Source organism: Sander vitreus, chromosome 3 (genome assembly GCF_031162955.1).
Source record: "Sander vitreus isolate 19-12246 chromosome 3, sanVit1, whole genome shotgun sequence".
Lineage (NCBI taxonomy): Eukaryota > Metazoa > Chordata > Actinopteri > Perciformes > Percidae > Sander > Sander vitreus.
Window position 1 is genome coordinate 20,225,432 of NC_135857.1, and position 288,358 is coordinate 20,513,789.

The 288,358-nt window shown below is 41.0% G+C and overlaps 3 protein-coding genes across 17 annotated transcripts; all 3 read right to left on the reverse strand.

The window, feature by feature from the left end:
• Window positions 1–5,618: 5,618 nt before the first annotated feature.
• Window positions 5,619–138,109, reverse strand: mecom (MDS1 and EVI1 complex locus). Of its 13 annotated transcripts, none has more exons than XM_078246463.1 (18): window positions 137,812–138,108; window positions 97,756–98,102; window positions 33,186–33,320; window positions 25,974–26,076; window positions 25,711–25,824; window positions 24,728–24,839; window positions 24,413–24,560; window positions 24,106–24,259; window positions 19,472–20,864; window positions 19,118–19,205; window positions 17,510–17,536; window positions 13,506–13,672; window positions 13,186–13,263; window positions 11,323–11,492; window positions 10,174–10,318; window positions 7,970–8,212; window positions 7,679–7,859; window positions 5,619–7,567 (listed from the first exon to the last, which is right to left on the reverse strand). In XM_078246463.1, exons 1-18 carry the CDS (start codon window positions 137,846–137,848, stop codon window positions 7,433–7,435), a joined length of 3,777 nt encoding a protein of 1,258 aa, XP_078102589.1. In that variant the 5' UTR covers window positions 137,849–138,108; the 3' UTR covers window positions 5,619–7,432. The 13 variants fall into 13 exon arrangements, with proteins under 13 accessions (XP_078102589.1, XP_078102586.1, XP_078102583.1 ...); XM_078246460.1 differs by having other exon boundaries at window positions 19,118–19,208; XM_078246457.1 differs by having other exon boundaries at window positions 19,118–19,208; window positions 24,082–24,259.
• A 9,424-nt stretch (window positions 138,110–147,533) lies between these two features.
• On the reverse strand, window positions 147,534–165,538 carry LOC144515528 (sodium channel regulatory subunit beta-4-like). Its single transcript, XM_078246469.1, has 5 exons — window positions 164,774–165,538; window positions 155,723–155,886; window positions 155,263–155,482; window positions 154,940–155,069; window positions 147,534–154,100 (listed from the first exon to the last, which is right to left on the reverse strand). Exons 1-5 carry the CDS (start codon window positions 164,865–164,867, stop codon window positions 154,010–154,012), a joined length of 699 nt encoding a protein of 232 aa, XP_078102595.1. The 5' UTR covers window positions 164,868–165,538; the 3' UTR covers window positions 147,534–154,009.
• Window positions 165,539–170,594: 5,056 nt separating this feature from the next.
• Window positions 170,595–192,097, reverse strand: scn2b (sodium channel, voltage-gated, type II, beta). 3 transcript variants are annotated; one of them, XR_013501750.1, is made up of 6 exons: window positions 191,837–192,097; window positions 184,086–184,246; window positions 183,754–183,970; window positions 181,971–182,163; window positions 175,195–175,258; window positions 170,595–174,681 (listed from the first exon to the last, which is right to left on the reverse strand). XR_013501750.1 is itself a non-coding variant. In XM_078246470.1 (5 exons), exons 1-5 carry the CDS (start codon window positions 191,910–191,912, stop codon window positions 174,651–174,653), a joined length of 678 nt encoding a protein of 225 aa, XP_078102596.1. In that variant the 5' UTR covers window positions 191,913–192,097; the 3' UTR covers window positions 170,595–174,650. The 3 variants fall into 3 exon arrangements, 2 of the variants coding, with proteins under 2 accessions (XP_078102596.1, XP_078102597.1); XM_078246470.1 differs by lacking the exon at window positions 175,195–175,258; XM_078246471.1 differs by lacking the exon at window positions 170,595–174,681 and having other exon boundaries at window positions 174,688–175,258.
• Window positions 192,098–288,358: the final 96,261 nt, after the last annotated feature.

The following is a 288,358-nucleotide window of genomic DNA, read 5'->3' on the forward strand; positions in this document are numbered from 1 at the left end:
ATTGTGTGCTTTGAATGCAGCGTTGCATGGTATTGATTTCTATGATCCCTGGGTGGGATTGGAGGCTGCAGTAAGGTATGGAGGTAGAGAGAAGGGGGAGGAAGGTTCCAGCTGTCATAGAGACCTATGGGATCCTGTGTGTGTGGATATGTCAGTGTGCGTTTTTGTGCGAGGCTACTACCAGGCATCTCTCATCAGCCAGAGAAGGGTCAAGCATTTAGACCATGCCTGCCTCCCTGATAGTAGTCTAAAGTGGGTGGGGGTGTGAGAGGCACCTGAGCAGGGTACACTGGTTGTGTGAGGTGTGTGTATGTGCCTGTTCTTCTGTGTGTGTGGGGGGGGTGTCAGTGTCAGAGAGAGAGCGTGCTCTCCCTGAGGCATTTTTCAAGTGCACTGGAGCATATTCTCCTCTATCGGCCAAAGGCGGCTGTGGGCTGGCAGAGGCAGGCAGGTGCCTGGACCAAACATGCACCCCATATCCAGCATCCCCGGGGTGAGTGATGGGTGAACGGTCCCGCTAGCGGAGGACGAAGCCCCCCACACCCACTCTCCGGTGTGGCTGATGGATGGGGGGCCGCTCCAGCTCGCCCTGCGTTGTGACAAGCAGCAGATGTTCTCCAATAATGTTTATCGGCCGGGCCTTCATCTTCAGATGACACACACCTGTTTCCAGTCAAACAGGCCCAGAGAGGCCATCCATCCATAGAGCCGTGGGTGGCCACTGCACCACTAGATCAGCCTTCCACACATAACACTGGGTGCCACAGCAGACAGTGGTGCCACAGATGAACAGCTGGCATGGTAAGAACAAGAAGTAGTTCTGATGGAAGCCAAACCTAATGTATGCTTACCACGCTGCCCTGTTGCTCCAGTCTTGTATTAGTAATACTCCATAGATACAGTATGTAGCAGGGTTTTCTTTCTTCGATTTAAGATGCTCATAGGAAAAGGAGCTGATTCATCATTTTGGTTTACTCAAAATGATCTCAGCACTTTGAAAGGCACTTTTGTTTTAAGACAAGCACAGGAACAAAGACGCTCTTTGTGCTAAAAGGCTTTTGGAGGGGAAAAGGCCTACTGTTGTATGCATGCTGGCTCATCAGGAGTGCAGGAGAGAGAGAGAGAGTGCAGGAAACTGCAGATGAAATAGCCCGTAGCCGGTAAGATCGCATCATGGGTACTTTTTCGTTGTAATTAAGCATAAGCCACTCTTTGCGAGAGAGATTCTATCACTTAACTGCCATAGCTTCAAGTCCCAAAGATCATTTCAGCCCCTCTGCGTTGAACCAGATCTCCCAGAAGGCCACTGTGTTTTGAACTCCAGCTGACAAAGCTGTCGGCTCAGATAAAAGAATGAGGGGGAAATCATTTCAGCACGTCCTGCACCATTTGTTAGGTTGTTGCCTGGAAAAATAAATGTTAAATGTCATGGCTGCAAAAAGATACATATCAAGGAACTCTCCCACACTCTGATGTAAAGAAGGCATCTTTGGTTTGGATGTGTCAGCAGAAATGATCACATAATTTATTCTAACAAGAAACTAACCATATATATTTGTGTTTGTGTGTGTGTGTGTGTGTGTGTGTGTGTGTGTGTGTGTGTGTGTGTGTTTGTGCGTGTGAAATGTTAAAGTTGAACTAGATATAAGGAGGTGTACATCAGTATAATCACCACTGGGTGGCACTCATTATGGAAAAAGCATGGATTCAGTGAGCGTACCTCTGAGTAAGTGAGTGAGTGCACATGAATACATGGCTCATAATAATATAATTAACATAATAAAGTTTATACATTCAGAGTGGCTGATACAGAAGCATACCTTTTATGATTAAATTGCTCCAGCAGTACCAAAACCCCTAATCTGCTGCAAACACTCCATGACTCGGAATGCAGCTGAAAGGCCCTGATGAACTACTTTCTAATCTACTCCATGAGCAAAGAATGAGATGATTTCAATAACAGGCTCCAAGTGGTTCTGCCACCACGCCTGTCGTGATTAGACTCGTCATATTGAAACCATGTGCACAACTGCTCTGCTCCGTCCTGGTCTGGGACTGTGTTGAGTGTCCATCAATAACACTAATGACCCGTAGCCTCCAGGGAGAAAAACAAACAGTGTAATGAAACCACAACCTTAAACTCTGCTGCTTTCTAAGAGCGAGGCAAATACAAGAAGATAAGCAGAGAAGAAGAAGAAAAGAAGAGAGACTGAGTAGCCTGCAATCATCTGCTCTGCATACACACTTAAGGGAGGACACAGACAGACGAGGTGCTACCATTATTGTAAACACAACAAAAACGTAATGTGATGATTTGTGAAGTCTCCCCACCCAAACACACTTCCCACTTGTGCCAACTGTTAGCATCACCACTCCATACCATCCCCTCTACCCTATTCCTCCTTGAAGGCTACACTCCCTCACCCATCCATGCCTCCCTCTCCGAAAACGTTTCCCCTGGCGTCTGAGTCAGCACGGGTGCCAAGTCAATCAGTGTGAGAGCTGCCAGCTGGGATGGCCTCACTCTGGGGGTGTGATGTATGTTCCAGCGAGGGGGCAGTAACATGCCACACAGGGTTGGCTGTGTGAACGGGTGGCTGAGGAAAGGAAGGGAGGGTTAGGGTGAGGAGAGAAAGAAGGAGGGGAGGAACGAAAAAGAGGACGGTGGCTGAACAGGAGCTGTAATGACGCCTGATGGATTCTGAGGCTGTGCCAGCTGCCCCATTAGCTGAGTGGCTCCAAGCCCCATGAAGCGTTGCCCACAGTGTGCCCACCCGTCCACATATAGACACTGTAGAGACACACACACACACACACACACACACACACACACACACACACACACACACACACACACGCGCACACACACACACACACACACACACACACACACACACACACACACACACACACACACACACACACACACACACCCAGGACCTTGCCAGCCACACTTCAATAGACACTGAGCCCTTTATGAGAAGCTGTGGGTTAATGACGGCAATAACTCGTCCCAACGTGTTGATTAAGTGTGAGAGGATACATGGGTGACATTGCCATGTGCTAATCAACACTGATCAAACCAGCACACGCACAACAGTTAAATGTTAAGCTGCCAAAATCACCCGGGTGCTCTCATCGCACCACTCCACTGCCCACACACAATGACATTATACACACTGCTGTCTATTCATAATATTTTGGTGTTCTTTCAAGGGGCATTGCCTTTGGACATTTGTCTGGGGAAAGTTCTTTATGTAGGTGATGTAATTACATGCACTGTTATCCCGAATTAGTTGACTCTACTAGAAATTTGCAGGGAAACCCGTTGCCTTAAACTGTCTAAGTTTTTTACACATTATGAAACTTAACAGGTCAAGTTGTATTAACACAGAGCAGTAAGTTGATGCAGTAGACATTATGCATTACTAAAAATCATTAGTAAACATAAATTAATTTTTGCTGGAGTCATGTTGTCTAAAATAAGCATGTTAAGTTAAAGCTTTAGTGCGTAACTTTTTTATATTAATGAACATCTGTTACATTCACGCCATTGCCAAATGAGTTGATACACAGCTAATTAAGACTATCAGCTCCACAAAACTCTCTCTGTATTTCTCAGTATGACTATGTTCAGAAACTGGTGTCGTCCGGCTACTTTCGCGCGCAGAAAATCGAGAGAAGATAATTACCTCTTCTGAAGAGTCCGTCTTGTTTTTTTAATCCTCCATGTCCTCCTTGGCTACTAGCAACTGTGTTGAGGAGGGGTGGGGGTGGTGCGTGATCAAAGAAAGCGTGTATCACGTGGATGCGCCGTAAATGTTGTTGTCATTACTTAGAATTCCTCATAGGGGAGACAGAAACTTTGCACTAGCTTTAAACATGCCAAAAAAAACATAACATATATGCAACATTAGGCTACTTTTCACTACAAATAAATAATTTCTTATTATAAATATTGTTTTTCCTTTATGACAGCCTGACTCTAAGAACAAAGTATTGAATACATTTGTTCCAACATAATGACAAGGATATACATGAACATACATTTAGCATTGTGAATTTCCAATGTATTGTAGAGCATGGAAAGTTTCACTCAGAAAGCAGGGTTACTGGTTTCCAAACTGTTTATATTTTAACTGACATCTTTTCACTGCCCAGATGCCATCAGTATTTTTACAGAATGATATTATTACTTTCACTTAAGTAAAGCATCTGAATACTTCTTTCACCACTGATTAAGTACAGACATACAAAAACTACAAGAATAGATAAAGCTGCTATAAACCATATTTCTTATGTGCTTGGGGAAAGAGGTGGCTTGTAGCGACCAAACCACAGAAGTATTGCTTTACTGTTCTGGTTCACTCAGCTGTTTTCATTGAAAAAATCTCTAAATACTCACTGTACACTACCTGCTCAGCACCAAACAACAGACAAACTCAGTAACTAGCAGATGAATGAAGGGGAACATTGAGCAGATAAAAAGCTAGATAGACGTTCTATGAATGCTAATGTTCTTCCCTATCTGCTGGATGTTTTAAATGAGCAACTGTTTGCTAACAAGTTCACCATATCAACTCAAAAGAGGATGATACATTATGTCAGTGTTGTGTTCAGAGATTGTTTCTGCTGTCCTCAAGTGGCCAAAAAAAAAATCAGTAACTGCATGTTTAAGGATTTACTGTAAATCCTGCATTAGCAGACACAAATCTTATGGAAAAGTGAAGCTGTTGCATGACTACTGACCACTTCACGTAATCATATAAATTAGTCCACAGTAGTACAGGTGACAAAACTCATACTCGGAACCATCATCACTGGCACTCCATTATGGCCCCGTCCTGCGCCATCACTACCACCACTGCAGCTGACCTCATCAAAGCTGGACGACCCATGCTGACCTCATCAACACTGCGTGACCCCCTGTGACCTCATCAAAGCTGGACGCCCCATGGAGCCCTGAGGGCTGACGACAGGCTCTAAGAAAACACCCCATCCATTAGGGTGCCAAGAGCACTGTAAATGTGGAGTGTCAGCGCCAGCCATCTTCACTGTCATGCCCAATTCTCCAACCCCCCACCGAAGCTACTCTCCGGACAATGGAGCTGCTGAACCTCCAACCCTCCCAGCCACAATGTCCGCCCACATTGGCTGGCAGCAGTGACAGAGGGGGGTGCCGGATGGGGAGGCCTGCTGCAGGATGGGACTCTTATTGAGCGTTTGAGCGATGAGCCAGGTCATCACATCTACCCAACTCATCCATCATGCCCCACAAACAGACACAAATAAAAAGGACACATTCCTGCCTCCGCTCCCATTACCACATTCAAGCCCTCTCCAGCCTTTTCTCTCGTTCCCTCTCTCTATGCGAGCCAAAGCCTGAAGGAAAAAAGAGGACCAGAGTTCAGGCTCTCACTCGCTCTTGGAGGCCATGGGAGCGCCAGAAGAAAGCGCCAGGTGTTTTCTTTTTACTCTGACTCTTAGTATAAATCCCCATTTGGGCCAAAATGATGGGCAACCAGAAGGACTGTATGGAGTAGGGAGGCGTGAGGGAGATGGGAGACAGAGGATGAGCAAAATGTTTAAGTAAAAATAAAGAGAGACTGGAAGACATGTCAATCCACATTGTAGTCCTTTATTTCTTAGTTGTTCCTCCCACAGTATTGAATTGAAATGCATAACAGTTACATTGTAGAAAGCATTAAAACAAAGTACCTCAACTTGCTGATTACTTTTTAAAATCGATTATAAACAAAACAACGACATAAACAAAGAAAAAAAATCTGGTCCCTAAAAACGGGAGAATAAATGAAAGTAATCTGTTATTTATCATAAATTTGGCACAAGGGATTAACATGAACCAAACGTCACACAAGCTTGCAGACAACCGTAGAAAATGTCAGATACAGATCTTACCAGACCAATCATGCGTTTATGAAGAAATTATACCTGGCTTTTTTTTAATATCATTCTTTCTATTGTTTTTCATTTTTTACAATTGAATCATTAAATTGTCATAGAAAAAAAAACCTAAGTAATATCTATTCATCGACCGGTTTCATTAGAAGAATAAGGAGTGAATTGTATGTTTAATACTATCCGGCACTCAAATGTAATCTACAAACCCCATTGAACTCTGGGATAGGCCCGGTGAGGAATCTCCTCTTCACCTGGGCTAAGAGCAGTGCTATTCAGTAAACAAACTACAGTTTGCCAAGAAATAAATACAAATCTCAACATACAACAGCAAATAACAACAACAACACCAACAAATAAATGAAAACAAAATCATGATTGTCTAAAAATGAAAGACATACGAGCATGGAGTAGCTAACGACTAGCATTCAGGCTATTTAGTGGTATTGTTGGACTAGGATGGATTCAAGGGTTTGGAAAAAAAAAGACATATGCCCTTTACAGAACAACAATTAACTTCAGCACTGGCTACTTATTTCAGTAAAAAAAAAAAACATTGTGTTTTCTTCTCTTCCACTAAAAAGACAATCTATTTATATCCTTTCACAGATAGCGCAGGCGGGCAGGATGGAGTGCAGTGGAGAAGAGTTGGTAGACACTTGTGTACAGTGCTATGATTGTGCAGACACACGCAGCTATGAAAACGCAGATGGGAAACTGGCCTGGTTTCAGTTTAACAATTACTTTTTTGTATTTGTTCTTCAATGACTTCAGTGATATGAAAGCGTTGCTAGCGCTGTCCTTACATGGAGCGGTTTTCATTTGAACTGAGGTTGCTAACCCCGCCCTTCATTTTTATCATCAAGTACATATATTTATGAGAAACACCTGTGGATCTCTGGGGGTTAAAGGGAATTCTTGTAATATATTTTAAAGATACTTTTGTCAGATGAACCAGGGCTCTGGCTGTGTGGTGTAAAGAAGGCTCTGGCTCTAGGCGTAAACTGGCTGTCTTAGAGACACAACCAAACTCACCCTCTAAGCATTAAATGTTTTCCCTGCGTTCTATGTGCGGGGCAATAAATGCAGTCTAGCAATGATACATCAGCACATCCATCTTCCATGTCCACCAGCTGCCTTTGCTGTGCAAAACATAGAAATTCAGCAGAATAAATACAGCTATTATTACTTATTATTATTTTCACCACAATGATCATCATTGCTATCATCCTGGTTGGTGTTAATGCAATTCAATTTTAAGGTCTCAGAGGGACATTTTGCTCTCTATCTGTTGAAGGTTTTTAGGGCTGGGTCTAGGCTGGGTTCTGCATGGACAGAAACCCTGCTTTGTGTGTGAGGCACTCCGCTCAGCAGTCAGATGGGCCGTGGTTCTGCTCAGCAGTCACTCTGTGGACGATCAGGGGCCACCGCACATAGCCCCTGCAATGGGCTCCCAGTGCCATAGGTCAGGTTTGGGGGTTGAAAGGTGAAAGGAAAGCGCAAAGGGGTGTCATCATACGTGGCTGAGAGACTGGATGGCACTGGATTCAGCAGCAGCCCGTGCCAAATTGTGCCACATGGTGGCCGGGGTGTGGGAAGCTGGGTGGAGAGAGTCCTTTTCAGCCAGAGATAGCATCATGGCGTATGCCTAAGGGAGAGGGAGATGGATTATATTTAACTGTCATCCTTAAATGCAAATATGTATGTGCATTGTAGATAAACAGGCATACATGCATGTAAACTGTCAATGTTGTTTTACCTGAGACTTAGATTTCCTAAAAAGTGGCTGTTTGACTGCGTCAGTCAGAGAGGGGGAGCCAAACGATGCGTCATCCTCATCTCCATCACTCAGCTCGCTCTCCTCCAGCTTGCGCATCTTTGAAAAGTGACGGATATGATCCAAGGCTGAGTAGCCACTCTGCTCCTGCTCATCCTTATACCTGAAGGTCAAACATAAAAAAACATTAAAATAAGGCAATTTCTAGATACTTTTGATTGCACATCATCATTTACACAATGTCAAATTCTGTTTTAGTTGCATTGAATTTACCTCCTAGGAGAGGTTTTGCAGTTGAGGTTCAAGTCGTTGGGTCCACTGAAGTCCATTTCATCTTCTATGTCATCACTGAGGCTGCTAGGAAGCACTTCGTCTTTCTGTTTCCCAGGGGTGTTGCTAGGCTCTTCCCCTTCTTCTTCATCAGCACCAAGCTCCTCCGCATCCTCATCTTCCAGGTCACGCGACCCATGGCTGGCCATCATCGGCTTCTCTTCTTCAAATGGACCGCCATTTAACCTGCAGACCAGGAACATTGATTAGATCAGTACAGCTTGATAAAGTAGTACATTTTAAGGAGGAATAAATTACAGTGACATCTCCCTTATTAGCTGTGCCTTTTATAAATAAACTCCTTTTATGTTTAAGACAGTAATCAAGAAATTAGGAATTCTTCTGGTGCTTGTTAAATAAGTTACATAAGGAATAAAAAAATATATATACATATGTTTAGCACATACTGTATACTGGGTGCAGTCTTTTGCCTTTTGTTTTTAGTTTCCTACATGTTCTTCTGAGAACTATTTCTCTTTATAAACAAAAAAAAGCATATGGGATAAAGAGCAGAGAGAGGTGGATCTGAGGCAGGACATGGCAGCTGAGATTGAGAGAGCCGGAATCCCGTTTGTCATCGAGGCTCTGGAGCCCCTTTGGGCAGAGCAGCTTTGGGTTGATCGTAGCAGCACTTAACTGGAGTGCTTCGCCTCTCTCTTTGTTTATTTTCTCTACTATCTCGTATTCATCTAATAGGCAAAATATTTAGTTGACAGCCCCATTTGGTGGGAGAGTTATGAGAGTGTTGCCAACCGGCTCATTCCTCTATCCCTGTGGAGGGAGAGAGGGCGAGCTATCCAAACTGCCTGAGTCTTAATCTGTCCCTCTGTCTCAGCGCCACAGGAAACCACCATTTGGTAAATCATCTGGAACCACATTTAGACTGATTCACTAATTACACTCTGGGACGTCTTTCGTCAGCCCCCAAAAATGCCATTTCTCGCACAAAGGATTCAGAGGTGAGGACTGAGAACTGGACGCAAAGAAGTAGATAGATAGGAAACAAAACACATCAAGCACATCACCACATAATTGTAGGGTGCTTATAAACAGGATACCTGCACTGGATTTGTTAAGAGATGCTTTTGAGCATGCAGTGACTTTAGAGGAAGTGGAGAGAGGGAATTATTGCAGATTACCTTTTAGCACATACAGTATCTACATCATCTTTTCTCTTTTATCAGCAGCTGATAATATTGTGCTTTGGACAGAGCTCCCGCTGGGATGGAGAGTTTGAGGCCGAAAGGTATTAGTGCTTGCAGGGCTGAGAAGAGGGACTCACTCCAAAAGAGAGAGCTAGAGCTCCATGATTAAGAAAACAGATTCACTAATTACACTTTCAAACGTGGTAATTTGCTGGGGATAAAGTATCTATCAGAAGTAGTCAGGAGCACAGCACTTTGAAAGGAAACACGGGCCGACCCTTTGAACCCACCCCCTCTACCCTCTTCCTGTAGGCAGACATGTTGGTTCCAGATGTGGTGGGCTAACTGCTGCACTCCCCCTCCTGCTTCTCTCCCCATCCCTCTGACGCTCTACCGCCCCGGTCCTGCTCTCACAGGCCTTCTGCACAATCATACACCAGTCTGCGAGATCTCTATCCGCACTCACAATCTGCCCTGTGATCACACCAACGTGAGGCACGTGAAAACAAACTCAGAGACCTGAGCAGACCTCTCAACTGCTATCCGACCTGATCACAGCTCCAAGAATTTATTTGCATAATGCTTAGACGTGCACACAGATATCTGTTCGTACGTGTGGCCGAAAGGCAAGTGATATAAGGAAAACCTGCTATTATCTTAAATGTCATCACAGATGATTGCTCTTTACTCCAGACCTCTGAGCATGATGTTATTATTAACAATGGCTGGCTGTGTGGTATGAAAATGCAAGTTTAAAATGGGCTGATAGCAGTTGACCCATTATTTATCCCTATTCAAGCCTGGAGAGTCCTTTCAAAGTCCAACAATCCTGATGTAGAGACAATTAATGGTGGTAATGAGGGCCAGGGGCCTTTTTCAGGAGGCCTCATTTGTCCCTGCTGCAGAGATGTGGTGGGTGAGAAGCCTGGATAATATTTGCCTATAAACATCTTGTTAAGCTCTAAACAGACAAGTCTTCAGAACACATAAAACTGTGCTTACCCTTCCTCAGAGGGGTCCGGTGATGTCTGGTTCTGGCCTGTGTTGCTAATGAAATTTCTTATTTCATTAAAATAAGAGTCTTCTTTGTCATCCAATATGGCACCGCCACCGTCCAGTTCAGACTGTGGGGACGACATTGCAGTGCCTGCAGAAGAAAAAATATTCCAGTTCTGATTCTGATATTTCAATATAATGAGTATTGCAAATATGCATTTCTAAATGATGGCTGTGTGTCCATTAAAACACACGGTTTCATAGTTTATTAAATGATGTTGAGAACTCGTCATTCTGTATCTGCTAGTTCCAACGCTTCAATGGAATTACAATGAGTGAAATATTCATATCCAATATCCAATTTCTTCCTAGTGATGTAATCGTGGACCCATCACATCATAGGGGGAAAACTGTATTGTGTATCAGGTTCTACACATTTCAGTGTAATTCTCCGTGACAGATTTGGTATCTTTGGAAACCTTGACCTTGATGTGAGTTTTGACAATGCTTGGCCACACAAAATGCATTTTTAACGTTGGACCTACCAAAGTGTCTTTGAGGTTTAAGCAACAAATATTTTGTTATTTTAACTACTGTATGTTGAAACTGCTTTTCTGCTTATCAGTTTCCAGTCTATTATCTTTGCGTTGTGGGTCGGGGAAACGCTTGAGAGATGATTGATTTTGCATTTGATAGAGTGAACATCGTGTCTGATTAAGTGAAAACCTCCTACAGTATGAGGACTGTTGCTTTCAGCTGTTGGCAAGGTGTCACTGCTTGTTCTGCAGATTTAGAAGTCAGAGTGATGCAACCTATCAAACCCATAAGCTGTGCTGCTGATTAAAGCAGCTCATTCAGAAAAAAATATTTTGTGCTGTTGCAGAGGTAAATGACAGATGTATGTATTCTAATTTGTCAGCTTCTAAAATTGTTTCCAATCATGAGTAAATTTTTTAAATAATATTCAGCAGAAGGATTTATAAATACAATGCATTGCTATGTAACAAATCAGCAAAGTAGATCTAATTTCCTCTGATGAAATATGGAAAGAGGAAAACAAATGCTTGAAACAGCTGAGAAAACTACAATAATTTTGTTATCTAATAATCTTTCCACAATCTACAAAACCAGAAATGAACGCTCAAGAATTCTCACCGGACAGATTTCCATTCTCGTGCTTCTTGAGGTGACGGTCCAGGTTGGTCTGCTGACCGAAGCAACGATCGCACAAGTGGCACTTGAAGGGCTTTTCCTTGTTGTGGATGTTGCGAATGTGACGTTGCAGGTTGGAGGAGATGCTGAATGAGCGGTCGCAGTATTTACACCTGCAGGAAAAGTGGAGGCCTTTCACTTAAAACTATTATGAAATGACAAAAGCAGCTAAATACACAAGCTGCTAGTCATAAGTACAACTTTACTGCAAAATGAATCAGGAGCCCATAGTTTGTTCTGTGGGAAACATAATGGGATACATAATGTGGGACACACACACGCACACACACACATGCACACACACACACACACACACACACACACACACACACACACACACACACACACACACACACACACACACACAGTCCCAGCAGTCCCACAGTCCCAAACATGATGGAGGAGCTTGTTTAAGGTGAAACAGCTCTGCCTCTTATCTTGAGCCAGCGCAATAAAATTGCATTCTTCCCTCACAAAATAAGCACGCAACAGATTTGGTTCTAGCCCTGCAAAATTAGAGCCTCTTGCCAAGTTTCTTCATGCAAAATTATACGAGAAGATTACATCTTTTCTTCGGGTGGAATTAGCTCGCTCGATTGGCTGTCCCTCAGGAACCCCCCGGTTATCTCCACAAAAAAAATTACAATAAACAGTGGTGATCTTTAATAGCATGCCAGCGTGTGGAGTGCAGGCTATCAGGCTGGGGCAGTAGAGGCCTGCGTCTGTCTTCCTCTCTCCCCTGTGGTCAGCAGGCCTCCTGCAAGCTTTGGGCCAACATTCCACTACCTTAGTAACTACAAAGCAGAGCAGTGCTAGCCAGCGCTTACTCATTATCCCAATGTAGTAAATGTGCAAGATTCATTTTTACATGTGTACTGAACTGCTGCTGCATTGTTACTTCTACCTCAGCAGCACCTGGAAAGAGAGGGAGGGCAGGGAGACTTTATTACCAACGTTTCCCATGAAACTAAATGCTGAGGAACGTTGCATGCATCCTTTGTCTTATTTGCCAACTAAACTATGATTCCAGAAAAAAAGAGCTTAATCTTATGATAATCTTGTTGGTTGGCAAAAAGCCTCACTTGGTGTAGCTAGTGGGCTTGCAGATCACTTTGAGTCTGGTCTCATACGCACAAGAGAAATGACTACAGCTGCCGGGCCTGGACATCTGCCCGCTATCCTCATCACCCCAATTCTTCACCAAACTTCCTCTTCTCAGCTCTGCTCTTTTACCAGCCCTAAGGACCCCCCCCCCCTCCTTTCCTGTCACCCTGGCGACAAACACCATTTTTCATCAGGCAAATTATTTAGCAGCAGGATAATTATTCCAGGCTTTTAATGCATAAGAAAACACACGTAACCTCTCTTCTAACTGTAGACAAGAATTCCCTGGGAAAAGATCCATGAGCTGTTAACAAATGAGCTGCATCTCTCTGTCTGCTTGAGAATACCTTGTGAAAGCGTGGTTGTTGCTCTTACTCATATTTGTGGGGAGAGAAAAGTAGTTATTTACTGGGGAGGTGCTATTGTGCTATTGTTCTGATTCTTGACAAGACGATGATTTTCCTATATAGTGTTGTATGGTGTGTATTCTTGGAGGATAGATGGAGGGATGGTGGCAAAGGGCTAGAGAGGAGGATGATGTTTAGCTGAAATGTTGCTGTTGGACCGTTTCTTCCCTTATAACAGCTCAAATCAAAACTAAACACCCACATACACTTCTTCAACATATATACACACACAGACAGCTCCAAGAGACAGTACATGTGTGTATGTGGCTCTTTAAATCCGTAGAAATAGTCTTACCTATACGGTTGCTCTCCTGTATGAGTCCTGAGGTGGCGGGTCAGGTTAGCAGAGCGTGGGAATATTTTCCCACAATATCTATAAAGGAATAAAAAACGTATGGTTTACCTACATCACTTTAGTAATCTAAAAACCTGTGTAATTCTAATATTAAAAATCACAGTAACTCACTGTAACTCTTACTGTGACTACTGTAGTAAAGGAGAAAAAAGTCTCCAATAACAATATCAAAACTATTTGCTATAGAGGAATGTTAATTTATGACCAACATGTAAGCTCAAAATTGAAATAATACATGTCACACCAGTTGCCGTAGTTACCTGCATGTGTAGCGCTCCTTGCCCTTGCGCAGCAGAGTCTCTGGAAGGGCAGAGGGTGGGGCTCTGAAGTCAAACATGGAGGGGACGGAGCGCAGCAGGTCACCAGACTCTGGCTTCAGGGAGCCAAACGTCTCCAGCTTCTCTGCCATGTTCTCGATGGCCGACATCTAAGGACACAGAGGAGAGGAAGGACAGAGGGAGAGGTTAGCGCGGTGCATAAAAACACACTGAATGCTCATTGTAGCATTGCAAGTGCAACATGCAAAGCAAATAAACTAATTTATGAGTTTTATCAGTTTTAAAAGCTGCATTACTTATCATGATCGTGTCACAAAAACTACCTTGGACCAAACTGATTTGCATCAGAAACAAATAAAATATTATGTGTGAGATTTCACTTGTTTAATATATATAATAATAAAAAGAAGAAAATATTTTCTCAGCCTGGATAGTATAGCCATGTGGTTATACTGCAGGATGTGGTTGAATACATTGATAGCAGGATGCAATAAAATGGAAAAAGTAAAAAGCATTGAATAATTTAGACCAATATACTGTACTTGTAAGGGCAGACTGAAAGAATTACTGCAACCATACATGTCTACATTTGCTGTAAATGTCTTAATATCAAGTTCAAATGCCAAATATTTGATAGATGTGATTCTTCTCTACTGTTAAATGCTTCTTAGTGAATATATACATTTCTAGACAAATTTGTTCATAGCTTTGATTTGTTTGATTGACGAGCTTTGTTTACCGGCATCAGATCAGGTGAAACTAAGTGAAACAGATATTGGGAGCATTCTTATTATGACGTTCATCAATGATTCATGAATCACAAGGTTAAATCCCTGGTACAGTATCTGTGCATGGCAAGTACATTTGATACTGATTCATAACTTTGTAGTTAGTGTCACACACACACACACACACACACACACACACACACACACACACACACACACACACACACACACACACACAGGATTAAGGACTGCAGCCAATCTACTAATGAAGCTGAACATTTACTTTCATCAGGTTTTCTCCGAGGAGATATGTGGACTTGTCAGTTGGTCTGTGTGTGTGTATATGAACAAGAAACTATGTGCTGCATGGTGGCCGTAGTTGATTAATTGCCATCAATGTGTGTGAAAGAGAAAATATATGTATGTGTGTGAGAGAGAAGAGTGTGTAAAATATGTGTGCTTAAAGGCATGTGCGTAGTATGCGTGTGAAGTGTGATTGTAGGTGCTTAGTGTGTATCTGTGTGTTGTCAGATACATGTCCGTGTGTGCGTGTGTTTGTGTGTGGGTGTGTGTGTGTGTGTGTGGCAGAGGAGTGATTCATGTCCACTGCTGGGCTGTAAACTATTCTGTGCACAATGCGGGCAGACAGCACATTCGTCAATATGAAAGATGTTGACATTACTGATCAAGGGCCAGACACGGGTAATAATGATATCGTTGGGCTGAGAGGGGCGGGATGGGGTAGGAGCGGGGGCTGGAGGGGGAGTGAAGGGAGAACTAGAGGGAGGGGCGGGGGTGAGGGGGTCCCAATAGGCCGCAGGGCCTGTCAGCCCATCTCACACACAGACACACACACACACACACACACACACACACACACACACACACATACACACAGGAGTCCCCCCCCCCCCCTTTTTTTAAAGGGGCCACACAAATTTGCATTATTTTGCGTGTATTGAATTTTCAGCCTGTTTCTTATTCTTATTTCCATACGGCAACAAATCAATGGTGATTCGGGTCCTCCACCAGAGCCCTGCTCCGACTCTGACATTTCATCTCCTGCTTTCACCCCCTGTCACTCTCAGGCTTCACGCCAATATGGAGCAGACCAAGGGAAAAGAAACAGAGGAAGAGAATAGGAGAAGAAGCATGATGAAGGACTAGACGATAGGGGAGAAGAGTGGGAAGGAAGAGGAAAGAAAGAAAGAAAGAAAGAAAGAAACAGGGCCCGGAGAGAGAAGGGCTGATGGATGATGGTGGAGCCTTGTGTTGGGAGCGGCTGATTAGGAGTGACGGCTGAGTGTAAAGTTCCTGTCGCAGCCGTCGACGTTCCCACTGAGGGAGGATGTGGAGTGTCAGGTCCGTTTGATTATGAATATGCCAATGCTGCATGCCATGAATCAAAGGCAAGAGAGAGAACAGAGCCAGAGAGAGAGAGAGAAAGAGAGAAAGGAGGGCGATGGATTGAAAGATAGGCAAGGGGTTGTGGAGAAGAGGGAGGTGAAATGCTTTCATATTTCTTATGAATGTGCACTGTGTAATTCATCGGGCTCTTTTCAGGCACCAGAGTGAATTCTCAGTTTGTCTGCTTTGCTCAACAAGAACCCATAACTCTCGGGGACATTAGGTCCCCTAAAGCTGTCGGCAGTATCGAGCCTGTCCGATAAGACACTTTTTAGAGCTGAAACTACTCTGTCCCGGCTCCATCTCCTGGGGAATTCTGATCACCACCTCCACCCACTCATGCTGCTGCACTTCATTAAGAGTTTAATCTCACACCTTTGGTCAACCTTTGCCTCTGGATCCTAGAAATGATGGCATTACTATTATTATTATTATTATTATTATTATTATTATTATTATTATTATTATTATTATTATTATATATCAGTATTTGACTGGCTGTATGTGGCAGCAATAGATACTAGGCACTTGTCATTGGAACAGTGCTATTTTAGAGTTAATGTTTTCTAAAAAGAATTATCCTGCATATGTTAATATATGAACAATTAAGTTAATTAAGTTAATATATGAACAAGCAAGCTTTGTACATGATATAAATTAATATTTTCATATTAATATTTTCCAGTTCAGAACTAATTTTTGAAATCAGTGTTGCATGGCCCATGTTGATGGAAAAAGAACATTTTATGCTTTGGCAGACTCTAAATGGGTCAAATGCTTTGTTTGTAGTCAAGCAGTAAATGATTTACACATCCAATCCCATGGATTAGATGTATTTATTTATGATTAAAAGTAGTAACATGGGTGTGCCACAAATTACACTTTAAAAACCTTCGTCCATTGAGCCGTTTTTATGGATGGTGAGCCAGGTTCATTAGGCCACTGTTTGACAATGCTGTGTGAAATGTTCGACTTAAAGAACAAGAGGATAACATGGCTCCACATTTTTCTCTAAAGTGATTTTTCAAAGGTTTTATGACCCCCCTACTTCGTATAAGAGACCCCCCCCCCCCAACCCACACACACACACACACACACACACACATGCACCTCACAAAAACCCCTTGTGCGTCCCCCCCCGGGCAGTATGTGTGTGTCTGTGAACTTGCTTGTTGCTGTAGCGTCGCTCTGGGACCAGCAGTTGATTGGCTATCTTCAGATGTCAGTGATGCTGTGAGGGCCTTAATTAGTGAGATGCATTCTCAATTGTTGATCTTTATCGGGAACCAGATGTTTGGAGGGAAGCACTAACCCCCCAGTCCCACCGCCAGTGTCCCAAAGAGACTGTTACCCTTGCGCTGATGTAAAGCAGCCCCCCTAAACACCACCCTCGATCCCAACTGCCCCCCCCCCCCCATGCCCATTTGCAAGAGCTCTGCTTCATTCTCCAAATAAGCAAACACATATTCAGAGCTGCTGAATGGACACGGAGTATCTCGGCTGGAAATCCCCGCTTAAATCCCTTTATGTGAATCAGCAAGTGGATATGTCTAGATGTAAACACATCAAAAAGCAAGGCTCAAATACTCAAGGGGAATTACTACAAAATAATATAATATTATGTACAATATAAACATTCAGATGACATTTCTTTATATAAGAAAGTAGTTCTATGGCCAGAAACAGACAGACAAGTCCAGTCATTGCATGATGGTGATGGGCTAAAGCCATGCGAATGCAGGGTGATGTCAGTTGTAAACTGATATGCAGCCCATGCATTAATTCGGAGATGGGGTCTGTTTGGTAGAGATACAGACACATGGCAGTATTGTAGGTTAAAGAGGAACTTACCCAAGTTCTCTGATCTGGCAAACGAAACTGAGGGGCGGAACAGAAGGAAAAAAGAAAGCAGTCAGAACCAGGAAGTGGCGCATGAATCAACAGTTTTTGATTGGACACACATGGGTACAGAGGGAATGATGGATCCCGATGTGATTAACTTTAAATGAGCAATGAGCTGCCTATCTGCAAAGTTATGGTGCTGGAATTATAGGAGGCTCTAATAGTTCCCAACACTTCCTGGTGTTCAATAAGCTCATTATAGCAGGCCACAAATACAATGCCAGTATGTAATCTAAGCCAGTATTGCTTAGCAGTAAAATATCCTGCCAGGAAATAAAAAACTGAATCACTAAAGGTTGAAAACCTCAACTTTGCAACCTCTTTTTTTGATATATGGCTCAAGAGTGAGTCAGGTGACTGAAAACAACCCCCCTGAACAGTATACAGAAGGGCCCCTTGGCTTGTCTGGGTTAGACCTACACGGGTCTGGTGGTTCTGGGAATGATTTGTGTGTCCAGACATCATAAAGTCATAAAGATGGCCTAAGCACTCTGTTAGTGTTTCTACTGATAGGACACCTCATTAAGGCGTGTGGGACGGCCATGTGGCTGCTGCAGGCTGAGCCCATGCAGCAGTCTGGACAGGGGACATAAATCAGACAAATGAAACAGCCTGTAAAAACCAGACCTGAAACGGCCAGAAAAGAGGAAAAAAAAATCATATGCCTGAGAAAGTGGTGTTTTCACTTTCCGACGGACCGTTCTCACCCGCGGGGGAAGATTAAACAAATGAACGTCAATGCAACACGTTATAGACACACGTACGCATACACCCGCGTGCACGCACACACACACACACACACACACACACACACACACACACACACACACACACACACACACACACACACACACACACACACACACACACACACACACATATACATGTATGGAGTCTGACACTGGAAATAATGGCACAGAGAACCCAGGGGCAGAAATCATTGCTTTAAGAGCATATCATTTTTTATATTGCAATCAAAGACATGTTATGGAAAGACGTGTCAGAGTGTGCCCTTTCTCTCTGCCACATCTGTTTCAGATAGCCAACAACGGGCTTAACAGGCAGTAGTTTGGATAAGGCTGGAGCCACATACTAATCCCGATTAATCCGGTTTGGTCAGCCTGGGACAATCATTCTGAATTAGAGTTCCTTATACAAAGAGTCATACAAATATCTTAACTGTTTTAACGCCATGCTGCTGTCACATTTGTAGATATGGGAACCTACGTAACATTGAACTCGTAACAGTGATGTTGTCATGTTTATATGACAAGAGACATATCACAACTATAGTGAAATCAAATGCGCAGGACTGAGAAAGTGCTAAGCAGACAAATTAGGGCTGTTGTTGCCTATTTAATCAATCTAGGCTCAATAAAGGCATCTAAGGTAAACTTTAAACTAAATAAACAGAATAACAGTCAATAAGTAAACATGTATAGTTAGACTGGTGAGAATATGTGATTTAGTCCAAATAAGGTGTGTGCCATTTTATTATATTCCTTCTAAATGCCCCAGGTTGTCCCAGTTCGCGCTGAAGCCACAGTCAGAACCTACCTGTGGATGGAAGAGGAAGCCTGGAGCTGGCCGCATGTACTTGTCTTTCAGAGTCTCAAACGGGTCGCTCATTCTCCTCTTCTCAACCCTGCTAATAATAGATTTCTCTTAACGCATGTACAGCAGCAAATATTGGTACACTTACATTCAGTGTTACAAAAAAAATACAATTAGCAATTACATGACAGTAAATTACACCAGAGGAGTTCTGGCAGTATGAAAACTTCATCACACTCTTGCATAATACAATGTGTAAAAAATGTGCAGTTAAGTTTGTTGTTGTGTTTACACATGACGTAAAACTGCTGTAGTGACTTGAATTGTGGTTATGTAAGCTACTGGGAATAACAATACCTGTAGATGGGGTCCATGAAGAAAGGGGTGGGCCTGGCATGTTGTAAAGAGGAGTCAGCTTTTGGGATCTCCACCACTGCCTTCTCCTCCTCATACCCCAGGTTATTCTTTGTCTCCTCCTCTCTTGGATTGCCTCCACGGCCCCTAGTCCCCAGGCTCAGGTCTAGTGGCTGATCCTGACCAATGGAATGGGAGGCCCCTGGTTTGGAGGCGGCAAATGTGGCAGACTTCTCCTCCTTCTGCTTAGTAGTGAGGTCAAATGGTGACTCGGATGAAGATTTGCCCTGGGCCTTCTTGCAGTCATCTGCCTGAGACTGTGACTCGCCCTTCGGGCCTGGAGGTCTGAGGTTCCTGTCTGGAAAAGGGTAAACTGGAGGAGAGAAAGCTGGGAAGAAAGGCAGGGGGAACATGGAGGGGTAGGGCATGGATCCGACCTTCTTGTCCTGCAGGCCAGCCAGCCCTGTGGAGCCAAAGTACTTCTCAGCAATGGAGGCAATGGCCTTAATAGAGTCATTCACAGCCCCTGTAACGGCTGTGTGCTCGTCCAGCGAGGATGGCATGAGGGAAGGGCCTGGAAAGTCTTTAGCAGCACTGCTGCCTGTCAGGCTGGGGCTCTGGGGGCCTCCTTCACTGGCCTTCCTCTTGGGGCCTTTGCCATTTTCTCGAGTAGCCCCCCTCTCCCTCTCACTGTCCATGTCACTCTCCATCTCGGAGCCTGATGTGCTCTCCAGATCACTTCCACTGGGCGTGCTGACATCGTCCAGGTCACTGCTCTCGGACTGGTCACTCTGCTTGTTCCGCTGCTTTGTGGAGGACGAGGAGCTCTGGGTGTGGAGCTCGGAACATGGCATCTGGTTTCCAGGTGCACCACTGTCTTTACGGAGAGCCTTGAGGAGCTCTCGGGACTCCTGAAGTCCAGGGCTTGGAGGCAACAGTGGACTCTTACTCAGCTCTGCACCAGGCCCAGCAAGAGGTGCATGGGCTGGTTGTCTGACAGGAGAGGTGGCAGGAATGAGCGGTGGCCGGTGGTAGAGTCCAGAGGGGAAGAGGCCAGGGAAGCTGAAGGGAAATGCTGGAGCAGCAGGAAAGGTAAGCCCGCCGTGGTGGCGACTGGCCCCAAAGTAATCAGCCAGCCCAGCACCGGTGTGGCCCATCGCCAGAGCCGATTTGTCCAAGCCAGGGGCGCCAGGGAGTGGCATACCCTGGGCAAACAATCCCCCTGCTGTGAAATGGTTTTTCCCTTCACAGAAGCGACGGTGCTTGTTGAGGGATGATGTGGTGCTGAACATCTGCCCACAGTCCTTGCACTTGATCTGTGTGCGGCAGTCAGCGTGCATGCGTTTGTGGCGGCACAGGTTAGAGAACTGGGTGTAGGACTTGTGGCATACCTCACCTGCAGGGACACAGAGACAGACAGAACGTATCAGTACACACCGACCCCCGCGCGTGCGCATGCGCGCACACACACACACACACACACACACACACACACACACACACACACACACACACACACACACACACACACACACAGAAAATAAAATCACATGATATGACATCTCTAGTTAACAAGCTACAGGCTGGCTGAGGCAAAGGCAGAGGAAGTACAGTATGAATAATATGCTTGTGTTCCCATCAATACTCTGACAACAGTTTTCCAGCAAAATAAAGAGGAGAGGTGTGTCCAGATCCTGGTATTGTAAGGGAATCTGTTTGGTTGACGATGTGAGTCATTTGCTGCCACTCATCACCTGCACATCAAACTAAATTCCCAGGCATCCCCAGCCCCATTGTCCTCCCAGGGACGCTCCCATGGAGTCCATAAACAATCACACACAGACACACACACACACGGACATGCAGGCACATTCACAAAATATTCACATAACACAGACATACAGATACACACACATTCTTAGCCGCATGCAGTACAATGGCTCTATTTTAAGTTTGTGAAGGAAGCAGAGTTGAATGAATCCTATCCTGCAGTCCGGTTCCCAGGGACAGGTCTCACGTCCTCTACTGCCCCTCTTCCCCCTCCGGGCCTCTCTGTCACCCCCTCACCTTGTCCCCATTGCTGGGTCCCTGTCGTCCTGCGCTAAGTGACCTTCCCACAGTCAACCCCTGTTTGCCTGTCTGTCGCTCTGTATGACCCTGGATGACATACAGTGGCAACACCCGGTCCTGAGACAAAACTTCAATGTCTGACATTATCTATCACCATTATGATTCTGTCAACATTATCTACTACCAATGGATGATTAGTTCAAATTGACAATGTACTAGTAGCCAAGTACTTATTGTTTTCCCATGCTCTTTTCTCTTGCTATTCTAATAAAAGTCAAGAACGCAGTTTCTGAAAGGGGGGCTACGTTCTACTTTGTTGGCCCCCACCTAAACTAAAGGATATTTTGCAGATCAGATACGCTACAGATGATGTTTCAATAGAACTTTGATCATCCAACAATATCAGAAAGCTGTTAGAAACAGCTCTGGATGATTGATTTTGCTCACATTGTTATGAGATCTTCAAAACGAGGATAAGGAAGTAGTTAGGCCCACACTGTGATTACACATCTGCATACTTTGGATGCCTTCCAGCCACAAGGTGCACAAGAGGCAATTTAAGGAGATGGAGAGGAAGAGCGGGAAGAAGTATTGTGGAAAGATTTAAATAAACAGCCCAGAGGAACGCCAAATGGGAATGCTCGAGCCAAGAGTGAATGTAATCTTATGAAAAAAAAGTCTAATTTTAATGAATAGACCCAGAAAACTAACTTGAAATGAATTGTATTTGTGGCTTGGCTTGGCTTTGGCGGACACAATCAGGGTAGAAAGGTAGTTGAAAACATTTAGAAAACATCTGGGGGAAACAAAATGAAGAGTGCCTGATTCCTTTGATTTTGTCATTTCCTCTCTGTGAGCTGTGCATGTGTCTTGCAACACAGATGAAAAGATTAGGGAACTGAATCTGAATACTTTTCAACTGATTAAAAAGAATCAGTTTTATCTGAGGCTGTAGACATTCACAGTGAGGTAGGCAGTATGTCTACTTAAAAAAAACTTACAAACATTTTTTAAATAAAATAAAAGGTTGTATCATCCACAGAATCGATTAATTACTTCTAATAGTCAACAAGTATTTTTTAAATCTGTCTACTCAGTGTGTGTATATGGAGTAGCTGCTTCTATTGCTCTCTCTTTGTGTGTGTGTTTTACAAGTATAGCCATATGGCCTGCGCAAACTACAAGAAAAAAGCCCTGCACCATAAATCATGTAGTGACATTTACAGACTAACAACACACACACATGACACACTGAGTGTACCATCTGATTCACTACACGCGTGTATTCGTCAGCTCTTAATAAACTGAAATAATATATTATAAACACATTCCTGAGAAGAGGACAGTGGCAAAGTGGTGGCTAGCTCAGTGTCGAAATGAATAACCTGCAGGCCTGAGTGCTTCACTTTCATACAGTAGAGAAGCTCTGATACATACACATCCTTGACACATCGCGTGCGTTAACATACAAACAGAATCATGTGTGCATACAGTACAACACTGTCCAAAACACGTACATGACCTTCAACAGAACTCACACAAACAAACACTTCGGACACACACATGGTCTCTCCCAGGCAGAAGTCATGTTTGAAGCTGCTCTGTCTTTTTTACACAGCCATTAGTTGTTTTTAAACCTGCATATTTTCTGCTGATTACAGCAAATGGACTCCTATTCAGAGGGAGCACAGGGAAGAGGGCTGTACATGTGGTTGCTATTTGTGAGGAATGGTGCATGTGGCGGAGGAAGAGAGGAGAAGAGAGTGGAGTCAGAGGTCTTAAGTGGAGATGCAGTCACTCTGGCCTATGTATTGATGTGTGTGATTGTGTTAATGTGTGTTTGTTTGAGCAGGAGAAAGAGTGTGTATTTGGTGTGTGTACAGGTTCATGTGACCTTGTGTGTGTGTGTGTGTGTGTGTGTGTGTGTGTGTGTGTGTGTGTGTGTGTGTGTGTGTGTGTGTGTTTGTGTGTGTGTGTGTGTGTGTGTGTGTCGGTGTGAAGAATCAGGGAAAGAGAGACGGGGCAAAGGGTGAAGGTCATAATGCTTTAGGGGAAGGAGATCAGATCTGCGGTGGGAGGTGGTGGAAATGTGAAAGGTCACAATGTGTTTGGGTCTTGCAGGAGTTAGCATTTACTGAGGAGCGGGGGGAAAAGTGTGTGTGTGTGTGTGAGAGAGAAAGCAACGTTAGCTGTGGCGTCAACAGCAGGTGAGGCCGGGTCACTGTGAGAGGCAACAGTAAGGTTAGAGGCAAACTACATGCTAGTTTAAATGCTGCTATCATTATATCAGCACTGTGTGAGAGTGCTGATGCAGATAAAACTGCATCACTCTCGTCTTAAAAAAATTATCGTACTGCCACTCTAAACACAGCTACTATATAATCCCATGGGTGATACCTGTATAACATGTAACTGTACATGACTCTTGAGAAGAAGCTGAGGAAGAATAAAAATGTAGTTTTGCAATAACATCACAGTTGTTCTATCAAAGGCAAGTCACAAGCATATTGTAATTATTATTATAACGTACTGAGGAGACTTACATAGGTAGGGTCTTAGTGACTTACACATGAAGGGCTTGACACTGCTGTGGATGTGCTTATGCTGCTTGAGGCCTGAAGACGTTGCGAACGTCTTGCCGCAGTCAGAGCAGGCGTGGGCCCGCGCCCCAACATGCTGTGAGCGGATGTGCCTCTGCAGGTTACTGGGGTCTGTGAACACCTGCTGGGGGAAGGAACCATACAAACACACAGGGGAGTTACTATCGGCTTCTACGAACGAGAGAGTAATACAAATTTCCAACAAAGAAAAAGCAGACACTTGGACAAACTCTGCTCACTAATTCAAAATCCCCTCCAAGAGTCATCACTCTACCTTTGAGCAGTTTTCACATTCATAGTGCTTGCCACTGTCATGCGACATCTGATGTCGGATCAGGTTTGATTTCCAGTTGAAGGCCTTGGGACACTGGTCACACTTATATTCCCTATCCTCAGAGTGGGACAGAGTGTGGGCCTCCAGACTGCAGGAAACACAGAACATAAAACAACAATGATGATTTAGACATTTGTTTTGTGTCATATGGGTGTCTGACAATTCCAGCTCTACATCTGTATTGATCGAGATGAAAATTAGACAAAGCTCTCCATAATATACTATGTGTTCTGAGTGCCTCAACTATTCATTTACCTCTGGACATCGGGGAAGACCTGGTCACACTCCTTACACTCGTGTAGACCATGGGACATGCGGAGGGGTCGCATGTCTTGAGGTTCCTGGGCCTGCAGGTCACTGTCCCCTCCTAGATACAAAAGATAAAGTAAAGCAAGAAGGCAGTTTAAATTGATGAAAAAAAATAATCCAATGTTATGGTATGGGGTTTATCCACAATTTGTATATCAAAAACTTTTCAAAATTCAAACAGCCAAGGACTGCAGGTTAACTTAAAATGTAAACTTTGTGCAGTGTTGAGGTTTGTTTGCGTCTTTAAGAGCCACCTATTTCATTACCTGGATTGCCTGGATGTCTCCAATGTTTAGAATATTGATCATCAAATTTTAGGTTTCCTGAAAATAGTTAACCATTAAATGTTTGGCACAATGGGAAAAGGAGAGTAAAAGTAATTTCGTATTTTATCTGCTTTTATATGTTTAACTGTTTTTAACTGCTCTTTAATGTTTAATTTCTTATACTGCAGTGTAACTTTTATTCTCGTATTTTATCTTTTTTTTTTAATCGTTTTTAGCTGCCTTGCCTTGCCTTGCCTTGCTTTACATAGATCATATGGGGAAAATATTATGATTTGCATTGCCGCAGGCCCTGGTCAATTACTGAGTCTGTGATCCAGTCTCGTACAATTTACACTGAATCGCTTGTTACTAATCTGAAGTCTTGGACGAATAATGTGGGATATTCTTTACTGCATTAACTGTTGTCATTTAGCTCAGCAATGTTCTAAATAAAACACAACTGATGCCAGTTTGTAGACTCTTCTTTCCTCAGTGTCATTGTTGTATGATCTCATTTTCAGTGGCTCTGGTGGGAAACAGAGCCCTTATATCATTTATGTCATATTCTCCCCATTCGGCTACACATCCTTCTTGTCACTCTTCAGTACCGACTGTTTACAATGGCATGGAAATAGCCCACCTATTTAAAAACAAAAGTCAAACCTGGGTTAAGGAAGGAGGAGGGGGGCATCCCACATGGCTGCTTCTGGTGGTCCAGCAGCTGGTTGCGGGACTCAAAGTGCTGGTCACAGTCCTCACAGCGGTACTGCCTCTCCTCTGCATTATGAGAGAGAGAAACATTAGCATATCATGCATTTAAGTGAGGTGTATGTGTTGTTCAGCTCTTTGCAATGTACAGAAATGTGTGTGTGTGTGTGTGTGTGTGTGTGTGTGTGTGTGTGTGTGTGTGTGTGTGCTGTGCATACCATGAATATCAGGAGCCATGGTGTCACATGAATACTCCTCAGCCTTCATGAAAAGTAGCAGCTCTTCACCCGGGAAAATCTCACTGGTGACTTTGTAGAAGATCTGCAACACACACAAGGGGATTATGATTTAAATTGTGTGTCTTTTATATCACAGCTTAATTACAAAGGTCAAACAAAACTGTATGGATCAACATAGTTTGCTGTGCTCAATTTGCCTTTTTTGGTGTCCTGTAAAGACGTTGCAGCTGTTTTTGTTTTGTTTTTCATTTCTTCATTTTTTCATTGCCCATAACGGCATCGCAATGTAGGCGAAGCTACCAAATGAAAGCAGCAGAGGTCACTTGGAGTTGCTCTTGGTACTCTATATGCATACACACACACATGCAAATTTGCTACACAATGCTTGTCATAGTTGTACCACCACACACTTGGAGGAGACATATGCATGAAAATACACACACTCATTAGCTTGTAATTTACCATCATGTAAGACATCCATCTTCATGAAAACAATATGAAAGCACAAATCATACTGTAGAATAAATATACTGTCTCAAGATGTATACACACACAAAACTGGATTCTCTAGTAATACTTGTAGTAGGCAATACGCGCAAAATACATGTGTGGAGAGCAAGCTTAGAAATGTATAGTGATAAACTGTAAAAACAAGCAAGCTGTTAAAAAAAAGCATTCTACTAATTGAATATTGTAGTGATTGATGAAACTTCCATACAGTGAGATCAATTAAGAACTAACACCACACAATTCCACCTTAATCCGCTTCAGCATTTCTAATAGTCATGGTGCTGATTTAACTGCATTCATTGCAGCTACATTACAGATTGATTGTGAAACAGTGTGTATTCGGAGGTGGTCAGTCATTTTAAAGAATCAGCTGAGAGACCCTGGGACTTTGGTGCTTCCCATGGACACACAATAGCCTTTCCCTGTAAAACAATCAGGCATGGCGTTATTTTTGGCATGCTTTGGAGGTTCAACATATTAGCTTCCTCTGCCGCGTCGACGTGACAATGATGATAGGGGGATTTATTAGAAATGCATTAGGGAGGGAGGGGGGCTTCTGGGAAGGCACGGGTCACAGGTACAGCGCTTATGGACAGAATTCCTGGCGAGCACTACTAGGAGACTAGAGCCACATTGGCTCCGCAGGGAGTTATAATTATCTTGGTCACAATAAAGATCACGATGAATTCCGTCGACTATGCTATAATTGTTTGTGTCATTGTTCGAATCTTCTGTCAAATGATATAATGCTAAATATGACGGTACCTTTTTTTTTTTAATTGTGGGCTCCACTGTGACTCACTGAAGCACAGGAAGTTCCTAGACTGAGAGTCACTGAAGTAAAGGGTCTGACAAAGGCAGACCACTTGCATGTCAATAACTGAAGAGTGATTGGTGCACAGTAACCGATGCAGCTTTGTGGGAACATGAAAGTATGATTTAAATTCAGGCATTAAAACAAAATCTAAGCAGCCAAGAAAGTCAGTGGGAGGGTGGCAGGCACTACATGTCTGACTCCCATTACAGGACTAAATCAGAGTCATTACAGTTATCCAGACCAGGAGAGACACATTACATATCAACCACCAAATATAACCCAGAAAATATTCTTGTTTTCATGAATTTAACTGCTCCATAGAGAACACGTTTGCCAACTTTTCTTTGCAGTTTTGGTGTCTGGTGCTGCACCCTCATTGTTTCTGAGAAAGAATAAAGGGAAATGAACGGTGAGAGTCATGACAGGAGCTTTAATCCTTGACATACCCTACTCCAACCTCTGACTACACCATAAACACACACATGTTTGAACATGGATGGAACTTCATACATGCATGCATACACAAACAGACACACTGACGGACACTTCCGGTGTCCGTCACCTCTGTAAGGCCATGCAAATATTGTGATTTAGAAACAATCAAGCAGCAGTTCAAACAGACATGTGAGTCTGCAGGGATTACACTCTGAGAGACCGATACCGAGACCAAGGAGGGAAACTCTTTGGAAAGCTACCAGGGTGCGGACCGAGGCCTCGGAACATAAAAAATAATGGACACTGCCAAAACTACTTTGTCCATAAATACAAGAGTACAAGTTCATGGTAAAGTGCAACTAGAAGTTTATAATTTTAGTACGTTTTACAAATAAGAGGAGATAATTAAGTAACATATAGTGAGGAAGACAAAAGAGCCAGGTGAGTCTTTCAAGCCAGAAGCAAACATCCACTTTGCTGAAGTGTCAGTGACCTCGGACCTCCCTCTTTTAGGGATCAATAAATGTTTTTGTTGCTCTGTTTCTCTGTGCTCGTTGCACAAGATGATGCGTTTTGGGGTAGCGTACAGTAAGTGCACACACAAGCAGGCACAGGAGGGCGATTACGAGTATGAGGGGAATTCCCCCAACAGCTCCACCTCTTCCCCGAGGGACGCCACAGATAAACAGTGAAAACACACACACACACACACACACACACACACACACACACACACACACACACACACACACACACACACACACACACACACACACACACACACACACACACACACACACACACACACACACACACACACACACACACACACACACACACAAAGGGAGGGACTCACTCCAAAACAGAGGACGCAGTGTTTGAATTCTAGGGGGAGGTCATCCTTAACATGTCATGGACACACTAAAAAAAACACACACTGACTACCAGCAGTATGACAGTGGCTTAAAATACCACATCATTCTGTAGATAAGATACCCAGGGGGTCTGAGTTCACACTGAGAAAGCAATCAGCCTCAGCATCAACGCCATAGCTTACTTGTACTGAAAACAAAAACAACACAACTATTTCTTCATTGGTAATACACATCTGTACATTTTCACATTAATGCAATGGTTTTCTTCTGCTCTGCACAGGCTGCAGTAGTAGCCATAGAAACTAGACCTTTATTGTCTAAAATATGTATTATTTTATATATATATATATATATATATATATATATATATATATATATATATATATATATATATATATATATATATATATATATATATGTATTATGTATGTATTATTTCTCCCTATGTACGTTCATTTATTCAACTCACTACTTATCTTACTCTTTCTTTCTCTCTCACTCTCTCCGTCAACAGTTACAACCACGAGAGGATCAAAGGCCATAATGGGACTACTTGGTTACTTTGACACCATTAGTCATTAGCAGAGTAAACACCGTCACATTTTCCCCGGTCACACCCTGTTGGCCGACTCCTCGCTCACACAGAGCTCAATCGACAGGTATGCCATTCACTGACGCTGCTGTCCTGCCACAATGAACTCTCAGTCTGGGTGCTGCTCTTAGTGCGAACAATTTAAATCTCAAGCCACTTTAACATCTAAAAGCTATGGAAAAAAGGTTATACCTGCGGTTGTCAGGGTCATGCAATGTACAGTACTTTTGGCAGTCACCCTTACTTGGCTTCTACACAAAACCATTTGGCGACATAGATAGCAATAAAGAGTACAAGCACACAATGTGCAGCTGGTTCCAGCAAATTGGATGAACATAAGGAAGCCAACATGCCTGTATTCATGTTAGATCGAGTCAGCTGTGGGAAAGTGACCTTATGAGGAAGCAGCAACTTTCTGGTATCTAATGAAAGACATATCATCAATGTCAGGTGGAAATTCTACATCTCCAACATGACTTTTGGGGCGTTTTAGTCCTGTAACATCACAATAAGTAGCATCTTGTGTAAATGGTCAGTCATACTTTTTTTTTTTTTACAAGTGTGATCTATTTTTACAATACAATCTTGTACGTTTTTCATGACTGAATAAGTTCCAAGCTGTAATCTCAGTGAGTTACAATCACTTCATGATTTTACAGCCAGTGTATTTACATTGTGAATGACTGTCAGTGTTTTGCTAATATGCCCCTCAGCCACTTCATCCCACTCAATACTGAGTGAGAATCAATAGAGTGAATGAGATTAATGCTCATGTCCCTCTGCACTGTCTTATGAAAGGCTCTTCAGGGCCTCGTTGGATGATGTTAATTACACTTTTAATCCATTTTCCTTTCAATTGAATCAGTAGAGTGAGGAGCGCAGTGGAGGGGTTTTCAACACTAATTGCCCTAATTATCTTAACGACAATACATGCTGATCGTGGAAGGATCTATGCAAGTAGTGCTCAGTCGTTCAGTTCAGTGCATCAGCAAACAAATGAGGATATCAGGGGAGCTTGGGCAGGTTGCAGGCCAAAGTTAAAAGACTTATATACTTTCAAAGAATTTTGTAAAATTCTTCTCACTTCATATCATTTTCAGATCTCCTCAGAGAGCCGTTTTTATTAGTAAAGGACTGAATTCAAACCTACGCACGCTGAATTAATTACAGATTTCATTGTGACTCTCAAACTGCGACACCTGCCATCTCCTTCCTGTCCGTTATTTCCTGTTGCTTTCAACTCTGCAGTGTCAAACAGAGCAATAAAACAGAAAGGTCATACAAATAAAGGCTGTCCTTGTTCAATTTAGTTAAAATACTGAATGTGCAGTAAATTCTAGTATTAAAGAAAAACTAAAATATATAATCTGTAACTTTAATCCCATTAAATTCAAAATGCCAGACATCTACAGTGACGCAATGTTTTAGAGCCATTAAAGTCACTCTCCAAATATCAGTTTATACCAGTTTTTAAATTTAAATTTTTGTTCCTTTGGAACGAGGGAATCTTTGTCGTTCAGATATGTGAGAAATTAAAACTATAGAGAAGATTACAAGACTGCATATCAGTTTCAGTTGGAATGACTGTAGAGAATTGATTCCATATACTAATAAGGATTGACATTCCTTTTGCTAATTCTTGCAGCAGTTTATGCCATTGTAGTAGAGCTAACTGGATAGAAATGAATTGCGAGAGAGAAAGAGAGAGGAAAAGGAGAAGAGGGATACCAAACAGTTCCTCCAGTAAGACAAAACAGGCTTTTTCCCCTCTCACTCTCTCTCTCTCCCCACTCATTCATTCCTCTCTCACTCCTTCACCCTCCTGAGATTGGTCATAAAGTTTTATGATAAACAGAACTGGGTTAGAAATAAGAGGACGACGGAGGCCCGTTTTACTCTCACGCTGGCAGGGCTAAATTGGTGCTTGAAAAGAACCAGGACCAAATAACGACCACCACACCTGGAAATTGCTGTCGTTGTGTGACATTTTCTTAAAATAAATCATGCAACAAGTCATCTCTGCTGATGGCATGTAGTGAGAAGAGTTGTTTAAATTTAGTTTTGATGGGATGATTTAACAGAACAAGTAATATGTAAGCCCTGGGTAGCTTGGTTTGTGGAAATCTGGTGATGGTACACGTTGTGCGGCGGGTATGTAATATGTGGTTTCAGGCTGGGTTTAGACTCAGCACTTCACTGTGGCAGTAAAACCTGTTGGAATCAGGTACTGTGTGTTTTTAACATTTCCAGCTCCGAATGAGGAGCTTGGGGAGTCATCTGAACCGCAGTGAACAATTCCTAGTCCTGCAGAGCGTGCGCACGCACACACACACATGCACACACACACACACACACACACACACACACACACACACACACACACACGCACGCAGGCACGCACGCACACACACACAATCTAAAAACTGACAGCGACTATACAAGACCACCCCCTTTCATTCTATGCATTTTAACCATACAGACAGGCATTGTGAGACGCTACAGTGTGTTTTCAAAAACACCAATGTTGGCCGGAAGGCTTAAAGACGGCACATTGTGCTGTGTTGTGACAGTGTGTAATAGTTAACAATCGCCTCATCATAGCCATGTCCGTGACCTGTCGGAGCCTTACACAGCCACCCGAGCAGAACCACAGTGTTGACAGCGAGTCACACCTCGCGGAGAGGGCAACTCAGGAAAGCTCTCTCTGCTTGTTTGTTTCTCTGTCTCTTTTTTAAAAGAGAGTAAGTAAGTACTTATGAAAAGCTTCTCTTCTTCTTCTTTTCCCCTTTTCCTATTCTGTTCATTAAAAGAGGATCCGCTCTCTCAACCTCTTCCTTCTTTACTAAGAGCGAATGAAGGGTAACTAAGACAGACATGTGGAAGAAGAACAGGACATTTGTTCCTGAGAAGAGTTTTTATCTGTATAAAAATGTTCTTACAGTTTACATAGCTACTATTGTATTTGGATTGACTTAATTAATACTCTACTGTCATGTACTTTTGACTGAAAATTCAACAGGTGACACTCAACAAGTAACCTAGGTGGACCACCAGTGAGATGTGATGACAAGCATGCAGGCTAGATTATGTTTTTTATTCGGGTCAAGCTTTGGTATGCTCTATACACATGTCAAATGAAGTTTAGCCTCTTGTCTTCCTGCCTTGCTGTGTGTTTCTGTGTAGAAGAGGTGTCTGGCCATGGCATGACTGAGATGAACAGGCCCCCATGTGTGCAGCACGCACCTCTCTGCACAGTCAGGTGAGCAGCAAAAGGACTGCGACATTCCTGGCATATCTAAGAGTTTATATCACAAGCGTGACTGGGAAGTGTGTGGAACTATCATCTCGGCGGGCAGCCTCTGATCCTGCCCTGTGGTCCTCGCACGGCAGAAGCCAGAGCACAATTACAGAAAGAAAACACACACAGATAGCGAGGAGTCTCTGCAGTGCAGCGTGAGGGGAGAGCTGTGTGTGTGTGTGTGTGTGTGTGTGTGTGTGTGTGTGTGTGTGTGCACGTGTGTGTGTGTGTGTGTGAGAACTGAAGGCAGGGTGGGCCAGCTGCTCATGGGACTATCTGACTTGGATCACAATAACACCTTTTAACACAACAGCACGCAGACAGGTCAACCATCGGAAAATAAAGGAAAGCCTTCTGGCATTGGAGCTATGTTAAAGAAAAAAAGCAGTTTCAAAGATCTGAATGATTCTTAGTTGCACTTGATTCATCCAGCCAGACAGCAAGATTCAGGCACATCACCATGTGGGAGTTCGAAACCAAGTCATCCACATGTTTTCTCTCTCTCTCTCTCTCTCTCTCTCTCTCTCTCTCTCTCTCTCTCTCTCTCTCTCTCTCTCTCTCTCTCTCTCTCTCTTTCTCTTCTCGCTTCCTCTTCTTCAGATCATATTCATCTTGTATTGGTTGATGTTGTTCAGCCAGGCAGGCTGCGAGTGTCTCAACGTACCTGATCATCTATCTGGCACGCTGTCAAGTTATGCTGCTTGGCCGCAGGGGCAAACTGGATGTGCTTCAGCCAGCTCCCGATATCTGGCTTGCTGGCATCCACGCAGAATTTTACATGGCCTGACCCGTCCAAGATCTGCAGAGAGAGAGAGAGAGAGAGAGAGAGAGAGAGAGAGAGAGAGAGAGATCAGACTTTGATCAGTATCAGCCCAGGTTACTGTGTCCAAACACTGACTAACCACATACCTCCCACAGAGAAATAAGACTCAAATGTTAGGAGCTGCTCTGTCGTGCAACACACACACACACACACACACACACACACACACACACACACACACACACACACACACACACACACACACACACACACACACACACGCAGGCACACACACAATTTGGGTAGAGTACAAGCAAAATCTATGTTAATCTAAAAATTCCTTTGTAATATAAAAATGCTTGTGTGCATGTATTTTATGAGGAAATCCATGTAACTTTGGTTATTACCACAAAATAATAACAAAAAATGTAATAAAAAAAAAAAAATATATATATATATATCTGTGGCATTTCTTTTTTTTTGTTCACCCTTGAGAAAGTTTTCAAGGAATTATGTAATTTCCATTGCAGTAATAAAAAAATGTCGATTATATTAATGTGTTTTTTTAGCAACAATAAATCAGTACCAATACAAGACTGTAGAGCCCCCGACATTTATAAATCAATTAATGAATAAGATTAGAAAAACAAGACTGCAAAGAAATATGTAATGCAACGAATTCTGACTGATCAGTCTGGTAATATTTTGTTCATAAAAACGAATTTTAAAATATTCTGCTAAATTATTCTGGATTTAAATTGACTTCAGCTGACGTTTGAATTCGTTTCTGACAATGTAGTTTCATCGAATAAATTTGCAAACCATATTGATTATAACTTGTTTTTATAAGTAGGAATTTAAAAAATATATATTAGCTTAATTGCACGATATAATAATAATCATGATAACAAATAGAATACTCATAATAATAAACGAATACAGCCATTGTATTAGTCTGCCACACAACATCAACACTACACACATCTAAAGAACAATAAATACAATGATGTGAATTATTATGCAAATCATAAGATCACTGCACTTACATCGTTAACAAAACATTTATACAGCATTTCTCTTAACGAATTGTAAACTGGATAACGCTGTTTTAATGTGTTAATATGTATTACGCAGCAGCTGCAAATAAATAAATTGCAGGAAACCGCGACTGATAAGAATTATGAAGACGCAGCCGATCGTTGGGATGCAAAACGGAATCTCCATCACACATCTGTCTTTCTGCCTTTGTATAACCTGCCACTGAATAAATATTTAGCTTGCATAAAGCCCTTTGTCTGTACTAACACTGGATCTAGCCATGCATCATGCAAAAACACGCTCCAGTATTTCGCTAAGTTAACCGCCAAACTAAGTTTACAGCAAAATGAACAATGAACAACTTTTTTTTGTTGCTATCAATGCAAGTAAGTCACTTAAAATGTTTTCTTTTTATCCATAAAGTCTGTTTTCTCTTACCGTTGAAACTCGTTTGCTCCGGCGTGCGACAGTTAAAACCTCTTGGGAGAATAACTGCGCTGCTAACTAAAGAGAAAAGTGATGAAAACTAAAAAAAAAAAAAAAAACTAAAAAAGACTGTGAACGATCAAAAACTCGACAGTCAAATTAACAATAAAACTACAAATTGTCTTTGCTAAGGCGCGTTCTCCAGAGTTGTGGCATTGTAAAAACAAAGCGCCAGTGTTCTGTGGATCTTTCAGTATAGCTGCCGGTGTCTCTTCAGGTCTCCGAGCCGCAGGACGAGTCGACTCCTCTCCGGTGCGACTGTCCCCCAGACACCGCGCGCTGGCTAGTAAAGTAAAGAAATCCTCTCTCACTAAATTGTCTCACAGACACCGCTGACTCGGGACGATCTCCTCTCACTTGTCCTACAGACACCGCGGCTCGGAACTAAATCACCTCCGGTATAGGCTACATCAACTTGTTACCAACTTTTCACTGTGTGCGCTTCGCTTTGGCTCGTCCGCTCCTCTCTTGTCACCCCTCCTGTCTTGACGCACCCAGGTGTCCTCTAGGAGCCATTCAACTTTTCATTTTTCTCTTCCTCAACCCCCTCCTCAGCCAGTCGGGATGTGTCGTCTATGATAGCAGAAAGATTCAAGGGGGGTGGGGGGGGGGGGGTGTCAAGCATCGCCCCCTACTTTGCGCGTCCCGGACAGTTTGTGTGATGTTTCTCTTGCACGCATTGTCTCAAAAAGAAGGATCCAGCGCGTCCATCTCTACGGCCCAGAGAGAGGCGACTCAAAACGAGACTGTCTTCGCCTCTGTCCCCCGGTCGGAAGCGACTCCTCTCCGCAGTAAATTTTAAAGTGACAGGGGCCCGGGGTTGGAGAGGGTGAGCGGGGTCAGGGAGAGGTCGGGATGAACTACACACACACACACACACAGGCAGCACACTTTAATCAACCAACATAGGCATCACAACGCCTATTATTATACACGTGTTCCCAAACTTTTTCACAACACGCCGCGCCAGTTCATGGACCATTTTATGACAGTATTAACCTGAACGCAGTTTTTATTTCTATCATTTTTCTTTTCTTTCTGTTACCTCCAGATTATGCTTTAGTTTTGATTCGCAGTTATGTTAGAGTAACAACAATAAGAAAAGTGAGAACTATAATAAAAAACAGTGCCCTTATTCTCTAATTGTGCTCGCCTCAGACTTAAATGTTCCTCTTGGGGACCTTCAGGAAACTCCATAAGGACCATTGGAAGTCCCTGTGCCACAATTTGCGAAACACTGACCTAATCAGCTGCTTTTCTCTAACGTGAACAAAAAAAAATGGTAGGTAGGTATAGGTATAGCCATACCTGCTCACAAAATCTGCCCCTTCACCAATACGCGCCAATACACACAAGCAACGTATTAATGTTTTTAAATGATCATAAAACGAGTTTTTGATAAAAGAAAAAAAAAGATGATTAGAGAGAGCAAGAACTCAGTTTGGTAGTTTTTGAATCAATCTTGAAATTAGGCTAAACATAAATATTTGTATTCTTGACTTTAACTGCTCTGGCCTCTCTGCACCTGCTTTACAACAGGCTCGAAAGCAGGCAGACAGACAATGTTGTATTTCTTTAGTGTCTATTCCAGATGTACACGGTTAAAGCTGGAACCGATACTGTGAATAAACGGACAAGGGTATAGAATAATAAAGAAACGTCCTCGTTGAGTTTATTAGGCAGCTCATAAAGCCGGAGAGACAGGGCTTTGGCTGATGAGAGCAGATGATGATGGATAACGCCTCACACTGTGACATTGACCTTCCATCCCAGATAATGCCTATTGTTTTAGCGAAATCGTGGAGCAAATGTGCAGGAAGGACAGGAAAAATCATGTGTAAATAAGGCAGGACCCCACCACCGATTCCCATCGTCTCGCGCTCCTTGAGAACCGAGGAGAGACCCCGGTCCGCCCGGTCATTGATTTCCTGCCTCTCCTCGACTTGTCCATTGTTGGAACCCTTTTTAATTTAGCCATAAATTGGGAAAGCTCAAGTCGAATGAGCTGTTCTATTTTCTTCCTGTCAGGATGAGGGATTTGTTTTATGATGCATTGTGTATTAAATACAAGTAATCTGGGAAAGTGATTGCTTCACGGCCTCTCCGGGTCTGATCGAGGATCCTGATAGAGAGAGGAGTCTGAGTTCGTTTCTGAAAAGGAGGAAATGTCTGAAAAAGGAGGATAAACACGCGGGGTTTGTTTGTGGTATCACCGGGGGTAAATTGGGGTAACAGTGGCAGGACCCCATAAGCCTGGCAACATGAAGAAAGGTTGTACTTCTCCCCCCTGTCAGGAGATGGCGTGCTCAACTGAACTGAACTTTTTAAACATTTCTGAATGGACAACATTTCAGAGGACAATATGAGAGTTAAACACAGTTATGGCTTGGCATTTCTCGTCGAGTTTTTCTAACTTCTTCAATCATCTTTTTTATTCTTTCCATCAAATACTGAAGAAAATAATCACCATCAGAACAAAACTGTGAGATATAACAATGTGACTTAAATGTCTGTTTATGACACTGGTCAGACATCAGTTGGATGGAAGTTTTAGGGTTCTAATTTTTTGGACTGAGTAAATTGACTCCCACAGCAAAAGAAAAAGAAAAGAAAAGAAAAATCAATCCAGCTTTCCTTTGTTAATCACGTGATCACGTGTTGCCCTTTCTTTCTGAGCCGTGAATTCCACTTGAGGTTGAAAGCACCGCAGCTTATATCTCAGTTTGTAACAGTCTGCTCTATCAGTCAGCTTTTTGACTTGTTATACGATGGGGGTCATTTCTCTCTCGTCCGTGTGAATTGCAGCACAGAACATCTACATTAAGGCGTCAAACTGCTAGATGGGACATGAAAGATTCAGCTGTATGAGCTTGAATATATAATCACCTGAACGAGCGGCTATAAAGCTCTGGAATCTACACTGAAAAGACCGATGGGGGTGAATTTAAAACGCTTGTTCATTTGTTAATAAAGCACGAGAATGATTTGCAAGGCGTACAGCTCGAATTTATATTTATTTCACCAATCCGCCATAAGCACTGTTCTAATGTGCTGATATGAAATAGATGTTTTATCTGAATTATGCCATGCCTTTGTCATAATGGTTTTGACATAGCTACTAAATAGCGATGTGGAAAAGCTGTTTATCAACAAATTACAAACCAAACACATGCAGGCTTCAGGGTATGTTAGTTCCGACTATATCATGCCACACAGCATTTCATACTTATTTAACAGACTCTTAAAACATACAGCATCCACGTAATGTTTAGTGCTGAGGCTTTAAAGTGCTGTGAAATTCTTGAAAGGAGGTTAAATTGCTTAAATGGGCCCATGCTTATTTAGCTTGAGGCTTTCTTGTTTGTTTTAGGAGTTCAGTCACGCAAAAACCAATTCAATTTATACATGAATGTGGAGATTTTTTTTAATGATCAAATAGCTTCATATTTTACTTGATCTGAGCTAACGTTGGCCTGTTATCCTTTGAATAACTTTGCAGCAATACATTTTTTTTCTTCTTCTGGAATAGAAAAAGTGACTTTGGATTTTGCTGCTCCATCTAAAACCATGTGAAGTCAGATGGGACAGGCTGGAGAAGAGGGGGGATTCCCGTGTGGGTTGCAAACTGACTCCAACCAGAGCTGCAGAGCCTACCGCTGCAGCCGAGGGGCCACATGGAAACACTGTGTAGGACTGTGTGGTGCATTCCAGCACATCCTCCAGGAGAGAGGGAAGAAGAAAAAAAAAAGAAAGAGAGAGAGGAGAGACAGAAAATATTGCAGCCAAATCCACATGAAATAGTTCTACCATTCACGGTGAGACCTCCTATTGACACTGGCGAAAAGCTGCATTAAGCTTCCATCAAGACTCTGTATACACACGGCCCCCTGTGCATTTTATTTTGCTTAAATGTGGGGCGATTCAATCAAGTGGTAAAAACTCATTTAAAGCTCAAACAATCGGTTAGCCTACAGTTTGCACACCACTCTGCAGCTTTTTCTTTAATTAACACATCCATCTGTAAAGATTAGTGCACAATATATTAACTGTGTAGCTTTAAGTCCCTATATTAAAGGATAGACGTGGTGTCCATATAGCCCAATTACCATTAAAACAGAACAGAGGAAATGAAAGGGGAAAATGTAAATACAAAAATTTCCTTGGGTCTGGAAGTAGGCCCATTGTGAGCGGCGTGTTAATCTCCACCTCAGTAATTTGGTTCTGCGGGAGAAGACAGAAGCCCTGCTGCTGTGCCCTGCACTTCATAAATCACTGCTTTATGTGGACAAGGTCAGCGCACCCCCCCCCCCCCCCCACACACACACACACACACTCCACCACCCCCCACCTTCACCTCCCCCTTCCACTGGCCCCTCCGCCATGTTTACCCGGCCGCCCGGGGGCTCTCAGGACCAGACCAGCTCAATTCTAATTACTTTAGATTATTTTCATTTGCCGGGGGATAGTCAGGCATTCCGAGAGAGAGAGAGAGAGAGAGAGAGGGATGATTTCTTGTCAAATTCTGTGGCCTGTGAGGAACAGGCCCTGCGTGTTTGATGAATTAGCACCCGGTCATTTTGTTTAGGCACTGTCTGTTCCTGTCTCTGACAGCTCCTTGCAGTCACAGGTCAGCCCGAGCACTGCATGTCTAACACATAATTTATTTAATTTGTAACCGAAAAATAACAGTTTTCTTTAAGAATAGGGGGTTCTTCCCGTGTGGTGAAATAATTCCATTTGTATCCATGAGGGCAGATGTATTTGTTTCACCAGTTTTATAGCTACAAGTGTCAATATTGGAACAAGGTAAGGCATGCTGCTTGATTGAGAGGATTTATGAGGAGACATAAATGATCTCATCGTATTTAACAGTTTAGAAAAGACCTGTGAGAGAGGCTTCTTGCAAAGTGATATTGTGCTTTTTCATCATTTAACCTATTTGTTAACCTAAGCTGCAGACCAATAAAGAAAAAGAGAAACACACTTAAATGATGAAACATTAAAATAACAGAATCCCCACAAAATGCTCCCCAGAATCTGGGCTGCAGAAGAGCTGGATTAAAAGGACCAAAGCTGCGCCAACAAATACACCAATACCGCCACCATGGATATTTAATTAGAATAAATGTGATATTTAATGGTTCCTCAGTGTGAATGAGATATATTGTTTCTTGTGCTAAAATCAACACTGATAGAAATGGCACAACAACAACAACCATGTTCACTGGATCGTAAGGGGTAGTGCAGGCTACTGTCAACAATTATCTGAGCATCCGGAGGAGGGGGTAAATATAAAACCAGATATTATGCAACATTCAAAAGTTAATGTAAAGATAATTGGTTTTGGGCAACCTGGAATGTGGCCTTAGCAAGGGAGTCTTTGAGAGGGGAGGCTGGGGGGGGGGGGGGGTAGTGATGTACAGAAAGTAGTACAGGCAGTGGTAATCACAGACACTTCCTCCGCAGAGCCTCAGCATACAGGGCCACACTGTATGTGGGCTTCGGGGTGCGATAAAGCTGCACAAGAGTCAAAGGTCACGTTTTTCAAGCATAAATTCAGCGGGCACACGGCTCCTATACGCATGGGACAGACTGGCTGGCCTGGAGTGGGTTGTTTAAGTTTCCAGAGGAAGGGGGGAGGTAATTAGAGCATGTTGCCACAGGGTGAACAAATCGGCTCTAAAACGCTCATAGATATCATCTTTAAAAGAGCTTTTTTATGCACAAGAGGTAAAGCGGTATGGAACTGAACACGGCACTTTAGATGTTCAAGTGTCACACATTCATTACATTTATTGAGGTCTCTTCTCACGTTTAAAGCCAGGGCTCTGCTGCAACATAAGGACAATCTACTTTTCATATACCGTGTCCAATTGGAAGGCTAATATTTTAATGCTGGCGGATAACAGACAGACGTGACACTTGTTCAGTGTGACAGGAGAAAATGCTGCCATGACAGTTAAATAAAAAAGAAAATGGAATCTTATAGAGCAGGCTAATATAGTAATGAAGGATGAACACATATCAGAGTTGTATAGAAGCTGATTGGAGGTAAATAATATAAAGTTATAACTCTCAATAATAGTGTTATATTTACAATTAGCCTAAGCTTGAACAAGACACAACATAAAACCATTTAATATTTCCTAGACAGAGCAATAACTTTAGTGAAAAAGACCATTTACCCGATGGCGAGGCAGGTGGGGGAAACAGACACCCAACACTTTATGGCTCACAGACACACATACCCTTTTGTGTTTACTTTTATTGAGTGTTTCATTTTTTTTGCAAAGCAAAGAAAAAGGCTCATATTGTTGTACTGAGGAGAAAAACATTGAGAAACATGACAAGTGGGACTAATGGGTATTTCTTATCCAAAATTTACAAGTGGGCAAAAATGCAATGTGAGATAGTGAGAATATACTTGAGTAAGTGCAAAGCATAAGCACATTGTGAAAGTGTGTTCAGCATGTCTGTCATGCACACACACAGAAACCCCGACCCCACACACACACACACACACACACACACACACACACACACACACACACACACACACACACACACACACACACACACACACACAAATTTGTTACCCTGCGCGGGTCAGCTCAGTGTATGTGGGCATGATTAAAGTCAGAATTAACTCAGAAAACAACAAATCAGTAGCAACAACCCTAAAATGAAGGAAAGCTGAGCAGCTTACACATAACACAAGGATACGGAGTGGCTCCCATTAAAGGCTTCACTGGCTTTCAGTAGCATCAAAGAGGCCCCTGAGTTAGGCTGGGATTATATTTAACCCGGGAGCTTGTTGCACTGCTGAGTACAGGGCACATGCTGATGCTGCTGCCAGTACATCATGCTTCTGCCATTTAGACCAACGCTCTCATTAAAATGTGGCTTGGGCACTATTTCCTACAGGAAAACACACATGGAGTAATGCACGGACACACACAAAAACACAAACAGTCAACAACAAAACATGAACATGACACATTACCATGGTGACTCTGATGAATTCATGATCATATTGTATGATCTGGTATTTGTTTAACTATACTCTATAGAAGTGGTGTAATATTTTAAATTCTTAACAATATTTATCCTTCTATAATTCCTCATACGTTAGCAGTTATGCATGCTAGAGCTAGGGGATACACAACATTTACAATTTTAAGGATATTTTCCAATATTGATATATACTGAATCACAATATGGCACAAACACTTATGTTCACAGCAATGAACCGTGTTCTGCAGTTAAGCAATACAAGAGACCAAAATCCTCATATGTGAAAAACTAGAACTTTGTTAGCTATTCTCAGCTTTTAATAAGAACTCCCACATAATAATGAATCTGACTAACAGAAATTTCAAGATGATTTCATCACATGATTCTGATGAAAGTCGCTGATGAAAACATTGGTGCATATACTGTAGCCTTGTAAAAACAAGAACAGATGCAAGCACCCCAACACAAGTTCTCCATGTGTCTGTATATCCTGAGATAATGCAATCTCACTTGGCACATTTCAGTAGTCAGGCTTGATATGAACCATCAGATATGTGCGTCAATACTCCCAAGGTTTATTCAATTCCAAACCAATCATTCTGGTGTCATACACTTTTGGGTTAATATTCTAACTGTGAGGCCCAGGGCTGGCTGAAGATAAATCAGCTTTTATGATGGGTTGTTATGGTTTTTACGGCACTGGGGTTGTGAGGGACTGATTTGGGGATCAATCACCTGCAGGTGTCTGCTTGGGGCTGGGGTGCTGTGAGGATCGATTGAGGATCTAGAGCTGCGGTGATGGAATAGAGGTGTGTGTGTGTGTGTGTTTGTGTGTGTTGAGATTGGGTGCAGTTGTAGAAGTGTGTATGAGTTTGTGAGGGCAAGAAAGAGAGAGACAAAGTGATGAAGGTGTGTGTGTGTGTGTGTGTGTGTGTGTGTGTGTGTGTGTGTGAGTGCTTCAGAGACAGAGAGGAGATATAGTTGGGGCTGCAGCAGTGATGAAGGGCCGCTGGACTATGACCAGACCATCTTGGCTCTTATCGGAGTCTCCCCCTCCTCCTTCTCCCTCTCTCTCAATCCACTTCTTTATCTAGATGGCACTTTGGAAAATCTCATTGTCACACAACATTTAACAAAGACAAAAGTCTCAGGCAGGCAGCTGGATATGACTGGCCTGACAGAGCACGGAGCTGGTTTGCCGAGTATCCCTCACACATCCTCCCTCACTCACGTCTTGCGTGTTTTCCACTGGGAGAGGCCAGCAATGTGGGTGCAGAATGCTGCCAAGACACACAAACAAGTGTGTGCATCTATGCGCACGGATGGCACGAGTGCATATCAACACGCAGACACATTACTCGCACTGAAGTTTGTCAGTTTCTTTCTCTTTCTCTCCCCTCCATGAATACGGTATTTATACCCATTCAACATCTCCCCTAACCATCAGATGGCTGCTTCCTCCATGCTGTCAGCGGAGCTCCACTGAAACAAAAGAGACGGAGAGCGAGGCCTCTAGTTTCTGAATCAGAGGAAGTTGGTGCTGATTACGCTGCCCCTGAAGAAGCATTCCGATCCTGTTAACCCGCACACTGGCTGCCAACTGCAAACCATGCAGCAAAGCACTGGGAGAGTAAACCTCACACAGCCCCACCCTGAGTGCCCTCTCCCTGCCCAGGACAAGTATCTGCGCTCTCTTCCTTTCCTCTACTTGGTCTTGTCTCCTCTTTCCTCTCTCTTCTTTATTTATCCCCTTTGTTCTTCGCTCCTGCTGCGTTAGCTTCTTCCCTCCTAGATCCTCTATTTACCTTCTTCCTCCCGTTTCTTCTTATCTCTCATCCACCTTCTGTTTCGTTTTTGTTCCATCTTGAGCCTATCCCCTCCTCTCCTCTCCTCTCCTTTCCTCTCCTCTCCTCTCCTCTCCTCCATCATCCCCTCTGCACAGAGACACGACAGCAGGCTCTTGTTTGAGGAGAGAGCATTCCACCTTCTTCACACCCTTACCTCTCTATCCCTGATGAATGCCTTCACTCCACTTGTTTATAAGATAGAGGGGGTTATTCATAATCAAGCCTAAGAGAGTATGTACACACTGTGGACATCCTGATAGAAAGCAACGTATTAAATTTCTGTTTGTTTGACAGGAACGCTGTCTCTCTCCTTCTTCCTGACGGGAAGACCCCCATCCATCCAAGCAGGGGGCACGACCCTAGCAGCACTCCCCTCTCTTTCTCTCTCTCAAGTGCTAACACATATTAAGTAAATGAAGAGTCTCTTCAGGCCGGCAAGAGACAAATGAGCTTCTTAAACATCGGAGGAGTGGCGGTTTGATCTGGTGTCGGCGGGTGTTTACGACGTAACTGCGGCAGAGTTGTGTTTGTGATGTTACCCATCTAAGTGTGTTTATACTGTAGTGGAGAAGACCCCAGTCTCTTTGCCAGGTGCTGAAGCTCTACGTCTTCTGTTTGAGAAGGAGAGTATGGGTATGGCTTTGGAGTGCATGTGTGTGCGTCCATTCCCTGCAAGCCTGTGTGTATGTGTGTGTGGCAGTGCTTCTAGGCCAAATGCTGGCCAAGCAGGCAGACAGAGTGTGTCCACATTGAACCAGAAACAGGTTATAGTGTCTGCTCCAATTCTCCTCCAAGCTTTTCCTCCTGTCTTTCTGTTTCATTCTCTCTTTCTGTCTATCTCTCAGTGATTATTGTCATTCTGGCTGCAGAAAAAAAAACACTACTAGTGGGAAGTGTAAAAAAGAGGGGGAAGGAGGGAAAGCATGACTGAGCGACAGTGCTGGTGGTGGTGGGGGGGCTATAAGGCCCCCAGGGTGGGTATAGGGTTTTGGTGAGGGCTCGGGGGTTGGTGTTGAGGTGTGCTCGCCGAGAGGGCCCTGGTGTAATCTCAGTGCTGAATAGACGGAGCTCTTAATAGAATCCCGTCGTCCGGCTGCCACCGAGAGAAACAAGAGCTGTAATGGATGGGCTCAGCTCTGGCTCCCACTTTCCCCCCGTGACCCCTGCGTTGGTCAGAAGTAAGAGCTAAAGAAGCATTGTAGCCTCGGGCCTGATTGAATGGGGAGGGAGGGAGGTGGCGGTGGTGGCTGTGGCAGTGGGACGGGGACAGGGGTGGGTGGGGGTGGGCGGAGTAGGCAGCCGCACTGATAGACCAATTTCCCACTACTGCGAGCAGCAGGGCTTGATTGATGAGGGCTGGTGCTGGTGAGAGGAGGCCCATCACATGCGATCACATAAATACTTATTCAGCTCGAATTGGGCCTGACAAGCCTTACGACAGCTTTGTGCTGTCACAGATATCATTGGAAGGAAAACGCTCCATTAATCATGCGTAATTAACTTTTCCAAACGGAGGTTCTGCTTGGAACCGGTACTAACCCACTCAGTACCCAGATAAAAAAATCCTGCATCTTAACTGGGATTGGGGAGGGCCTTATTAAAAGCTTGAGCCAGTTTCCCTTGAGCCGCTCCGTTTGTACAGGAAACGGCTTCATTAGTATCGGTTTAGGGCTCTAATGGGCTCAATACAAAGCCTCCTCTCTCTATCCCAGCCATGTTCAGTAGCCTTACAGTGCAATATCCTGTGAGCATGCGCTGCCATAATGTTCTCTGTTTGAAGTCGGAGCAGAACCCATCTGAACGCCTGCCACTAGTTAACTACCTTGACCCTCCCATAAAGTAGTGTGGAGGAGTGAGCGTTGGAGAGCCCAACAAGCTACGTGGTTTCATTCTCTCCCTCTCTCCTGGCCAAAGGTAGCCTCCCAATGGGAGTAAACTGGACCAGAGCCCCTTTGTTTTAAAGCAGCAGACCAAATGATCTGTCTCACATTAGGAATAACACAAACAACACACATACTCACACACTGATGCATGCACAGACCTACTACCATATCTCATCTGATCAGCATTCCTCCTTTAGCTCTCTAATGCTGCCCACCTGCATAGCTGCCGGTGGACACAATATAAGCAGTTGGCATGGGAGAAGACAATTAACAATGGGGGCAAAACAGCTGTGTACTTTGAAGTGGGACTGAATTCCAAGCTCTTTCAGGAAAATCAAATATTATCTTAGAGAAAGATTACAACTGTATTAGAAAATATAATAGGGGTGGGGAAAAAAAAAATCCAAAATCATATGTATCACGATTCTTTTCCCTAATCAAAAAAAAAAAATGTTCTCTTTAAATTCTAAATATTTTCTGTTTATATGTTACCGCTGACTGCGACTTCATCATATCCGTTTCCAGCAAAACAAAGCGAAATCAGAAAATACATGTTATGTACTTCTTTACAAATAAAATAAATATCAGACTGACGATGTGCATTCTTTTTAGAAAACAGTTTTTTTTTTAAATGTCTCATGATATATTGTCTCTAGAAGTGTATCGTTCAACTTTTGTTTTTGTTGAAGAAGGAAAAGAAAATCGCAATACTATCGGATCGCAATAAATCAAAATCGCAATGCAAATCGAATCGGCATCCATGTATCGTCAAAGTATCGAATTGGGACAAAAGCATATCTTCCCAGCCCGGAAATATAATATCCTCAACTCAGAAAACAACACAAAGCCTAGAAACAGGCAAGTGAGTTATGATATTACAAAATGTCACCAAGTACAGAACTCTTCATAGCCCATGAAATGCAGCATATGATTGTTCCATACCTGTGCATTGATTTCTACAATAATTCAGGCTGTTGAATTCAGGTTAAATGACAGCTCTAAAAGTCAAAAAGACTTACTTTTCTTAAAAATGTATCAGTCCCAGCGGTGCAGTACTCAAGATGCAGGTATGCTCTATTATACCGCAGAGCCAGAGATCCCATTTTTCCTAGTTGTCCGGTTGGTACTTGTGGGCATCACATATTTCTCTGACTTACTTCAAACTTAAGTTCAGACTTACTCATGACATGCTTCAGCGTACACTGTTACACTAAATTATAGTGTATTTTTGAGGGGAATTCTACAAGTTTCCATTTTGCCATACATGGTTAGCAATCGACATGGTGGATCACAAAGACGTACACATACACACACTTTCAGGTTCAGTCATCCCTCTTCTTCGTTTGGTCAGCTATGGTCATTTCCTCTAAACGTCATCCTCACTACAGCAGGGACTTGACTCATTTCCTGCCTGCTAATTAGCTGTCTGGCCTAACGACACACTAAAATGATAGTCATACTCCACATATAGACACCATGACACGTCTGAGCAGACCCATCTACAAATACACAAAAAAAGCATCTACCTTCTTTGAATTATTGCTAAAAACGGTAACACTGCTGTGTTAGCTGAGGTGGGTAAGATCAAATGTTCGTGGCGAATGACAGCAATGTTTTATTGGAGTAGTTATTGTTCTGCAGCCCGGCTTGGCAACACAGAGTATATAAAAATAGCGAGAAAAACACAGTGAGCAGCTCAGTGAAAACAGTCTGTATGGTTACTGGCACAAGCAGTGCACAGCTGATTGAAATCTTTGTCAGGCACACGGTGAGGAGAGCAGCTGCCATAACTGGCTGCCCTGGTCACCCCTCCACAGGACAATTAAAGCTGAAGTCTTAAATGTGCCACTTGAGAGTGTCTAAACCAAAGAGTAAAATAACAATTGATTGATTCATTTATCGTTATGTACTTTACACTGATGAGAGATTTGTTTTTTCAGCCGACTCCCTCTTTGGGCTTATCAAATGCCATTTTCATTATGCTTGACTGCATGAGTAGTTTTTCTATAACATGTTGCATTTGTTTTACGTTTTTAATCCCTGCTGGCAAAACTTAATTAAATATGACGTGTGCTTCGTTTGGATGAATTCAACTGAGGAGAATAGAGCACTGTGGGATAGATTTGAATTAATGAAATTGATTTCTGTTTAATAAAATTGAAACAAGACAATGAACAGCAGAAGTTATATTTTAGCATAGCGTTTTCTCTTTGAGATGCCCCTTCTAGTTCAGAGTTTTCTACTATTTCTTCTACAGTTACTATGCAAAGCTATATGGATTTTGTCCGAACCGATTCCCAGACCAACCCCTGCCAGCTTTAGTTCTTTACACCCCTTACTTACACCTCTATTAGGATGAGCAGTCTGGGCTGGTAAAGCAGAGTCAAGGCCCAAACCAGGTGTTATATTCATGATGATATGAGGAGTCTCAAGGAGACAGGCCTAAATAATAGCTAAATTAATTCTGGAGTCGTGGGGGAGAAACACACTTGAGTTGGTTCAAGTACATGAAATCAAATTCATTTATATGTGAGTCTAGATGTGGGCCAATCCAACAGCAATGGAGACAGGTGGTTAAAGCGAGACCACACGCAGAGGAGAGAAACTGAGAAGAGGAAGAGTGGAGGAGTGCGAGAGAAAAGAGGGAGTGGGTGAAGGGTCAAGTACATTCACTCAGCTTAGTTTGACTTATATGAAGAGGGGAGACAACAATAAGTGCTTGTGTGTCAGGGCCTTGAAGGCAGCACAGCTCTTCTGCTCTCACAATGGCTTGCTTCCCACTCCAGGGCCTGAGCTCACTTACTATCATCACCCCAGTTACTCCCAAAACTACATTTCATTGATGCTCTTCATGATTTGTCTGCTAGAAGAACAATTTATAAGCTGGTCAAATAGCCAAATGTCACTGTCTATTTCTCATTATAAACATCTGTATTTGGCCTTGGTTCTTGTAAGCCTTACTTGGCACAGTTGTGGATAATTGGCTATTGTGAAAGCCCTTAAAAATAAGCTTTCAGCTCAGCTCAGTTGCTCAGGATAAGTTGTCTGACAGTCAGGGCTGTTTTTTTTTTTCTCTCATTCACAGATAGAATTTTGTTAATGGGGGATCTTGGCCATTGAGGTTTGTTGGTAAGATAACAGGCCACTGACAAAGCTCAGGTAAAAATCTTACTGGCAGCAGCATTGAAACTGGTGTAAAATTACCCTTTTTTAAGATCAAGTCAATTATATTTGTATAGCCCAATATCAAATTTTTTACTAAAAGGGCTTTACAACATCTATAGCACATTACACCCTCTGTCTATGCTCCATTTGGATAAGAGAAAACAGGGTTAGCATAAAAAAAAACAAAGAAAACTCTTTAACAGGAAAAACTTTTAGGAGGAATTTAGGAGGCATGTCTCCTACTGCATCTTTTCACTCTTAGGCATTAAAAGACTACGAGTAGGCAAGATTATTACATTATGCAGCCAGAATCTATTTAATCACAATCTCCTCTCCTTTGAATTGCCTAAATTTGCGTCTATATTTCAATCCTTAAACTTTAGACTGGGTTCAAAGCAGTATTGTGGGGACGGACACATAGATTCAATATGCATAAGGGCCTGCTGAAGGTGGATAATGTGTATCATCACCACCCATTTTGGTACAACAGAGGGTCTGTCTTCTACATACCTCTTAAGCCAAGCAGAGCACCCGCCAGAGGTCTGACTGATGCTTGCTAAACCTCAGGAGCGTGTTGAATGCTAGAAAGAGGAGAGAAGAGGAAAGGGAGGGAAAAGAGACGGCCTTCTTGGTAAAAAAAAAAAAGGCCTCAGTGTTAATCAGAGATTTCCCAGAAGAGCCAGAGTCATCGCCTCAAGGCAGAGAGAGCGAGAAAACGAAGGGTAGGCACAGAGGTGAGGAAACGAGAGAAGGCTTAAATGAGAGATAGACGGGGAGACGGAGAGAAGAGGAAGGAGGCAAGGAAGGCAGGCTGCATTCCTGTGGCCACAGCTGCGGGAGCTGCAATCACTAAAATGTAGCGCTGTCTCAATGCCGGCGATTTCTGGACATTTTACAAACGAAATGAAACAGCACGACATGTCTGTTTTTTGAATCAAAGAAGAGACTAGCAATCAACATGCTGGGGTTTACACTACCTCCCTCTCTCCTCCGCTCTTTTCCTCCCTCCATCCTACTCTCTGGCTCATTGTCATTCCCACCATGGCAGGGATGACCCCTTTCTCTGTCTCTATATTTGCCCCTCTTTGTTCACTACTGGCCAGTTGGGGCAGGCATCTGAGACTCAGACCATCGATCATTGGCCTGACAGTGGGCCCCAGCCGGGGACGGCCCTGTTATTTGGACTCTGTGATGACTTCCTCAAAAAGGGGCCCCTCCTTCTTCCCTCACAGGCCTGGCATGGCTGAGGTTTGGTTTGGAGGCTTCCCTGCATGTCCACAAAACCCATTGGATTCACTGCCCGCATGTTTAGGTCACGCTAGGGTGAGCAAGACAGATAGAGTGTGGAGTGGGAGTTAAATAGGTCGAAGGAGCACAAGTTGGGGTCCTGGAAGCTTCTCGGTAGCTTCTCCGGTCCCAAGGAGCACCACAATGAAGACTTTGGCAGCGGTAATAACAGAAGTAGAGGTTACCGAAGTACATTTGAAATAAGAAAACAAAAAGCAAAAGCTGGAGTGCTTAATTTATAGCTGTAATCTGTCCAAGTTCTGTCTAGCAAGCCATAGCAACAGTACATTATACATGCTTTAAGCTATCATTTGGACCCATGTGTTTATTTTATCTTGGTTTGCTCCCCTACGTCTTCCCACATGACAGTGTACAACATCCTTGGAAAAGATGAACCTAAAAATACCCAAAAAGCTCCTCCCTCCTGTTCCCTGTCATTGTTTACTGTGTTACTCATGCAGTTCATCTTTGCCCCCTCATCCTGTCTTCTCTTTTACTCTTTAGCTCATCACCTCCTCCCCTCCTCTTTCCCCCTCAACCCCTTTTAGGCAAAAGACTGGGACTCGGTAGACATGCAGTTGTACTATTGTCTTGCTGCTCACATCGCGTTATCATTACAGCCAGCTATAATTGGAAACAGGAGTCTTTTTTATTAGGATGCATGGTGACACGGGTATCTGTCTCTTCTGATATTCCCACACTGGCTAATTTCCCCCCTCATCTGCAGTCAACAGAGCGGAGACAAGAGAGCGTGACAGCGGATATGGACTCTGCTAGACATGCTAGGGACATACCCCTCTGATGTACACAGACAGTAGAGTACACATTTATTATGTAAATTCAGAAACTGCATGAAAACTGAAAGACATGTATTTGGAACTTGTAGTTGTTAAGAGTTTAACTGGTTGTTTGTTGGCTAAAGAAACCTCATTATCTCCATAGCATGTTACAGGATCAATCATCCCATTTGTCTAATTTTTGTCTCTTTGTACAAAATCTATCAGCAAGGAAAAGGGAATTTTGAGTAGACATTATTAGAGAGGATAATCGTTTGTTTAAGAATTATGGTAATTCTTGTACTGTAAAAGCTATAAAGAAGCTTATTTTAGCATGGACAGATAGATCCTAAATCACATATTTCAACAAACTGAAACTTTCTGGCATAGTTTTAGTGCAGTAACTGCTTGCTGTAACCCTAAAGACACTACAAATGCATTTCAAAGATGGCTGTGAGAATACAGTGATGTCTGGAGTGTCTGTAAGAGTGCTTGGCTCTGCGTGAGGAGCCTGTCTAACAAAGAGTGCACACACTTCATTAGCACTGTCCGTGAGAAGGAAGGAATCTTACACATGGAATCACTCCTGATCTCTCTCGTCTCAGGCTACTGCTGTGCAGAGCCTGGACTCACTGGCTTCCTTCCTTCGAAATCCTCCTGGCCCCTGCCTAAACACAATGCTCAATTTGTTCACATCCAGCGCCAAAGAAAAGGGAGACACACAAAGCATATGAGATAAGGTTACAAACTGTCCCTACACCCACAGGTGTGGAACTCTTAAAGCCTTCAAAACATCATTCAGTTCACCGCCCCATGCCGCCACCACAGCCACCTCCTCCTCCTTTGCTTTCTGGAAAAATGAAAGAATGGGCTCGGAGGATGCACAGATGATGAAGAGGAGAAGGGATGAGTGAGAGCTAATAATGGAGAGAGAGAGTTATAATAGACCGGTTGGTGCGATTAGAGGGAATTTAGTCATTTCTCCACACACACACACACACACACACACACACACACACACACACACACACACACACACACACACACACACACACACACACACACACACACACACTTACACACAGAGAGTGCTCACTCAGCTGCTATCTCACATTGCATCACGCTGCTCTGCACCTTCACACTAGCACTCGCCTTTGCTCTCTCAATCTCTCTGCCTTGCTCTGTTTCAATGGCATCAAATGGTTGGAGTTGACAAAAGAAGAGAGGGAGTGTAGCCAGCTGCCCCAGTGAGGTCATTCCCACACAGGCTCTTGATTTCACCCCACTACCATGAACATGGCCTTGACCCCATCCCCTTCACAACAATTACTTTTTCTACTAATTTACACAAAGTAACTCCACTTGTCTTTTTACAATTGCCCTTAGACACAGCCCAAATACATGCATTTCATTAGCATTTATCCTGTGAAGCACCATGGGGTTTGACGCCTTCTAAATGTACTTTGGGGTACAGCAATCATCTTCTGTTCCCACCAAAACTGGAAGTCTGGTGTTAAAACCAGTAGGCCTATGTTGAATTCTTAAACAGTAAGTATCAAGCTAAAGGGGGCATTTTTAATTATGATATCGTATAACAGAAACTTTCTATTTGTAGTTTCTGTGGTATTGCAACGTAAATGTTAAAAAAAAAAATTGCATATGAGAAAACTGAGGGTGGTATAGAAAAATGTTTCCTCCGGCTATTAGAACATGGAGTTCCCCAGGGGTCAATCATAGGGTGTTTCATTTTTCTAATTCATGTAAATGTATAATTTCTTCACTCCATCAATTTTTTTTTGCTGATGACACATTGTTTCTTTTTTATCTGGTTAAGATGAGAAAAAACATGATTATGGGCTAAATTAGGGGCTAAAAAACAGTATGTTTCTTTGTATGTTTCGTTTTAGTGTTTCCTTTTTGCTGTGCAAATTCAAGTAAAAAGAATATAACTACAATAACATACATTCATATCATCTCCCTTCATTTAGTTATTTAGCTAGTAACACTGTCATGCTCCTCCCTCACTTTCTGCCTGCCATTCGGGGTTCACTCCATCCATCCACCCATCCATCCACCCATCCATCCATCTTCAACAACATGAAGGGGGCATTACTATGATGAGTCCTTGGAGTCCCAGCTGGACTTTGTCATTCGCTGTCTCTTTCTCCATTACTCTTCGCTATTGGTCCCCTGGGTTTTCACAGTGGCTGCAGAAAGACTCTAATAGGCTGGTTGGGATGGTTTTTCCTCCTTGTGAATAACTTGCTGTCAGTGGCATGTGGAAAGTGTGCTGTTGGTTCTGTTTTTTCCTCTGCTATTGTCATGTAAGCCTTTTACATTTGCACTCAAACTGCACACAAGTGAGGTAAGTGTGCTAAAATTATCACTGACTAAATAAATAAAAAATGCATGAGCTCTCTCTATTTCACACACACACACACACACACACACACACACACACACACACACACACACACACACACACACACACACACACACACACACACGCACACACAATTTTGGCAAACACTCATACCTGCTTTCCCCTTGACTAGGTCACAAAGTTCATATCTCTGCTTGGTAGTGTGAACTGTAGGTGAATCACCGTTAAATATTGTCTTAGGATTTTCTTCCTTTCTTTCTCATCTTTTTGTGTCTCTTTCACTGAAAGACTCTTTATCACTCTGTCATGAAAGCCCTTTCTTCCTTAGCTCATATCCAAAGTAGAAGAAGAAAGGGAGCAGAGTGCCTTTCAACAGACAGAACAATGACACTTCATCGAGATCCTTGGCCTGTGTACATTCCACAAACTTGCACAATAACTTATCAGAGGTGCAAAGAGGAAGGGCAAGAAGAAAGATAGCTCATATGAAAGAAAGGATAAAAGGCAGAAATGTGGGGAGATATGGGCAGGGAGGTGAAGAGGTGATCTGTGTGTATAAGAGATCTCCTGAGTTAGCTTCCTCAAACCCTCTCAGTCTCTAAGGTCATGGTGAGGTTGCTAGAATGGTGGGTGGGATGCAGATGTCAACAAAGTTGGTGTGTGTCAATGTCAATTTAACATCATATTTTACACATACAAATGCATGTGTGTGCTCATTTATAGAAGCCATTGTGCATAGGCAAATGTGTGAGAGCCACCTGGAGTCTTTATTTCTTACCATCTTGTTCAGCTAAAGCAAAGGGCTATACATTTACAAAATCTACATGCAACTTAATCTGAAAGTAGAGCTTGTCAGCAAACTTGATATTACAATTTAAGGCTGCTTCGTTTGGGTTGTAGTTCAAAAGAGATTAGGTATGCACCATTTAGTCATGCAGCTCTTGAGCCGGAATCAGTGGTGAGGGAGATCAGTCCAAATGAAACAGGATCTCATCTGAGCTGATCCAGATCTGAGACCAGCTCGTAAAACTGTCCCCCCTAATGGATCACCTCATTGGAACACATACACTTGCACAGCACTTGCAAGTACAATCATCCACGCAAAGATGTAGACCCATTCTTACACAGATGCAAATGTGAATCCATGTAGCCCTAGGTACAGGCACGTAACCAAAGGCTAACACACTCCCCCTTCGTCTAAACCAATGCGCACACTTTAACACCCTTTCATCAACACAGCTGTCCTTCTTAAAATACAAGTTGAGATTTAAGGTCGTGAATCCATAATACACAAATTCATGTAAATTGTTTGCTGAACTGTGTCATATTTGCATGTGTGTTTCAGGGCAAACAGACCAGTGTGCACTGCTCCTAAGATGTGGACTGGCTCTCTCAGGAGAGCACACACACACATTCACACCCCGCCACACACACACTAATAACATTCCATATTGCCCCCTCCGGCCAAGCCCAGAGCTTGACCTCTCCATGTCACTCAATCCACCGGGCAATATTTGCTTTCGTCATCATAAATATTAAATATGTGCAGAGGCAAACATTTGGGTTTGGCGACCTCAAAGTGGTAAATGAATTAATGTATTCACACGAGGAGAGCAGGGGAGTCAGGGTGTTCTCACACACACATGTCCTTTCAGCTTCTCCAGCTCTTTACCGTAAAGGCCTGTCAGTGGTCTCGCAGGGGAAGACCCACAACTCCGGAGGAATGGCATGAAAAAAGAGCCCTGGTACATGACTGAAATTTAGAGGCAGGCGGGTGGTAAACTTTTTCTTCAGGTCTTTGCTGTATTGATATAATGTGACAATTTACGTTGCGTGCAAACATTAAATTAATTTAAGAAATACAAGTTTGAAAGAACTCCATGTTTCATGTGATCATTTTAAATCAACTTAGCACAAAAGCAGAAAAATAAGGAGAGATTGCCCAGGAAGAAATGTCATCCATAGTGCAGAGCCCATCATGTTTAACAATTGACCTTTCCCAAAGATTACAGTAATTTTCCTACTTACTCTACACTAAACTGCATTTACTTTGCCATGTTTTCTCAACCTCCGTTCATACTGAAGGCATTGCTGTCCTCCAACATCGTAACAAAAAGTAAATTCATCAACTACTTCCTGTGATGAACATTTTGCATGAACATTTTGAAGCATGTCATTTTTACTTACATGATGCCTATACATTTGCCAGAGTACAAAACATCAGTGCAGATGTTGAAAGAGAGATGGATGGGTGATTTTGTGAATGGTTATGACCAGTGGTGCACTGCATTATACTGTCTATGCTGTTGTGGATATTGTTCCTAAGTTAGACAACTAAAGCTCATCAGGTAACTAAAACTTCATATACATTTTTTTTTGTGGGCTGTTCGAAATACAATAAAAAAAACCACTGGCTATCTATTTGTGAGTACTTAAAAGAAAAAAAAAAAAAAAATATATATATATATATATATATATGTATATATATATATATATATATATATATATGTATATATATATATATATATATATATATATATATATATATATATATAAAACATAAAACATAACAATGTTGTGATTATAAGATTATCAGGATGTTCATTGGTAGTCTGTGTCTCTAATGTGGGTGGTGTGATTCAGAGGACGGGGTGGGAGCCTGGCGTCATGGGTAAACTGAGAAGAGCTGGCAGAAAGGCAATCCATAGGTGACCCCGGCCTCTGTGTATAATTGTGCCCTCTGACCCAGTGAACATCCTAAATCACTAATCCAAACAGTCAGATCCCCTCAGTAAATACCCAGGGAGAAGCCCCGCACAGCACACCGCTCTACTTCTGCCCCGGTTCTCAGGCCTGCACAGTCCCTCTGAAACCTCCACACACACACACACACACACACACACACACACACACACACACACACACACACACACACACACACACACACACACACACACACACACACACACACACACACACACCTCAGACTTACAAACTGCTCTTGAGTAGCTGCCCTGTTCAGAATAGATGTGGGATCAATCTGCATTTGATGCTATTATTTAGAAAGGCTAGATTGCCGAATTACAAAGTGATGCTTCTTTTTTGTCTGTTCATTGTGTCCATGTTACAGCGGTCAGAGTAAAACTGAAAGCATTAAAGAAGGAATCTGAGATTAATTTATGCTGGTCTAACTATATCCCTGTAAGAATGAAACCGAGAAACTTTAAGAGGACGTTCTTCTTCTGTGACTCCATCTCTTTGAATAGGATATCCACTGACTGTTCTAGTCTAGCTCAGTTCAGGATCACTTGAAGTACAAGACAACCACTTTGTGTCTGCTCCGATATGGCTGAATATAAGAGGGCATGTCAGTTGTCTCTGATCACAAACAGAAGACACTTGGGGAAACTCACTGCCCTTGTTTCTCTACCCAAGAGGACAGGATAGTAGCACTCAGAGGATGAGGGGATTTTCAGGAGGATGGGAGGCTCAAAGATTGTCGTTGTGAGGGTCTGAAGTAATGGACCTCCTGGAGTGCCGGACAAAGACACCCAACAAGAGAGAGATGCACTGCATCAAACCAGGCGGACAAGAGGGGTTCAAAAAGCGTTCTCCCCTGGGGCCTTTCAGCCTGGCATCCGTGCACCCTGGCCCAGCAGGGAAACAAGCTTCTTCACACAAACACAGTGGGAGGATGAGAGGATGGGACAGGGGAGCACTACAATAGAGGGAAGCTCTGAAGGACAGTGTGAGAATGAGAAAACATGAGAGACTGAATACTTCAGTCATTGTGGTGAGAGAGCGTCCGCTGTCACAAACTGATAATGGTCAGGGCAGCTACTGTACTTGAGTTCACTGGGTTTGAGGGATGCACCTTTAACAAGTGTTCATCAAATAGACTTTTACTAGTGCAACTGATTATCTTATGTTCTTTTTCTTCCTATTATTTCTCTCTGAATCGGTATCAAACTATGAGCCGTTTTTCCGTGGACTTCTGCATGTGCTCAAAGATCATCATCACTGCAGCCACTGATGAGCACTGTTCATGTAGCTGCCATTCATTAAGATTCAGTATTGATGGAAACGCCAATCCGAGTGGTGCCAAGCCAAGCTGCACTCTGCCAAGCCAAAAACTGCCCGCGTTGTAACCCTTCCTGGCACGCCAGAGGAGAGCATAATGTGAATCAGGTCCAACCTCTCTTTTGGGTGCCAAGAAGAACTCCATGTAACCCAAAACACTGACAGGGAGCCAGTCCGAATGTGAATGTCCTCAAAGAAAACCAATAAAAAAAGACTGTCATTGTGGCATCCCAGAGACCAGACAGCTCAGGAAGGGCTTTTAAAATCCACTTTGTAGTGTATACATCTATCCTTGACTGAATTAGATGGTTTACAGTACATGCAAAGATAATCCAAAAATACCCCCGACGAGCAACTGGGTTGAAACCCCAACAAATTTGGTCTGTCTATATATTTATCTTGTTTATCTATAGTGCAAATGTCTTTCCTGTCATTCTGTCTATTTATGTGTCTGCTTGTCTGACCGTTTGTCTGTCTCTGCATGTACCTGTCTGTCAGCATGCAGCTCTCAAAATCTGAAACAAAACTGTAAAATAAATGAATCAAAAGCTAAACCGAGGCCCTTCAATGCTCCTCTAATAAATGAGAAAGTAACTCTCACTGGTGGCTTTTTGCGTCTGTTGATCTGGACATGCTGTCACTGAATTTATTGCAAAGTGAAAAAGTCTCTATATAAAACCAAACACACACACACACACACACACACACACACACACACACACACACACACACACACACACACACACACGTATGAGCAATGGGCCTCATCTGGATCAGCTACTTTTATAACATTTACTCATCAAGGCAGAAAAGAGAGGGAGAGAGACAGAGAGAATGAGAGAGAGAAATAAATAGTTAAGTATGAGTGTTTCTGCTTTAACTTTTTAAATGACAGCACTCTGAGGAAACATAATCTGCTTTTTTGTTTTAATAGAAACATTTAATTAAGCAAAATGATCCTAACAGGTTACAGCTGTGTTTCCCACTCTCGCTTTTGCCTTTACTGCGTGTGGGAAATCCATTTCCCCTTTATTCAGGCTGCCTCAGATTTATAGATTTTACAATTGTCTCCTCATACACTCAGCACTTCCTATGACTTCTTTCCTCTGCCAGTAGTCTGGCTGACAGTTGCAACGCCTAATGGCAATGTTAAAACTCTGAAATGTAACTCTGAGTCAACTGGTTAGATTTGTTGTAGAATGAAAAAATGATGAGAAACATATATTTTCCAAATAATGAAAAAAGCTGAACTGCAAGTAAATTGTGTACGGAAATACTGTATTGTAAGTAAAAAGAATGTTTAACAAAGAACTGGCCTCTCCTGATGATTTATTTTAAACAACCAGAGTTGTAACATCAAGACAATATTAAATAATATGGCGTCATATTTTTTAAAAGCATTACTAAACCAAACAAACATGGCCCATATTTACCGTGCACAAACACTGTAAAGCAGAATTTAATATGCTTGCGTCTGTGTGTATTCAGCCACGATTTAACACCAAGCCAGGCAGCATGTTCTCCATCACAATGCACTTGTGTGCTTCTAACTGTCCCTCCACACACACACACACACACACACACACACACACACACACACACACACACACACACACACACACACACACACACACACACACACACACACACACACACACACAGAGCTAGCCTCATGGCTGTAATTGAGAGTTAATGACGCAGTTGGATCTGTTCTTTACTTCATATTAAACAGAGCCTGCTGCTGCTGCCCGGCTGTAAAAGCAGCCCACCTCCTCTCTTCCTATTTCTCCTCCTCTCCACCATCCGCCCCCTCATCCCACCCCCTTTAAAACCCGGCCTGCAGCCCTCCACACTCCTCCTCGTTCCCCAATAGATGTATTTAAGCATTTGATTTAACAAGCGGTGGGATCGTTGTTGGTCTCCAGCATTAAGCTACTGTGCGTGCATCCACTCATCCGCCCACATCTTCCATCCAAAAACACCCATCTACGGTAACTACACACACATACACCCTAATGACACATCTCTGAACAAAGACCCCAATGTACAGGCTGGCGACAGGAGCTCTGGCACGACCCACGCCACAGCTACCTGATAACAGATCAACCCCTCTTTTTAGGTTTTTTTCCTCTCCCCTCTGTACAAGACACTGGCGAAAGAGAAGCAGTAGAAGCACCCCCTCCCAAATCTCTAGCGAGGGGGGCTCCTGCGACTGGCTGGCGCCAAGAACGGTGTGCTGCCCACAGTGAGCAGGTCGCTCTGGGCCCTTCCTCTATCACTGACCAGAGCAGAGAGAGAGAAGGAGAGAGGGAGCAAATGCAGAGATGTTAGAAAGAGAGACGGAGAGGGAGAGAGAGAGAGAGCCAGGCAGAAAAAACAAACAGGACAGAGGCTGCAGTGTGTGTCAGGTCAGCGGGGAGTTTCAGAATGTTCTCCACTGCTGTTCTCCAGAGAGAAAACTCCTGCAGGGTTATCAGCTCCTGGCGCTGTCATTTATCATCAGTCAGGAGGAGCCGGGCCACCTCCTTGGCCAACGCAGTGGACACATAAAGACACATACGCACGCTCACACACACACACACACACACACACACACACACACACACACACAGATGTATAAGGAGAACACACATACAGATGTGCAAGGACAATGCAAACACAACCCCCCCATACATCCACGCACATCTAAAAAAATGACGTGCACACTTGCATACGTCCAAAAATACACATAGCAGCAGTAGCATAAAAAACAAACAGATGTGTAGGGATAGAATACATGTGGTGGATCTATGCATGTCATTAAAAGAGACGCAGAAAGAAGTCATAAAACCCATGTGGAATGAAATATAGGCTCGTGAGCACACGCAAACAAAGTTGTGATCGTCAGGACCTCCCTGTGTTGGCCCAACAGCCCAGCAGAGTCTTAACTGGTTCCCTTGTTCCCTGAAGTACGTTGTAATCATAAAGCTATAGGTTGTGTTTTTGGATGTCTGTGTGTGTGTGTAAACCTAAACCAGTGCAGCATTTTTTGCTCTTGGTGTATATTGTTATATAATACAGTCTATCTTAGTAAACCATGGACTAACTTACCAACTAAAACCAACAACTGTCACTGGAATTCAAAAGCAACCTCTAACCTCTTTTTACCCTTTGCTTAAAAAATGTCAATGGGTGCTTTCTCCTTCCTCCCTTGTTGTTTTTTCGGGGAGGCAGAGGGCTGTTGAGTATTGCTCTTGTCAGCCACCGTGAAGGCATCCCTGAGGTGTCGGTAGGGCCACTGATTTGTGTTCTCCATGGTCGTACAGTAATAGCCTCTGTCTCTTGTTCTCTCTTTATCTGTCTCCCTCTGTCTCTCTAGATCCCTTCTCTCAGCAGGCCGATCTTGCATAACCATTTATTTTACAGATTTCTTTTTTCTAAAGTGCCTGAAGGGTTTAATTATGCACATAGACAACCCCTATAAACTTCTATTCTGAGGACTTTTTTTATTGACTTTCGAGCCAGGCTACCCTCCGGCATTTCAATTAACCATTTATAAGCGAAGAAACTACAATTAAATTAAAAGTTTCTTTTAAGAGGCTGTCACATCATTTCCATTCTTTTTTGGAAGATGGCAGGCTTTATCTAAATGAGATGGTGTGGATATGCGAAACAGCTGGAACGGGGTGCCTCATTTAAAGGGGAGGAAGAAGGGAGGGGAGAAGGGAGGGAAAGAGTAAAAGATCCGAGAGAAAGCGGCATGGAGTGGGAAGAAGAAGGAGCAGGAAAGGGAGAAAAAAGAGACGCAATTAAAAAAGTGAATGGAAAGAAAAGACGGGGAGAGAGAGAGAGAGAGAGAGAGAGAGAGAGAGAGAGAGAGAGAGAGAGAGAGAGAGAGAGAGAGAGAGAGAGAGACAGAAAGATAGCTGCTGCAGGGCAGGGCAGAAGGGGTGAGAGGGCTGGCCGCAGGGCCAGGCAGCAATGACCTTGCTACTTAGGCCCTAATTACATGTTGTGAAACTTTAGTCGGCTCACAGTCATCTGGCTGCACTGGGCCTCCCGGAGCACAGACAGACAGAGAAATTACAACACCATTACACACACGTTAAAAGAGACAGAAAGTGCGAGAGAGAGAGAGAGAGAGAGAGAGAGAGAGAGAGAGGGAGAGAGAGAGAGAGAGAGGGTGAAAGACAGAAGGAGAAGTGTGGGGAGGGGAAAATTGAAGAGAGAGTGAGGGAGAGGGCTGATGTTGCTTGGCATTTTTGAGAGAGAGTAACAAAGCGCGAGGGCTCTCTTTTGTACGCTGCTGCTGAGTGGAGCACTGGTATTTTTACAGGCCTAAAGATCTGTGCACTCATAACAATGTGGGTACACAGCACTCAGCAGGGGTGCCTCTGTGAAATATGCCCCTCTGCACCCTCCCCTCTTTCTCTTAATATCCTCCATCCACAATCTGGTAAACTCCCCCCCTTAACACACTCACTCTCACACACACACACACACACACACACACACACACACACACACACACACACACACACACACACACACACACACAGCTTCTGTAGCCATGAGGCTGCATTAAACGAGGCCTACAACCCTGAGCGTTTCAAACAGACACTCACCACACACACACACACACACACACACACACACACACACACACACACACACACACACACACACACACACACACACACACACACACACACACACACACACACACACACACACACAGTACATGCATGTGCACATGCAGCTCTTTTACACACCGACACTTCATAGTTCTGTAGGCACTGACTCACTCTGTCCCTCTGAGGCGACTGTGGGTTTGGGGATTTTTTGTGATTGTGTGTGTGTGTGTGTGTTTGTTAACTTGGTGGTTGGAAAGGTGACATCTGGGAGTCACATTTGCCCAAACTTTCATAAACCTCCCTCCTCTTTCCCCATCACCCACACACCACTTACTGCCCAGTTCAGTGTGCCCGCCCCGCTACCTTCAGACCCACTTTGGCAAAAGGTGAGCTGCGTCCACACTCTCTCGCCTCCATCTCCTCTCATCCTCTCTCCATCTGTCTCACCTCCGTTACTCCCTCTTTTACTTCTGACCTTTTTTGTTCTCTCCTCTCTCCTCTTTACTCTGACAGTGTCGGGAGATTTGCCCCCCCCCCGAGCGATGCATTGTGGGAAATCTAGGTGGACCCTGAGGTGCAGAGGTGGGAATTCCAGCACGCAGCAGAAAACCGTAGGGGGTGTAACCAGAGAAGGAAAGTGTTTTACTCCACAGATTTTTGGTTTTATTGGTTCAGCATGCAGTGGGTCACACACACACACACACACACACACACACACACACACACACACACACACACACACACACACACACACACACACACAAATAAAATGCTCCAATCTTGTGTAAAAAACATATTTTTGTGTTTATCAATGCCTAGCAATACTGACCTTTCCTTCTTTCCTTCTTTCTGTTTTCATCAAGGCTAGCATAATTTAGTGCGTGTGGTATTCCTTTTTACATGTGTTTTTATAAATGCAGTGATTGTGTTGTTGGTTTTGATGATGCATTATATGCCGCAATATGTGGTTTGTAGGTACTGCGGGTGCTGAGCTACCAGGGTGCTAATCTAATCTTTTTACCTGGTCTGTGTTCAAGCCAATATGAAGAGAAATGTTTAAGATAAGGCAGATGGAAATAATTGCTTTCAATTTACATTAGATTTTTAAAAAAAGTAATTAGTATCATTGTCTTGCAAAAAACTCAAGATTTTACAGCAGCCATTGTTTAAACAAATGCATCAAAACACTGGGAGATCAAGAGGTTGCACAACACAAAGACAACATAAAGCACTGTTTCCTTGGCTGAACGAGGAAAAGAGTAACTTTGTGTGTTCATGAGTGTGCATTGATTAGAGCTTTACTGCTTGCACTCATTTCCTGATATTAATTGGTGGGGTGAGGTTTTATCTCTGGCTGATCGCCTGTCTGAAGGCAAAGTGAAGCAGAGACACGAGTGACAGGGTGAGAGACAGAGTAGTCGGTGGAGTGTGCAGAATTGCTATCTGTAATCTGTGATCAATCTTGGCCGAAGTGGCTGGTATGAGAAGGAAGTGGGGTCGACCCCTGTGCCCCACCACCCCCTCTGTCCACTCCTACCCTCTCCACCTCCTTCCTTGTCTCAGCACCCCCTCATCCCAGGGGTGGCTTGGTCAGCCCTGAGGGGAGAACATGCTGTAGAGCAGGCAGACAATTTTCAGGCTGACTGCTTTTACTTTCGGCCCAACCAGGGCCTCATGAAAACAAACTGACAAAACAAAGGACAGCAAATTAATGACCCGTGCCCCCCCCCCCATCCAACCCCAACCCCCGACGATTGACTCCCGGCTTGGCACGTCCCCCCCTCCCCTCCTGTCCTGACTTTTGATCCCCTCCAAATCATGCATGCACTGACACACATATCGGGACATTGACACACACACACACACACACACACACACACACACACACACACACACACACACACACACACACACACACATTACTACCACCATCACCCTCTTCCTTAACTCCGTGACCCATGGCATCTGGTTTAGATTGTCACAGGAAGAGAGAGACAGAGACATACAGAGGGAAAGAGTGAGTGTGACTGAGAGAGAGAGAGAGAGAGAGAGAGAGAGAGAGAGAGAGAGAGAGAGAGAGAGAGAGAGAGAGAAAAGGCCTCTCTGTTTCTGGACCTTCATTATCATGTGTAAATATTAATGCAATTTGAAAAAGAAACAGACATGGAGACACACTGGGTGAAGAGGGGCCTGTCTGTGCTGAGTGGAACAGCATGCTCTCGGTCCAGACATGCTTTTTACACGTAAGGCTCGTGCAAGACTGCGTTCCCTGAGACAGGCGCTCTTCAGACATTGTCACTTCACCACAAGGTTTCAAGCTGTCATTTATACAGAGGATGTGATTTTGCATGGGTCTGGCATTACAGTTGCAATCGCTTTACAATGTAATGAAATATGACATTTTTTGTTCTGTAATGTTTGCATGCTGCTTTTCCACACAAGGTGCCTTATATTTGTTGTTGCTAATCTCTTTTTTTATGTGGTGTCTGTTGTGTTTTAAATATAAAGAAATTCAACTTTAAAGTTAAAAATGGGTCAAAAGCAACAGGCTAGAACAGAGATTTATGCTGCGAAATAATAGAAATGAATAGACATAAATAGGCAACGTAAAGTAATTCCGCACATTGTAATCAAAACAATACACATACGATTGTGTACTACTAAATGTTACATTTATTAAATGAAGCCCAAAATATGTCGCCAACTAGAAATCACTAGTATCAGCTAGCACTAGCTAGCACTAGCTAACATCAACGATAGGTAGCCGCTAGCTAACGCTAGCTAGAAGGGTTTGTCATGACTTTGCCTGGAACGCTACCAAGTCGTGAGTTGAAGTCGTAACTTACGGTCTGGAAAGCAGCATTAGTCTGTTTATAAACATTAACACAGCAAATAAAACTGTTTAAAGGTGTGTGTTAACAGGAAGCACATTGCCAACTGTTTGAGGTTCATTTGCTATGTATGTCAGAGGTTGCACTCCTCTGGAGCAACTAGAAGTTAAGTGATTTGTTCATGGACACATTGGTTGATGTATCGCAGTGGGAATCAAACCCAGGTCTCCCACACCAAAGGTATGTGTCATAGCCACTGCACCATCACCAACCCAAGTGAAGTCAAGAGTGTAGAGCTCTCTTCCACCTGAGCTTCAACCCTCTAAATGTTTTTTTGCAGTAAGTAATACAAGATACACACATGACAACGGTGTTGTGCAGACAAACATGTACACTAAATATTAGCAGAATAATTTGTAGAATGGTCTAACATTCATGGAGATCAGAGATCTGATGAGAGTACAGATTAAGGCTGATTCCACGGCTGTCTTTGACATGTGGTGAACACTTTGTGGGCGCAGCTTTAGGCCATTCTCTGGGCTCACCAGAGCAAAGCCAGAGTCAAGAGTGCTGAGGTCAAACTGTCTGTTCATACTTCTCATCACCACCTCCCTTCTGTCAACAGAAAACAAATTTATCATTTGAGCCAGGAGCCAAATATAATGCACACTACTGTCTAAAAGTTGCTGAAAAATATGTTGTGTGTTTTGCACGTACCTACACTCCTTGAGAATTTGCAGAGCTACTTAGGAAAACTTCCATATTGGTCAATTCACAAAGGCACATCATTTCAATGCTGGCCCTTTCTGTGTAGAGTTTGGACGCGCTTCCCGTTTTCACAGGGGTTTTCCTCTGGGTGCTCACTTAATATTTTCGAGCATTGTAATTAAGGTTAGTACGGTTCAGAGGATATGGTTATTGATGAATCCTTTTGATTGAGTTTCACCAATTAAATGTCATAAAACATGCAGCAAGTTACAGTACCAGATCCCAAAGTGATGTTTTTAAACAGCTTATTTTTTTAACCTAATTTCACAATGACTTTAATGAAGAAAACATTGCGATTGAGAATGATCAGTCACATGTAAATATTGTACATGTAATATACATTGTCATTGTTTATAGTCAGTATATGGTTGTATATTCTTGTACACTAACTATACACATATGGGTAGCCTAAGATACCAAGGTTTCATTAAGATTAAGAGATACTTGCTCAGTGGATGTGTCCAAAATCACATAATTCAGCTCCTAATTCAAGTACTGTAATTGTAAAAGTTTAGTATCTTCTAGATCAAATTAGTGTTGATTTGTTTGTTAACCTTGGTGTGGACTAAAACACCAATATGCCTGAGTTAATGATGTTGGCAGATCTGATTTAGTGAGAGCAAGTGACAAAGAGAGAGAACACACACACTCACACACATGGACGCACACACACATTCCTGTTGGATTAGTCAAAAAGACTATGAGCATTTCATCAAGTGTTTCCCATTCAAACAGGCTTGAGAGCAGATCCTTGGAAAAGCTCAGGTCACCACCCTGGGTTTTGGTTATGGCTTAATATTTAAACTGGGAGCTAGATGGATTGAAAGTGAGCATTATCAGTCATCGCTGATTAATAAGGCCTGCTAAGTCAGACAGTGTGTGGATATCGGTATCCACACACAGGCTAACAGAAATATACTTGCTCGCTCAACCTCGTCTCATGTCTGTCTTTCGGTCTGTCTGAGCCTATGAGGTAACTGGTCACTGCAGCCAGATTTATAGCTAATCAGTCTATATCGGCAGCAGTCTGCCATGGACTGGGCCAACTTTAGAACATTACACATTACCACACAGGGAGGGAGTGATGTCAGTATGAAGAGAGGGATAGAAATTGAGTGAGGAAAGGGAAGAAAGAAGGCACAAGGAGGGGAGGAAAGGAGGAAGGGCAGGACAGAAGTGAGTGAGGCAACGATGGAAGACCGATAAAAAGCAGGAGAGAGTAATGGTGAAAGGACAGATTTAAGGAGGAATAGAAGGAGGTGGGGAATAAGGTATAGGTGATAGGGAGGGAAACGCACTCTGCCCCCCCTCTTTCTTTGCCATTAGACCCCTTGCTCATTAGTCAGTCCTTGTCGCTAAGGCATTGACATCTCCCGCCATACCATATATAGAGCTATTGATCTCTCACAGTACTCACATACGCAATTCAAATCAGAACAAATATATTTCTTTAGCACTACTTATCTTACTCAGGGTGTGTGTGTGTGTGTGTGTGTGTGTGTGTGTGTGTGTGTGTGTGTGTGTGTGTGTGTGTGTGTGTGTGTGTGTGTAGGAGTGAGATCGGAAGAGCAGGTGTATTTCTGCATGCTTTCGTGTAGTGTGCAGCCAAACAAATGTCCAAACGAACAGTGTGTACTCGCATTTGAATGTGGGATTGTGTTCGGAGTCTCCTCTCAGTGTATATCTTTATGTCCAAACTGTAATGTTTCTGTTAAGCGTATTGACAGGAGCTGATACATCTGTCAATACTATTGGCCATTAGTCTGAGAATGAGGTCAAAGCTTTTGTCAAGGCGAGGTCACTGACCTCACAGTTCATTTAATGAAAACATGACCACGAGGAGACCACAGGACACTCCATTAATATATGGACACTAAATTGCAACCAAGACTTTTACTTTTACTGTTATTTTAATATGTTGTATTTTAACTTGAAATTGCATACTATTCAATTCAGAAACAGGTGCAAAGACTAGAATCTAATAAAAAACAGGTAGACTCAGGGCTGGGCGATATGGGGAATGTCAGATATCACAATATTCTTGACCAAATACCTCAATGTCGATATTGCAACGATATTGTAGGGTTGACAATTGGTTCTTTAACACATCATTTTACCAATTCGATTTTAGATATATAATCCCAGATAATGTGAATATATTTGCTAATAAGGCAAATAATAGAACAGCTAGAACAGTCTGGTAAGTTCAGAAAAATGACATCACTTTGCTGTAATATGCCTGTGAAACCAGGAATAGACAACACTTATGCCATATTACGATAGAACATTATACAAAATCTAAGACGATATCTAGTCCAATATATGGATATCGATGTAATATCGATGTCTAATTTGTAAGCATTTGAGTTGTCTAGAGTGACTTTCCATGAAATCTCCTCAACCTTCTATCTTAATCAATACCACACAACTGCCAAGGAAAACGCTTCTGCACATGGAGTTACAAGAGAGTCACATTAGCAATCGGTATCTGAGCGGCTGTATTATGATGACACTGCCCCGTTTTCATCTTGAGTAACACTCTGTTACGCCACCGCAGCAGGCCAGTTTGCACGGTCTGACCAAACCCCAAGCGCACGGTCACAGGATGGATTTCTCCAAAGCCCCTACAAAACAGCCACCAACCGCCAGCCATCAAACTCCACCACCACATAACCACAAGCTAACCGCTGAAAGTGTGGGAAACTAGGGAGGGAGGATGGAGGGATGAGAGAGTTAGAAGAAAAAGAAGTAAAAGGGATTGTAAAAACAAAAAACAAAAATAGATGTTAAAAAGGGAAAAATAGAAAGAAAGAAACATGTGCAACATTGCTTGAGGAAGTGTCTTGATTTACATCTCTTTCTCTCCATCTTGTCAGTCAGTTCCAGTATCTCTCTTTCTTCATCTTTTACACATGCACAACCACCGCCATGGTAAAAAAGACAGAGAAGACAGAGTGAGCTCCAGAGAGCAGCACCATCATCACCACAAACAGCCAAACACTCGGGCTATATGCTAATGAACTTCCTAATGACCGTCGCCACTTAGGCACTGCTAATTAAAACCCATTTGATTGAAAGACACTTATCAGGCTCTAAGAAAAAAAGAATGCTAAAATTTCCCAGGAAGGCAAGCAGAGTTATGGCCACCTTTGGTATTTGTCAAAGCCCTCCCACTCCTCCCCTCCCTTTTCTACCCTCCTGTCTGTCTCTCTCTGTCTCTCTGTCCCCAGGCTCGATTGCCTCTAATGGACACGCTTTATCTAGGCTGACCTAACCATTGTCACAGGGAGCAGAATTTGTGAGCTTTTAGAGTGGGTACACTCATCGATGTGCTGGGGGTGGGGGGTGGCAGTGACTGGGAGTAAGCGGTGGGTGCAAAGTGGGGGTTGCTTGGCAAGTGTCCATCCATGCACTCTCCAGGCCACTTCGTTAGCCACCACATACACATCTCCCTGTCCCCCTCCTCTGTTCTCAGCTATGCAAATAGGATGCTAGTTAAATGCTGAATGAAAAGTGAGATATGAGCTTTTACACTCATCTGTGGAATGGACAGGACAGACAACAGAGTGGCAAATGCATTGCTTTGGGGTCTTTTAATCACTCAGTGACGGAACTTCTAATTGGAAGATCATGTTTGTGTGCGTTCTTTTCTCCTCACATTTCCAGAAAAAAAGAGGGAAGGAATTGGACTTAAATTGACAAAAAAAAAAGAAAATCTGGGAGAAAGTTAGAGATAGAGAGAGGCAGTGAGAGTTTGTCCCCTCAGCCCGGAGGAGAAACCGGATAGGGCCACTTTAAAAATCGCTTAACACGCTCGACACAATAGACAGCTGAGAAACTTGAGCCTTGTTTGATTTGAGTGTCAGGGTGGGAGGCACTAATCTGTGGACATGGCAGGCACAGGTGGTGAAACAATCAAACACACACACAGACACACACACACACACACACACACACACACACACACACACACACACACACACACACACACACACACACACACACACACAGACACACACACACACACACACACACACACACACACACACACACACACACACACACACACACACACACACACACACACACACACACACACAAATACTAAAGTATGAAAACAAAAATGGCAACAAGCAGAACTGTTTACATAGCCACACTTTTATGCCTAAAATGCACACAGGCTTGTATGGAAATACAGAATACAGAAGGGAAACACATGCAAACAGTCACTATAAGATACACACAGAAGCACACACGTGCATGTCCGCAGCGAACTGAATTGCTATGGAGTGTGGTGTTGTTTTACTGGGACAGATAAAGACAAGGTGGATCAGATTCCCAGCTCCGGTTTCCTTCTCCTGCCTTTCACCTTCTTTTTTATGTGTCAGTGGCACACGCCCTGCCTCAGTGATGGAGCACTGATTGAAAAAAAAGGCATGGTAATGTATCTCAAAGGGGGAAGAAAGGCTCTAAAGGGGTATCCTGGTATACTCACAGCTGTGTCACATGTTTTAACACATTGTGTGACTGGCCTTTTATCTCAGCTTTCCTGTTGATCTATTTTTATCTGATGTATACTAAAGCAGAAATGAATTTAAAGTAATTTACCCATGGATAATGAGCAACAGTTAACACGTAAAGTCCATTTAGAACATACAGTATCTCTAACCTGAAACACTGAACGCAGTCAGTCAATAGACTTCATGTCATATATAGTGTCAGCATTGGACATTCTGAATAAAGTGTGACCCTGATCTTCCTGATGTCGCAGCTCCATTTGTATAATGCACATCTCAGTTGCATCTTAGCATACTCACGCACACGCACAGGCGCAGACGCACGTACACGCACACACACAAACACACACACACACACACACACACACACACACACACACACACATGCACGCGCGCGCACACACACACACACACACACACACACACACACACACACACACACTATGTCTACAGGTACTTATATCAACATAATATGACATTTATTGGCATCACCCTCACCTCTGAGGTGACAGACAGACACAGAACAAGCTAAAGCAAATGCATCTCAGCCAGGCAGAAAAACAGTCCATGCCTCTGCTATTCATGCAACACGAAACCTATCATAGACTGTCAGGTGAAGTAACTTGAACGTCAGGTATTATTTGCTAATCTTATTTACACTCTGAAAGTGAGCAGTGGAGTGTAAATCTTTAGTTGTATCTGGGCAGGCCTCCACCTTACACATAAGAATGTTGCTGCTAACACACTAACTTCGCTCAATAAAAGGCAGCCAGCGATTTGCATTTCCATTCGCTTTTATTAAGTGAATCGAGCTTGACATATTGGAAATGTGGTGTTGTTTGTTGTGCAATGGCCACACAAATCACAATACATGTTTGATTTTCAAAAAAAAGTTGATTGACTTAATTATTTTGATGTATTACAACTTTATCGGTATTTCTCACAGCTTGCCATTGAGAGAGACTGGATGTTACACAAGGGGAGAATGGGGTCTTCCCCAGAGGACCTCCCCCTAACTCATAAATTTACACACACACACACACACACACACACACACACACACACACACACACACACACACACACGTTTTGCCCCCAGGCCAGTTTCTGTAATGGGATCCTCACTGTTATTTCTGCTGAATAAAATAAATCCCACTAATTAACATGTTAACATGATTGATGGGCCTTGATTCTGCAGGGAGCAGGGGACGTCTGTCTGCACTCAAGCTGCCCTGCTGCTGCCTGCACAGACTGACATACAAAGAAAGATTCAGGGAATGAGACATTGAAACATTGAAACATTTCAGACTTTCACAGGAAATGAAAAAAAAGACCTGGGTCCATACAAGTTAGTGATTGAATATTATTTCTGACTACATACCTTTTTTATTTCTTCTTTTTTTTTTTTTTACAAAGTTTATGAATACAAAGGAAGATGTGATGGATGATGCTAAATTTCTAAATGTCATTTCCTGAGGTTAAGCACAACCATGTACCATGTATAATCTGCACACAACAGTAGATAAACTGTTATTGGAGAAGCATGAGAAAGGGTATTAAATAGGGCGAAGTGAACTGATATGTTCAAAAGACATTAGCGCTGTTCACATGTTTGAGAACCAAACAAGGAAGTAAGGTGTGACATTGTTCAGAGGAGGGACGTGACGCGGGGAGCAATCAGAATCTAATCTGTCTGCAAGAGAACTCAAAGACCGAGGATACATACAAATGACCTGATAAAAACCGTCAAACAGACATTAAACATTCAAAGTCACCTTAAGAGGAAGGCGGTAATGGAAATGCTTGAATGTTAAGTAACTGTAGGTCACACCACAGACATGTACACACCAGGCAGCGTGTAAAAACTATGAAAACCAAAAATGCAACACTACTGAAATAAGTTACTTATCAGTTACTTATCAGTTACTTAAATGGGATTTATCTCATGTTTGTTTTTGTCACTGTTAGTCACTTTTTCTAGTCAAACAAAAAATGACTATGTGAGATTCTGATCCTGATAAGGTTTGTGGATAAGACTAGAGATGCTTCATACAATTGGTTCTAATTAGATACAGTTACGTCCATTATTCCTGTAGGTTGTTGATGCTCATTTAAATATGATTTCAGACTTGTACCACCTGGGTGTCTTTGCCGGCCACATCTTTCACCCTTCAGGTCCACTATCCATTGTTAGTTTCTTGGCCTCACTGGGTAGGTAAGTAAAGCACTGTATTGATAGTTGAGTACTGTACAATGTACCTGTCTGTTTGCCTCTGTTTCCCGCCAGCCTCTTTTTCTTTGAGCAGTTCTGGGAACATTGTGAAGTGAAGGGGCTGTCAGGGGGCTACGCCCGCTGTGCCCGCCTGTTCTTTATGAATGAATTAATCAATAGTGACACTGCACTACATGCTTTTTCCTTCCTCATTATTTTAATTAGCCGTTTATATGGATGCCCGCCCCTACCCCCTCTTTTGCATTTCATTAATACATTAACACGCACTTGACAAAAAGAGCAAGGACGTAGACACAGTGGCGGTCGCTTGGCTGGTCACTTTGTAGTCTCCCGCTTGTCCGCTTCGCCTGCCCCACGACAATCTTCCTTCTTCTGTTCTGCCCCAAGCTCTGCAAAGCAACTTCTAGGAAAGTCATCAGTAATTACTGTTATATTATGCTAATGAGCATGAGTTTGCATTAAATGAGACACTGTGAGAGTATTTCAAACAACAGATGCACAAGTGCGAAGCTAGTAGTTGCCAAATACAATGAGTAGTGTCTCCTTTCCCCCCCTATCCCTACTGCATTAAGTTACTTAAAAATTCTCAGACAAAGGAAACTTACACAATTTTTACACATACAGTAGGTCAGTGTCATTAGCGTCCATTAAGACTCTTTCACACATTTCCTGTCTGCTACAGCATGGGAAAAATCTAAAAAGTAAACAAATTTCCATCCTTTCCAGTGGTCGCAGGGGGAAAGGGGCACTGCGGGTGTTTGTGGGTAAGTGAATGTGTGTGTTGTGAGCGTGTGGCAGCTGTGCGTATGAATGACAGGGTAACCTATATGCATGTGTGGAGTGGTAAGCACGGACGTGTGAGGGTGTGTGTGTTAAGACGTGTGCGAGAGTGCAGTCACTACGATGATGAGGTGAGAATGATGAAGCCCATTCCTCAATATAGGGCACCATGTGCGGCTCATATGTTGGTTCTTTGTTAAAGAGTTGCTCATCAGAACCGCTAAACTAAAATAACACACACACACACACACACACACACACACACACACACACACACACACACACACACACACACACACAAGCCTCCACTTCGGTCTGCTAACGCCTGCAGGCACAAAGTGATTGACAGTACCCAGATTGCCAGATTGTTCTCAGGAGCGTGGAGAAATGACATCACACTCATTACAACTTCTAAATATAAACAGTCACACTGCTTGACTGTCAAGTCTGTATACATGCATGTGTGCCTATGTGTGCCTGTGTGTGTGTGTGCGTGTGTGTGTGTGCCTGTGTTTGTGGTTCTCCTGTAATCTGGTTAGTGTGTGTGTGTGTGTGTGTGTGTGTGCATGTAGGTGTGTACTATGCCAACGTGCATGTATAGTATGTCACATTGGGTTACGGTTAACGGTTCATAATAATTGTTACTCTACCTGCCGGTGATTGATTTAATTAATCCTATAACTTGTTTATCTTTTGTTGCTCTCTTCCATGAATACCTTTTGTTCATTTATGTTATTTTATATTAACTATTAACAGGGCATTGCTTTAAAAAAACATTGATTCTTAGCAACCTATCCTTTATAAATAACGGTTACAAAGATTGCAGCTGGTGGTCACCAGAAGCTTAGAAGTTGTTCACTTAAAACATATAAAACAAAGATGCTTAGTTATTTATAAAGTATCACAGTCACGCTGCATTTTAAATCAACTAGTGGGTGTTAACAAATTATTGAAAATGGGAGGAGCAGTAAGACGAAGTGGATGGTGTACGTTGCTGAGGGTGGTTTAACTAAAAAAGAGTGGATTGGTGGTTGAGGAAAGAGGGCTTACATGATTGCAATAACTCTGGCTGGTACAGATATAAGTAACTTTTTATACCCATATCAAAGAATAGAGAGACGTAGATAATAATGATTCAAAAAGAGCAGTTACAAAAGTAAGACTAACCAACTACAGACAAGCAGGAAGGCGCACACAGACCCACAAACACACAAACCATATGTGTGTGGGGCTTGTGCTGAGATGAAGGCTTCTCCAGCTTGTCTGGCCAGCACATTGTAATTTACAAGCGCTCAATGTCACGTTGAGATCTCAATTAAGCAGCTCGGCTACACACTCGCGCCCTCAGGGCTGGGTTGAGCTGGGCCCATATTCTGCCTCTCTGGCCGAGGCACACTGCAGACTTCTGTGCTCTCCACCCGCCCGCTCCCTTTCCCGCCGCCAACAGACAACGTCAACAGTAAATATTTGAGGTTAGAGACAAAGAGGGGAGAAGGGATTCATTTAGCTCGTTTGAAAACACGACATTGTGATTAACAGTCAGGCGGTCTGCGAAACGAGACAATTTCATGCTTTACTTGTTCATAGATACATAAATGTCCTTGAAGCTCCAGATGTACTTTAAACACAAGTATGCAAGCAACTTATTAAAGTTTTGTAACACAAGCGAAATTGACAAAATGACATTGTGGTATAAATAAAAAGCTGAAGATGAAGTAACAAAAATAAAGTTTAAAACTATAAGATGAGAACATGATGAGAGACTTAAAGAGAGACACAGAAAGACAGATCCACGTAAGACGTAAGTCATATCCAGACACAGAAACTGTGCTGAAGGAACAGCAGAGACACCATGTGCTGGAATAAAGCAACAAAACCTCATAAGCTGCCACTACTGTTCTGTGATCGGATCCATATGGACCTTGGCCTTGGCCCTGCACCACCTGCCTCAAATATTCCCAGCACCTAACAAGCCAGCCAGCCTCCAACTGGTCCCAGACACATTTTACAAGCGGCCATATCGATGGCTATTGAGCTATTTAGCTCACCAGAATTCTTAAATTATACACTAGGCAAGGGCACCCTCACACAGGAGGCCACATCAGAGCTTCCACTTCCAGTCCTGGCTAAACCTGGCTCTGAATCAAACTCCCAAACATGACACACTGGGTAAAACAATGCCAGCCCGAATGCAAATTGTATTTGAAAATAAACCTTTTTTTTTTTTTAGAGCTGAAGATATTCAAAGAACGTGGTCTTTTACCACATTTTGCCTCAGTGTGAATGAAATATGTGCTTTTTATTTGGTTGTAACTGTTAAATACTGCAGACTGAACTGATATTGAATCCGAAAAATATACAAAATCTCCCTGTTGACTGTTTAAGAGTTAATAGAAATTGAAGTATTTAGCTAAGTGACCAAATAAATTAAAATTCTGGGAATACTTTAACATCTGGGAATTTAAAACAGAACATGAAAACATTACTTATTAACTTAAAAAAATGGCTCTGATGAAGCCCACATGACAGAATGAAATCAAAACATCATGCTGTAGAAAATGTGTCTGCTGTATGGTTCTGTTTAATAGAGGATGCTGCTGCTGCTGTACTACACAGGGCCTTGCATAAAGGCCTTCAGGAGCTCAGGGCCACAGTGAACGCACATGGGCGTTGAGCCGGGCCAAAGCTCCTGATTGGCATTATCCTAACGAGCTGCAATTACAGCCCTGAAACCCACTCTTACTGCAGTGGCTTTAACGAGCAAGCCATCACGCAGCCCACAATTATCATCACCAGAACTATTAAACGCGACGGCTACAGCCTTGTTAAATGCTCTCATATGTGGAGGCCGCACATTCTTCTCAGGACACTGGCTGACAGACGGACACAAACATGGGCACGCAAACAGAGGCGAGAGACAGACAGTGAGCCTAGAAAGCATTGCTCATTCACAACACAACAACTGCTATTGTACAGAGCTGTATCCCTCTCACAGTTCTGCTCCAATTTCTCTTTGATGTTCGACTTTCTCTACCTCTTTCTTCCTCTTTCATTTTTTTTAAAAGGCTTCCTCTGTATGCTGCTTGACTACAGTATGCACAGGGACTGAGATCACTCCTATGAGTGACCACAGTAACTTAGTGGTCTCCTGAAGCTTAACAGCTTAGCTCCTACAGCACTGCTCCAGCAGCAGGCTGCTCCCTGGTGGGCATATCCCAGTTGGGGCTTACCCACACTGGGCTTACAGTGGCTTCTGTGATCTTACAGGATGAGAGGAAGGAGGGAGAAAGAAAGATGTGGAGGTTGGCACTTCAAAAACAACTTGACTGTGCCGGAGTGGTTGAATTTGATGAAGCCTACCTGAGAAGGTGGATTAGATTTCTGACCAACCAAACTAAAATGAACGAGTAACAGTAATGACATCCTAAAACGCTGAAAGAAAGTGGGCAGAATATACCAAAAGAAACTGAATTCTCTGTACAGCAGACTTGAACTAAATAAGCCTGAACTAAGAGTCTCGTATGACAATTTAAGAATGCTTTAACTAATTTTACCAAAACAAATGGGGAAACATCATGATAGCAATGAGAACAGATTAATGTAAAACAAGAGGGACAAAAAGGTATTTTGCACCGTTCATTCAAGTGTCATTTTGTTTCTGGAGAGAAAAAAAAACAAAACGAAAACGAAATATGGGAAAGGTGGGACCTTTGCCTCAGCTGGAATACAAGCAAATGAAAGAGTTCTCTTCACTTACTGGAGCACTATGAAAAAAAGAGTCTGAGAAAGTTGTAAATGAGGAGTGTAAGAGAGTTCACTATGACAACATGCAACACAACATAAAGTAATTTGTTCTGTTATTGGCACGAGAATGCATAGGAAAGGGCTGCCAGTGTCAAATAACTTCAGATTGGATATATGTGTGTGTGTGTGTGTGTGTGTGTGTGTGTGTGTGTGTGTGTGTGTGTGTGTGTGTGTGACACAGTGTCAGGGACAGCAACAGATAAATAAAAATATGAGCATCAGGCCTTGAAATGTAAGAAGAAAAAGAAGGTCACAGGAGGAGGTAGGTTGTGTTTGCGGTTACCCTCTGCTCACAGTCAGGGCAGTGTGCCTGTCAGGCCATGCCTGGATTTGGTTGGGCAGCTGGAGTGTGTACTTGGCAGAGTGCAGTAGAGTGGCGCAGATCAGAGATGCAGTGATGCTCCTAGGGAATGTGGTGGAGGTTTGGCAGGGTCAGGGCCAGGCAGGCCCAGACCGAGGCCAGACTAAGGCCAGAGGGAAGGACCAGGGCCAAGAGCCAACTCAGAGAGTGGAGCCACTGTGTAGGATACCAGCTCTGTAGGCCAACAGCTCTCAGCTCTTGGCTGCCAAGTCCCATCATAGCAAGCTACTTAGACCTCCCTTACAGCAATTTGATTCAGTAAAGAATTTGTATGTAGCTTGTTACTCCGTATAGGTGAGGTGGTGCTCAAAGAATGCTTCGACATTTTAGTAAAAATAAATGGAAAATAAATCAGAATGAGCACATTTCCTCTCAGCTACAGTTTGTGCCTTTTCCAGCAGCTCTTTGTATTTACTGTGCCTCATTGTTGTACTAGTTTTTATCTGGCAATTACTGCTGTGGCCCACAGGAGAGGAGAAGTAAGCAGGGCAGGTGAGCTAGAGAGCAATACAAATGTGTGTCTGTGTGTGTTTGCACGGTTCAATGTGTGTGCGCCAACGTATGCTTGGCTGCCAAGTGTGTGATTCTTGGTCACTGTGTATTTTGTCAGGATTGTGATTAATGACTCACCATCATGATAACATTGGAGGGTGAGACGCATTCATTCACACAAAGGCCCTCCTCGGGCCCTCTCTCTCTGCCACCTCATCTGCTGAGAGGGCCAACAACTGGCCCTAACACCGGCCCTTTGTGCCTGTTAACCTCCACATTTATTTACCCTCCCACTTCCCTACTGCATTTTCTCTGGATCATTCTTTCTAAACACTTGGTTTTTCACTCACTTCTTAGATTGTATTCTTTTCAACTCAATTCTGCTCGATTCTGTTACGCACATTACAATACGCCCAGCTTGAAGGTGAACCTAAATCTATCTTGGAGGCAACAATCCCGTCGGCCAATAAGTGAATGTCCTTTATCTGTATCTATAGCAAGATCTGTAAGGTGTGTGTGCGTGTGTTTACATTTCATCCTTGCACAAATGTCTACAGAAAGACACATGCACTGTATTCACCTCTATGTTTCACAACACACACACACACACACACACACACACACACACACACACACACACACACACACACACACACACACACACACACACACACACACAGGCTGCTGATTAATGACATGTCATTTGACAGGCAGAGGTGGATAAAACAGTGAATATTATCTTTGTGCTAAGGGCCAGAGCAGATCTCACTCTCCCCCTCGTGTCTTTCATAAGTGGTTGAACACAGTGGCACGCCGGGACACGCAGACAGCCAGGCAGCCAGCAGATCTATTCTCATTACTTCTCTATTAGGACATCAGCTTCCACTGATCAGGCCCTACATCTTTATAACGACATCAGAGAGGGAAAGAAAGGTGGATGAAGGGTATAGAGGAAGGGAGAGGAGAGCAGGAATGAGGACTTTATAAAGGAGAGGGAAACTTGACATTTCTGAATTTGATTAATACTAGTCTAAATCATCCTATTTCAAGAGTCATAGTCCAATACTCCCATGGTAAATGGCATTTATCTGCCCTTATGTTGTCCTTCAGTGAAAAGATTAACAGATTTGCTTTGACCTTTTGAATCAGAGACAGGAATGAAAGAAGGACAGGAGTGTGAACAGACAAAATTTCCTTGGTCATTTTTTAAACTAATTTTTGGAGAAGTAAACAGGCTGTCAGGAAAACTATGTGGTAAAGCTATGACAGGGATTTTTCATTGAGATGATAAGATGGCATTTTTCTTTCATCTCCATTGCCTGAGAGTAAAGTCAGAGCGCTTGGCTTTCAAACGGTAAACTTTTCTTTGGGAGTGCATGACAAAAACAAACAAGTTCCTCGCAATGACACCAACATTAATGAAGCTTATTCAGTGGCAATGCCTTGTTGATAGGGGGAAAATGTTTTTCAATCATATCTGCATGGTTTAGCGTGATAGGAAGCTACTGACGGGCAATTGTTCTGACTTTCTGAGACATGTTCGATGCAAATCAAAACATAACTCATTTCCATGACAGCATTATCAACAAACCTTTGTGGCTGAGATTACGATGATACACACTGCACGTTCTATCCCTGCCTTGGCATATGCTGTGTGAATGTTTGAACAGGACAAACACAATGCTGAGTAAGTGAAGGCCCTATCACTGACAGAAAGCACAGAAGGATCTGGAAACAAATATTTAATGTTCCCCATATTAGGCGGCTGAGACGCAAATTCCTCAAGGTGAGAGAGTGTGACTTGTTATTTCATCCTGAAAATAATAAGGTGAAGTGATTACAGCAAGGTCAGAGTGGAGAGAGAGAGAGAGAGAGAGAGAGAGAGAGAGAGAGAGAGAGGGAGCTAAGATTTGCATGTGTGTATACTGGTAGAATAATGTTTTCCCAAAACTAAACAGCCAGTTAGGGTTAGTCAACCAGCTTCAGAGTGAAACGTTCACTCTCATGCTTTGAACTCTGACCTTCTTTTTCCCTTTGTGCCATCAAGTAACTCTTCATTAGGGTCAGACACATCCACCTGGGACCACTCTCAAAATAGCCAATAATCAAAGAAAGACTGAGGTATCATTTCTTGCTCATATTCAAAGTTTGACAAAAAGAAACAAATGATTTTAAAAGAAAAACACCATCTTGTCTCCCTTCCTTTCTCTCATGTCAGCCCTTTCTCTCTTCCAACTATGCAGCCAATAAATAGCGCAGCATGCTTAGTTATTTCCTCATTGGGACAGACAGAGAATGAGAGGTGGGGCGGAGTGCCACTGCCTCTATATGCACCTGACTGCCGTAAATCACCGCCACAGCGGTCCCATCTTCATGCTGGAGATTTAATGAACTACCGCAGGCTTTTTATGCCTCTTAAGGCTCGCTGAGTGACCACTTTGTAGTAGTTCAGAAGAGAGGCGACGCTGCCTCTGCCCACTAAATCTTCCCTGTGCCACCGAGGATAAAATCTCCCTTTATTCATGGGCTATTTACCAGATCCAGATTTATTACGGGGAGTACTCTAACAAAAGAGGGGTGAGAGACAAAACCCCTACTTCCCTCCTCCCCCAAGGCAGGCTGGGATAGAGAACCGGGAGCCCAACGACTCATCCTCGTTGGGCTTGTTTGGCGGTGAGTGCCTGTTTATAGGGTAAAAGTGCAGTAGAGACCTCAATGTGCCCTCTCTTAATGAGTGCACAGCTGAGGGTGACAAATATGAAGCATGTTTACAGACTCTCTGGTAAGGGCACACATACTGTAACTGAAAACATACATGTACGTATGCAGGTGTATATGTGCATTCAAACAAGATGTGTAAAAACAGTATGCATACATACTATATCCCATCTGTCCCTTCACTGACCCACGGGTACCGTGTTACCATGGTAACACAACCACTCTAAGCCCCTTGTTGTGTTGGCTGGCAGGCTAAGGGGTCATGGGTGACAGGTCAAAGAGATACTTATAGATACATGACCTTTGTCATGGCTTTTCAAAAGACCTTAACAAACCCCTTTAATGTTTCCACTTCAAAAACTCACTGCTTTAAGTGCACATACATACACGAATGCACGTGCAAATGCACATGCATGCAGTCAGAATGTATATACGTAAGTCTATACTGTAAGATGGCGTAGATGGGTCTACACATTGGATCCCTTGGCTAAGCATGAAAACACCTTTCAGCATTACATTCCTCTGGCATTAAAAAGGCTAATGCTTATGCTAACAGCTCACCTGTCTATGTTCTGCTGTCTCACTGCTGCCAGCCACCACTTGTACCCTGCAGTTCATGGACTTTGCTGACCCAGCATTGACCCTGTTGCATTCTGTCTTCTTGTTCCTCCTGAATAAACCCTACACCCCCCTCCTCCTCCTCCTCCTCCTCCTCCTCCTCCTCCTCCTCCTCCTTCTCCTCCTCCAAAGGAAGGGAGATGTCCTCTCCACTGCTCCCAACTCCTACTTCTCTTTGTGTTTCTCTGTTATTTAGCTTATATTTATTTAGTTATGTTATTTTAGCCTGCTGAATCCTGAAGCACCAAAGCTGATTATAATCATGCTGCTTTGAGTCTCTATCATAACTTATAACGCTTAACTTCTCCCCTTCAAAGAAACTCAAACACAATTAGAAGCGTTAGGCTACATTTGAAAATGATGAGCAATCTGTTTTGTGATCTGGCCATTAAGCCCAAGAGGCAAGCAGACAACCGTGAACAGCGTTGAGCGACAAATACACAAATCACTATATACTTCCTCACCGCTCATCCAAGAATAACCACACAACTTGAGTGTTTTGTTTCTACACTAAACGAGTCCTCACAGAGTTCAGGAGACTTTTCCAGGCTTCTCTGCCACTTTCTCATTAGCAGCATGAAAGAACCCTGCCGGAATCTCCACTGGTGCACGGACACAGCTGTGAGCTTTCGAGTTTGAGCAAAAGTTTTGCTCAATAACAATTCATAAAAGAAGCGAGCACATTAATTACTGAATTTGATCTCGCTGGAGAAAACCTCTGAGAATTTAAAGTTAGCAAAGATAAGGGGGACATCAAACAGCCACATGTGTTTGCTTATTTTAAAAAAAGCTGGGACTTGTTATCAGGGCTGGGCAGGACTTTAGGCTCCACACATCTTGTTGTTGTGGAGCCTTTCTAGTCTTGAGTGTGCTGAGGAGATGGGGGGTAGTGGTTAATGGCAGTAGTGGTGTGTGTATGAGTGTATGTGTGTGTATGTATGATGGGACTTGAACCCTGCTGCTACAGCCCCCCCCGTCTGGATGGGTGCCAGAAGTTCTGAACTAATATTCACAATAATGTTCCTGCTCCGAGGGGCCAGCGACAGAAAACACTGTGGAGTGGTGCCAGCTTTTACTCCCCTCCTGTTCTCCTCTTTCCACTGCCCCACCACACCTCCCTCAGCTCTGGGAGTCTTTCTTGCTCTCTCGTTGACCATTTTTAAAGCGTATGGCAAAATGTGTGTGTTTATTGATGTAATGTACAGTATGTGTATTTGCTGCATCCCAACACTGTTATTACAGCACCATAAAGTATGCACACAATTGATAGTCTATTTCTTAAAGATTATTTTTGGGCTTTTTGTGCCTTTATTTTGATAGGACAGCTAGGTGAGAAAGGGGAGAGAGAGAGGGAGAAGACATGCAGGAAATCGTCACAGGTTGGACCCGAACCCTGGACCTTTTTTTTTTTAAAGATGATTTTTTTGGGCATTTTCAGCCTTTATTTTGATAGGACTGCAGAAGACATGAAAGGTGAATTGACATGCAGCAAAGGGCCGCAGGTCGGAGTCAAACCCGGGCCCACTGCATCAAGGAGTTAACCTCTATATATGGGCGTCCGCTCTACCAACTGAGCTATCCAGGCGTCCTACCTCACTGAATTTTGTTGCCACACTTTAACAGATATATGTTTAATTTTTAAGATTATTTTTTGGGGCTTTTTATGACCTTTAATCGACAGGCTAACTTTAAGACAGGAGAGGGGAGAGAGAGTGGGGACGACATGCAGCAAAGGGCTGCGGGTCGGATTCGAACCCCCCAAGGACTCAGCCCCAGATAAATGTTTTAAATTGTTTTGTTATATGGAAAATACATATAATACTTGAAATTGAGATTTTACTTAAGCTTGTACAGTATAACATAATGCCAATACATGTTTACAGCTAGGAGACAAACTTAATTATTACAACACACATAAAGCTACAAAGACAGGATATGCCAATCAGTGTCCTATATATCTACATGTTTACTGTAAATCTGACCTCTCTTCCTCTTTATTGAGGAAGTTTTTGTTTAGCATAAGGTGTCATAAGATGGTGTTTCTTTTGTATGAAATAGTTGAGCAGTTTTAAAATTGAACCAGCAGTTTGAGCAGATGATTTAATATCAGTATCAATATCAGTGATTTGCTGTCTCATGTTGCTTCGAACATTCACATGTCTTATGTTGCATTCACGTGGTGTCAGAATAATTGGAAAAATTATTTCAGACTGGGAAAATTCAGATGAACATTTTTGCAACACGATTTGCCGTCATATTACGCAGTAACATGATGGACAAAAGTAAAAGTAAACTTTTTATTAATTAAATTTTTGCTCACATGTAATTTGGTATTTGGTTGTAACCGTCAGTTGCTGTCCACGTAGAGTTACCTGGATTAGTTAGAAATGCTATTTATTAGCATTAACCCTGATAAAAAGTCAGGTCAATATTTTAGTGGTTTTAGGGAATCTTACATTACTGGTGCAGCAACAAGTCTGGGACAATAACAGTAATATATCATTATTTAACATGTTTAAACACTGATTACTAAAATACAACAAATCTTTGTAGCGTTCATGATTTATCCCACATTACGACTTAAAGCTCACAAACACACCAAATTCGGAAGAATGACTTCCCAACTCGGGGAGCATGTGAATGCAGCAACAGTGCTGACTGCCAGACCACTGTAATAGGTGACCAATGGCTGCATTTGTTATTAAGTTAACTCATAGTTCTTTTTCAAGATGTCTTCCTGTTATTTCTTCTCCCTAAATAGTATTCATGACATCTGGTCAAATTCTAAGGTTCACCTTAGCCAGTCTCCATATCTCACAGTTTCTAAATTCTCTAAATAAAGTGAGGTTCATATACCCGAGCAGTGATCCCTGAATGGTAATTCTGTCTCAGACTCGTATTGAATATGGCCTTTGGCTCACTTCACAGCACACCAGTGGAGAACCAGTGTTTTATTGCACTCTTTATATGTGCGCTGGTGTATGTGAAGCATGGAGACAGTAATGTACTGTATCTCCTCTGAGCCATCTCCTCCAACTACTCTTTATGGACCCTAATCACACCAGAGGCATTTATCTAAGCATTGTGTATGTGTTTGTATGCATGTAGAATGTTTGTGTGTGCAGGTTGGGTTGTCTATGTCCATGCATGTCTGCATGTGTAGGTCCATGTGTACTGAATGTGCGTGTGCATGTTGGTATGTGTATATCAGAGGCATGCTACTGCTGCACCTCACCTCCCTCAACCACCCTGCTGGTTGTTTCATTGATGGCAGAATGCATCATGCCCCCCGCACCCCAAAAAAACTGATGATGCTGTCACCCCGAAATCCCTTTTGTAGCCTTACCATTGGGAATCACCATAAATAACCACGACATCATCCCATTCTTATCTATGGGACGTCCCATACTGATCGATAGCATGGCTCCTGCACTGTAAATAGCTTCTAATGCCCCATCTTCCCCTTCAAATAGGTCTACATTATTTATGATGGCTGTTAGGTTACCAGTCCGGGACACAATTTATTTCACCCCACCCCTGCTCCTATTATACCGCTGCTTTTGACTCTTGATGGGGAGATTGGGGCATGGGTTGGGAGATTGAGGGGAGACATTCATTGCACAATGAAAAAAAATACACATGCCTGTGTTCTCAGAAAGCACCCACAAACACACATCCACCTTAAAATCCTAGAGAGGTCCAAAAGGCTCATCACCGGGATGAGGTTGTGAGAGGACGGAGGAGGATGGAGGAAAAATGAGGAGGAGCGAAAGTGGACCTGAGTGCTGCCTGGTCCCACCCTGTGGTAACGATGGGACATCCGTTACTCAGATGACAGTGAGAGTGGCAGGCCTATTTGCGCGGCCGCCGGCGTGCTGTGACGGATTGGACAGACAGAGCAGTTGGAGGCTGCGTGGAAATGACAGGCTGCATTTCCATTTGGGTGAAAAATCTGGCTAACGTGGCTGGGTGGGTGAGGAGAAAAGGGGACACATGGGCTGGCCGGGGTCCAGCCTGTCTGCTGTGTACATATTGGTTGGTCAGTCTACTTTTTAGTCTGTCTGTCTCTTTGCCTCTGTCTACTGATTTGTGCATTAAGTGCCCATCTGTTTGTCTTTCTGTGTACTGCTAATTTCCCTGTCAGACACATGAAAGCATGGCCCAACCATTTAGTAAACAATATTTCCACACCCAATACAGTTTTCATTTAAGGTACTTGATGACAGCAACAGTCACAGAAAAATAATGTATTTGTATTTGTAGTTAAAGATAGATAGATAGTAGATGCATAGGTGCAAAATATTTAACTACCCCACACATAGTCCCACACATGGGAGTAATATGTCTATAGTGCATGTGTAAGGATATGTGTGTATGTCGGTGTGTATATAAATTAGTCTGCATGCATTTGCGGAGCTCTGCCAGCTCCATGCTGTTGGATTGAGACAGACATGGCAGAGGATTATGGGAATTAAGTATATCAACGAAACTGCTTCTCATAGACACTAGAATAACACACCATTTCATATTCATCATTTAACACAAACACAAGACCATACACTAAGCAAGCAGCCTTCCTGTGAAAACTTTTATGTCTAAAATGTTAGGGTTTGGGGATTTCTTTCAACAGGGGTAGAAATACAGACTTTTTGCTGAGGTGGACAGCTTACTAGTCAGAGAAGAGGGGCAGCAAAGTATTATTCTCCAAGCAAAACCCAGGGGTTTGTGTGTGAGAACGGCCTGAGGAATGTTCATCCTCACGCCTCATTGGTGTTCTCATTGCTGTGTGCAGATCGAGCAGTAGAGATGGGACACCCTAGATTTACGGGACGTGTCAGAAGCTTCACATCCTCGGGCCCCCTGGGGCCAATCTCCTGTCTTGATCTGGCCTGCAAGGAAAACAGCCGTCCCTCACAGGCTGACATTGAGGTGGAGCCATCCAAACACACAGGGAGGACGGAGACTGGTAGAAATAAGGAATGTAAAGAAGGGAGGGAGGGACGGAGTGATGAAGGGAGGCCACCTTTGGTGAGGGCCGCCACAGCTCTGGCAGTCTGATTCTACCCACATCCCTACACAGTGATGAAATCGCCAAGTTGGGCTCCTGCAGAAACTGAAAGCTGATGACTTTATCTTCGTAAAGTAATAACAATGGGAAGTTTCCACGGTGAGGTATATAAACAAACAGTGGCTGATCTGATCGAGACCTGGTGTCCGACAGGTGTTCTCATTCAGTAGCTATTATCCATAGTTCAGTCATAGCCTTGTTAAACTTACTTAATAAGAGGGGAATAAAGTGTGTGTGTGTGTGTGTGTGTGTGTGTGTGTGTGTGTGTGTGTGTGTGTGTGTGTGTAAACTCTTACTCTCTTCCCCCCACAATCTTTCTCAGCATTGCTCATAAACCTCAGAATCCTCAAAGAGAGGAGAGGTTATGGCTGCCTAAAGCCCACAAAAGCCTTTTTGTCCCCTGCCGGAACTGGTAGCTGTTAAGGAAGTGGAGCCCGGTGCCAGCAGGATGATTTATGGCTCTGTGTTCTGGGTGGTGGTTGGACCTGGTCCCACTGTCACTCAGGGCCAGAGAGAAGCACTGTATGGCCCAATCAGAGGTTGCCCAGAACTCTAAAGACATTACAATGCCTGTCATAAAGTGGCTTGGAGGGAAGGGAAGAGATCATAAAACAGCTTGCAGAAAGAGTTTGGAGGAGAGAATACGTATGACACGAACCCTGCTCTCAGAGACTCTGGCCTGGTCTGTCTTGGCATCCTCTCCTCTCCTCTCCTCTCCTCTCCTCTCCTCTCCTCTCCTCTCCTCTCCTCTCCTCTCCTCTCCTCTCCTCTCCTGGGCTGATGACAAAGCGTAATTTCGGCTGAGAAATTGATTTTGCAACTTTTTTCTCATCTGTGCAGAAGACGCTAACTCGTTAGGACTTCACAGAGCTTGCCAGGACTGGAGACAACAATTAGTTTGTTGGAGATGTCAGAAATGGCCACTGAGTTTTCAGGAAGAAATCCTTTCTGACGGATTGGTGCTGACAGCGCAGGCCCGACGAGGAGGGAGCGACAGACTCCCAGAGCGCCCTGTGTAGAGGAGGAACCTTTGGGCTGCATTAACCCTTATCTGTGAGCACCGACAAACAAAGTTCCCTCGCAGACTACCTGCTGTAGCCTGAAAAATCCTATTACAGACTGCCGGAGGACACTTGGGAACACTCCACCGGGAAATCTGTCTCCCTCGGCACGTACCAGAGACAGGACATTGAGTTCTCTCTCCACCTCTTCAGCTCATTCTGCCTCTCTTTCATTCACTCTGACTGATTTAGTCTTTCTCTCTTGTACTCTTCCCTCCCCTTTATCCATCTTTGTCTTTCTTCTGCCTCATCTATCACTCTTGTTTTCACCCTGTCTTAGTTGTCTAGTTTGCCTATCCTATCTTCTCACAGACTACCCCCTCAGTAGCTGTGCATGTTTTAAGTACCTTTTTCATCCCAGTCACCCCACCACCATCTCCCAGGAGGAGAAACACTATCTATTCCCCACCATCTTTGCATGAGTGAGCTGCATTTATCTGTGGATTTAAGGGTGACTGCCATGTGTAGAGCTCAATCTCCTGCCCTATGGGTTAGGGTTAGTTTAACGTCTAAAGTTTAGAAAACTATAATGCAAAACATATGAGCATACAGTATGCTGGATGTCTAATCCAATATATCCCGTAAGCATTCCCTTTTTATTGCTCAATTTACATCTTCAAACAATGAACAATGCTGGGTATGAAAGAGATACCCTGCAAAAGCTGCTGTAATGTAGTTAGAATAACATTCCTGAAGTCACTTTGAGTGTAAACAAGAAATGTAACTCTGCAGAAAACAAATGAAGTCTGATTTGCAGCATATGTAGCCTATAGTGCAGCATCGAGAGTTCACTTAAGAGAGAACACTTGCAGAAGAGTAGTAGTTATTATGTTTTGTACATTTGCTGTACCGTCACTCAAATATTTCTTCCATGAAAGTTTCAAGTGATTCTGATCTTGTTACTAAAGCTGTACAAGCAGTAAATTCTTCCCTTCTTTCAAAAGATAGTATTTTCTACTCAGTTCTCATTATAGAAAAAATGCATGTTTATTCTCAATATAATTAAACATCCCCTATTGTAATTATGCAATGACAAAAATTGATGGACTGTATCATTATAATGCAACCTGAGATTGTGGGTTATTACCATGGTAATTAACCCCATTAAATACAAGAGCCACACTAATTTAAAATGTGACCTTCAAAAACTGTACAAACTATTAACAAATCCACTGTTAGTTAATTAGCACTCGGTGCAACAGTAGGCCAGAAAACTGCTTTTGATTGCAGAGTGACGCCAACGTGAGTCGCTGGTCCCCGGTGTGTGGGCAGAAGCATATTGTTGTGTAAAACGTAATGTGATAACACATATTCAGATCTTAAGCAAATATAATAATACCACAATGTAAAAATACCACATTACATGTAAAAGTCCAGCATTCAAAAGTCCCCTTAACGCACAATAATACAATTTGTATGTGCACATCAGTATTAAAAGAAAAACCTACTTTAAGTATTAAAACAACTCTTACTCATTATGCCGACTGGCCACTCCCAGAGCATTATATTCTCATACATGATACTATTTTATTATGATTACTGATATATTAAGGTAAAAGCAGGATTTTAAGGTTGTAGCTGGTTGAAATGGAGCTTAATCTGCCCACTTCTGTTGGGTAGTTTAGTACAGATGCTGTGTAGAATCAGTTGAATGACCTGTATGTTACTTTACATGAGGAACTGCCACCATGAAACTGAACTATACATGAAACTAACACTGCTGTTAGTAATAATACTGCCAATACTAGTAGTACTAAGAGCGTGCTAGGTTTATCACCTTTGTATTGAGTACTACTACATGTGTGACACAGTGCTTTGTAGACTAAAGTATCCATCAGCCAGTGTAGACGTGACATACTTATTTCTCTTATCTATTTATCTTATCATTTAATAAAGGTGTGTCAGGAAGCAGGATGCCATCACCTCACATGCAATACCCTCCCTGAGCAACCTTCTGTCAATCATTTGCTCCTTAGCACTCTTTGGCTTTTTGCACTTACTTCCTAGGCCACATCTGAGGGGACCAGACAGGGCCAGCTCACAAATATTGACTTTCCAATAACATAAGAGTGCACAGCAGCCTATCATATGGCTTAAATTAAAGCATTATGACATAATAGAGCAAAGTCGGGGTTAAGACCTCATTACTGCCACCCGGGGCCTCTGCTTTCTTTCTCTCTAAACCTAGCAGCTCTCAGTTCTGGTTTTGGACCTGCTCCACTCTAATTGGAGCGGCAATATGAAGTAATTGGAAGAGGGGTACGATGTTACTGTGCTGAATGTGGCCTGGCCTGCGTTTTTTAGCTCTTAAGCCAGTAATAAGCTCTCAACCCAGACCACACTGTCCCATTACCCTTTGAACTGCAGCGCAGAGACAGAAGAGACATTTAAACGTGAGTGAACACACACACACACACACACAGGGATACATGGATACATAAGTATATTGAGATTGTGACTGTGTGTAGGTTATAATAGCCGTGAGAAAGTGAGGCGGAGTCAGGCTAAGAGGACAGAGGGCCCTGGCTTGTGCCTGTTTGCGCAGCTCTGACCACAGACACAGAGAAAGTGGTTTCGTAGAGCAGCATTAGCTCTTGATTATTTGCGTTAACCGGTACTTAGATTTACTGCCTTGGTAATGCGATCTGACTGGTAGTTAAGCACTAGCAGCAACTCAGGGCAGGAAAGCCAGGACAGAGTTGCTGTTCCCTCTCTGTGTCCCCGGACTGGACCAATAAAAAGCCTGCAACTCTGCCCCTGAGTCGCTGTCTCTCCCTCTCTCTAACCCTCCCCATTGGGAAGACATTTGGAAACAATCAGTAGTGTGTTTTAAGAGAAGGCCCTTCCCCTATCAATCCCCCTCGATAAGGTATCTATGAGCCTGGCTCTGTGGCCCTGCACACGGAATTCATCACCTCTGTTTCCTGTACGCTGTTTAGGGGTCCCCTCATTTTCACTCCTATCTGTGCAGAGTGCAGGGGCACATTTTTAGTGTGAGTGTGAGTGTGTTCGTGTGCGTGTGTGTGTGTGTGTGTGTGTGTGTGTGTGTGTAAACCTAGGGGATTTACGGTGTTGGTGTATTTTTGTGGGTACGCATACACATTCCAAACACGCAGTGCTGCAGCCCTTTTTTTTGTCCAGGGGAGTTTTGTAGACGGCTGACGAGGTGCGTTTGATTCGAGTGCTCCTATGTTGGGTGGAGTCAGTAGCTCTTGCACATTCTCCTCACTTCTTCCGTAATATTACCTCAGTACCTTCACCACATTTACTGCCTATAGAGTTGCAAATTAAAAGGAGGTTGTATCACATTTTTACTAAAGGTTCATTTAGAACAGTTTAACCTTAAACACATAGCTTTAAGGCTCTTTAGTAGGCAACATAACATTTTTTATTATTGCGTGGAAATTAATTCAAGCTGGTAAACTTTGCTACATAAATTTCACTTCTCTCACATTTTACTTCCCTCTGTAAAACATTGAATAAAACAAAAATATCTTAGAAGTAATGGCTTAGACAGCGACTTTAAAGCTTTCTTGTTCCAGCAAGTCTTGCAGTGTACATCTTCCTCAGAGTATCCAGAGAGCTATAACAGCTGAGAATAGATGATGTAAATGCGTGTGATGAGGCCATGGCATTTATATCCCGCTGATGAGTCAATGCACCTGCACATAAATTCTATTATATCTGTGGCTGTCTAGACATTTGTCATTGTGTTACTGAGTTGGCCCTGCATGTGTTTCCGATCAGCCTCCTTTTTTTCAGCTCAGAGTGTTATGTGTGTGTTGTGACTCTCACCGTGAGCTATCAGCTAGTCGGGTCAGATATAATGGGGGGAGAAACATGCCCCCCCGCTGAGCTTTTCAAACAGGTGAACTCCTCCTTCCTCATCACTCCTTTTCCTGAACTCCTTCAATCAAACAAGTTGTTCTATTCACTTCAGATCTAATAAGGCCCGTGACCTTTGCCCTGCTTGGATGGACCCCTGATGAGAGCCTCCTTCACCTGGTATTGTGCTGCTGGCTACACCTTCCAACTGGCATAGCCCCCACTCACGCCCGCCTTTGTCCTTCTGCAATTCACTCTGACTTTGTTCAGTTAGTTAACCTAGCTTCCTCTCCCTGCTGGGAACTCAGACAGAGAAGGAGGGAGGAGGGTGTGAGGAGGAGAAGGTGGAGGAGAAGGGGGAGTAGCGCTAAGGAATGAGGGGGAAATCAAAAATAAGTATAATTTTTTTTCTTCATCCTTTTTAACTGGGAGAGAAAAAAACCTCTGATTTGAATGACCCTCCACTCATATAGGTGACTCATCTGACACTTTATCTCACAACCTCTCTTTATGAATTTGCCTCATCCCCCCTCACCCCCCCCTTCCCTCCCACACACACACACACACACACACACACACACACACACACACACACACACACACACACACACACACACACACACACACACACATAGACAAACACAAGCCACAACCAGCACCAGCAAACAACAGACTAACCCAAAGAAAGGGATTACCAATCAAATGAGAAGGCAGGGAGATGGACCCCCAGCTTGTTTTGTCTTTGGGATTTTTGAATGGACATCACTCCCGTCCAAGACAATCAAGCTCCAGTTACACTGAATGGGGAGCTCATCTCCCTCACAGACACCAGGAGAGACAAAAGCAGACACAGACACACGTGGCTGAAGGCATAATGGGGCTGCACACTCTGCACCATGTAAAGGAAGTTAGAGGCCAGGGGTGTTTTGGTAGCTCAGCAGGTTAAGGCACATTATATATTTACTCACTAGGATTGGGGCCAATGTACTGTAATTCAATCAATCCTAGAATTGATTAAATAGAAAACTATATATAAACTACAACTATTCATCAAAATAGCTGACAGACTTCGGTCTTACCCACAATTTCCACCAACTGCGGAACGGCTGTGGATCAACTCCGCTGTGTGTCGGCTCCGTGCTCCGCTGTCCTTCAATACCCACCTGGTCCGGATTTGTTGCGGAACGGCTGTGGCCATGACTGACAGCTGAAGTCACGAGGACCCACGAAATCTCGTGAATTCACGTCTGATCGTGTGATATAACAGGATGTAGTTTCTATAAACAGAACCACAAAACCAACAACAGTTTGTTTCCATCCAGAGGAGTAGAGTGGAAACAACTCTGTGCTGTGTTTTCAAGGTGTAGTGCAGGGAAATATGATCCGCCGTGAGCACGGTGTATTTTTATTTTGAAAATTAACCGGATGTTTTATTTTGTTTCTGTGCTCGACTTCCTGTCCCGCACAATCTGCCCTGTGCTGAATTGCTGCGGAGCTCTCCGGCATCCGTCAAAAATAGAAGCTCTGCATATCTGCTCCGGAGGGCTGCGGATCGCCGGAGCTGGGACGGAGTCGGAACGCAGCCATTCCGCAGTCAGTGGAAATACACACATTGACTTTAAAGGAAAGCTATTGACTCCGCCGCCGTTCTGGAGCTGGTGGAAATTGCAGGTTAGGAAGACTTACTGTGACTGGTTGTTGTGACATACGGTATTTTAGACATTTGAGATGGTTACTGTGATGGTAGTAAATCAATCAGAATCAATCAGAATCCGTTTTAATGGCCAAGTGTAAAAGTGTAAACACAATTTGACTCCAGATTTTTTGTGATACAGTCAGTTTGAAGCGTTTTATACAACTCTACAATTACCAGACAAGAATGTCCACAGAGCATAATTCTGTAAAACCCCAGATTACATTCTATGCCAACAAATGTTTTTACTTCACATGCTACCATTTTCACATTCTACAGTATCTGCCCATTACATCTACAGTACATTATGGATAAGGTTAAGAAAAGACCATGGTTATGGCAAATAAACTCAAGTTATAGTTAGGGCTAAATCATGAATTGCAGATTATTTGAATGTGAACACAATTAGTATGATATTCATTTATACTATATAAATAAGGAATCAGATCATACACTGCAAGCATCCAGTTAAACTGATTTAGATAGCAGGGTGAAAGGTAGACTAAGCTTAACTTGGAATGCCTTAACGTAGTTCTGTTTGTGGTGACTGTCCACATGCCTACTGCTAAAGATTTAATTAGAACACTGTAACTACAGTATATAGACAAGTTAAAACCCACTTCAACCTGAGTCCATCCTATACTCTCAGACCTCTTAGTCTAATTCATATTCTATGCTAAGCCTTGGTTTTAGCCCTAATCCATCACCTCCAATAGTTATTTTACCCTCAGGTCTATCAAACTACATGTCCTAACTACTAGTCTTACACAGCTCAGAAGTGAAGCTGTATTTATAATTAAAGAATGTATAATTAAAGGACATGTGTTTCCTCTGCAGCACAATTCAACAATCCCTTGTCCACATTCTGTCTAGATGGTGACACATTTCCCTCCTCACACTATCCGGTCTCACACAACAGATTTTAATGGTCTTTATTGTCTTCTTTACAATTCATGAAGTGCCAATGAGACCTAAGTGTATGCTATGAACAGCTACTTCATAATTACACAGTCTTAGCAGCCAGTTAGTGCTCTTCTCATGAGAGAAAACAGGTCCCACGATGATGTCAGCGCAGCCGTTGTATCCATGCAGCACAATGCATTGACAACTGCCATTCACATTGCCTTTGCAGACGCAGGACTTTTCCACTTTGAATTTCTAAAAAATAACTATATGTGTGTGTGAAAATGTGAAGATGTGTGTCCATTGAGAGGTGCGTGAGTGACAGAGAGGTTCATCCCTAGCGCCTGCCTTTCTAAGCGCTGCTGTGGGCAAGGCCATCTCAGCTGACAGTGGATGGGATGTGGCAGGGGCTCGGGGATTAAGGGGCTTTTAGGAGGGCCAAGAGTGGCTCTTTCTCCCTGTGACAGAGAGAGGTGACAGGCCGTCAGCGCACGGGGGACAGGCGGACAGCGAGCCAGACATCTGCATTCATTCAGGACAGCGGCTTATCCGTGCACAAAACATACGCCCTCTCGAAACGCCCTCCATCCACACTCTCACACTCTGTCTTACACACACATGCACACAAGGGTGCATGTGGACACACATGCAACACACAAAACCCTGTTCAGTTCACACTGTCTGTACATATAAAAGGAAAATGGCAAAAGCAGTAACTACTAACTTATATAAAGTATAAATTATTATTATACAATTGAACTACAGTTGCAAAACTGCCTCAGAAACCTTGCATGTTAGATTTTCTTGTCATTTCCGCTGTTTTGTAAATATGAAAATCACCTGCTGGCACCATAATCACAGGCTCTATGAACTAGATAGAGCCAAAGATTCATGACAAAATGTCTTTTTGGAATCTTAAATTAAAAGTTTATGATCCAACACTTAGTATTGCAGTACAAACACACAATACAACCTTCTCAGTAGATCGTTAGAAATGCAAGAATTTCAGCTGACAACAGTTGAAATGATGGGTCTCCTCCCGGCCAGGCAGCTGCCTCTCCTCCTTCCATCCTCCCATCCTCTCATGACCGGGAGGTTCAGGAGACAGGCAGAGCCAGGAAAGGCCCTGCCCAGCCACCTAATCCTCTACTCCCATTCACCATCACTGCTAATCTCCTTCACCACCTTCCCACCACCACCACCACCACCACTACCACCAACACTATCGCCTCCACCTCCACCTCCGCCTCTCACTCAAGAAGTGCACAAAGGCCCTAAAGCGCCCCTGTCCCGCCCCACTCACCATCCCACCCCTTCTCGCACCCCTAACCTGCTCCGCCCATCGCTCCTACAGCAGGAGGCACCCAGTTTTCTAAGCCCAGGACCCATAATCCCGTGGGGCTGTGAGTTTGGGTGAGCCCAAAGGCTCATTGAGTGAAGATTTTCAATGTGCCTAACGACTCAGAGAGAGAGAGACAGCAGAATATGGACTGGTGGGCATCCAGGCGTTAGGACTATTTTCAAGGAGAGAATACATGCAAATACTATGGGCAAGTGCAGGCCACCTCATCGCCACTGTCATATGAAAGACTGCAATATTTTACAGTTCATGGTTTATTTTAATTTCCATTATTTAAGTGAAATTATTAAATAAATTCTGGGAAAACAAATTGAGTACCTAACCCTCTATTATTTGAATTTTCACCTGTTACATGAATTGAAGCCAAATCCAAATCCAGTCTGGTTTCAGTTTACACTTGAATGTGTTGAACTGAAAGTAAATCTTCAGTCAAGAAAGTAGTTATACTGACACAGTTAAGATATGACATAAAGAAATTCATAAAGAAATCCTTAACACATAAATAAATCCTTAACACAAACACAGTTCACTCTTATAAAAAGCATAAACTTACCAAAAGCACTCATTAATAGATTTGTCTCAGCTCACAAACACACAAAAATACACACATGCACATGCACACAGTGAGCATTATGACTACTGGCACAGTCAGCATTCCAGTTCTGCATACGACTGTGTACTGTAGGTGAGCGTCTCAGCCTGACAGACCCTTCACTGCTGCCTCTCTACCGCTTATTTACTGAAGCTATCTTTCCCATAAGTCACCATTCCTGTATTCATAAAGCATCATGGACGCCATAACTCACCCTACCCCTTTATGAATAAAGCCCCCAAATTTATGGTGATGGCTCTGAGGAACTGTGGCCTCCCTGGTGACAAACTTCCCCCAGTCTGTCACCACTGGCCTGGGCCGCTCAGGGCCCTCCATCAAACGCTCCAGATGGGAGCGCCACTTTAGCGTTCCCTGGTCGGTGACATCACCTCGCTGCGCTGCATGGAATTGATGATGAAAGCAAACATATCTATCTTAACTCACATTTGCCAAATCAATTTTATTTTTACAGACCCTCCGCAGGCTTATTGGCATATTGACGGTTTGCAGGCGGGAGGGGGGGTGAGCAATGGGCGAGGGATGGTAAACGGGCGGGCATGGGAGAAGAGGGGGGAGGGTCAGGAGGGCTTAATGGCGTTTACCATATTTAATGCAGAGGGATGTCATCACTGAATATCCATTCTGAATAATGTGGCATTTCATCATAAATTCTTTACAACTTATTTACTTAATGGAAAGAGTTATGGCTCGCTGTCAGGGTGGTAATTAAACATTGTGATACAGTGCTGCCTCGCCAGGATCCCATCTTTCCCCTCAATCCCCTCCACCCGCCTGCCCCCAGACACACACATATGCACACTCACATCCCAGCTCCTCAGCTTTTTAAATACATATTATTATTCAAGCTACCCATAAATTACCGCCGGATTAAAATTCATGAAACCTCTTTTTCCTTTATTTCCTTCCCTGGGAAAAAGAATAACCCAGAGAGCTTGTTCAATCAGCTGTAAATCTCTTAGAGAGGGACAGAGACTTTTTTTTTTTATTAAGATTATTTTATAAAAATGGGCAAAAATGAAGAGTTTTTCCTTACTTTCAATTTAAGAGACATTTATAAATTCCGTCTCACCCGGTAGTTGATAATTAGGGAGAAGTTGTTTCTTGGAGAAATGTAGTCCAGAGTGAAACAAAAAATATATATATTTTGTTTTGGTCTGAGCCAAAACCACTGAGTCAGAGCTGATGGGCTGGGGTAACGCTCAACAGTATGATGCAAAGCCAATGAGCACCAGTCCAAATCCCAAACTATTTAAATGAGCCGAATGTTGATACTTTACCAAAACATTCTCAGTCAGCGTAACAGTGCGGCATTGAAATGGACTTCAGTGTTAGGGAGACTCTAGTAAGAGAAGGAATGCTGTATTGAAGCATATTTTGATTTAAACCTGTGACTTTTGCTTTATGAACTGCATGGTCAGCAGTTTTTAAATTAGTTTGGTTCTGTTCTACAAAAGGGACAGAACCTGAATATGAAGGACTAAATCCTCACATCCAAATTAGAGAGGATCTATTTCAGGAGACTTAATGAGGCTGATACTCTGCCAGCCCCTTCCTCCTACTCTATAAAACCAAACAAGCATGACACTGACGGAGACCACATCTAACCTTTCACCTTGTCCCGTGACCCTGCCTTCGATTGTTTGTGCCGGCTGACCAATATGTGATTTGCCAATGGCCGCACTGGGTCCCTAACCAGGATGAAAAAGGGATTTATAGCTTTTCATTTTAATTGAGTTAAGAGCACAACCTCGACTCCCTTTCTTTCAGTGGCACTGAGCTAACATTACATCACTGGGTAGCAAACGGCAACAACAGCCTTGTGGTCACTGGGCTAAATGTGAGCATGACGACATGGGAGGAAATGAAAAAAGAGGACTGATGTGAATGCTACAGTGTATATTGGCCAAGGAACCCACCCCCCCCCCCTTGTCAGAAAGTGCGCTACTTCTCTTGTAGAAAAACCTTGTAACTGCACTTTTCATGTTTATACTAGAACCAAGGCTTAAGCTCTGTTATGTGGAGCAAATGTCTTTACCCTAGCTGCCAAGTAATCCCAAAACCATTAAAAAAATATGGTGGCCACTGTAAAAAAAAAAGAAGTCTGTTTTCTGAATGTTTTTTTCTTATTACTTATTATTATAACTGTTACAGTGTAAACATTAATTTCTGTCAATCGTAGTGACTGTGCAAAGCAAGCATTTTGGATCACATTAAGAATTTGCACATGAACTCTTCTTCATTTAATATGTTCCTACCTCCCAGCCTTGAGTAGGGTCCTGGAGACAAGGCATGTGCTCTCCTTCATATGGTCCAAAGTGCTCCCCGACATTTACCCTCCTGCGGCTCCAGATGCCAAAGCCTCCGCCTGGAACTGCTGACTCTCGCAGTTCAAAGTCCAGGGGAATGGCCACATCTTCGTGGGGTAAAAAGATGCTTGGGTGTTGGAATGACAAGGGGTCCTGGGGTGAAGCATCATCATCAGAGAGCAGAGGGGACACTGGGTCCTCTGCCAGGGCCGAGGAAGGTGTGGGATCACCATCAGAGCCACATACATCATCTAAGATGTCAGACGGGTAGAGGGCAAACTCATCGTCAACATCGCCTGTGAAAGACAGAGAGAGTCTCTATGTGAGGGCGATGCTCAGTGACGTCTTTGTGATTATCACAAATTAACACTGGCAACAGGTTATCTTTCCAATGTTCTTTGATACGTTTCTGCAACACTAACAATTGTGTAAAACATACAAAGTGTGCATGTATTAACGTTATCAGTTAGCAGAAGACAAGAGGTCCAAAAGATGTGAAACAACACATGACAAAGCCTTGATTCTGTTTTCATTGAACTCAGTAATAAAGAGCTTTTTTTTTTCTAACGTCAATGTTTTTCTTCTTCTTTTTTTTACTAGTTTCTAATCATTGGGCATGTTCCTCGCCTAGGAAACATCCAACAGACACATTTAAATTTATATCAAATTTTAACTTCACATGTCAAAAATAGGCTTTTCGAGGAGGAAAAAACGCATAGCAGCAACATGGTAAGTTTGTCATCTGTTTGAGCTGATGCCAAGGTTGGCAAGCGGGGTCTGCTCAGCATTGTACTGCTCTGACTGTTTTATATTTCCTTTTCCTGAACTCTTTCTCCACTGTACAGTGAAAACAGAGGGAAGCATACTGGGGTTAATTGTGAATAGAGTGAAACAGGACATAGAAGTACGACCCTTGAACCCACACTGGGCTTCTTCAGAGTGGCACACGTGGCTGGTGAAGTCTAATGGTGGAAGAGGGATTGAGTCATTCACAGTGGTGACACATTGTGCAGGTGGAGCAAAGTAGCACTGTTCCTAAGTCTCGGAAATAAGTGGAAAGAAAGCAGAAAAACGGATACATTTACATGCAAAGGCAGTGGGAAAGGCAGAAGGACGAGTTGGCATACAGACAATCAGACAGGTCTCCAAACAAGCAATAAGACAAATGCAAGAGCTAATGAAGAAGCCATCTAGGATGACAGACTGCCAGCCAGGTGTCACACGGAGAGATAGAAAGTCACTCGAAGGCGGAAATGATTCACAGGATGCTGCCGCTCCACCAGCGGGCATCTGAGAAGGGCAGCGCATAACGCAGGCTGACAGGCTACGGGGAGAGGGAACTCTGCTAATGAGGCTCCACAACCCATCCCTGGGCTGAGGAACATTCCTGAAGGGCTGCCTGTGTGACACTGTACCGCTGCGCTGTCAGCCATGGAACCTTTGATCCACACATATCCACGCACACACTTCTTGTTCACTGGCCAAGAAGTAACCATGCTTCTGATTGACTGAACAGGTCACTGTGACTGGCCACAGGTGGTCATAAACTAACCTAAGAGGATAACTCAAGACCTGGACAAAGTCGTTGAACTTTTTCATGTGCTCTCACCTTTAAACTGAAGAACAAGATAAGCCAAGTGCATAAATATCCTTAAAATATGTGCAAGGTCAAAGCACAATGTCTGGTGAAAAGGAATGTGAAACTGTTAACTGCCGCATGAGTAGCACAGGAGCTACTTTCCTGTGCCAGTTAAGAATCATAATTCCTGTCAAAATGTGTGTTTGCTGTGGGGAAGAAAATCTATGCATGACCACATTGTGCTGAATCAGCTGTCCATTACAGATATTTTTGCTGCATTTTCTGTGTTATGCTGTATGTTCGTGTATTTGTCGAACCAGATCTACAACTTAAGTGTTTCTCATAGTCATTGCCTGCAGCAATACCTGATCACAGTGTCAGTGCAACTATTGTGTTTGACACACACACTGTGTGGGCCCGGCGTGTTTGAGGGGAAAGTCTTTTAAAGACTCTGCCGAGCCGGGCTGGGCATGAAACCCAATGTGGCTCTGGGAGTCAACATAATGATTTTCAGCACGGAGTAACGTGGTTATAGTCCTGGATGTGAAGCTTGCCATATGGTAGAAGGACAAGAGCTTTTAAAGGTAACTGTATCCCTCCATTGCTGTTTCTCCTCTGACATTTCCCCCCTCACACTGGTCTCCAAGTTTATATTTGATTTAGACCAGAAATTCCCCCGTTCCAGTGGACTCAACGAGAGCATTTCATCTCATAAACATATATGTTTCTGTAAGGTAAACGTTAGCCGAAAGCAAATATGCTATGTTCAGAGTTTTAAAAATTGTGGTTTCATGTGCAGATGATTGATAAGTCAAAGACCGCAGCTGTGCTTAGACGTGGGGCGGTAAGGACACTGAACACAGATGATCTGATTGGTTGGTGTGTGTGTATGTGTGTGTGTGTGTGTGTGTGTGTGTGTGTGTGTGTCTCAGCCTAGTTAAAGCAAATAGTCCTGTTTGTTTGTTCAGTAATGGACATTACTTCATCATTGCAAGCTGACGCCCTTCATCAGAGCACTAAAAGAATTCTTGGTAGAGAAGGGGAACTCCAGCTGGGAGCAGCACCATGACTAAAACTGCATTATCAACAGAGATGGCACATCATGATAGTACAAGAAAGCAAGTGTAAAAAAACAACAAAAAACTTTGATGTTGATGTATATGAAAGACAACACAAAAGATTAAGTGAAAAATAATGAGAAAAACAATATTATCTTCCCATCATATTCACTCATGAACATCAGAAAATATATCACTTTGCATAAACACAGATATGCACACAGGCGCATGCATCCAGTGTATTTAAATGCTCGCGCTTGACGCCAAATTCATTAATTTTTATTTAGAGGGAAAACATTTGTTCCCGGGACTGCTATCTGCATGGGTGGAATGATTTTCACCTCTGCCACGAGGTGTTGGGCGGACTCATACATCACACGATTACCCCGAGCAGCGAGCAGGGCCGCCATCATCAGGGAGTGAATTAAAGATGATAGAAGGAGCTATTAATCACTGTGACAAAGCCTCTAATGGAGGTGTGACCCAGCCACTGCCGACGGGACGCCAAGGGGACGCACCCAGGGGACAAATGGATACATATGTTTACAGAGAGAAATAACCTACCTGTGGACACAGTTAACCCCCCCCCCCCACCCCCCCCCCCCCCCCCTTTCTCATTTCTTTTCTGTACCGCTGACTTTCTTGCTCTTATTTCATAGCCGTCGTCCTAACAATTGTGTGTCTTTTGCTGCATTAACCCATTTTACTCTCGGCCATCTATCTATAATTTTTGATGTCACTTAAGTTTTAATCAGGTAAACTCTACTACTCCATCATGCTTGCTTTAAGTGATGTTAATAATTTCTAGGCATTACATAATAAAGGCACTTAATATATATGTCTATAATAATCCATATGTTGAGTCATGAATGTATACTCACATGATTCTTGTGTGTACAGTGATACTATTAAATTATTACAAATATATTTATGGAAAGCTCAAGACAAATCCTAGTTTGGGGACAACTAGACAACAGATTGGGTAGAACTGAATTATATTTTTATGTCCTCCACTGCATCTCTGCTTATAGTAAGCTGGACAGGCGATAACACTGTAAGGTGTAAGGTGGGAACATTATTCATCTACTTAACCAGAGCCCAATTCACAGACCACTTTATCTAGCCAGATAGAGAGGTCTAACAGTTGACTGATGGGGTCTTAGATCATGAAATATGGAAATGAACTCCTCACCTTACGAGAACTGGCTCTCATGCTTATCTGTATCATCTGACATCATTTGTTGCCAGCGATAACAGACAAATGGGACGGGGGGCTTACCCTTGTTCTGCAGGTCAAACATAATCACACATGATCCCCTCCATTAGTCATCACATCCAAATTCTGAAACTGAACTCTTCATCATCCCTCTGCTTTGAATTTATATCTCTACACCAGGACTAGCATCAATATGTGTTTGTGCTGTTGTTCCAACAGTAAAACACAAGAACCAGAACCACAGTAGAAGTAAAAAAAAAAAAAATGAATCAGGGTTACTGCACTGCTGCCAAACCAACTTAGAAATTGTTTGGAGGATTCAAAATATGTGGAAGGGGTTGAGGGGACTACGGAACGATCGCTGTTATTGCATATTGATTAGTTTGCCTGAAAAAAGAGGATACCCTGAGGGAGATGTAGGCGTAGACATCTGGGAAAGAGAACTCATTGTGACCAAATTCAAAAGAAAATAAAAATAATTATCTTTAGATGGTTAATTTAAACGCTCTCACAGCTAATGCCAAACAGAAAATGGCTGCTGTTGATTTGCTAACAGTTAATTACAATGCATCAGTTTGTGTCTAGACTCCCTCAGCATGGTGTATAGGAGAGCGTTTGGAGCCCCAGGCCCTCGGGAGAGGCAATAAGCTTCCTAATTAACTCTGTCTTTGTGCTAAATGGAGGCCTTAGCGCTGCTTTTGGGGAGTCTTTTGGTCCGCAGGTCCATTGGGGTGACTGTGGTACTGAGTGATACAAAACACTCATAGCCTTAGCTAGCTGTTTATGTACAGTCCTGGACCATTGTCCATAATCTCTCAAGATTTGTTTCTTCAACGAAAAACAATTCAATTGTAAAGAGTGACATGTGCAAATTAAATAGGACATCTGCCAATACTGTTTTCTTTTAAATTTTGTCTTTTTCAAACTGTAAAATGTATTAAAAGGTTCTACTTTCATGTTAGTTTTTGCAAATGTATTGAACCCTGGACAATCTTACACTTTCTCCCTTGATGGAAGTTATGGAGCGCTGAGAAAGTGCATCAAATACCCTTAAAATAAGGGACAAAAACAGGCAATGCTGCAGGTATTGTATGTAAAATGTTAGCTGTCCAGTGCTTAAACAGTGCGCACGCACACACATGCATGCACGCACGCTCAGGCACACACACACACACACACACACACACACACACACACACACACACACACACACACACACACACACACACACAAGAGAGTAACAGGAGCAGAGCTCTCTACACAGTCTTAATTAATGAGAGCATTGTCTATGTTTTTTCACTACTGTGTTAGTCAACTGCTCCCTATTCCAAATGGAAAACACTCCATTAAGGGCCCTCTGCCGAGTTACCAATTAACATCGCATAACAAACTGAAACTTAGAGCTGGTCCCTCTGTGCACACACACAGACACCTAATTAATTAGCATTAGTTGTGATTAAAAATGAGGGTCCTTTAATGGTAAATCTGCAGCTCCGATGGCAGGCTGACACAACAAAGGCGTCTGTGTGCACGGCAGGATTTATCTGGGGAGCTGCTTGGGGATTTTAACATGTTTCTCACAGGCCTGACAAATGGCCTATTAATTATCTAATGTTGTCTGACAACAGCCGCTTGATAAAGATGTATGTTTAGACAGGGTGAGGAGGGGAAGATACAGAGGAGGAGTGTGTGTGTGTGTGTGTGTGTGTGTGTGTGTGTGTGTGTGTGTGTGTGAGGGGGGGAGTGAGGGAGTGAGGGGAGAATTGCAAAAAGTCAAAGCAGAATACTTGACACAAGTTAGCAATTTTTCTCGAAAAACTTCCTGTCTTTATACATTTGTATTGAAAGATGAATGGCTGTGCTTCTACTTCTGTTGTTTGGAATAATCAATATGAAGGATTAACAAATCACCACTTTTATTTTTAATGAAATGCAAATGAATTAAGTCTTGATGAACACAGAGATGGATGGGCAACACACACACACACACACACACACACACACACACACACTCACACAGTTCACATCCTAAAACCACAATCAATATCATCAACGTGGAAGCGACCACATCAACCCAACCACTTCATATCATTAACTCTCTAACAACATGGGAACATATGGGCATCTCGCTCCCTTTCTATCCCTCTCCCTGATTCAATCTCAGTCCTGACTCTAATTTGCGGAGTTTATCTTCTGCCTGTATGTTGACAGGTGTTCCTAAGTGGGATGCCAGTTGCCAAACGATTTTTATGATTGTTTTAGCCCCGCATTTGGCCTAATGAGATAGGATCCCAGTCGGACGCTAACTCAAGCCTGTCAAATGTAAAGCAAACAGAATAACAACCTGGCGCGTACATTGTTTCCACAAGCCATACATCAGCCAGGGCGTAGAGGGAGGGCCCTCTGAATCACACGCCGACCCCGGGATAGAGAAGATGAGAGGGAAGAGTGGGAGAAAAAGGAAAGAGGAAGTGATAAAGAGAAGAGGTAGGGGGGAAATGAGATACTGTAAGTGCGTGACATCTAGGTTATCAAGGTATTGTAATACCATAAGAAACAATATTGTGACTTTTTTTCATATTGACCTTTATTTAAAATTAGGGGAAATAAGTCACCTTGAATGGTTTGAGCCTCTCCATATTCTGTAAGTTTGTGCTTACTTGATTTCTGTATGTATAAGAGCATTTGTTTATTGTATGCTTGAGTGTGTGACATATGAGTGTTTATCATCTGCAGATACACATGCTTTTGAAAGTATTGATTTGTCCGTTTTCTCCTCCGAAGTGACATGTAGAGAGAATGTGTTGACAAAGATCATTAAACCCATCATCTTCTCTGTCTTCACCTCTGATTCAATCCCAACTCAGCACCTCTTCTCAGCATGTCACACACATCCTAAGCTTTTGATTTGTTTGTTCTGGTCACCTGTGCCATTCCTTTCATCTATCTTGCTGTTCCTCCATCGTAATGCCCCTATTTTTTTAGACAGCGACAACAGCAATATCTCCTTCGCCAAAGAACAAAAAAACCACAACTCTACACCAAGTTCCACTGAAAGGTGACAAAAGAATCTTTAACATAAACATGTCAATAATCAGAAAAAGACATGTGGAAATAAGCCACATACAGTATATTACTTAATCCAAAAGTAACACCAAATGTTCATACCAAAGTTATACTAGTAACAACACAATGCATGTCAATGCAAACATGCAAATATGCATTCTCTCTCCCCCTCTTTTCTCTCTCTCCCTCTCTTACTTTTATGTCATGGCTAACCGCCATTGGGCCCTAATATAATTATGGCTCACAGTTGTGCACATTTGAGAAATTGATTCCTTTGATGAAATGTGAGCGAGGCAGGTCTGGGCAGAGCAGAGAGAGACGTATATCCAGAGTGGTTGCTGCCAGCCCCCCCCAGCCCTGTGGAAGGCCCCCTGGGTACCAAGCCGCCAGCTCAACCCAGCCCAGGCTGTCCCAGTCGTTAAAAGAAATGATAGCATATGTGCTTTGTTTAAGTTTGATGTCTTCATAATGCATTACACAATTAGATTGATTTGACAATTTCCATTATACTTGATAAAATATTTATGTAGGCCTGAGGATGGTAGTTCTTATCAAAGGGGGCGGATCTGCAGTGCAGATGGGAGCTCTGGTCTGCAGTGGGAAGGCCATCAGCCAGTTAAAGCTGGGCAGAATTGTAGGCAAATACAACCTGACTACTTGAAATTTGTATTTGTAACATAACATTTTTTTATTTTGTAAGTCATGCAACTGAGCTTGAGCTCATTCAAGTGTTTGACATGAATAATCGGGAACACCTGATTGAGATCAGATGCATGAAGCTGTACTGTATATCAGTGAATCAATAACCTTGTCCCCATATGTTTGCATTGTGCGCTATACAAACACTGAATGCTACAGAAAAGAAAAGCCTTGTGGGCATTGAGTGTGTTATGCCGTTGGCCGCCCTCCCAATAGAAAATTCATCCATCGAAGACTATATTTGGCTACACAAATTTCCGGCTAGAGCACATTAGCGTTAGATTTTCCTCAGTTGAAACCTGGAAGGCCAGTGTCAACTGTATATTGGCATCAGACAAAAATACATACTGCTGTTTGTTGTTAGGCCTACAGCTTAATTTGTTCGGTCAGGAAGTTGGATCCCTGTAGGATACAATATCTACCTCATATGACCTACATAACTCATGTGTGTCCAATGTACTCACAAAATATCATACTGTTTTAAAGTCCAGCAAACTTTTTACCATTTTACTCTCTCTTTCATAACTTTCTGTATCAGCTTTGTACATTACATTTAAGGCAGAAATGCCAATACAGTAAATAAATAAATTTAAGCGATACATTCAAACCTCTCATGCTCAGATGTGTCTCCTTCACCCTTCTTTCCTCCCTAATTCTCTCCCTTTTCTCACCTGTCTGCCTTCTCTCTCCCCAGTTCCCTTCACACCCTTTCTACGAACCTCTCACTGTGCAAAACCACCCCACATCCATCACAGCCCAGAAATTTAAAGAGCCAAATTGGCCTCATCTGTCTCAATGTTGGATGCAGATGGAGTTTATTCTGCTGAGGGAGGTGCACTTAGTCACCCCTGCTGCCCCCACCCTTTCAATCTACTGCCTTAAAGCCAAGCCAGCCTGCACCGGTCTCAACACTATAGAACCATGTTATGAGGCCGGCTGCTGGGATAAAGAGGGTGCAGCGGTGAAGTGACCACTACGCTGACCACACACACTCTCTGCTTCATTCAGTTTTCTTTCAATCACATTTTTCTTTCTTTGTTTTTTTGTATTTTCCATCTAGCCTTCATTCTTGCTCACTCTATTTCATTTACTCACTCCCTTACCCGTGCTTACTCCTTGCGATCACGCACACACCCAAGCAAACACAAGCGGCAGTGGCCATAGCGCAGCCTGCAGTATAGTTTCCAGCAGCCTGGTCAGACCTGGCTCGTTAATAAAGGCCCTAAATGAGGCACCATGCATAAAACATGAAGAGCCGCGTGCTGCTGTAATGAACTGCTGCTCCATAATTGCATCTCAGAGCCATAAAATGAAGACAAAATATTTGAAGAGGGATTCTGTCACCTCTCTGCAGATGCAACACTAATCACAGGCATCCTGCCGGGCCCTTGGGGTCTCCCCTTGACAGAGAGCAGGGGCTAAACGCCCAGGGCGGCGACATTGGCTACACCCTCCAAGTAATAGGACATAATTGAATAATTGCTGATTAGAAAATAGGGGGAGAGGTAATTGTATAACAGTGTCCAGTTATCTGAAATGATCCCATTGGGAAGGAGAATATGATAATATGGTACAGGAATGGATAACAAAAAATATATATATCTACTGTACCTTACACCTACTGGGAAAATATTTCATTAATTTAGGGGTTAGTTTATATGCCTGGAATTATTGTTAAGGCATAATAGATGAGATGGTGCAACAGCTTGTATAAAATAAGTGTTGTTTGTACCTGTTTGGGGAGCCAGATGGGTGAATATATTAGGAGAATTCAGCCAGACAATCTGTTAGTCACAGGAAACAAAACTGAACTGACCAACAAAGCAATTAAAGTGTTCAAAATTACATATTGATTTATTGAGAAATAATAACAAAAAACACAAACCAAAGAGCATTGCACACACACACACACACACACACACACACACACACACACACACACACACACACACACACAGTGACAAGCTCAGAGACAGGCAGGCCTCCAGATGAGAGATTGGAGTCCCACCCAGGGGTGTCACCCAGACAGTTAGAGAGTGGCTGTAGTGACAGGGTGGCTGCGGTGACATAATGAAGGTGCTGTGGTTGTCACAGGGGGTCAGTGGTGATCACACTGCCCAGCTGGAATGGGGGGGGGGGGGTGGGGGACACATATAATGAATCCCACCAATGACAAATGACTCTAAACTCAGGGCTGAGGCATCTGACAAACTCAAACTCATCACTTGGACACCTCAAACACACACACACGGGCAACAACAGACACTAGTAGGAACATGCACACATACTCTGTGAAGCAACAGAGAAACATACACATTCTGTCAACAATTTAAATATATACAGTGTATAATCAGGGTGCTACTAAACCTGCATAGCTCTTCCATCTCCTTTAACAAGCTTCTCTTTTTGGAGGAATCTTAAGATGTTTAAAAAAGCATTGGCTTTCTTTGCTCAGCTTCATTTAATGAATCTTTTCTCTCACCTCTGGCTGCCACTTGAAACTGTTGAAAAAGAGCACTTAATTTTGCTGTTGTGGCACTACAGTGGCAGGGCAGAGGTTATCAATATGGGCATTGTTTAACATGCACAATGAGACACATGAATTCAGGAAAAAAAACTCTTGCACTATTCGGAAGCATAAGCATATACAGACTGCAAAAAAAACAAGTCTCATACAGACCGATACTCCTTTAAAAAGCTGAATTCAATCAGAAACGGGGTCTGTGTTTGGTAAAGAAAGAAAAACTTAACTATTGGAAAGCAGGAGTATTTTTAATGTGACAAGCTGACCACCTACTACCAACCTGACATCCTCCATTTAATATTTTTGGATGTGAATAGACTTTGTCTGAGGGTTGCTTTTCCAGTCTCAGGGTCTGTTTGCCTCGAGCACTACCACAGCAGCAGGCCAATTCCACCTTAACGTTGTTACAGAACTTGTTACATACAATAATGTCCACAGCTACAGAGACTTTCCAAACCACAGTGTGACATGTGGAACAGACCCGGGCATGGAAAGGTCCTGGAGAGGATGTTTGTTTAATGATTGTTGGAAGGCTAACATTTAGCCCTGCGCCCCGAGCAACAAAATCCCCCTCGGAGCACTGAAGCTGTTTATGTTATTTGTTATGGATGTCAATTTCCCTCTATTTAGGAGGTGATTTAACTGGGAAATATACAGTAGGATTGTGCTATTGTGTGGGGATTGGTGTCTCTGTGTGTAATACACTACACAGCTCTGCATGGGAAGCTGGAAATAAACAGTGTGGGTCATTGTCAAGACTGGCGTTCAGCTTATTTTGAATGCTAAAACCTGCTGATTAAAATGGTATTGTGATTTTTGGTGTAATAATTAGTAATATTTCCATTTTCTTCACTCTAATGTCTGTGATAGATGTGATGAGATATGAAATGCATATCTTGAAATTGCTAAAATAATAGTTAATGTATTGTATGTAGACTGGTCACTTAAGGCATTAACCTCTTTGGATGACAAGACATCTTCTTAAATTTTGCGCTATTCACATTGATATTAAGAATAGGACGCACTTGAAAACCGGCAGGCTATTTTATTCTTCCCTGCATTTTGTAGGTAAGTGTGTGAGTGTGTGTTATTGTGTGCATGTGTGGGGAGGAGGGTGGACAGAAATGGAGAGTGACAGCTGCCAAATGACAGTGGGATTGAGGTGGGAATGCAGAAGGACAATGAGGGAAGGAGAGGAACATGACAGTAACAACAACTCAGATTAGACTGAGATCACACACACACACACACACACACACACACACACACACACACACACACACACACACAAACACACGCTCACACACACACACACACACACACACACACACACACACATACACACACTCAGGGGGGTGGATGGGAAATGGGGTCCTGCAACGAGTGCTCAGTGTGTCATTCAGACAGCTGAGAAGGATCACAGCAATGCTGTTTCTTCTTCCTAATTCAAACAAACAGGGACTCTAAGCAAAGCCACATGGCCTCCCTTAATGACTGACATTTTGTTTAAGAACCATCCATAATGACCTGGTTTGAATTTAAATACTTGGTGTTTATTTCACAATGAGCTGCCAATATTCACCAATGAAAAATTCCAAAGTGCTTGAGTGACTTGAGACTGTTGACTTCATGCTTTTTCTCTCTTTTTGGTTTTCCTGTTTTGTACATATTTGGAGTGGCATGACTGTGGAATTAAGGACAGATTGCCTGAACATGAACGATGTTAAGCATAAAGTTAAACAGATTATCAGCAGATCTCTTACATTAATGCATTTGATATGGTTTTATTTCTACAAGCGGGTTTTAATCTTTGGTATGATGGACTTTCACCAAAATATAGTTGTTATATTTCTCAAACTGCATTTCTTTATATTTGACAGCATTGTTAAATGAGCAAATTGGATTCATTAAAGCCTGATATCTGTTTACTATGGCTCATCAGCTATGTCTAACATCATATTAGATCCGTGTAAAGAAATGCTGACTTCATTTCAGAATAATTATGTATGAAAACATGCACATGGCTAAGTGCAATGCAGACTCTTATATACCACCACTGTCTGTAAAAGAAAAAAAACTGTTTTAAGGAATTTTATTGATTAGGGAAATAAAGCAATTACAAATCACAACAGCACACAGATTAAACTTCTTTTGAACCACTCGATACATTGACAATCTGGTAAAAAAAATGGCCAGGATGGAAAGCATCCCCCAAAGACATTACAAGTGTTGCAGCCAATTAATAACTGCCTCATTTGAACTTGCTGCATGCACTTTTGCAGCCAAAAATCAATCAAGGGCCACTTTTTTTCCATATTGATGGACTGTGTTGAGTGAAAGAACGCTAACTCTAAACTAACAATGCCACAGCCATGTACATAGATGGAAATCAATTGTAATTAAAACTGAACAAGTGTTCCGCTTTATACACTCAAAGAGTGCATTGGTCATTAAATACATTTTCATCAGTTATCAGTTAAATGTTTTAAATGAAGTGCATGACTTCTGCCTCCTTTGGGATAGCACTCAATGCTTCCACACTTGCGTTGCAAATTTAGCCGTGCTTGCTTTGCAATCAAAAGGCAGCTAAATTAAGTATCAAACAATTTAATGTTATGTGTCACTCTCCAAAACAATCTGTATTAGAAGCACTTAATTAAACTTTCAAATTCAAATGTACTAATCAGTTTGTGGCAGAGTAGGCGCTTGTTTTTCTCACATGAAACGCCACGGCTGGCCAGCCCAGCACATTGCCTGCTCATTAACATGAAGGTGCGATTTGCATTTCCTGATGGACTGTTCCAGTTTTTAATATCCGTCTTTCTGCTCTTACATCAATCATGGAAGAGGAAGGCCACCATAGGCCACTATTAACCCTCCAAATCTGCCACAAAACAAATATTACAAGAGTTCACGAATTTGGAGATCAAAAAGCCACTTGTCCATTATATAATTGAAATGAAGGCGGAGTGTTGCACTTCTGAAGAGCTCTATAATTACCAGCTGTTAATTGCACACTTGTGGTGTCTCACTTTTAATTAAAAAGAGCGGCTCGTTGCTGGACGATAAGCAACAGTGGAGAGGCAGTGGTTTAATCAACAAAGCGAGAGGAATTTGTTTCTGCTGTGGCCAGCAGCGGGTTGGAGAAATCTTCAAATAACCCAGGGAGATTAAAACGTGTCCATTAGGACCAGTCAGGTTTTATTTGGGGTGGCAGGAGCAAGGTGCATTTGAAGTCGTCCCGCTGCAGAGTCCTCGGCGGAGCGCGGCTGGGGGTGTGGGTCTAATCAGCCCGCTGCTGGCCCTGAGCGTTCAAGTGGAGGAATTGGACCCCGCTGGTGGTGAGAGAAGGAAGGGAGGAAAGGAGGTAAAGAGGTATGGAGGGAGGGAGTGTTGAAGGAAAATCCCCCCCATCACTCTCCTTTTCCTCTTCTCTCACTTTCTCTTTTCCTGCCTGAGTCTGTTACTACCAAAAAGGTCTTTAAACTATACGTCTTGCTTCTTGAATTGGCTGTTTACTTCACACATTAGTCATTGAAAGACAGCCTGGCAATCTGCACAAGCATGAGATATCGCTCCAGGATGTGTCAGCGCCCTTAGACAATACACAAACAACCTCAGGTCCCTTTTGGACATACCGGAGAAAGCCCTTCCACCTATTTCATGACCTATTGAACCATGGCAGCACAATATAAACTAAGAAGAAAAAAAACAAACTTCTGTACTTGATAGTCCCAACATGTGGCTATAACTCACACGATGTTTATATGAATGAGACAGTTACCTTGGTCAGCAACTCTGGGCTGATGCCAGGCCTCCAAAGGCTCTCTGTGCACCCGTTGCATACAGTACATGACTACCAGAGTGCGATAACCTCATCCACCCTTTCTCTGACCCCTCTGCTCCATTGCTGATAAAAATGTCTGCCAGGAAGTGTCCTTCACTACGCTTCCTCCCTCTCATGCTCAATCAACACCTGTCACCACAGGAATCAGCAGCGTGATGTGAACGCACTGCAGGAAGAGCCACTCTCAGCACATTCAACTCACAGAAATCCCTAAAAATGATCATTGCTTCTAAGATACAGATTTAAATAGTTTATGCATACAATTCCATCCAGGTTTGGATTATATGTATAAAATGTAAATACAAGAAGTAATAACAGAATCACTAGGGGCTTCCCAGACCCCCTGAGTGTCGCAACTCTTTTAGATAAAGAGCTCTGGGTTTATCTAAGGAAACAGTCGCTGGGGCGAGGATGGTCTGGCCTCACTGACAGATTAGTCCAGCCCAGGCCCACTTCCTGCCTGCTGAGGACACTAATTAGAAGGAAGGACTGACACCACAATAAGAGCTGACAGTTGAGTGTACTTAGTACAGCTTCACACAATCCACCGCTGTATTAGTACAGCAGCCACGCCAGGCCATAAATTTCATCACATTAGCTAGTGCTTATCTGATGTGACAAAGTTAACCTGGATGTTGTTTATACAGAAAAGTACAAGGGCAGTTCTGAGAAAACTGTGAGGGTGCTGAAGTATGCAAAGTGTTTTATTTGAAATTGAAATTGTATCAACCTCACCCTCCCCACCATCTCTGTCTCTCTTTCTCTGGCCCTCACCCTCACTGTAGACACACACACACACACGCACACACGCACACACACACAAACAAACACGCACATGCACGCTCACACACACGCAAACACAGGGACAAAAGTCATTGTGAGCCTGGTCAGTTCCTGTGTTGATGACATCCTGTTCTCAAACACGTTGAATAGTGTCGGAGGGGTCATGGTCACTCACACCCTCACACTGTCTGAGTCTTATATCTTATGCTTCTATTCAAATGAACTTTGACCTAATGAAGCATTTAACGTGGCTACCACTGGAAGAAAAAAAGAGCACTCAAAAAGGAGGTTGCAACACAATGATGTACGAATAAGTGTGAAAAACGCTTGCACACACACCTAAACTAACCACAAACATTGCTTTAATCCCAAAATCACTAAATGAAGGGAAAATGCGCTGCTACCCAAAGGGCAAATTTACAGTATAGTAACACATACGTGCATGTAATGGGCTGAGCTGTTTTACAACACCAGCATGAGCAGAGCTATTGTTTTATTTTGAGAGGTGCTGGCTGTTATTGGACTGTTTTACACTGGCTGGGAGAATTTTATTCCAGAGGAGCTCTGTGCGGTGTGTGTGGAGTGTGTTTGACTGAGTCAGACTGACAGAGGGAACGAGAAGGAGAGACAGAACCAACATGACATCATGACTTCGCGTAAATATACACGCCCACTTTCTTAAGCCGAGTGGCGTGTTGTCTGTACGCATTTTGAGCGCCGTATACAGCAGACGGGTTTAGGAAAAGAAGAACCAGTTGGGTTTAGTAAAAGAAGAAAGCTACGGTTGAGTTTAGGAAAGGTGACACGTGGGACACGATCCCTGGTCTCCTGGGTGAAAGTCCTGTGTTGTTTGACCCATCCACCACCCCGACCAACCTGCCTATGCAGATTTTCTCCCTTTCATACCACTCGCAACGTCTTGATAACACGCCAAAAATGGCATACGAATTGGTGTGTCATACATACGCCACTTCATGAGATCAGTCTGACAGACAGAGATGTGTGTATGCACATGTGTGGCACTCATGTGCAACGGCATTAGGAGTGTGTGTTGGGGCTGCTGAGCTTCTGTTGGTGTTTATTTATCAGGCTAATGTCTCCCCCACTGAGGGCAAGCAGCAGTCCTTACAGGTGGTCACTCTACACACTAACCCAATGCTACACCACGACACAACGCTTGAACAACTAAATGTTACCCTTAAAGATGTAAATTATAGCAATTTTACAAATGAATTCATCAGGACACCCGGTCAATGCAGCATCATTTTTAGGTGAAATAATTGAATGTGAAAGTGGAAAAGCGGGCATTTTCTGGGGCTCTCTGTGGCTGTGCCAGCGGGCAGAACAGTACGTCAGCACGGGTCATGCGCCACAATGTGCCTGTCAGTCCATGGGACGTCCCAAAGGAGAAGGGCAAGAGGCAGCCCCCACCAACCTTGCCCATCCATCATCGTGACACCGCAAGCTGCAGTCATGGGAAACCCACCGCTGGCCAGTCGCTCTGGACCAGAGCTGGGAGGGAAAGGGGGAGACGGGACTCGCCATCCATTAAAAACACATTGTTCTGTTTATTATAACTAGTTAATGAGGTTGAAGTGAAGCTTTGCTTTGTTTTTCAAACATTTCCAGAGGGGATTTGGAGGCAGACAGCCCTGTTGCTGGGTCCGGGCGAAAAAACTCATAAGGGCCTGGGTGTTTTAAAATGGATGTCTCTAGATTTTATGAGAGTAGAGTTGGCCATGTTAGGAGTGAGATCCTTGGTTCTTGTAAAATTAATAGTTTTTAGGGCTTTTCTCCATATGATGAGCTCAGACTCTGAAAACCTTTTTCTTCAGCTTGCCATCCCTTATTCCTTTTTCTCCAAACCACTCCACTCCATTTTTGGCTGGCCCACAGTTCATGAATTGTCTTGTTTTTGACTGTACAGCCAACATCCACAAACAATTGTTAAACAATGTTGGCCATTAACTGTGTACCCCTGTGTCAATCTTTGGAACCAGCCAAAGAGAAGGGATAGAATAACATACCTGTTTAAAAAGTAAAGAAAACTAAAGATATGTTGCATCTTTTGTCAGTGGGCACTGGCACGTCTGATCCATGGACGATATATTTTTACTAAGCAAAAAAAAAAGAAAAGACTTTCTGTAAAAGTTGGGAATGAAAAGTAGCGTGCGTTCAGCAGAGCCCCCTGTCTCCCTGTCTGGTGGAGATATGAGAGAAGGCCCACTCCTTGTCCGGCCGCAGCAGGAGCCTGGGCTGCCCGCTGACATGCCTACTTTAATTGTTAGTTTTAAATCACTTGCACTTTAACTCAAGATGCTATCTGCCAGGCATTAAAATCTTTTACAGTAGCGAGTGTGCACTGCTTAAATGTGAAACACCCTAGAATGACACACAGACACAGAATTCACTGTACGGCAGACAGAGAGGTGTGTGCATGTATGCACACACAAATGCACATTTGCGCATACACGCACGAAACAATGGAGTCCTGTATTGGACTGATTGTCGGTGGAGTGGACAGACAGGCAATAGGACTGCACCCCACCCTGACAGCAGGCCACCCGTCACTCACCAAGCACACCGCACCACCATCTACACCATCAGCTGTTTGCTTTAGGAAGACGGCTCAAAGCCAATTAAAATACACTTAGAGCCGTGTCCGACTTGTGTTTGGAAAAATAATATATGTCCAGGAGTCCAGTCAACACAGTGTGAGCAAGCAGGCGAGAGGGAAGTACTCTGCATCATTGTCTCAGAATGCACCGCGTCATTATCGCACTGACAAGATACTTATCTTTGACTCTTCGCTAAAGCAGAAAAACAGGACTGCACTTGATTCCAATTTCTATGCCCTTCAGAAAGAATATTATCTATGTTTTTATGGTTCCCCAGATGTTTATGCTGCTTTAAAAATATCTACCTGTGCATTAGGCAATGTATAGATATCACTTTTAACTGTCAAAACAGGATCACTGGCGCACTGTAGCTGTTATTTCTTCTGAAGTCCGTGAAAAAAAAAAAGAGGCTGAAAGTGTGACTGAAAACAATAATCATCAAAAATTAGTAGCCTAATACACAAATGTGAAACATATGGATTTACCATTATCTGTGAAAAGAGACGGACAACATGCAGGGAGTAAGAGAGCAACATACACAGAGATGCAGAGGGCAGAGGGTGCTGATATGAGTGGTGGTGAGTGGTGAGCAGAGACGGGAGCTCCATGTCTGTTCAGTGTGTTTTAAGAGTGTTTAAATGAGTGAAAAGTCAGTTATGGTTTCCAGATGGAGGCCGGTTTGATCCGGATCATTCTGACAGGCCTGCACTTTGATGTGCTGCTGCCTATTACTGACATTACAGGGAAACAGGCATATTTCTCCCTAATCACTTCCAACTCGTACGGCCTGCACCGGCTGGCCACACCAGAACTGTGCGTATTTGTCCATGTATAAATGCCAGAGTGTGCTTAGCGAGAGTGCATGTATTTGTTGTGCTATATTAAAATGTGCCTGTGTGTGTATGAGTGTGCAGATACACACTTGTCTCATGGAAAAGTACAGTAGCATAAGTAGCAAAATTGGCAGTATTAATGTATACATTCGTACCAGAGCCTGCGGTAACGCAGCATGTCTGCGTTTGTGCTCAGGTTGTATTTTAACCTGATTTTGAATGTCATCCTGATGTTTCATCACAAACCCCCCATTTCTAATGAAAAGAAAAGGACACGAGAGGAAAGTATAATGGCTTCATTTATGCCGAGGGGAGAATTCCCTTGGAAACATCCATCTTGTCAGGCAGGTTAAATTTAGTCCAGACAGACACACAGACAGAAGGGAATAATTCCTCCACTTCCCTCTCCACCCATACTCCCCAGTAAGCCCAGTGGAAGTCATTTCTCAGTGACCACAGAGGAGGAGGACCAAAGGGGAAAAGGCGCGCCACTCTGCTCCTCACTAATCACTCTGTGACCCTGAGACCACCCCCCCATCACTAACCCCTCGCAAGTCTCCTCTTTTCCTCCTCCTCCTCATCTCCTGGTTTTTTTTGTTTTTTTTGGGGGGGACTGTGGAGAGGGATGAAGAGTGGAGGAGTGAATCAGGCCGAAGTTCCCCCTCTTTATCTCCCAAAGGCTGGGGAATGCCAAGGGGCCGGCGCTTTGGAATCCGCTGTTTTGTCTGTCTCTTGGGGAGAGCTGGACTGAGTCCACTTGGAGTAGCACAGGGAGGTATTCAGAGCAAAGTCTGGAGGGCCCTTCAGCAGACAATGGTGCAGCCCGGGGACAAAGTGAGTCCTTGATGAGGGATCTGTGGAGAGGTGCAGGTGTCTGAGGTGAAGAACAGTCTCTCAGGCCTGACCCACTTATCTCCAGCAGCTCCTCTCTTCTACTCCTCTCTTCTCTTTCACGGTTACCACCCCTGATCACATTTGTCAAAAAGAAGAGCTTCTTCAGATTCTTAAAATGTACTGTAAAAATGTAACAGTGGACATACAGTACACCTCACTTTGCTATGCTTAGAAATGCCACTAATGTCTGTCTAACCTATGCATGGCAGAGACCGTGGTCTACTCATAGCAGGGAGAAAAAGGCCTTTGACCCCAGGGCTTCATTCTACATTCCTGGTAATTGCACTCCATCATACTTTGTGCCGGAAAAAGCAAACGTCTAAATAAACCCCGTCAAACCATGTTGTCCATCTGCCGGCAGATAAGATGAAGAAAACAAGCCATGTTCCATAAACACAAATATAGGGGATCACAAATCAGTGGTCACAGTCACCACAACCATAAATTAGCCTCTGAACCATTTTTAGCATTTAAGTCCAACAGGGAGAGGACAGTGAAAGGAGAGGACAACCCACTCTTTAAAATCTCATCATTGCTGTCAATGTGGGCTCTGCACCATGAAATAACACTGGGATAACATCTGCATGAGCTGGAGAGAGAAAACAACAAAGATGTGGCCGCGGAAATAGCGGATGGCTTATGATGGCAGGGCTGGGTTACCCAGCTGCAGTAGAGACTTTGAGTGAAGCACAGGAGAGACCAAGAGAGGGACGGAAAGACCAAATCACAGCCCCCTAGTGGAAATGTTTTAACTAGTTCTCTGTCTTTCACATCTACAAGAAGGGAGATTTCCATTCATTTAAGAGACTTTTCTCATCAAAGAGTTGTTTTTAAATTTTCTTCTTCAGGGGCCAAATTTAGTTTTTGTTCTTTGACAGAATGTAGAGTTATTTTCAGCGATGCATGTGTTACTTGCAGTTGGCACATCAAAAACTTGATAGAAAAAGAAAATAAATGACTGTCTTTGTTTACAATTGTTTCTCTCCAAATTATACTTTAACTGTCCTGACTTATTGTTGAATATCTCATGGGGTTAACATGGATAACAAATGAATCCGTCAGACATTCATTCTACAATGCTTTCTCTTTATATTAGAGCCTCTGGGAAGACATTACCTTTGTACAGGAGCTCTTGCAACATGAAATGACAAATCGACAATAGCATTGGCTCTCAGAAGCCAGCTATGTGTATTATGCTTCTCTAACTCTCCTAGTTGGAAGATGCAGGGCCTCTAGAATTTCACAACTAGATTTATCTTATTTTCTCAACTTATTTTCATATCTATTTCCCTTTCTTTGTGAATTAGATGGTAAATAAAGCCACCGGGCCTTGTGCATAGTGAAATCAGCTGGAATTGCCACATTAAAGAATGCAGGCAAGGTGTAGCCGGAGCCATCCTCCTGGATTTGGGCAAATTCAGCTGATGCAAAACAAGGAATTAATTTGAGGGGAGAGGCTTGCGTGCTGAGCTTGGCGCGGTGACAAAGATGAATGGCATCATTCCAAGCGAATGGTAATTTCACTTTTTGTGACAGTGCTTTAGAGCAAAAGCGACTCGGGACGCACAAAGCATTTGCAATCCCATTGAGGGCCCTTGGTACCTGCCTATCAGACACTGCACATTGTTTACCAATCATCTGATATTGATTGGTTTCAGACTAAAGTTTGAAGATGAATTAGAGTGGGAGAAGGTTAAGTCCTAACCTTGAAAGATTTAGTGTCTATTCAGCCCGCGTGTAGGGCTCTCCTCAGCTCACTCGGAGAATAGAGAACTTTTAAATTCAATAGGGGGTGTGAGACACAAAACGTGTCACATTCACCAAGTGAATCCACTGGAAGAAATGCAGAAGAACACCCAAAAAGCATAATCTTTCTCCCCAGTTGATAGAAATGGTAATTGCATGTGTGGGATAATACTTTGAAGCCAAGGCCTCGGTCGGACAGACCGCCTATTTAGGTTAAAAAAGGGGCAACAAAACAGCTCCTTCTTAACGCCTTTGTTCACTTCTCCACTCTTTTAAATGTTTACTGAAAAAGAACCTTCAAATCCACTCTCCATGTCCTGCACAATGTGGCACCTATCACTCTTGGGTGCATGGACACATTGTATTGTGTGAATCATTGATATGTAGCGATCATTCCCATGAATCATTTTCTATTTAACATTCAAATTCTCAGGAATCCGATTATTATCCTCTTGAGATGGACAAAAACATTTTGTGAGATAAAGGACATTATTTGAATACTGTTACTGTGTTACACAACAGACTGCATGGATATACTCGGGAATATCCGCAGCATAGTCAACACTATGCTACTTAGTTGTTCTGCCTCCGCTTTAAACGCGTCTCGGAAGCTCTTGAAGCCACAAACAAATGATAGAGCACCACAGGACACCTGGAGCTTCCATTTTAACATGCTGCAGAAGTGATGTTCTGACAATTTGACATTCATATTTTAACATTTTTGACAGAGCCAAGAGTATGCTGGTACCAGCATTGGGTCCCTTCAGCTTGTCGGGATGTACCATCTCCCAGCGTGAGGTTGGAGCTCTAAATGGACCACTGGGCCACCCGTCACAGCTGGACCACACCACTTAACATCCCCCTCCCATCCCTCTCCAGCCGACAAGCTCTCTGGTCTACTCTGAGGCTCTCCAGCCCACTCGACCTCCCGACACAGCACAGAATAGGCGCAGGCAGCACTAACCCCACAAGATGCCCTGGTCAGAGATCGCATTAAGAGAGTGCATGCGTGGCAGAGAGAGCAAACACCATCCCTGTGCTCATAAAGTGAATCATTCTGTCATGTTTTAAACATCCTTTTACCAACACAGACAGCGGTAAAGGAAAAAAAAAGGCCTGTGTAGGCTAAACAAACTCTAAAATGGCCATACTTGGTAAGGTGATAAAAAAGAAAGAGGAAGTGTAAGAACCCAGAGCCACAGGTAGACCATAGATACAGAGTCTGAACACAATTTCAGCAATTTTCCCTTTTCCAAACACTTAATTCAAACACACTTCTACATACTGCATATGCCAGGAGCCCAGCTGTGTCTCTGTATGTTACAGGGCCTGTGTCAATGGAGTATTGCTCCTGCAGACAGGAAGTGGACAGAGTTATGGGTTAGAGGGGGCTGCTAAGGATACAGGTGTGTCCGTCGTGACACAGAGACAGACAAGCAGAGCCGTAGAGGGCAAACAGAAGAGGACAGCAGGGCTCAGGGTCTCATGGCTTCTGTAAATCATCCAGAAACTAATATGTAGACCCACTGGGGGAAACCCACGCGTGATATGCCACAGCAGTGGCAGAGATGACGGCAGCTGCTCCATAACTCAATAAGGGGAGCATAGTGGTAACACTTGCAAGGGTCCATTGAGCAGAATCAGTTAAGGCCATAAGATAGAGAGCTTTGAAGAAACTATATAAACGAGGATAAATAAGCAGAATAATCTTCTGTATATTGTTGAACATTAAATAGGCCTAATAATAATACATGACTTGACCCTAATGCATAAAACACTGTTTTAATTTGTTACAATTTTGTTGATAAGTCACTTTTTCTTATAGTAGTGGCCTACATCTTTGGCACACTTTTATTCCAGGTTTAATCTCAAATCACAAATATACTGTAGCAACTGTACTCATACAGGATGTACATGTTATACTTGTGATGCTGACGAAGGAACCTAAAGTTTTTCTTATACAGGCTATGGTAACGTAAACGCACGCACACACACACACACACACACACACACACACACACACACACACACACACACACACACACACACACACACACACACACACAGACAGAGGCCTCAGGGCTTAGCTAACCCTCCCAGCCTGGCTGGCCCTCAGCCCTGAATGCAAGCAGCACTTAAACTTTCCCCTTTTCAAACAGCGGAGCACAAAGAGAGGACCACATCAGTGGGCTGCTGATCATCCCCACAGACGGCTGAGCGCGGACAACAGGCAGGTCCCTGGGCACCTCCCAACATAATGTCCCAATGTCCCTCCATCACGCTAGCACTGGGTTCAGGCCTGTATGCGGCATATTCGGCGCTACCTCTCATGTGAGACTAGATAAATGACAATTCCTTCGAGAGAGGGAGTTAGAAGAAGTGGGAGCGGTTGGGGCTAGGGGTTGGGTAGGGGGGGGCCTGGTGCTGCAGCTGTCCCACTGGCCACGTCCACCCCCTGAATCCCCTAACCACCCACCACCACCACCAGCCCCCCAGCAGCAGGTTTCTTCCTACAGAGGAAAAAAAAAACACGCTTCATTACGTCCTCTCTCCCCAGAGCAGCTAGGGGCCTTTCAGTGCAGATAAGCCTCTTAGACATGAAGTAGCGCTCAGAGCAGCGTTTGAGTGACAGCAGGAAGGTTTAGCCATTCAGTGGACAATGCTCACATTCTCTGGCTTTAATCTAGGAGGCGGACAATGATCTGTTTTTTAAGGCCTCATCTCCTCTGCTTTTCCCACAGCAGTAGGTGACTGGCACAAGGAAGAGAAAAAGAGACAGAGCGGGCCGAGGGCCGGCCGGGAGAGCACGCTGCTATCTCCTAAGGCCTCATGTTTTGAGGGAGCGAGGTGGGAGGGGGGCGGGAGTAAAGTCGACGGAAGGCAAAGTGCATCAATCACACACACATACACACACACACATGCATGGGCACAAACAATCACTGGGTGATGGTTGAGTGCGTCTGTGTGACAGACAGGCAGGTGAGAGGCCTGGTGGTGACGTGGCTTAGTGTAGAGCTTTGTCATTCTTATCTGCTCTGACCACTGACATCCATCCCTCCTCGGCCATTGTGTGTGTTTCTATGATGTATTTATACAAACGCTAATGCACGGGCAACTAGGGGGAAAAGAAGCTAGACAGTGTGAAAAGGTATCCAAACAAAATAATTTGTTTTGATTTCATGAGACAATGTAACTAACCCTTGCGACATATTCTGGTCCTGAATGTGCTTTGATGACATAAAGCCTTGTATAATCAATGTCAACCTGGATAATTGAATAACTCATTTGTTTAGTTTAGTGTGACGCATGTCAGCTGGCAAGGCCTTACCAGACAGATCCACGCATAACATGTTCATGTTGATGTCAACCTAAATTAATGTTTTTTAACACAGGCTTTACAAATAGATTAGACAACAGAATTTAGAGATATGTGTATTCTCTACAGGGAACTAACATTGTGCTATTATCCAGAAGGTGTGTACATTTATTGCTGGATTCTTTTTTTTTATTTTTGTATCTGATGGAAAAGAAGCTCTATCCAAGGAAGTGGAATGAGAAGGAGCATTTTCAGGGTCAACATGAACAAGAGACTACACGGTGTCAATTTGCCAAAGAGCTAGGTGGATTATTTTAGAATCACCTCACACTTCAGGCTTGTTTGTTTTGCTCCGTACAGAGTATAAACATCCACACCTCATCTACAATAAACAGACACTGCATACTACTAAGAGAGAGAGAGAGAGAGAGAGGAGCTAAACTGAAGCCATTCAAATAGACATCTGTGTGCGTGCGTGCGTGCGTGCGTGCGTGCGTGCGTGCGTGCGTGCGTGCGTGTGTGTGTGTGAGTGTGTGTGTGGCCAACATACGGAAACATGTCCTTCAAGAAACATGCCCGTAAAAAAACCCATCAGTGTTTGACTAAAGTGTCAATCATTGGGCTACTTATTACTCTAATTGGATTATTGCTACAGTTCAGCCCTCTGTATGCCTCTCTGTTTCTAAAAAATGGCAGTGCCAGTAACTCTAGCTGGTAACTGTGTGAAGAAGAAAAAATAAAAGGAGTGGAAAGAGAGTCTTAGTAAGTGTAGGAGCTGCTGAAATAGCATTTGGAAGTATTTTCAATGTACATAAAACATAAACTGCACTATATAAATGTTGTGATGGGGTCACTTTTAAAACTAAATCATGAGTACCTCATATGCTGTAAATGCATATTCATCAAAGTATCGTAATGTAAGTAATATACATAATAAAAAACTTGACCTTATCTATGAACCAGTATTTAAGTGACAAAAGAAAGAAGGCGCTAGATGCTGCGTGTTGAGATGGAGAGTGGCAGAGAGCACATACAACATTAAAACTTTGGCCTTCTCTAACCACCTCCATATTTGCCTGCAAACCCTCTCTTTCTTTCTCTGTTGTACAAATGTTTCTACTGTTGAATGAAATCTTACTGAGGAGTGCAAAAACAAAAACAGTATGGATACACAGTGGGCTTTGAGTTGATGTTAACAGGGCATCGGGTTAAGGAGCTCTACTCTGAATTCAGGTGAGAACATCACAAACAAATTAAAATTATTATACACGTACAGAAACAACAAAGACAAATCTTCAGCCATCCGCCATGTCTTCAGCACCTCACCCTTACTTGCCTCCCCTCTCTTACAACTTCACTTGCATTAATCTCACACACCTCATCACAATCCCAGCACCTCGACCCCAAAGATCTCATATCCTCCGCACACCTTTACCTCCTTTCTGGGCTCAGCCACAGCTCTGAAAACCCACAACTAATAACTCCCTTGCATGTTCTGGACCACTGGACTTGTTAACAATTCCACCTTCCATTAACTATGGCAGTTTTTGTAATCCAAAGTTTTGTCCTTTTTGAGAGTCTTTTTCTTATTTTGGCCTACTGTTTTTTTCAACTTATATGTTTTTTTATATTATTATTTATATATATTCTCTTCTCTTTTTGTGACATGTGCTGAGACACCTGGTGTGTGATTGTGGGTCCTAACTACTAACATGACCTGACAAGGAGATACAGAAAAACACATGTTACCAGCAACACACAAGAAACAGACACAGCCATCCAGGAATTGGCAGATCATCCAGGAGACATTTGGGATAGGAAGATCTGGCTCAGGCCTAAAATGTACCTGGAAATATAGATAGAAAAAAGAAGCGAAAGAAAGAAAGACACAGTCAAGCAGTGAGATAGACATATCAGAAGACAGATTGGGCAATTAGACAAACATACAGAGACAGATCGTTCCATTGCACAGGGACCTGGCGGCGATTGAGACAATGGGCCCCTTCACTATACTACTGAGTGTTTATGTCCCATGTCAGTCTGCATCACCAGTGTCCCCATGACTGCTCCCAGCTGACGCCCCAACACACACACACACACACACACACACACACACACACACACACACACACACACACACACACACACACACACACACACACACACACACACCTCGGACCTCCGACTAAGGCTAAACTTGAACATGCACATGCACACACACTCCTGCTTTGCTTTCTGTCACATGTCAGCGTATGTGTGTGTGTTTAAGTAAAGAGAGAGAGAGAGAGAGAGAGAGAGAGAGAGAGAGAGTGTGAGTGAGTAGAAGAGGATGTATGAATGAATGAATGGGCTTCTGTTGGACTGCTCCTAATGACTTTATTAAGAGATGTTGTGTTTAACGTCAGGAAACACCAGTAGTGTAGGCCGCCAGCAGCTCAATTCAACACCCCCAACCACAGTTTCTCATCTTCTGATTGGGCTATATTGATCTGGTTCACAGGTTTGTAGGGGAGCAGACCACCAGGCACAGATATAGAGATGAAGAAGAGGTCTTTCTGTCTTGCCCTTCTACACTTCTCACTCTCTTGCTCATTCTCTCTTCTCTTATTTCCTCCTGAATTCACATCAGTCTTCTTCATTATCTTGCTTCTTCACCACCCTTTGTTCCCCCTTCTTCCTCTCCACAATTTCCCTCCCCCTGCTCTCTGATACTAGTGCATAAAACACACCAAAAGTTTTCACTGGAGCTGGGTAATGAGGCAGACCTTTGACCTCGCCTTGATGACTTCCATACCTGTGCATGTGCAAGAATATATGTGGTTGTGTGTGTGTGTGTGTGTGTGTGTGTGTGTGTGTCTGCAGCTGGCGGCTTGACAGCGACATGACTAATGAGGGCTCGGGACAGAAATAATAGGTGGGAATTATAACACAAAAAGGGTACAAGCGCAAAGGAAAAGGAAGAACAAATGACAGAGCAATGGACGAGAGGAAAGGAATATAAAGGAAAGAAAACAAAGGAGGAAAGAAAGGCTAAGATTTAGAGAAGGGTTTAAATAATTAGAAAACCATAGCCCAGGCAAAAAAAAGGGCCACAGATAGGAAGCTTGCAATGTTTCACACACACATCAACAAATCAAGAGTTTCAGTCAGACATGGTTTGAATGTTTGAATGGGATCTGGCAAAGTACCAATCTACATCTGTATAAAATACAATTTTAGTATTATCTGAAATTGTGGCCTAAATGACTAATCTTTTCAGTTAGGAAAAATGATTTACAGATATGTTTCTCAAATCAAAAGGATTAGAAAGAAACCCAAATCTAAGACACTCGATCCTGCAGCGGAAACCAGACTTTGTGGAGTAGCACGACCTGGACAGCACATTCGGGTGTCTGGCAGCACCAGCCTACAACTGTCACACTCCGGGTCAAAGATCATCGTGTGTAGACAGAGCAGAACTTCCTAATTATACATGATAAATGTAATCGCACACAGGAAGCATTTCTCGCTACAATTTTCTGGCTTAACCTTGTCAGATGTGCCAGGTTGGTGAGGAAATTGGAGGCAAAAAGGTGTCTAAGTGTCATATCTGAAACATTAGTGTATTTGTTATACTTTACAACATGTACATAAAAATACAGGCAATAATTGATAATTGGTTTTTGTATGGAGCTTTGTGAGCTTGATGATAAATCAGAAATAACATTATTAAGGACCAGAGAAACCGGAGAAAACGCTTCCATCAGGCTGTGTGTTGTGATAATGATACTATCTGGCCTAGACAGATCTCTTGAGTGAACCCTGTACTCCTGCTGGATCAGATCAGTGCCCATAATGGCTGACTGCAGCCAGAGGGTCTCGACCAACTGACACAAAACATGGCGCCAAGACAGAAGCGAGACAGATGGACAAACAGACAGATAGACATTCAGACAGACATCCTGTCTCGAACCACAAATAGATACAACAATTAAGTCAGGTCTGGTCATTTTCATTGCACTGACCCTTCGCCCCTCACCTCCTACACATGTAAGGAGACAAATTACTACTGCAGTTGGGTTTGACCAACAACTCCAATGCAGGAGAACATGCGATGTGAAGGCTGAGACAGCGGACATAAATCATACCTGTATTTGATCTGTGGGGGCTCTGGGCGGGGACGATGTGACAGCTAGCATGCACCCTATGTCTCTGAACCCTTAAGGGGCTGAAATGGGTCACTTGTTTTGCAGGGCCAGCCGTATTGTCAGTGGTTTATAAATCTGGGGACAACTGTTTGAGTGAGTTTGGCCTTTATTGTGAGTTTGAAAAAAACTACAAAATAAACCAAGTTTAGAATTTCAAAAGATTTCAATTGTCTAATGAATGCTGAAAGTAGGAGAGGGAATTCATACAACAAGTTGTAACAGTGCACTCATCAATAGCAACACTGGGGCTACAATTATGCTGTTAAAAGAAACGACACAAAGAATCCTGCTGGCCCGCTCTCTTAACAGAAAGCCTTCCATCTCAGTCAAAGAGCCATGTTTTCCTGTGTTCATCGGCTATGCTTATGCCTGCTTGCTATGCATTCCATGTCAAAGGTATACAATGTTGTATGTCATTGGTAGCAGTACCACTTTACAAGTCGCATGCACAGTGCACCTATACAACAATGCTTATTCCACAAAAACATTACTAAAATTATACAGCTTTTTTTCTCTGGTGTCCCAAGGGAGATTACTATGTTACATCAGGAAGTGCCCTTCAAAGTTTCCACCATTGTAATTGTATGGTTTAGATCCAGACTTTGTTTTCTGCCTTTCAGAGCCAGTTTTGAAACCCCATGAGGAGACTAGTCTCCGGGCTAGGCAAAATCACAATTGCATTAACACCCAAAGAGCATTTCATCAGAGCCGGCAGGGCCCCGTGGTCCAGGACACCTGTAATAGAGTTTCCCCTCTCAACGGCGCAAAAACATTTTAACTCCTATCGGATGGAAGGTTTACCTGCTCCTGCCTGAATGGAACTATGCTGCTGCAACTGATCAAATCAGGCCAAACAAATTGCATTTGTTAAGAAAAGGATAAAATGCTAGCGCCCACAAAAAACATATTAGCAGCTTGATCTACACAGAATACCTTTGGCATAGTATTGGATTAACAAAGTAACAGAAAAAGAGAAGAGGATGTGTAGAAATCCAAACTGACTCCTTTCCTGTGCTTTCCCCTGCTGCTCTGCTCCTCTGCGTACCGAGGAATTACCACGATCGTATGCAAGTTAGGGAATAGATGGAGGGAAAACACTTACATGCAAAGAGATGTATTGGATTACTGTGAATTCAGCTACAGTGATGCTGCATGCCAATCTCAACATTGACATACATGGTAGTTTAGGATGCATATATATAATTAATCTTCTAAACTACCACACCCTTGGATTTTTAAGCCTTCCTCAAGTTCATCTAAAAATGGTCTGAACAAATCAACACTTATGTCCATTATTTTCACTATGAAATACATGAAAACTATCATATTCAAACATTTGGTATTGGGAAAGGGAGATATTTTTTTCTGTTTGTTATTAAAATAAACAGAGACAGAGATGTCTTGGATGAACTGGTGTGTGAAACACAGGGGAGAGAGAGAGTGAGAGAGTATGGGAGAGAAAGAAAAAGAGAGACTAAAGGGGCCTGACTGTCTGACAGACAGGCAAGCAGATGGACAGGAACTTGGCGTTAGGGAATATGATTCTGCCAGAGAGTGATCCATAAAGACTTGAGGAGGTCGAAGGGCACACTTTCTATAATGACTCATCATCACTCAGTGGCGTCCATGCTGGGATGGCCTGTGAGTGTGTGTGTGTGTGTGTGTGTGTGTGTGTGTGTGTGTGTGTGTGTGTCTCTGGGAGAGAGGGCCAGTGGATCTGCTGAGAGATAGCGCAGGATAAATGACCAGTTCTGCTATTGTAGGCCTCTGGGGAAAAAAGAGAGATCTCACTGTTGTTTTATCAGAGCCCTGGCCAAATACTGTCACCCACAACATCAAGTAATCCCCTCATTAACATTATAAAAAAATAAAAAAAAAAGTTTGAGGAAAACACGGGTGAGAAAGCGAATATAACATTCACTGGGGTTATGAAATATGATAATGTCGTAAAACGTATGTAATTCCTTCTGTGTTTGACTTCTCTGGGCTGGGTAAACACCACTGGATGGACTTTGCCATGGCAGCTGTTCCCGTGGTAATGTGGTGGGCAGCGGAGGCGGAGCCAAAGAGGAGTTTTCATGAGCAGATTTTTTTTTTATTCACAGCCAGTCATTACTTTTAATACAGCGCAGTCCGAACTAACCACTAAAAGGGTGGCGCAGACTGTCAACACCTTGTATATGGAATTCATAAAACAATGGCTCACACTAAATTCCCCTGCTGCATTCTCAATCAAGCTGCTATGGCAATGACTGTGTCTGTGTGCATTTATGTGCGTGCACGTGCAAGGGGTCATATTTTTAGTTGTGCAGCATCAGATGAATATCTCCATTTCTTGGCAGTTGACAGCCTGTTTGTCATCCACTCCACAGCAAAGAACTGACCTTCAGCAGCATAACTACCTTTATCCTGCCATACCTCTCCCCTCCCTTCATCCCTACATCTCCATTGCCTCTCTCACCCTCTATCTTTCTCAACCCTCCCTCTGTCTACTTCTCCCTCACTTTTTGCACTCTCCCCTTCTACAGCCTTTGTCATTGATCGCTGATGCGATTGGCTGCCTCCATGCTCAGTAATGACCTGCCCTGGTAACCAGCCGGCTGCTCCACTCGGCCCCTCGTAGATTGAACTGTCAGATGGCAGCGATTAATGGCTGGGCAGAGAGACACAGACTCACACCTGCAATGTCCCACCCTGCACTGCCCGGCCAATGCGCTGTCCCATCCCAGCTCAGCAGGTACAGTAGATGTATGTATGTGCGTGTGTTGTGCCCAAACCTCTTGTAAAGATGGATACATATTCAAACATGTGTAGGTGCATGCGTTTATAGGTGCATATAAATCTTTGCTTTCATCCATGTATTACTGCCCCTGTTGGTATGCATGCATTTTACCATGCTGCAGTGGCTGATGGGAAGGTATGATGAGGGGCTAAAAAGGCAGGAGAAAGGACACGGAAACGTCAATCATGAAAAATAATGCTACGTCAAAACTATGAATGCTGATTAAAAAAATATACATAACTAATACACAAGTACAGAACACACAATTCCCAAGGACCTTGAAAAGTAGAAAAAGTAGTCAATTCCTCCAAATCTGAAAAAAACTGAACTAACCACAGTTTGCTCCACTGCTTAAATGGCAGCATGTAATCATTATGTGTCTGCAGTGCTATACTTTGTTGCCCCCTGCTCTTCTTTATTACTATATTAGTTATGATTGCACCGGTAATCATTCACTTATTCTACTGTTCACACTTGAGTCACTCTGCGCAAAAGAATCAGAATAAATGCCTAAAATGCTAACATATGTTATTCCCTCAAACAGAGATGAGTGGGGTGTTTGGTCTGGTCTCGCTCTGTCTGTCTGTTGAGGCAAGCACTGCAGGCCCACGCGGCTGTCCCGTGTTGTACTTGGCTGGCCGTCTGCTAACTGTCAGCGCAGTATCTCCTTACACTGATGAATGGGTAGTTTCCAGACCTTTCCCAAAGCTTTCATTCCCTTGTTCCAACGCTTCATCCAGAGGAATGGCCGAGAAAACAAGGGCTCCTCCGCCTGCCCACCAGCCTCCCTCAGGGGGAGCGACAACGCCAAGACGGGCATGGAGGCTAAATTTAAAATGCTCCCTTCAAAAGGGGGAGAAAGAGAGATGGAGCGAGGGAAGGAGATAAAGAGCGAACGAGATGTAGACAAAACACAGCAGAAGAAAGACAAATGAGAAACACGAGAAATGTGGTGGGAGAGAAAGAGAAAGAAACGTAAGGAGAAAAAAAGAGAAAGAGGATGGAAGGAGAATAATCCTCTGAACAGTGAACATGTGAATATCAGGCCAGTAGGGTTTTGGCGTGGTGTGTGAAACGGAGATAAAAATCGATTAGCTTGTCCACTGACCCAGTGAGCAACGGAGCCCCCCATTGGCCCAGTCCTGCCACAGCTCTGACAGAGACGTCCAGGCCCAGAGGCCCCTAGGGATCCCTTCTGGACACTGAGGTGAACAAAGTGGTGCCCTCCTGTCAAACTAAAGCCCTCAAGAACCAGCAAAACAACAAACCATGCTGCAATGCTTCACTGCTCTCTGATTCCACAGGAGACAGGGGAGATGTAGTGTGGGCTGCTGAAAGAGAACACTGTGTGTAGAGCTGGTGCTCAAGATACACAACTAGGTACATACTTAAGGGGAAAATAGTGTCAGTTAAGAATTTCAGCCAACTCAAATCAAGCTAAATTTTATGAGAATATAAGCTATTTTAGTTGTTTGACTCTTATGGGTTTTAAACCTTAGTTCTCTAACGTCTCATAAAAGACTGTATAACAGCTTAAGTTAATAGTAGAAGCTGTTAGCTGTTAGTAGTTACTGTATTAAGCCTTAGACAGTAAGGTGTGACAAAGGGCTTCATGAGGCAATACAAACATGACTTTGATTCCAAACTTATCTGCACAGATATATTCGTGTTGTTCACCCATGTTTTTGTCTCTTAAAACTATTGGAAAAACTGACACCCTCCTCTTAATTGAGGAGGAATATCTGCTTAATCTAGCATAGGAAATCATTTCTGAAAACTGCCTCTGCCACGTTCTGTCAGTCAATAGTTCAAATTTTGAAATATTGACATAATTCCAGAAACGGTCAGGTATTTCTTAGAACATTCTAAAAGCACTAGCCAGACAAATTCCCACCTGTTGACAGGCCTTGAAGCCTCTCCCTATGGTGTTATCGCCTTGTTTTCCCTCACATGATTGTCTCACATTGAGTCATGTCGGATCACTGGTTGTGGAGCACCTCTTTGATTCCTGGCTCATTGTGGCGTATCTGACCCTGGAGGTCGCAGAGTGGAAAGAAGTGGATGTGTCACCACTAAGCTCTTCTCCGTGTTAGAATAATATTTCTATGTTGCATTTAGGATGCTAACGCTAATCAAAACAGGACATCCTGAGGAGGGCCGTGCTCTCTCTTCCCTGGCCCCGCTCACCGACCGCCCGCTTTATGTTTTTGTGTTTGTAGAAGAGCGACAATCCCAGGAAGCCGCGAGAAGGGTTCATCAAAGCTCCGAGCGGGGGGCCCCGGCTGCAGGATCGCTGGAATGCGGCGTGGAAAGGAATCTCTACTGTCCTATTGTTCCCTTGTTTCCTCGGTCTCATCACACGCCGGCACGTCCAGTTCACTTACAGGTAAGAAGCACTAATCAGCCCTGCATTCCTTTCCACGGCCGCACTCTTTCCTCTGCTGAGACCCTGGCTGACCAACAACACTTGTGCACACACGGAAGGTGCACGGCTTATACGGACACACACATACACACACATTCATGGAGGGGAAGTCATCAAGACAGCACTCTGAGGACAGGGATGTGGTGTTTCCTTTTCTCAGACAAGTGATCGCAAGTGGAACAGTGAGGTGAACATTGGGGGTGCATGCCTCACTAATAGTGGGAAGATGATCCACATCCCAAAAACTCGGCAACCAAGAGATGTCCTAATTCATCCAGAACTATGAGAGAAAATACAATGAGAAAATTTGGTTCACCTAGCATTTTCTTTTGGTAGTCCTGTGTGTAAAAATGTTTCACAAAAAAACAGGAGTGCCTTGATAACTACCACCTAAAAATGCTATATATATATATATATATATATATATATATATATATATATATATATATATATATATATCCTACAATCTTTAAGATCATCCACCTGACTGCCCCTAACTACCTCGCCTTTAATAATAAAATTCACAGCTTGTCCTGACTTTTTCTCTCTGTGTCTCTCACTGTAACCATCACTGTTTCAGCACTGCAACACAGGCAAGACAGCTGCTATCAGATCCAATCAGGTGAATATAGTGCAGCTCAAACTTCATCAGGAAGGCCCCAGCTTTGATCACATCGCCTACCCTCATCTCTCCCATCCAGCGGGGGTGAGAGGTCACTGCTTAATGAGCTTCAGGGTGGAGAATGGGGGCCTTGTTGTGGCAGGGATGAAAGGTGTACAGGAATCACATATACATAGCACACAAACACATAAACATACACACCTGACTGCTACGTCCTGTCCTCCCTTTTCAGCGACAGATGGGCATGACCCGATGCCCCGTTTCACCCCTGTTAATCAGAAACTACTTTCCTCCTCTCCGCCCCTCCCACCCTCACTCCTTCCATCCCTCGGGCCAGCCCGCTCCACCCAGGGAGATCCCCGAGCAGTGCTGGAACACACTGTTATCGCCACATTCACAAAGCGATTGTTGGGTAATTCCTGTTTATAGCTATGTGCTCTCTCCAGTGTGTAAGAGTTTAAAAAACCTAATGTTCTCTCTGTCAACCCTCAATGACAGTGATTAAAAAGAATGTGCACAGCCAAACACTTCAGCATACCTGCCAAAGATTTTTACTATTAATTCAAACATACTATTAATTCAAACATTCAAACGTTGGTCACATTCAAAATGAGTTAAAGGGTCATTAAAATATGGGCAATTGGGACAAAATTGACAAAATTGACAAAAACATTTTTGGGGTAACTGGGTAAGATATATAAATTAAAAAAAGTAAAATGATCATACCACAGCCTGTAAACTGACACACAAACATAACATCATGTCTGCAGTCTGGAATAAAGTGCAGCAATGATTGGCAGCTAGATTAAGTCATATCAAGCCTCTTGTTTAGTCTTTCTCCTCATAAAAGCACTCAACAATGTAGTAAAGTGACTTCGAGCAGTTAGCTGATGTGAGACATGAGGCCAGACTGTCGGGCCCTGTTTCTACCACCTGCTTCAGGTAATTGATTGGGGTATAAAATGATTGAGTTTCTTTAATTAGCTAACAGACATCTCTTCTCAAAGCACGCCAAGGAGTGCTAACTTCACACCGCCTCATTAATAGCCCGGACTAAGCGCACCATCAGCAATCTGTTGACATTATAACTCCTCAGACATCAGAACGACACAAATCAGTTTGATGTCTGTATGAACTTTTCAGCTCAGCAAAATGCCATTTATCTAAGACCAATTTGTGATGAGAAAATGGCGGCATGTCACACATTTGACGACTGTGCTGTATACTCCGCAGAGCGCCTTTGTTTTGTACATACACACTAAAACTCAAACGTACACGCTCAGCTCGTCCAAATAAGAACATACACACATGCTCGCCTCCCCTTTTTAAACACACATACACACAAGCACAATCTATAAAAATATGCTTAGCTTGGGACTGCTCTGTTGATAATGACCTCAGCCTTGGCACTGTACTGGGCCAGACCAGACTGCCGACAGACTGGAGGCTTTTGTGTGGACTCCCTATCTCTAACTCCATGACCTTTAAGGGGGACAAGAAAGCAGAAATGCTTTTTTTTTTATTTATTTTTTTATTTAGAAGGGTTAAGGCTCGCTCATTGTTCTGTGTTGGTACGGTTTCCCCTGTGGTAAACAGACAGCGGTTCCCAGGCTTGACATGTTGCTGCACACCCTCCTCCCACCCTCCCTCCATCCCTTGGTGTTCCCACACTGCCCTGTCTGGGTCGTTGCACTATACCACCCCCCAACAACAACACACACAAACTGCCACCAGCATAGAAATACTACCGCCTCGATCACCCATAAGCACAACTACACACTCTCACTTTTTCACCTGCCACTAGGGCCAGCATTCAAAAACTAACGCTCGTCTGTGCGCTTTAATGCATTATAAAATTCTCCACATACATGATGACTGAGATAGAGGAGAGCAGGGGGTGTAGAGACGAGAGTGAAGCCCCTGGGGCCGCTGGGCCAGGGCCTGGGAGGGGACCCGTAACGAGGCCTGGAAGCTCCCTAGTTGCTCGGGACAGGGGCCATCCTTCAGGCGGGTGACAACAGTGCATAAACAAACTACTAACCTCATCAGCTCTCTGTTTACAGCCCTGAGACTGAGTCCTGGACGACTCATTAACATCGGAGACCTTCCAAAAGAGCCATTTTCTGAGCGAGGGAGGAGGGTGAAACGTTTCTCCCATCGTAAGAGAGGAGGAAAGTGGACGATATGTCAGACAGATGGGGGCGTTGATAGATGAGAGGGCCTGGGTCATAGTCAACCTGCCCCCCTGCACCCCAAACTCACCAACACACACACACACACACAACTGATATACCCACAAAGGCTGCATGTGTCTGTAATATGCTTTACACCTGGTTTGACAAGCATTCAGCAGCTTTAAGCCGCGCTGCTACTTGTTCACTGATTTACCCCTCTGTAGACAGTTCACATAATGTTACACATCCAAGACTTTGAATTAGAAAACTGCTGCTCTTGTAAAGCAACTGACAGAAAGCTCAATTCAAAATGATTGAATCTTACATTAAGGCCTTAAAATAAATGATTAAAATATTTTTAAAATTGAACCAGCTGAAGGGTTAATATAGGCCTATGTATTTTTTCTTCCTTCAATATAAACCAACTATTTTTTCCCCCCATTATTCCTGAGTAGTACTTAAAAGCTTAAAAAAATATAACATGATAAGATAAACTGGCTATGGTCATATATTTGCATCAAAAAACAAGTTCAAAGCAACGATTAACAAAAGTGCAAGAAAACAGGAGTAACCTCTGCCATAGGCTCCAGTGATTCTTGACCCAGTCCATTACTGAAGGAGATATGGGACATTTGTATACGGAGCTTTGGCACCAAGCAGAGCGCGGGCAAAGAGCCCCGCTCCGGGACAACAAGGGCTGTTTAATGGGGTCTCTATTTCACTTTCCTCGCGCCGGCCCGCTCCCTCTCACCTTTTAAATGGGCCGATCTATTAACCGTTTTAATGAGCTCCGCCAGACAAACGCGAGATGCATGGCCCATTGCACAATGTGAGGAGGACAACGCACTTCTCAGCTCCGGAGAGGAAAGGCGCAGACAGACAGCGAGACACCGAGGAGTGCGAGGCCTCTCTCTCTCTCTCTCTCTCTCTCTCTCTCTCTCTCTCTCTCTCTCTCTCTCTCTCTGTAGCACGCACGCACATCTTCTCGCGTGCAAATCAGGGGTGCCAAATTCGCCAAAGATTTGCATCTAAAAAGTTATATGAACCACAGTTTTGGAGACAGACGGATCAGTAACTGACGACTGACTAAATATTGTGGTAAATGTAAAAAAGTATTATCAAGTGCACGAGTGTGTGCCTTTGGGACACTGGATTTGAATGCCCCATTGCCACTTGTTTAGCTTCCAAATCCTTTTAATGGAACTTTCCTTTAGATCTATGTTTTACACTGCGTTAACAAAATCGAATTAAAATGTACATGTCAGAGGTCTGTAAATCACAACATCACGGTTATGTGAGATTAATCGGCATTTATTCCTAACAAATTATCAAAGACCTCTAAACACACTTAAACACATTATAATCAAGATGTTTTTATTGAGACACAAATATGCTAGACCTTTAATTAGGCCTACATCAAGGTAGTTTGGATCTTTAAAGCCCCCCCCCCCCTCCATTTTGTATAGCCCACAATTCACCACGGGGTGCGGCCTGCACGCCTTGGCTATACTTGTTGGGAAGCAAAAGCGAGTTTTTGTGGCGCACCGCATTACATCTGGATGTGCGGACTAATCAGTCAAACTCCATCAATCAACCTTACGTTCACCACCTCTCCATCACCTCCTCTATTACATCCACCCCCTTTTTTATCACACGACTTTTCTGCAAGGAGGCCCCGTACATGCCCGTTTTAACACGAGTTCTCCGGACAGGCGGGAGGCACACACTGAACGCATTTACCAGCAGAGCTCTTATGAGGGGTCTGGGAATTTAAATATTCACGGTTGACACTGTGCAGACCTGGCTGGGGGCCAGAGCGGGCCCGCTCCTCCCGGGACCCAGAACATTACCCCATTCTGACTGAAGAGGTAGAAATCTTCGTCTTCCATTTCGAGAATAATAATCGTTAAATATACACGAGGATGCCTATTAAAGAGACTGCATTTAATAGTATGTAGACACGTTGATGCAGTTATTGATTGTTCATCTTTGTGTGCGTTTCTGGTAATAAAAACTATTTTTTTTTTTTAAAAGGTCTGTGTTGCACAGTGACGAGAGAGCTGGAGGGCCGCTAAGAAGAAACTCGAGTGTTTGCTTTCCTCTTGTTGATGATGACGATGATGATGACATTGTGTGTGAGAGCATCTATTTCCGTATGCCAAACTACTTTCTAAACATTCGACAGAATCACAAAAGAGAGACTTTCATTCACATTTGCTATGCTTATTAAACTTCATCGGAATAATGGCTGTACTTTTGTGAAGTAAACAAATTAAATAGTAACTTGCTCTTAACTGACCACATGGAACTTCTCCATAGCCTGCTGCTTATTGGCGTTAACTGTCTAAATGATGTATAAGTTGCAGCTGCTAAACCATTATGTTTTATTTAGTTAGCTGTGCTTGTATGCAAAAACACAGGTACTCTTTATGCAAAACGGGATGTATGGTCACTGAGCTGACTGAAGCTATTATAAAACCACAGCATTTAGCTTAAATAAAAACGTCTGCAAACACAAGAATAATGCAGGCCTGGGTCATTACATTGTTGCATTTCTGGTTTTGACCTCCCTGTCTAATTCTTTGAAAAATGTCTGCAATACAATTCTAGAGGAGAGGAACCTCAACCATTAAAAGTCAGTGTTATAGAGTCAAAACTCGAATGAAAGGCAACACAGCACAGAAATGTATATGCAGAACACTAACAAAAACTCTAACAACATGTGCTTGATTGACACAGCTTTAGAAAAAAATAATACAACTCTTGATAATTTATTGTAGCAAATCAATGCACGAATAGTCATATCAATCATCTCCTTGCATTCATTCTTATAGTTGATTGGGTCCAAGTAATTAAATCGATTTAATGACAAGAGTGTTTCGATATTACACTTAATTTAATCAAACTCATTGCATATTTTAAGCTATTATTTGATCCTAAATTAATTTTGTTAACAGAGTATAAGACGCCTGCCTCGTACGCTATAATCATATTACATGGAGTGTAAAGTCCGCAACACTCGTGGATCAAAAATAATTAAAACATTAAAGTGTGAATTCGGGGTTTTTTTCCGAGTGCTTAACAATCTACAAACATTACGCGTTAATACGAGCTCGGAATGACTCACAAAACAAGATCCCCTTCTCTGCAACATTTACCATGCCTGTCTAAATCCTCGTTTTCTCCTTATTTCTTTCCATCAACCTGCCTTTTTCCAAGTTGCTCCCCGCAAACTGAAGTGACCAGCAGCCCACAGCAGCAGTGTGCAGCAATTGCAATACAGCTGCCGATGCACGGGACATGGGATTTTAACCTACAATACACTACATTACACTACAGCGCCCACTACATGCAACGAGCAATTCCAATACTGGAGCGGACGCCCTGCAGAAAGTTCCTCCATCGCTGCCGAAACTTTAAACTTTACTCTCTTGTTGTGACAGCGTCTCATTCTTTTCTTCGCGATAATATCATCGTTTTGTCGCTCCTAACAGGTGAAAGTGAAGATTCTGGTTTCCTGGTGGTAATGAAATCGTCACAGAAACTATTGATAAACGCAGTGATAACAGCGACAGTCTATTGGTATATAAGATGGCATGTTTCAAAAGGAGAAAAAGAAAGGGATGTTGCACCTACTCGTGGCCAGTTTCCGTGCCCTGCCTTTGGACCTCATGGTGCCCGTCTCTCGGCGTGGGTTTGTTTGGATTTTTTCTTGGATCTTTTTTCCTCCTTTTTGTTTTTTTCTCTGTCCTTTTTCTCTGGGTTTCTCAATCCAAACGCGCTATCTCTCCAGCATTGTCAGTCTGGACACCTTCGCACATGCGCACAGCCCGAGATCTGCCGGCAGCAAGTGCCAGAAAAAGTTTGGGACGATTTATCACTTTGATATTAACCTGATCTGGTCAACATGTGTGCATCGTGGACATCTCCTTTCGCGTGTCAGAGGTTTTCAAACGAACACTGAGTGAGAAAGCCGGGCACACTGCAAAAAATGTCCAACGTTTTTGAAGCCTGCAGCTTCAGTCGTGTTGTTTATCTAACACGTGAGGACTTGTTTCAGGACTTATCTCGAAACAAGAGCCATGTATCTTCAAATAAGGCAGCAAAAGGCAACTCAATTAGGTTGGACAAAACTCTGCTAACAAGTTAAAATCAAGTTAAACTACAATAAAGCAATGCAATAAAGATATGTCAATGTATTATTATTATTATTATTATAATTATTATTATTATTATTATTATTATTATTATTATTTTTAAGTTTGAGAATGAGCACTAAATGAAATGTTTTCATAAGATGGATATTTTTTGCAGTGCAGTCAGCACGCCGGATCTACCGAGTGCCGAAGACATTAATTATAACGATCCCTATTCTCAATCATTCCTGCGCACCTTCTCTTTTTAAACGAAGTCACATTCATCAGTGTTCACTTACATTACCAATACTGAATATAGTCATTAACGATTTTATATATTTTAATTGTGTTCTGACCATTATACCGAGCACTGGAAATGAATGTAAAACTCCCCCCCCCCCCTCTCCCGCTTGGGCACCAGACTGACAGCTCTAATATGAGAGTGCACAGGTCTCTCTCTCTCTCTCTCTCTCTCTCTCTCTCTCTCTCTCTCTCTCTCTCTCTCTCTCTCTCTGCGCTGACAATTATTAATATGTTAAGTGCTTAGTATTAATGCCTATTTGAGACTTTTCTGTTGCAGTCAGTGCGTAAATTTCATCACTTGGTAATTGCCGAAGGCTCGAAAAGGATGTTTTCACTTGATTAAACTTGGAAGGAGAATGGCCCTACCAAGAAAGAAAAGTAAAAAGACTTTAGTCCAAACCTTCATCTCAGTGGGTGGAATAATGTTTGGATCAACTTCTTTTCGCTCTGGATTTAAAGAAAAAGGCCACACTCATAAATGCATGCCATCCAGGCACTAAAAGTTAATAAAATCACTGCATGTCTGCTGTTATCACATAAACATTTTATAGAAGCATATTTAGATACTGAGTCATATATCAGCAACATAGAGTACCAGCCAGATACAAAAACAGCAAATCATGATTTGTTACCATTCTTTGTATTGTTTTGCTAAAACTACAGAAACATTGTATCCACACATCAGACCGCGCATTGATATCATAAAGCCTATTTGTCCCCAAGACAGCTTATAATTAAAGTAATTGGCAATTAATTAGATCTGCTTGAAATCATGCTGACCTGGTACGACCACTTTAATGGGATGTGAACTCGAGCTATCGATTCTAAACTGTGTTGAAACTGATTAGAGTCCTGACATCATGCGTGTCATGGGGGGGGATCATTTAAGGGCTGACCAAAACCAAAGCATGCCATATGGTAATATCAACAGATATGCTGCGACCAAGCTAATAGAGATGATGCACAACTGGGCTCACAAAAGTGTTTCGTCCGACTTATTCATTTTTTTTTTTTTTTTATTTGAAGTTTTTTGTCTAAAACTATAGACTAAACTAAACTAAAGTGGGACATTTCTGAATAGATGTTCCTTATTTAAAGGGCCTTTGGCTTTGAGGTTAATACTGCTAGTTTATTGTGGTTGTACCTCGCTCTACCTCTACTGTAATATTATGAATGATGCTATTAAGTGGGTTGCGCCTACACACCGTGCCTGAGAAGGTGGCGCGCCGCGAGTTAGCACACAAACACACACACACACACACACACACACACACACACACACACAGAGAGAGAAAGAGAGAGAGAGAGAGAGAGAGAGAGAGAGAGAGCTTCAGGCGGCGCGCTCAATTAGCCTAAATGGAAACAGTTTTCATTCACCGCAATAACTCACTCTACTCTTCCCTCGTCTCCTCTCCTTTCTGAAGCACTTTCTCAATACATATTTTATTATGATACGCTGAACCCGGTGGCAGGGCAGAGCGCCGCAGAGATTCCCACAGCCCCGTGGATTGTAATTATTAGAAATTAATTGGGTTCGAGACCCCCACGGTTGCAAGTATAGGCCCATACACTAAAAGATTCCCTCACTTCGTTCCCTTTGCTTTACATTCATTATACGTAGCCTATATGTACCAAACTTGTCTAATTCAATATTGTTTAAAGCGAGGAAATCTTCATTAAAACTAACAGTTTTACATGTTACTGTATAGGCCTATTACAGTAGTAGCTTACTCAGCTGTTAAGGGGTTAAAAAATAACATGATCTGTATTAGGGGCTGTCGAGGCAGACTAAAAGTGAAAAGGGAGCCTCCGGCACAAGGAAATTACCAGCGCCCGCGTGACCTTTGAGCAAGGTAATCAATCAAGTGATCAACAGGGATATTTATCACTGCTTTGTCCAACCAAACCTGTGTGTAGAAACAAAATAAAAGATGGAAAAAAAAGAGAATATTGATATTTAGGGATGTTGAATTGGATAGCCTTGACTTATTAAAAATACCAAACATCTAATCTTTCTTTTAAGGTATAGCCTAAAATTAATAAAACATAAAATAATAATACAAATTATTATCATTATTATAATAATACATAAGCAAAAGCAGACAGACACGCAATAGATAAAAGCCACATATCAACACTGTGGGCCCACATTTGGTCTTGCACATTACTGCTTGATATCATCGGCCTACTGACTTTTAGACAAATGTTACAAACATGTGTTCAGTCAGGACTTCATTTGTTACAATTTATTTCACCTATTTTTTTTTACACTTCTCTGGCGAAACTAATATTGCAATGAATTCCTGCTATTCCTGCTTTTTGTTACAGTACTGTTTAGTGAAAACCTGCAAAGATTTATTTGGCCCAGTGCGTGCTGCCCCTGTGTGGAGAATTATCGACCCAATCAAAGACATTGAAAGTTTCCAGTGAACAGCTAATGCAATAAAATAATACTCTGACGGAGAAAATAGTCCCTCTTCACTGGCCAAAGAGTTAATATTATCGCAAGTTAAATAAATAAGAAATGTTAAAGAGGTATTTCTAACCACCATTTCGATCCATCTACACTTACATTTTTTTTTTTCATGATATATTTTGTGTTGTATTTTTGGCGGCAGATAAACAAAAAAATGAAGATGAATATTGGATAAAACCATGCCTTTAAAGCCTGATGAGTTGAAGAACAAAACTACAAAAAAAAACATCGGTATAACAATATGCCTACTTGTAATTTCATATTTAAGCATGTAAAAAGTATATGAGGTCTGGACTAAATGCCTGATTAAATTGTGAATTGTTGTAAATGTTTTGGTAGAATCTTACGTCGTGTAATCCAATAGGCCTATATATTCTAGATGATTACTGTATGGGGGCTTACATATATTGCGACCACTTATTTTTAATGTATCAATTATTCTGTCAAAAATAATAATGCATTTGTTAAGCCAAACTATGTCCGTTGTATATCACGATGAAAATAGAGATAATCGTATTTTTTCCAAAACACTGGCTATGCTTCTATTCGAAGAGATATAAGATTCTTATTTTTTTGTGGGCGTTTGAATAAAACGACGCAAATTAACTACAATTCACCAAAACTAAAGTCACACAACCATTTCATTTGCATGTTTTTTTTTTTTTTTTTAAAGGTCGCTAAACATACCAAGTACCAAGACCACAAACTACGATATGGTTCTGTATCAGCGCTTTTGATTGCATGAGGCTGAGCCGATGTTAAAAGACGACTTTCTTATCGAACATTCTTTATACTATACCGCCCCCTAGTGGATACTACCACGTAGTGTTCTGTTCGAGGCATAGAGGTGATGAGTGTGTCGTCATGCGGCATTCAAATGTCAATCCTTGCAGTCCTATTAAAAAGAAATATCCTACATAACAGATATACTACAATGGATAGATCCCTGTATCACGACTGTATAAAGGCTGCAGTATGGGGAAAAATAGGTGTAACTGATTGTGGGTTTCATCATTTCCAGACTTAGTATGGATCAAGTGAATAAACCCAAAAGCAGAAGATAACATGTGACTGATTGATGAGCTGGCCAGGCTTGTACTGATGTTAAAGTGCATTTTAACAACCGCTTCTGAACTCAGTATCCAGCATGGGAAACAGATTACGATGCGCTCCTGAGACAATTTGTGGAAGTAGTATTGATAAGGCTCGTGTAGGCCATGGACATATTTATCTGTGAGGACTGCTTGATGACAGGGTCTTATCTACACAGACACACACACACACACACACACACACACACACACACACACACACACACACACACACACAGATACAAACTCATCTCCATCAATTTCAACTGATGTTCTCCTTGCACAAGTGCCGTCAACAGAGAGATGTGACAAGTAATCAATGGGGCAGTCGGTCAGGTTTATTTATCTCCTTTTCCAGTAACAGCAGACAGTGGAATCCTTGTCAAGTTCCCGGTTGCACGGCAATTAAGGGAGCATACAGATGGATGGGATGCTTCAGACACAGAGAGTGAGCCAGTCAATAACCTGCTGGAAAGTGCCTGCAGTTGACTGCTTACAGCACAGTTCCTTTGAACTTGAAACACACAGATAGAAATCAGATTGCTTTGTATGAACATTTGCCGGATAGCTATTGACTTTAGAGCTGAAATCAATTAGTCAATAATCAACATGCCTTTTTCACAACATTTTGAATATGTCATAGAAGGAAAAGCATTGGTGTAAATAATACAATTAATGACGGCTGAAATACTTTTTGCTGCTTCAGTTTCAGGGTCCTGGTATTGTGCATGTTGGCTCACTGTCACAGATACCTGAATAGAACAGAGACATCTGTAAAATGATTAGTAACACCTGTACTTTTCCTACAATGACAAGGTCAAAGTGACAAATCATCTGAGAACAAGGCCAAGTAGTCGATCAAGCGTCTCAGAGGATTTGCTGCTTCTTCTCTGGTTTATATCATGTCTACTGTTCAAATTCAATTCAATTTTATTTATAATGTCAAATCGTAACAGATGTTATCTTTACAGACACTTTACAGATAGAGTAGGTCTAGATCACACTCTATAATTTACAGAAACCCAACAATTCCCCCCAAGAGCATGCATTTGGTGCGACAGCAGCAAGGAAAAACTTCCTTTTAACACGCAGAAACCTCTTGGTGGGCGGCCATCTGCCGCGACCATTTCTTGTTTTTGTTGACAAAGCAAAGAATTCAAAGACCACCTTGGGCTTTGGAAAATTGTGACAGGTATTTCTCACAACTTTCTGATGTTCTATACTAAACAATTAATAATAATAATAATAGTAATATTAATAAATTAAAATAAATCCACAGATTAAAGAATAATGAAAACAATCATCCGTTGTAGCACTAGGTTTGATTGATTGTTTTTTTAATTTAAGTGTCATGCCACTAAGTGGCCCATTCCATAGGGAATTATAAGCCACCACCAATACAACAGTAATTCATTCCACAGCTTCCGGTTCTAATGTCCACACACAACATTCTCCACTTTTCACAAAACAAAGAACAAATAAAACATAACACAACAGCCACAACACAACAGTGCAACCCATAAATTGTCCAACTAGAGCCAAACACCTCATTCACAAAACAAAAACAACAGACAAAAAAAACTAGGTATCATAAATTCAGAGGTTGTCCAAGATGCAAGATAATCTTCATCAATATCTCTGCCAATAATATCCTCTACGATTTGTAATCAAGTTAGTCCGTTACTCCTGATACTTCTGCACTACAGGCACTCCTCTCTCCAAAAAAACTGAAAGGAAAACCGAAAGTGGAGCACCAAGCACACACTTTCCCACATAAACTGAGACTATAATGACACTTATCCCAGAGTAACAGCTATGTCCAGAGCCTGATACAATGTTCCCCAGAGACCCTGCCTAGTGAGCAACAGTCACTTCTGAAGCGACACACATCTCAGGGAGCGAGTTGTTTCACACTGGCATGAAGTGGTAGCTATGTATTACATTATATACCTTAGGGTGAGTACAATAACATATTCTTTTTAAAAAGAATATATCAAGACACCTTGGAAAGGGATCCATACACAATTGTTATGACATTAGTTTTACTTACCTATCTGTAGAAACCCTTACAGACAACAGAAGTATGGAAGTGTCCACAGAAGGGACTGCAGTGGAGAGCACCATTTCCTCCAGAGGCCAGTGATGCTATGTTTTTACAAATGACAGGCACAGGGTAAGGAATTCAATATCAAAACCCAAACCAAAAATGTGGTACATGTCATGTCTTTGCTTTAAGGCCAGATGGTAAACCTGGGCTCCAAACTAAAGTCATGTTAGCACAGATACTTCACTGTGTGGCTCTTTAATACATTACATTGTATAGGAACTCCACACACCCAAGACACAATTACTTTGTGCCCTGGCCACAATTGTGACACACCACTTTTTAATTTTCTCACAACAAAGGTGTTTTTCACAGAGGACATTTTGAAATGTCATAGTAGGGTAAACACGGGTGTAAATGAGTAAATTAATGATAGCTGAATTCCATTTGGCTGTAGTTTCAGGGTTCTGGTGCTGGCTCACTGTCATGGCTTACTCAATACTGGCACACTTCAGTAGAACAGACCCATCGCTAATGTTATCAGCAACCTGTGCTTTTCCTACTCTTTGAGCAAACAGTAATTATAAAATAATAATTAAGGTGTGGTTTACCACATGCCAATATGTTGCTAGTTCCACAACACTACCTAACCCTTTGAAGGCTATTTAAGGTAACCATTTACAATGTCAGAAAAAAATGCATATTTATCCAAAATGTGTCTGCCTTGAACAGGAACAGGCCTCCAGCAATCAAAAACAAAAGAAAGAACACAAGTAGAACAGGACCAAGCACCACAGATCACTGACTGCATCTTATAACACAGTCAATAAGTTACATAGCTGCATCTATCTGACATGTATTCCATAATCCACCATTACCAAAAGCCATTAGGTAAGCCTAACATTATATATTATCAGTCAATTAGTTTGTTTAGTTTAGACTGTGTCTCATATTCAAAGGTCACATTTCAAGCATAATAGCATAAAAAACCATAGCCTATAGCCATACCTAGCCAAACACTAAAAAATATGTATACTACATACATACCTACATGTGTCGTCTTTGTAGAATAATACAACGCCTCTCTTTCCTAACAAAGTTTTTGCAGAATTTATAGTTATCGCTGATTTGCTACTTTCTCTACACACAGTAAAATGCGTTGTTTTTGTTGTTTTTGAGTGGCACCAGAGTGAGTGGCACCTGTCTTCTTCTTCTTCTTTTATTTATTTATTATTTTTTTTTTCTTCTTCTTCTTCTTCTTCTTCTTCTTCTTCTTCTTCTTCTTCTTCTTCTTCTTCTTTTCTTTTCTTTTCTTTTCTTTTCTGGCAGACCTGTCCTACTTTGAAAAGGTTCTTGTTCGGTTCCTCCAATCAGAAACAACGTGGTTACATCACTCAGCCGCTGTCTAATCTATCCTCCAGCTAGAGCCAAATGAGCCATGATAAATCCATAGAAGGAGCTAACTCTATACTGTTTTTGTTGACTATATTTTAAAGACATAGATTTGTGTTTTTGATGTAATTAAAAATCTTTTAGTCTTTCACAAATTGCACGCCAGAGTTTTTGACAGTGGGCCTCTTTGAAACTGTTAAATATTTGATCTCTATTTGCTTGAGGCTAATGTGGTTGTTCTGCATGTGTGTTGATTAGTTGAGCTGTATCGTAGAAACGGGTCCGACTAAAAACCAGAAGCATTTTCAGCTTGCCAGGAATAAAGCAGAGAACCATTTACAGCAAGAGTGGGAAGGTATGACTGCACGTTACTTCTTTCTTTTCTCTTTGATACATCATCTTTTCTAAAAGAAAATGTCTTACACCAAAACTTACACAAACTGTTGTATCTTAATAGCATATTAACATTTTGTAAGAAGTCCCAGAGTATAATTTAAATGACCAAGAAGTACCTTACTGTAAACATGCAGTGTACACATTATAGCCCTGTAGCCTCTTAAGCCATCCTGTACTCATGTTACATTATGTTTTTCCAAAACATTAGGCTTGCAGTGGGAATCTTTTCCATTTTCTTTTTAATTTATTTTAAAAGTCAGCAGATCTCAGATAGCCTACAGTGTAAGACACATAACCCCAAGTAGGTTGACCCAGAGTGTGAAATCTTGAAATATCTGATTATCCATATAAATGCGATCAGTCATGCATGACATGACATGACCATAGACTGTATATATGACAACTAAATTGAGAGGATGCATTTAAATAAAATGCAGGCTTTATCTGGCTTAAATTAGTTAATCAGAAAATATATATGTCAGCCTTTGCATGTAAGAATCAGTTCCTATGTTGTTGTTTTTCTTTAACTCATTTTGTGAGTTTTAGTATCATATTGATCATGGCAACATAAGCTTTATTTTGGAAATTGGCTTTCTATGTCTCACTTAACTTCATTAGTTACATATCGTATTGTGGTTTTGAATGAAACACAGCTGAGGCAAACAGGACAGAAAATGTGCAATGGAAACTATTTCCATTTTGTGCAGTTGTAGTTTCTAAAACAATAAATGGAGATACTGGAGAACAAAGTATTATTGAGCATTTTGCTTTTCTTGTTTGTGTGCTGTATATTCCCCAAAAGAACAGATTAGAAAGTTGCAGGTGGAAAGAATTGTGCTGATCTTGCAAGTGATGTGAGTGAATACTAGAGTAGTATGAACAAGCATGGCTACTGCAAACCTGGATGATATTTCCACTATACCACAATGAGTATTTAAGGAATCAAAGAACATTGAATTTATGCCCATTCAATTAACATGCCAGCGTAACTATATATATATATATATATATATATATATATATATATATATATATATATATATATATATATAAAAATTGGTTTATTAAACTTACAGAAGGAATATTATGGTGAAAATATTGATTAGTACTGCACAGTATAAATACCAACAAAATCCTATTCTTTGTCTGTGTTTCTAGCTTATTATTATTTTTCACAGTAATATACTGTAACTATTTACCAATACATAATAATGTAAACACATTAAGGGAATGGACATTCAAGTTGAATAAAGACACAATGAGACCCAGTGGTGCTATGGGAATTTCAAACATTTTATTTCCGGTATGTATTTTTTTTAACAAGTCAAAAGTTTGAGGTGCATAGTCATGGAGGGAGCATGAGCAACATGGTCACAAATACAGACAAACAGCTGAACATTCAGAAGAAAGTTGAGGAAACCTGGGGTTGTATATGTGTTGAATGGACTGCGCTGATGTAAGCCAAATATAGTAATTTTCTGCAAGATGTCGACTTAATAAAAAATACTATAATTTGTATAGTGTGTAATGTGTAGATATGAATTTGTTTTTTGATTAAGGGACAATTATGTTAGCAGCCGCTAGATGTGTAAAAACATTGTTGAAATAGTTTTAAATGCAGGACTGCAGTGGGAAAATGTGGAGAGGTCAGTGTTAGCCTGTGCTTATAATTCAAATCTCGAGTTAGCTAGCCTTGGTCAACAAGATAATCTCTTTCAAGAGTTATAGGAGGCAGTTTGCTATAGGCGTGTAATATAATATTGACTGACACACAACAGGTCACAATATGCATCATAGTTTGGCATCGCTAACAATAATTTCACTATGTCAAATTTCTGAAAAAGAAAACCATTGTGTTAGTGCCAACATAAGGACATATTGTTCCTATTTAATCTTATTTCATTTATCATCCTCTTGGATCAGGATTGTAGAAAAAGTTGACTTTCTGCCGAACTACACCAACATTAGATCAATGGTTTGATCTTTTGATCTGTGTGGAATGTGGGAAGCAGAGAGCAGACGTCAGACTCTTGGCTTGGCAGTGTGAGTTTCAGCTGCTAGAAATACAGAAGTAGTATAGAGCAATATCATCTACAATTTAGTACTGAAATGCAGCGGTAACAACAGCAGACGTGAGACTCTTGGATTGGCAGTATGAGTTTCAGCCGCTCTGGCAGTAAGAGCAATACTAACTCTAAGAAATCTTAGTGGCCAGTCAGAACTCTTTGTTGTTTTAGTGAGTAAAGTGACATTAACACTGAGACTATTTGTAACTTTTTAATGCTTTTGCTAATGCTAATTTGATAAAGGATTCATGTTTGTACAAATTGATGCGTGCATCCTTTTCCTCAGAGATTTAGTGTAAACTTACGCACACATCACCACTTTTTTAAACGTAGATAAAATGTCCAAATGGGCACAGGGATTAAAATGATGTTTACTTGTAAGCAATCTAACTAGTAGCATTATCTAAAGCAATTAGCAACAATTTAAACATTATTTATGGTATCTTTTTGTTGTTTCAACTATGAAAATTGTAGCAATGATTTTATCACTCACCTATTTACATAAAAGCTTAAGGTTTAGGCTAGTTGACGAAAAAAAATAAATCTTTTTTTAAATCTGAATCCAAATGTGCATTTTGAAATTGTATCTCTCATCAACTTCCACTAGAGAGATGAATATGTGATGTGATGGGCATTTACCACTGGGTGGCAGTCACACTGTATTTACTGTTCTGTATTGCACCACTGCAGAGAGGCATTCTGCACTGTACAGGGCAGACTCAGTACTACAGCAATCACTAGAAGCAGTTGGCTGACCTCAAGACTCATATAAGGTTTAGGACACATCTGCAAGACAAGGCAGAACAGAGTGCACAAGAGGGGCTTATGTGAAAAAACTAAAATCATATTTGCATTGCTTTTGGTGGTTTCATACCCCGGTACAATTTCACAAGGTTCGGCAACTAGATTTAGACTGCATTAAATCAGATTCTATTAGTTTATCAATTACACATACATCTGGCCTTCATTAAAACAAAACGCCACTCTTACATCCCCCTTATATACCTGTGTCTGGTTTGATGGACATATTTTGATATGGAGGTTTTTCCACTTTGTCAGTAGTTTTACTTCAGGGAAATCAATTCTTAATGACAGAGTAAGTCATAAATAAGAAAGAAAAACGAGTAATGGGCTTCACTCCAGTAAACATAAAAATCAAGTTAGGGATCACTGGAAAACATGGCTACCACAAAATTGGAGCTGTATCCACAAAAATACAAGTTATGCATCACAATCCCTACATGGAAAAAACCTGTATGTCGCAGTTAAAGGTATGAGTTAAGAAAAGTACACTAACAGACAGATCAACCCCACTATATTGCTTTCCTCTATAGGAAGACTTTGCATGTACATATACCCTCTTTACAGAGGTATTTGCACAAGACTTGTTAGACAAGGAAGCAAGTGTGTGTGTGTGTGTGTGTGTGTGTGTGTGTGTGTGTGTGTGTGTGTGTGTGTGTGTCTGTGTGTGTGTGTGTGTGTGTGTAGTGCTTCCTTATGTCCATAACATTTAACAACACAACAAGGATGCTGTATCACTTCTAACACTGCACAGTCACAGTTACAATGTTAGTAGCTATTACAGTTTTCCAAAGCAGATAAATCTGTTTAAAGGACAAATCAGGCGCAAAGTGAACCTAGGGGTTAATAAGTCGACCGTTCTCTGGGATATGTTTTCATGCTAATCGAATGTGACCAGTTTTAGCCCAAACCGCTAACGAGTAAAGTCCGAACTCCATGCTTGAGCTATGTTACTGGTTACTGGTTGCACAGCGTTCGTCATTCGATTGATTGTGACTGTTTTCCCAAGATGGCGGCCGCCTGTATACGTGAACGGTACCGTCTTTCTAAACTATCTTTTCAATAAACACACAAAGTTCTCAGTGCTTCGGTTTATATGTAGGGACCCTCATTATGCTAACGTGGAAGTGTTGCGCTATTTTGAGCCTTATTAGTGGTATAGAAATAGCGATTTCTTTTTACTTTATTCGTGCCCGACGACTAGCATTATAAGCTAATTAGCGGTTTGGGCTAAAACTGGTCACATTTGATTAGCATGAAAACAAATTCCAGAGAACAGTCGACTCGGTACACATGTGTTATTAACCCCTAGGTTCATTTTGCACCGGATTTGTCCTTTAATGTAGATATACAGTATGAATCTAATGTCGATACATTAGTCCAACTGAAATTAGTACAGTGAAGATACATACATCAGTACAATGAACAGTGCCATGGACAGAGTTGCCATCACAGCCAGTCCAGACACATCTATAAAGTGCCTAATAACAAGTTATTGCATATTCTGATATCTTTCTTATTGCTTTCATTGAAAGCAAGAAGGGAAATGCACTCCAGTATTAGAGGGGAGCGGGCTGAGGTGAAAATTAAAATACAATCTTAGTCTGTAGTCAGACATTGCTAAAACCATTTTGACACAATGCCGTTGATAACTAAACACAACGTGAACATGTTGGATTTTTTCCGTAATACATATAATACATATAAAAGAACAATGACTTTGAAGTCACTTCCATGATTTTCTGTTTTGTGCACCCACTCTGAACTGTGGTAAAGTGCTATATTGTTTGTATGCAAGGCCAGCATACTACTCTTGGGTATCAAAGTGGCTCTTAGTATGTGAGTGCATGTGTATAGGCGTGTATGTGCTTGCGTATGTTTGTGTGTAGCTTTCCCCTGTCATAGCTATTCAAGCTATGTGTGAGGGTGGGGCAGGTCAGAAGTGCCCTCTCATACTGAGACTTCTAGAGGGTTCTAGTTTTAGTCAGCATTTTAGCACTAAGGTCATCCACGTTGACTTATCAGGAGATAAAGTAGAAGTGATATAATGAAGATTTTGTTTTCTTATTTGTCTTTTCTTAAACAAAATGTGATGACTTGTTCCCTTAAGCTGTTTCATTTGAGCATGTTCTCTTGATAAAATTTACATATAATTTTCATTTTGCCAAACAACCAGCTCCCTCCAAACTCTTGATTACTTGTTACCTGTACTTACCAATAAACATTTTAGTGCTAAGACACAGTACTATTTAAACAACCCAACACAAACTTCTTATAATCTCCAATGCCCCTAAAGTCACACCAAGTAGTTGTTGGCTAATCTGAATTTCGACCTGTGCACAACACTGAAAGTATTGGCTGGTTGTAGAGTCGCAAAAAAAAATACGGCAAAGAAAAATGAACCACTGGCCTATTGGTGTATATATACACACATTCATTTGATAATGACATTAATATATTGAATATCAGTTTTAGAATGAATCAAAATATACTATTTTTTGACAATATTTAACATCTATTCCCTGACAGTCTTTACATTCTTTTTCAGTGATCTGTCCCAATGCTATGCTGCCTGCATTCCTGAGGCACCATCAATGGACTTGTTTGGACAATATTTGCACAAATACATGTATTAATACAGGGTATCAGAACACGTTTGTATTGGAAGGTAGCCAGTAAGAGTCTGCGTACAAGCGCGGAAATGTGGAAGTGAATTGGTATCCGGAGAATTACATTATGTTGCTCTCCCCACTAACAGTATATTCTGCTAGTATGCAACTGAGCATAGTGTCAAATTCTTAAACTTCTTGCAGAGTTGTTCAATTGTATGACTCACATTTGGAGATATTAAAATGTTCTTACTTTTGAATAACTGTAAAATGTCTTTCACCCTTCTTTCCCACAAATACCTGCAGGCCATGACTCTAAAACTAGAGTCACCGTTCAATCTCCCTGACCCTGTTAAAGGGGTAAGAACAGTTGTAGCAGTGTTGGGGGGTGCTTATCAAGCATTGACGGGGCTTCAGTCAAATGAGGTTGATGTGAAGTGTTAAATGGGACCATACAGAGACACATGAAAATGTTTTGGTACTGTGGTGCTAGACAACATATAGTTATATGAAGTTATATAAAATGCACACATGCTAAAAATGCATTGGTTATTAGTCAGAAGCAGCATGATTAAATGCATTCATTTCTATAGGGAGCTGGGTAGTCTAGGGATTGTCTTTGATGAGGTTTGGTTGTTTTTTATGATACATTTTATGTGTTTTTTTAATCCTCCCACCAGCAGAGGGAGCAAAGCAGAACAGGCACCTGTGTTTCATCTAAAGCAAAACAATAAAACGTGTGCAGAACCGGATCCTTCAGTCTCCTAAGAAAGCCCAGTTGTCAGCTTTAGCCAGCCAGTCATTCTAATGTCGGCATTCATAAACCAAACATCCCAACAGTAAGTCAAACCTGGACACAGCTGCAAACTTTGAAAGCAAAAAAAATGAAAGTTGAAGTTCAGGCTGTCATTGGCAGTATTTAAGTTTAGATCGGTACTAATGACGCTTACCCACTGCTAGTACCAGCTCTACTCGGCTCAGTTTGACTCGACTCGGCCGCGGTGCCCCGTCCTCCTTTTTCCATTGCAGATTTAGTACCGCCTCATGTGTGAGTTTTTGATTCTCGGCATGTGGCTGTTGCCACAGCCAGAAGACAAATTTTGTTTCAAAAGAAGCTGGAGGCAGCAAAAAAAAAACGCCGCTGGCTAAACCATTTAAAAATGGCGGGTTTGTTCAGGACACCCCCGTCTATCGCTAGCAATGATGACGCAGTGATTAGTGACGATTCTCTCCGACCAATCGGTAGTCTGCAGGTTTTCACGTCACCTTTTGGTATCGCCTCAGCTCGCTTGAAACCTCGACGGAGGTGATATTAAAAAAAGTAACTGTTGGCAGGTACCAGGGACTTTTTTTCATAATCGAAAATCGAAAAAGGCGAGTAGAGTCGAGGCGAGTCGATTAGGTACCATGTAATGGAAAAACGCCATGAAGGGTCAGAAAGAAAATGACTTCAAAAGCCTCTAGCAAACCGACATCTGGTTGCTAGTTTACCGGGAGAGTAAAACATGTGAAACATGTTAAATCAGTCCTACATTTGGTACCTGATTTTACAAGCAGTGTTAAAAAGATGTATATTTTATATACATCTTACCGGTTATATACCGGTTTTAATTAGAACAAATTTGATAATGATCGTAAAATGTTGGCTCACATTTATGAAAAAAACAAACACAGCACTTTCACCCAGGAGAACGGGGTTCGTGTGCCATTTGAAAAGTGAACGGCAAGTTTTTTTTCTTCTTTTTTTTTTGTACTTTTTGTACTTTTTACAAACTGAACTATGTCATGTTCTGCGTCACATGCATAATGAAGTTAATAAGAAGTTAAGTAACGGAACAGATGATTTTAACCCAAACCACAATCTTTTTCTAAACCTAACCAAGTAGTTTTTGTGCCTAAACATAATCAAACTATGACCGTTTGACAATGTTAAATAGTGTTTAAAACCGCGACTGTTACGTTCTGTCGTTTAGATATTAGGACAGGACTATAATGTCGTATGGTTTGGAGGACTTGTTGGTTTGTTTGGGTCCAAGTTTGACTTTGAGTTGTGGATGGAATAATCAAACATACTGGTAGCTTGTCAACTGAGACTGGTTAATTGTATTTTTGAGTGGCAGTTGATTATTTAAATTTTATATTTAGAAAAGAACAACTGAGCATATGCTTTGTGCAAAGTTTTTCTTCTAAGATGATGTAAAGAGGGTATGGAAACCACAAGCATATATAATTGGAGGCAGAGACCGTTTACTTGAGGCTCTACTGTAGACAAGAAGTGTTAGTTTTAAGAGCAGATTTCAATAACGGAGGCTGCACATTGTAACAAATGGGCTGCCATGTAGGTGAGAAAGTGATCCAGGCCTATGCACATTCCACACTGCATGATTTAAAATAGATATTTACATGTTGGATTAGTTAGCCGCTAGTAAGATAAAACAGTCCACTGATAACAGCATTTTCTCTGAGCGTGTACATTTGTCTAACATATATACAAACATACGGACATACTTTGCATTTTGCTCATGCCTTTGGTGTCCCTTTGTTGTCTGCTTTGGCTCCTGAAAGTCCATTTTCTGTGTTGTCATTCCCTGAGCTCACCAGGCACTCTTTGCTGCAGGGGACAGAGAAACCAAAGGTTAAGATGTACACCCACAGAGGGAGGAGGTGTATACTGTAGGAGTGATAAGGGCTATATATACATCTGCAGGGATTTTACCTAGCCTAACCCTCACAGCCCCAAATAATAATCTTGTGTTAGACACAAATTGGAAATATTTAAGTTAGATTTTCAGTTAATTGAAAGCTCAGAAGAACTCATTTAAACCTGAGGATTTGATGCCTCTTGCCAGTCTTGTAACCTTTTGTATAAACGTATGCATCATGTTTAATAAATAGATGTTTTGCAACTCACTACTGACATAATTGTTTTATGTGAGAAGACAAAATTGCGATGCCATTTGTCACTGCAGCTGCAGTCACTAAGCAGCTCGACATGATTTTTATCTGACGTGTGTGCACCTGTGTGAGTTACAAATTGTCACATTTGAAGTGGCAGCAAATGTAATGTAATGTAAAAAAAAAACAATAGCCTAGTCTTATTCAGTTAACATGACGTGACATGACAAAGTTTAAATTAGGAACTGCTTTTTTTTTTCATTTCCTTAATCAAAACACAGTCCTAGTCAGTACAAGCATTGTCAAATCAAGACATTATTTCATCTTTAGTCACGTTATTAAAGGTCATCATGTTATAGTCTATTATTTTGTTTAGTTATTGTAACAAAATGTGAAAAGGGGCTATTTTAGTCATTATCTGGGCATTGTCTGAAAAAGGTACTGCAAGTACTGGCAGTAATATATTTCATAAGAAGCTTGATACTATCTATAATCAACTATATTCTGTATTTCTTCGTAATTTTGTGTTAATAGCATAATCAGCGATGTACTCACTTCTTCTCATCATCCTTCAGCAGGAAGTGAACAACCAAGGCCTTTATCACCATGACAATGATAACTAAGCCAATGACTCCACCCAGCACTGAGACAATGATAACTGTCAGAGTATTGTCAACCTCCCTCACTAAAAAATAGGGAGAGAGAGAAAGACATTGTGAGGAAGAAAGAGTGAGATGAGACACTAGCAGCGAGACGCTCTGCTTTATTAATCTGTCTGAATGTGCAAGCACTTATAAGCAGGTATATTATAAAGTTAGTTGTTTCTGTGTGCTGGGTGTATGAAACTGCATGCATGAATGCGTGCATTTGTCACATACTTTGGTCCACCACTATAAGAGTGTAGATAGCACTGTGGTTGCGGTTCTTTTCTTTTGGGTTCCTGGCGAAACAGATGTACTCTCCCTCATCTTCAAAGGTGATGTTCCACAGCAGGATGGAGATGTTGTTGCTTTTTGAGGAGCCGACAAACTCCACACGCTCATGGTACACACTGACCTTGGGCTCCACACCCTCAATGGGAATCACCGCTTCACAATACTACACAAACACACATGTATGTACTTAGATACACAGAGATGAGTAGTCAGAGTGGTATTTCCATATGCACACCGATCTACATTAGCATGTGTGAACGTAAAATGTATCTTTCAATACAATACAATTTCAGTGTATTGTTTGAACAGTATGTCCATGTTGCTACAGTATTGTGTGTGTGTGTGTGTGTGTGTGTGTGTGTGTGTGTGTGTGTGTGTGTGTTTGTGTGTGTGTACGCAGCACCTTGATCATGGTCCCATTGTCATTATAATGCCAGCTGAAGTAGAGGTTTTTGATGCCAATACAGGAGGAGTAGGTGCAGGGCAGCAGGACTGTAGAGCCATTCATTGCTTCAAGGTGAGACACTTTACCTGTCGAGACCTCCAGTCCACCAACACTCCATACACCTGAATCAAGGGAGAAAAAAAAAGGTTAAGGAAAAAATGGAAAACCTTGATATTGATAAACAATACAACACAGATATAAAACAAAATTAAAACTATTAAAAACAGAACATCACATGTACAGTACAGACCAAAAATAACACACTCTATTATAGTTCAGGTTACTTTGCTTTCAAACCTTTTTTTAGAGCAAAAATGACAAGAGATAAAGTCATGTCTGTATGCTTGTTAGCCGGGCTGAGCTAGGATTACTATAAAAGATGAGTGCAACTGATGAGTAATGGCATTACAAAGTTAAGTAGCTTATAAGTAAAGCTAATGAGATGACAGATTTCCTATGCTCTTTAAAAAGTGTTTACTATCCTTTGATAGGGGTTTCACAGAATAGTTGACTATTCGAATATTCAACCATAACTACTAATTGACGCAGCGCATTATTGTCGAATATTCGTTAATCTGTGGTTTTAACATGGTGCTGTAATTAAGTAGTGACAATGTATTTTGTTATTGTTGTCAGTCAGATGGGTGTTTCATAATTTTGGAATGTTCAGCTGAGTTCTGAGAAGGCAGGATGAATTCCACCAAAACAAGATGTGCGGCTTGGGGAAAGTATCAAGTCTTTCTAGTTATCAAGTCACAATGCTAGTACTGTGCTAAATATAGTGACTTAATGTTTTTATCCTGTTTTCAAGTAAGGCCTCTTGTTCACAATCAAACAACAGTTGACTTCCCCCTGCCTCCCTTTTTCACAATTAGCAAGTGCCAGTGTTGTAGAGAGGAATGTGGAAAACATGTTGCTGAGGACAGAATGTCACTGGATTTGGGGGGAATTTGAAGACAATAACCCCAAGAACTGAATGAGTAATTGTCCTCTGATGGTTAATGTGATCAGAGTTTAAAATGTGTTGCACATCCATGAATACTTTTGAACATGTACTCTTAAATATATACTGTTGTGCTATTTGCTACATTTTAGATATCCTTTTTGTAAATATAAAACGATACACTTATAAATGTTGTAAATATTGAGTTCACATTTCTGGCAAACTGTCTCTATTTTTGCTCATTTATTAATGAAAAAATTAAAATTAATTATTACTTACTGTAGGTGCGTAACTGGCAAACAAACAAACCAACAGAGACAGCGAGACAGAAATGCTCATAAATCAAAACAAATTATTATAAAATACTATTGGTTTCATGTGACATTTTTGCGCAAAGCAGAAAAGACATCACATGAAGTAACTCATTACCAAAAGAGACAGCTTATCTTGTATTGATATTTGGGTCTTGCTGTGCCAGGTATGTTGCTTTTTCAGTGACAGCTGGTGTAATTCTCAGATCGTTGCTCTCTTACACACTTGGGGCCTATTTATAAACACTGTTCTACACACTGACCTGCTCAGGATCACGTTGCACTTGGACATGGTGCAAACTGTGTTAGAGTGCATGTATGCCTATGTGTTTGTGAAGGACTTACATCTATATAAGAATTTTGCACCGGATGCTTTGCAGCTCTGTGAAGACATCAGAAATAACAAAAGATTAAAACACAGGAATCCCTCTGGTCATTTTGGACTGTTTACTTTAGCACATTGGGGGCCCTATTTTAACGATCTAAGCGCACGGTGTGAAGCGCATGGCGCAGGTGCGTTTATGGCGTGTCCAAATCCACTTTTGCTAGTTTGACGGCGAAAAAAAGGGTCTGTGTGCCGGACGCATGGTTCAAAAGAGTTGTACTTAGGGTCTTCATTAATTCATAGGTGTGTTTTGGGCTTAACATGCAATAAACCAATCAGAGTGTCATCTCCCATTCCCTTTAAAAGCCAGGCGCATTTGTACCTTGGCGCATTGCTATTACGATGGCGGATTTGCACCGTAATATTTTCATTTGTAATCTTTTGCATGTTTGTGTGCTGCTGCGCTTCCCTGTGTGTGTGTGTGTGTGTGTGTGTAACAAGCAAAGTATACGCGCGATGTGCACGTGCCTAGGCGCATTTTACTAATTTGCTGTTAAAATAACATTGAAATGCTGCGTTATTGACTTTAGACCAGGTTTTTGTTGGTCAATGGTGCAATCACTTCCCGCTGCCTCAAGATAGCAATACGGCAAGAATTCACCTGAACACACCTCCCTGTAAGACCAGCACGCCCATGGGCGCTGGTGCATTTGTTATTTAAACGACGTGGGTGCAGAAATTGACAACTGCGTTGGTCTTAAACTAGCAACGACACTTGCGTCGGGCTTTGCGCTGTGCTGCGCCGGATGCAAGATAGGGGGGTGCTCACTTTAAAGATGAGATAAATTGCAATGTTTTTGCTCTGACATTGCTCTGACATTCTACAGTAGCCAATTTTAAGTTTCTGTGATTAAGTTGTCCAAGTGCAACTGTGAACCTATGATTATACTCTTTGTCTGATATACAGATTTGGCACGTTGTCTAGTATAGAAGCTGATTATGACAATAATATGTTTTAAATATGCAAACATTTAGTGATCAACAGGAAAATGATCACAAGTGGTGAACAGCCCACAGGTCTCAGCAATGAACTGTGCTGTGCATGAATTGAATTCACCTTTTTAATAACTGTTTGGCCTGTCAAGTTGTCATCATTCAAGAGAAAAACAAACTGGATATATTTGTGCATACAGACTCAAAAAAATTATTCATAATATCAAATGTCTGGTACTGTACCTTTCAGGTTCATATGGCAAGTTGTCTGAATGTTGCACTAAGTATATCATTAAACACTAAAGCTATTTCATTGTGTATGGTTTGGTTGTACTTGTTTAGTTTTTTTGAATTTGCTCTTTTGTCTTCTCAGTCTTTCCTCTTGTCTTCTAACATCCGATATTTTTACCTCTCCTCCACAGAATAATCTTGACTCATCTTGACTTGTCAACTCTATTTTCAGTCGCAACTCAGGCCATTTGAGTTCTCCATGTTATTTACTGTTTCTGATTTTGCTCTTTTTTAATTGGCTCTCACCATTCTTTTTGTTGCAGCACTGGGCACTTTCTCTGTCACTCTTTTCTTTCTCAATATTTCTGTCTTACTGCTCTCAGAACCTTTTCCTCAGGGATGCTATAACTAAAGAAGTATTGTAGAGGAGAGACGTTGGGAGCTGTGTACATTTGTGTTTTTTATTTTGGTGTGGGACAGTGGTGGAATCAATGGCAACATAACGTTTTGAAATGTTTTCAGTATCTGGCTGCTTGTCTGAATCCTTGGCTTGCCTTTTAAACTCTGTTAAGTGGGTTAATAAATAATATTGTACCATCTATCAATATTTACTAGCACAATGCCATATAGCAATGTTTTAAACCAAGTTTAACCAGAGGAAAACAAGTGAAAAAACAAGGGAGAATATCCCTCCTAAATGGAAGCATGATGATCTTTTACATATCTGAGAGGAGTGTCCCCCCTCGTGCCTAGAAATAGATTTAACACCTCCGTCCCTCCTTCCTTCTCTCCGCCCCATGCTCTTCTTTTAAAATCTTTTCAGTTTGTCCTGACCAGACCCACAGATTTACATACTGAAGCAATGTACTATGCTAGTCCTGTTGTGTATGTGTGGTATATGCAACAATTGTCTGTTCATACAGTATAAATGTGTGTGTGTGTGTGTGTGTGTGTGTGTGTGTGTGTGTGTGTGTGTGTGTGTGTGTGTGTGTGTGTGTGTGTGTGTGTGTGTGTGTGTGTGTGTACATGTACATGAGTAATGGAAGGTATGATATTTTTAGCTCCAACTATCACATATCTCGTTGTCCCAGTTGGTAAACATCAATATCTGAATCACTGATGAGAGGAAAAAACAACTGAGTGTGTGAGTGTGTCTGTGTGTGTGTCCTTGACAGACTGTCAAGGTGATTTTTTTTTCTTTCTTTTTTTTTTTTAAGTAGGCCACAGATTAAATGGTTAATGTATTTCCGAGTGAACCCATAGAGAATTTACCGAGGAGACTTACCTCTGAGAAAGACGGGGAGAGAGAAGTGATGGGAAGGGTGAGAGAGAAGGGAGGGAGTGAACAGAGAGAAGGAGAATAGAGGAGAGCAATGAATGGGGGAGCAAGGGTAATGCAGTGTGGTGCAAGTGATGGAAGGGGTCACGCGGGATGTATAGGGAAGAGGTGTGAGATGTCCTCTCCAAGGTGAATGAGTGACAGGGCAGAGAATTACAACAGCAGCTATGTAACTAAATCAACAGTGGTCACGTTTACACTGCACGTATATGATAGCCACGCAAACAAGTAACAACATACAGTACAATTATCATATATAAATGCCAATTTCTGATGCAATGTTACTGGTAATTGCTGTGTTATAACCTGTGCTGCTCTGCATCTGTTTGCTTTGTTGCTTATGTTTTACCACAACTCTTTCTGCTGTTTGTTGTTTATTCTCTACAACAACAGGTGTTTTGAATCCCTTGTGTTAGCATATGGTACCATAGACTGAGGTGTCTGAAAGTGAAGGGGATGGAAGTGGTTTATTGCCAGGTTGAAGTAACAGTTATTCTGTTACTGTGTTTTCTTTATTTTTTTGTTCTTTTTGGATTACACAGGTTTAAATTTGGTCCGTGAAGTAGACAGTCTTCTGGGTCCTGTCTGTTATAATGAGGGCTTGTAATGTCAGTGACATTTCTATGTGAGTAATGAGTGATACTTTGAGGATGAATAATATAGTTCCAAGGGCGTAATCTTGGTCTTTAGATGGAACAGACCTGAGAGCAAGTTACTGTCATGTTTCATGTATCATATATCTGATTATTGCATCAAAAGTGTACATTATTACAATAGGAAGTTTATTGCTAAGTATTTTAGAGGGCGGTACTTTAGGTATATTTGAATATCCTTAGACTTTAAGTTTATTTTCCCTTGATTCCACATCTGGCTTTGATTGGGGTTTTGTTTCAGTTGTGTTTTCCCTGGCTTCATTCTCTGTTGCCAAAGGCCCTTGAGAGAGATTGCTGTAATGTTTTGGCAAATATTTTAGATATCTACAAGAGGAGTTAAAACAGTTGTGCATTTCTATATCCGGCCAAACCTTTCAACAGATGTGTAATGTACATATACCATATAGAATATAGAACATTGCCGAATACAGATGAAAAATAGACAATAATGTCCAGTAATGTTATGTTAGAGAATGGAGATGGACAATGCTGCCACAAATGAGATGGGGATAGACATCAGGAATACATTTGATCATCACTACATAGTGGACATCATAATTAAGAGTTAAACTGAAGACCTGCAAAGACTGGAATGGCAATACCTTAACATGAATTATTTGACTGACACCCCAAGATGGCTGACACAAAATGAGTTTGGTCCAAGGTCTCTAGGAGGTCAACAAAAACAATGAGGTAATGACGGTGATTGATTGATGATAGGGAAGGGACTAGTGGCTACCACTAGGACCTGGATTGTTTTAAAATCAAAAGTTTTAGATATTTAACTCTGAATAGGAGTTCCTGTAATAAAACACCGTGAGCACACAATAAATTGTTAACTTTCAATTCGGGCCCACCAAACCATAATTGTTAATACCCATTAATGGCCTAGACTGTGTGTGCCCTCCACAGTTTCATAAGGAACCAAAATTACTATTATATACTATACTATTACACTTAATAACAAAAAAGATCTATAAGGCTGTGTTTTGCGCTGTTGCATCAGCAAAGCATTTTTTCACTCCCAACACAATTTTATCATTGCTTATGTCGACTGGCATTACCGGCTGTGTCAATTTAGTTTTGACCATTTTCTTGTTTACCACGCCTTGTAGTTCTGACTTTTTTGCCGTGTCATCACCTTTCATATTTATATAACCAATGTGTTTATAATTAAATTGTTTACTAGAGCACTCCATTGATTACAAGAGCACAATGTTCTTCATAGATCTAGCCTCTTAATATTGCTCTCAAAGTGCACTGTGAAACTTTAAAATGTAAAAGATTTTGGGGGGTCTGAGCTCCACCCACCACTGTCTCACAAAATCCTGTGTGAAACACTGGGCTAGTACATTGTCTAACCATCTGATGGCAATTCTGCTGATTCCGTTTTTTTCAACCTTTGAAATGAGATTGTTTTATCTTGCCTCGACTGCATCAGATTTACCAGGCTTCGTAAATCTAGCAAATCAGAACAAAATAAAAGGTGACCTACTAATTACAACAGAAAATACCACATGGGTTAAGCAACTCAAATGAAGATAGAGACTGGCATCCAATTCAACACTATACTCGTAACTTGTATAACCAAAGATAACATAGTGGTCAAAACTAATTTTTGATAATATATTGGTTAATATTGCAGTTGCTTTAAATGTCCCGTCATTGCATGAAGTGGAGCCAGATCTGGGTTGGCTATATACTACGTTGTTTGAGGTAAACAATATGAACAATAAGGCCGGCTGCACACTGGCTGCGTGGCGTGAGCATGTCAGCTGCGTGGCGTTTTTATTTCGGTTCCCATGTTAACAGGTTAGAGCTTGCACACTGCCTGCGTGACACGCACGTCTCAGGCGCTGCTCAAGATCTGGCGCAAACAGGTGCATGCTAGAAATAAGACCGATGCCTATTTTTCACACGACACGCAAGCGTGTTGGAAGCGTTTCCAGGCAAAATCGAATACGAAAAGATGTTTATATGTCATTTTGACATGAATACATTTAATAAATTACATTTTGATGTTTGAAAGTCTCTAGGTTTTGGCACAAATGCAAAATAATAATAAATTATTATTGATTTTCAAATATTGCACCTGTCAATACAGAACGAAATATTCTGTAGCCTATTCTGTAATGAAATCAGTATATATTTATGTTTAACATGGTATTTCATTTTATCAATGGAAAACATACATGTGTACAGACAAGGCTAGCAGCAGCAGCGCCGCGTCAGACACGTTTCTGGTGTGCAAAGACATAGAAAACGCCACGCAGCTGCCACGCAGCCAGTGTGCAGCCGGCCTAAGGTGTTTAGCAGCTATGGTTTGTAGCAAATGTATTGACTAGTTTAAATTTTTGTCATTTTAAGGTTGTACAGCCACTGCTGTTTTGCCTGCCCAATAAACAGCCGCCATTTTGTGCCTTGATTTTATGTGGATCCCTATTAGACCCAACTACAGGTGGATGGGCCTTGTAAATGTTTTTGCCAATTACTAGTATTGCTATGGGTATTGCAAGTTTCTTTTTGTGTTGCATGATTTACCTCAGCATTCTGACCTTTTTTTCTAGTGTGGTGGACTGTGGGCGCCCCTCTCCCCTTCCCCGCATACAGTATGGTGGTGTTTATGTGGTAACTGTGTGCGCACGTTCAACTCAGCCTTATTATGTGGTTTTGCTGTGTGTATGTGGTTTGGGGGCGGCCCACCAGTGTGGTCTGCAGTCTGGTAGCACCCAGGTAAACCACCCTGCATGTCTGGCTTCTGTAGAGGCTGAGATGTTTTAACAGGTTTGCCTCTTGTCTTCTAGCGTTTGTGGCCTATTTGCAATTTCTTCCCTTTAGCTTCCCTGGCACTGTTGGCTTTAGCATCTTGTTTCTATTCATCATTGCACTGTTGTATTCAATAAAACCCAATATAAGCCCCAAACCTGATTTTTAATATTGTTGTTGAATGAATTTCTCTTCCAGTCAAAATCAAAGTTATCTGTATTTTATCATTTGTGGAGAACTTATAGCAATATTTGAATATTTTTCATCATGTCATCTAGTGAATGCTTATGAAGAGGATCAGTCATCTCTTATGTAGGACTTATCTTGACCAAAGTGCAAACATTTGTTCTTAATGGACAACATAAACTGTGTGAATGTTACCAGTAACAGCAGACATATTTGTGGACCATTTACTTGGAAAATTCCCTAAAAAAGAAATTAATGTGAAAGGAAACAATTATAGGAGCAGAAACTGCTTCATTTGAGATACATTTTGCCACTAGAAAATATTTCTGGGATGTTTGGGTGTGGACTTAAATATCAGCATAATATGAAATATGATAATTTGATATAGCTCACCTAAGAGTGTCAATAAAATTAAGTTCTTGGTCTTGTTGTTGTGCCTCATGGCTCAACTGTGAACGGTGCTGAGTTTCAAAACAACAGAGCTAGAAATGAATTTTGGGATGTGGGGGCACTATTGGGTGTTTAAACTAAATCAGGGAGTGTATGAGCAAAAGCACAGATCACCACTGCACCTATACGTCACTACTAGTAATACTGCACACACACACACACACACACACACACACACACACACACACACACACACACACACACACAGACGTGAACTATGGCCATAACAAATGTTTTTTTTATGTACTCTGAGAAGTGAAAAGTTTTTCAATATTTTATTTCCTTTTTATTAATTTTCCCTTGAAAATCATACTGTAATAAGTACAGTACATGCATGAAAAGTCATTTAGCAAGTCACTCATCCAGCTCAGCTACCACAAGTCCAAGTTCAGATTGGCTAAGGGTTGATGTTATTGACCTTAATGCCCTCAGCACAGCAACAAGTAAACATCACCTGTGACATCGCCACACATTTTAGCCTTCAAGTGTGAATAGAGAATGATGAGACAGGGGAGTTAAAGCTGAGGCGATAGAACAGAAGATGTTGGTATGGAGTAATAAAGAAAAGGTATGGATTTACTGTGAGATCTGTGCACCACCCACCCAGAGCGGCTTAGAAAAAAACGGAAATAGGAAGGTGTAGAGGCCATAATAGTTAAAATCTATAGACAATTAGAGGGATTCACCTAGTCACAAGCTGGCATGAACGCGTTCAGAAGATAGAAGTACAATGCTAGTGTGTAATGTAGAGACATAGAGGAAGAGTTAGAAATGACAGGACAGCTGAAGGTATAGAGAGAAGTATAACTCACCGAGCAGCAGTGCAACTGCCAGACCAGTGTAAAGTAAATCCCCTGATCTCAGCCGACCAGAGACACTCGAACCAGTGCTGTCCACTGACGCCATGACACCAGGTGTCTGTCTGTCTGTCTGTCTGTCTGTCTGTCTGTCTGTCTGTCTGTCAATCTGTCCCCGTTTTCCAGTCTGGTCAGCCTGAACTGTGTCCAATATGCAAATATGTTTGTGTGTGTTTGTCTTATGTGTCTCTGGAGCAAGGTGGGACAGCTGAACTGCAGCTGAAGCCCTGTTCTCAGTCCCTCCCTCTTCTCTCCTCTGCACTCTGTCCCAGGAATGAGCGCAAAAAGAGAAGGATAAATTCCTTTAGGGAGTTCTCTCCCAACCAGTTGTTTCCTGTGCTACACTCCAGCAGGCCAAAAAAGCAGAGGAAAAGACAAACTGAAGAATGCAGCAGTTGAATGAAGAGTGCAGGGTCTCTTTCTCTCTCCCTCCCTTCCCGTCCTCTGTCGCTGTCTCTTTCAGACTCAGTGGTGATTATCCAGCAAAGGAGAGTGTGAGGCGAAAGGCAGAGAAGAGAAGCGAGGCAGAGTGGTAGCGGCGTAGCAGTTTTGTGTCAGACAGCTCCAATGCTCCAGCAGCAGCAGCCAGGGAAGCAGGCTGGCTGGCAATACCCACAGGGGGAGACATAGGCTGGAGGGGGAGGAGAGCACACGAGAGGCACAGAGTGATGCTGGAGCAGAGCCAGCAGCCAGACGGAAAAGCAGAAAGCGTGTGTCTCCACAGCCAGCGCAGGGAGGAATGAGCAAGAGAGGTACTGCAGAGGTAGAGGCGAAGTGAGAGTGAGGGAGAGGGAAGGAGGGGATAGACTGAAATAGTGAGGGGGAGGCAGGGGCTGATACGCACATACACATATGGATTGAGTGCAGTAAGGCTGAGTCAGCCTTTCTCAAGAGGGTCTTTGAGTCGGACACGGGCTGGTTGCTTCACCCATGCCACATACACCTTTCTTCACTGCATCCTTTGCTCTTGTCTCTGCTTTCAAGCATTTCACATGTCATGCTCCTACTACACCTCTGATTTGGCAGGCTAAAACATTGGATAGATTGGATCTTGTCCACTGGCAAGTTTTCTACCAAATGACTAATGAATGTGTTATATCTCTCTTTCCCTCTTCAGTTCTACAGTAGGACTACATATTTGGATGGGCTTGTTTTGAATTAAAACATATTGGTTTTATAAAGGTGTGTATTCACAATTGAGTTTAAATATTTTGGTGTTGCACTGGATTTATTTTATTTTAATTTGTTTTATTTAGTAAGTGCTGTTTTAAGGCACTATGTATGCAGTGTACTGTTCAAGAACAGGCCTGTGTATTTTAATACATTTTGACATTGTGATTTGCATGACATTTTTGTAGATGTTTTTGAAATGATTTGCTTGGTACATTTGACTATCAACAGCAACTGCCAAAACTGTGCTGATGCAAGCTAAACCGGGCACAGGGCCCAAACAACATCCTTTGAGGTCTGTGGACCAGAGCTTGGCCTGTCCTCCATCGTCTCTTCATAAAATCTTTGTACAATCAGCTGTATTGTATTGTAGGAGACCTGGCCTTGGCGTAGTTCTGTGGTTTTAATCAGATTGTCACTGGTCTTAGTTTACATGACTTACAGTTAAGGGCTGTCACACACCTCATTACAAAACATGAAACCACCAGGACATTATAGCATACCCTTTCATCAATCACAGCTCAGCCTTCAACACAATGCAGTGGCAGTGAAGGATCACCAAAGTAACAACTTTAACGTGCAGTCTGACCTCATTCAGAGGATTCCTGACTTCCTCACACATCGAGCAACACATCGACAGTGTCATCACCAACATCAGAGCCATATCCGAGGCCAATATCCACCTTAGTGGACTTGCACAGGCGTGCCAAAGGGGACTGTTCATCGTCTGTAAACTGCTAGCACTCCATGTACAACCCCCACCACCACCTACTTTACTGTGGAAAATAAATGACACTTAAGTCCATCCACATATCACAGAAAATTATTCATTCCTCCGATTAGTCATACACAAAGTCCCCACAAGTACCTCAGACTCAGCACACCCACTACCCTGCCACTTTATCCTGCTTGTCTGGCTGTAGGCACAGAATAACGAGATGCTACGATGCATTTAAAAAATATTTTTCCCATTGCTGCTACAAACCCCCACAAGTATTTAGATGCTTGAATCCTCTCCTAGCTAGCCACTAAACATACTGTAAATCTGTGCATACCTTTGTGCTATAGTTTTTATTCAGTTTTTTTTGTGCTGGTGTTTTCTTTATTGGTTTTCTCGTGTGTCTTATCTCTACTGGCAGTGAGAACTGATATTACCCTTCTGGAATACATGCCAAAGTATCAATGGCATGTATGTTTTCTACAATACTGTTTCTTTTTACTAGAACACCTAATTGCCTTTCCAAATTGATATAACAAATTTCTGTGATGACTTAGCATTACACAACACATGTTTATGATTTCTGTGATGACTTGGCATCGTAGATATATGTAATGTTTTGGCATCATTGCCTGCTCCCTAGAGTTATAACACCTTGTGGGTTGTAGCATATTCTGTGATTATCTCATAGTCAGAGTAGTTGTCTTTTCTTACAATATAAGTTTTATTGTGCAATTCTGATTTCTGTTACCCCTTTCTGCTTTCTAGTTCTCCTTTCCTGCATTTTTCCTTAACTACCCATGTTGACATGATGGATGCTTGACCTCCACAACTCTCACACATACACACTTGCATGCGCACACACATCCACATGTTGTCAGGTGATCCATCTCTTGACATTTGATGTAATTTCCAGGTTCAAGTAGATAAATACGTCGATGGATAGTAGAGGTAAATACATAAATACACATGTATATGAAGAGAGGGAGAATGAAATACAAACATGCATTGATACATGCACACATGTCTTTGCATAAGCACACCAACACAGTCACATGTGAGCACATGCACAAACACCTGCCTCTGGACAGGGTGACCTTGGATGCTGTGTATAAAAGGAAGGCGGAGCAAAAGAGGACATTACGCTGATGAGAGGAGAGGAGAGTGTTAGGGATCAGGAGGGGTGTGAGGAAAGATAAGTTCAAGGGGAGGAAAGAGCAGACAGGGGAGAAGGAAAGAAGGTGGGGCGGCAACAGGAGCGAGGGGAGGAGAGAGGACAGGAAGCACAGGAGGGAGGTGAGATGAGAGGCGGAGGGAGGGGAGGATCTGTTTCTGGGACGGCCAAGGCAGCAGAATGCTGCAGTGAAGCCACACAGCTGAGCTGGTCCCAACACAGCTACTGAGAGACACCGAGCTCTCACCCCCTTCCTTCTCTCTCTCTCTCTCTCTCTCTCTCTCTCAATATGTTCATTTTCTCCTAACCACCACTTTTAACTTCCACTCTGATTAACCTTCCTCTCACCCCTCACTTCGACCTGCTCTATCCATGCTCTCCAGTCCTATATATCTCTCTCTCTCTCTCGGTCGCTCTCTCTCTCTCTCTCTTTGCACCAGCCGGTGAGTGAGCAGATTTCAGAAAGCATTCTGAGTGGAGGAGGACAAGTGGGGTGGGCCTCTCTCTACCTCTCCTTTTCATCTATCCTTACTCTTTTTCTTCACCTTTTCTTCATCTTTTTCCTCATCAATTTTCTTCATCTTTTCGTTGATTTTTTAAATGTTGCTTTGTGCTTGTAACTTTCTGTTCTCTCCTCTGTTCTTGTCTTTGCATCCCCTTCCTCTCTTTTTGCTGTCTGTTTTGTCCTCGCGGTTTGTGATATTGTTTTTATGTCTGTCCGTCCGTCCATCTATCAGTCGGTGGGGAACAGGGACCTTCAAAAGGTGAGTCCTGTCTAAAGTTAAGAGCAGGTCTGCAGTACATACCTGTGCAGGACATGCAGCCGGCCTCTTGGTGGAGATTTTATGCTGGAGGCTTGCAACCTCGCAGTTTGCCTTATATGGTCTCATGGTTTGTAGTTGGCCGTTAGTTTGAAACTGGCTATGGTTTGCTTGATGTTAGCAAAACATTGCCTTGGTGTGGAAAAGACTGTACTACAAAAATATTGAAAAAAATTGCAAGGTCTGTGTGTGTGTGTGTGTGTGTGTGCAGTGGAGCTGCAAATAATGTTTTAATACACCTATTTGGTATCTTGCATATCGTCTTCTTCCAATCTTTGATTCTATCCTATCACTACTTGCCATTTCACTGGCTTTATACACCCACAGAAAAGTTTTATACAATCTTATAATCTCATACCATATTCTGTATTTAAGTGCCTGAAATGTGTCATAGTTCTGTAGTGACTGCACATTTAGCAATTAAATTATTTCTTTGTTTAATAATTACTTCCATGGTTGTTTCTCTAATATGATTTTTAATAGAATGAAACCTATGCAATCTATGGGGATAGTATAGTGATGTTTTAAAAATCCTTGATTTTTATAATTCAATTGCTTAAAGAAATAGATTGATTGCATTTATTTTGTCACTCTGTGCTTAAAAGTGACAGTCTGTACAGTGGCCTGGTTTAGAATAGCACCTATGTAAACTAAGACTATGTAAACTAAAATGATTACCAATGAAACAGTTCCTATGCCCTGTTCAGACAATAGCGCTGCGTAAAATAAACACAGACCCCTTTTTTCATTTGATTGATGCCACTGTGCTGACGCAGTGGGGGTAAAAAAAAAATGCGGGGTCATCCAGAAATAGGTTGACCCAGGTTTAACTGTTAGCGCAATGCATTGCCGGAACGGTATTGCACCAGCCAATCAAATACAGTACGTGCAAACGCACAGCTGGTAGATTGCATTGTAACGTAAATTACCTCGCGATTTTTAATCAGATTAAAAACTTCCCTGCACTGTTTTGGTGTCTGATCAGCCTTCAAAATGAACGCGTGCACGGCTGTTTTTGATCTCTGGGCTATAGTTCAGATCCTAAATGAATCCCGTTTGTCTGCAAAAGCTAAAAATACATACTCTACATTCACAAAGTCACCTCTGGCTGATTCTCAGTGGAGCTGCTCCAAGTTGTCCTCTCTGATGAGATCAGAGTATAGCTCGGCATCCTGGGTTTGAGGCTGGTTACTGCACACATGCATACAATACCTGCATATGTCGTAGTGTCAAAGATAAAGCACATGATTATACTATGGAGCAGTCAAAACTCTGATGCAAGGTTTTGCATCCACCGGCCAGCTGGGCCCCTGCTAGGGACTTGCTGGGGCCTTTCTGTGTGGATTTGCATGTCTCCTCATATCTTTTGCCTCCCGGTTGCCTCTGGTTTCCTCCCACAGTGCAAATACATGTTAGTTAGGTGCTGTGAGGACTCTAAATTGCCTGTAGTTGTAAATGGCTGTCTATCTGTAGGTAGTCTGGCTTAGCGGATGTACATTGCTGGGATAAAGCCTGACAACTGGCGCATGAGAGATGCGCCAGATGTCCCTCCACTCTAGCTATCTGCTATCGGGGCTTAGCACTGCCCAGAACAGTTAAGATTGATTTAAAGAAAACAAACAAACAAGCCAGAGCATTTTTTTCTCCATCACAGAATAGATAGGTGGTGTAGCCAGACCATACGCCATCACTGACACAGCGCTGTGGAAATAGATATGGCAATGCAAGACTAGTCTATAGGTGTCAGCCCTGTGATAGACTATTGGTAGACAGTGGTTTTCCCTGCTTCTCAACCAATGTGAACTGGGATAGGCTTGCACAGAATATGCAGGTATAGATAATGGACAGATGGAAAAAAAAAAAAAAAAAAGTACAAAAAAACTGACATTTTCCCAAATAATCTTTATTTAAAATACATAATGTAATGACAGCTGCTTGTTCAAAAGCAACACAGTGCAAGCATTAGTTTGGTGTTCACTAACATTTAAAGTGATACAAGAGCAACTGTTTTGGCCAAACTCATAGACAGAGATGGTAAACATTGATGCACAATGATAAATATGTCTAATACATTACACAGTATTAATGTTTTGTTTGTTTAATTGTTTCTGATTGAGAAATACAGTATAGTAATGTATATGACTTCATATTGCTAACAAAACCTCCCTGGTTAAAAAAAACTGCACTAAATTTGCCCCAAATGTTAACCTGTCATCACTCTATGGGTCAACCACACAAACCCTGCAACTTAAACATGCATGATCACACACAGACAGCAGTGTGCCAGTACAGATAGTGCTCCCCCAACCAAACAACTCTGCAGTTATATGCATTTTGCCAACTATTGAATTTTATTGTTGTTCTTCACAGCAGATTGTGTTAAATTACCACATTTATCACACAATACACCACCTATAATCATAAAATCATGAATAATAAAAAACATTAAAAAGACCCTATTAAGTAATAGGCGTAAACACAGACCTGTACAATGTTTTTTTTTTTTTTTTTTTAAACAATATCAGAAACCAGGACTGGCCAAGCCACCAAATTTGGAAGTGCCAACCACTCTCCAATATCTGGATGACCCAGCTAACCAGCTTGAGACATTACAGGTATCATAGAGGCATCACTCTGACTGCTGGTCATCACACCCTTTAAGTTATAACATCATAGGACATTCAGAGACAAACAAAGCTTACATGCTGCAACATGTAAAAGAAGACAATAATAAATAGTGATCTATTCAAGAGAATATATATTTTTTATATTTAAGGTGCTCCAACCAAATAAATTATTAAAAAATTCACCACCAATAAATTTCCCTTTTAACCATACAATCACCATGCCCCATATTCCAATATACTATCTTATTAAAGTGAGGTTTATATGCTTTCCTTTTTTCCCATTATATTCACACGCTCTCCACTAGGATTATATTAGAATTGGTATAAATGTGTCAGTGCGCAAAACAGTATCTACAGTTTTAACCAACAGTGAGGTAAAGGTATTACTTTGGAGACCAAGCTAGGACGTAAGTTTTAAAACCTGTATAACTTTATTATATTAATCTGCTTTAAAATACACACTAACATGTTTGTATTGAGGTGCAATGGCTCAGTTTAAAGTGTTTATTTTTAAAATCTCTATAAAACAGGGCTCCAGTTGGACTCCAGTTGGAGTTAGAATAAAAAGACATAGATTGTTTGTGCGGAAGTTTTTTTGTTTTCTTAATAATATGACATATTGAAAGTTTAATTGTTGTTTTGATATTTTACAGGAGGCAGATGAAACTCATCAATGTGCAACCAAATATTACTGAGACTTTATGAATCAAATATGCATGCAAAAGACTACTGTATATATATGTATTGATAAATGGTGCCACCTGATTGCTAGAGTGAAAGCTTAAACATGCTATAGCTTTGGCACACATTACTGTGGTTTTATGGAAGTTTCTTACTTTTTTATATTTTTCTTTCTGATATGCACTGTTTGACATGCACTCATGGCAGTATAGTACAATGTACATGCTTTTAGTTGCCAAAATAACAAATGTTACCTGTTTTTGTCAGTAATCTCTTCTCTGTCTCTCAGTTATGGACATAAGCTACTTAAATTTTAATTTGGATCATTTGGTCACCTGTCTGTGCGTAGTCTTCTGTTAGGGGAACCTTTATTAATTCCTACCATAAATATTAATAGTTGTTTGGCTCAAACAGGAATTATGTGATTGTGGGTGCAATGTGAATTTTTTCCCTTTAAATTGTCTTTGATATGTTTTTGACTTTGACAAAAACGCTGTCATGATGTCAACAATAATTCACTTCACTTGATCTCTAACAACATACTTCTCATCCAGTGCTAGCTTTATTTGAACTGTAGGGAAGAATTCTGAGAGGATATGTCAACACTGCCACTGACAATTTTCCCAATGCAAAGTCTGCAGTTGCACATAGTATTGCAGTCACAGATAGTGCAAGTATTGTATGGTCTAGACAATATTTTAACCGTGTAAATAACAGACTCAACTGAAATATTTGCCTGCTACTCAAACTTCTGTAATCACACACGCTAACATATCATATCAGACTAGATAAGGCCGGGATGGATGCAGACGTTTCTGTCATACGGGTGGGCGGTATAACTGCTAATGACATACAGTAGATATATTAAGATTTGGCTATGCTGTTTGTATTAGTTTGTATTTGTAATGAATTTCACATAAAGTATTACAACTCACTGCATGTTAATCAGTGTAGTTGTTCATTTAGGCAACGTCACTAATCATCAGACCAATAAAAACATGAGCCTACCGATCCCCTTTTACACACAAAAAAATGTGCATGCTAACAAAAAGTGAAGAAATAAAGACCGACAGAAGACATAGGCAGGGCCAAAATATGAAGAGATTATGTAAAACATGTTGCTTCAACTGCCTTTTTAACAGAAGGCATTTTGACAGATGACAATAGAAAAAGAACTGGTGTAAATACTAACATTAATGATGGCTGAATTCCATTTAGCTGCTTCAGTTTCAGAGTACTGGTATTGTTCATGCTGGCTCACTGTCACAGTGGCTCTGTCTGAAATCGCTCCCTTATTTATTCACTACTCCAAATATGAAATTTCAGACACTTTATCATAATTTTGTGTTACCACTGAGTAATGTCATGGGACTGTAATTTTCACATCTTCAAAAAGCAAAAAAAAATACTTTTTTGTTCCATAGTGATAGTGAATCTTTGAGAGAACCATATAGTGCATACCTTTTACATCCTCAAAATTCAGACACTCAAAGAAAATGGCGGAGGGTAAATATAGTGCACTATATAGTAAATAGGGAGTGACTTTGGACACAGCTACTGTCATGGCTTGAATAAAACAGAACCATTGTTAATGTTATTAATACACCTGTGCTTTTCCTACTATGAGTAGTCAACATGTCTGCTGTGAAAAAAGGTATATTAAGCAAAGTACAGTAACAGATTCTGTTGACTATGCAGGGCAATAGTTTTTGCAAGAAAACCTTCCACAGGCATGAGGAATGTTTCAGAATGCTCTCTTGCTAATCATTGAGACATGCACAGTAAACATCATTTGGCTGAGTCACTGACAATCAGTTGTCTTAAGATAAGAAAAGCCAGTGGTGGAAGGACATTACATGTGCACTAACTGTACCCCAATGTTAAGACATGGTGCCTATACAGGAAGTTGAGAGACATGGATTTAAGGGAATGTTGAAAGACACTGGATTCACAGTATGTTAAACCAAAACATTTCACCCCCATAAAAAAAGCTGTGGCGCAAACTGCACAATTTACCATCACATAACAGATATACACTCAACATTTACTATGCAGTGTGCAGCTTTTAACTTCCATCAAGTATGCAGCTCTGCCACCACAGCCACTAGTAACATTAGTTATAGTTCTGTAACTACAGGCAATACAATTAGATATTGTGATGCTGTGATATTGTTACCGTTTTATATTGAAACTATACTGTGGTATAAATTTTAGGTCATACCGCCCAGCCATAGCCTGTCCTATAGTGTGCAATGAAAATGCCATTCCTTATTATGTGATCTACTTCTAATGCCACTGAATGAAGTAATTTGTGTTTAATGGTTAAGTTGCAGAAAAGTGTCCACTGGCTTATTTAGAGGAAAAAGACACATCTCACACAGACCTATAGAAATATGCACGCACACACATTGACACAGTCAGTACACACACACACACACACACACACACACACACACACACACACACACACACACACACACACACACACACACACACACACACACACACACACACACACACACACAAACACACACACACACAAAGAAGCACACGTGTCTGCACTGGCACATACACACACACACACACACACATATGCAGAAAGGATGGAAGTATCGGTGGACAATGATTCAATCAGTAGTTACTATAGATCTTCAGGAAGGGGGTGCACATGTCTGAAAGAAAAGAGAGGAAGAGAGAACAAACAATATTTTGACCTTAGCTAGTAACATTCTTGGTAGATGCCCCAATAAATAAGGCTCTCTGGAGATAAAGTCAGCAGGTAGCGAGTTCTGGGGCAAAACACACAAAGAAACATACACTTGCACACACACATATTGCGTATACACACTTATTTTTTACCACTTTTGAGGACACTGCACATCCACAGTCCTATATTGACAGAGAGAGGACTTCCAAGTTAATCTATTGATAACTGACTATAGGTTCTGGTTCTGTATGCTACAACAACATTGTAATTACTGTGGCTAATTGCAATTCGTAATGTAACATGCAAAGATAGCAGTATCCTTTCAGTTTGCTTTGACTTTGGTGGATACTTTGATTTTAAAATTAGTTGTATTGCATATTTTTCTCCATACTGTCCAAGTCAAGTTCTATAGCAGACAATGGTATTCATGACAGACAACAAAAACAGTCCAGATTGGTTGACATGAGCAGGTATTTACCAAGGTGTTGGGGGTGAGAGCTCCACAAGCCGCTGGTTCAATCAGATGACCCAGCTATGGTTGTCTATAGATATAAGTGAAGAGATGCCCGACAACAAGTTAGCTTTCAGTCAATAGAGGGAGAAGGTTTGAGGTTTGTAATCCAATTATACTGTAGAAAAGAAGGAGCTATGGGAGTTGAAGTGCTTAATCAATAGACTGAATCACCGTGACGTCGGGCTAACACACAAATCACGTCCGGGTAGGCAAATGGCAGTTGATATGAATTGTGGAGATATGAGACATCGCAAACTTGTTTATTTCTGTTGTCATTTTCAGCCGTAACTGTAACGTTTAAAGGTCCTATGACATGCTGCTTTTTGGATGATTTTATATAGGCCTTAGTGGTCCCCTAATACTGTACTGAAGTCTCTTTTCTGAAATTCAGCCTTGGTGCAGAATTACAGCCACTAGAGCCAGTCCCACAATGAGCTTTCCTTAGGATGTGTCATTTCTGTGTCTGTAGCTTTAAATGCTATTGAGGAGGAGAGAGGGGGGGCAAGGTGGAGGGTGGGGGTGTGGCCTTGACCAACTGCTCGTTTGCAAGCCATGATGTCTCTCTCTTTCTCATGGGCGGGCCAAATTCTCTGGGCGGGCAAAGCAGAGAACGGGGAGGTAACCTTTCCCCTTATGATGTCATAAAGGGAAGATTCCAGATTGGCCCATCTGAGCTTTCATTTTCTCAAAGGCAGAGCAGGATACCCAGGGCTCGGTTTACACCTATCGCCATTTCTAGCCACTGGGGGACCATAGGCAGGCTAGGGTAACTCATATTAATGTTAAAAAAAACTCATAAAGTGACATTTTCATGCCATGGGACCTTTAAAGATATATAGTTGAACACGATGGCCCAACCTATCTAGCGTTTCTGCTATGCCTTTTTTATGTACTATGTTGCTTTGCTAGGGTCTTTGATAAACCAAATCTAGCATTATGAACAGCAAATGCTGGTCGAAATGACTGCTAGTTTTTGGTGCTGTCATTTTCTTTAGTCTGTGGCCCAACAGGTAGATAAGGTCTCCAATCTAATGTTAATGAAAGTGTTAAAATATGAAAGCATTATACATGCATTTTAGATGAATGAGATGAGAGTATATCAAATTGTTGCTAGTCCACCTTTGCTCAGCACCGGTAAATTGTTTGTACGGGACGCCAGAGATGTTCAGAAGTCATTTTTTGGAAGTCCAAGTCGAGTCTCAAGTCTTTGAACTCGAGTCCAAGTTAAGTCTCAAGTCTTTGAGGGGCAAGTTCAAGTCAAGTCTCAAGTCTTTTGCCACGAGTCCAAGTCAAGTCTCAAGTTTCGGGCCATCTGATCTGTTCCTAACACTGTATTGTTAAATCTTATGAATTCAAAGCATGTCCTGTAGCTACCATCCATACAGTACAGTATCAAAATCAGTTGTAGGATAACTTTATGGAGTCTACTTAACACATCCCTCTAGGTGGCCGACAGGGGCAAACACCCTGCAACTCAAGAAAACACACACAAATAGACAAAACACAAGCAAATTAAGAAAACAACTTCATTAATTTGACAACACATGTGCAGCATTCAGCAAACGCACTGCAAATACACACAACACAACCAAATACGTAAACGCACTGCAAATAAAAAACGATGCAAAAAGAAAAGCACGCAAACCCCGAAAAAAGAAGCGATGCAAAAAGAAAAACAACTTCATTAATTTGACAACACGTGCGCAGCATTCAGCAAACGCACTGCAAATGCACACAACACAACCAAATACATTAACGCACTGCAAATGCACACAACACAACCAAATACATAAACACACTGCAAATATGAAACGATGGAAAAAGAAAAGCACACAAACCCCGAAAGAAAATGCAACAAAAAAACGCAGCATCCAGATTACACAACGGAAGTTCTCCAGACCTCTAGCGGGAGCAGCTAGTGGAACAGCTGGATTTTCGACCCCACGGGGAGGGAGGGAGGGAGAGAGAGAGAGAGAGAGAGAGAGAGAGAGAGAGAGACTGCATAGACTGTAAATATTAAGTCTATGTTTGAGATATGTTTTCTCTCGTTTGGTGGGTGTGTCTCGGCTCAGGTCACAGGTGATACTCAGAGACGTCTGTAAACTCGTGGTAATAAAACATTTAAAATTGCATCAGCGTTTAACATTGACGTTTGTTTAAGCCATATTACATGAGAGGGTTTAATTTCCAAGGTCCAAAAGGTGCATTACTGAAGTATAGGCCTCCTCAAGTGTAATATTGTGATTATACAACAACGGTTACCAACAAAATAAGTGATCAATCTGTTTTCATATTGTGGAGCAATTCGCTAAACAGGGAGGGATTTCTAGTCCCTCCCTGTTTAGTAAACCAGTCAATTTACCGTGGGATTTATCAAACTGAATAAATCCCGCTCGCACATATAAACACAAAACTGCTTTGCTAACTCCAACGTGTTGTAAGTAAGACATCTGCTGAAAAAGTTATTGTAATCATTAGCATGATTGCCGTACTGTTTAGTTCACAAACATCCAACACACCAAAGTACAAAGACATAGCGGACCAGACGCAAGCTTTTATTTTGAAAAGCCGAAGCTCGGGAACGGCACCAGCCGGGAGGGCATGAGACGGGGGCCTAGACTGTATATTATTAACATATTATGTTATTATTAATAATAATAATATGAATTTAATATACAGTCTATGGAGTTCTCCAGGCTGCAGCCATACCCGACTCTAATAAAAAGGCAGAGCGCTCCCTCCCCGTGGGGTCGAAAATCAAGCTGTTCCACTAGCTGCTCCTGCTAGAGGTCTGGAGAACTTCCGTTGTGTAATCTGGATGCTGCGTTTTTTTGTTGCATTTGTTTTCTGGGTTTGTGTGCTTTTCTTTTTGCATCGTTTCATATTTGCAGCGCGTTTATGTATTTGTTTGTGTTGTGTGTATTTGCAGTGCGTTTGCTGAATGCTGCACATGTGTTGTCAAATTAATGAAGTTGTTTTCTTAATTTGCTTGTGTTTTGTCTATTTGTGTGTGTTTTCTTAAGTTGCAGGGTGTTTGCCCCTGTCGGCCACCTAGAGGGATGTGTTAAGTAGACCCCATAAAGTTATCAGTTTTTCTTTTTGCGTCACTTCTTTTTTCGGAGTTTGCGTGCTTTTCTTTTTGCATCGTTTTTTATTTGCAGAGCGTTTGCTGAATGCTGCGCATGTGTTGTCAAATTAATGAAGTTGTTTTCTTAATTTGCTTGTGTTTTGTCTATTTGGGTGTGTTTTCTTAAGTTGCAGGGCGTTTGCCCCTGTTGGCCACCGTACTCTAGCCCTCGGACCTGGTGAAATATTAACCTAAGTCTGTCACATCATATGGATACAACTATAAAGATACAATTTGCCTGCTCCCAGCATTAGCACAACACTGTGATGGTGAGCTTGTTACCTGTGACGATATATGCTAAATGTAACGTCTCTTTCACTCAAAAAAATGTTCTAAGTGGAAATCAAGAGAATAGTGGCAGCGCCACACCAGTTACAGAACAACATGCATGTCAGTGTTACTCCAAATTACGCACAATAAGCAGTTTGAATTCACTGATGTAATGCCATTTATTTTCTCAGTGTTAGTACACTCAGTTTAACTGAGTCCAGCGCGAGGGAGATCCGACTCAGAGGAGGAGAGGTTAGTGAGGCCAGCGTCTCCACGGCAGGTGACAGTGCGCACGGCTCCGCTGCGCCACGCATGAATGAAATAATGAAATAGTAAATAGGACTACAGTAACAGAAATATGTGCAGAATTAAGACAGTCAAGACGGCCCAGTGTTTGGTGGACCGGGTACATCTTGTTCCCTTAATAGCCTACAAATCATCCACGGGATCAATTACACATCACATGAGTTTGCCCACCCGACACAGCGTTTGTTCCTGGGGAGATGGATCCGTGTGTCCCGCCTCCTGTGCACCATGGATGTCTGAGCCTCAGCAACTACTAACTATAAGATACAATTTGCCTATTCCCAGCATTAGTGCACCACTTTGTGATGGTTAGCTTGTTACCTGTGACGATATATGCTAAATTTAACATCTCTTTCACATTAGCAAGTGACTTGGGTGCGTTTTGAGATGCCTGATGAAGTTCGATGTTGTTGATCTGGCATCATTTATCTTGGTGCCACACACCTTACATGTAGCTGTTCGCTTACTGCCACTGTTTACGGAGTTATTGAAAGCAAAACTAATGAGAAAAGGCAGTCCGGGAGCACTTGGTATCGCAATCCTCAATGCATTTTTTTATATGTGAGTGCGCGCACATAAGGCATAGCGCATGCGTTACGTTGCACATTATGACAAAGGGCAGGGGACATGCAGCTCGTCATACGTTTCCCCAACGTATAAGCGCCAATAAAAGAAAAAAGAAATTCATGAATTAATTTAGATTTAAAAAGCAATAATTGCATGAAAACAGGTTGTTGACGAGTCTCGAAGCTCGAGTCCGAGTCAAGTCTGAAGTCTTTTGGGTTGAGTCTCAAGTCAAGTCTGAAGTCAGCTGTTTGTGCAACTTAAGTGCGACTCGAGTCCGAGTCTCAGACTCGAGTCCCTCTGCGGGACGCAGGAGTTTTCTATCCGGAAGTTATTGTAAACAAACACTGTGATCGGGTCTGTAGTGTAGGGAATTATGTCTAAAATAAGGCCCTAAGGCCTGTCAAATCTGACTCCAATTTATTAATTCCTGCACCTTCTTTTATCGGACTTAAAGTTCCCAGAACACAAGGATAAATCTGAGACGAAGAGTTCATTTGAGCAAGTTTACTTTAAAGTCCAGCATTTAAGTTACAACACACATGTGGGTTCATGAAAATGACAGTAGACATAAGAAAAACTACACAGTATAACTTTTTGTGTCTGAGCCATGTGGTTTTTCTTTTGTACAAATAATATTTTGGACAGAAACTGTTGTGTGTTATACCAGGACATTGGTAGATCATGCATTTCAAAATAGGCTAAAAACCGTTGTGTTTTTATTACACTACATTCCAGCGTGAAGTGATTTGGGAAATAAGAGTACATGTTTATTTGTGCGTTTTGATTTTGAGATATGTGCTATTGACTAGTCCATACTGAAGAAAGATATGAAATTAAGCCCTATGACCAGTGGCCTGGGCTTTAGAATTTAGATTTTAAGGAGACAAGAATATGATAAATAAGAGTCGCCTACTAGTATACAACTCTTAATTTAGTGGCATATGTCAATGGTATGTCACTAATGACTGTTGGTACTGTATGTTGCTGCTGTTCTACTCGCATATATCATTTAAAACAACACAACACACTTCCCATTGGCAGAAACCACTTACAGCTGAATTTTGTACTGCCATAGAGTGTGCCACTGCTGAGTATTGGTTTGCTGCTGCTGTATTCCTCATGGAAATGCCACTCTTAGCTTATAGTATGCCATCAACATACTGGAAGATAACCATGCAACTGCCAGTGTTATACTCATACTTTTGTGGTAGCTAATGTAGAAGGGCAACCAACTCTGTACAGCTAGCATTGCCTGCAGAAATCTGACATACAAAACAAGCCATACAATTGTTAAACTGTTATACTTGTATTACCAACTTGGTAGTCAGCACATTACAGTAAGTAACTACTGTGTTAAATGTGCAAAAATGCTACTGAAGTGTAGTGTTTTTTTCTTCTTTCTTTTAAATGTTTCATGTAAGAAGTGGTATTTGTCACAGTGATGTGTCGTTAGAGTGGCATATGCCAGTTAGGCATAACATTAAAGGATAACATTGGGGTTTTTTTTCAACCTGGACCCTATTTTACTATGTTTTTGTATGTGAGTGACTGATGGGAACAACAATCTTTGAAATTGGTCCAGTATTAAGCAAGACCGCTGTGAGTAGCAGCAACAAACCGAGCTGCAATGTAAGCCTATAGGGCAAATGTGCATCATCCTTCATCCATTTAAAATAACACTACTTTTAGCGCGTATAGAGCCAACATATTTTCACATGTAAATTGGTAAACTATGTGTTTATTTCAACCAAAACTAGAGTTTTGCTTGTTGGAAAAGTGCAAAGATGACGCAAAATGGATTATACTAGTTTTATTTTGTTTATTTTACGATGCTAAAATTAATGTTTATTTACATAGAGTCTGGTGGCTTTAAAAAAAAGTTTGACCTCCTCAGGAATCCTTTTCATAATGTTGTCAGACACTTAGAATATTAATCTGAGCCTGTCAGTGGCATTACAAGTACTTTTGTGAATGTAAATAGAACCTTGCACATTTGCCCTATTAACTTACGTACATTGTAGCTTGTTTCGCTGACTGCCAACAGCAGCGGTCTTGCTTGATACTGGACCAATGTCAAAGATTGTTGTTACCATTAGTCACTTAGACACAAAATCATAGTAAAATAGGGTCCAGGTTAAAAAAAAATTGTCATTATTGATTATTAAAGTTACCCTTCAATACGGCATTGGCATATTTTAGTAAGATTTGTCTGTTTATAAATGGCACACATTCACAGCATATGATAATCAGCAGTGTAATATGCCGTTAAAAATCAACGTGCTGGAGGGGAGAGGTATCTGACTGAACTAAAAATACATGTTTATGAGTGGCATATGCAAGTAGAACATAAGCTGCAAAAATATTAGTGTACCACTAAAACAAGAGTAGCATACTATTGGCTACTTTTTGATCTTGGTGCTACTGGTAGTTTCTGCTGGAGGATTAAGGATATTATGGTGAGATTTCTTACTTGGTTCCCTCCTCTGCAACACCTTCAGCCTCCAGTTTTGCCTCCTCCTCCATCTTCTCCTCTGAAATCAGTTCCTGTTTCCTGTGTCGACGAAGACATTTCACTACAACCATGGAAAGGATCAGCAGAGCTAATGCTCCACCCACTGATGCCCCAATCGCAACTGCGATGGTTGAATCCCTTGGAGGGGGAACTGAGGAGAGGAGAGGGTTAAATATTTTGCAGACAAAGCATGGATACAAGTGCAATGCTAGCTAAAAGCTCTACTGGGCTGATTAAACGGAGTGGAAAGAAAGAAAGTGCTGCTGAGTTAGCCTGGGTCTCATGTGTGTGTGCGTGGGTCCGAAAGAGATGCTGATGGACTAAGTTCAACCTCTTGTAGGTCATTAATAAGTAAAAAGCTGACTCATCACCAGTAAGTCCTCATTCTCTAGGACACACACACACACACACACACACACACACACACACACACACACACACACACACACACACACACACACAGATATATGATTATTGTAGTGCATTTATCCTTACAGTGGCAGAGAGAGCTCAGTGCACTGCAAAACCAATGATAACTTTTACACCACTTTTGACAACACATTCAATATCAAAATCCAATTCGGTCCGTGGTCCGTTTTTTTATTTTCTTTTTTTGACTTGAGCATAAAAATTTAAGTAAGGAAAACAAGCCGTTTTTGTTTTTTTTGATTCATGAATGAATAACGACACAACAAATGGTTTATTTCATTTTTCCCCATTTTAGATTCCCAATTAAATATGAAAAGAGCAGATGATACACGGCTTATGATGTCGTGCATCATAACATAGACCCAACTAATCAATGACAAAAAAATCCTTTACAACTATTTTAATAATTTTTGATTAGTTGTAACGTTAGCCCTATTGCTAAATCATAGCATAATACAGAAAAAACAATCTTTTCTTACCGTTCATCTGGTTCCATAGCTGAATAAATAAGATAAATATAAGGTTGAACAAAAGATTCCTGTATTATGTCTTTATGAGTATTATGAGTTTTATTCACTACAAACATAACAAAACACTCATATTTTGGATAAGGTTTTCAGCGAAGTAACTGTAAGTCATAAACTTTAAAACGTTGCTTCGGCAGTTGCTTCACTTCCATTTTTTGGTCAGAAGGTGTATTTTTCTTAAATCCTAAAATCCTGTCAACCATGCTGTCAATAGGATTCAAGCATTCTGCTGCCACCTACCATCTACAGTTATCAAGTGCAACCCACACTTAAGCCCCTGCCTACCGCGTTATAATGGAACTCACGAAACTTCTAGGCAAGAAGTAGCATTCACACACTACTATTGGCCAGGCGTCCATGCTTACGCAAGGTTATAACCTGACTTGTTCAGGTCCTATCCCCTGAACAATCGGCTATCCTAACCTTAACCACTCCAGGTCAAAGCCTAATCGCAACCAATCAATGCTTTGTAGGGCGTGACTTGCCTAGAAGTTACGTGGGATCCATAATAACGCCCGCCAACTGCCACGGTGTTAACACATTAAAGTGGAAGCGCGTCAAATGGAACCTGTAACATCTGTAGCACTCCCCCTTGAAAATACACTTCCTAATTTTGGATCAACACTGAATAGCACATAAGTTTGGGAGCATTTGGGATACATTTGATTATTTGAAGGATGCTGCAAGCTAAAACTAAATCAGGGAGTGTATCTTGAAGGGAAGGATTAGGATGTATAGACAATTACAATTAAATATCTTTAGAAGGTGTAGCATTAGTATCTTACGTTCAGTAACGACAATGAGCTGTATGGAACCATGTCCCTGGATGCGGTCTGGGGGGTTTCTCACATAGCAGTTGTAAATCCCCTCATCCTCGATCTGAACATTTGATAGGGTGATTGACAGGTCGTTCTTATCCAGGTTTCCAGCAAACATGACCCTGTCTCCAAACCGGTCTGAAGGCAGAGGCACCATTCCTCTCTTCTTATGGAATGTCATAAACTAGAGAGAGAGAGAGAGAGAGAGAGAGAGAGAGAGAGAGAGAGAGATCAGAACAGACTTAAACTTTTCAGATGTTGACACCCTAGTTGTTAAGCATAAAGATGAGCCACTTTACCATGTCTTCTGTATCATTAAGTGATTCTTGGTAGGTCCAGTTCATGGCAAACCTGCTAACATCCATCTTATAGCAGGAAGTAAATGTGCAGGGGATTTTGACAGTTGTTCCATTCAGTGCATTAATGTTATTTGGCATGAGCACGTCCATGCTTGAACAACCTGTGAAAAAAAACAGAACCAGTGTTAATAATGCTAGCACCAACCACAATAAATAAATCAATCCATCAATCAACATTTATTTATAAAGCATCTGAGCTGTAATGATTGAAACAAAGTTGACTAAATTAAAGGAAGGTAAATCTACATAATGAAAAGAAAGTTCATTACACATTTTGGTGTAGGAAGATATTTAGTATTCAGTTGATATTTGATCTTTTATTCTGGTAATATCGATATGCTGACAGTAAATCTGGTATAAGTAGTACAACTGAAGTCTCATGTCAAAATACTTAAGTCCAAGTAAAGTTATAGTCAGTGTTATGTACAGTAAACCAAGCCCACATGGATGATTTGTTGTACACTGCATTACCCCATTCATCATCATCTACAGATTAGTGATTACATACATAATTTATATAAACTGTATGTTATTTCACACCTGTAAAAAGGTTGCAGGATATTTTAGGGCTCCTTGATTAACCATACTGTAAAACAAACAAAGAATTGGCATAGAACCCTGAACAACTAAAAAGTGCAACTCCTCAGCAGTTTTAACTTGCCAGTATGTAGTGAGGATTTGTTTTTCCATGTAACCATGTAACTCTTCTTCTGCACTCCATCGGGAGAGTGCTGTCTTTCAGGCTGACAGTCATTTGATGCAAATTCCTCAACTCACAGAACAAACCTGTAACCTGTAATAATGCCACATTACGTCAAACCCCATGTGGGAAATAAAGGCTAATCAGTGTAGTGGAAGCCATATTGTTTTTGGCATCCCCTCATTGTGAGCGGGTTTCACCCTTTGGTGATAATATAGCATTGTAATATTGTAACTGTTATACTTCCATTTGTGTATCACTTGTGCAAATCAGGTGGGGGTGATTATTGGGTGGGGGACTGCTCCACTAAACTACTTAAGGAAGTATCTTGAATTCTAAAATGAAAGTCAAAACCATACAACTGCAAATAAATAATAGTAACTTGAAATGAAATTGAAATTTTGTTTAGTTTCCTCAAGTTTCCTCCTCCCTTCTGACATTATGTCTTAGCATGGGCTTACACTCCCCAGACAGAATCAGTGCCTCTCTCAGTATGTTCATGTGTGTGTTTGTATGTGCGTGCTTGATGAGACTCTGCACTATTCCTTCCTCTGCAGTCAAGTCTGTTTCTGGCTCCCTTCCCACTGCTGCTGCACCACCCCACAGGCCTGCCTCTCTGCACCACACGCTCACACGCTCACACACACACCATTTTCCATGCGCACAGTTCATCAGTCAGGTGTCTTGTAATGCAGCGCATCTGCTTCTTTCTTTCTGCTCTCTCTCTCTCTCTCTCTCTCTTGCTCTCGCACTAACACACACATGCACATACATACACACCCTCCTACAAAGTGTGCATTGTCAGCCGTGAGCTAAGCATGCTAGCTATGCTATGTCAATGTCATCACAGCATACTGACCAATCTGTACACACAGCTAACACATTCAAGCAAACACCACTGACACACACAGATGTAATCACTGCATACACATTAGCACTGCATACACATATATGTGTCTTTGCTACTACAACCCATACACAGTGTGAGAAATGGTTTGATACAGGCTCGTGCTGACTCAGCAGTACCGTGGATAGTGAGAAAGAGGCAGATGCAGAGAGACAGAGACTTGCTAACAGATGAAATACTGCAGTGAAGCAGCATCATGCGACTCCTCGCTTCCTCTGTCCCTCCTTCCTTCCCCTCCCATCTTTGTCCACCCTTTCTTGCCTCTTCCCTACTACCTCTTCTGTCCAACCCCACAACTTCCCTCAAAATGACAGTTCTTCTGTTTCTCCCTATCTTCACATTCCATTACTCCCTGCATTCTCGCTCTTACTTCTATTTCCCTCCATTGTTTGCTACTCTCACAAGGTCAATGCAAAAATAAAAGGTAAACGGTAGGTCGGTTTGTCACATCAGCTTTCCTGTGTAATCTCCATTCCTCTTATCTAACTAACTCTATGTGACCACCTTTTCATTGCGTTTTATAATCCTATTTATAGCATGGGTGTATATTGGTAAAAAAAACAAGTTTTAATAGTGAAGAAAGTTTGTCTGCCTGCATCATTGATTGAAAAAAGAACGCAAGTACAGACCAACATATGGTACTGTTATTTGTTACGTCCTCCTGGTCTAAAAAACTCTTAAAGAATGCACATATTGTATTTGCATGGCTAACAGAGTCAGAGAGGCACCACAACTTATCATCATTGTCAATCAGATGCATTTTTCCATAGAGAGTATGCACAAATGTGTTTCCTTTTAACAGAAAGGATGGTTCCTTAAACTACAATCCTTGGATTAGCCAGGGAAGTTTCAATAAATATGACAGCCTCAATCCAATTAGGCATCTGTGGGAAGGCATGGACAAAGCTTTTCAGAGTATGACTGCGCTGAGGACCAACTTGACAATACCACAGACATCCTTTGAAGGTCTCATTTAAAAGTGATTTTAAAGCTGCTTTAAGGGCACAGAGGTCTGTTTTGTGCCTACGTATTTAGAGGCTCTTTTTTTAGGACATTTGCAGCATACTATACTACTATACATTTGCTAGGACTGAGTTGTACAATCCCTAAAAATATCATCACTCACTTGTTTGGTGTTGAATGTGGTTATGACTGATGTAAGGTATAAGAGGTACTGGCCCTGGGTGGTTTAATGGATAAATGCTGGTCTTGAGTGTGTTGACACTTCTGGGTTATCAAATGGGCACCTTCCTCCTTGAAAGGATCCAACTCTATAGAGGGCTATGCAACACCATATGGCGTCCTTCATATTGTTGCCCAGGTTAGGTCTCTGTCTTTAGCTAAAGCCAGTGGATGCTGCTTTCAGCAGATTCAGTGAGGGCCCCGGTGCTTTTTTTGGGGGGGTCTGGCCTCTGATCCCCACCTCCTTAGAGTTCACCACAAAGCCTCTACAAAGCACTTTAACTGGGAGCACTTGTACATTCCTTATATGTCCCCAGGGCAATATTGGCCTAATGGTGGTGGCATCACAAGGAGTTAGACTATATCTGATCCCAGATAAATGGGTTGCTGGTAAAAACAATTATTCTGCTGCTTTTAGTGGGACCAGGCATTATTTGTTTTTCGCTTAGCTTCTACTTATTCTGCTGCTTGGCATCTGAACACTTGCTTGTGTGAGTTAAGTGTTAAGTTATAATTGACCATTTGGTATTTTGAAGATGGCAGTAGGCGGTGGGTCAGTAAAGCTCAACCAGCACAGAGCAGTTTTTGGGTCAAGTGTTGCCATTACTTATGCTTTTGTCTCCTAACACCAGAGGGACATGTAAAAGTGAACCATGAGTTATGTTTACGTCTTCCACTACTTAACAAAACATGTAAAGCCTACAGACGTTTTGTGGATGATATGTTGACACTAGAATGCTGCCTTTAAATTGTTATAAATGTATTGTTTAGTTGGGATCCAGTTGCATTCTGTACTGCAGGGTTTAGCACTAGTACCCCCTGCTTTGGAGAAAGTCAGTCTGCATTATGCACACTGCAGGCGTTATAATTGCAAAAGCCCATTCTCTTTTATGATCACCAGCAAATACCATACATGGAAAATATTGACAGGATGGAGTAAGAGTTGAAAGGTACTTTCTATTCCTTGTCCTCCTCTCCCCTCCACTCTTTCACTGTTATGCATTATTGACAGTCGAGTCTACTTATAATAGAGTCCCAATGTCAGGCTGCGTTAAGCTACAGTACACTGAAACTTTCGAAAAGCACTAACAGGGTTTGAGTCTACAGCAGATAAACACATGTAAATCCAGATAAAAACACAGAAACATGCAAGTACACAGGTGAACATACATGGTTTGGATGGTTGTAGTGTTAAACATTGGTCACATGCTTTGGATCAGTTATATTTCGGTTCACTGTTCTCCAAACAAACGTACAGCTTCTGGACAGGAATCTGAAGAGAAACAGTCCAGACATATTAGTAAACATGGACAACTCTTTCCCAAATCCAAAAACCAGAGTGCTAAAACTCAAATTTGTGATGTCATCAAGTATAAAGTGTGGAACTATGGAAGGTACATTTTCTGTTTTAGAACTGAGAACACTACACATGAATAAAGCTTGTTTTAAGCGTGTATTAAATAAAACCTTTCCATGGGTCCACAACATCCTCCCATTCATTGTCTATGGAGCAGCTTCAGACTTAATACTTGATGACTGACATCACAAGTGTAATACTTACTTCTCTGGTTTTTGGCTTTAAAAGAAAGTAGCTCATGTTCACAAATCTTGATTGAACTGTCCTAAGCCATGGAAATAACATATTGGAATTCTTAATTTAGGTGGTGTTCCCCTTTGACTTGAAAAAAGAAATCCAAAACTGTCCTACACATTCAAATTCTCTTTCTAAAGTGATTTATGTAACTAATGTGGTTTTCTCCTGCATTAAACATTGATAAAGCTTTTAATTCTGCGTTACAAAGACACCAAAGGATACATTCTTATACAGCAGGACTGCACAGAACAAACACACTGACAGTTCAATACAGGAAAAACATAAAAGTAAAACAAGAAAACTAAATGAATTGCTGTTGCATTAAAACTTTGACAGAATTTTGGTAATTGTGATTGCCAGAAGTCCATGCCAGTGCATTAACAGTATATGCCTTTTCTTTTCAGTGTGCTGCTGCCCTCTAGTGCCTCTCCACAGGAACTGTAACTTTGGGTTTTCTGAGTAAAGTCAAAACACCGATGGCAAGAAAGATTATTGGTGGGAAACTGCAGCAGTTTCAGAAGTCTACAGGAATACTGACAAAGTTGTTGTTAGCCTAGACTACAGTTGGTGTTTTTCTGAAAGGCAGCACACAACAAATGTAAAACGTGTAGCTGTATAACTATAAAACTACTGAGTGATAAATGTGTGTGTTTATGGGAAATGCGTCAACATAATTTTGCTTGATCAGTGGGTAAAACCTTTCTCTTGCATCACTTCCTTTACTGTCCTTAATTGTTTTAATGGCCACATTTAGGGTACATCTGTTATTCAGCACATAAAGCAAGCACCTAATGTGTCTAAACTGTGAATATACATTAATATATTAAATTAAAGTAAGTCACAGTTGGCTGATGGGTTCAGATATCAGAGAATGTAACAGGATTTTGTTTTTGATTTGTCGGGTATCTCAAAGTGAGAGGCCTATGTAAGATGTATGCATTTTATTGAACAGCATTAAAGCAGTAATAAACAATACAAAATCAGCGACATAAGACAATAAGTGAAAAGGTTTGTTTGTGAAGGATGCAGAAAGGATGTGGTGTTATGGTTGGCTATAGTATAATGAGTAGAGGTGGGTTTTCAATCTAGATTTAGACATGTTTGCTGAGTGAGCTTCTTTAACATGTAGTGGGAGGCCATTCCACCGATGAGGGGCATGGTAGGAGAATGCTCCATAATCAACTGATATTTTGTTTACTAGGGGAATGACCAGGAGACCAGCATCAAGGGAGCGTAGAGTGCGTGCCGGTGATACAGTGTAATACTGTAAGCTCAGATAAATAAGTTGGTGGGAGTCCATGCAGGGCTTTATATGTTAAAAGAAGAACCTTAAAGCTCTAGAGAGAGAAGGATAGAGAAAGGAGCAATTGTACCTTAGTAGCATCTCCATACAACAAGCTCCCTAGCAACAGTAAACCTCTGGGTATCTATTTTCAGTTGGCTTAGGTAAAAAAGCAATGGGTGTTGACACAACATCCAAAAATACACTGGTATGACTTCACCTATGTAATTTCCAAACCACTGAACTGCAACATTTGATGAGACAAGTAGACAAAAGGAACAATTTGAAGACAACATTCAAATCCGTTGTCCTCTTGGCTCTTAGTATTTCCTCACTCTCTCACTCAAACATTTCAGAATGAAAGTGACAATGAAATGATGACATTTGATGAAAATTAGATTTTCCATGAAGTTGTACAAACGAAATGCACTTTCCCCCCATGACTTTTACTTTGTGAAAAACACCATCTTCAGTGACTGACTCATTGTGTACATAAACATTCGACCAATAACTAATCATTCAGACAGTGATCCAACCCCTTCCCTCTATATACCATCAAAGAAAAATACCTTCCTCACCCTAACTGCATTAGTTTAACCACTGAAGGATCTCTCCCTGCATGATGACCCAGCCTCACATCCTGTGTCCTGTTGGGGTTCATTTGGCTGGGTTTGTTAAGTTTTACTAGTGTGCTACACACTGTCCAACCCCACAACTTCCCTCAAAATGACAGTTCTTCTGTTTCTCCCTATCTTCACTTTCCATTACTCCCTGCAGTCTCTCTCTTACTTCTGTTTCCCTCCATTGTTTGCTACTCTCACAAGGTCAATGCAAAAATAAAAGGTAAACGGTAGGTCGGTTTGTCACATCAGCTTTCCTGTGTAATCTCCATTCCTCTTATCTAACTAACTCTATGTGACCACCTTTTCATTGCGTTTTATAATCCTATTTATAGCATGGGTGTATATTGGTAAAAAAAACAAGTTTTAATAGTGAAGAAAGTTTGTCTGCCTGCATCATTGATTGAAAAAAGAATGCAAGTACAGACCAACATATGGTACTGTTATTTGTTACGTCTTCCTGGTCTGGTCTTGTGCATTTATAACTGACAAGAAACTGCTTCACTGTGTCATTAATATTGCAACTACAGTCAGCAGCAGGAAGGGGAGTATGTTATACGAGCTCAATGCTGATATACCTCACCACAACACTGGCTTGTATAATGCAGGATGATGAAGTTTGCTTCTGTATGTAAATCTGCACTGCCTTTACATTTAAGCCTATCTGATCCTCCTCACTTGGAGTAATGATGCTGTGGGTGTGATCAGGTGTGGGTCACACCGTGTGAAAGTGTGGTTTGATCTGGTAGATATCTTTTCATCTGTAAATGATCATGAACTGGTTTGGGTTGGATACTGTTCACATCTGCTCTCCCATGTGTTCATGTAAATCCATATACCTATTATTTAGTGACTCCATAAGCATATATCTGCTACTGAATACAAGGCCTATAAATAACAGCACATTGTTAGCACCTTATGATAGGCCTAATTATGTCCATCACTCACAACACTGAGTCACAGAGACCTACTGTATACATTATGATTCTGTGTGCAGACTGAGCCAATATTTATTAGTATATAGTGCATCATAATCCTTTTTAGCTGTGGTGCACCAGGGCACTCAATTAGCTGTCATCAGAGGCTAAAGGGAGACGCAGGGGGAACATAAGTCATTATAGAACTACCACAACTGATCAGTTTAGCTAAAAAACGTCGAGGAAAGCCACAACAAAATGGTTTTCATTTATGGTTTTTATCAAACTGGGTAAATGCTGGGATGGTAATTAACCGACATTATCTCACATTACATCCATTATCTCCCTCCCTCTCTCTCTCTCTCCCTCTCTCTGTACACACATATGCACACACAGTCAGATATGAGCAACAAGGCCTAAAAATGGAACTGTTGATCCGCGTATCAATGTATCAGATCATCGATCGGTTTGGCTGTTTTTGTTTCTTACCCGAGAGCGAGAGCAGCAGCAGCGCTGCGCTCACCAGCTGAACGCCAGACCTCCTCGCCTGCGTGCGGGAAGACATTTTTTATCCTTATTATTTAAAAAAAAATGACGCTTTAATCTCTAGAAAAAAAAATCGCAACAAGTCTGCTCTTGGTGTGTACGTTAAAATGCTAAACACTGTATTTTTTTGTTTTGTTTAAGAGGCAGGACATGGCTGGCAGTGTCTGTAGCCTTATGACGGTCGATCTCATGGTTGTCAGTTCGTTGACGGTAGTGGAGGAGGGAGGGCAGGACAGGAAGCTCACTGAAATAAAATGGAGGATATCTGCCAACAGCAACACATAAGCCTAAAAAGAGGAATAGAAAAAAATCAAACGGACGCATACATGGGTGATGAAGTGAAACCTTGGCTAAATGAGTGCTAACAACCTAACACATGTAGGCCTATTGTAGTTTTTCTTATATGGTTCTGGTGGAGAAACTATGTCATTTTGACTATGTTGTACAGTAACTTCCTGTCAGCTGACATAAAAGACAATTTTAGGTCAATATGTTGCCTTGGCTGGTTTAACAGTCTGGCTCTATGTGTTATATGATATCATCATTGTCACTAAATATCAACCAAGCTGAACACTGAGATATTTTGGAGCAATGTTTTAGACAGCACTCTCCTCCAACATCATCAAAGCACCAAATGAGTGAATATATGTTTGGATAAATGGTCTTCAAACCCATCAACCACAGCTGTTAAAGATGTTTATGGTGGCCCAACTAGCACACTTTACGTTGATCTTCCTCTAATTTGTCACTCATGTGTACTGTACATGTAAATCAGGATGACAGCCCCTACTATTTTAGGTGGGAGCAGCAGCTACTGCATCAGCATCTGGAAAATAATGTCTGTATTGGGTCATAAGGATGAGGAGGCCCTACTTAGAGGAACCAGGCTGCCGTGCAGACAAACAAAAAATTAAGCAGAAACCATCCCAACCTCCCTCCTTTAATCCATTCCTTCATCCATCCTTCCTGGGTTGGAGGCAGGAGGAGAAGAGGATACTGGGAAATGAAATAGACAAACACTAACTGGTCGTCACAGGTTTCACTTGCACACTTACCGTCTGTGTTTTCACTTGTTACCTACTGGTAGCACAGACAGGGTACATTTGGTGAAAAGAGGGAAGTGAAGAGAGAGGCTGGAGGAAGACGGGGTAGGCTATATAGGATGCAATGTCATTTTTCAGAAAACAATGGGTGATGTCAGAGTAGAGGAGAGGGAAGAGGAGAATTACAGAAAATGAGGAGTGAGGAGGAGGCAGTTATGCTAAGACAGGAAGAGAGGGGCACTTAGAAGAGTGGTTTGAAAACATAAATCCATTAGGAGTAGAAAGGAGGCAGAGCAAGAAGGTGGGCTGATTGCCGGTCTGTGGTTAGCATAACAGCACTTCTGACAACAATGAGAAAGAGCTTCAAATTCATTGTCATAGTCATAGACATAGTCCACTTATTTTATCTATAGGCTCGGTCATACCGTATAGCTCATCTGTCTTTGTCTTGAGTGAGTCCTCCTTAGAGGTTGACACTTCTACACATTAGCTGTGGCTAATTCCTGTGCTTGTGTTGTCAGTTTGTTTGTTTGCTTTTTAACTGACACTTACTCTAAAAGGCGACAACCTATTTTATCTGGCAGCTTCTTAGTCTGCAATGCGGTCCTACACAAACACAACCTTACCTGCCAAAGTTAGGAGAGTTTTGTGTTCAATCTGTACTCTTCTTCCTGTTTTAATGTGGGCCGGGCTCAGTTTGAAAAAAATGATGTTACATATTTCTTTGCACCAATCACTTTAGAGACATATCAACCGAAATGTGCTCATTTTGCCAAAACATTAATATAGCCTACTATACTGTTGCTGTCTGGCACAGTGGAGAAATTGCCATTCCGTAATTTACTTCAGTGTTAAAAAATTATTTTGCATGCTATCTACAGTGTGCAACTTTTATCTATAAATCACAAAGTTCACATTTGTGTTTTGATGTTGCTGAGTTTTGTGTAATGGTGCACAAAAATAGCAACAAGTTAGCCATGAAATGTACACATTCATGCTCTACAGTCAGTGGATCCTTTTCATTTTGGACATATTATGAGGTCCCATGTAGCAACAGCCTCAGGCCAAAATGTCAATTTTGCACACATTCTTTGTTTCCATTCTTTTGTGTGATGAGTTGTAACCATGTATTGTAGCATTTAGGATATGTTTGGTAAAATAGTGGGGTAACAATTACCCCATCTACATTATAAACATAAACCTTATACACACTATATATACTTAATAATACTTATGGCAATTGTAAAGGCCACAGTTAATTATCTTGTGTTGCTTTGCATTGCATTGTACTGTAAAACTGTTTCTTTCATCCGGGTTGGAAACTGTCACTGTCCTTGATGCTGAACTTTACCACTCCGTGTGGAGGGCCCAACTACTGAAGATTGCTCAATGTGAAAACTGTTACTACACATACAAGTATTGAGTAGTCTATATTGATTAATTCCACATTTCTTTATAGAGCTACAAAATCGAATCAGTAAATACTTTTTGAAAGTAAACAAACATTGGTAGAGTAAATCAATAGAATAACACAAGAACTATTCTCTTTTTCTCTGTCTCTCTATCCTGTCTTTCTGCACAGAGAAGAAATGTTGCTATAAAGAATGCTCTTTCGTTGCTAGGCAGCAGGGATATTGTACAAGAGTGAATCACTGCTGTACTGACTGTTGCTTATTTAATGCTGAAAGTCAGAGGTAAGAGGTCTGTTAATGTAATAGTTTAAAAGATCTCAGATATAGGTGCAGGGTTAAAGGGTCTCTAGCTGTAAATGCACCATGGTTTATTTAAAAAACAAACTGCAAATTGAATGTTTTGTTGTGCTAACTGTTTTAATTGTAATATTAATATATTCTTTTCTATAATTTGGATCCACAGATTGTTTGCCAGCACCAGACTTATCAGCTGATTGTGTTTTGCATTGCAGTGGATGGAGATTTCTTTCTTAGGATATGTGGTAAAAAAAAAAAATAAATATATTAGGGCTGTCAAACGATTATTTTTTTTTAATTAATCGCTGAATTTCTTTAGTTAATCGCGATTAATCAAATATTTTCTCATATGATTAAAATTCTATTATTTTGCGTTTCAGAACTGTTTTTTAAGTACATATTGGAAAGCAATTCTTACCAGTCTATCTTGATTGGGAATCAAATGAATGCAAAGAAAATTACTTTATGAACTTTACTTTAAGTTTTGTATTTATTATTTATTTATTGTAAACAAAAAGAAAAATGTGTGAATCTGTCATTATTGCACAATTCCTCCAAGTACCTAACTAAAAAACTAAAAAAATCTCTATCCTTACCAGAGTCAATATAGTGTTTAGTAACTCCTAAATAATGTTGATTACTCACTGACGTCCAGGTCACCGGTTAATGAGACAGCGTTTGCAGCACCTTGCAGCGGTTCCAGTGTGGCTGCTTTCTCCGTGTCGTACAGGCTGTGTATGCGTGAAACTACTGTCCCCCTCGACGGCAGTGTATAAGACGGGTCAGAACATGCCAACCGTAGTACGCCTTTAAGACCCGAGTCCTCTACGATGCTGACAGGTCTGCAGTTAGTTGCCACCCGCTTCGCATTTTCACAATTTTTTTGGGATTTGGTTTCATCCACAGGTTGGCAAGTAGCACTCTCCAAAAAATACTGCTTTGCCTAAGTGGGTAGCATGCTAGTGGGTAGCATCAACCTGAGTCACGTTAATTAGCTCGTAGGTGGTAGCTCAAGCTTGACGTGCTTCAGTGATATTTTAATTCGGCTTTACACAATGTGCATATGGCTTTCGACTTGTCTACTGAGCCGTCCGGGAGTTTTGGAAAATAAAAAGTGCCATTCAGAACTGTGTTGCTGCTGTCTTTCTCCATCATGCCTGCAGCCTGCAGCAGGAGGAAGTAGCACAGCTTGATGATAAGTAATGGTCAAAATAGTAGCCTGTTAGGCACGACGCGAAGCCGAGTGAAGTGTAAAATAAATTAATAAATGGCGGCATGCGATTAATGCGATTAAAATTTTTTTACGTGTTATGATAAGCCCTTAATCGCATCGCGATTAACGCGTTAATGGTGACAGCCCTAAATATATTCAAAGGTCAGTTTAAAATCTTTTAAACTGACCTTTGTCGATCTGAATCTATATATATATATATATATATATATATATATATATATATATATATATATATATATATATATATATATATATATATACAGTATATGATGTTGGTGAACTGACTTGTTATGGCGATTATGTCTGACAGTCAGCTCATTATCCTGGCTTATAGTTGTTTTATGATAACCTCCGAAACACTTTCAAACTCTAATAATGACATCACAGAACTTTAGTTGAGGTTAGGTTAAAAAGCATGAGGTTAAAGGGGCATCTTACCAATTAACACACACTTAACTATGTCAATGTGCCAAAATATTCAGGTCATCAATTCATTCAAGCCAGTCAACCATTGCCGATAGGGTATGTCCATTGATTAGCACATTTAACCAGAGAAGATTCTTTCGCTTTGTGACAGACTGTACGCTCAGGCCAATCAATCATTACTCAGTTAATAGCAGGCCAAAAAATGCAACCTTTGCGGCCATTTATTTAACACTGACATCATACACTAATTGCCAGTACCTCATCATGTCCTTTTGAAATATCACAAATTGTACTGTAAAATCAAGCATCTTAAAACTTAACCTAGTTGATCACTGATATTATTTGCAGAAACCTAAATTCAGAAATGTTAGACTTCACAAGATCACAGAGAAGCACCCACATTTGCCATTAGTTTTGATCTCAGTGAGACTAGATTGTCTGGTTTGGGGAGGATGAGCAGTCTCAGCTTGGCCTTGAAGGATCAACCTTGGACAACTTTCTTCAGTCAATCTAGCACCGGATTTGGGACGCAGTAAGTACTGTATATGATGTGAGCCATGATAAACTGTATAGTTGTTGAACTCAGAGCCCACCTCTCTGCAAAGGCCTCTACAAGACAAAAACATCTATAACAGACAACAAAGCGTGTAACAATTTTTTTGTACCAATCATTTGCTGAAATTGTACATTGTCATTGTTTGCTTTTTATCCATGTCTTTTAGACTGATTGTGGAGTGATCAATCCCGCAGTACTGACAAGCTATCACATGTCATAGTGTTTTGCAACAATTACACTCTTTATGTCAATATAGCAATTTTACAAACAAGGACAAAGACATGATTTAAATACAAATTTTCTATAGAAGTCAATGTGGGATTATACACAGTAAGTGTGAAGGGTTTCCTGTTCAATTACACCCTGAATCTGGGGGTTGGGGCAGTTAAATGTTGGGGTTGGTCACTCACATATATTTGGCTTTCATTGCTGAAACAGAGGAGCTGCCAGCGTGAGGAACTGAGAGAAAGGTTGAGAAAGAAGAAAGAAGAGCAACGCTGAAGAATGACTAAAGAAAGTAGGAACAGCATTTTAGTTTAGGACTCTAAATGTCTTGATATACTGTATCTTGAGGATTTTTTTCACCAGGGTTTAGTCTGTCTACATTTCCTAGAGGTCTGACATGGAGATTAAAACACAATTCATCTTCAGTAAGAGCAAATTAGACATGATTCTCTGATTATGTTGTATATAACATGAGACAACAACACACACAAAACATAAAACAGCTTTAAAAGCACACCTGTAAACATACTTCTCTGTGGATCCAGAAGAGGGTGCTGTGACTCCATGATTCACACAGAAATGCTTTGGAAAAATACTGGCATCAATATTATTAAGCGCCAGTATCAGCATTCAAGTCAAAGATAAAATGCTCTTTAAGAAAAGGGGGGAAAAAAAGGTTTTACAGTTATAGTTAGTGGTGGTTTTTGGTCTGGGGAAGTTTTCCTAATGAGTGTTTTTTTCAGTTTTCTTTTTTTTAACCAACATTTCACTTAAAATTTGTCACGATAGAGTTAGCTTAAATACATTTTATTGTAGTGGCAACTAGATATTGTAGGCCAACATTAGGCTACAGTATGTCATAGTTTCAATATTAATGCACCTGTTCATGCTATTCTTCAGTGGGGAAGGAGAAAATGAGAACGTTCCTCTCAACTTTCTATTGATGTACTCTGCAAATATCAATTATTACCAAACATTTTTAATTTCCATTCATGTTTCCATTTGTTTTTAATTTAGAAAGTGTAGTTTTATAGAATAAAGCATGGATAGGTGGACATCTTTCACTATTCATAATTATCTTTCTACATTCTTCATCAAAAAACTCCTGAATATAGACATAAATAAAGCCCAGGAGTGACAACAAAGCAGGAGGTATGATAGTACACTGATGGTCCCCCAGGTAAGCTCAGAAGTCCACTGGTGTGCCACTGGGATACAAGCTCAGCTGAGTTTGATAGAACGTTTAATTGACAGCTCTGTTCTCCTGCATCACTTTCTCTTCTCGCCTTCCACACACGTCCATCTTGTCCCTTGCTTCTGACACCCCAGACTCTTTGATCACTCTGCATGTTTGTACTGCACTGCACTCCAGAGAACTACTGAGGACTACAGCGAGAGGAGAGAAAGAAAAGGAAAGGGGAGGATGGATAGAAAACATTCTATCTCTTTGTTTCTCTCTCTGTGGCATCTTGCCTTGTGAGAGTGAAGCTCTTTGAAGGGAATTTGAGAGCTTAACACTGGTGTTTGCGTGCGTGCAGGAATCTGGGAGACCATGGCAGTCTCTCTTTCGTTGACTTCTAAAAGTCCTCCTGTAGCCTGAGACATTATGCTATAACATGTCCTCAAATAACCATAAGATGAGAGGACAAAAAAGGAAACGCAAGAGAGGAACAAATAGTAAGGGAAGGGAGTGAAAGAAAGAAAAGGCTTTGGGGAGAAAAAAGTTAAAAAAAAGTACTAGAAGAAAGAATCCATTAGAGCTGAACAAAGAGTACAAGTGAGATACGGTGCAAAAGAGATAAAGACACATGAGAACAGAGGTAAGGGGGATAAGACAGAAGCAGAGAAATGTTAAAAGTATAAATGTTCAATGGGATAACAGGGAGAGATGTCATTCATCTGTCAAGGTGACAACAAGTAGAGCTGTCAGTCTCCTTAACAGAAGATGCCACTGCTGATTTATTGAGTTTGTCTTCCTGAGTTCAAATTGTGGATAGCTGGTGAGCTTGGAGTGCCACCTTCCTACCTGGGTGAGAGAGGCTATCAATACCGCCACACTACCACAAGTTTCGCACCGCAAGCCCCTGCTTTATGGTGCTTATTCTGTTTGTGTAGATGGGTTGCACTGATGCAGCAACTCCTACTATCACACACACTCACACACACACACACACACACACACACACACACACACATACACACATACACACACACACACACACACACACACACACACACACACACACACACACACACACACACACACACACATCTTAATTTCAGACAAGCATAAGACATGGCAGCATCAGAAAAGCCACAGAGTGAGCTAAGAGAGACAGAAAGAGAGACAGGGAGCTCTCATCTTATCATCTATGTTTGAGTAAAGATCATCCTGCCCTTCATGAAGGTGAAGTGAACTATGAACTATGAACTATATATATATATATTATATTTGTTGTTGTTGTTGTTTTGTTTGTACAAAAAACAAAAATGGAGATCCCCACATCTCCATCCATCGTTGGTGGTTACTGTAGTAATCTTGCAAAAGGACAGCAACTGATATTATTATCAAAATTATATCATGGAAAACTAGCTTAGTTTCCCAGTTTTTCCACTTGAGTACCATCGCTAATTTGCTACACAACACATCCTCATACCTAAACGACCGTGATACGGCCACAGGATGGCTATTTTGAACATGTGACCGGAACACGTGACCGCAATGGTTTTTATCAGGCGACGGTTCTATTTATGGTAACGGTCACACTTTTTTAACACGTACGTAGTTAACATCCATAAAACATATATGTATAATTTCAGTCAGGCAGTTGACTTTAGGTTTTACACAGGGCACAAACCTGGTCTCCTGAGTGAAAGTCCTGTGTTTGTTTGACCACCACACTAACCTGCCTTCTTACGCAGAATTTGCTGCTCTTATATTTTGTCATCTCACTGTCTCGTTTGCTCTCGCAATAATTACTACAGCCATCAAACTAATGTTGTTTTCGTCAATGAAAATTATGACTAAATATCGTTGTCAACGAACCTTTATCACGACAAAAACGAGACGCAACGTAAATGCTGGTCATGTGACGATGACTGTAATTAAATATATAATGCAATATTGTTGACGAATAAAAATGAGACTAAATGTGGTTTACAAAATAAAAACTATGCTAAAATGTCTCTTCATTTTTGTTGACGAAACCGAGACGAGACAAAATGTTATAGCGTTATTTCGTCTCGTTTAGTCACGTTATTATTATTTTGCAGTATTTCTGTTCCTTGTGTCTCACTTCAGGGGCTGCATCAGGTTGCACTTGGGTCGCACTGCGCAGACGCAGGCGACGTTACTTCCTCAAGCCCTGTCGCGGCATTATTTAATTTAGAAGATGCAGCGGTGAGTTAGAGAGTGAGACGAAAAAAAGAATAAACGGCATTTGGAAAAACTTTCATTGCATAGAAGGGGAAAAGAAAACGGAACGTGTTGTGGAGAAAGATGGGGAGAAATGCGGTCACAAAATCACAGGAAAAAACACTATGAACCATAAGCGACATCTCAAGGCATTCCATAATGAAATTGAGGTAAGTCAAGACATTAACGTAACGTTACTTTGTATTTTAGAAAGCTAATGCCAACTCATGAGGCTGTGGTTAATGTGTCTCATTTTAACATTAGCTTCAGCCACTGGAGCTGAAAACGACTGAGGCAAACGTGTGTGTGTGTGTGTGTGTGTGTGTGTGTATTTGTTTGTGCGAGAGTGTGTGGGTTCTTAGTTCCTACCTGACTGACTCCATGTGTACTAAGCATCCCTTGTTGGCCAACATTTTGGTTTTGTCTATACTACTAGGTACTTATACTATATTGACTGTATTAAATAGAATTGCATTACTAAAAAGAGACTAAAATACAATTTTCATTGACTAAAACTAGACTAAAATGTCATCAGTTTTCGTCGACTAAAATAATCATGGATAATTCTGACTAAAATAAGACTAAAATGCTCAGACTTTTAGTCGACTGAAACTTGACTAGACTAAAAAGAGTATGAACGTGACTAAAACTAATAAAAACTAAAATGACACAAAGACTAGACTAAAACTAAAATTAAAACAGACCGCCAAAAACAACACTACATCAAAAATAGATATGAATCGTTATAAACTGCTTATCAAAATCAAGCTTTAGGGACATTTTCTGGGTAAGGGCTGGTTGTGCCACAATTAACATTTACACTTGCCATTTCAAGTGTAATGCACTTTAATACACCTTTCTGCCCTAGATAGATCTAAATAAGCCCTATTCCAGTCCAGCGTGTAGACGTAATGCACCTGAAGCTGTTTGGTAACTGCCAAAAGAATAACAACCATTTAGTTATCTAGCTAACAACTGTCCATCAAATATATTAAATCAAGTTCAGATCATTCTTTATGCACTTATTTTGTGGCTGACACGCCATTGAGTCTTTGTGCATTGTGCGCTTGATTTAGTGCTTGACATCCTTGTGATCAGACCTGGACCACAGTTACAGCCACCATACCTGTCATTCCTGTCTTTACAGTAAGCCTATAATCCTGTCTGTTTATTCATATTAGGTCTGTGTTATGTGCCATGACATCACAAGGCTTACATATCTCCTGACTTGTTAAATAACATTTTCTGCTGTAATCATGTGAGTGTCTGTTAGTTATTATATAGTATTCACATTACTTTCAGTTTAATCCTTGGCTCAACACATGGCTATAAGGTAATATACTGTCCATGCGTGTGTAAACGTTCAGAGATAATCATTGTGTGTGTTGGAAGTTTTGGGTTTGTCCTGTCATCATTAAGAGTCTTTTTTACAATTAGGTTACAGGGAAATATGCAAGGAAAGCACAACTGATTACACTGAGGCTATGCACATCAGATCCCGCGCAGGTGTGGAAACAAAGCTGAGGGATGATAACAGATACCCACACCATGCACAATATGAAACCGCAAATACTTTATCCTTACACCAAACATGTCATGGAGGCCGAACATGACAGAATAAGTATCTAAAATCTCATGTTGCTACTTTTATTTTTTACAACATCAATCTTTCCAACCTCGTTGTCAGTCCTTTCCACTTTATGCATATTCCGTAATTCCATCACTCTTCTTATGGCTGTATTTCTTTCTCTAATTAACAGTGTGGGTTTTCTTCTTTAAAGCTGGGTAGAGAAGGAGATAGAGGCTGTAATCAAATATGCAGCTCACCCTGTTTGTTCCCCATTCTTTTAAATCTGGCCCCAAAGTAGCGGGATATAATTACTTCTCTCTCATGTAGAGAGATTAAAACCAGGACTCCCCAGCTTTGTCAGTTTAGCAGAGGAACTGTATAATCTCACATTTTCTGCACTTTTGTAACAGTGAAAAGGAAGGGCTTAATCTTATCAGTGGTGGGATTCCAGTAAGCTTAATTTGCAGTATTGTAAAACATCAAGGTAATCTAATGGCTCTTTAAAGGATACAAGACACATTACACAATGAGGACTCCAGCATTCAGATAATGAGGACTACCTAAAATAAGCAAATGAAAGAAAGAACAAAACTGTTTGATACATGCAGGAGCTAAAGAAATATATGTGCACATACTGTATGCATACAGTACGCACAATGACTGAAGAAATAGCCTCATACAGTCACATACAAATAGACACATAAAATGCCCACAGCCCGTGCGGAGAGATTTGCAAATGAACCAAACTCGCTTCGAAAAACTCTGCATCTATCAAAGAGGTCTCAGCAGGAGTTAGCCAGCGCTCGTCTGTTCATTTCTTTTTTTGCCTGCATCATCCTTCTTTATTCTTCTACAGTGTTTTTTTTTTCCAACAAAATTCAAAGTGAAAGGACTTTATAGGCTAATATTCACAGCTTTGTTTGGAGATTAGTCAAGGAGAAGAAAGAAGATGTGTGTATGTGTGTGTGTGTGTGTGTGTGTGTGTGTGTGTGTGTGTGTGTGTGTGTGTGTGTGTGTGAACAAATATGTGTATACAGTACTGTGGCCCTTTGTTGACAGCTGATGCAGAGTTAATGTGATAATGACAAGCAGAGATGCAATTTGTTTCCCAGGGAGCCACATCATTCAGCTGGTGTGTTGGGTTAAAAGGTACGCAGCAAAGCAACATCAGCAAACTGGTAAAGCATTTTATATTTACAGCCAATCACACTGACATCACTATGGATTTTAGACTCGAGCAATATCACTTATCTCTGCCACGAATTTCAGCCTCTGCTTTACGCGTTACTCGTTTACCTATGCTTGTAGGCTTGAAAGGGAACTCTGGAAATAGATAGTTTTTTTTGCAGTGGACTGCAACATAGTCTTGCTAGCTTGTATTCACAGCAGAATGGATTACAATGGTGACCCTGTGTCTTAAAAAAACAAACCTGTAAAAATCATATTAAAGTGTCCACAAAAACTGCAACATAATTCACTCCTCTTTTATGTTAAAAACAATCATCGCTTTTCAAATAGATGGTTAAATATGCTTCTTCTGGTAAACCCTTGAAGCCACGAGGAGGCGATAGTGTGAAACAAAAAAGTATTGTACAGTATTTGGCTATCTTGTGGAGAAGCTATGATGACAGCAGAGTCTTGTACACTTGTCCTAATTTAGCACGTGACAGGTCAGCCACTACTAAACACCATAAAGCTAAACCAAGAATGGAGGATGATGGAGAGAGGAATACTTTCAACAGCTGGAAGAAATGTCATTATATAAAGGGGGGTGTACACACACACACACACACACACACACACACACACACACACACACACACACACACACACACACACACACACACACACACACACGCATGGGTCAGGAAGTAATTAAAAAGTGCTCTGTACTTTGAGTCACAAGGTTGCAGTTGTATACAACCCTGAAAAATGCCTAATGACAATCAAATATAGTCAATGAGTAGCAGTCTAACCTTCACTTGTCTTCTGTATTTTAACATTCTGTAAAACACTTCACCACCCTTCATCACACTTAATTTCACATAAAATGCCTCTTGCTTGTGCTCATTATTCCACATTCATCTTTTCGTTTTCTGCCTTTTTTCTCAACAAGAGAACCATTCTTAGTATTTATTTCATTTCTCCGCTGTGTGCAGAAATACTTACGTAGCTAGAAGAGATGCAGGACGCCAGGAGCTCTCCTTTTTGATGCTACTGCTTTGTTTTACGCACATAGAAATTGTGATATTTTGTGTTCATCTCATTGCTATGCATGATAGCACTTAACACGATAGGCAGAACTTTTACTGTTAACGTGATTTAAACATTTTTTATTTCTGTATTATTATTTTTTGGTAATTAGCTTGATGTTTTGTTGTAAAGCACTCTTTACTTTATTTCAACGGATATATATATTTAGGCTTATATATAATACTCTAGTTTTGACTGTTATAATATACTCCTACATTGTGAAAATGTCCATAAAATGCAGCCTTTGTTACTGTTACTGACACTTCTCTGGTACCTTACAGTTGGCCCTCTCGTTTTCTCTAGCTTTGTCTTTTTCTTCTCACCAAGTTAACAAGACCATTGCTTATGACTGGATCTTTGGCTGGAGATCTGATAAACAGAGATCCTCCAGCGTGTTTGTATTCTTGCCTTTCTATAGCAGCACTGATAACATGGTCCAGGATGGATGGTAAGTGGGAAGGGACACACTGCAACACTCTTGGGAACAGTGCTGGGAAAGTGTGCCCCACTTAGTGTTCTGCCAGAACAACTCTGACAGCATGTTAATGCTAGTGAGGCGACGGGTGCCAATACTCTACCCCGTATTAAGGTTTTCCGCTAGAGCAGATGCCATATGTTCCTTTCTGCCACAGCCACATGTCCCCTTCCCTTTCAACTCCGTCTTAAAGGGATCAAGTGTAAATGAGGAAAAAATCAACAGATTTTTCCTCAGCTTTCTGCTGTTTATGTGTTGTCTATGTTCAAAAGCCAGCACAGTTGGGAAAAGAACAGTCTTGACAGAAATAAGAAACATCACCATTCTTTTTCTCCTTCACAGTAAACACACTGTTTTTACATTTATACTAGCTTCCTAGTTTTCTTAAGGAATGGATTTCCATATGGCAGATGATCTTTGGCATATATTGCAATCCTTACTCATACTGAATGGATGAAACTTTTTCTGCTGGAATGTTTGTATACTGAATCAAGGGCAAGAGTGCAAGTGTGTAAAAGTGTGTGTGTGTGTGTGTGTGTGTGTGAGACAATATAAGATGGAGAGAGGCCAATCAAACACATAATAAGCAAAAAAGAGTTTGCTCTGGAACAAAAACAAAAAAATGCACAGATCAAATCAATGTCTATCGCTGTCATTCACTTGTCTTCCCTTACTTTTGTCTGTTTTTCTTTTGATGGAAGCATGTGTGCAACAGAGGAAGTTCATTTTGTTTTTCAACAGAAAAGCTAGACTCCTGCAGTTGATTTTCTTTTTTAAAGCAAACTTTATCACACATTATCAACTTACATCAAACTATCAGTAGTCTCGCATTGCCAGATCTATCTCCACAGTGCTGTGGAGTAAGGTCTAGCTCCTCCACACATACATTCTGGAAATGCACCCTGCAAAAGAAAACGCCACATAGAATATTCAATGAAGTTAACTGTTCACACAATACAGTAACGTGAGCTATTTACATTAGCTGGAGACATTGTTATACGTAATTGTGATGTCTACAAAACCAAAGCACAGAAGGTAAGGTAAGATAGTAATGATGTTAAAGAAAGCTATGTACACCTAATATATTATGTGTTGATGTCTATGAATTTGTCTTCAATAGGAGCACACTATACAAAGACAACAGTGGAGAGTTGCTGGATCTGTCTGTCCTCAAGGTGCCAGAGATCTACAAGGACTTCACCCGTTTCTGCACCATCACCTGCATAATCCATATGATAAAAGAGAGAACAAACTGTTGTGTTCTCTGCTTGCATGAATAGGTGCCTGTAATGTCTGCCAACATATACAATCAATTCAATAAATGTTAAGTATCACTGATATTTCTTAAATCATTGTAGTTTTTTCAGAGCAATAAGATAGATTATTAAAGCCATGTTCATATTTGCAACAAATTAAAACCCTGATCAAGGCAAAATAGGTTTTTCATGTTCTGTAACCTTTATAAAAAAAACAACAGTACAATTACATTTACCAGAGCGGACACTTGCAGTTTGTTAAATGGCTTTAATTTCCTTGTCAAAACAATTCATAAACTGCACAATATTTGACACAAAACCTAAAAAGCATATGGTTCATACTACTGTGAAGCAGTACACTTTTCCTGTAGGATTTACTGTAGCAGGAACATTGATATTGGCAAACAGATGACCCAGGTACAGGTGAGTTTGTGAGCAGGGTTATGATATGAACTAAAATAAAGATAAGATAAGCGTAGTGTTCACAAGAGGGATAATTCAGGTATTGCAACACAAAATAAGAATAATTACATTAAATAGGAGGTATATACAACTCCGGACAGCTCTCGCTTTGGTCGTACAGAGACTGGATGGCCCTGAGAAGGGACCCCTCACCGCGTACTCCCGCAGCACCTCCCACAGTATCTCCCGGGGCACCCGGTCATACGCCTTCTCCAGATCCACAAAACACATGTAGACTGGTTGGGCATACTCCCAGGCTCCTCCAGGATCCTTGCAAGAGTAAAGATCTGGTCCGTTGTTCCACGACCAGGGACGGAATCCGCATTGTTCCTCTTCAACCTGAGATTCGACTATCGACCAAACCCTCCTTTCCAGCACCTTCGAGTAGACTTTACCGGGAGGCTGAGAAGTGTGATACCCCTGTAATTGGCACACACCCTCTGGTCCCCCCTTTTAAAAAAGGGGAACCACCACCCCGGTCTGCCACTCCTTAGGCACCGTCCCAGACTTCCACGCAATGTTGAAGAGGCGTGTCAACCAAGACAACCCCTCCACACCCAGAGCTTTAAGCATTTCTGGACGGATCTCATCAATTCCTGGGGGCTTTGCCACTGTGGGAGTTGTTTAACTACCTCAGCAACCTCCACCAGGGAAATTGATGCCAATCCCCCCTCATCCTCCAGCTCTGCCTCTACCATAGAGGGCGTATTAGTCGGATTTAGGAGTTCCTCAAAGTGCTCCTTCCACCGCCCCTATTACCTCCTCAGTTGAGGTCAACAGCGTCCCCATCCTTACTGTACACAGCTTGGATGGTTCCCCCGCTCCCCCTCCTTAGGTGGCGAACGGTTTTCCAGAAGCACCTTGGTGCCGACCGAAAGTCCCTTCTCCATGTCTTCTCCGAACTTCTCCCACACACGCTGCTTTGCCTCTTTCACGGCAGAGGCTGCAGCCCTTCGGGCCCTTTGGTACCTTGCAACTGCCTCCGGAGTCATCTGGGATAACATATCCCGGAAAGACTCCTTCTTCAGTCGGACGGCTTCCCTGACCACCCGGTGTCCACCACGGTGTTCGTGGGTCACCGCCCCTTGAGGCACCTAAGACCCTAAGACCACAGCTCCTCACCGCAGCTTCAGCAATGGAAACTTTGAACATTGTCCACTCGGGTTCAATGCCCCCAGCCTCCACAGGGATGCACGAAAAGCTCCGCCGGAGGTGTGAGTTGAAAGTCTGTCGGACAGGGCCTCCTCCAGACGTTCCCACTTACCCGCACTACCCGTTTGGGCTTACCAGGTCTGTCCAGAGTCTTCCCCACCCCCCTGACCCAACTCACCACCAGATGGTGATCGGTTGACAGCTCCGCCCCTCTCTTCACCCGAGTGTCCAAAACATATGGCCTCAGATCAGATGAAACGATTATAAAATCGATCATTGACCTTTGGCCTAGGGTGCTCTGGTACCAAGTACACTTATGAGCATCCCTATGTTCGAACATGGTGTTCGTTATAGACAATCCATGACTAGCACAGAAGTCCAACAACAAACAACCACTCTGGTTTAGATCAGGAGGCCGTTCTCCCAATCACGCCTCTCCATGTGTCTCCATCAAGTAGAATATAAATTAACTATATAAGAGCAATTCAGGCAAAGTTATGAGGTAGTGGCAAGCTAAAGTGACATATAATCAATAGCAGGGAGTCAAGTCAACAGTGTACACCAGAATAATATATACTGTGATTAAGTAATGACACTTAGTGTTGTCTGTAGACTACTAATATAACAAAACAGAAAAATAATATAGTGTATGATGCAGTATAGAGAAAAACCGAGTCCCATATGACCCTAAGAGACTTTAAGTGCAGCTGTTGATGATGTTTACTACAAACTAATCTGGAGCAGATGGTTGTAGTCTGTAGCCAGACGTACAGTAGGTAGATCTGGAGCAGATGGTTGTAGTCTGTAGCCAGCCATACAGTAGGTAGATCTGGAGTAGATGGTTGTAGTCTGTAGCCAGTCGTACAGTAGGTAGATCTGGAGCAGCAGGGTGACTTCTAGCTTTCATGGGTTGGTGATAAGACACTGTGCTGCTATGATGCAGCAGCTCAACAGTGGTCGAAGAAAAGAAAGTAAAACAAAATACTTGTTTTTTTCTGTTCAGTTTGCTTTGCATTAATAATAAAAAAATAACCACTATTTAAAGAGCAAATAAGAAGACATAATTTCTAGATCTGTTTTTATTATAGTGGTGAAATTGTACTTAACATTACAACGTTTTATACAGACTGATTTGAATCCATCATTTTCAGACTAATGTTATATGAAGGAATAAAGACTAAATTCGGATGAACAACACATAACAGTGATGCAAAAACTGACAAACAATCCAGTTTCTTGTGGAAACTATACTTTACTATTGGCTCTAACATGAAATTAGCCAAATCTCCAGGAACACGGTTAACCAAATGAGGAAAAAATACAAAGTGGGGGTCATTAAATACCAGTTGTAAATACACACATACTGTCCGTCATATGTCGTTCAATCCAGCTAAATTATAAAGAAAATCTATTTGTTTATGGACATCAAGCTAGACTATATGCTAGCGCCATATGCTATGTGCTTAATTTATGTTACTCACCCTCGTATTTGTGGACTTAACTTGATATGTCCCACTTCAAAGCTCTCTCCCGTTTCCTGATGGGTGCAGGTGAAAGAGCGTCGACCATTCTGTGAACATTGTTGACGTATACTAATAATAAAGTGATGGACAACAGGGGTAAATAAACTTGGTTACAGTTGTCTGCAACAGATGTTCTAACGTAAAACAAACGCACCCTCAACGGGCAGGGATCATTTCATTGGTCAACACTACACCTGGCATTCTATTGGTGGGGAATTTTGATTGATTGTAACACTAAAAAATCTGAGTGTGCAGGAGAGATCCGAGAGTAGAAGATTTGCAAGTGCAGAATCAGCCTGAGTGCGAGGAGAAGGGCCAAAGCTGAGAGCAGAAAATCTGTCTAAGCAACAACATATCTGAGTCCAAGCAGAAAGTTTGAGCACAAGCAGAGCAAATCCAAGCACGAACAATGGCTATTGAGGGACATTATTACAAAATCTGAACGTAATATCAGTGAGAAGTGCTCTCAAATTGAAAGAATGCGCTCTTGAATAAAGATAGGAATACAACTCCATAGACAGGGTAGTGTTGTCTCAAATCGTGCACGGTTGTTATGCACTGATCAGATATGTCGCTTCTTATTCTTTTTAATGGTTAATTGCAGCTGTGCAGATCATTACCGCCACCTATTGTCGCCAGCCAAGATATGTTATGTTATGCACTATCTGAATACAGAATTGTGATACTTATTGAAAAAGCTCACATGTGTAAAGTCATTTAGTATACTTCGGTGTTCGCCTTTTCAATCGTAACTTCCTTGCCCTCCATTTTCACAAGTTAGAAAAATTGATGGTCCTGTAGCTTCCGCTCCGTAGCAAAGATGGCGAGCGTTGAGGGCGAGTAGTGTCCTGCTTTCCACACTCAACGTTTTGAGTGCAGCATCTGGGTATTCGTAGTGCACTGCATTTGGCCATACTTCTTCAGTGTGAACACACTATGTACTCAAAATAGCAAGTGTAAGAACAGAAGTGCACAATTTGAGACACGGCATTGCTCTCTTGGCCTATTGGCATCAGTGGTTAACAAGAAGACCCCACATCCGCGTGTGTGACATCAGTGTTGACCCACCATCTCTTCTTCTACTAAAGGTAAAGACTTGTCATAACACATTCCTGTCGCCCCATTTCATTTCCTCTTTTTTTCTTTCCCCATTTTCTTTCATTCTTCTTTTTAATCACATCTCTACTCCCCCCTCTCTTTTTAGTACATTATCTGGTGTGAACAAAACACTTCAGGTTTATTTTTGTTGCCACCATGTCTACCAATCTGTCAATCAACCCTGAGTTCCATTTGTATACAAGATTTATCCCGGCACCTTATAATGAAAAGAGGGATGAGTTTGTTTACTCAATTTACCAACTTATCCGTCAGACTCAGTTTGGATTAGTCTTTATTTTTTGGGATGGATTTAGCAATCTCTGTTTTGTTTCGTCTGTGTCATACTCATGCACATCTCTCTGTCTGTGTCAGTGTTAATAATTTTAGTAGGAAGAATGTTAGCAATCTTTTTTGTCAAAACATGGAGATAAATGCTACCTGGACATTGAACCCCCTAAACCCCTTCCCTGTGAAATTTGTGTCAGAGTTTGAGTTTATTTGTGTTAAGTATGTCACTTGCTAGGTATTTGTGTGGAAATACATTGAATGAGGACAACGTTTCAAATATACGGTACTGTGTTGAGCTCAGATTAAAATCATTTAATTCCATACTTTTTAAGATTGTGTGAAAATTCAAAAAATATAGATTGAAACTAAGAATATATGTTTCAAACAATTGTTGGCCAACTTGTGTTGTTCAAGGCACTAGGTTTTATCATTTATTATGGTATAGGTGTAGTAACTTCCAGTACGTTTTGGAAATCCACTTAAGGCCTTTAAAAGCAAAACCCATGATCTACTTGCCTCTCTCACTCACAATTCAGTGTCTCACTCTTCAACTGTATCATTACATTAACTTTGCCTCCTACATCATCCAGTGGGTATTACCATGTATATATTTATGACTGTTTATTTGTGTTGTCTCCCTCTCTGCCTGGGCAAGCCCAGAATGTAAACCTTATCAAACATTCTGTCTGATCAAACCCTATGAATTATGGATGGAGGAACAAACAAATGTATGTGTAACTTTGTGTGTGTGTGTGTGTGTGTGTGTGTGTGTGTGTGTGTGTGTGAGAGTGTGAGAGAGAGAGAGAGAGAAAGCAAACAGACAGTGAAAAAAGATTGGGGGATTGAGTCTGATCAGGATTAATGAGTTATGATAATGAGAACAAACAATTGTTTGATAGTGGAAGAGATACAGATATTTTCAGTTGAGCACATGAGAGAGAGAGAGAAAGAAAGAAGCGTTTTGTGTACTTTCTTTGCTCTCAGCAAGTTGCATGACGGAGCAACATTTCTCTTCTTAAACAGCTCAAGTCTGAATACTGAATGCGCAATAGAGCTGAGTGATATGGTGAAAATAATATCATTGAAACCTAATATTTTTTATACTAAATCATATACAGTATAACATAGCCAAATTGATGTCCAGTGTTACGCACATGATGAGACAAACGTAAAAAATTATTCATTTAGGAAACACAATATTATATGACCATATCCAGGGTCTTCATATCTACCGGACAGTCCTCTTTGTCTTTTCTGGGAATGTTGGGGTTTGGACACCTAAGGTTATCTTGTGTTTCCGTGCTAAAATGATCATGTCTCCTCATCACCATCATGTGTTATTATTTAGGATTTCTTTTTTCCTAATGGTGCAGGACAAAAAAACAATCAAAACATGGGACAAGTCGTGGCCGGGTTGGGTCAGTGAGTAGAGCAGGCGCACATATACTGAGAGGCTTATGCTTCGACGCAGAGGTCCAGGGTTTGAGTCCGACCTGTGATGATATCCTGCATATTTCTCCCCTTTCTCACCTAGCTGTCCTCTCCATTAAAGGTGGAAAAGCCCAAAAAAAAATAATCTTAAAAAAACATGGGACAAGCCATCGTAAATTGTCAACTTTCACTCCAATAAAATGCTTTACTTACAAGATAAACAGCACATAAGCAAATTGCAACAAGGACATGCACAGTTTAAAGAGTTGCTCTTTTCACACGTCTTCAGCTCCTCATTGCTATTTCCCCTCTCTTTTTCATAATCAAAAGTAGTTTTTATAGTAGTTATTATTTTGCCACACAAGTAAGTACCATAACTATTCTGTAGTTCAGATGACCCTTTAAAGACAGACTGACAGTGGTTGGAGAGGTTTTGCTCCTCGTCAGCACTACGCTGCAATATTGTGCATGTGGCTTATCTGCGTCCTCTATAAAAACTGTGCCCATATCTGTCTGCCAAGGCTTACCTCCTCCCACACACCTGGAAGGCCACCTGTCCATCCACCAGGTACAGAGCATTACACACACACACACACACACCAGCTCAAAACTCTCCTTGACAGTTTGATGTATGTGGAACATCATGTCGCTGCTGTTCACTTAGGAGAGAAACAGGCTAGCCTTCTGCTCAGCCTCCAGGTAAAGTATTGATTCCCCCTCTCTTTCTCTCTCTTTCTCCCTTCTCCTTTGCACCTCTCTCTTTCAAGCCTCGCCTCCAAAACTTTGAAATGGAATGTGTTTCTTGCACAGCAAGGTTTTTCCACTACGAAGTGACAGACAGTAGTCCTATTATACTATCACTAAAAAGACTACGACAGATCGGAAACAAGCACTGTAGCCAAAAACAAAAAGTTGGTCTTCATAAATGAAGTCCTGGGGAAGGAGAGTGGCAACCAGCAAAGAGTCCAATCAGGAGTATGAATGATAGAAACTGGGGAGTGAAAATGACAGTCCTCTGTGAACATTGTCGCAACAAAATGTCAACAACTCTGAAAAGGATTTGGAGAACAAATAATGCAAACATGACTAATTTAATATCAAACACAAATAGAAGGAGGAGATAAATCAAGAGAAATGAAATGAAATCTCCTCACTTTGGGATCTCTTCTTGCTCAGAAGGAGATAAACGACGGCAACTTGAAGCTGCCTGGAAAGAGGACAGCAACAAGATCAGAGCATGGGAGAGGAGGCCACAGCCATGAATCTGATGGAGATGAAGTTGAAATGACAGAAGATTTTAGGTTTTAGATTCAAATCCATCTTAAGGCCCCACATGGTCTTAAGCCCAAAAAATGCCAACACACTTCTAGCAAATGTTGACATTTGACTTTTTAATTAACCCCGCGCTTACTGGGCATGCTTTTTTCCCCTTGCAGACATTAAGCATTACTGACATTACTGAACAGTTCAATTCCTCTTTTTGTTGAATTATTTAGAAATAGATGCTCAGTGAATGTCTTTTTTTTTTTTTTTTACCAACTGTGCACTTATTAGAACAAATGTGAATATTTACTTACCTTTCTGTCACCATGGAAACTTGTTGGTACAGTCTCAACAGGCAGCCAATCTGCTGACAGATAGCAGCCATCACAGTAGAGTACTTCCTAACCGGGTTGTGGGCTATGAGTACTTCCTAACTGGGCTGTTGGCTATGCAGTATTGCATATTGATCTGTAATGCATGCTGATGGCAGGGAGAGAGCAGAATTGGATGCCACAGAATGAGGGATGACGATAGAATTGGCAACCCTGGCCTTCCTGATCCTCCTGTTTTGCATACACAACCTCAATCACTGATTGAGAACATACCTGATCACTCTAAATTGAGTTACTGTAAATCACTTTGACAGGACTGCATAATGGAGCAGAGCTCCATAAATTGATTCCTTGAAATATTGATAGATATTAAAACACGGCTGCTGTGGTGGGAACACTGAAGAAGGGGGATTGAGATTATAGCCTTACTGGTGCATACAATTTACATTCTTGTTTGCCTACACAAGTCACAGAGAGATCAGCCTTTAAATATTGTGCTGCCCCGTGGTGACCTTTTTTTGTTTACTTGTTTGGTTTTTTAAGTGTATCAAGGTGAGTCCAGTGGAAGTATGAAAGACTCAAACTTTGCTATATTCAGAATAGTATGAATGCATTTCAGGCAAACTAAATGTTCTGTTCTGAGGACTTTATTGTGAAGAGACCTCCGATGCACAGTCCTGGCTACCAACAAAATCAGACGATGAAAGGGGAAGAGGTCTTTGATTTTAGCTCAAGCAATCAAACATCGTTCAGCATTGTCTAACCTTGCCATCTCTGGTGATCTTTGTTAAATAAGAGATGGGAACTGCTGTTTAACAATGTAATGTGTTTAATATCAGCATACCCGATTCAGTGCGTCAACTCTTAATCAGAATTTTCATCCTACGTCTTGCGTGTAGGGAGTCATCAGTGTTGCCACTGTGATTGGATGTTTCATGATTAGGGCCATGACTAGACATTTTTGGAGTCTAGCAAAGTCTGGCAAGATAAAGAGGTTGTGCACTTTCCTCAGAGGGATTGTTTAGATCTTTTATCGCAATCCTGATGCAATATTTCCAGTTGCCGAAGACCAAACTCAGCTGTGGTGGCATCCTCCTCTCGCACTCAGGCTCTCCTATCTGTGCCGAGCCAAGTGCAGAGAAAGTGTCCCCCCCTTTGCTTCTGCATAGCTGTCTGTTACAATAATCTGTTTTGTAGGTTTGAAACTTAAGCAGCATTTCATCTCAGAGTAAGACACATTTGTGGCTACTGAGAATGGCGACTTTAACATTTTTGCCAGTTTCAACAGAATCACATAGCTGAGCTCAGGCATTATGATGTTTTGAGTCGGTTTATCAAACTAGTAATGCAATAACAGTGGAGCAAGCACGTTTTGAAAGGATTGAAGCAGAGAAGTGTGGGACTGGGGGAGATGTAGTAAAAAGGAGAGTAAAAGAAAGTGCTTTAGACAGAGAGCAGTAGAAAGATATTTTTTAAGGCAGGAAAAATATAGGAGTGAAAGTCAAATTCCAGCGGTCTGTTTTGTAGTGCTGCAAATACATAAAACTGATGCAAGGCCTTGTAACGTGGGCCAACCCAGTCTCATGGCAGCTCGTAAAAAGTTCACGTAATTTAATCTATTGATTCATGTACATGGACACGTTTATCTCGTTTTTTTTCGTGATGGTCAGCACATTTTTTTTAAACTAATGTATTTCAATGGGAAGCATCTTTCGTGTTCACTGCACAATTCTTTCTGCCAGTCGGGCTGCAGCAGAGAAGCTGTATACTGTCGTGGGACAGCTGTCCTTTGGGTGTTTGTGTCTGTTTCTCTCTCCTCTTTTCCCTCTCTGTCTGTTTTGCCGGAGCGGCGGAATGTAGGTCAAGGGGCGTGGCCGGGCGATCGACCGACCTACCTGCACTGCTGCTGGCGATTCTTCAATCTCATCTGCCCAGCTGTTGCTGATTCTCCTAATCACGGCTGCAGTATTTAGCCCGGTTGGAACCTGCATTTGGCGCCAGATCGTTACGATTATCAAAGTGGTAACTTGGCTGTCTGTGTTGTACTACGTTGTAACTCCTGTTCCTTGTACTCCGCACTCATCTGTTTCTCCTCTCTTGATTCAGACCGACACTACTACACCTGTTTGCCGTTTGCCGTTTGCCGCTGTTCTACCAGCTCCTCGCCTCTCTGCCGTGCCACCCCCTCAGCTGGGATCCCTGTGAACGTTTTGGACACACTACACTCTGCTTCGCCTGCTGCTATCCTGTCCCCACCACCAGCGCTGCAAGCTGTCCTTGCCTTCGTTGCCTTTTTTGTGAACATTCATTAAAAGACACTTAAAACTTCCTCTCTGTGTCCGTGTCGTGATCCTCTGTGTTCTGGGTCTTAGCCACAGCCATAACATATACACCTTTGCTATTATTGGTCTTTTTAGTCCTATAACTGCTGTTTTAATCAACCTTTCTTCAAGAGATCTTATCATGGTTTATATGTATTTATTTAAATGTTATTATTTCGGTCTTATTACCGGGGAAGCTGGATTGCTTTGTTTATTTTTTATTTTTTTTTAAACTATAACGCTACATCTATCAACATTTATTTCATGGTATTCATTTATTTATTTTAATAATATTTCAGTCTTATTACCGGTGAAATATTACGGTATGCTGTAAGACAGAACACTATATACAGGTGCTGGTCATATAATTAGAATATCATGAAAAAGTTGATTTATTTCAGTAATTCCATTCCAAAAGTGAAACTTGTATAATGTATACATTCATTCCACACAGACTGATATGTTTCAAGTGTTTTTCTTTTAATTTTGATGATTATAACTGACAACTAATGAAAACCCCAAATTCAGTATCTCAGAAAATTAGAATATTACTTAAGACCAATACAATAAAAGGATTTTTAGAAATGTTGGCCAACTGAAAAGTATGAACATGAAAAGTATGAGCATGTACACCACTCAATACTTAGTTGGGGCTCCTTTTGCCTGAATTACTGCAGCAATGCGGCGTGGTATGGAGTCGATCAGTCTGTGGCACTGCTCAGGTGTCATGAGAGCCCAGGTTGCTCTGATAGTGGCCTTCAGCTCTTCTGCATTGTTGGGTCTGGAGCATCGCATCTTCCTCTTCACAATACCCCATAGATTTTCTATAGGGTTAAGGTCAGGCGAGTTTGCTGGCCAATTAAGAACAGGGATACCATGGTCCTTAAACCAGGTACTGGTAGCTTTGGCACTGTGTGCAGGTGCCAAGTCCTGTTGGAAAATGAAATCTGCATCTCCATAAAGTTGGTCAGCAGCAGGAAGCATGAAGTGCTCTGAAACTTCCTGGTAGACGGCTGCGTTGACCCTGGACCTCAGAAAACACAGTGGACCAACACTAGCAGATGACATGGCACCCCAAACCATCACTGACTGTGAAAACTTTACACTGGACTTCAAGCAACGTGGATTCTGTGCCTCTCCTCTCTTCCTCCAGACTCTGGGACCTTGATTTCCAAAGGAAATGCTAAATCTACTTTCATCAGAGAACATGACTTTGAACCACTCAGCAGCAGTCCAGTCCTTTTTGTCTTTAGCCCAGGCGAGACGCTTCTGACGCGGTGTCTTGTTCAAGAGTGGCTTGACACAAGGAATGCGACAGCTGAAACCCATGTCTTGCATACGTCTGTGCGTGGTGGTTCTTGAAGCACTGACTCCAGCTGCAGTCCACTCTTTGTGAATACCCCCCCACATTTTTGAATGGGTTTTGTTTCACAATCCTCTCCAGGGTGCGGTTATCCCTATTGCTTGTACACTTTTTTCTACCACATCTTTTCCTTCTCTTCGCCTCTCTATTAATTTGCTTGGACACAGAGCTCTGTGAACAGCCAGCCTCTTTAGCAATGACCTTTTGTGTCTTGCCCTCCTTGTGCAAGGTGTCAATGGTCGTCTTTTGGACAGCTGTCAAGTCAGCAGTCTTCCCCATGATTGTGTAGCCTACAGAACTAGACTAAGAGACCATTTAAAGGCCTTTGCAGATGTTTTGAGTTAATTATCTGATTATAGTGTGGCACCAGGTGTCTTCAATATTGAACCTTTTCACAATATTCAAATTTTCTGAGATACTGAATTTGGGGTTTTCATTAGTTGTCAGTTCTAATCATCAAAAGTAAAAGAAATAAACACTTGAAATATATCAGTCTGTGTGGAATGAATGTATACATTTTACAAGTTTCACTTTTTGAATGGAATTACTGAAATAAATCAACCTTTTCATGATATTCTAATTATATGACCAGCACCTGTATATAGATACATAGATATAGATATAATGCGAGCTGGGCGCATTCAAAGCCGATATCCCACAATGCAATGCGGGCATTCCTATCAGAGAATCGGACAGCGATCAACGGGTCTTTAATAACAATATTGCTTCAATGTACATATTTAATCAGTTGTTTTGTCACCAGCAGCAACACGTTGCTCAGTTTTGTTCCAGTAAGTTATGCACCGTAATAACGTTTAAAAAATCTGCGGAATACTCCTGAAGTGACGTAGTAATTACCACTCGGCGGATAGGAAAGGTAAAAATACATAATATTCGTAATATTGATGTTTTTGTCTAAGGTTGTATTTGAGGATTTAAACAATAAAGTTAACAATAATAATAAAATACAGTTTCATGTATTTGTCCCATGTACTGTTTGCTCGGTCGGCCGGCGGGCGGCGGCAATCTGAAATGGAATGAAGCCCATTTACGGCAGACAGCAGAAACACAGGAGCCGAACAAGTCCATCCACCCCGGAAGACCTACAAGTATAGTAGCTTTGTAACAGGTTCTGGGGGGCGTCTCTAGTGGGAGTTGTAGTTTTAAAATATATTGGTATATTTCTCATAAGTAGAAGTTGGCAGTGTAGAATTTTGGATACACCCTGGGTTTTTTTGGGATGGGGAATATAATGTATACTGTATAACATAAACCCTCTGATTCTCCATGAGTGTCTGCTCTAAATGATAATACACACTTTCAACACGGGCCTTCCAGCCAAAGGTGTTGTCCATATAAAGACCAAGGTGCCTATAGGAGCAGAGCCGATTGATTGGTTCATCATTTATGACCTCTGATCTCCTCTGACCCATGTCACAACTTCTCAGTTTGTGAAATAGTTGAATGAGATTAGTGGCATTACACCACGGCACACACGTCTCTATTTCAGCAGAATATGCAAAAGTACTTCTTTGTGCAGTAGGCTGAGGTAGAAGTGTGCCAAAAATGCCAAAACACATGTTGTATACACATACCCATACAAAGCTATGTACATCTTACTCTGTGAACAAAAACCTCGGCAACAATCTGCTTATCCTTTTAATTTCCTGAAAATGCTTCCTAACCTTGTCCCTTTTTTAATTTTGAAAAGGTAGTCTCAGTAAAGGCTACAAAGGTTAGGATGGCTACAAGCTGTAACCATGGTGATTGTTAGAGGATCATCTTCTGAATATAATAAAATATGTTAGGCCTACCGTAAATTATTTCAAAAAAGTCATTTATTTAAAAAACCTAATAATGTGTGATTTTAAATCAAACTAAGTCCCACACAGAAATATGCTCGTTTTTTCCCCTTTAGTCTTTGCTATTAACATTCATCAACTGCAAACTTTGAAAATTGCGTTTTTAAATAACTATGCATGGAAAATAAGATAAAAACTGCTTCTCTTTGTAAATAGTTTATTTTTTGTTTTTCACAACAGTACAAGTCAAAACAAATGCACATTTGTCAAACAAGTCATTAGGCTGTATTTCTAAACACTTAACTGTAGGTTTTTTTTATATAGTATTTTTCTGCGACAAGGCAAATCAAAGTGCTTAGCATAAAACACAATTTTTTTCATTATTGGTATTTTTATTGTATAAATTCTCACATACAACGTGCAACAATCTTTCACAGACGCGGAGCGCTAATTACTATGTCACTTCCCGAGTATTCCGCTGATTTTTACATTATGGACTTTTTTCACAGCAGACATTTTGACTTGTCATAGTAGGAAAAGCACAGCTGAAATTGATAACCTTAACGATGGCTCAATTCCATCAAGTGTCCCAGTAAACTATTTCAGTGAGTCAGCATGCACAACACCAGGGCCTCTCCTAAGTGGAATGCAGCCATCATTAATGGTTTTGAATACACCTGTGCTTTTCCTACAATGACATGTCAACATGTCTGCTGTGAAAAAGGTCTATTACGGTGCATAACTTACTGGAACAAAGCTGAGCAACGTGTTGTTGCTGGTGACCAAACCACTGATTAAATATTACATTGAAGCGATACTGTTATTAAAGACCCGCTGTATAAGGCCCATATCATAGTGTTCCGTCTTACAGCATACTGTAATATTTCACCAAGACCAAAATAATATTATAAAAATAAAGAAATGAATACCATGACAACATCTAAACAAATGTTGATAGATGTAGTGTTATAGTTTTAAAAAGATCAATAAACAACAAAGCAATCTAGCTTCCCTGGCAAAAAAACAACATAATAACATTGAAAGAAATACATATAAAGCATGATAAGATCCCATGAATAAATGTTGATTAAAACAGCAGTTACAGGGCTAAAAATACCAATAATAGCAAAGCTGTATACAGTTTCTCTGCTGCAGCCCGACTGGCAGAAATAATTGTGCTGACGTGAACACGAAAGATGCTTCCCACTAAAATACTGTACATTAGTTTAAAAAAATGTGCTGACCATCACGAAAGAAATGAGATAAACGTGCCCGTGTACACAAATCAATAGATTAAATTACGTGAACATTTCACGAACTGCCATGAGACTAGGTTGCGTGGGCACGCACACATACATACACATGTATGCAAACCTACACAAAAAACAAACTTACATTATTTATTTCTGTCTATATCTTTAACAAAACTTTAAGCATAAAGATCACAGAAGGACATGTCTACAAAACTCGGCAGCTTTACGTGGGCCAATGACGTGTCGATACTAGATCAATGCATCTACTGTAACTACAGCACACCATGCTGGCACCACTTCAGGAGTTCAACAATCAGTTCTTATCCCATTCTACACAAATGTCGATAATAACTGATGACAAAATGTGTTGCTAGGTGCTCAGTTCTGTGTGTCAGAAGACTCACCCTATGGAGGCTCCACATAATTTTGTAGGGAATGTGGTTTGAGTCACTGGCTTAACGTGTGGTTCATGACCCAACTCTTGGTTCTTTCTTCTTGATGTACCGTATCATTCTATCGATCTGTCTGTCTCCAAATGCATTTTCAGATTTTGAGAAATCAAAAGGCTACACTGACAAATAGTGAATACTTCAGTCCAAACCAACAACACAGATTTATTTTTGTGTGTGTGTGTGTGTGTGTGTGTGTTTTTTTGTTTTTTTTAACCTTGAAACACAAAAATAAGATTCCTGTATATACATAAAAGAAGAGGTTGTGCAAGTCACATGGTGTGTGTGTAGAATAACTGATATATTTCGAAGTTCTGAAGAAAAAGATTGTGAGTGTTGTCTGTTTACTAAAGCCCCAATTAAGATACCTCGTCATGAGGTGAAGAGATCAAACAGAGGAGAAGAAACCATGAAGGCAAATGTCACACGCAGTCTAGAAAAATCTACTCAAGCTAGAGATGTGCTGTAATAAACTTCACAAAGATATCCAAATACCATGCTCTAATTATGTTATCAACATATGCCTCTATCATCAAAGTGAGCTTTTCATTAAAAAATACCACAATCATGTCATTTTCACTGTCTCTTATTCAAGCATAGACTAATCAAAGACCTGTTATGAATACATTGCTCCTCTGAAAAGTCGGGGCAAGCCTAGAAACTTTATTTGTGTTCTCTTGTGTTGTTCCAAAACATTTGCGCATAAAACATGGGTAAGAGCTCTGCTCGTGGACCAACTAAACATTCATTACACCCCATAATACCAGAGTGTTGGATAGAGCAAGTAGCAATTGTTTGTGCCAATTCATATATTTCCTTCTTTTCTACTTCTGCACCCCGGCACTTGTCACAAAGATGACAGAGACAAATCAATATTACCAAACAGTTTTTTTATAAAGTATGGAGACCCTGCACCATCTCTCAGGCTTTTTCGCTGATGAAAAGTTATACCTAGTCTCTCTATTTTCTCACAATAATTTATCAAAGCCAGATGAGTTTACCAGTATGTACATGCTAACTATCAATAATGGCAGTGGTTTTCCAAACTTTCCTTCTAAGATTTTTTTATTTGAATAATATTTAAGACAAATTACCTTGCAAAAAAGCCTGAAAAATAAACATTATTTTGTGGAGCAGAAAAATGTTTTCCTTCTTTCTATTTCATTAATCATTACCACCCCTCAAATTTATCTTGTAACCTTTGGGAGTACCAAGGTTGAGAACAACTGCTTCATAGAACTGAAAGGACTGATAGGCTAGTGTCATATTCACAGATTGGAAACTAGTAACCTGGTCTCCGGAATGAAACTGTCCACGCAATACATTGTATAGTTACAGTGTTCTATGTCCATGGTTTTCTTTCTGTATGTATGGAACAACAGTCTGACCAGTCGAACGACGAACGCCGTGTAACATGAGCTGAACTGTCACTTGAAATCTTCCATGGTCCGTGGTTTCCCAATGGGTCGATAGGAATTACATTTGTGAAATGTAATTACATGAAAATGCATGAATTATATCTGTTAAAATATATGCACGGCGTTCGACTGGTCAGATTGTTTTCCCAAGATGGCGATCGCCTGTATATGTGAACGGTACTGTCTTTCTAAACTATCTTTTTAATAAACTGTCTGTACACTTACAAAGTTCTCAATGCTTCGGTTTACATTTAGGGACCCTCATTATGCTACTGTGGAAGTGTGGTGCTATTTTAAGTCTTGTTAGTGGTATAGAAATAGCGAATTACTTTTTACTTTAGCCGTGCTCCGACGACTAGCGTTATAAGGTAATTAGCGGTTTGCGCCAAAACTGGTCACATTCGATTAGCATGAAAACAAATCCCAGAGAACGGTCGAACTTGGACAAGTGTTGTTAACCCCTAGGTTCATTTTGCACCGGATTTGTCCTTTAAGGCATAGGGTGTCCCTGCAAATTTCTTGGAAAGTCAACTAATTCGGGATAACAGTGTGGATGCAACAAACAAAACTTACCAAAATGCACACTCAAACAAAAACACTCAACACTGTATTTGTATTGTGCGCAAATGTTTACTGCCTGTTTGTGTTTATGAATAAGAGTTGTGTGTCAGTGTATGTGTGTGGTTGGGTCATTGCAGGCAGCCATAAGACAGTGAGAATCTGCCTGACAGACGGAGAGAGGCTGGGACAGTGACTGAGTGTAATGCCTTTAAGCATTCAGCTTTCAATCTAATGTCAGTGTTGGGTGAGAGGATCTGTTCCACACGTGGCCTGTAGAGGTCCCCATTGTATCATGACTGTGGGTCAGATGTGTGAGGCAGTGGGTGGGTGCAGTGGTCAGGGCTGCTACCACGGTCACTGTGTTTGTCTGATTTCTAGCTTCTCTAGCTAAACGTCACATTTGACACATTTTGAAATGTTAATTTTGTGCACGTAGTGAGGCAGTTTTTTATCATATTTTGGTAATACTGCAGAGAGCGTAAAAACATGCATATATATATATTTATATATATATATACACACACACTCACCTAAAGGATTATTAGGAACACCTGTTACATTTCACGTTAATGAAATTATCTAATCAACCAATCACATGGCAACTGCTTCGATGCATTTAGGGGTGTGGTCCAGGTCTAGACAATCTCCTAAACTCCAAACTGAATGTCAGAATAGGAAAGAAAGGTGATCTAAACAACTTTGAGCGTGGCATGGTTGTTGGTGCCAGACGGGCTGGTCTGAGTATTTCACAATCTGCTCAGTTACTGGGATTTTCACGCACAACCATTTCTAGGGTTTACAAAGAATGGTCTGAAAAAGGAAAAACATCCAGTATGCTGCAGTCCTGGGGGGCGAAAATGCCTTGTTGATGCTAGAGGTCAGAGGAGAATGGGTCGACTGATTCGAGCTGATAGAAGATCAATTTTGACTCAAATAACCACTCGTTACAACCAAGGTATGCAGTAAAGCATTTGTGAAGCCACAACACGCACAACCTTGAGGCGGATGGGCTACACCAGCAGAAGACCCCACCAGGTACCACTCATCTTCACTAAAAATAGGAAAATGAGGCTACAATTTGCACGAGCACACCAAAATTGGACAGTTGAAGACTGGAAAAATGTTGCCTGGTCTGATGAGTCTCACGTTTTGTTGAGACATTCAGATGGTAGAGTCAGAATTTGGCGTAAACAGAATGAGAACATGGATCCGTCATGCCTTGTTACCACTGTGCAGGCTGGTGGTGGTGGTGGTGTAATGGTGTGGGGCATCCCTTTTGCCTTCAGAACTGGCTTAATTATTTGTGTCATTGATTCAAGAAGGTGCTGGAAGCATTCTTTAGAAATGTTGGCCCATATTGCTAGGATAGGGTCAAACACGGTATTAGTATGGTGTTCCTAATAATCCTTTAGTTTATACACTTAAGCCCAGCTTAAGGACATGTTCATGTTTAAAAAGCAAATTCAGTCAGCCAGCTCACGTGCAGTGGATTATTATATCAACGTAGAATATGTACACTTTGAGGTTGGGTATAGGTTCGGACCTCATCACTCCCCACAAGGAAGCTTCCCGCATTGACATTGAACGTTTGGTATCGGCCATGAATTGTGTACTACAGAATTATCCAATATGAACATAATTCCTTCTGTTACTAGGCTAGTCTATAAGACGTGTGATTTTACAGAAAAAGAGGATGGAATGCATCCCGTTGCATGAGGTTAAATGTACATGAGCGACATTACAGAGGGAGAGACAGAATATAAACTTTGTTATTGTTGGTGTGTGTGAGCATGCTTTATGAACAGTGACATTGTGTGTTCCTGTGAATACACTCCCTTGAACAGAGTTTTCAAGGGTTTAAAGAGATAAATAAATTATAGTATAACAGCTGCTGCTTCCACTTTGATGACTACTGTTAGTTTTTTCTACTGGTGACTGTGTATGAGACTCGATACTGGAGACATATAGGACCTGTGCCGACCCAAATCACAGGAAAGAGAAGAAAGAGAGACGTTAGAGGGACAGTAAGTGACAGAGATGACATTAGATTATAGCGAGTGTGTTGGAAGCAGCATAAGAAGGGAAGAGCGAGATGGGAGACATGGTGACAGAGAGATGGAAATGACAGTGAGAGGAGCGCTGAGAGTGGATACTTGGGATGGTCGAGGTGGAAATGTCTATCTGGTGACATGTGCATTAGCATCTCTCAGGGGAAGAAGGCCATGACACTGAGTGGAGGTGACACAGTAAGACGTGTAGTGGCCAAGTAAACCACCATCAGCTACTCTCCAGTTACTTCTTCTTTCTCTCATGTAATCTGCCAGTGTTCCTCTCTCTGCAACCCCCTCATTTCATCTGTCATCTTCATCTGTCATCCATACCTTTTATCTCTCTCTCTCTGAACCCCTCAGAGGAATAAGCGCCAGTCCATTAGGCCAAAACTGCATCCTCTGGTAAAAAGTATTCTTAATGTAGTCTGCAAAAACAAATCCAAAGTTTTCTGACGATAACCTTCAAACTCTTTACGCGTCATCTATGCTATTTGTGTTCATGTGTTTAATATAACTTGATCCTCATTAATCTATGTAACAATATATAATAAATGTCCACAAAACTCTGTCAGATCTGTGTTATTTTACTTTTGCTTCAATATCTTCAATAATTAAGAAATACATGTAAGTATGCAGTTTTCTCTTTAAATTGATGTTATTACACAGTGGTGGTTTACTATTGGAAACATATTCGAATATTATGCAAATTGTGATTTTTCCTTGGTAAGATCTTGTGTAGGCGGGTACTGATTAGGTATGGACTGATTGGTATGTCCAAATATTGGTATTCAAAAAGAGATTATGTTGAATTAGTGGCAACATTTCACCAATGCTCCATTGGGTCTAACCAAGGAACAGTGAGAGTGCTAAAAGCAACACACACTGTACTGCACCAATTTCTATTTGTTCTGACTTATTTTTCTACAAACTTCTTCAAAATAAAAAAAGCCAAAATCACATTCAAATAAGCAATTCCGTCCCTCAAGACGTGTTCAATCACAGTTGTTCACCTGAAATAAAGCAGCAGTGATTCTGTTAGTCTATTTAATGCTGGTTGAATCTATCCATAGACATATTTTTTTAGATTAAAAGAGGAATGTTGCATGCACAGCTAGATTGGCAGCAAAACCACTATTTTTTTAATGAAACAGAATTCTAAACCCCTTTTTCTAAATACACAGCAATTATCCACATTGATTTTGTCTCCTTCAACAGCAAAGAAAAGAACAACAAAAAAGAAAAGAAAGAATATACATTCAAAATCTGGCTGATACAAAAGATAGGCAGTGGTCACCACAGCTGAAGTGGCTAGATGAGAGCTGTCACACTGCTGAACCGATGTCAGCAGTGTGTGTGTAAAGTCGGTCAGACTTTATGAGTAAAAATGTTTGTGTATAGTTGACTGTGTGTCCCAAGTGTTATTACGGGAAGGAGAAGGCTCCAGCACAGACAGAGCAACAGATGCCTGGGCAGCCTCTCTGGCCTCCACAAACAGGCACCATATTGACAGTCTAGATTCAGCATGACAATAGTCATAAAGATTGATTTATATACTTCACTTCACAGAAAAATGCACGTCTTTACTTTGCACTGACTGCTTTGTATATGTGTGTGTGTATGTGTGAGAGAGAGAGAGATGTTTTTTCCGCTTTGAAAAAGTGAACTTTAAATCATTCCTGCTAAGTGCTGTATTTCTGTAACACGTATTTCTGTAACACATACACAATATAAAACGTAATTTTAAGCTCAGAGATAAATTAAGACACACATGCACTCAGAAAGGAAGATAGATACACAGAAGAAGTGGGGATCATGGATGGATTGCATTCATTTATTTTCCTCCCATTTCCCTTATTCCCTCCACCACAGCTGGAGAAGCAAATGTCAGTGAGGTGTTAATTGCTGCCGCCTTGTCTCTGAAGCCCTGATCCACTAAAAGCACCAATATGTGATGTGTGTGTGCACTGTATGTGCTTGTCTGTGGGTTTGCAAGAGACAGAGATGAGTAACTGAGTATTTTGTAAAGTAAGTAGGGCAAGTATCAAGTAGTAAGGCAACATGATTCACTGACATAATAACGCTTAATAAGGAGTGAGGCACATGGTCAAAGCTTGTGAAGAACACATTATATCATTCTGCTCTCAAATGAATCTCCTTTTTCCAGTTTCCTTTCCTCCTCTCTTTTACTTTGTACTTTCTAGCTCTCTCTGTCTCTTTTACATAGACAAACAGCTCTCTTTCCATCTGACCCTGTGCAACATCAGCATGACACTGTTAGGTGATTACTCACAGAGGGAGCGAGATGTAACCGGCTACAGAATATCATGCAGCGCCACCTGATTAACAATCTGTCTGAGACGTGTTGTGCAGCGAATGCTTTCCTCCAGTGGTTTTGGCTGCGGCCTCAGAGGACAGCGAAGGGACAATGACTGGGGTCCAAGAGCACTAATGGAATCAGTCACTAGTGTGTGTGTGTGTGTGTGTGTGTGTGTGTGTGCGCACGAGAGAGAGAGTAGTGGGAAAGACATCTGTTAATGTCGAGCCCAAGGACTGCCGCTGAATGCTGGAAAATTCAAGTCAATGAACAACACACTCAAACAGATATCCACTTTTTTCACTTTCTCACCATCTCTCCTCTTGTTTGTGAATCTTACTGACTCAAATACTCCCTCTCACTTGCTCTCTTTGTGGCTCCCTCGCAACCTCCTCCACTGTTCCCCTTCATGTGCAGACATGATATGAGTGATGGTGAGCTGGGCCTGAAGTGCTTCAGTCACACTACTGTCTGCAGTAACAGTAACAGTGGCAAGATTCAGGTCATTTTGAAATATAACACACATTTTCACAAACAGCCACAAAAAAACTTTCCAAAGGTTCATGACTCTGCGAGAGCAAAGCATAGACAATGCATTTTGGGGAAATATTGGTTATGAAAGCTTTGCCTCTTCCTTGGAGTTCAGGACTGGGGAGAGAGAAAGAAACGGCAATAGTGGCTGAGGGAGACAGAGACAAAAATCAGACAAATAGAGGCAAATGCAGAGAGACAAGGGAGAGGCAGAGAATGAGCGTGACAGAGCATCTGTGTGTGCACATACAACCCCACAAGTGAGAGCGATAACGAAAGACAAAGATATGCAGAAAGAAAAACAGAAAGAAGCCACAGATGATTAGATCCTCAAGCTACTGGGGGTGTTTTTTGCCAACTTGTCCCGATGACTGGGTGAAACAGATGAAACTGCTCCTATTTGTTGTTGAAGAGCTATTTTCATGTCATTGCCTCTTGTTCTGTTTTCCTGGGGTCTGTGCTGTTATTGTTTGTCGACACTTAGAGATAGGGAACTTTGCCCCCTCCGGAACTGTTCCAATTCCATGTTCCCAGTTTGCTCATCAGTGTGTTTGTGTGTGTCTTTGTGCGAGTGCATTTGTGTTTATTGATGTGTTTGAGAGATATACATTTCAAAATGGTCAGACAAAAACAGAGAGTTTGGAGAGGGAAAACAGATAAAGGACATTGCAAAGCAAATCTGCAAAGCAAGTTCAAAGCAAGTTCAAGTATTATTTTCAGCAGTCTTTCAATGACCAGTAATTGACAAGGAAGAAATCATTCCTGCTGCAGGCAATCAAACTATTTAACACTTCTTCACTGAGTGACAGATACGACTCATAGACATCACAGCTGCACTAATTGCAACTTGCACAATAGGTTTGTTTACCTACAGCTTTATCAATACTATTTAAACAGTTTTTATTCCCAACTTATAGATATTTTAAACTATTTGTTCTTATATTCTATCCTATTATTATTTCATGTATATTGTATCCTTTTACTTCGTGTATATTCTGTATGTGTGCTGTGTGTCTGATATTTTTGCTGCTGCAACACCGGAATTTCCTATTTTTTTGGGATCAATAAAAATCTATCTATCTATCTATCTATCTATCTATCTATCTATCTATCTATCTATCTATCTATCCCACCTCTAACACGGGGCCCCACTCAAATAAGTTAAGGTAGTCAAAAGCAAAGATAGATAAAAATATGTGGGGGAAACGGGTGGAAGTAATGAATTACATTTTGTTACTGTAACAAAGTCATTTTTTGTGTACTTTTTGAGTATTTTCTTTTAAATTGGTAATTTTACTTTTACTTAGGTGGTTTTATCACAAGAACTTGGCTTCATTTCAAGTTGCATCCATTACAGAGTAAAAACAAAAGTGACATTCATTTGTAAGAATGAAAAAGGAGAAAGGAGATAAATCAGCAAATTGTTACACTACTGTGTGTGTGTGTGTGTGTGTGTGTGTGTGTGTGTGTGTGTGTGTGTGTGTGTGTGTGTGTGTGTGTATGTACACTCCCCCCTAACCTGTCGTGCCAGAAAATTTGTTAACACAGAACTATCTGAGAAGCCGTAATTGGAAACTATTTGGAAAAGGGCAGGCACTTTAAAAAAAATACCTGGCATGTGATTGGATGAACCATCTGTCTATCATGTCCACTGTTGTTGATTTGAACGAACAGTCACTGCTGTCACACACACCTAAACCACACCCCCGTAGCTGCCAGTAACTTTGTTACCGGACCCTGTTTGCTTCAGTGAGCTTGTTGTTCAGACACAAATGCATAAATACAAAATATAAACTGTTGTAAGCATGGTTACACCGATAGGAGCATGTGCGTTCACTCATGTATTGATCCAAGATACTGTATACACTATAACTGGATATTTATATACACAGTATTCCACTGCCTGTGTTAAAGTATAGAGAAAAAGATGCTCTCTTGCAGACATAAATCAGGGCTTCCCAAAAGCTTCAGATATGGGTCAATCAGGGGCTTTGTTTGTATGTATGTAACAACATAAACTGGAAAAGTTGCTATGTGACTGCAGGAAACTTTAATGGTTTGAAAGGAGTTCTTTGATTGCATAACAAAAACAGATTAAAAAAAACTTACAAGTACAATCTTTATTAATTTTGCCAGATTTGCCTCAGTCTGGATTGTGTCTGGTGTCACGGACATGTGTATATGAAAGTCTTGTTCCTGTACAAAACATTGGCAGAAGGAGGCAGAAGTTTCAACAAGGTGAAAACAGAATTTAAGCTAATGCTGATGCCTTCTGCCCATTTCTGGCCAACCAGTCAGTGCTGTCATCAGCTGGGGAGTGAATGAGCAGTGACTGCCAGAGAAAAATGACAAGCACCTAGTTAGCTTTAGAGAGCTATTGTGGTTTGAAATGTTCTTTTTTTACTCAGTGTCGTTTGCTGCTCTTTATTTTTGACAGGCAAGCTACCGCCTGACTGGAAGCTCCGATTTAAGGAGCTCATAGCCTCAGCTAATGAAAAATAAAAAAAAAAGATACACAGCAGTAGAATGGGTGCAAAGGAGAACTAATAAATTATGATTTTAGCATTGACATGCACATGTGTATACCACATGATGCAACTTTTTTCTAACCCCTCTTTTTCAATCAACAAAGTTGATGAGTGAGCTGTAATTGATTTGTACACCCACAGCCTTCCCAGAAATCCAATTGTCACCAGGAAACCTGCATTGGCTCAGTCATTTATAGCTGACTGAGAGTTCGAGTAGGTGTGTGTATTTGCCTATTTGTGTTTATGTGAGTCTGCTCATTAAGGTGTACATATTTACAAGTGTGTAACAATATGTGTCAAAGGGAGCCTGTCTGTGCATAAATGTGGTTATTGTCTATGTTGACCCTGAGGGTGAAGTGGATCTAAATGGGGAAGTGCTACTGAGTTGACAGATCAATTGCTCCGCTCTTGACACAGAGGGTAAATGGCCGCTTTTGTTTGTGTGCACTGTGGAGTGTCTGTGTGTGTGTGTGTGTGTGTGTGTGTGTGTGTGTGTGTGTGTGTATGAATGTGTGTGTGTGTGTGTGTGTGTTTTTTCAGGGTCAGACCGCCCATTAAGAAAACCAAGTCAATCACTCCAGATGGCACAATAAATCTGTTACAAATCTTCCCTATTGCAGAAATATATGATTCTACAAAATGTTACTTATTGCTGTGGAGTTGTAGAACTTTTTCCATAACAATCTAGTTTTTCAAATTTTTTTTGAAAATAACTCACAGAGACACATTTGAATTATTAATGCATTCGACTGGTCAGATAAGGCCTTGGTAACATGCATTTTTTATTGATTGTTGTTCAATTATGCACTTGTCAGTGGTAAGGTAGTTTAACCTTATGTGACGATAGTATGTGGATACACCTGTATTAAAAATATGTTCAAACTAAATGTAAGGAATGCCCGATGACTGCACTGGTGGAGCTGTCTGTGGGTCTATCCTTGTCTTATGTGTGTATTTTGTTATTTTATATGAGATGTGTCATGAAATGATAATGTATGTTTGGTTTTTGTCTTATAACTTTTATTTTTTTATTGTTTATGATGTTGTTATGTGTACTTATTATTGCATTGCCACATTTTCAAGAGACTTGTAAGGACCTCAGGAAGAATAGCAGGAGCTAATGAGGATCCTAAATAAACAAACAAACAAACCTTAGATACATTGAAAATGCAGCCTTTCGGATTTGTAGCACTATAGTCCCAACATTAATTCATCACCACATAGAGGGGAGCTGATATTTGTGTATGTCTGTGTTTGTAAATGTATTTGTGTGTGGCTACATACAGAGTGAGCTAATAAATGTACCATTTTGTGGTTATTAATGCATGCAGGTATTTGTATTCATGTACATTTGTGTGCATGTGTATTTTGATTAAAAAAAAGTATTCAGATGTTAACAATGGTGCTTTATGAGCTATTATCAGAACCAAACACATGAAAATGAATGACAAATGACAAATGAAGACACACAAACACAACAAGAATGAGGCAAAGAGATAACTCAAGCAGATATGGTATCTCATATAACAATTGTGTGGTAATACATCACTGTAAAATAAAAGATCAAATGTGGATCACAAAAAGGTTTTCAGTGTTTTAAAACTGGTGCCTCTGCCATTCGCACTACTCTGACAATACAAGTGTCTGCTGCTTCCTGCTGTTTTGTCATTTAAGCTACTGTAATTAGCTGTAATGTTGTCTTCGAAACATTCCAGATGAACCATCATTAGGCCTACAAGACTAATGTTTCAATTAATTGCATTTGTTATGACATACTATAATATGGCATTTTTATGACATTTTATGACATATGTAGCCAGGTGAAAAATGGGTAGTGTTATTTTGGGCTGGTAAAATCGGTTTACCTACAGGGGCGTTTCTAGGACTTGAGGAGGTTCAGGGCTTAGCCTGGACCCATTTAAATAAACTGAATGCAATGCAAATCTGCGTTTGGCTTGCCCAGCTTGTTAATAGCTGGTGTATGTTCATTTTAGCTGCCCAGTTTGTAGATGTTATTTAGATGGCACCAACATTTGGCCTAATCATAACTGGTCTGGCAACCCAAAGGCCAAGGTTTTGTTTCCTGATTGTGTTTTTGAGCATTTTGAGCATTAAACACTTCATTTCCTGCATTCTGGTGAATCACTCTGCTGGAAATATCTTAATGTAAAGGGAAACATAGATTACAATCCAAATATAAAAACATAATGGAATATATTGCAATAAGGCTCTTAGGCATTCTGTATTGCTTTCAACTATTTATTCTCCTTTGGATCAACTTTTCTAATTATATCTGAGTCAGTACACATGTAGCCTAGGCATCATTTATTCTTCCCTCCTCTTTTGCATCTTTTGTTGAGGAAGTAGCCTAACCTCCTTAAATGTGCATATGACAATTATTCACCTCAATGATACATTAATTCATTTTAATTTATTAATAAACCCCTGGACTGTAATATTTCAGATGTTTGAGCAAGATTTCTGCTTATGTCCAAAACTTTGTGTACATTCAAGATAGAACTCATCCCATCTGTGTTCTCTGAGATTTGGGTTGTGATATTTTGAGAAAAATAAAGTTTAGAAGTTTTAGAATAAAGTCACTATATTTTAGAAAATAATCTACCTGCACCATAGTCTGCTGTGCATTATGTGATTGCTCTGCTGCTATGGTAGATCTCAGACCTCCTGACAGACACAGAGCCCCGTTTTAGCCTCTGGTCTCTGAATGAGCGAACGTTTAGGGAAGTGGCTGAACGCTGCTCTACATCGGAGGTGGAAAACCGAAACTACGGCAGAAATACACAGAACACGGAGTTGAAAAGGAGGTCGGTTTCTGTAGAAGTCTATGAGAAAGTGACCCACTTCTCGTCTTCAATGAGTTTATGGTCTCAATTGCTAGTTTTAAGTCTTCTGCAACACAGAATGATGTTCGTTTTTTGAATTACGGTCTCGTTGATTTTAAAATCAGCGATAAAGCAGGAGGTGTTTTAGGGCGTGGTTATGATGTGATTGCTAGTGAAAGTGTGTAACGTAACGTAGAGTAGAGTGATTAATATACAGTCTATGGTCAAGTGTGATATCCCCGCCACGCTGAGAGAAGGGCTGAACAGTGGGATAGCATCAATGTCTGTAAGGTGATGTTGGTAAAAATTAATTTTGTTCATGAATGTATATCTTTAATGACTTAATGCACTTTTGTAGTCAATATGCTGTAACTGGAAACTGTATTATTTGGCAAATGTATTTAATTGTGTTTCATTTCCTTTTTTTTTGTATTGTATTTAAGAAGCCAACCTCTACTGTTGTCTAGTGTCAAAAATATTGAACGACCACTAGCAGATTTGTGCTACAGTAAGAGCCCAGGTTAGGTTTTGCCAGGGAAAGTGTTTCAGGGACGGGTGTCGTTCACAGACGACATATCCGTAGTTTCACTGTTTTCACTGGTGATGTTAATTAGATCCAGAAATTGAACAACAGGTATTGTGTTTCTGTTATCATTGTGAGCAATTCACTCTCCCAAGATTAGAGAATTAATGCTGTGCCCCTGGTACAGTCTGGGAATGAAAAACCCACAAATAATAATTTTGTGTCTGGTCTCATCATTTTCTATCAGGCCACATATACTATACTATAACTTGTTTCTGACATTTCATATTTCCATTCACATACTGCTATACGATGGTGGGTCGTCCATTATGGACATGATCCTGGCACGACCGCAGTTTCATTTGGTAAATTATGACACTTTTAATGCAAAGTTAGCATTGTTTGAGATGCATGTGTTATGACAACTTGACATTAACAAAGACAACAATCTCTGTGTTATGGCAACTTGACATTAGGTAAAACAATATAACCTGTCAATGTCTTTGTTATGACAACTTGAAAGTAACCTAGACAACCTGTCTAAATATATCATAGCAGGCATAGTTTATGTGTTAACATAAAGCTCATGGTCAGTGTCCTCACTCAGAGTAAACATCTGTATACCTGTATGTTTACCTCAGGACAGCACATCAACAGCACTGGTAGGCAATCCATACTGGTGATGCTTCTTTTGGTTGACATGTCCATGTCTTTAGATTAAGTGGATCATGCTAATTTAATGCAGCAGATCCTGGACAGTGCACTGTGCCCTAAATATCACGCTGGAGAGACAAAGGGTGATGGCAATGGCATGTGCGGCTTTTGGATTGATGCAATGTCAGGATTGCCCCAAGGAGGTGTGGTTTCCTCCCATTTGTTCCTTCTGCACTCAACCAGCTGAGGCACACAATGTTCAAGGATACACCGGACAGTGAATGTGAATATGATATAGGGCTGGCATTTTAAAAACCCCTTCTTCAAATATCTTGGAGGACACCTCTATGGCTCAGGAGACAAAGAAAAAGGATACATGAGCATCAATCAACAATATCTTGCTAACTGGAGCACACACCTTTACACTAGTACAGGTACTATCCAAATCAAAGTACCTTGACTATCACTTAAAATAATGTCCACAGACAGAATTCTAAATACATTATGAAAAACATAATACTGGCATGCTTGAAAGTCACCATGCATTCTTTCAGATGATGAATCAGTGCTATGCATTTTGAAACTGGTCAATTAAATGTTGGTTAATTTAATATGTCTAGCCCCTCTGTTTTACTTCTGTGATGGTACAGTTTGAATATGCTAGTTTAGCTTTAGTTCAGCAGTTTGGGAGTGACTATAAATGGATGGAAATCCGTGCAAGCAAAATAAAACAAATTTGTATTTGTTTAAGTGTGTTTGTGTGTTTGAGGGTTAATGTAAATTAGTGTTATCTCAGCATTTTCTCTGAATATATATATAGATCACCAAGCTAAACAGGGACAACAGCGGTTCTATTCATACGTTGCAACACAATCTCAATTACCCGCACTAGTGGGCATAATACGAATGGAAAATGTATGCAAATATTTTTAATGCACTGTTACCATAACTATCACCACCTCCTCTGTTTAAACAGTTGGTGTGTATGTGTGTGCATGTCTTTATGTGTGGATGCTTAAAGTTAAAAGTTTGTGGAAAATTCTTTTCTTGTATCAAGGTTGAATTACAATGAGATTTGCTGTGAGGGTAAAAGGTTTTGTAACGCATCTTGTCTCCCATGATGTGTAGCTGAGCAGACCACTGAATCTTCTGAGGAGAAATTCAATGTCACAACAAACAAGACAAGATTTTTGCGTCAGAACAAATGAAACCAGAAGGAATGAGGAAAAAACAGAGAGAGAGGAAAAGAAAAGAGAGAGAGAGATAGAGAGAGAGAGAGAGAGAGAGAGAGAGAGAGAGAGAGAGAGAGAGAGAGAGAGAGAGAGAGAGAGAACAGAAGAAGAGGATGGACACCAATCCTCTTGAGCCATTTAATCCTTGTGGTTCAAAAAGGGAAACCAGGGTGAACAGTTTGCTTAAACTGTTTCTCTGAAGATAAGTCAATCTAAGAAAAAGATTGGGAACAAAATGAGGGAAAATGACAGTTGCAGGCTGCCTCTTGAATGATGACCCTCTTGTGTCTTCTCTGAAGATGTGGAGAAAGCTCTTGTCTCACTCAGGAATCACAACCTCGGTTCAGTCAAAAGATGGCACTAGCACCACACCTCTACACCTTAGCCTTTTATTTTACAGTCAGAGAGAAAGTGGGGGGAACAGAATAAAAGGAAGGGGATAAGCAAAACGATGGAGAAACTGATGCATGGAACACACTGAGGAAAGGTATAAGGGGGAGAAATAAAGTGAGAAAGACTGCGAGAGAGACAAAAACCCTGGGTGTTGTTGCTTAAGAGCCGGTTTTAGCAGGTAGCATAATTGATTTAGAATAGCAGAGTGAGCTAAACATGGGCCCAATGCTCAAGCGGGGGGTAGGAACTAATCTTCCACTGCCGGTGGGGAGAGAAGGATCATTTTAAACTGCCGCTCCCCCTGGACTTCTTTCTAAAAATGTGAAGTGACTTGAAACTCCTCATCTACAATATAGCCAAAGCAGTGAAGCGAGGAAGCACATTCCTGCTGGGCACAAGTGCTGTCACAATCACTTAGGATGTTTGCTTCGGTTCGAGGACAGTATGTGAAGGTGGAGAGAAGGAGGTGAAGACAATGCTCGTTCTGACAGATGGAGTCCCTGATTGTTTTCCTCTGTCCAATGTCTTCCAGTTTCACTTCTAGAATACCTTGCAAAGTTGCAAATTGAGGAAAGTGGTGGATTTTATTACCTTACATTTCTGCTCAATCTAGTCTTATTGTGGTTTGCATAAGACCCTATGAAAGGTACACATATTTGTATCTGTATTTGTATATTGTAAGTGCTGACCTTTTTCTATATTGCTACTACAATTTTTATAATCACCAATACATACATTTACCCAATTATTATTATCTATTACGTTAAGTTTAGCTATAATGGATTCTTTTTAGTCAGCTTGTGCTATGTTCAACCTGTAAATTTGAGCTTTGCTTTCTCCATCAGTTTGGTTCCTTTTGGTCCTTCTATATGAGTTCCCTGTGTTTGATTTTTCTGTGCCTGTATCGAGTGACTGTGGTGGGTGTTTCCCCTGACCCTGCCCTCTTTGTCTCTATCCTGAGCCTCTACCCAAGACTGTGTCACTGAGTTCTCCACACAAGTGTATTATTCTCAGTTGTCTGCTTGAGCCTGTTAGTCTCAGCTCTCCACCCAAGCCCGTTACTGTCAGTTCAATTCTCGGGCAAACAACTCTCTCTGGCCATGAGCTGCTTCCCTTGACTTGTTTTTTACTCTTCTTTTGCCCTGAGCTCCTGTAATTCCTCCCCTGAACTCCTCCAGCATCTAGTTTCTCTGAAACCTTGTCTAGTATGTCCGGTCTTTCCCCATCCAAATTGCTGGTTCAGCTTGCTTGTCGTTGTTGGGGCTGTGGCATTTGGCTCCTCTGTTTCCCCCACATTAGTCAGACAAAATGGCCTACAGACTTTGAACAACTCTTGATCAACTCCTACCTGATTTGTCCTCACTGACTTTTTACCCAGTGTGCTTTGTTTTGTTGTCTGCTTGTGGGTCCATCTTCTACAAGCCACTGTCATACTGTCACAAGTCATTGTAATACCAATTGATGATAAGTCCACAAATAGCCAATTTGCCGTTAATAGTTTTAAAGCTTCAAGTGCTTTAGCTCCTAGGAGGTCATCTGATTTTACAGAAATAACATGATCAGGACACAATGTAGTCGAAATGGAACATGAGTGAGATAAATAAAGTGGCATCTGTGTTTGTGATGCTAGTAATGGCAGTTTAATGAGTGTGATAATGATGATCTAATTTGACAAAACATTCATATGTGACTGCAGGGGTATTTTTTTCTCTTCTCCTTGGCTCCTCTTTCCCTAGCCATGTTGCAGCATTTTCAACTGCTGGTCCTCACATTTGCATCTATTACCCATTTGGTTTTCTCTCATAAGCTATCCGCCTTTAAAGCACCCAACTTGCCTTTTCTTCATCAAGTTTACTCTTCTGCATTTACAACCAGTCTGGTCTCCTTCACTGATGGATTTATTCTCCTCTTCCCCATGCCCCCCATACCTATCTACAACTATTGGCAAATGGACCCTGTGAACTCACTTGATTTCTTTTTTTCACTCCACTCACTGTTCCTCTATTTTCACTCTAGATCTTTAACCCTCCCTTCTTCCCAAAGTCTCAACGCTCTCTCCCCAATTTTCTCAATACCCGCTGACCACTTGAAAGTCCAATTCCGTGTCAAAAAGTTTAACAAATAGGCCTTTCAGTACACTCGGTGTCTGGAAACAAGCAACTGGCTGGGAGCTAGGAAGTGTTTGAACACCATTTACTCAGGTGGCAGCTCAGTTGTCCCCAAACTTTTGGTTTGGGAACACCTACTTTTTGAAGGTCCATGTTTCCTTCCCTGCCCCCTGTGTTCATTTTATTTTTGCCCTGAGCTGAAATACTCAACCTTCAGACATAAATCTAGCAAAACCAACTGATTTTTTTTTTCTCATCTCTTTTTTTTCCACTCGTTTTTCATTTTTCTACTTCTGCTCTTGCTGTGTTCCTCTCTCACCAGTCTTCTCTCATGATAACATTGTTATGCTTTTCTCTACTATCCATCCTTCTTCCTTTTGTCACTTAATGTGGCTTCCACCCCACCCACATTCTCTCCTTCACCCCCACTGTGTATTTTTTATCAAATACTAAATCATGCCATTATGACCTAAATGCAGAGGATTATTGTGAAATATAGGTCAGTGCTACAGTATGCATTACAAAATCACAAAAGTAATCAGTCTTACAGTACTTAATTTTATAGCTAGAAATAGGATGTTCAAAACAATAATTTTTAAGCTGCTGGGGCTAGTTTTCATTTATACTGGGCCATGTGGTAAAATTCCAGGACAGCCAGATGCTGTATTGAAATTCAATGTCTCTGTAAAATTGCCTTCTAATCACACAGGAAGTCACACATACAGTACATTTCTGTTTGTAAACCTCTTCTGTCCTCCCTTTGTTTTTCTGATCTCGGCTTCTCTCCTTCCCATTCTCATTGTCTTCATGGGGGACATTGATCGATGTGCTGCTCTAGCAGACTGTGACGAGATTAAGAACTCTGGCCTTAGGGTGCTGTGTGTGTATGTGATGAACTCAACTGTTAATTGTGTGGGTGTTGCACTTATTTGTGTGTGTGTGTGTGTGTGTGTGTGTGTGTGTGTGTGTGTGTGTGAGAGAGAGAGATGTACATATACTCCACCATTTGATGTTAACTTGACTGAAGAATGTGAGATATGTTATTCTGAAGTGTGTTTTATGTTATTTTGTCTGTGTATATTCTGAATTTGGTGCTTGTGTGTATGTGCAGAAGTGTGTGAAGGGTGTTTGTAACTGTCAAAATAATGATTCTACTACTCAGTTTCTTGCTGCTCTTGAAGTGAACTCAGTCAAGAGTCCAGTTTTGTCTCACAGTGTGCGCACACATACACACATACTTATGCTTTCTCTGTTTGAACCAGCCGTATTGATTGCTCTGCTATCGAAACTCCCGTTAGGAGTTTGCACAGCTCTTAGCTCATTGCTTTCACCCCTCTCAAACAATGTTTAGCTGTTGTTTCTCTGGGCAAAGGTGAACATCAACATTTATAAACATACACACACTTCGTCCGCATATGTGCCACTCATTGCCAAGGTAGATTACACACGCACGCACGCACGCACGCACGCACACACAACTGTTTCACATAAATAATGTCTGTACATATATGACTTGATGTATGGACACACTTGTGTTGCAGTTATAGCAAAGATCCTCTATACTAAAGATAGCTCATTTCTTGCACCGCCAATGTTTCTATCATTTCTACGCCAACTGAGTTATCTCAGAAGTTGCGCATACACCTGCTTTGGTTTCTGGCTACTGTTTTACTGACCTACAGCTATCTATATTCAGTCATAGAGACACCTCCACTGCAGACTTATCCTGGTTTTAAGGGACTGGGATATGGGCTTGTTCAGGATTTTAAAACAAACACATACACATAATACCAGCATGCATGTAAACCCGGTCTCCTGAGTGAAAGTCCTGTGTTGTTTGACCAATCCACCACCCCAACCAACCTCCCTATACAGATTTCTTGGGCTTTCATACTACTCGCTACAGCATAAATTGACACGCAATTGCAAGGTAATGTAAGTCAATGGAGGCCAAACGGCATTGATAAACACGCTAAATTATGTGTCTTGATAACACGCCAAAATGGCATAAGAATTGGCATGTCATACATACATCACTTATTGAGATCAGTCTGAAAATGAAGATGTTACTACGTCACCAACTTAGGTCCCTAAAAGTCGGTTAACTCTTGAGCTTGCCGGCGTCATATACGATGCTAGCAACGCCAGCAACGCCAGCGACCTTACCTTATGTCATATTTAACATCTCCAGATCAATACAGTGCAGAGACTTACTTTTATGTTTAGAAGCAGAGAAATGCTGTGTCAACGAGGTCCTCAATTGTAGGCCATCCAGGAGCTTTTGAATCCATAGTGGAATTACAGTGTATTTGTAAAAATAAATAAATAATTATGAATCCAAAAATCAAGTCACGTAATCTCCAATATCTCCACATCGCTTGGAGCTAGCCTTGTTCTGTGTTTTTAGCATGATAGCTAACACTAGGGCCTTTCCAAATAGGGTGCAATCGTAGCCCTTCCAGAAGTTTAGTAATCCGGCCTGGAACTTCAGTGATTTTTCAGAAACTTTGCACAATAATTCCAGAATGGTAAATCCACAACTGGATGGTTATTTAGTCATCGTTTCGTATTTAAAGCAACCATTTACTGTTAGTCACTTGGCTGCTGACTGTCTTGACTGATGGCTGTGTCAACCAATCCCATGAAGTTATGTCAGGAGAAAGGGAGCTTGCTCAGCCAACAGATAACCCTAGCCCGATACAAGAAGATACAAGAGAAGATTTCTATGACCACTAAAGGTTGCCACATTACAACAAACATAAATATAGGTTGTTATAAGCTGCTGGCACAATCCACCTATACTGTCATTTTCTGGGTAAGGACGGTCTGGGGTTTCTTATGTGTGGAGTTTGCATGTTCTGCATATGTTTCTAGGACTATGTTTGAATATGCATGCAAACACAGACACACACAAGCCTACAAGCACACAGTTATTCTGAGTAAAGGCAGAAGATCAGATAGTTGTTAGTAAGATGAGATCAAAGGCAAGGTGGAAAAGGCATAAAATTATTCCTTTGACAAATAATGAATGCTGCGTATGTGTGTGCCTGTGTGCAAGGTGCTTTCTAGATACTTAGTGTTAAAATGAGCACAGGTTTGCAGATTACTGTGCAGCCAACATTCCATGAAGGTTCCAACTTAAACAGGTTCAACCCTAGTGACTTTTAAATATATTAACATCTTGCCAACTGATTTACCAAACATTTTTTTCCTAACCTTACCTAACCCTTGTTTGTACAATTACAAAGTCCACAATTAACTCTCTGAAATCTGTAAGATGCATTTGAAAGCTCTGAAAGCCATGAAGTAGACCTTTGAGCTTAGAAACATGAATTTCCATGCACTTATCTTTGCCAGCTTGTAAAATAAATGCTGGGTCAGATGCACAGAACAAACAAACTTTTTTTAATGGATGCCAGTTGTCACTCTGCATGCACAAAAAGAGCAAAATTCACCTGCTGTGAATATATCATGAGATCTACATACCACCCAGTGCTTCACCTGTCAGATTAATGAGACAATGCATCAGAGGCTTACTGTTAGGTCAAATGTTGCAAATGCCATCAAAATTGCTTCAGATCCCTCTTAAGTGGTACCAATTACTATAAGGAGACACACTTTTAGAAAGTTATCAAAGAGAAGAAAACATTTGCCCAATCAGATCCACCAGAACCATCCAACAACATGCAAAGGCATACTGTGAGAAAAGAAATCCCAAATAACATCTGACTTTACCAAAAGGTAAAAAACAAAACCCTAGACAAAAAAATAGCGTATTGTATGCAAACAAGCAAGGTACACCAGGGGTCCGTTTCAGAAAGCAGGTTTAGTGAAATCTCTGAGTTTCCCATCTCAGGGTAAATCAACTCACGGTTCAGTGTTAGACTCAGAGTTTAAAGCTCCTTCCTGAAATGGGCCCCAGCACAGATTTAGGGGCAAATAAAGACCTCAAGCTATTGCTGACAGCTGTTATAGTTATTCTAGCCAGCAAATCAAACGGCATCTCCTCAGAAGTAAGTTTCTTCAAAGCAAAAAAAAAAGGCTCCACAGAGCTAATCACCCTTCATGCTTTTCAGTAGTTATGAATAATGAATAGGTGATTTGTTTGGAGTTTAATGTTTAGCAATCACACTGTCAGAACAGGTGTTGCAATACATAAATGGCAGTTATCTCCAGTGAAATAAATAGCTTCAATTATACAGTACTTTAGCTGACAGACTTTATTGTACTCTAATTGCTTCAGTTCCTTCTGTCTTCTTATTAACTCACAAATTGCCTTCTTTTTCTACTTTCTAAAGACATTTTACACCATTGTTAGAAATAGGTTTTTAATCAAATGAACAATGTCATGCACATGAATATATTACTACCTAATGTATCACTGTTTTAAACTAATTAAATTGAAAATGGCATTGATCCCACCCGTTGCTAGCTGTGCGAAACTTTGGAAATTGGTTTCTGACAATTAGCTGCAGTTTTACTATGACTAATCTTGGGAAGATTTGTGTTATCATCTTAACATCTACAATATTTTGAACAAAACCTCAATGTGTCCCCAATAATGCTGCAGTTGTGACAGGGAAATTGTGACTTGAATTGGTTTCTAGAAGCAGAAGTGTGTCCACAGGCGTATGCTCAAGGAACCACTACTATTATTGTTGGTAAAGTACAGTTCTGTGTGTACGTAAGTTGGTGTGTGCCAGTGGAGTGTTACATGTGTCAGTGTGCAAAAAGAGTGTTGATACAGATAAAGCAATTTAGAAAATAAGAAATCTTAATTTTGTTGTTGATTATTGCTTGGTATGATGACACAGCCCTCCCCTGATTATGGTGTCCCATAATGAAACATTCTCGGCCTTATTCAAGCAATATTACACAAAAGGGTGTGCTTTAAAGATCACTCTCTCCCATTTCAAATACCAGTTAACTTGCTTGGTGTTTTTCAGATAGTTCTGCTAGCCCAAAAAGTTGACCGGGACATACAGATTTAATGTATTCATTTATTAAGTTATTATTATTATTATTATTATTATTATTATTATTATTATTATTATTATTTATTTAAAGTGTTGTGCATTACGTACAAGAGAGGATTCAAGTTACTTTCTATCAAGGCCAACTTCAACTTCCCTCTGCCTACTTTCTCTGCTGTTATGTATCCTGCTGACTTGGCTGTTGAAAGGGAGCAGCAGTGGACCATTTACAGTGAAGTAACTCACTGGCTGTGAGGTGAGTCAAGTGGCAGGAGGCTAACAAGGTCCTGTTAAAAACAAGTGGGCTGTCTGTTGAACTCTGACAGCCCTGACCTTTTTATTTTATACTGTAAGAGGCTTTCATTAGAGTGTTGTGAGATGTGCGTGTGCACTTGTGTGTGCGCTTGCACAACATGAAGGCATCTCGTCAGAAAGTGCTGTAAAAGATGGTGTTACCGTTTTGACGGTATGATTGACAGGCAGGTAAGCAGGGTGGGTGCAATTTGGCATCTGACTCCGCAGCAGCTGCTTGTACATCACGTGTGTGTGTGTGTGTGTGTGAGTGTGTGCCTCATTAATGATTGAGTCTAAGGAGAGAGTTTTTCAGATCAAACATTTAGCTGAATCAACAACTGCTGAGCTCATCAGACACAGATACACACACACACTCACGCATGCATGCATACACCGTAAAACATTATACTGTAGCTATCTTCCACATCTTGATCCCTAAATCCAGGAGGCTTGTCAATGCCAAACAGAGCTTATGAAAAAAGCTTTTCAAGTTTCTGAAAGAAGTGCTGAAGAAGTAAGTGCATTAGGTCCTGTCTGTGTGCATTCAAGTGTCTCTGTGTGTATATGCAGCATACACATGAGGTCATTCCGTTTCTGTCCATTGTTTCTTCAAATTGCAAAATAAAATATGTTCAGTGCTATTGTGATCTTGCAGGTTATTTTCACATTTCTATTTTGAAGAGCCCCACACGCCTGGAATCATGACTCTCACATAACAGGCTGGCAGTTTACTTCCAACAAAATGAAACTTAGCATTTTCACGTGACGGCGCGTCAGGGCCTTTCCGGCGCCCAGCATGCCAGTGTTATGTTGTTAACTGTTTCCATGTCCATATGTGTTTCCCCATACCTAAATCTAAACCAAACCCTAACCACGGAGGGGGGTGCTAAGAGAAACAATTTGAACAGAAGGAAAACACTATTCGATCAGGAAACAGACTTCAACACAACACCTGTTCTGAAAAAAGAAGGCCGAACTTGACCGGACGTCACCCACTTCGACAATGAATTTAAAACGACACATCAAGTAGAAGAATAAAGCATAGTGTCAGCCTAACTAAGATACTCTATCAATAGCATTAAGCACATACTCTACCAAACGGAAGTTACGTAAGAGGAAAGTTGATGATAACAAGATGACAACGCCCCATCAGAAGTTAGTTAATCTGCAATTCTGTTCGTCAAACATATAATAGTATGTGTAAACACAGGTACCCCAATCTGTTAAGTTCTGGAACACACACACACACACACACACACACACACACACACACACACACACACACACACACACACACACACACACACACACACACACACACACACACACACACACCTTTTTGTTTGTTTTATGTCCTATTGATGAAAGGCTGTCTCTGGGCCTTGTTTCTGTCATATATCTGTTCTGGTGTTTTGTTACCACACATAACCATAAAAAACTAAAGGAAGAGCATTTATAGCCTTTGTAACTCAGCGATTTCCCAACAACAAATAGGGTTATATAGCAAGTCTTAGTGGTAAACTGCTAGCTATGCATACACACACATGCACGCACGCGCGCACACACACACACACACACACACACACACACACACACACACACACACACACACAACTGTGGGTGCTATTGGGGGGAATTGTTGGGTCTTTGTAAATTATAGAGTGTGGTCTAGACCTACTCTATCTGTAAAGTGTCCTGAGATACCTTCTGTTATGATTTGACACTTACAATAAAATGGAATTGAATTGAAATTTAACTGTGAATGCCAATTAAATATAAAATACTGGATATGCACCAAGCAAAATGGTGCTAAAATACATCAGACGGAAGGTAGGCATGTCTTCACTGCTTTATTTAATATGACTGCTTGCAGTTACTGTAAGTTAACTTAACTGACACACCTGCAGATGTTTCCTGAGGTTGGACATCGACATTTTTGTTAATAGCATTTTGACCGCTGGCAAACATTCTTTTCATTGCACAGTTAAGTTTGAATGCTTCTCAGATTTTTGTATGAAATGTTATTGTATTTCCAGCACTGGAACGCGTTTCTGTCCGTAGCCATAGTGGCAACTCTCAGACAGCTTGAGGGGCAATTTAACAGACAGGTGGTGCTGCAAATTCAAACAGAAGAACCAATCAACAGCATCAGAATAGCGTCAAACTAAACGGCTGTGGCTGGAAATGGCAAAAGAAGACAATGTGCACATGAAAAACATGCAAAGCAACAAAAATGTATATTATTCAACATATAGCCTAGCTTTTTACAGAAAATATTCAGATGTAACCCCCAATGTAATCATGAGCGTAGGTAACTGTAATTTAATTACACATGTTTTCCCAGTAACTAACGGTAATACTTTATTTTGTAAGTAAATTACATAACACCGTTACATGTAACTAGTTACTCCCCAACACTGGTAGTAGTTTTAGTATTACCAAAATGACTTATTTGAAACTTATTTATTTGTTTGTTAAACTTTTCAAGTAGTATTTTCATATAGCTGCACATGTTGGGTGGTAGATATTAAAATGTCCATCTCATTAATGTGGTCCAGAAAGCACTGATGATTAATATGTCTGTATCTCCCTGTGTCTCTGATTTCAGGATGATCAATTATTTTGTGTTTTGAGATGAGATAGTTTTAGTTTAGTTACAGTGATGTAGAGATAATTGGCTTAATGATCTGTAACTTTTGCTTGCTGATTAATTTCATAGATTTTTTTTTTCACTGTTTCTTTTCATTTTTCCTTGGGTACTTGTCCTTCAACATCCCTTGCTGTGTTTTTTTTATTTTATTTTATTTATTTTTTTATTTTCTATTCACCCAAATATCCCATAATATCTTTTTTAACCTTTTTCCACCATCCTCTCTTCCTCATACATATATATATATATATATACCTCCTAACACATCCTGCTGCTGCAGGCATGATGGAGAAACACAGCAGCAATAACTCTGAATGGAGCTTTTTATTTTCCAAATCTCCCGGACGTTAACATGATGCTACCCGCTAGCAGGCTAAACGGGTGGCAACTAACTGCAGACCTGTCAGCATCGTAGAGGACTCGTGTCTTAAAGACGTACTACGTTTGACCTGTCTCGTTGCCGTCGAGGGAGACAGTAGTTTCACCATACACATACCACACGGAGAAAGCAGCCACACTGGAACCGCTGCAAGGTGCTGCAAACGCTGTCTCATTAACCGGTGATCACTGGACGTCAGTGAGTAATCAACATTATTTAGGAGTTACTAAACACTATATTGACTCTGGTAAGGATAGGGATTTTTAGTTTTTTAGTTAGGTACTTGGAGGAATTATGCAATAATGACAGATTCACACATTTTTCTTTTGTTTACAGTAAATAAATAATTACAAATCTTAAAATCAAGTTCATAAAGTAACTTTCTTTGCATTCATTTGATTCCCAATCAAGATACACAGGTAAGAATTGCTTTCCATTGTTAATATGTACTTAAAAACTGTTCTGAAATGCAAAATAATAGAATTTTAATCATGTGATAAAATATGCGATTAATCGCGATTAACTATAGACATTCAGCGATTAATCGTGATTAAAAATGTTTAATCGTTTGAAAGCCCTAATATATATATATATATATATATGCATTCTCTTGGAACTCCCCTCACACTGAAAGTGCAGCACCTTGCAGTACTCACACACCTATGAGAGTCTTCCTTTTATGGTGCAAACACTCTATCTGAAGAAGGAAAAAGAGAAACAATGACTTATTCATAAGGAGCTAAAGAAGTTTGACATTGGAGCAAAAGTCTTCCTGCAGAAAATAATTTACTTTTAAACACAAACAGACACAGTAAGTCTTCTACTGACTGAAAAAAAGGAAAAAAAAAGAGTAGCAAAGGCAGTTTGACTTCATTATGCTGATTTTTGAATTGAGTGATATGCTGTAGAGTACATCAGTAGGAATTAAATCCGTCAAACGTATGTCCAATGAAGCTTCGTCTTTGATGTGGTTCATTGGCTGTAACCACTCGTCAGGCCTGTTTGTCTTCCATTCATCCTACCCACTGATTATTCACTTTAGGATGCTAGCGCCTCCACGTCTAATTAATTCGTAAAGCATATTCTGCTGCCAATTTCACATTTGTGTTAGTCACAAAATGAAAACAGACTGAACACGTGCTTTAAACACATGGATACATCTGAATTGCACATATACCGCACCCTATTGACAGACCCACACAATCTCTTTCTGCCTCATCCACGCAAACGATTAAACTCAAACTACAACACACACTCAAGAGCTCACACAGTGAATATTTAAGCATACTCCTGTAGTGTGAGTAGAGTGTTTGACTAATTATTTAAACCAGGAGTGTCCAGGGCCACTCGCTACCATCTTCAGCCTTCCTCTGTTATATTAATTCCTAATAAGATGTAATTTTTCCATGGTGCCATTCACCACTCTCCCACTGAGCACACTGATGAGATGTTTGACATTTTCAAAACATCTTCAGCCTTTGTGATTATAAATTGAGGATAATCTTTAATTTTTGCAATTTTAAAATATCCACAGGGGTACTGCTGCCAATTAATTTAGATCATCAACTCTCTTCTTCCACCAAGTTACTCTATTTAGTGTCTCATTACGTATTGCAGGCTTTTCTATTCTCAATGTGTTTGTCTCCTTCACTGGAAAACGTGCGTCTCCCTGTCAACTCTAGCTTTGTAGTTTACATTTATCCTTGGTTCATCCCTTTCTCTCTGTCCCGCTCCTCATATGACTGCTCTGTCTCATTTGTAGGAGGAAAGGATTGGAGAGGCAATAAAAAGGAGGAGAAGGGAAGAAAAAAGGACCAAGGTGAGGCAGATAAGAGTAGGACAATAAGACAATAATGAGGATGCGGTAATTAAGCAGTTCATGTTCTCTCTCAAATCAGACTCTCTTAATAATTTTGCTTAATGATTCTCTGCAATCTATACTCTGATCCCATGACAGTTAATGAGATTAACCTTGAAACACACAAAGATGGAGCAGACTACATAAAACTCTCCTTTCTCTTTCTCTTTCCCCCTCTCTCTCTTTCCCTCTCTTTCTCTCTCTCTTTCTTTCTCTCTCTCTCTCTCTCTCTCTCTCTCTTACACACGCACACACAAACACACACACACACACAAACATACATACAGACATAACCACACAAAAAATGTGCAAAAGGCTCATATTTTAAAGATAAGTATTACTGTATTATCATAATCAATATACTGGTGAAAGAATACAGTACATATGGGGAAAGTCATACATGTGGCTCTAAGGTTTTCCCTGCCTGCCAAACCTGAACCATAGGTTGGCACCCTGTGGTTGAAATAACCACCTGGAATACATCCACATTTCTTTTTCTTTTTAACAATTGTGTCTTACTATGCTATTTATACCCACATATAGACAAGCATTATCCTGTCGAAACTTTTAAAAACAAACAAAAAACATACAAACAAAAAAGGTGGTCATTACCTTACATTACATTACATTACATTGGAAACATAGTGACCACCAGATGTGAAAGTCAATAAAGCCTTACAGTGGGTGTTTTTTCCAGTCAATAGTTAAAGGTTTAAACTGCCTATAGACAGTGGCTTCACCATGCATGTGCATGTGCATGGATAATGTATGTTCCTGTTACATCATCACCCCCACTGAGATTGGGGTATAAGGGCCTGATGTCCTACATGGATTTCTCACACCATATCACTGCTTACGCCCTACAACATATTTTGTACCCATGTGTTCCACAATACCTGTGTGCTTCATATCAATAAATGCAATATGAAATACCTGAAGTTGTAAAAAATGTTATTCTTACAAAAATGTTCTATACTTAAAGGGAATATTGTTTTTAAGACTGCAATTAGAAAGAAAGATATCAAAGAAATGTGTACTTGGCTAAAGAGCCTCAAATTAGTTCCTGCTACCATTTTCTCTCTGTATTTGGTGTTCGTACTGGATAGCCTAAAAGGTGATTTAAACTGAAAGTGCAGCAGAGAAATGAGCATGAAAAAAGGGTTTTTGAAATGCATCATGGTTGAAGGAGGTGAAATATCTTTGCCAACGTTTTGTGTGTTCATGTGGGAGTCACACTGCGTGATGCCAGAATGCAGCTTTTATTTCACTGCAGTCACTTGCAAATTGCCACATAAGCATAGATGCTAAATTGATGGTTATTTGATTCCACCACCATTGCTGCATTGTTATTGTTGTTGTTTATGTTCTGTTTTCTGTATCCTCTACGTCGTCATTGTTGTTGGATGTTTGGTGTGGTTTTTATTGTTTATGGTTATTTACTGTTGTATGTGCTTAAAGGAGAATTCCGGCCAATTTTTACGTTAATCTTGATCGCTATAGCTACGCGAGTACTTTCGATAGAAAAAACCCCGACCCGAATCAGTGCAGGTAACACGGAGAAGCAGCTACGTACTATAAGCGTCCCCTGAGCTAAAACGGCAGTGGTCAGGGCAAGTTTTAGAACAGGGCCCTTACGTGTCAACAAGATGCGTTTTCAACTCAGACATTGTTTAAATTCACCTACCCTGGTCCCTGTCTCGATCCTGCCAGTAGCTGGCTTGCCCTGCTAGCTGATAGCCGTTAGCTGCTAGCTGCCGTCCGGTGAGTGTATTCAGACAGGCTTCTGTGATAATCATCCCAATAACAATCCATGGAGCGGCGGTGTGGCTTTGTCCTCCAGAGGACAGGTCATGTCACGTCTTGAAGTGTATTCCCCCCTAAAAAAACCAGTAGTGCGGTAGTAGCTGTTAGCTGCTAGCTGCCCTCCGGTGAGTGTGTACAGCCAGATAGCCGTTAGCCGTTAGCTGCTAGCTGCCGTCCGGTGAGTGTATTCAGCCAGGCTTCTGTGATAATCATCCCAATAAAAATCCACAGAGCGCCCGGTGGTCTGGTGGATGTCCTGCATAGGACAGATCATGCCTTCGCAGCGAAAGGTTTAGATTATTTCCCCCTCAAAATAGGTAATTGAGCACTGTAGTGGTTATGACCATATCAGTGACTATGTAACTACATGGAAACGGGATAAACGATGTCTGTGGCTTGCACAGTAATAGCGTTACTGAAGCTTAGCTGTAGCATCGCACTGTCTCCTGGGAATTCAGTTGTAGCAGGAAAAGGTAAACAGTACTGTGCAGATTGGAGCGTAGTGTGTGAAGAGCGGAGTTGTTTATAAGGGAAGAAGCCTGGAGTAACGTAACTATGGAGAATATAGCAGATATACAACACACGGAAGAGCCTTTTGAGTTTGATGGTCATCCTTATTTATTTGAACCCGAATATACAGATGAAGAACTAGCCTCACAAGAGTTGGAAAGAACGAGACAGACAGAGGGGAAACAGGCAGATGAACTTGATGCTCCAAACGCAAGCTAAAGCTAGCCTTCAGTAACTGGAGGACATAGCCACACCACCGCCGCTATTGGGATGATTATCACAAAAGCCTGGCTGAATACACTCACCGGACGGCAGCTAGCAGCTAACGACTAACGGCTATCTGGCTGTACAGACTTACCGGAGGGCAGCTAGCAGCTAACAGCTACTACCGCACTACTGTTTATTTTAGTGGGGAATACACTTCAAGACGTGACATGACCTGTCCTCTGGAGGACATATCCACACCACCACCGCTCCATGGATTGTTATTGGGATGATTATTACAGAAGCCTGTCTGAATACACTCACTGGACGGCAGCTAGCAGCTAACGGCTAATGGCTATCAGCTAGCAGGGCAAGCTAGCTACCGGCAGGATCGATACAAGGACCAGGGTAGGTGAATTTAAACAATGTCTGAGTTGAAAACGCATCTTGTTGACACGTAAGGCCCCTGTTCATGTGGCACAGACATATTAATTGCATTTTGTGTCTGTTAAGAGGCACAAAGGCACTCTAAAACTTGCCCCGACCACTGCCGTTTTAGCTCAGGGGACGCTTGTAGTACGTAGCTCTGCAGCTTCTCCGTGTTACCTGCAGTCATTCCGGTCGGGGTTTTTTCTATCGAAAGTACTCGCGTAGCTATAGCGATCAATATTAACTAAATTGGAATTCTCCTTTAATGTTGAATGTGGCTCCCTTGAGTGCAAAACAAATTCCCCTCAGGACAATAAAGGTTTCATTCATTCAAAGAGACTGGAGGGTAGGCATAAGTGGAATGAAGAAGGACATGTGTGATGAAAGATTAGAGTAGACTATTTGGGTCAAGCATTTATGGAGGATTCTCAACTTCATGTAATCTCCACAGGGTTTAAGAAGAAGCCTTATTGCACTTTCCTTAAGGAAGAAAAAAAGATAGAGAAGAAAGAAAGTGTGCAAATGGAGGGAAGGAAGACAGCAGCTTGGAATCTAATCAAACCAAGGACACTTTGCTGATTGCCTCTTCATAAACAAGAGAAAGAAAATTGGTTTGATTTTTTTCTGTCATGAAGGCAAGAGACAATTGATACTAAAAATGCTTAAAATGTTGCCGAGGAGAAATGAAAGGAGCTTAAAGTAAAATAACTAAATTACTCGTTCACAGACCACAATGGAGTAATGGCGAATGGGTAATCTGTGGCGTCAGTCCCATTCTCTTTTCTCGCCTCTTTCTCCAGTCCATTCCCTCCCTCCAGCAATCACAGAGCTTTTCTAAATCCATCTCTCTCCCTTTCTCTCTGCCTTCGACTCTTTCTGTTACTTCCTTATTCATGCAAAGATGCTAAAGGCCCAGAAAAGAGAAAGCCACCACATAATGGGTTTGCTTCCAAGACACGTTGACCACTGATGTAGGGATATACTATGCTCTATTTACTGCATTAGACACACCACATACACTAAAATAATATATATTTCCCTTTGTGGATTTATTTAAAATGTTCAGAAAAATATGTCAATAAATCTGAGTGGGATAAAAGTGATAAAATGGGTTCTTCCAAAACACATTTATTTACGTACATATCAGTCACTTCTGTCTGCACCACTTGCTATGCAATTCAATAGCTAGACTCCACTCTTAACAAATTATCATCAATAAAAGCTTACCAACACGTACTTGACTTTCCCAGCCATTCAAAAGTTAGGCTTGTGTATGAGTGAGCATATTGGAGGTTTGAGAGTCAAAGCGAGGCAATGAAGAGAAGATTGATGGCCTCTTGAGTACACCATGCTCAGCCAAGTGCAACAATCCAACAAACAACATCAGCCGCATTAGCGACAACAACAACCACCAACACCAGCGCGAGGACATTGTCTGCAACGCAAAGTGCGGCGAAAGCTAATTAAAACATAAGTAAATCAGAGCTTAATGAGTTGTAATTGTAGATAATTGCAGAGTTGTTGATGTATCATGTCTAATTGGCTTGTATTGCTGAGATAATGAGAAAAGTTTGATTACTTTATGCTAAACGTGTTATCGAGGTAGCAGGTGTTGTTTCGAGGAGGTGTCACAAGCAATCCCATACCTCACATCTCAATCTCATCACTCAACCTCTACAGAGAAAGAGAGGGAATGGTCTGTCCCAAGTCTCTTATGTCCTAATTATACACATGAGCTCATGGGACTGGCTTTGTTCCTCTTTTACTATATAATTTACATTATCACAAGAGTTTTATCTCATTTTCAACATGTCATGATTTTTTATTTATGACGTGTTGATATTCTTACAAATATATATATATATATATATATTTTTTTTTTTTTTTTTGTTGAGAATGACAAATGGCAGGTAGTAGTCAGCTTCACAGCCAAACAGGATACTGCTTCATGTACACGTTTGATCTTCTTTGTAGTATTGGTCCATATTGAGTTTATTCGCAGGATTTAATTATCAAGTTGGCACTTTCTTCTTTTTTGCTTTTGATCTCCTTTCATCCAAGCAATTGTCTCTAAGAAAAGCCAAAATGAATTATCTTAAAAAAGGATATACAGTAGCTTGACTATGGTGCTTGGGATAGCCTACACCATCTTTTGTTAAATAAAATTGCCATTGTTCTTAAAGGCAGGGTTGGTAACTATTTCCAATATAAAAAATTGTATATATTGTTTGAAATGGTATTTACACCCTGACAGCAATAAATAACTTATGGACTCTGAAAAAGGAGCAAAAAAGATCTGTCATCTGTAGTTGCTGTAATCCTTTAAAAGCGCTCACCAATCACTGCCTCACGGTCTGCTAGGAAAGAACCAATGAAATGCCTCCTTGCTCAGCTGCGTGTACTTCACTCCTGCCGTGTATGAGCCTGAGCTCAATGAGCGTTGTCGTTGTCGTCTGTTTGTGGGTCGGAGCCCCGAGGGCTGGAGGTGGAGAGGTTAGACGAGCCCAGAGGAGATGGTTCTTTCAAATGTTGCTAGCTTTTCAACATTACCAATCTTTAAGTCCTCTGATTTAATTCCCATTTTATCTGTTCATCACGTCTCTGCTAGCCATCAAAAGCAGTTAGGACACATTTGCTGTAAGCTTCAATGTTCACATTGATTGGCACAAAGCTGAGGACAAAAAAATAAGAAAAAAAACTACGTAACAACGAAATTGAATAAAAGGGGAAATGTGAAGTTTGAGCAAATTAAACACAAAAGTAATTGAAAACAAATGTGTGTGTGTGTGTGTGTGTGTGTGTGTGTGTGTGTGTGTCCTGAAGGGAATCAATGTGTCTAGTCATGCAAGTGATTGGTATTAAAGTCAGATTATGTCTTCAGGATACAAAACCTGTCCAGGTTCACTGACCTGTATCTGCTTACGTGCAAGCGCGTGCATACAAATACGAACAGCCTTGACAGGCAGGTAGCGGAAATAATTTAGTTGACGAGAAGAATTTGCTCAAATAGAAAATGGTCCAGGTGAAACATTTCAAATAAAAAAAAGTGTTTGACTGAAATTACTGCAATTTAGCTTTGCTTAATTGTGGAACAGAATTGGAGTCTCCTCGAACTAAGCAAAATGTTTTTCACCACACATTTATGATAATGTGACACTCAGAGTAAGCAGGGAATTGCATTCCTCTTTAGAGGACTAAGTTAATGTGAAAAAGGCTGGGGAGCTTTGTTTTACATTTTAATCTAATCACTGCTATATGGTTTTATTGAAAGAGTGTGTGAATGTTGTTAAATATTGCTATAAAAGTGTATAATTGATATACAATAATCTAGTTTGATATGATTATTTAACTGGTCTTCTGTATAGTAACAGCAGTTGTTATTCACATTCTTAGAAGACGTTCCTATCCGGGTCAACATCTTGATCACAATCATGCATATTAAAATAAGTTGCATTGAATAATCTTAAAAGACACACACACACACACACACACACACACACACACACACACACACACACACACACACACACACACACACACACACACTCACTGATACTTACAGTATCTAGCTCCTCCAGGTCTCTGATGTCCATTGCCCTGGCTTCATCTGGTGCTCCATTCAGTTTTATGAAGACTTTCCAATTTGCTGTCCATGTAGATTTCATTCAGGTAGACTATGCAGTATCGGTGACACACCCTTTTGCCCATTAATTTGCAACCTCCTCCGCATTTGCACCCTGCTCCGATATCCAGATCTGTTAACCTGCTAAGCTGCTGCATATGAATTCAAAAGTAGAACAAGAAGGATCTTCTTCAGCATTAACATGATTGGAGGTGATATTGTATCCCAGGCAAAGTGATCTTACTGCTGATAATGCTGGTTATCAGGCTTCTCTGGAGCCTTTGGGAGGAATATGTGGGCCCTGGCATAAATGCTTATATCCAAGTCTTGCTGCACACCTTTGATAAAAGCTATCTGGACTCTGATTTATTGATTGATACAGATGAGAACAGATAAGATAAATAAAATACTTTAATAACCTTTAGAAGACTTTTAAGAGATTGCAGAAGCAGTCCAGTACTCATGAATATGCAATGCTTTTTTTTTTTTTTTTTCAACGCTTATGCAAACTTGCATAAGCCCCCCCCCCCCCTTCTTGTTTGGTGCAAACTATTACCGATCCTAGCTTACCTTAACTTTCAGTGGCTTGTATCTAATATTATGAAGCTGATTAGCTTGCTCTGCTGCGCTTACTGCACCCAGTCATGCTGTCACATTGTCACAACAGAAATAGCATACTATAATGGTGTGGTAGGGGATACAAATGATGGCAAAGGAAACAAAGCAACACAACAAATGGGAGTAAAGGACACGGTGACGATGGATCAAAATGGAGAGCCATTTTTTTTCCTCCCTGCCCACCCTCTCTTGCTGCAGTCCCCTCCTTCTCTTTTCTCTTGCCTCCCTGCTTGGTTGGGTAATTGGATTTCAGTGGTAAGCCAAGGGTCTGCTCTCTTAGAACTTTCTGAAAGGTCAGAGGTGGCAGGGCAACACTGTGTCACAGCTAATCTGTCCCTGGACAGCTCTGGGAAAGTCAGGAGAAATCACACAGTGTGTGTGTGTGTGTGTGTGTGTGTGTGTGTGTGTGTGTGTGTGTGTGCGTGTGCGACAGAGTGAGTACCTAAAAAATGTTGTGTGAACGTGTGTGGCAGGTAAGGGTCATCCTCCTTGTGCAGTCCCAGTATTGGTGAATGGCAAGAGGGAAGAAGCAAGGGAGGGGAGACAGAAACAGATATTCTGCCTCAGTCATTTATTAGGAGGTGACCCTGAAGAAGCACCTCTCCACAGAATGTAGGAGGCACTGAAGAGTAAATACACACACACCCACACACACACACACACACACACACACACACACACACACACACACACACACACACACACACACACACACACACACACAGGTTTGTGGCACTATCTTTGTGGGGACCCATCATTGACATAATGCATTCCCTAGCACCTTACCCTAACCTTAACCATCACAACTAAATGCCTAACCTTAACCCTTACCCTCACCCTAACCATAACCTAATTCTAACCCTAATCCTGAAACCAAGTCTTAACCCTCAAACAGCCCTTTAAACTTGTGGGGTCCAGCATTTTGGCCCCACAAAGCTGTTGGGACCCCACAGGTATACTGGACTCCCGGTTTTTGGACCCCACAAATATAGTTAAACAAGCCCACCCACCCACACACACACACACACACACACACACACACACACACACACACACCTTCGGAAACTAAAACCTGTCCTTTTTGAAGATCTCACTTGAAGATTATTCATCTCTAAAAGTTTGACAGTTTGTTTTTGAGGACAGTGGTTCTTATGGACAGATAAAAGAATAGTTAGTTAGGCAGGTTAGTCATCTGCGTACCTTCTACCCAGGGATTGCTTTTACAGTTTATGCTACCACGACTCTGGTCTTATGCTGCAACGCAGTTTGTATGAGTGTTGGATATTATCTATTAGGTATTGTACAGCACAAAGAGGAGTTATGTTATGACAGGTTATCAAAACCTACATGATTCCCCAGCTTGAACTTTTAGCAATGTGGGTGCTGTGGGAGAATTTTATGTGGAGACATATGGCCTTACATCGGTTAATCTGTTACTATAATGGGACACACAGGGGAGATATTACGTTAACTGTAGCCTGTTGTAGGTTGCTTTGAAGGTGATTTCTGCTGTTTTTGTACAGTTCTGACATGGTTCCTGTCCATTTACAGAATGTAAGCTGATATGGTTTTGTGTACAAAATGTGTGAGGCCTTGCCTTATGGTAACTTTGAAAAGATGCATTATCTACCCAATTCCAAACTAGGTTTGATCCTTACACCACTGCCCCGAGATTTGTTTTGGTGTGTGTGTGTGTGTGTGTGTGTGTGTGTGTGTGTGTGTGTGTGTGTGTGTGTGTGTGTGTGTGTGTGTGTAAGTGTGTGTGAGTGTGTTTGTGCCTTATTAGAGATTGAGTGGAATATTTTGGAAAGACCGAGAGATTTATCATACTAATAATGAACACTATCCAGAGGGGAAGAGACACACTTTTGGGCCAGGGAGGGTGATAGTGAGAGAAGAGAGTGTGAAGTAAGAGAAATGAGGAGAATAGCAGAGGAAAGGATCAGCAGAGGAAGGAAAAAGGCTTAAGTGTTTACTTATGCTGAGTCACACCAGGATGAACCTCAAAAGTAAGTTCACATGACACTTTTCCATTAATCCATTTATGTTATTCTTTGGTGTCAAAACATCCTCTCTGCTTATCATTACATTACATTTCCCTAGATACTACACACTATTTTTCACTTCATATTGCCTTGTGTGAACTTGGTGAAAACAGGCAGGGCAGAAGGAGATAAAGAACACAAAGATCCATGCCATTATGGCGCATGATGAATGAATGGATCACTGCGCCATGCACTCACTAGACACAGACAAATCTTATTCACCCGATAAGGAGACGTGGATGTAATGTTTCTGTTGTGAATATTAAAGGAAGAAGCGGATAAAATAAAGATGACAAGTTGTTGAGTGGAGCAGTCACTGAGTCTGCTTTATTCTGACTGATTGCTTCGCACCCGCGATTGCTCACAGATGCAAGAGCTTTTGTGCACGGCACAATAATATAAAGAATTGTTCATGCCCCGGTGAGCAAGTGTGCATTCTATGTGCTTAGAATGCAACTACATACAGTACAGGCATGCAGACGCTCATTGTTTGTCACACTGAAGGACTCTGGTGCTCATCACAGTTAAACAGAAAAGAACGCAGAGAAAGATGACTGCCTCTGAAATAACATAAGGGAGTGAAGCAGACAAGGGGGCATCTTGGGACAGAAAGCTGAGATATGAGACAAGTTATTGCTGGCCTTGCTTTAACTCCCAGCTTCTGTTTTCACTGCAGTGGTGCTTTATTCTTGCAGTGAGTCATTATAAACAAAGCAGCGTAAAAGGAAGGTTTTATCATTTGAAGTGGCAGAATGGCCTGGTGGTTACAGAGACAACTTGAAGTTCAGTCAACCACCGAAGTGCTCTTAACATACTGGCCATACTGGGAATGAAATACTGTCATAACATGTGCCATGAGTTGAGCAAGTTGAGTGTGTATAATGAGAGAAGCAAGCCTCATATGGATCAATAAAGCATTACACACACACACACACACACACACACACACACACACACACACACACACACACACACACACAAATATAACTTATTATTGGATAATGTGGGATTACTAATGCTTATATCATGGGTTATTCAGGATTTTGTATATATTAATAATAAAAATACAAAAAATAAAAATAAAACAAAGCATTTGAAAACTGATTTGGACGTTGATTACCATGGCAACGAATGACGCTTCGAAGCATTCAAAGCATTCAAAGCATTCGGGTCCGCCCTATATCATACTAAAGGGAACTAAATCAAGTTAGTCTTGTCAATCTTATTTTTGAGATAATTAAAGCAAAACTTTGTACATTTAAAATGCTCAAAAGTATTTATTATATAAAAAAAAAAAAAGTATATATTATATATATTATTTCTCATGATAAACACAAGTTAGATTCCTAAGCCCCCTAACTTACTTTTTGGCCACTACAGCCGACTTTTCTCAAGGGGTCAGGTATGATCAATTTCCAGATGTTCCAGCTGACAGTACTGGCATATAGCAGCGGGTGACAGTAGTGCGCACACAACTGCTGTGGATGCAGATGTTCTCATTTTCCTTTCCTCTCTGGCTTGGTCTTGTGTTGAAGTTTGTTTTCCTTGAAAAGTTTTCCTCATGTTAGAATACTATGCTGTCCTTTGTCGCTCAGATATTAACACTATTTATTCCGCCAGCGTCCTGTAATTACCATTTGTGGCAGCAGAGGCCACTGTCACTGCTGCTCGTCAAATGTTAGTCTTGCTTTAACGTGAGTATGACATCCACACTATTAATACAATTAACAATGAAAGAAAAAGGAATATGTACTCTTGCTCAAAAACTATTAACATACACTTTTTTAAATCATTTTGTTGTTTTCATGTTCACAGCATTCTTATGACCATGGGATCATGAGTAAATGTTAATACTGACAAATATTTGATATTGAGCTTTGAAAATAAGGTTCAAGCTTTTTAAATTGTGTATGTATATGATATTGCTCCATCTTTATCTCCACCCAGCTTTCAACTTAACATTCCTGAAGCTGTCAACCCAGCCATCGCTCTATCCATCTTTGACCTCAATATTCCTTCATCCATCCATCCTACCAGCACCTATGCTTTCATAACCCTGTTTTTCCCCTCCATTCCTCCTTACCTCATTCTTTATCTAGCATTATTTGTCAAAATCATCCGCCCTATCATCCATCATATTAATTAGGTTCTGTGTCATTGTTCTCATCATTATTCACATGTCTATCATTGATCTCTCTCTGTTTCAGTCAAGGATGTTTAATTGTCTCCATCCATTATTAGTATTACATTAACACACATGCAGTACATTTACTGCTCATTACACATTTCTGTGTGGACAGAATCAACACCATTGTAAGACAGGATTTGTGTATAAATTATTTGATCATTATGAGAGAGTGCATAGTGTATCGTACCATCTTTAAATCAAAATGACAAAGTATTTATATATATTATATACTGTATACTACATACTAGTATTATATATATAATTTGTCTTGTCGTTTTAAAGACATTATATATATATATATATATATATATATATATATATATATGCCTGTAACCTAAATAACCTAAAACTCTTTATGTTACACAATTTGCTTGCATGCCTTCTGTATATTGAGCTACTAAATAGGAATAAATAAATAAAGTCACTTTAAATGGATAAAGTGACTATATGTAACTTTTACACCTTTCTGAAACTGTGTAATGTTCCATCTGACAATCATAAATGACCTGTAACAGCAAATGAGACTAACAGTGAAAAGAACGCTATTTTCATATAGTTTTTATTAATGCTTCTGCCTGGGTCAGATTTTTCCCACAAAGTCACAGAATGATTTACGGTAGGTAGACAGCGCTACAGTAACACATTCTGACGGGTCACTGATTTTGGTGTATCACCGGAAAAGCGTATCACAAAGTGTTAGTGTATCCAGCCAGGTAAAAGGTAGCAGGAGATGTCTTTATATAAGCCTAATTGCATTTTAATTTTATTTTAGAAGTTATCTGCTGTAGTTATGGCTGATACTGGGGCAGGGCCATCACAGAAAAGAAGGAAATTAAACGAAGAACAACTAAAAGCTAAAAGGGAAAGTGAAAGACGACAGGCGAAACAAGTCATTCTTGGTCGGGCATTCAACAGATGGAGACAATCGTCTCCGAATTGGCTCTCAGGTATGTAATATGTCTATTTTATTCATAAAAGAACTTTACAATATGCAATGTGGTTGTATGTCAGTAGCCGACATTAAATTACGTCCACCTTCCATTTAGTGCAGACGTGCTTTAGGGACTTTTTTAACATTTTGGATGATTTCTCAATGTTTTGCCACTTTTTCGGAAGTTTTTGGCGCTTTTTACGATGTTTCTGGCACTTTCTGATGGTTTTCTGACTTTTTCAGACAATTTTGCACAGACATTTTTTCGGCCTTTTTCCAACTTTTTTGCTAACCTTTTTTGAGGCTTTAATGTAAGTGAGACTACAGTACTACAGTATATGAGACATGCAATAATACAGTCAAAATATTTGACTTTTTCTCTTAAATAAACACGTCAATAATCTCTACATGTATGGCCCTTGATGTGAGTCTCATTTTCCAGTGTGGCCCTTAGGGAAACTGAGTTTGTCACCCCTGATCTAAGTCATTATTACGTTGGTTGCTACAACAAACTCCTAATGTTTTGGCTCATGACACAGTGACAGTAATACCCGGTTCAGCTCACGATACATCCAAAGCAGGCAAAGTTACCGTATGCAACACTTGAAATGCAATGATGCATCTGTAACGTATTCTCTTATTGTAAATGAATGATTTTCTGTCCGAGCAAAATATTCATTGAGACAATATGACCTCCCGGTCACGCTAACTCAGTAATACAGTGGGCAATAAAGCACCATAAAAAAACACCTTTTCAACAGGTGTGGTAGCGGCCGCTAGAATCAACACAAACTGAAAGTTACATATAGTCACTTTAAGCTACTTGACGTTATTTGTGCCATTTTTTTCTAATTTTTAAAGAACACTCCTCTCTCTATCTCTCAAACTGGAAACAGCCTCTCTGTCACTGCTATTGAAACTCTCTACTTCCTCCACCTTGATTCAAAAGTTTGTCATGAGCTTTTGAAAATGACAAACTTTCCTTGGCAAAAAGTATTATTTCTAAAGTTTATTATAATGTTTTACTGTCTATGTTGCCTTGTGTATTTTCAACTTCTCTCCCAGCTTTCTCCTAGAACATTAGATTGTGTTTACTTCCTAGTTTTCAACACTAAAAGGAAAGAAAGCAAATGGCCCATCCACACACTGGTACACATACACACATATACCTGAACGTACACTCAGGTAACCTACACATAAACACACACACAGATACATCCTTTTGCCCCTGGAGCAGCAAGAGGTAATCTGGGTGGATAATGCAGCTTTCTGATGCTTCTTCTGATTAATCCCTGTCCTCATCGTCACTCCAGGTCCCTCTTTGAAGCTTGAAGGGGAAATCAAATGCAAGTGTGTGTATATTTGTCTTTGAGAGATACAGAGAAACAGAGGCAGAAAGGAAGAGAACGATAAGTCCGTGTCTATGCCTTGAGGGCTGTTTGTAGATATGCATTATCTGTCAATCTACTTGATCCACGGAGACAATAATAAAAATAAGTTCATAGAGGACTTTGATCTAAATGTGCCCTTTCTATGACTGTGGGCATCTGTTTTCCAAAGTTCCCTTTTCATATGCAGTGTTTTGGCTTTATTGAGACTTGACAAAGGACAATATCACATGTTGAGGCAATAAGGATGAGCCACTGCCATTAGCGCAGATCTGCCATTAGCACAGATGGGAACTAACAAATGGAAGATTTTTTATTTTTTTTATCACTTGTCATAGTCCTTTTCTGAAATAAAAACCCTCCATCTCCTTCGGGGGATCCTCCAAGGCAGTCTTGCCCAGAACCCCTTTGAAGGAAAAGCTGCCAGATTGCATACTCACTAGGGGTCTCATTAATAAAACTGTGCGTAGGATCCTTACTAAAAGTGTACGTACGCCCAAAAGCCAAAAATGGCGTACGCCAAAAAGAATTCAGATTTATAAAACCGTGCGTACGCACATCTGTAAGCAATGTTCCCTTTATAAATCACAGATTACCCACAAGTGTGCGTACGTGAATCAGCCTCTTATCCCACCCTGTACACGCCCATTTTTAACCATAAATAATTGATGCAAAGCACATCAGGAATGCTGATCAGTATGTTAATGACTCTGGCTTAATCATGATGACTGGTGGGGAAAAAACAAAAAACTTCTCAGACGCTCGGGAATTGCTGCAAATTGAATTATAATTTCGGCAGCTTCGATATTTCGACAGCTTCGATATACCAGACCTATATGATAAGATTTAACAGAACTATATATTATATCCAAACAAGCCTCAGTGATAAAGTTGATTATTATATTATATATAATATTTATACCAAACACTTATCTGTCTGCCATTTCCCTCTGGAAACAGCCGTTTGCCCCCAGAGTAGCGAGGACCTGTATTTAGACCGGGATGGCACGGTTCTGGCTCGTTGCCCTCTCTACTGGACCCAATTCAGTATATAGATCCAAGAGCACAGCTTTAGGGAATTTTAATCGGCATATCAGCCAGTCATCGTCGTGGTCCCTGAAGTCTCTTTCTCTCAGAATTCTTCCATTGGCGTAGTCCTCATGCAGGGCTAGCAGCATGTTACGCACAGGGGTCACTGCAGTATTTATATGTTTACAACAATTTGTGATTGTTAACACCTTGCCAAAAGCACAATATCAACTAGTGGCATCCCCCACCCCGATATACAATTTGAAGACAAAAGTCACATAGGCAAACACACTTTTCTTCATGCAGGTTTTGTCACGAATAGTATTGAAGTTCGGACCGATAACTAGGACATAGAGTAACGATTGCGCGAGAGCTTAACGGCTGTATTTCTAGACTTTGACATTTGATGATATATGCACAGTATTAATGACAGATATTTAGTTATTTACACTGTATTCTGCAGTTATCTAATGCTAGGGTATTTGATGCTATCCTGTATTCCATGCAGTCGGGCCATCTCCTCCTCAAGTCTGTTTTTTATAATTCACAACCTTTGTGTGGGAAGTGGTGCACGCACATTTTCAGCCCCGTTTTGTGCACATGCCACGTTTATAAATGAAACCCCAGGTGTCCAAACAGGATAGAATAGAAATAGGAAGAGAGTAGAACATGCATTGAACTGCTTGCCATGGCCATTTGATTAGTACAAAAAAAATGGTGCTCAGCACTGTGCATTGACCATTGAAATAGAATGTGGTTACAGTTCTCTGCAATGTCAATGGTACACATAAAAATGGCTGCCACTCTGTTGATTTGAATGGGAATGTCATTCTATTTCTATGGTCCATACATAAACATGTTCTTCTCATTGTGAAGAATGGTTGAGTGGTAACATAACTCACCAGCCACCCACTACATATTGGTCCACTTTACCTGCAGTTTCACTCTTCATTTTTTATTAAAAGCCTGTGACCATATGCATTTGAATTAAAATTATATAGGAAATTAAGAGCTCTGCTTACTGTAATAACTCCGCTTTCTCTTCACTATTTCAGTCTGATACTAATCCAGCATTACTGCAGGAATAATATGACTGCTAACCTGTGTTCAGTCCCACAGTGCTGCATATCACCTATGAATAAAAGATTGAGAACTATGGTCGCAGATTTTTCAGCAGGTGGCAGTCAGCTGCAATCCTCTCCAGTGCATAACAGAGCTTACAGTATTATATTTTGGCTCTGTGACCTCCTGACTGCTTTATAAGATGACTCACATGGATGAGTGGAGTTGAAGGGACAATTCTGCAATTTTTAACCTTATCTCTATCTATCTGAATGAGGGATATGGTGTGAAAAAAAGCAGCAGTTCTGTCCAATGTTCTCTGTGTGTCTGGGCCCCACTCATCATGTCTCACAAATGGTTTTACCAACTCTGCTGTACATCACCGTCCTCTCCTTTGACCCACACATGTTCAAGCAAAATGGATCTCAGCATACCTGGATGACATCTCCACATGGACATCTTTCCTACCTGAACTTCAGTCTGGACAAGACACAGCTGCCCCTGGACAGTTTTATTTCTCTGCATCACCACTGAGAAAAACAATATAACACCCAATCTGAAAAAGCCTATAGTTGTAAACCTTTCCAACCACTTCATTCTTTGATGCTCTCACATCAGTCACTGACTGACTGTGCTGCATTGCTTTTAACATCCATCAAACCAGACTCTGGCTCACCAAAGAATCTGCAAAGTTCCTGCTCAAGGATCTTACTTTTTGACTTGACTACTACAACTTCCTGCTGGCTGGCCTTGCTCCCAGAACCTTACACCTCATTAAGACAGACAGTTTATCTTGAACCCCTCTAGATTCTTAGACGCAATCTCCTTTTCTGTCTGCACTCATCTGCGTCCCAGAGGCTGCTGTCATCCAGTTCAACATTTATAAAAACCTACTGCACTAAGTGATAAACAGCACAGCACCAATGCATCTTCAAACCATGATTCTCAACGTACACTCAGTCCTCATCTTACGGCTTGCAGCTGTCAAATTCTTTTTGTCATTTTCTTTCTTTCACATTTCATAACAATGAATGAAAACGTATCTCTTTTGTTTCCTCCAATTCTAAACTTAATACATCATAGATTATCCATAATATTTTGTATAATTAATATGAATATGCAAAGTAACTAAACCTATAAAAATAGATAAGTAAAACGTACAATAGGCAAGTAGGAGAAAATGAAAATACTCAATTAAAAGTACCTTACAGTTGTAAGTACGGCATTGTTGTAAAATGTTTGTTTAAAGCACTTGAATAAGAAATTCATGTTGTTTAGTTTAAAACAGTTTAAAGGAAATTGTCAATTATAGTGTCATTAAAACTCACTATTTACATTATTTGCAGTACTTGATTTACAGCTGAATCCTAACCTTAACTCTAACCCTAACCCTAACCATAACCCTAACCATAACCAGTGCCTATTCCTAGTGCCTTCCAGGCAGCGCTGCCTGAATGGAGCCGTTGGGGGCAAAAAACACCGATAAACGTGAGACACTAGATGCAAAACATATTTGTCAAGCTTAAGTTGCTCACTTTCTTGTTTGTAAAACTGCAACATATTGAACAGTAAATGGTCACAGTAAAAGACAAGCGTTGTTGGTCATCATTCAAAGCCATTCCATTACAGGCATAGTTACTCTCCACGGCTGATAAAATGCAATGATATTATGTGTAGCAAGCCTAAACATTAATTCCTGACATATTTCTATCTGTCAGCAGCTCCGACACACTGCTGTCCACGCTGATGTACCGTCATCTCTTGGGACACAGATGTTGTCTGTACAGTCTCTGGTTCTGGCTCTGACCACGGGAACAGAGACAGGACAGCTCACTTCAATGCAGCGTAATAACTCCTGAAAAAAATGCCCATCTCGCAAATGATTCTGTCTCTGCAGCCATCTCAACCATCGAATACTGAACCTGTTTGAGTCGTGATTCACTCGGATCTTTAACCCGACTCTTTAACTCACGAGTCGCGAGTCTCTAGTATCATTAACTCGGATCAGTTGAGTCCTACTACAATTCAAACTAAAATGATGACAGTGCCACACACAAACCTCTTGCAACATTAGCTACTACTAGTCCTAGCCATCTTAGCTGCCAAAAGCTTTATAACTTACAATTTCGTAGGCAACAACAACTCCACAAGTCAACTTAAGCGACTGAGTGAGCAGAGAGACAGTCCGAGACAGGTTATAGGAACTTGAATGGAATGGAATATACAAGCTTGCCTCGGCTCACCTCGCAGACAACTCACGAGTTGTCGTGGGAGTCAGTAAATCCCGCAAATCAGTCATTGTCATGAGTGGATCTGATTCAGATGAGCGAGTGAAGTCTCTCCTCGAGCTCAGGGTAAAGCAAATCAACAACAAAAGCCATTCTTTCACTTCTGAAATAACATACAATGTTCTGCACGTAGCCTAGCTAGGCCTACTGTAGGTTTGGTGTATAAATGTAGTATGTTAAAATGCAATTAGGTCGAGCAGACAGTCCGAAACATTGCAAGCTCGCCTACAGATCAATACTGACTCAAGTGACTCGCACAACCCGGATCAGTTTAGTGAATGAATCAGAATAACCGAAATCTTTAAAAGGAATCAAGTTTGCCAGGCCTATCGAATACAGCAACAGGAAATAACACTCACAGCTTTTTTTTTCCTGTGAGGAAATGTTTCGCGGTGTTAGTGAATTCTTAAAAAAACTATACACCACTAAATGTTGCGTTAAAATGCTTTGTAACTCGTGTTACTGAGATTGTAACGGGTATAATATTACCAAAATTGAATTAGTAATGTTATATTACTGCGTTACAGCAAAAAGGAATACGTTACTGTAATTGCGTTACTTTTCTAATGCGTTACTCCCAACACTGCTCTCCAACACAATACACAGTTTCCAGTAGCAGCATGAAATAACCTGCTGCCAGTAGGTATGATAATGAGATGATCTCTCACCCTTGGCATTTATATACGATAAAACTGACCGAACAATGCTAAAGCGGACGCATAAACACACACGAAGAAAGACTGAAACACGCATGCAAATATGTGCATGTATGCTTATGCACATACAACTTTAAGAACTTTTTTCGTTTATTTCTCTTTCCCTTCTCTCTCTCTCTCTCTCATTTTCTCTGAACGTTTGTCTCTCCCTCTCTCCCTGTCTCTTTCTCTGCCTTCAGGTGTCTGAGATAGATGAAAAGTGACTGTGGTGTCTCCAGGTGTCATAGATGCAAAAGGGGTGATGACTCCTAAATGGACAGCCTGCAGCAACCTTCATCCAGATGCTCATATGCATTCAAATTCATAACTTGTTTGTCTAAGTGTGCGAGTGTGCTTGTGTGAACCCGTGTAGCCTAAGTTTCGGCAGGCCTTGTCCATATTCTATCCTCTCTACATATAAATGTATGACATCCATGTGTTCCTTTGGCTCTGTGTATGTGGATACAAATGTGTGTGAGCATATGTATAGCTGTAGATCATGCTAACAGGTGAGATGTTGTGGGCATGGTTGTGCATTTACAATCACACACACACACACACACACACACACACACACACATCACAAGTTGTCAGCTTGCAAATTGGTTTCTCTCCTCTGGGCTGACAGAGTTGACAAGCCCTTTATGAGAGTCATAAACAAGGCTGCTTTGCCCCCTCCCAATTCTCTTTCAATCCTTTCAACTTAAAGCTTCAAATCTCCTTTTAAACTGATGAACCTACTCTTTTCTGAGTGCCCACTTATATGTGAGGCTCGTACTTCAAATCACTCAGTTTACACCATCACCTTGTTTGTGGGTGTTATCATTCTAAAGTCAATGTGATTCTATGCAGACGTTTAAATAATGTGGTAGTTGAGTACTCAATGATCTTGAATGCCAGTGATACCAATGTATTACACAACTGTGGGGGTCCAGGGCTAAAGGTGAGAGGTGACTGGGTTTGTGAATACCGGCAGTAGGCAATTTTAAGGGGGGATAAGATGGGATGTCATCGCCAAAATAAAGGAAGGAAACAAACCATGTTAAAAATTAACAAATCACCTACTGGATACCGTCATGTTCATCTACATGGACAAGTTCAACATATTTACTTTTTTGTACTGAGAATTAGAGTAGAAGATTGACACCACTCTCATGTCTGTACACTAAATATGATGCTACCACCGACAGTTGGCTAATTTACCTTAGCACAAAGTTTTTAAGCAGATTATTATTATATGTTTTACATGGTCAGTTTTAGAGGTGCTGGTAGGCAGATTTTGTCACGTTTGGGTAGAGCCAGGCTAGTAGTTTCTCCCTCCAGTCTTTGTGCTCTTCTCACCTTACTCTTGGCAAGAAAGCAAAATTGCAAAAAAACAACAAAACAAGCTGCCTAAATAAAACCTAAAATGAATCCCTACCTTTATCTATTTTGTTTTTATCATATAACTTTAACTTTACCTCTGACATTGTGATATATTCATCTTCATCAGTGAAGGAAGAGAATGACACATTCTTCATATTTTTCATATCTACAACACGTAATCAGCATTCCAGACCTGTTTTTGAACATTTTGTGAGACTGATCACAGTGGTAAATCCATATGCATCTACATATGAGTGTGTGCACATTCAAGATCAAGTAAACTTTATGGTGTGTGTGTGTGTGTGTGTGTGTGTATGTGTGAGTGTGTGAGTGTGTGTGTGTGTGTGTGTGTGTGTGTGTACTTGTGAATGTGCATGCTTGCATGTGCCTATGTGTATGTGTGCCCATCCCTCTATTCATCAGTAATGAACAGCCAGTTAATGAAGGCACCCTTGCTCCTTCCATTCCACCAGCCAGGAAATAATTACCTTGTGTCTGAAGCCATTCTCCATCTGTAGCACACACTATGGCTTCATTTAGCTGCCATCTTTCTTAAAATCCAATTCCTTCTCTTCCTCTCTTTCTCTCCCTCCCTACCCTATCCCTTTTCTTCCCATTTTGCTACACCTTCATTCCCCCACCTATCCAAAGACAGATAAAACCACGTCACTGACCACCGCTGTCTCTCTCTTGCTTTAAATATGATAAATTAATTTACTCCATTAAGTGGCAGAAGATTGTAAGAAGGATCTGACTTTTGATGGTTTAATAAAGCATTTTAATAGAGTTTTCTATCCCTGCCACTGGTGTGTGTGTGTGTGTGTGTGTGTGTGTGTGTGTGTGTGTGTGTGTGCATGTGTGTGTGTGCGTGTGTGTGTGTGTGTGTGTGTGTGTGTGTGTGTGTGTGTGTGTGTGTGTGTGTGTGTGTGTGTGTGTGCGCTCTTACATGGACATATCCATTATGGAAGAAAATAACCGCCACAGCTCAGAGGCTCAACTTGTCTTTTTATCAGTTGCTCCATTCATTAAAAATACTGCTACTGTTTAACCTTTTGACATCTCCATACTATACCTCTTGTGCCTATTTATGTTTGCTCTTTTTCCTTTAATCCATTCTATCTGGTCAAAGCCATTACTTAGATTTGCTTCACTTGCGTCAACCTATTCTTAGTTTTTAAGCTTGTTTTACCTTTATTTACAACTCTATATGTATATTATGTGTATGCAATTTAGCACAGGGTTGTGGGATTACAGTACACACCGTGGGTATGTTTTTCTTTCTGTCAGTGTATCACCTTTTTGTAAAGGTCTCATTTTATTTATTAATGTTTCCACATTTTCAAAATGCAGCTGTAGGAGTAAAAAAAAAGGCAAAAATTATGATCTATACACAATATAAAACCATAGTGTGCACGTCACTCACATATTCCTACTGATGACGTGTAAACTCATGACACTCACATATGGAGAAATGGATGCCATGGGAAGGCTTGGAGTTTGGGACAGAATGAGACTGGCAGACAGAAAGAAGGGAGGAGAAATTAAAGGATGGGTGAGAAATGTGTATCTGAATGTGTGTGCATGAAGTGATGCTTCCTTACTTTGTCAGAGAGGATGAAGATGATTGAAACTAATGTCAAAAATGGAAAGTAAGAGGCAAACAGAAGGTGGCACTGGTGCTATGCTAATAGAAAGGTAAAGTAAAGCATGTGGAAAAAGCAGAGTCAAGAAGGTCTGCCTGCTTTACTCCCTGCAATTTATATACAGTTAACTGCCAAAATAACAGCAAAGCTGGAGTACATTAAAAGCTTTAATGGTGGCCAATTCCCAATTTTCATACTTTTAAGGTTACATTTTCATCTGTTAGTGAGGTTTCCTGAGCAACCACTTTCTAAAACTTGGAGTTTAGCTTATGTAACCTTACGATAGGGTTCAACACTTTTAAAACTTGTTACCAGGTTTACCAGCTGTTGGCGATTGGTTGCTACAGTTGACGGAATGGTTGCCACATTTTTTTTGTTTGTAACTGGGGTTGTAATTGTACTCCATATTTCAATAATGTAATATGAGTTATACACACACAGATGGATTTCAGTTAAAACAAGTGGCTCAGCTTTGCTAATTACTAATTAAGAGTGATAGGCAAACACATAACAAAATGTAATGCATCGGTAGTGAAATTACAATAGGCTGAATGAATTCCTCCTGCAGAGCTGTTTTGGATCTGCAGATGCTGTAATTGAGGAAAGGCTGAACAGGGTTCTTCGTTTTTGAGAATGTAGTAAATTCTCAAAGCTTTGCCCTGAGCCTGATTTACTGCATTCATACATTTATTCTAATATGGGGTGTCTCTTGTGTGCCTTCTAAAGTGCTTCCTGCTTTTGGTTACCCTCTCCCATTCATCAGCCTTGCCCTAGCCTTGACTGCACAAAATGGCTGACAGTGGTCTCTGTCTAGGTATCGTTACTGTTGTGCACAAATTACATTCAAATGTAACTATTCTCCATTAATTATTTATGTTTAATGTTTTTTTCTGAGGGGGTGTTCATGTTCATGTGTGTCAAAAAGGTCAAATGTCACCCAAGTAAAACTATAATCAAGTAGATCTAGTTCTTAGTAAATAGTCTTTAGAAGCAGTATACTGAAGATGTGCAAGACACCATATACAGGCAGTTTGACTTAATGCATTAAAAGTTAAAAATGCATAAATATATGGATATCATCATTTTAATGTACAGTATGTTAGGATACCAAAAATAGTAGACATTTCTAAAATAATATGTATACTTTAAGTATCTTTCCTGTGTTGTTATTTTGGATACATATTGTTACATTAAAAAAATGTATCTATAACACCATACATTTGATTAACTCTACAGTGCTTGTGGTGCTTGGTATGATTAGATAGCTGCTTTGTGTTGCCCTAAAATCAACACTGAATAGATTCACCAAACAAAAGGTGTGCATTACACTCATTTATTAGAGAAAGGACACTTTCATTCAATGTTGGATAATGATTGGGTTGTCCACCATAACTTGTCTTTTAAAACCTAGCTCTGTTGTTGATTTGTTGAATTTACAGATACTCTTTGTGTAGGTAGTTGTCCTTCGGGTATGTGTGTTTTGAGAGTTTTTTTTTTAACTTGGTGTTCTAAGTTTGTTTTTTTTAGTTCCGGGCAACTTTTGTTACTGTCCATGTTATATTTTTGGAGACATTCATCTGATTGTAGGATTTGATTCCACATTTCCATATCCTCATGTGATTTCGGAGAACTTCAGTTGACTATCTTCAGTGCTGAAAAACACGAAAAACCAGAGAGAGATAGACGAGCAGACTGGAAGAAGAAAATGTACGGGATTATTTTTGTGACTTTAATTCCAAACAAAACTTCTCAAGTATCAAATAAAAAACACTAACTCAAGCAAAAAAACTGTCACCTCAAAGGTAAAACTTAAAACTTGCAAACAAAACATTTGTGTAGTCGTAAACTATTGCTCTTTTATTTGTTTGATAAGATGACCTTTTGTTTTCAGTTCCCTCTGCTTCTTTCTCAATGATCAGTCTTTTGCTCTCTCCAGCACGTTTGCAGTTTTGCTCCCAGCTTTCTCGTTGGGCTTCCCAAGTCTTTATTTGCGATTCTGACACAAAGCTATCGCGTGGGCGGGTCTTACAGGGGTGCGACCCCATTGGCTAATTTGTCTTCAGTTAGTTTGAGTGACAGCTCAGTGCCTGCCGGCCCCCTGACGTTTCAGTGCAGCTAACGTTAGAGATTTTGGAGGACACACAAACCACTCATACATATATTGTCTGTGATCTACGTTGCAAAAATGGTTACTAGACGTTTGTTGTTTCATTGTGTTAAGTTACTAGCTAGCTAGTAAAGCTGTTTAACTTAGCATTTAACGTTAGCTAACTGCTAACGTTATCTAAAACCTGTAGCTATGTTAGGCTACTGAGCTAATTTGCCATGGGAATCATGAAGTCTTAGTGTCTTACTCAAGGAACTGTATTAATTATCGTCTTCTCTCTGTAGAACAATGACACATTGTGGGACATGTAGGACCCCGAGCAGAGCTACGATGTTGTCCCAGGTAACATTAGCTAATACACAATGCTAGGGTATTTGTTAAGTTGTACAATGTAGAAGCTGTGAATATAATGTATTCCTATCTAGAGGTTGACACATACTGTGTATATGCAGTGTTAGCCTTGCTTAACTGGTTCTTCTTTATAGTTATGTGCATTATTACAGCATAGCATGAAAACAAACTCAGTAACAAGGTTATTATAGTTTTGCATTTTTCATTAGTTTTTATTTTTATTTCGTTTTGACTTTTTGTTTTCAAATTCAGTTTAGTTTTAATTAGTTTTTAAAGCGGGTTTGCTAGTTTAGTTTTTATTTTTTGAAAATGCTTAGTTTTAGTTTAGTTTTTATTAGTTTTAGTCTTTTTTTTGTAATATGGGTTATTTGTCAGGGGATTCAAAAATATCAAAAAAAGTATTGTGTAATAATAACTCAACAAAAACATCATACAATTTTAGAAATATGTATTCACAATGTATTCAACAATAACACCAGTACATAAAATGTAGCCTACATATGTTCATAAATATGTAAACAGTCTACACAAGACGCAGTAAGTGCAAAATGTGTAAGACGTGTTCCAGGAAAAAAAACCTAAATAGCCAACAGACTAAAGAAGACATACATGAACAGGTGTTTTCAACTTTGGTTCGAGTAAAGTGGCTTACTTTTTGAAGTCAATCGACTCACACAGTTTGTAGACGTCCCAGTATCAAAACACATATTAACCCACGCTTCCTCCCGCTTTTGGTGTTCCTGCGTATTTACTAACCAGCAGCTATCAGGTTGCTGGTGAAAGCCTTCCTGTAGTGTTCTCTGTCCTGCTGTTGTCTCTGTCATGCTGCCTGGCCCTGTATCCATACATCCATGCCCGTAACGTTACCGGGGTTAGCTTCTGTTTCGGGGAAAGGGGGCTTTGCGTTCTCCTTTACCTTGTTAAGGTAAGCTAGGTTAGCCTCCTAGCTTGTGTGCGCTTCTCAAATGCATTTTCAAATTCGTGTGATTTTTTCCCTGTAATAAATTGTCCACATAGTTTGCCACCTTCCACTGCAAGGCGCTTTTATCTGACATAGTCATAATCAAATAGGACTGCCGCTTTCTTCCGACTTTCGGTATCGCTATGATGCCAGGCGAGAGGCACGGAGCCACGGACATGTTGTGTTCAATTTGACGTGGAATGTCGGGATTTCTGGGTTCCCAGTCGGAAACTATACATATCTACGGGAAATGTCATGGTCGGAGAGATATAACGTTATTTGCTCTATGAAAGATCGACAAAGACGAAAACTAAGGACATTTACTCGATAATTTTATTTTATTTTAGTTAGTTTTGCAAACAGACATTACAGTTTTAGTTTAGCTATCGTTTTCCTTAAAGCCTGTTGCTAATGGCTACTTAAAAGCAAGTTATTTAAATTGTAAATCACCCAATCTTAGAAGCCGCAGTTATCAATATAACTTTGTTACCATTTGATTTGTGTAAGGAACTTTGTTATAATTTTCTATCACAGCTCATATCAGGCAGCAGGCAGTCCAACCAGGAGGACGTGGTAGCAGTAGAGGGAGAGGAGCCTTCAGTCTCTCTGTGGAGGAAACACTATGTTTGCTAAGGCTTCAAACAGCCAGGGTATAGACCAATAGAGTATGTATTGATCATATTTTACTGAGATACTCAATTAACACTTACAACAACCTTTTTCTTAGTTTATTTTCGTTTGTGTACTTATATATATAGTTTCTAAGTCCATGGTATGTCAATATATCCTACTACAGTATACTGTCCTGTAGTTGAATGTCTGTTTACATTGTTTTACTGTAATCATATTTTAAAATGCACATAATATATTAAATACATATATTAAAAACATTCACCCTTGTCTGTTTGGTTCATTATGTAATACAGGACATAAGGTTGAGACTATTATAATGCTTTATTTTTAGTCCAATATAAAACTTCACATACATAATGGATATTTGAACGTATTTGGCTGGGGCCCCGGTGGTAGCAGAAGCTGGAACTCGGTGTCAGTCATTATTTGCAGTACATCACTGGTCAGGATCAGTTTTTCATCACCAACAATACACAAACATACTGAGTAATTGGGTTATGTATATATTTCACATATTGAGTTTCACCTAAGGCAAGCTGTATTTCTCAGCTGACTTGTGTCTGCAACAACACTCCTGAGGGTGGTGCAGGAATATCACACGCAACTCCTGGACGCCTGGGATCATCTGGTCTCCTGAGCTCACTGGTCACATGGCCGACCGCTCCAGTCTGGACGACAGCCTTTTCTGCAGGACAGCTCTTTACAGGGCTGGGATGTGGCTGTCGTCCTTCACTTCCTTGACTTCTTATTGTAAAGCTTGAAGTACCTTATTAGATAAGTGTTTGAATTTAGCTCAATAATAAATCATTTTAATAAAGCCTTTGCACTCTAGGAACATTTTTCTATCTTTCATAATCACTACTGGAACACTTATTTCTGGAATATTATTGATCACACTTTCTAGATTCCTACCTCCATGTTGACTACATGTGTAAAGTACAATATGGCTTCATGTTGAATTTTCTCAAATGATCCATCTGCTTTTCCCTTCGGTAATCTGCCAAGGTGGTCCAGGCAAAGTGTGTTAGTTAAAGTACATTGTTTGGATAATAGTAACAATATGCATTAATTCTAAATATTGTTATTGCATTAAAATATACAAAAAATATGTCAGTTATCTGCCATCTTGCAGCAGTGCAATAAAAGAAGAAACAGTGTGTACAGATGGAACATTATCTAATGTATGTGTCAACCTCTAGATAGAATACATTATATTCACAGCTTCTACATTGTACAACTTAACAAATACCCTAGCATTGTGTATTAGCTAATGTTACCTGGGACAACATCGTAGCTCTGCTCGGGGTCCTACATGTCCCACAATGTGTCATTGTTCTACAGAGAGAAGACGATAATTAATACAGTTCCTTGAGTAAGACACTAAGACTTCATGATTCCCATGGCAAATTAGCTCAGTAGCCTAACATAGCTACAGGTTTTAGATAACGTTAGCAGTTAGCTAACGTTAAATGCTAAGTTAAACAGCTTTACTAGCTAGCTAGTAACTTAACACAACGAAACAACAAACGTCTAGTAACCATTTTTGCAACGTAGATCACAGACAATATATGTATGAGTGGTTTGTGTGTCCTCCAAAATCTCTAACGTTAGCTGCACTGAAACGTCAAGGGGCCGGCAGGCACTGAGCTGTCACTCAAACTAACTGAAGATGAATTAGCCAATGGGGTCGCACCCCTGTCAGACCCGCCCACGCGATAGCTTTGTGTCAGAATCGCAAACAAAGACTTGGGAAGCGCAAACGAGAAAGCTGGGAGCAAAACTGCAAACGTGCTGGAGAGAGCAAAAGACTGATCATTGAGAAAGAAGCAGAGGGAACTGAAAACAAAAGGTCATCTTATCAAATGAATAAAAGACCGATAGTTTACGACTACGCAAATGTTTTGTTTGCAAGTTTTAAGTTTTACCTTTGAGGTGACAATTTTTTTCTTGAGTTAGTGTTTTTTGTTTGATACTTGAGAAGTTTTGTTTGGAATTAAAGTCACAAAAATACACCCATAAAAATTCACCTTAATAAAAAAAATTATGTACAAGGTAGAGGCCGAAAAGATGCAAAACAGAAATGCTTTTACTCCACCACCAAGGCTACATTTCTAAAGTGTATTCAGTCTGACAATTATAAGTGTATAAAACACTTCTATTGTGTCTGTCCTAATCTCTAACATGGCTCTTCAGCACCATGGACAGGGACAGCTGAGGACCTGCAATGGCAATCTTAACCTCTAACATTAACTGTTAATGGGTAATAGAGCCCTGATTCAAGGTGTTTTTTGACACCTATTGGTGCTGCTGGTCATGGTCTAAGTAAACTATAATTTAACTGCCTTTTCAAATCATTATCATGGAAATGGTTGTTTTACTACTGTACTAACCATTACTACGCATTAGTAAATGCTGAACAGAGGTTATTTGCTGCAACTTTAGAGAAAGGGCTGCAAAAACATCTAAAGATGTTGAGAAGCTTTTTCATAAACTTGAACAAATTAGTTTCAGCTTAACGACTTAAGCCTTCTTATATATTACTGATGAACACATGATTTGTTCATCAATGATAAATGGTACAGATGATGGTTTGTTCAGCTTCATGAATCTTTGTTAAAGCTGGTAAAATTGTAAACATAATGAATGAGCAAAACTTTAAGTCTTTCAAATATGTTACCAATTATTGGGATACAATTGATGTATAGTTGATAATAATGAGCTTTTCATTAATCTTCCAAGAGCTCATTATTAATCCGTTTTAATTTAAACGCTTACTATGGGCTTATGTATAGGTGAGAACATGCAACCATCCCCCACTGTATAAAATTTTTATATTGCTCATATATAGCAGGTGTGAAATATATACGTGTTTGCTTTTTTTGTTGTCATCTTTGTAAGTCTGACAGTCCAGCACAAAAATTGTGATAACAATTTTCATTTGTTTAGTGAAAATTGGATTGCTAGTCAATTGCAATAAAAAAATGTAAAAAAAAAAAAAATCAGCAGCACTGTTCATTTGCATTTGGACAATGATTGGGATTTTCGGTGGAAGAGAAGTTATACAGATTCTAAGGGTTGAGCTTCACCTTCCTGTATACCTCTATTTATCTGTTCATTCATTTCTTCCCTTCTTTTGTTCAGTTACTTCATTATTTATTTCTGACCTTGGCCCCTGCAATGCAGAGGCTGCAAAAATCTCCTCAACCTCTCTTCCATCCCCACATCTCTCCCTCACTCCCCCTCTTGCTCCATCTCTTCTTATATATCACTCACTCCTGCGCTGCTGCCTTGCTCTGCATTTAGCACCCTTTATCATCTCGTTCCATCCATCCTATTCACCCTGTTTCCATTGCTCTCCCCTTTTCCTCTTTCTTTGAACAACCTCCTTTATTTCTATTGTTCCAACGGAATCCATCTCTCTCTTTTCACTTTTCTGTGTATTCATCTCCTCAACCCTCCTCTGTGCCACCTACAACACAGATTCCTCCACAAATGCCCACAAAAAAACTCCCACCAAAATTACACCCAGGGGACACTTGTGAGGGAGGTCTGTGTGTTTGATGTATGTGAGTGTGTGTGTGTGTGTGTGTGTGTGTGTGTGTGTGTGTGTGTGTGTGTGTGTGTGTGTGTGTGTGTGTGTGTGTGTGTGTGTGTGTGTGTGTGTGTGTAGGTGTTTGGGGGTTGTTCATGTTTCTATTTCAGCACAAGATTTCTAGTGTGCACCTCCTTGGATTTCTAGTGAGCATGCACATTATACAGTCAAACTAAAATAAATTTAACAAGTACGGAATTTAGTTTGAGAACAATCATGTTTGAAATGTTATTTTAGTTGTTATTGATAGTTGGTTGCTTGTGATTGATGGTTGTAACATGAGAAGTAATCAGTGAGTAAGTTTTTAAAATGCTTTCCCTACTTGAAGGGTGTATTTCATGTCTTTATGTGGTTTCTATATCTGTGGCCTTTTTTGCTCCTGCCACACTGTGTTTGCCAAACACTTGGTGTTTCTGGTGTAGAACTCTGTTAACAGTGTTTAATTTCTCTGTTATTTCTCAGTGTCTACCGCCAACTATGTCAAGCTCCAAAGTCATCCTGTATCTTGTAAGCTCTTTTGTCGAGCAGCCTCGTTGCCTTCTTTTTTTTTTACACTGCATTTTGATTTCTACCTAGCCTGTTGGCAGCAATCAATTCTGTGTTCCAAGTGACATGTGATGGAATCAATGAAAGGTCGAAGGTCACTGTCTCAGACTTGGGGTCAGCAGTTGCAGCAACCTTCTCTCGGATTAATCAGGTCAGTTTACCTCTGGATTAGCCTGTTTCCGTTCAGGCTGAAGACTCAGCATTAAAGTCTCTCATCATCTTAAGGACGGATGATAATAAACTTAATTTATGTACAGCATTAAAATCATAAAAAAGATAATAGAGGTGTAGAGCACAAACGTGAAAAAGAAGGAACATAAGCATTTCCTAAATCCCTTTTCAATATTCTTTAGTGAAAATCACGCTCATTTCTCGACACAATTACTTATATTTTGGTCTCATTTGATCAACATTGCTGTATTCATATTTTATGTGTTCTAAATCTATTTCAATTACACCGTACTGCATTCTCTCTAATTACTATTTTTCAAACCTGATTAAAGATTCATCACTGAAAAAAACGTGTCTGTTATGCCTACTAAAGAGGCTCAGTTATGTTACCATGCCAACATGACATAGTAGGTTAACAGGTAAGAACAAAACAAGTAAACATGCTTTAAAAGTTTCACATGCTCAGGGAAGATAATGCTGGAGCTGCATTTCCTTTGGAGTCCAGTGGTGGTGTTTTTGCTTCAAAGACACAAATGGCTGCAATAAGAAAAGAAACCACTACATCTATTGTTTTAAACATAATTCTACATAAATCATAATTAAATAATAAAAAAATATAATAATATAATGAAATGTTATCCTTCCTTTGTTATTATTATCCTTTTAATAAGTGTGACTTTTTGTGACTACAATCCATACTTAAATAAACTGTTATATAGTGACAGCTTTTTACACAACTTTGAACTTAATATACAGTATATGTTAAAGAATTAAATTTTGCATTGCTTCCTGACTGTTGCCATGGGGCAAAAAAATTGTTAAAGTGAATATGTGTGGTGAATGCTTTGTATCAATATATTTCCTTGATAGTGGAGCAAATCAATCAATAAATAATAATAGGATGAAAGGTTGTACTATGATGTTACGTATGTGGTTATTTATGGAAAAAGTTAAAAAGGGAGACTCATGATATATATCTCATTCATTTGGTTACTTACTGATTACTGTAATGGTTGACTGATTGATAACTGAATAATGGAATTGCACCAATGCACTGATGTAGAAAAAACAAGAGACAAAGAGTTACTGAGCATTAGCCACTATGACTATGTCTAATTGAAACCAAATATCCAATTATTAGTTAAAGGATAGGTTTACTTGTTTTCCACACAATCCAACTCATATTGACATATGTGCATTGAAACAATGCTGTCCATACTGGCCACAAAGAGATTCCTTATAGCAATTTTGATTATACTGTTAATGATGGTGAACAAAATACATAGCCTAGACAGTTCCATAGCCTACAGCTTATAGTATGTCATTTGTAATGGCTTCTTAGGAAAGTCTGATTCAACCTTGTCAAATTATATAGCCTTGACTTGGGGGGTCCCCTGTGTCTGTTTTCATGGTTTATGGCATAGTATTCATGGCGTTGTATTCTTTAACTAGCAATGCTCTCAGAAAGATAATTGGAACATAACAACTCTGGTCAGTTTATAACCTTTTATAAACATATACAGAAAGTGCAAACCTAAATATAGGATTTCTTATGTGTTAAGAGTAATTTTGAAATTAATTGGCAACACATGTTCTTGTTTTGGAATTTGTTTTAATGGTAATCATCAGCTATCTTTCAAATGAACAGGCAGAGTCATCCTATCTGCAACTTTACTGTTCAGTGGACATTCACAGTAAAGGTCAGGCAACAGGTTTTTTAGAAATGCCGGGAGACAACATTGCAACAGGTTGAGATGACATCATTCCCTCTGCTCTACTGCAAGCACAGTAATGACCTAAAAACCCATCTGGTTGTGTGTATACGTATGTGTGTAAAAAGCATTTAAGCAGAGCTAATTTTAGAGGAAACATTTCCTGTGTATTTGCGTGTGTGTGCAGTGTGTATGAGCATGTGTGCTTCTGTGGGTGTTTATAAGTGTGTGTGTGTGTGTGTGTGTGTGTGTGTGTGTGTGTGTGTGTGTGTGTGTGTGTGTGCGCGCACACATCCATTTCCTGGTCCATTTGCATGCAGGTAGATAGATAATCTAATCTTTTACAGTCTGATGCATTCCTGTGTGCTTCCTTTAAAAGGCTTCATTCACAATACACAATGCTGTATTCCTGCAGATGTGATCTTTTTTCATTCCAATTGAAATTCCTCAAGATTAGACCATTGTTCTTAATACTCTTAGTTTCAATGGGTAAATACCATGACATTCTACTTTACCTGGGAAGTTATTTTCAAATTACATTTTTATTTATGTTTCGTAATGTACAATGAAAAATGGGAACACAACACACTAGGGCAACAGTCACGTTGGTAAACCTTTAAAAGAAAGTATCAAAAGGTTGTAAATGTAGACTCAAATTGATCAATTCTAAGCATTGCAATTACAAAAGAAAATTTATAGAACAATTATAAAACAACATTATATGATTATATTATAAGAAGAAATGCTTATTCAGTGTTAATGTAACATGGCAACAATGGATTGGCTGTAGCTTTATTTGAAATATTCTACAAGGTCAACTTATCAACTACATTCAATATTGATTTACGTACCCAATTTTTAGAGTTGAGTTGGAATAACATGCCATCATTTCAAACTTAAAATAAAACTTAAGTTTAGAGAAGAGAGCTTGTGACCGGGAGGTCGTTGGTTCAATCCCCAGACCAACAGCATAAAATCTGGGTGGGGAAAGTGAAAGAGCAGCGCTTGTCCCTCCCTCATTAATACCACTGAGGTGCCCTTGAGCAAGGCCCTTAACCCCAACCGCTCCAGTGGAGCTGCTCAGTGATCAGACTGCGGTTGTGCTGGGCAGCTTCCAGGTGTGAATATGTGCAACTGTGTGAATGTGATCAGGGCGTTCCTGCAAAAGAGAGGCTGCCTCTCAGTGAACCTCCCCTGAATAAATAAAAAAAAAAAAAAGTTCAAGTGTTAGAACCTAGAAAAACCCCAGAATAGATTTTATTTATTTAAATCCACTGGGTTCTAAGGAAGGGTGGAGGCTGATAAACCATCAGCTTTTTCAAGACAGATTGTTGTAAACAAACCCAAAAGATGCTATCTTTGTAAATCTGGAAGTGAGATCCTGAAACAAACACAATCCATCACTGTCACCGGAGATATTTGAAATAGCCAGAGAGAGCCAAGTTGAATGCAAAAGTAGTTTCTTATCACATTATATGTTAATGTTAGACCATAAAGTAGACAGGCATAACTTTAAATAAGATGACATAATGCTGTCAACCTTTCTGCTATGATAAAACTGTCTAGGTATTTTAGATGTAAAGGCCCAAGAACAAAAATTAACAAAAACATTTTCAGGTTAGCTAAAGCTACTGTAACAAAACCCCAAGGAGCTTTTCATGTTTAATCAATTGTGAAAATGCCAAATTGTGTATGCATTTAAAAGTGGAACTCCTGACAATTTGAGTTAAAAGTTGGGAATTATCCTCCCATAGAAATTTTAAGTTTTAACAACTTGGATGTTAGGAGTGGCTCCAAGGACAACAACAGTTTAGTCAAGATATTAGTAGTAGTAGTAGCTGTTGTAATTATTCCCTGAAGAGTCACTTTCAAACAAGCCAATGGTTATTCATGATGGATTGGGGGAACTGCACTTGAAATTCCACCTTTTATGCAGCCACAAATCCTCTATGGCTGCCATTACACTTACACACAGGATTCAGTCGAAAAAGACATACAATGTAAGTTCATGAGACAATACCTCTATGCTCTGGACTTAAATAAACATGATGGAGCATTACAGACTGGAGATGCTGCTTTGTCTTATCAGGGTAAAGAAAATGTTGGAAGCATCATTTATGAACTATAACAAAAGAAGAAGAAAAAATAAATTCACTGTAATTCATTGTTCATACATTCCTTAATTTATAGTATTGGCTATGTGTAAAAATCTATGGTGAAAGGTGCCTTTATTTTAATCTCTAAGAATACACACAAGATTAGCAGGTGCCTGGGGACCAACTCCAGTTTTTTTTGCCAGTGAAGGGGGCACTGACAGTAGCACTAATAAAACTTAAATGTTTTGGTGGTGGGTGGAAACAGGAACACCCGGAGGACATGCAAACTCCACAGAGTCCCTGCCCAGACCGGGGATCGAACCAGGTATTGAACGCAGTACTAAGCAGCATGCTTACTTGCTGTGATGTGACAGTAAGCCACCGTGCCTTACCCTGACACCCTTCTCTGCCTATTTTCTCTCTTAGCATGCAAGCTCACGTACATTGCCGTGTACATGTATGTGCAGATAAAATAATAATGGCAGACACAGAACAGGTCAATAAACCTCCAGTGTGGCATACAACATTCATTTTGTGGAATAGGAATTATTCAGGCCATGGAAACATGTTTCATTAGTGGCACGCATCTGGCACGGTCATGGACATAGAATAGCTGAAGGAAGACTTGTTTTTGTTATACGTTATACACATAAGGTGCATTAATTTATCTGTTACTGGGTGAAAATTGTGAAAACCAGAAAGTAAAAAACTAAAACATAAATGAACAGCTTTTACTAACCAAATCCTGAGGGGTATAAAAAGTAAAGCATCATTTACTGAAATATTAAAATATATTGAATCTATAAAAGCATATACACGACTGCAGTAAAAAGAAATTTAGTCTCACATAATGACAAAGTGGGCCACTAAACTTTTGGAAGCCCCCTGGGCTATAAGCAAGGAGTTATCAATATTTCATGTTTCTAATAATGCAGTAAATTATATCCAAGTGAATCGAACAACACATAACTGGATATTGACATGAAGTTACCTTGCAATCTACATTATGCTTAAGGGTTTTGACACACACACGCACGCACGCATGCACGCACGCACGCACGCACGCACGCACGCACGCACGCACACGCACACATACCCTGTAGTGTGCGGAAGCATTGATTCAGATCACATTACACTGCAAATACCATTGTGTTTATGTTCCACTCTATCTGTGATTTCCTATAGCAATTCCTTTGTGTTGTAGATGTTTGTTGGAAGACAATGCGGCTGTAAGAGTTTAAAGATGTGTAAGAACAAGGGCCACATAAGGCCAGCCATGTTTGCTGGCCATTAAAAGTTTTACTTCACCACAAACAAAATGACGTTAGGGTGTTTGTTAGGAAAAAGTGACATTTAATTTGTCCTCAGATCACAGCTGTTACGTAACAGTTGATCCAGGACAAGTGGGGATAGCTACAGAGAAAGAGAGAAAAACTGTGTGTAATAGGTGGTGTAGGGAAAATACATACATTTTCCCCAACTATTACAGTAACACATTGATCTTAATTGCCATTGTATCCATTTAAAATAAGTTTTGAGTTTTAGTTTTTGTTTAAATGGTTATTTTTTCTGAGACTGAGGATGCCTGAGATAACCATTAATTATAAAGCTCACATGAGTTATTAGCACTTCTAATTAAACTTAATTAAGGCTTACGTAGAAGATATATTCTTATTAAAAACAGGGTTTTGTTTATAGCTAAGTGGTCACAGTAACACAGCTAGTATTTACAACAGAGTGCCTTGGGCCACTGCAGACCCAGGTTGAGAAGATTTTAATTGAAACTTCATTACATCCAAAGGAAAATATGTCAGTTCTTATTGTGGGCTCTTTTGACATCAATATAATCTGCAGACAAAACATTATTGTCAGTGTGATAATAAGTATCTGTAGGAATGAACAATAAACTCAAACAAAACTGAAGTTATTGTGCTGGGCCCTAAACACCTCCGAACATCTTTATCCCAAGATATAATTACTCTAGATGGCATTGCCATGGCCTCCAGCACTACTCTTCAGGAATCTAGGAGTTATTTTTGATCAGGACATATCCTTTAACGCCCACTTAAAACAAACCTCTAGAACAGCCTTTTTTCACCTTCGTAACATTGCCAAAATTAGGAACATCCTGTCTCAAAACGATGCTGAAAAACTAGTCCATGCATTTGTTACTTCCAGGCTGGACTATTGTAATTCCCTATTATCAGGATGCCCAAATAAAACTCTTAGGACTCTCCAGCTGATCCAGAATGCTGCAGCGCGTGTTCTGAGAAGAACTAAGAGGGGAGATCATATTTCTCCTGTGTTGGCTTCTCTGCATTGGCTTCCTATAAAATCCAGGATTGAATTTAAAATCCTTCTCCTGACCTACAAAGCTCTAAATGGTCAAGCACCATCATATCTTGAAGAGCTCATAGTACCTTATTGTCCCACTAGAGCGCTGCGCTCCCAGAATGCAGAGTTACTTGTGGTTCCTAGAGTCTCTAAAAGTAGAATGGGAGCCAGAGCATTTAGCTATCAGGCTTCTCTCTTGTGGAATCAGCTCCCAGTCTGGGTTCGGGAGGCAGACACCGTCACCACCTTTAAGAGTAAACTTATAACTCTCCTCTTCGATAAAGCTTATAGTTAGGGAGTGAGGAGTTGCAGTGTTCGCCTAGACCGGCAAGGGAAGGTGTGTAGCCACAGTCATGGCGCACCCCCACCCTATCTCTGCTTCTCTTCATAGAAAGCTTACTATACTTAGGGAGTAATGAGTTGCAGCGTTAGCCTAGCCCTGCTGTGCCCTATTACACCCTGCTACGCACTGCAATGCCCGGCTTCGACTTGCTATGTCCGGCCAACGCCCTGCCACGCCCTGTTACGCCCTGCTGTGCTCTACGACACCATGAACTATTATAACTATTACAATATCTTTATTGTGACTATTATTGCCATTGTTCATCATACCCCCAACCGGCACCGTCAGACACCGCCTACCAAGAGCCTGGGTCTGTCCGAGGTTTCTTCCTATAAGGGAGTTTTTCCTTGCCACTGTCGCACTTACGCATTCATGCATGCTCTTGGGGGAATCACTGGAATTGTTGGGTCCTTGTAAATTATAGTGTGGTCTAGACCGACTTTATCTGTAAAGTGTCCTGAGATAATTCCTGTTATGATTTGACACTATAAATAAAATTGAATTGAAATTGAATTGAAATTGAATAGGAATGCCCACTTACTTATATATATATATATATATATATATATATATATATATATATATATATATATATATATATATATATATATATAAGTACAGATACTTATTATCACACTGTATAAATATATATATATATATATATATATATATATATATATATATATATATATATTTTCAAAGGTCAGTTTAAAAGATTTTAAGATTTGTCGATCTGAAATGAAGACAGATTCAGCAACTGCATGGCCTATTTCTCGCTTAAAATGTTTTCAGAAACACTTTGCGGTGAAATATTTTATAGGCCAAACTGACTTATATATATATATATATACATATACATATATATATACATATATATATATATATGTATATATATACATATATATGTACATATATATATACACACAGTATATTTATATATATGATAACTGTCAAGGCTTAGCATGACTGTTATACAGTTATGCTAAATATGTATCAATTGAGGCTACAGCAAAAATATGAAATATGTATACTACTACAGTACTTGCTTTTCTGGCATTTTACACTGACAACCTGGTATTTTTCTTTCTCTCCAATCCCAAAAAAATAAAGAAAAAATAGATACTGGTATTTCCCAGTTAGCGCACTGACTGATTTGAAGAGTTTTGTTTGAAGTATTGCAACTTTGTAAGGCTGCTGAGTTAAAGCAGTAGCCTCAGCTACACTCTGAGACTCGATTGATGGCTTAGCATGTACACACACTGCTCACTCTCGCTCACACAGACACACAGACACACACACACACACACACACACACACACACACACACACACACACACACATACATACATATGAACTCATATTAAACAGAAGTGGTTCAGCCAGGGGACAGCCAATTTGTTGGGAAAGATAGGGAGAGAGAAGATGGAGAGCAGGAGTGAAAGAGCCAGAACAGAAAGGAAAAAGAGTGTCTTTAGTCAAACTTAAACTCTCTCTGGCATAGAAGACTAATCACGTAACTATATCAGCTTTATTAGTGGGAATGCTGATTCAGCAGCATTCCAACTATTGTTATTCTGTTCGGCCATTTGTATTATTCCATAAGTTTTTTGGCTGTCTGTAACTTCTGCATACGTTCAGCTATTAAAACCATTCAACTTTTAAAATGTTCAGCTCTTTCAGCTAATGATGGGACTTCTTCAACTTTTTTTCTACTATTTATACTTTTTTAAATATTAAGCTTTTTAACACTTTTTTTTAACATTGAAGTCAATAAGAGCGTGCTTCAAATCCTTCAAATCCTCTTCTGCTTCAAAGTGCATCTCCTCCTACATTCTTTCACCTACAGACGTGATTCAAACTTTAAACTGTTCACAAAATATTCAGGTATTCGGGTTGTGCTCAGTGTTTTGATATCTTTTACAGTTTTTGTGAAAAAGCTGTTAAAGTTTTTATTTATTAAATAAAATGAATAAAGTTTTTAAATTTATTAAACAGAGTGTGTATTGCGTGAGCTAGAGTGGATGATGTCATCGCCAGAGCAGAGCCTTAAAAAAAATATCTTTGTCCCTTCTCTATAAATTGCTCTCACACTCACAACTTTATACATCAAAACGTAGGTATTTTCGTCTAGTTTCAGCCAATTCGCTCAGTTATGTGATATGATTTGTACTTTTGGCTTGGTGAGCTTCCAAATGACAAGAGTTCCACATCTTCCTCCATTCGCTGCCCTGTTTAACATTCTCCACATTTCTGAGCGAACTGCAGAGCGAACCACTTTTTTAAATCGCTGATATGCCCACATTTTTAAGTTTATCAACATAAATTTTACATGCATACGTTCACAAAGGCCTTGTGGTGGTCACGATTACATCATTTGACTGATACCCCTTATCGTTTTAGCAGTCTGAGCCTTTATTTGAGAGCTTGCTCTCAGTGTCTATGAATAGCTACAGTGTGGCACAGGTGACAGTTTCAGCAGGTGACACGGTCCTTAACTGATTAAAGATGAAAGAGACAGCACTTTCACAGACAGTTGAATTGAATACTACTGGTAGTAATATGAACATTAGTCTATATCTTTTGCGTTCCACTTCTGTCTGTCTGTCTGTCTCTGTCTCTCTCTCTGTCTGTCTCTGTCTCTCTGTCTGTCTGTTTGTTTCTCTCTGTCTCTGTCTCTCTGTCTCTGTCTGTCTGTTTGTCTGTCTGTCTGTCAGTCTGTCCGTTTCTGTTTCTTCCTGTCTGTCTGTCTCTGTTTCTGTCTCTGTCTGTCTGTGTTTGTCTGCCTGTCTCTGTTTGTTTCTGTCTCTGTCTGTCTGTGTTTGTCTGCCTGTCTCTGTTTGTTACTGTCTCTGTCTGTCTTTGTTTGTCTGCCTGTCTGTCTGTCTGTCTGTCTGTCTGTCTGTCTGTCTGTTTCTGTTTCTCCCTGTCTCTGTCTCTCTACCTCCTTCTCTGTCTCTGTCTCCCTCCCTCTTGTCTGTCTATCCCTCCCTCCTTCTGTCTCTCTCTCTCTCTCTCTCTCTCCCTCCCTCCCTCCTTCTCTCTCTCTGTCTGTCTCTCTCTCTCTCTCTCTCTCTCTCTCTCTCTCTCTCTCTCTCTCTCCCTCCATCCCTCTAGTGTCATTTGTGGTTTGTGATTTCATCCATGTATATATCCAGCTTCTTATCAGGCAATATGTTCACCTCTCAGCTCTTTAGGGTCATGCTTTTTTTGTTCTATGCAATGGATATGTCTGATAATAATACAAAGTATTTATACTTTTAGTCAATTTTGACACTAGTTTAGCAGTTTAGCTTCCAGCTTTTCTAGAAATGTATTTCAGCTCTTAGCTTAATAAGGTTTTAGCAGTGCAGTGCAATCCATTTGAGATTTTTCAAACAATTTATTTCATATTTCCGCATTTTCATTTCTGTTTCTCATAGCATTTGTAAGTCTTCCAGATTTAATCATAATTTCAGTTAGAAAATAAATTCTTTTATATATTAGTGGTGTTAAACATTTTTTCATGTAAATTAAAATCATTCATACTTTTTCAACTATTCTCACTACTTCAACTTCTTCTTACTGATTTAAGCTATTCATCTAGTTTAGCT

Bases quoted from the DNA above. Each gene is read 5' to 3' on its own strand.
- mecom (XM_078246455.1), bottom strand. From the start codon at position 137,848: ATGAGGTCCAAAGGCAGGGCACGGAAACTGGCCACGA. The intron at 11,493-13,185 runs GTAAGACTATTT...CTTTTCCTGCAG, and splicing joins ACAGGAGAGCAACCGTATAG to GTGTAAATACTGCGACCGCT. The intron at 7,860-7,969 runs GTAAATTCAATG...TTTGACCTTCAG, and splicing joins TGCAAAACCTCTCCTAGGAG to GTATAAGGATGAGCAGGAGC.
- LOC144515528 (XM_078246469.1), bottom strand. From the start codon at position 164,867: ATGGCGTCAGTGGACAGCACTGGTTCGAGTGTCTCTGGTCGGCTGAGA. The intron at 155,483-155,722 runs GTGCTGCGTACA...GTGTTTGTGTAG, and splicing joins ACAATGGGACCATGATCAAG to TATTGTGAAGCGGTGATTCC. The intron at 155,070-155,262 runs GTATGTGACAAA...CCTATTTTTTAG, and splicing joins TCTTATAGTGGTGGACCAAA to TGAGGGAGGTTGACAATACT.
- scn2b (XM_078246470.1), bottom strand. From the start codon at position 191,912: ATGTCTTCCCGCACGCAGGCGAGGAGGTCTGGCGTTCAGCTGGTGAGC. The intron at 183,971-184,085 runs GTAAAGTGGCTC...CTCTCTCTCTAG, and splicing joins TTAATGATACAGAAGACATG to TTTATGACATTCCATAAGAA. The intron at 182,164-183,753 runs GTAAGATACTAA...TCCTCTCCTCAG, and splicing joins GCTCATTGTCGTTACTGAAC to TTCCCCCTCCAAGGGATTCA.